The sequence below is a fragment of the Dipodomys spectabilis genome, unplaced genomic scaffold (assembly GCF_019054845.1).
Source record: "Dipodomys spectabilis isolate Male_0828 unplaced genomic scaffold, ASM1905484v1 ptg000125l, whole genome shotgun sequence".
Lineage (NCBI taxonomy): Eukaryota > Metazoa > Chordata > Mammalia > Rodentia > Heteromyidae > Dipodomys > Dipodomys spectabilis.
Genome location: NW_024870802.1, coordinates 15,615,001 through 15,887,841, shown reverse-complemented (window position 1 = coordinate 15,887,841; position 272,841 = coordinate 15,615,001). Strand labels below are relative to the sequence as shown.

The following is a 272,841-nucleotide window of genomic DNA, read 5'->3' as shown; positions in this document are numbered from 1 at the left end:
GTTAAGTGAAATGTTAAGTCAGGCTCAGGGACATAAATGGCACGTGTTTTCTCTCATATGTGGAAGGTGTTAGTTAGTATTATGCTCTCCTTTGGTCCTCAGACTTGAGCCCCTTTCATCCCTGGAGTTCCTGCCATACAGCTGGCCCCTCCCTCTCTCCACCAAGATCCACCTGGATTCCCATCTACTTCACTTCCTAATCCCCACACCCTGCTGCTACCTATAGTGGAGGCTGCCACATGCTGTCTCTCCAGGGGAAATATGGCTCCTCTAATAAACCTTGTAATAATCTTTCTCCTGTGCCTTCCTGCCTCTGTGTGGTCCCCTGGGATGGATGTGTGGGACCCTTCAGAAGGAAGATCTAAAATACAAACATACATGGTAACATATGCAAGGTTTTATGCATATATCCAAATAAACTGACTAAAGGATGGTATACTTAGGGGAAGAGTCCAATAGTGTAACTCCTCTGAACAACTGATGAACTGTTTAACAAAATAAATGCATGTGTTTTTTGTGGGAGAGAGAATTGGAGAGAGGAGGCACACAAATGGAGGAAGGAAGGATGAGCAAATGTAGTTATTGACATGTCATGTACATTAGTCATGAACATTAGTCACATGTAGTCATGTACGTTATGCATAAAATGAACCATAAAACTCGAGGGTAGGACTAGGAGGTGGAGAAATAGGGGAAAAATATGAAAATATGAAAGAGTAACATTGATCAAGATGTATTATACTTATAAACTGATTTACAGAATTGTAACTTTTCTGTACAACTACTTAATAATGTAATAAATAAATAAATAAAGATTTTCTGTTTAAAGAAATATATAAACCCAACATTGGTGGCTCACACCTGCAATCCTTAGCTACTCAGGAGGCCAAGATCTGAAGATTATGGTTGCAAGACAGCCCTGGCATGAAAGGCTGTGAGACTCTTATCTCCACTAAACTGCCAAAATAAAAGTTGGAAGTACAGCTCTGGCTCAAGTAGTACAGAGCTAGCCTTGAACAAAAGAAACTGAAAAACAGTGCCCAGATCCCAAGTTCTAGGCCCAGGACACACACATACACACACACACACACACACACACACACACACACACACACACACACAGATTATATATAGTATATAATATATATAATTATACAAATTATATATGATTTTTATATTATTATATACATACTATATATTATATAATATATTATATATAACAATATATAACATATATAATATGTATAAGTGTATAATATAGTACATAACATAATATAAGTTATATACTATATTATATAATCTAGAATAATATATAATTATATATTATATAATATATGTAATATAATATAGTATTATATATAATAAACATTAGTTTTAAGGACCCCCAATTCTGAGTGCTCTATTTTGTCTTTTGCTTCCTGAGCTCCAGTGCCCTCCTCAGCTTTCCAAGAAGTTGGGGATGGAGGAGGGATCGGTTCTGTGGCTGTGGACAGCAAGAGGGGAGGGGACAGCCCTAGATGCTAAGATGAACACAGGAGCTGCTTCTACAGGAGCTGTACATTCACCTTTGTTGGGATGTCTGTCCTGTGTTAATGAATAGAGCATTCAGAATTGTATAATATAATTATAATATATAAAATAATATATGTAATAGAGTTATATAATTATATAGTTATATATTATATAGTTGTTTTATATTATATAATTACATATCATATTATATACAATCATATATTGTGTTATATACAACTATATATAATACATTGTAATATATACTATGATATGCAACCAATATATACAAACAATATATAATATAGAATTAAAATATAACATATTATACATAACATATATAGTTTGGTCTTTGCCCCTAGTGGAGATAGACTTTCTAAAATCTTTGTAGCTGGTAACACTAAAGGAATCTTTTGTTCTGTTAATTTACCTTTGATACCAGTTATTTACACAGGGCTCCTGAGCTCTTTGCAATTTTCTAAGTGATAGCAGCATCTGATACACAGCTCCTAAACCCCTTGGAATTTCCTGGATGATGAGAACATCTTTGTCCTAGTACACTGATTTTTGGATAGCCTTAGGACAGGGGACTGGTTTCCATGAGAAACAACCACATGAGTAGAGGATTGGAAATTTTATCTTTACCCTCCACCTCCAGGGTCCAGACAGGAACTGAGGCCTAAGTAATAAAGCCTCTGTAAGATGGTAGCCTGATGCCTGCAGCTCATGCTTCTAATCCTAACTACTTAGGAGACTAAGATCTGAGAATCTTTTTTAGAAGCCATCCAGAGCAGGAAACTCTGTGAGACTCTTATCTCCAATTAACTTCCAAGCAAAGCCAAAGTGGGGCTGTGGCTCAAGTGGTAGGGGGCTGGCCTTGAGCACAAAATCTTTGGGAAAAACCTGGGCTCGTGCCTGTAACCCTAGCTACTCAGGAGGCCGAGATCTGAGGATCACAGTTCAAAGCCAGGGCAGAAATGTCCATGAGGTTCTAATCTCCAATAAACTATTCAGAAAAAAGTCAGAAATAGCACTGTGGCTCAAGTGGTAGAGTGCTAGCTTTGAGAACAAACAGGCTCAGGGACTGTACTGAGGACCTGGAACAAGCTCCACAATCAACAACAACAACAACAACAACAAAGGGTTGGGGGAGGAGCACAAATGTCTTTGGGTAGTGATGCTATAACTGAACACTTCAAACTAGATCTTTTATAATGAACAGAAATTCACTGGCTCACGTTCTAGGGGGCTGGGAAGTTCAAGATCAAGGGGCTAGTCTCTCACAAGGAAAAAGAGCAAAAAGGAGAAGCAGGAAGGGAGGGAGGGAAGTGTTAGGTTTGAATAGCTGTGTGTCCTTTATCCTAAGGCTCCGGGCCAGTGTTTTGATTTACAAATGCTCTCCCCCCAACCCCCCAAACACCTTCTTTTCTTGTTGGGGGTAACTCTTTGGCAGGCATCCCTGTTTTGATTTGCAAATACTCCTGCATTACCCCCACCCCCACAAGGGTCTGGCTATAACTCATTTGGGTCACAAATGCCTCACCCCCTTTCCTCTTCCCTTGGCTGACTGAACAGCTTATCATTAGCTGCCCTCTTACCAACCCCCACTAGTGCACACTAACATGTCCTGCTACAAATACCTAAAGCTGTAAATAAGGAATAAGAAAGACTCCTCCAGCATTGGCTAGAGGCTCCTCTCCATAGGTTCTTCCCCCCCCCCCCCCCCCAATAAACCTGTGCTGGTGTTAAGCCACCTCTGTATGAGCTGGATTGAAGGCGTGTTTGTTTTGTGGCAGTTTTTTTCCTAGTCCCCCATTCAAAAAGCAATGTCTTTGCCATTTAACACTAGAGAAATATGTAAGTCAGCTGCGCACTAGTGGCTCATGCTTGTCATCCTAGCTATTCAGGAAGCTGAGATCTGAGGATTGAGGTCTGAAGCCTTCCAGACAGACAGAAACTCTTACTTTCAAATAACCAGCAAAAAGTCAGAAGTCAGCCAGGCTAAAATCTTAGCTACTCAAGAGTCTGTGATCTGAGGATTGCCGTTTGAAGCCAGCCTGGGCAGGGAAGTCTGTGAGACTCCTATCTCCAACAAACTACTCAGAAAAAGCTGGACATGGCGCTGAGGCTCAAGTGGCAGAGCGCTAGCCTCGAGGAAAACAATCTCAGGGACAGTGCTTAGACCCTGACTTCAAACTGCAGGACTGGCAAAAAAAAAGTCAGAAGTAGAGGTATGGCTCAAGTGGTAGAGCACAAGCTTTGAGTAAATAAAGCTAAACAGGAGTGGGATGCCCTAAGTTCATGCCCCAGGACGGATACAGGAAAAAGGAAAGAAATATGTAAGTCAATTATGTCCCTTCTACATGAAAGAATTACACAGTTGTTAAAGATGATAAAACTATTCATGAGGCAGCATAATAAAACACTGGATTGAGGGTTAGTAATAAAGTCTTTGTCAGTGGGGAAAATCTGAAATACAAATTGAAATGTACATGCATTTGATCCAATAATATCAAGTGAAAGTAGAACATAAATTTGTATTTACACCAACTGTGATTATAATTATGTGAAAGCTATGTATACAGAGTGGGGAGAAAAATTTATTTCTTAAAGGCAAATGCTTTAATGGAGCCTCATCTGTGGAAGCAATTTACAACTTAGACTTGAGTTAGATTGACATGCATAACACGTTATTATTCTTCAAAAGAAAAAATTTCAATTTCTTGTGGCAAATGAAGAAGAGAGGGTGGAAGAAATGGAAAGAAGCTGGTGGAGATAAATAGAGCAGAGAAAGGATTGGAAACTGGAGACTAGAAGAAACTACACATGAGAATAGTCTAAGAACCAACCACTAGGCAGGAGGAAGATGAGAACTACTGTTTAAGAAACTAGCAAATGCTGGTTTTCCAGGGACTGGAAGTTTTACAGGAAAACAGAGACAAAAGAAGTAAAATAGCTATTATATGAGATAAGTGGAGTAAATAAGAAATATTTCAGATTTAATTTGTATTTATTCATTTGTTCTGGGATATAGCCCACTCTCCAGTACTGAGGAATGAACCTCTGGCACTGCACTTGTTTAGTTAGAAAGGGTTCTGCCACTTGAGCCATACCCCTAGCCCTTGTGAGCTCCACTTCTGGTGTTTTGGTGGTTAATTGGAGGTGAAAGTCTTTCCTGCCTGGGCTGACTTTGATGCATGATCTCAGATCTCGGCCTCCTGAGTAGCTAGGATTTCAGGGGCAAGCCATGGCTCCCAGCTAAATTTGTATTTAATGAGTTTTAGTATAAAATAAATCCATGCTAATAATAGAAAGCTAAACTGTACAGGAATATAACAAGATATAAATTTCTAATAAAATTGTCCTATCTGTCATTCCCTTCCTGTCTCTGCAAATTTGTATGCTCATTAGCACAATTTCTGTATTATCATGCATATCATATACAATGTTATTTTATAATCATATTTTCCAGGTATTAAAATTATATAATTTAGCCGGATGCCAGTGGCTCATGCCTGTAATCCTAGCTATTCTGGAGGCTGAGATCTGAGGATTGCTGTTCAAAGCCAGCCTTATCTCCAACAATCTACTCAGAAAAAGCAAGAAGTGGTGCTATGGCTCAAGTGGTAGAGTGCTAATCTTGAACACAAACAGACTCAGGGACAGCACCCAGGCCCTAAGTTCAAGCCCCAGGACTCACACAAAAAAATTATATGTACAAGCTGGGTGCCAGTGGCTCACACCTGTAATCCTAGCTATTTAGGAGGCTGAGATCTGAGGATCGTGGTTCAAAGCCAGCCTGGGCAGGAAAGTTCATGAAACTCTTATCTTCAATAAGAAGAAAACCTGAAGTAGTGCTGTGGTTCAAGCGGTAGAGTGCTTGCCTTGAGCTGAAGAGTGCAAGGACAGCGCCCAAGCCCAGAGTTCAAGCCCCACGACTGACAAAAAAAAATTATATATATATATATATGTATTTATGTATGTGTGTATGTATGTATACTTTTAGCATCAGAAGGATGTTCAAAATTATTTAGTCCAACTTCCAGCTAAATTTAGAAATTTCTTCCCCATCACACATGACAGATGGTCACCTAGCCTCAGCTTGATATTTCTAGCAATAAAAAACAAAAAAAAAAAATTAAACGCTATGTGACAGATGCTTCAGTTTTTGGACACTTCTAGTAATTAGAAATTTACGTCATGTTGTACTAAAATAAGTCTTCCTGAAATGCCTGTCTGCGGCTTCTGGTTCTACCCAGCATGCAGATTTGTTCTTTCTCAAGTCTACCCACCTTTCCAGGAATGGAAACATTAACCCTACCTCCCTTTAACCCTGAAAATGTGATCAAAAGTTCTCCAATTTTTCAAATAATTAACCAGTTTGTGATGTTATTTCTTTGCTTTTTGTTTTGAAACAGAGCCTCATGGTGCATCTAGGTAGCCTCGGACTAAAACTTCTATCGCATCAGCTTTCTGAATGCTGGAATTACGGGCTTGTACCATCATATGTGACTTTCCTTCTTTCTTGCTTGCATCTTTCTTTCATGCTGGTACTGGGGCTTGAACTCAGGGCCTCGCCTAAGCTTTTTCTACTCAAGGCCAGCACTCTACTACTTGAGCCACAGTTTTACTTCCAGTTATTGGTAGTTAATTGGAGGTAAGAGTCTCAAAAGACTTTCCTGCTCAGGCTGGCTCTAAACCACAATCCTCAGATCTCAGCCTCTGAGTAGCTAGGATTACAGGCATGAGCCACCCTAGTGCGTTTATAAAATTAGGATTACTGGATGAAAGAGTATGTGCATCTTAAACAAATACCTAGTACCAGACTATTCTTCAAGATTGTGACAATTATGGTCTGTCTTTCAAAAGCTGGAGGGTGAGGGTGGCTCTTCAACTTGGGGATGGAGGAGAAGAAACTAACCCTCGAACCTGTGTTTCACCTCTGTAATCCTAACTCCTCAAAAAACTGAGATCTGAGAATCCCCAGTTCAAAGCCAGCTGGGGCAGACAAATATGAGAAACTCAATCTCTAGCCAACAAAAAGCCAGAAGTAGAGGTGGGGCTCAAATAGTAGTACACCAGGCTTGAGCAGAAAAAGCTAAGCAAAGGCTGGCACCTGTGGGTCACACTGTAACCCTAGCTACTCTAGAGGCTGAGACCTAAGGATCATGGTTCAAAGCCAGCCCAGGCAGAAAAGTCCTTGTGAGACTCTTATCTCCAATTAACCACTCAAAAACCAGAAGTGGTAGAGCGCTAGTCTTGAGCAAAAGAGCTGAGGGACAGTGCTCAGGCCCTGAGTTCAAGCCCCACAACTGAGTAAATAAATAGAATAAGCCAAAGTGGAGCTGTGGCACAAGATATAGGATGCTAGACTTAAGCAGAAAAGCTCAGGGAAAACGTCCAAGCTCTGTGTTCAAGCCCCACGACCCGCACACATATACATAGAAAGCTAAGGAAGAGCGAGAGGCCCTGAGTTCAAGTCCTAGTATCAGCACAAAAATTAAGAACTTTGCCTTTCACTTCTTATACTATAAGCAATAATAAACACAGAGATTAAAGACACTAGTTTTTTTTTTAAGACCCACCCAGAACTATTAAAATAACAGGAAAATTTTAAAGTAGCATTTAATAAGCATCTGGATAAGGTTGTCTCTTTTATTAAAAAACAAAAAAACGGGGCTGGGAAGATGGCTCAGTGGTAGAGCGCTTGCCTTGCATGCCTGAGGCCCTGGGTTCGATTCCTCAGCACCACATAAGCAAAATGAAAAAAAAAAAAAAAAGCTGGAAGTGGCGCTGTGGCTCAAGTGGTAGAGCACTAGCCTTGAGCTGAAGAGCTGAGGGACAGCGCCCAGGCCCAGAGTTCAGGCCCCATGACCGGACCAAAAAAAAAAAAAAACCAAAAAAACATTGGACCTAGCTACTCAGGAAGCTGAGATCTGAGGATTATAGTTTAAAGCCAGTCCAGGCAAGACAATCCATGAGACTTTTATCTCCAATTAACTATCAAAAAGCCAGAAATTGCTGGGTGCCATTGGCTAATGCCTGTAATCCTAGCTACTCAAGAGGCTGAGATCTGAGAATAATCGTTCAAAGCCAGCCCCACCAGAAAAGTCCCTGTGAGGCTCTTATTCCAACAAACAACTCAAAAACTGGAAGTGGCGCTGTGGCTCAAGTGATAGAGCAGTAGCCTTGAGCACCAAGAGGCTCAGTGACAGTGCCCAGGCCCTGAGTTTAAGCCCTACAATAGACCAAAACAAAACAAAAAGCCAGAAATGGAGATGTGGCTTAAAGTGGTAGAGCACTAGCTAAGGGAAAGAACCTCAAAGCGGTGGACAGAACCCAGGACCAGTATAAAAGAAAAGAGGAAGATAGGCACCGAGAGACTCTTATCTCCAATAAACCACCAGAAAACCGGAAGTGATACTGTGGCTCAAGTGATAGAGCACTTGCCTTTTAGCTGAAGAGCTGAGGGACAGCGCCCAGACCCAGAATTAAAGCCCTATGACTGACCAAAAAAAAAAAAAAGAAGGAAAGAAAAAGAAAAGAGGGCTGGGAATATGGCTTAGTGCTAGAGTGCTTGCTTAGCATGCATGTAGACCTGGGTTCGATTCTTCAGTACTACATACATAGAAAAAGCTGGAAGTGGCACTGTGGCTCAAGTGGCAGAGTGCTAGCCTTGAGCATAAGAAGCACAAGGACAGGGGCTGGGAAGGTGTCTCAGTGGTAGAGCACTTGCCTTGCATGCTCGAGGCCCTGGGTTCGATTCCTCAGCACCACATAAGTAAAAAGCCAGAAGTGGCGCTGTGTCTCAAGTGGTAGAGTGCTAGCCTTGAGCTGAAGAGTTCAGGCCCCATGACCGGACCAAAAAAAAAAAAGAAGCACAGGGACAGTGCCCAGGCCTGAGTTCAAGTCCCAGGACTGGGAAAGAAAGAAAGAGAGAGAGAGAGAGGGATGAAAGAAGGAAGAAAGAAAAAAGAAAAAAAGAAAGTGGAAAGAAAGAAAGTCTGGAAATTTGGAAACTATACATAAATAGATGACCCCAACACAAATATTTAATATACCACAAAAAGATAAATAATAGGTTGGTACAGGACATTTGCAAGTTATTATAAAATATAAGTATTTCAATCTTTCAAATGAACATAAAAAGAGGCTGGGGATCTAACTCATGGGTAGAGCCCTTGTCTAGCACTCACAAGGCTCTGTGGTCCTCAGCACCACAAATTAATATAAAAGAAATCTAGAGGGGAGTCGGGGGTGGGGGGTAGCTGAGGAGGTGGGAGAGAAGGGATGGTAGGGGAAAAACAAAGGAGGAGGCAACAATGCTGGGTAAGAAATGTACTCATTACCTTGCTCATGTAACTGTAACCCCTTTGTACAGTATTTTTACAATAAAAAACTTAATTAAAAAAAAAAGAAATCTAGAGCCAGGCACCCCAGCTCATGCTTATAATCCTAGCTGATCAAGAGCTAGGATCTAGCCAGGCAGTGGTGGTTCATGCCTGTAATCTTAACTACTCAGGAGACCAAGATCTGAGGATCGCTGTTCAAAGCTAGCCTGGGCAGGAAAATCCATAAGACTTTTATCTCCAATAACCCACCAGAAAACTGGAAGTGGTGATGTGGCTCAAGTGGTAGAGCACTTGCCTTGAGCTGAAGAGCTGAGGGACAGCATCCAGGCCCAGAGTTCAAGCCCATGACAAAAAAAAAAAAAAAAACAAAGGCAAGGATCTAAGGATCATGATTCAAAGCCATCCCAGGCAAGAACCTTTAGCAACAAAAAGCAGGAGGTAGATGTGTGGCTTAACTGGTGGAGCACCAGCTGTGAGAAAAAAAATGTTAAACAAGAACACCTGGCCCTGAGTTCAAGCCCCAATACCAGCACATACACTCACAAAAGAAAATGTGTAAACCAGGTTATGAAGATAAGCAAAGTAAGTTTTGGAAATGTAAATCCCGGAAGGCAGTGCAAGAAATGCACTTGAACAGCTAGTTATCATCTTGCCAGTAAAATGGACACAATAGAGAATATTGCTGGTACCCAGTGCTGCTAGGCAATGAGCACACTTGATCATCCTTTGGAACCAGTCAATCTACATAATCAATTAGTCAATTGTTCTGTCTGGATTGCAGACTGAATGACATTCTGTCAACAGCTGCAGCAGACAGTATCTATACAAAGTGTGAAATAGTCTGGCTCTGAAACTAACAATACCTAGAACTCATTCATGGTCCTGGGTAATAGAAAGACTGCTTTGCTCAATCTCTAAATAATCTGTATTGTGGTTTTCATGATTTAGAAAAAAAAATCAACAGGAAAAATAAAATGAGCATATTGTTTTCTTAAACAAGCTACTAGTTTAAGAGCCTCATTATGTAATCTCTATGAAATTTACACTTCTGCTTTCTCTGTACTTGATCCAGGCTTTCTCTACTTTTTTGTTTTATTTTCTTCTTTAGTTGCCAGCACAGAAAGAGGATGTGGCAGGGGAAGCTTTACAAGGGGATTTTGATCCACATAAGGAAACCATGCTAAAAAGGAAACCTCAGATTCATTTGGGAGTCCTTATAGTACAAAAGAGGCAACCAGAAGTCAAGAAAGGCAAGACTTCAGAAAACAGAGAGGATGAAGAAGATATGCCAGTTGGTTCTGGGCTTCTTGATAGTTCATATTTACTGTTAGTATGACTCTTCTTTGCAGCCAGTTTTCAGGGGAAAGACCCCTTATATCACCACCAGGTGGCAGTGTGCACTGCTGGGCATGATGTGGTAAACCATCTTTGGTCTACTAAAGGGCTTCTGCTTCTACAGATTGATGGCCTCTTTTCAGGCTCCTCCAAAATCATTTGAATAACTTCATTTTTGCAAGATCAATTTCATTTGTGCAAGAAATAAAAAAATGTTTTGTAGCTTGAAAGGGCCTTCTACTTTAAATATTCCTGGAATTAGTCTAGTCCCCTCTTTTTATTTTGCACCTACTGATGCTTCAACTCAGTGCCTTACAATCTTGCTTAGCTTTTCACTCAAGGTGAGCACTCTACCACTTGAGCCACATTTCAACTTCCAGATTTTTGCTTGTTAATAGGAGATAGGAGTCACAGATGTGGCTTTGAACTGTGATCCTCAGATCTCAGTCTCCTGAGTAGCTAGGATTACAGGTATAAGCCACCAGTATCCCACTAGTCCATTTCTAATTTGTTTTTTGTTTTTTTTTGGTCCAGTCGTGGGGCCTGAACTCTGGGCCTGGGTGCTGTCCCTCAGCTCTTCAGCTCAAGGCTATCGCTCTACCACTTCAGCCACAGCGCCACTTCCAGCTTTTTTTCTTTTTGCTTATGTGATGCTGAGGAATCAAACCTAGGGCCTCGAGCATGCAAGGCAAGCGCTCTACCACTGAGCCACCTTCCCAGCCCTCCATTTCTAATTTGTTACTATACAAGTTATCTAGCCTCCTGAGGCTTTTCAAGATGTCCTGAAGCTGGCCAGCTATGAGCCATACAGCAACTATGCAGGATGTAGTATAGGCCATGGAAAATTCCTCACTTTCCCTACCACTAGCTTCTCATGAACAAGTTGGCAACAAGACAAGGCACTGCCTTTAAACAAGTAGAAGATCAAGACATAACCCTCCAGAGACATGTCTTTGAAACTCCAAAAGTACCAACTAAACCATCAAGCCAAGGTGGTTGGCCCCTTCATCTTGAATACCCAGGTCAGCAGTCTTTTCTCACCTAGGAATGCCCTCTGTCCAGCTGATCAGCATAGATTCTTCCCATCCTGTTGCCTGGTGGCTTTGCCAATGTTGTGAACGATAGTCAATCCTGCAAATAAGCCCCAGTAACTGGCGATCGCATGCGTGCGTGTGCACACACACACACACACACACACACACACACATCATAAGACAAACTTTGAAAATTCTATGAAAATAAATTTTGGAACCTAGATAAAATGAACATATTTCTAGATAAATATATCTCTGCAAATTCTGCACAGGGACAAAGCTTAAAGTGATTACGCTTCCAAAAAAAGAAATAGACTCAATTATTGAGGAATTAGTCCCCCATAAGCACCAGGCCCAATATTCTATCATTTATTTTCAGAGAAATTAAAATTAAAGAAAATCTCCTATTTTATTTATTCATTTTTGCCAGTCCTGGGGCTTGAACTCAGAGCCTGCACACTCTCTCTAAGCTTCTTTTTGCTCAAGTCTAGGGCTTTACCACTTGAGCCACAGTGCCACTTCTGGCTTTTTCTGTGTATGTGGTGCTGGGAAATCAAACCCAGGGCTTCATGCATGCTAGGCAAGCACTCTACCACTAAGCCACATTTCCAGCCCTCCTAAGAAAAAAAGAAAATTATGGACCATATGAAGGTTAATGTGAAATGCTAAATAAGATACTGGGAGGTCTGGGAATGTGGTAAAGTGCTTGCCTAGCATGCATGAAGCCCTGGGTTGGATTCCTCAGTGCCACATACACAGAAAAAGCCAGATGTGGCACTGTGGCTCAAGTGGTAGAGCACTATCTTTGAGCACAAGAAGTTCAAGGACAGTGTCTAGGCCCTGAGTTCAAGCCCAAGGATTGGCAAAAATACTAGGAAACAGAACCCAATCCTGAACATTTGGGAGACAATGTACCAAATCAGAATCTTTTTCTTGGAATGAAAGTTTAGTTCTAATACTAAATAAATAGTAATACATTTCATTCCTATATTTATCATTAATAAATCTGAGAAGAAAACCCATATAATTATATATGTAGATGTTAAAAGAAAATTTGGAAATTTTTCAACACCTATTCCTTATAAAAAGCCAAGAAAACAGAAAATGGAGGATACCTTCTAACAGCCTATGTCTAACATCATTTCCCTTTAGATTGGGAACGAAGCAGCCTGGGCAGATGAATCTGAGAGACTTATCTACAGTTAACCAGCAAGAAGCCAGAATGGAGAGCATAGTTCAATTGCTACAGTGCTAACACTAAATGAAAAAGACAAGCAAGAGTATAAGGTCCTGAGTTCAAGCCCCAGTACTGGCACCAAAAGACAAAAACAAACCACTACCACTACAACCACCACCAGCAACAAAAAAAGAAAGAAAGGGTGGGAATGAAGGAGAAAGAAAGAGAAGGAGAGAGGGAGAAGAGGAAAGGGAGGGAAGAAAGGAGGGTGGGAAGAAGGAAAGGACTGGTGCTTTCCAGGTGTGAAGAGCTTTTCTGAACATTTAATTTACCCAGCAAATCTCATTCTAAGAGCGGAATGGTATAGTCAGGCATGTATAAAAAAAAATCTGTGAATTGCTGGGCACTGGTGGCTTCATACCTGTAATCAGGAGGCTGAGATTTAAAGATCCTGGTTCAAAGCCAAGCTGGGCAGGAATCCTTGTGACTCATCTCCAATTAACCACTGGAAAAACTGGAAGTGGAGCTACGGCTCAAGTAGAGTGATTAGCCTTAAGCAAAAAAAAAGTTCAGGAACAGTGCCTAGGTCCTGAGTTCAAGCTCAGGATTGGCACACACAAAAAAGTAAATAAATATTTTTAAAATGTATATCTATGAGTTAAATTCTGCTTCTTCAGTTTGCTGAAGTATTGGCCCTAATTGAGCTTGTCCCATTACCACCACCGTGACAATGGTGGTGCTACTCAATGACAATAATTTCAAACTTAGAGCCCAATAATTGGCTCCAGTATCCAATAAAAAGCCAACTGCTGTGTTCTTACTGTTCATTTTTTTTTGGGGGGGGGGGGAAGGGGATGGTCCTGGGGCTTGAACTCAGGGCCTGGACACTGTTCCTGAGATCCTGTTTTTCAAGGCTAATGCTCTGCCACTTGAGCCACAGCACCACTTGTGGCTTTCTCTGAGTAGTTTACTGGAGATAAGAGTCTCAGAGCCTTTCCTACCTGGATTGGCTTCAAACCACAATCTAGGATTATAGATATGAGCCACCAACACCCAATTCCACTGTTAATATTTTTTGGCGGGGGTCGGTCACAGTGCTTGAACTCTGGGCCTAAACACTGCTCCTCAGCTCTTTGGCTCAAGTGTAGTGCTCTAGCCCCTGAGCCACTGCGCCACTTCCGGTCTTCTGAGTGGTTTATTGGAGATAAGACTCTCACAGACTTTCCTGCGCAGGCTGGCTTTGAATAATGATCCTAAGATCTCAGCCTCCTGAGTACTAGGATTACAGGCGTGAGCCACCGAGGCTCGGCTCCACTGTTAATTTTAACAAGGGATTTTGTAAGATTAGTTTTATGAGAGTCCGCAATATGGTTGTCAACCCTTGGCCTTAAAATTCTTCATAGGAGTCCTGATCCTGAGAGGCCTTGGGCCCAGCAAAGGCCCTTGGTGTCTAGGTGTGTTTGTTTTCCTTCCTTCCTTCCTTCCTTCCTTCCTTCCTTCCTTCCTTCCTTCCTTCCTTCCTTCCTTCCTTCCTTCCTTCCTTCCTTCCTCTTTCTTTCTTTTCTTCAAATCCCATACATCAGGCTATGAGTACAATGCATCTTGATCAAAGTCATCCCTTCCATTGTTTCTCCCGCCTAGGTTTCTATATCACTTTGGGCTCCCATTTCCAACGTCCTTTCTCCTTGGAATAGGCACATTGATTTTCCCACAACTTTGGATGGTCCTTGAAACACTGTTCTTTGCTTTTGTTTGTTGGGGATAGCCTTGGGAGGCGGGGGAAGTGAACTGTAAAAAAGACACAGATTGTTTTGATTTCTGTTCTTCCCTTACACTATAAACCATATAATCAATTTCAACCAGTTGTGAGAGATTTATGTCAATTGCTCCCAGTAATTTTCTTCTGATACCTGGAGTATTCTGCCCAGTAAACTTCATATTAAACATATATATTCTCAGGAGTCTCTGGGTCTGAACCTGTGCATTTCCAGTAGTTCTGCTAGTTGCAACTGTTAGACATTATTTAAGCTTCTCTATATAGCTAGCCCCTTCCAGAGTCCTGCATGAATGAAGCTTTGGTAATGATTTATTATAATGCAGCCTATATTGGTAGTGGGGTCCCAATTCAGTTGTGTTATTGGCACATTGTCAAGTGTGGAGGCTGATTGTACAGATGTCCTGTTTCCTTTTTTTTTCTATTAGTTGGCACTCATTGGTTATAAGTAAAAGTTTCAATAATGTTTGCAAATGAGACCAACTACGTCAGTGTGTATGGCAGCTATCATGGTAAATAATTCATTCTCCTAGTAAGCTAGGTGTGAGTTTTTCCAATTTAGAAAGTTTGAGATTGACGAGTGTTCTGGCTAAATAATCTCAAGTGCAAAATTATGTGGTAATTCAAATTCCCATTTACAGACTATCTCTCCTCATTTTCCAGTTTGTACTTTATCCAGACAGAATTACAATAAAATACCAGTCTTTTAAAAATAGACTAATAGCTATAATTCAACCAATCTGCCAGAATCTTTCCCAAAGGACTTCCATATGGAACAGATATTGTGTTTCTCATATTAAACATGACACACAAACACCAGGCAAAACAAACAAACAGATGGATGGGAGTATCCACCCCCAGAGCCAAGGCCAACAGCTGGAATCTTTAACAAAAGAAACACCAGATGGAGATAATAATCCTTCCCAAATGAGATGGGGACAGACCCCCCAGATTCCCCAGTATTGCTTAACCTGAGACTTCTGCCCTCAAAATGATGCCAACAGATTTCCTCCTTCCCAGGGATCAGATGAAGATCCCAGGTGGGACCTTTCCAGACAAGTGGAGTAAGGGTTTTCTTGGAGGGGCACTCAGAGACTTGCCCAATTTTTTGTCAACGTCTCAGACTTCTTGCAGATCCTCATTCCTTTTCCCTAAATACCATGCAAATGGCCAGAAGTCTGTGTGTGTGTGTGTGTGTGTGTGTGTGTGTGTGTGTGTGTGTGTGTGTGTGTACTTCTTGGAGAAGGTAATGGGAATTCCCTGTAATGAATTGTATCTTGGCAGCTACTGAAAATCATTCTCTAATTTGTCACTTCACCCACTTTACCTCTGCTGAAATTATACAAAAGTTTGACTTCAGATATCTCTGCAAATTATAAATAACAAGAATAGAGTAGTTTTATTTATTTATTTTAGTTTTTGAATTGATGGATTGTGTGTTGTCGCTGAGCTTTTTTTGTTCTAGGCTAGTGCTTTACCACTCCAGCCACAGCTCCATTCTAGCTTTTTGGTTGTTATTTGGAGATAAGAATCTCATGGACTTTGCTGCCTAAACCTGTTTTGAACTATGATCCTCAGATCTAAACCTCCAGAGTCACTAGGATTACAATGATCCATTGACACCCTATTTCAGCCTTCTTTCTTGCAGATAACCTGCTTTATTTTCAAGAGACTTAAATGTATTAACACATTTCAGTTCAGAGTTCTATTCAAAGAAATATATCTTAAGAAGGAAAAAATATGGACAAGAATTTATGCAAAAGGATCTTCATTATATTCCTTTTTATAAACAATTTAAGGGAACAGTAGAAGAAAACTATAGGAAGGATGAATAAATTGTCATTCACGCAATATCTCATATTATAGAATTGATAACACATATATTCATAAACAATTTTAAAAGAGAAGTGTTTACCCTATAATGTTATTTGTATTAAGGGAAGGAAAATTTTAAGGTGAACTCTCAATATCCAAATACAAAGTGAATACCTTTAAAATTTTAATTTAATTCATCAATTAATGAGGGACCCAGAAAGGTATGATAACCAGTAAGGTGTGACAACTAGTTCAAAAGAGAATTCTAAGAATCTCATGTGAATAAGTCAAGCGGGAATATTTCAATGAATTTACAAATAGATACAACACTGACTTTATCCTCTTGGGGATTTGGACTTAATTTATCCCACCAAACAACAGAATCATTTGCATGTGTAAATCCAGAAGTATTTTCATTGTTATCAGTTATCAGAGATGTGAGGTAGACAGGATATTAATGGATCTTTTTCTTTAATTTCCCCTCTTTCAAAATCTTTTATCATTTTTTGACACTTGAGATAATCAGAATATAACTTTAATATATAGCTTGCCCCAATAAAATAAACACAAAGGGAGAGAAAATATACCTTAGATATTAAGCATGGGTCTTATCTCAATGGTGGGTTGAATAGTTTCTTACAGAATATTTTGTGTCTTTTCCAAACTTTTAAAAGAATAAGAATCTAATCCTCTGTGTGTGTGTGTGTGAGAGAGAGAGAGAGAGAAAGAGATAGAGAGACAGAGTGTAAGGGAGAGAGATTTGTGTGTGTGTATGTGTGTGTGTAGGTCCTGCCTTGAAGTCAGGGCCTAGGTTCTGTCTCTCAGGTTTTTTGCTCAAACCTAACTAACACTCTACCACTTGAGTCACTGCTCTACTTCTGGCTTTTTGGGTGGTTAATTAAAGATAAAAGTCTCCTGGACTTCCCTTTCCAGGCTGGCTTTGAACAAAGATCATCAGATCTCAGCCTCCTAAATAACTAGAATTACAAGTATCAGCCTGTAATGATGCCCGGCTGGAATCTAGTCCTTTTAAATTAAAAGAAATATTAATCTTTATAATTGTAAGCAGTCAGGTTACAGGTAGAAAAATATCTAAATAATGACACCTATAAAGTTCAGTAATTTCCTAGGAGCCCCTGTCTCATGCCTAGTCAGCTACTCAAGAAGCTGAGATCTGAGGATAGCTCAAGAGGCAAAGCACTAGCCTTGCACAAAAATATCAAGGACAGGGCTGGGAAGGTGGCTCATGGTAGAGTGCTTGTCTTGCATGCCAGAGGCCCTGGGTTCGATTCCTCAGCACCACATAAGAAAAAAGAAAAAAGCTGGAAGTAGTGCTGTGGCTCAAGTGGTAGAGCGCTAGCCTTGAGCTGAAGAGCTGAGGGACAGTGCCCAGGCCCAGAGTTCAGGCCCCACGACCAACCAAAAATAAATGAATAAATAAATAAATAAAAATATCAAGGACAGTGCCTAGACCCTGAGTTTAAGCCCCAGGACCAGCATAAAAAGAAAAATTAATTCAGTAATGCCATGAGTGAGCTATGTTAGAAACATTGACAGTCATTTTTATCTTTCCACAATGCCAGAATTTGTCGAATAACAAATTCACAAACTCTGTCAATTTTGTTGGTATTAATTTGCCATGTACTATTGGTTTTGCATAATATCCTTGAGCCAATTGGCAAACAAGTACTTTTGTTCCAATCTTAACTACTAAAATTAACCCTCAGACATTATACTTCACAATAATACGTAAGTTAGAGCTTGGGTACTGTTCCTGAGGTATTTTTTAACTCAAGACTAGTGCTCTACCACTTGAGCCACAGCTCTGTGTCTAGCTTTTTGGTGGTTAATTGGAGCTAAATCTCAGAGATAGTCCTCCAAGGTTGGCTCATGCTTGTAATCCTAGCTACTAAGAAGCCTGAGATCTGAGGATCACAGTTCAAAGCCAGCCTGGGAAAGAAAATTCGTGAGACTCTTATCTCCAATAAACTACCACAAAATTGAGAAGTGGCGCTGTGGCTCAAAGTAGTAGAATGCTAGCCTTGAGCTGAAGAACTGAGGGATGGTACCTAGGCCCAGAGTTCAAGCCCCATGACCAACATAAAAAAAAGAAAAGTAAAGAACTGCAATCTCACATCTCAGCCTTCTGAGTGGCTAGGATTACAGATGTGAGCCACCAAAACCTAGCTGAGACCCACTTTTTTTCTTTTTCTTTTTTTTTTTTGGGTCAGTTGTGGGTCTTGAACTCTGGGCCTGGGTACTGTCCCTGAATGCTTCAGCTCAAGGCTAGCGCTCTACCATTTGAGCCACAGTGCCACTTCTAATACCCTACTTTTGATGAGTCACTTTGAAATGCTTTTCATGAGTAGATCTCATGAAAGGACATGGGATTTTATTTTATTTTATATAGAAACTGGGAAGCTGAGAGAACCCCTACGTATCATCCAACACCAACATGACTTATAATAGAGCTGAGATTGGTGAATGGAATAGGGCTGGACATAAATAATGCCAGTCTCTTCAATTCTCAGAGGGAAGAATTTTGAATGTGTTTTTCTGACTAGTCCCTAATACTTCAGTTGCAGTATTTCTTATAGTAAGGAGGAACAATTCCTCTATCTTCTTGTTTTTTGTTTGTTTATTCTAGTCCTGAGCCTTAAACTCTGAGCAGGGATGCTGTTCCTGAACTTCTTTGTGTTCAAGGCTAGCTCTCTACCACTTGAGCCACCATACCACTTCCAGCCTTTTCTGAGTAATTTATTGGAGATAAGAGTCTCACGGGCTTTCCTGCTGGTGCTGGCTTCTCAGCTTCCTGAATACCTAAGATTACAGGCATGAGCCACTGGTTCCCAGCTATTATCTTGTATTTTAATAGATGGACTTCTAAAAGAATATCCAATTCCTTTCCTCATTTAAAAAATATTTATTTTGTTATCCTTATTTATTATCCTTAAATAATTGTACAAAGGCGTTTCAATTCAACTTGTCAGTTTGGGAGTACAATGCATCTTGATCAATGTCACCCCCTGTCATCATCTCTCTACCTCTGTGATTTTTGGTTTGTGCAGTTGTGTCCACTAGAATAGGAAGTCTTATGAACATCATCTCCAGTCATAAGGACAACCACACACATACATAATGATACTCCCACTGATGGATGCCAAATGAATTCCAACAGTAGTCTTGTCACTAGAGGATGGATGAGAGCTTCCCTCAGCTTCCGTTTTCACACAAAATCACAGGTCCTTGAGACCCACTCAGGAAAAGCATTTCAGAGTTTCCCACACATGAGAAAACTCTCACAAAGTAAAATATTTAACAATGATTTATTTTAGTATAGCTGGATTCAAGAGGAAAAATTAGAAAAAGAGAGAAACCTTTTTTACTCTCCATGCAGGATGTGTGAGTTAAAGACTCAAAATGACAGTTCCCAACTGTAGCTGGGTAAATTAATACATGTGGTTATGCCATGTAGCAACTCATAATCCTTAGACAATGAGTTTGGGGTAGATAAATGAGTGAAGTCCATCCCAAACTCAGATAGCCTCCCAGACTACCTTTTGCCACACATGCCTTTTCATTTTCTTTTGTCTACTAACCTTGAAGAATTCTGTTTTGTTTTGTTTTAACATTTTAAAGGATAAGACAGCTTTAGAGAGCCCTTCCTATATTTTTAAAGAGAAGGCAGATTTAGACAACTCCTTCCATATTTGCTAATCTTGTAACTTAACATCTAAAAAAGGAGGGATGGTGGGAGGGGAGTCTATCTGTTTTTTCAGTTTACTTTCTAGATTTAACTTCTGAGGATGCCTCTCCCCCTTTTTAGAACCAGTCCTAGGGTTTGAACTCAGGGCCTGGGAGATATCCTTGAGCTTTTTTCTCAAGTCTTAGCAGTCTACCACTTGACCCACAGCTCTACTTATAGCTTTTTAGTACTTAATTTTATATAAGAATCTCACAGACTTTCCTGTCTAGGCTTGCTTCAAACTGCAGTCCTCAGATCTCAGCCTCCTGAATAGCTAGGATTATAGGCATGAGCACCCACTATCAAGTTCTTTTACTTTACCCTGACAAAAAAATTACCTTAGGTACAATCAGTTAAACTATGTCATAGGTAATTGGCTAAGCAGACAGATGGAGAAACAAGATGTGCAATCTCAAACAGCTCATACCTCTGGAAGCTGAAGTATGCATTAGAACATTACTTTCCAGCCCTTTACAATTTGGGAGTGCAATTCTGACACTTCCTTATTTCAGCTGGGTCCTGTAGGAGTTTGCTGGTAATATTATAAACACCTCTCCATGACCATCCCATATGAGATATAAGAAGTCTAGTCCAGGATCAGTAAAACTCATTGGCAGCCTCTGCAAACAGTTCAAGTGATCCTTCTTTTAGATATCTGTGTGTATGCGTGTATCCTGACCCTGGGACTTGAACTCAGGGCACTGTGCTCGAGTTTTTCCCTCAAGGCTAACACTACCACTTGAGCCATAGTTCCATTTCTAGCTTTTTGCACTTTAATTGGTAGTAGGAGTTCTATGGACTTTCCTGCCCAAGCTGGCCTCAAACCCATAAGCCTCACATTTCAGCCTCCTGAGTCGCTAGGATTATAGGTATGAACTATTGGTGCCTGGCTTCTAATGTGTTGTTTAAAAAAGTTAAATAAGCCCAGTGCCGTGGCCCAGGTTTATAATCCTAGCTACTCAGGAGGCTGAGATCTGAGGATTGTGGTTTGAAGACAGCCTGGGCAGGAAAGTCTGTGAGACTCTTATCTCCAATAAACTACTCAGAAAAAGCCAAAAGTGGCACAGTGGCTAAGGTAGTAGAGTGCTAGCCTTGAGCACAGAGAAGCTCAGGAACATCCTAGGCCCTGATTCAAGCACCAGGACTGTCAAAAAAAAAGAGTAAAGGAAATATTCTAACTATATAATAGCCCTAGACTTATAGAAAAGTTACAAAGATAGTTTAGTATGCTCCATGTAAATCCTTACCTGCTTATACCTGTGGTCAACAGAGCTAAACCTAGTGCCTTGCTATTAACTGAATTCTAGACTATATGCCACTGTTTTAACTAGTAGTAGCTAAATTGCAGATTGGATTTTGCTAGGGCTTTTTTTTTTCCCAACCCCCCTAAAGTCCTTTTTGTGTTCCAAGATCTAACTTGGGTTATCAGATGACATATAGGAGCTAATGTGCTTTCAACCTGCTTACACAGCCATTTACAGCTCCAGCCCTGTACTTCCTTCTAAGACTTTCTATCAAATATAGTGGAGGCGAAGAAACTAAGATCCTAAGAAGGTTACCTCTAAAAGCACCTTCTACATTCGCAGAGGTACAACCTCCTGGCCTAGCTTAACAAGATAATTGCTCTGTTATACTAATGAAAAAGAGGGCTTTCAGTAGTCAAATGTATGGTTTTTTAAAAATGTTAAATACCAGATCCTTTCTTAAAAAGACAAGTGCTTACCAATAAGACAAGATCCCTGGGAAGTCCTGCAACAAATAAACCTGCCTAACTGACCTTGTCTCAGATTTTAGTCATGTTCTACCTTCACACCTTTGCCATATCTGCAGAAAATATAAACACGTGTTATGATGTTTTCTTAAAGTCTACACACCTTCTAAAAGCATATTGTGAAAGGATATTTTAGGTATGTGCTTGTGGCTCATGCTTGTAATACTAGTTACTCAAGAGGTTGAAGAGGTTGAGATTAAGGATTCAGCACCAAGACAGCCCGGGAAGAAAAATCCATGACTTAATTACAATAAACCAGCAAAAAGCTAGAAAGGGTGCAAGTGATAGAGGGCCAGCTTTGAGAAAAATAAAAAGCTAAGGGGCAGTGCCTGTGTCAGGTTCAAGCCCCAAGAATGGTACCAGAAAACAACAACAACAACAAAAAAAAGCCGTGTGCCTGTAACCCCAGCTATTCAGGAGGTTGAAATCTGAGGATCGCAGTTCAAAGCCAGCCTGGGCAGGAAAGTCCCTAAGACTCTTATCTCCAATAAACCACCAGAAAGCTGAAAGTGGTGCTGTGGCTCCAGAAGCAGAGTGCTCGCCTTGAGCTGAAGAGCGGAGGGACAGTGACCAGGCCCAGAGTTAAGCCCCACGACCAAAAAAAAAAAAAAGTCTCAGACTTTTCTAAACAAGTTGGCTTTGAACTGTAGTCCTCAGATCTCAGCTTTCTGAGTAGTGGGGACTACAGTAGGGAAGCCACCAGTTCCTGGCTCCAGGTATAATTTGAGAACAATGGTGTGGCTGGGCCAGAAAATTCAGGGCATTAGGTGGTAAAGCCCAAGTTAAAGCTATGCTTAGCTAGTGCTCTTCCCACAACCCTCCTAAGCTTCCGTCAGATGTTTTCTGGGCATGGCTTAGAGGGTCCCTTAGGGCCAGAATTTGTGACCTAGAAGGCTCAGAATCCATGTCTTCAGGTTGGATTCCATACTTTGAATTTTAGAGAGTCCAACACCCAGTTCAGAAGGCTTCCTGAGTGTCTCCACTCCAGAACTTGGATTTGATTCTGTCAGTGTAAATAGAAGTATCACCAGAGGATGGATGAGGGCTTCTTTCAGCTTCCTAGTTTCCATGCAAAATCACAAGTCCTTGAGATAACACTCACAAAAAAGTATTTCATAGTGTCTCATAGAAAGGAGTGACTCACTAGGTGAAAGTTTTAGCAAAGATTTTATTTTATTTTATTATTTTTTGGGGTTCAGTCGTGGGGCCTGAACTCTGGGCCTGGGCGCTGTCCCTCAGCTCTTCAGCTCAAGGCTAACACTCTACCACTTGAGCCACAGCACCACTTCCGGCTTTTTTCTTTTTGCTTATGTGGTGCTGAGGAATTGAACCCAGGGCCTCATGCATACAAGGCAAGTGCTCTACCACTGAGCCACCTTCCCTGCCCCAAGATTTATTTTAGTATAACAGGATTAACAAAAAATGGAAAAAGAGAAAGATAAAGCTCCCCTCACCAAAAATGGGAGTTAAAGACTCACAATGGCAGCTCTTAGGTTCTCATCTACAGCTTTTACACAATCTAGCCACTCTCAATCCTCAGACAATGGTTTTGGGTGGGTAAGATGGGGGAATTCACTCAAAGTACAAGTAATCTTCAGAACTTCTTTCATTGATAGAATTTCCAGATTTTTGCCATTAAAAAAAAAAAGTGTCCTGGATGTTCCTGCTTGGGCTGGCTTCAAATTTTGGTCCTCAGATCTCAGCCTCCTGACTTGCTAGGGTTACAAGTGTGAGCCTTCAGTACCCAGTTCAAAAGGATTTCCAATCAGATTACCTTTGCTGCCTATATTCTGGACACTCTCACTCAAAACACCAGACACCTATATTTTACCCAGTATTCCCTACAATTGTGCTATTTTAAACTTAATTGTGTTTGAGAAGGGGGAGTGGCAAGAGGGATGCCCACAGTTAATCAGTAACTGAGCAGGACACTTCCATTTGGGCTACTGGACACCACTTGGTCCTTGGTGCCCTTTAAAGAGATCCTTGGAATGTTAGTACCCAACTCACTTTTGTCTTGGCATCTCATCCCAAGAAGCTAGACCACAGTTGTCATTTTCTTCTTTATTTTCCAACTTGCTTGAGGTCTTGAACAGGTTTGACAATGTAATATTCATGTTTCCAACAGAGCTGGTATGCTACACTGGGGCCAGATGTTGATTCTGCTGGGCTTGAATAGAGCTCTTGGAGTTAGTCATTTCTTTTCTCACTTCATGGAATGCCTACACTATGACAGATAAGTAATCTTTTATTTGTGTGTTGGCATTCCTTGTACATTATTTCACTTAATCCTAAAATAATTCTGTGAGATAAATATTCTTTTTTCCCATTTTGATTAAGTAAACCAGAGCTCAATTTAATTTTCTAAATTTTGCATAGCTAATATGTGAAATTTCTGAATCTAGGTATATACTTAACACCAATGCCTGTATTTGTTAGTTCTTGGCCTTCTAATACTTCCTGGGGAAAAGGCATGAACTTGGTTCCCAAGGGGGTCATGTATTTGTAAGAGCTATTTTAATATTCTTTAAGAATCTTGACCTTCTTTTACTGTTTCTAGTTTCTGTCTTTCCTCCCCGGTTATTTATTATTTCTCTTCCTTCTCATGTCTAGTAATTTAAAAAATTTTATTATACATGCTCTCTCTACATTTAGTCCTGGGGCTTGAACTCAGGGCCTGGGTGTTGTCCCTGGGCCTTTTTGTGCTCCAGGCTAGTGCTCTGCCAGCTAGCACTCTACCACTTCTAGCTTTTTCTGAGTGGTTTATAGGAGGTAAGAGTCTGATGGGCCTTTCTCCCTGGGCTGGCTTTGAACCTTGATCTTCAGATCTCAGCCTCTTTCTTTTTTGGTCGTAGAACTTGAACTCTGGGCCTGGGTGCTGTCCTTCATCTCTTCAGCTCAAGGTTAGCACTCTACTACTTGAGCCACAACGCCACTTCTGGGTTCCTGAGTAGTTTATTGGAGATAAGAGTCTCACAGAATTTCCTACCTGGGCTAGCTCTGAATCCGAACCTCAGATCTCAGCCTCCTGAGTAGCTAGGATTACAGACATGAGCTATGGGCACCCAGCTTAGATCTCAACCTTTTGAGTAACTAAGATTACAGGATTGAGCCATTGGTGCCTGGCTCTCTCTACTTTGTTCTGGTCAGAACTCTAATGTCTCTTAGCACTATTCTAGTGACCCTAACTTTCCCCCAAGTTGTTTGTGCTCTTGTAACTCATAAAAAGTTTTCTTCTTTCAGGTCCTGAAGATGTTTTCCTATGTGTGTATATGTGTGTGTGTCATTCACAGTTTAGTATGTAGCCAGACTGACATATCCTTGTACATATTTCTTGAACTCTTTTCCTAAACAGAGTAAAGCTAAAAGTAGTCTTGAACTCTGGGCCTGGGTGCTATCCCTGAGTTCTGCAGCTCAAGGCAAGCGCTCTACCACTTGAGTCCCATTGCCACTTCCGGTTTTCTGGTAGTTAATTGAAGATAAGAGAATTTCATGGATTTTCCTGCCTGGGCTGGCTTTAAACCGAGATCCTCAGATCTCAGCCTCCTGAGTAGCTAGGTTTACAGGCATGAGCGAAGATAAGAGAATTTCATGGATTTTCCTGCCTGGGCTGGCTTTAAACCGAGATCCTCAGATCTCAGCCTCCTGAGTAGCTAGGTTTACAGGCATGAGCCACTGGTGCCCAGCTGCATTGCTTTTTGTTCTGGTGACTATCTATCTATCTATCCATCTATGAATCTGTCTACTTATCTACCTCTGTAAATAACTTTATTGTTTTTATTGCTTTTTTTGTTTGTTGGTCATGGCACTTGAACTCAGGCCTGGGCACTGTCCTTGAGCTTTTTTGTACAAAACTAGCATTCTGCCACTTTGAACCACAGCTTCACTTCTGTTTTTTAGGTAGTTAACTGGAGATGAGTCTCATAGACTTTCCTGCCCAGATGGGCTTTGAACTGCCATCCTCAGATATCAGCCCCCTGAGTAGCTAGGATTACAAGCTTGAGCCCCCAACACCCAGCTAAGAATTACTTTATAACTAAAAAATATATAATAAAATAAAAAGTTAACCCAAAATAAGAAATTGTGAAAAGCATCTTACACACCAGAAACGTACCTAGGTAGCTAAAAAAATATATGAAAAGTTGCTTAATTTCACAAGTTATTTTTAAAATAACTAAGAATTATAAACAAAAAAATCATGATGCAACTGTTGGAGCTTCCAGAACCATCTTCCACTGATGGCAAGAATATGAATTGTTACAAGTACTTTTGGAAAACTGTATCTCCTTAAGTTGAACAAATGCTTACAATTTTACATGCTTACATTAATATATTCTATTGAAGGATCCACAGTTCCACTCCTAGGTATCCACTCAACAGAATTGCAGATATATGTTCACCAGAAGATATGGACCAAAACAGACATTGGAGCATTGTGTGTACAGTCAAACACTGAGAGCTACCTAAATGTCCATAAACAGTAAAGAGAGATAAACTTGAGTGCATATACATAGCACTCATCAATGGGAATGAATAGGTAACAAATCCATGTAGCAATATAGGTGACTCTTACATCCTACTGAATGACAGGAATCAGAGAAAAAGAATACTTAGTATATGATTAGAAATGTGGGGTTTATTTTGGTTCCAAGTACTGGGGTTTTAACTCAGGACCTGGGGCTGTCTCTTAGCTTTTTCACTTAAGGTTGGCACTCTACCACTTGAGCCACAGCTCCACTTCAAGCTTTTCAGTGGCTAAGTGGATATAAGAGTCTTACGGATTTTCCTGTGTGGGTCTGCTCATAGTTTCCTCATAGTGCAGCCTTCTGAGGAGCTGGGATTACAGGCATGAACTACCAGCAACTATCTTTAAGGGAAAATAAAACTGGACCATGCTAGAAATCAAGACCATAGTTTCCCTTGTAGGAGAAGCTCTTCAGTGACTGAACCTAAGTTGGACCTAGATATTTTCCATTTGGGAAAAGTCAAAGACTATCTACTTGAAGTAAGAAACTGACCCAGAACTTGAATATTTTAAGACCCCCACAGTTTCACATTATGGGTAAGCAAAATGGCTCAGGTCATCGGGTTCACTCAGGGACCAGAGTTGACAGAGCAGCTGCTACCTCCAATGTTTCTGCTGCCATAACACAAGGAGTGTGAGGAGGATGCTGAGCTTGCAGTCAGCAGTCATATGACCAGCCTGAGGGTCAGGTTTAGCATTGCTGCTTACTTTAATTTATGGACCACAAGAAGCATGTGACTTACTCAACTATAAGGGTCCAGAAAGTGAAATGCTACCATATCCAGAAACAGAAAGAACTAAAAGCATGTGGTAAGTAAAAAGCATACTGTGACACACTGACAACTAATTTTCCCCCGTTCTGTTCTATTGGTCTTTAGGCCTGTTTTTGTGCCACTATCAAGCTATTTTTATTACTATGGCTCTGTTATAGAGTTTGAAGTTTGGTATTGTTATTCCTCCAAAACCATTCTGCCTGCTAAGTATTACTTTTGCACTCGGGGTCTTTTGTTATTCCATGTGAATTTTTGGATTGCTTTCTCTATGTCATTAAAGAATGATGTTGGGATTTTGATGGGTATTACATGGAATTTATAGATTGCGTTGGATAGTTGCCATTTTCACAATGTTAATTCTTCCAATCTAGGAACATGGAAGGTAGGGAATATTGTTGTTGTTGTTGTTATTATTATAATATTTTATTGTTGTTGTTGTTGGTGGTGGTCATAAGCTTGAACTCAGGGCGTGGGTGCTGCCCTTGAGCTTTTTCTGCTCAAGGCTAGCACTCTACCGTTTTGAGCCACAGATTCACCTCTGGTTTTCTCGTATTTAGTTGGTATTAAGAGTCTCATGGACTTTTTCTGCCCAGACTTGGCTTTGAACAATGATCGTTAGATCTCAGCCTCCTGAGTAGCTAGGATAATAGGCCTGAGCCACTGGTACCAGATGGTAATATTGTTTTTAAAGGCCAATGCCACTGTTGTCATTTCTTCACAGAAGAAACAGTTTCTTCCAAACTGCACAGGAACTTGACCTAATCAGAGATCTGAGGGTCATCTCATGCTAACCATGTACCAATCCTGGCACATGGATGGCCTTTTACTTAACCTTCACACCAACACTATCTTTAACACTACTATCATCTTTTCATTTGAGGAAATTGTTAGGTTTTTAAAAAGAGGTAGCTGAGTAAGAACAGCAGCACGTGGTATTCAGGTAAGGGGTATGTTTATTCAGTAGACCTGCTGGGACCAGGCAAGGTTGGCACTCCACGTGGCTGGGAAAGGCCTGGGAATGAGAGCTGGGAAAGAGAGGAAAGAGAGAGTAAAGAGCTAGAAAAGAGCAGAGAGAGCAGAGAGAGAGCAGAGAGAGCTAAAAAAAGCAGCGAGAGAGCAGAGAGAGCAGGGAGAGCTAGAAAAGAACAGAGAGAGAGCATCTGGGCCTGGGCTAGGCCTTATCTAGGGTATGGGCGGAGAAAGGTGTGGCCACATCAAATTCTGATGTGACCTCAGCAGATGCAGATGTGACCTCTTCCAGGTATCCCAGTTGCCTAGGTAACGCAGGTACTAGGTGGAGACTTCGCTGCGAGGAGGGTGGAGTCTGCTCGCCATCCAGGAGCGGACCTTACAGAAATTAATGACCAGAACAATTCATAAATCAAACTACACAGCCAAGAAGGAATGGATCCAGGTTTCAATCATGTTCTCTTTGGATCCTCCTGTCCTAACTGCTGTGTTTCACTGTTTGACTTTCCTGCAGTGGGAAAGAATTGACAGATGAAGGCCTTCTCACATGGCAGCCCAAAGCAGAAGTTGGAAATTGTATTTTATTCTCAGCACTCAGGAGACTAAAGCAGAAAGATAGTGAATTAGAGACAACTTGGGCTGTGTAGTGAAACTCTGGCTTAAAAAGGCAAAACAAAACAAAACCCCTCATTGTTTACTGTGCATTTCAAGTGCCTACAGCTGTGCCTGGATTAAGATAAGATCTGTGTATGAATTATCTCACACAGAATTAAAGAAGCCTCTGCTAATAGTCCTGTAGAGGGATTCAACAATTTAGAGGGCTATGGAGTCAGAGAGATCTTAGGTAAGTTGTGGTCAGGCCAGTTGGTAGCTGTGTAATCTTGGGCAAATGAATTTTGCGCTTCTACAATGGAAAATGTGGTCAAACAATGTTCAATTCATAGCATTGTTATTCTGATGTTAATCTTACAGTATGTATGCAGCTAACACTACTTACTATTATTGTGATCCAGGAAACTGTCTCTTAACTAGGATGTTGTGAATAGTGAAGAATATTTGGGTCCTAAATTAAATGATGCAGAAGTTGAGATTCAAAGTGGACTAGTAGAAATAGCATTAAGTGAGAATTGGGAATTTGTCTTCTGGGTTTTGCTGCCTTCTAGCTAGCAGCTATGTTACCTTAATTAACCTTATTTGTCTGGACTAATTCCATGCTCAAGTGAGAAAATTTATGTCTCAATTTAGAATTGATCTCTGAAGTTTCTAGAAGTCCCTGAATCTGTATGTCTGAGATTCTTCAAGAGATTATACTGAGGAAACATTATCATTGATTTGATGGTTCTTAAATTATGTTTATCAACTTATTTTAGAGTTAAAAACTTTGTGAAAGTTGGGTGCCAGTGGCTCATAATGGTAATCCTAGCTACTTAGGAAGCTGAGATCTAAAGATTCAAGGCCAGCCTGGGGCAAGAAAGTCCATGAGACTCTTATCTCCAATATACTCCCTCTACCTCTCCCCCGCCCCCCCCCCCCCCAAAATGGAAGGGAAATGGAGCTGTGGCTCAAGTGGTATAGTTCTAATCTTGAGCAAAAAGGCTCAAAGACAGTACCCTGAGTTCAAGCCCTAGGATCAGCACAAACAAACATAAATCTTTATGAACCACATTTCTTCTAAATACTACAGAAAAATCTTTTAAGAGTTACCAAAGACTCAATTCCACCATCTAGTGGTGAATAAAGGAAGTTTTAGGTTGGTGATATGTTTCCATCACATTTAAGGGACTGTTATTCATAACAATCTTTTATCTCATATTCATCCTTTCCTCCACCACTCAAGATAATATTATGTACCCATGAACTCAGTACTTTTGGTTGTTCATCTGACAGTACACCAGTGAAAGAGCATCGACTTCTGAGAATTGTTTATTTATTGTATTCAAGTGCTGGGGATTGAACTCAGGGCCTAGGCACTGTCCCTTAGTTTTTTTCTGCTCAAGACTGGCACTCTACCACTTGGGCCACAGCTCCAAAAAAACCAAAAAAAACTCTGGCTTTTTGATGGAAAATTTCCAGTACTTTTCTGTGTGGGTTAGCTTCCAACCTTTATCTGGAGATCTCAGCCTCCAGAGTAGCTAGGATTACAGGCGTGAGTCACCATCCTCCTTCCCCTAAAGGAACTGGTTTTTGATCTCCGGTTTTCAGAAGGGGGTAAGGGGACAAAGGTGCCTTCCACCCAAACAATTTAAGTCACTCCTACCCAATCAGCTTTTAGGATTAGAAATGCCACTCCCTCATTCCACAAGTATTTGGCTCTAAAAAAGGACAACCCAGCCTCAATGTAAAGTGATACATCCAAGAGATTGGTTAAGTATTTAAGGACTTGGTCTTTAAATTTAAATATTACAAGCAGGATGAAAGGACCTTAAATTCCAAAGGCGGGAAAGAGGCTGAGCCTTGAGGCTCGGGTCTTGTTTCCCGGATGCTTTTCTTTTTTGATTTTTTTTAAAAAAACCTTCCCACTCCCCTTTCCCCTTTAGTTCTCCCAAACTTTTCCTACCCCTTCTTCCCCGCCCCCCCTCCCCAAATCAAGCAATTTTAAAGAGCCTTTTGTAGACTGGTAGCTCCCAGTGCTAGGTGGTTTAATTATTCCAGGAGGTGGAATAATTATTTCCGAGTCCTTCCCTGAAACCCGAAATTAGGGCATTTCTCCACAGTCGGCTGTAAGTACTCCTAAGCTTGCTTTCGAAATCCATTCTCGCAATTTTTAATCTGCTTGGAGATTCTCACCTGTGATGAGCCTGACTGTAGAAACCTCTTATTTTAACTTAAAACTTTTCATCTCCATTTTTTTTTACAGGGCTTATGAAAATTGGCTGTCTCCTAAAAATTTAGAAAGACCCGTTTGCAAACCTCAGGTCTCGGTATCTCTGCATCTATCCGGGCTCATATTCTTATTTTTTGCTTCTTACACAGGCTCCCGGCTGGAGCAGCTTCGACCGCAAAGTTGGAGGCGGCAGTGACGCGGAACTCGCAACAGTTGGTGTGGGGCGACAGGCAGGTTGGTAGTGATAAATGGGGCCTGTGGAAAAACAAAAGCCCCAGGGAGGGAAGGGGCAGCCGTGGCCTTGGGGGACCGAGCCAGGGCGGCGCGGTGAGGGCTCGCGCGGGAGAAGGCGCGGTCCTGGGCGGCTGCCGGCGGCGGCGACGCGGCCGAGGATCCTAGGGAACCGCGGGTCGGCGCCGAGGCACGGCCCGCCTTCGGCCACCCCGGGGCCACGGCGAGGTGAGGCCAGGCCTGCCCCCGCGCCGCCCCCGGCGGGAGGCGCGACGCCCAGGCCGCGGGTGCGTGCGCGGCCCCGGGCGACGCGGCTGGGCGTGCGCGAAGCCGCGGCGGAGGCTGGGCCGGGCGGGCGGCAGAAGATGGCGAGGGTGTGTAGGCGGCAGCAATGCTCCGTTGAGAGACGCGGCTTTCGGCAAGAACTGGACTCGTGGCGCCACAAGCTCATTCACCGTGTAGGTGAGACCGTCCCCCCTCCCCGCCCCCCACTTTTCCTCCGGCCGCCGCTGGCTGGCGGGCTTCCTCGCCGCCGGCCGCCCCGGGACGAGGGAGGGAGCGGGGCAGAGGCTGTGCTGCTCCGGCCCGCGCGCCCTCTTGGGTCGGCCCCCTCCCCCACCCCCCGGAGCGCTCGTGCGCTCGTGCGCGCGCGACCTCAGGACGGGCTCGGCGCTCGGCCCCGCGGTCCCCTCCCCTCGCGCCTCCCGGGGCGGGCTCTCGGCGCGCGCGTCCTCCTCTCCCCCCCCCCCCCCCCCGCGCCCCTCCCCGTGCCGGGCGCCGCCGGCTCATTGTGGAGACTGGTCCCACACGCCGCCGCTGTTCCGGGTGTCCTGAGGACCGGGCAGCACGGGGCCGCGGCCGCCCTCACCGGCTCTCCTTCCGCACCCCTCCCCCACGCCGGCGGCGCGCCCTGTCCCCGCGGGCACGCGCGGCGGGCGGGCGGGCGCCCGGCTCTCGGGCGTGTGCGAGGCGTGAGGTGGAGATGGGGGCGGAGGGAGCCGGAGCTGTCACAGGCCCCGCGTCCTCCTGACCGAGCCAAGTGGGGTGTCATGGCCGCGGGGGGCGGCGGCGGCGGCCGGGGAGTTAGTCCTGGACGCACGGGTCGGTGTGTGCGGATTTGTGTTCGGTGTTCCCGCGCGGGGAGGCGTGGGTGAGATCGAGTGCGCCCGTGGGGCTGGGCGGGGGGTCGCCCCGGTTTCCCTCCGGGATTGGTCGGCGGCGGCGCCTCCCGGACCCGGGTGGCCACGGGGCGGCGTGTTCGCCGGTGGCCGGAGGGAGTGTGGACGGGGACGCCCGGGAGGGGCCGGGCGGCCGGGCTGCGCCTCTCACACTGTGTGTTTTGTCTGTTTTTCTCTCCCAAGGTCCCGTTTCTCTCTGTGCGGCGGCCGACGGGACCCTAAGGGCTTAACTAATATATCTGACCCCCCTCCAAAAAGTAAGTGGCCCGTGTGGGTGTCTGTGCTCTGCCCACCGCCCCCTAGCTCCAGTCCATCCCTGTGTCTGACTCTCCTGTCCTCAGCATTGTTATTTCCTCGTCTTTGCTCGGCGGCTGCGGCTGCTGGTGTGTGAGGAAATGCCCTCCTGTCGTCCTCGGTCCCCCCCACGCCCAGTCCTCGGGGAGGTCCAGAATTCCAGCCCACCCCTCGTTCCCCTGAAGAATAGTCTGGGAACCATGTCTCCTTCCCCACCAGGATCTGGGAGATGCTCTCTAGGGTCGCTTGGGCCCCTCTTCCCCTCTTTCCTGATGGGGTTTCGTTGGAAGGAATTATGCAAATCTTGCTTTCTGGTGTCCATTCAGCGGCAATTTCATGCGGTGAGAAGTTCTCTTTGTTGTGCGAGGGGGAGAACAGACACTGATTTAATAGACATATCTGTTGGGGGGGAAGGGTGGAGGGGGTGTGGAGAGGCTCAGTTTGGAAGAATTACAGCACTTGGTTAGGTTAGTCTTTGTGTTTGAGCCTTTTAGCTTGACAGGAGGGTCTGCCCTTTGCGGTGTCCGACAAGAGATGTGTTCTGTAGTAGATTAAACAGCAAAACTGAAACTTTAAACGAGTGAAAGAGTAAGGTATCCTTTACTTAGAGAATATAAGCTTTTCTGTTTGGGGAGTGTTTTTTTTTTTTTCTTTTCTAAAATGGGTAATGTGAATTTATTAAGGGTTTAGACTAACATCCAAAATAATGTGAGCTGTAAGGTATCTGTTATCACTTTGGTTGTTCAAAGGTTAAAAGTACATTTTAAGAATGTGTAAATAATAAAGGCATAAGTAGTTGGTTTTTTGGGCATGATTTTGTCTTACAAGAATATATCTTAAAATTTCTGTCCAGCCAATCCAAGGCCAGCTCTATCCAGGAAACAGCCCTTGGGCTCTTAGCTATCATTTGCTTTGCTCTGTCTGCTTGTTTTATTCTTTCAAACCCGTCAAAATGTTAACTTGGCTTAAGCATTTCTGAGTTATGTGTTATTTGCCACCATCCTAAGACAGTAAGAAATCTTGACAACATAAAATTAATGCATTTTCAGAATTGTTGGTTAATGTAAAAAGCTGAAATTCTTTTGAGTAATTTTTACTTCTTGTAGTGTTCACTTATTGGTTTTGTTCAATAGAATTAAAAAAATGGTTACTGTAAAGGCGATGTACAGGGGTTTATAGGTACATAAGTCAGGTAAAGAGTAGATTTCTTTTTGGACAATATCACCCCTTCCATTGCTTTCCTAGTTTTTCCCTCCACTAGATTTTTTTGTTGTTTGTTGTTGTTGTTTTAAGATCATGAAGTCTTGGTTAGATTTTTTTTGTTTTTGTTTTTGGTCGGTTGTGGGGCCTGAACTCTGGGCCTGGGCGTTATCCCTCCCTCAGCTCTTCAGCTCAAGGCTAGCAATCTACCACTTGAGCTACAGAGCCACTTCCGGCTTTTTCTGCTTATGTGCTGCTGAGGAATAGAACCCAGGGCCCCGTGCATGCCAGGCGAGCATTCTACCACTGAGCTACCTTCCCAGTCCTAGATTTTTTGTTTTAAGTAGATTCCTCCCCCGCACCCCCCCCCCCCCCCCAGTTCTGGGGCTTGAACTCAGGCCCTGAGTGCTGTCCCTGAGTTGTAGTATTCTACAACTTGAGACACAGCACCACTTCCTGCTTTTTCTGAGTAGTTTGTTGGAAATAAGACTTTATGGACTTTCTGCTCTTACTGGCTTTGAATTGTGATTGTCAGATCTCGGCCTCTGAGTAGCTAGAATTGGAGCCTGACTTAGATTTCTTTTCTTTTTTTGTCGGTCATGGGGCTTGAACTCTGGGCCTGGGTGCTGTACCTCAGCTCTTCAGCTCAAGGCGAGTGCTCTACCACTTGAGCCACAGCATCACTTCCAGTTTTCTGATCGTTTTATTGGAGATAAGAGTCTCAAGGTCTTTCCTGCCTGGACTGGCTTTGAACCGGGATCCTCAGATCTGAGCCTTCTGAGTAGTTAGGATTATAGGCCTGAGCCACCAGAGCCCTGCCACTTCCTGCTTTTTCTGTTTATGTGGTACTAAGGAATTGAACCCAGGGCTTCATGCATGCTAGGCAAGCACTCTTTCCCAGCACAGTTCAGACTGTTTTAACAAGTTGTTTACTTTCTGATGATTCTATTTACTTTAAAATCCTTGCCTTCTTCTACCTCAGCCCTCCTTTCCTTTTTATTTTATTTTATTTTATTTTATTTTTGGTCTGAGACAGGATTCAAACTCAATCCCTGATGCTTTCACTCACAGACTAGTGCTCTATCACTCTATCAATGGAACCGCTCCTTCAGGTCCCTTTCTCCTTTAAAATCAACCACTGCTAGCATTTGTGTTTACTGCTGTTTAGCAAGTTTTTTGTTGTTGTTTGTTTTTGTTTTGGTTGGTTGTGAGGTTAAAACTTGAGTCTGGGGCTTGTAGCCTGAGCGCATCCCTGAGCTCTTTTGCTCAAGGCTAGTGTTCTACCACTTTAAGCCACAGCACCACTTCTTGTTTTCTGGTAGTCATTTGGAGATGAGAATCTCACTGACTTTTCTAACCTGGGCTGGCTTTGAACCATGATCTTCAGATTTCAGTCTCCTGAGTAACTGATTTACAGGCATGAGTCACCAGTGCACAGTGGCAAGGTGTTTTTTGTTTTGGTTTATAGCTAATAAAATCGTTAGGTAAATACATTTCAGTTGAGTATCAAAACTTAAAAAAGTTGGGGAATATTTTAATCTGGTGACTAGTGTTTTTGTTTTCAGTATAATTTTATTATTATTCAATAAGTCAGATAAAGAACATTTTGTTGTTGGTCATGGCGCTTGAACTCTGGGCCTGGGCGCTGTCCCTGAGTTCTTTAGCTCAAAGCAGCACTCTACTACTTGAGCAACAGTGCCACTTCCGACCTTTTCTAGTGTATGTGGTACTGAGGAATCGAACCCAGGGCCTCATGAATGTGAGGCAAGCACTCTACCACCAAGCCACCTTTCCAGCCCCTAAAGTACATTATTTCTTTTTGGACATTGTCACCTCTTCCCTTGCGCTCTCTGAGTTCATTTTCAATTTTAGTTCCAAATTACCACTTTCTGGGTAAAGTTCAGGACGTTTTAGAGTCCAGAGTACAATAGTATTTTAATCTGAGCAATAATAAGTATATATTGATAATCTCTCAACTAAAGTCATTCGGCTCTCATTTTTCCTTTACTAAATGTAATTTTGTTCTTTAAGGGGAGAGTGCCAAGTCAATCAGTTGTAATGCTAGGAAGTTCATATATATATATATATATATATTTTACATACACATATATACATAATATATACATAGGTATATATATTTTTTTACGTACACATACATAATATATATGCCTATGTATATATTTTTGCCAGTTGTGGGGCTTGAACTCTGGGCCTGGGTACTGTTCTTGGACTCTTTTTGCTCAAAGCCAGTGCTCTATCACTTGAGTCAGAGCACAACTTCTGGCTTTTTCTGTGATTAATTGGAGATAAGTCTCACAGACTTTCTTGCCCAGACTGGCTTTGAACCTCGATCCTCATATCTGAGCCTTTGAGCAGCTCAGATTACAGGTGTGATCCACCAGCGCCCAGCCTAGTAATTCTTGTAATAGCATTGTTTTTGATCTCCTGTTTGAATCTCTTGGCTGATTATTTTAATATTATAGGATTGTTTTGTTTTTAAGATATTTAATTTGTATTTTTTAGATTAAAAATTAATTGTAGGGCTGGGAAAATGGTTTAGTTGGTAAAGTGCTTGCCTTAGCATGCGTGAAGCCCGGTGTTGGTTCCTCAATACCACATAAACAGAAAAAGCTGGAAGGGCATTGTGGCTCAAATGGTTAAGAGTGCTAGCCTTGAGTGAAATAAGCTCAGAGATAGAGCCCAGGCTCTTGAGTTCAAACCCCAGGACTGGCAAAAACGAATAATGAATAAAAATAAAAATTCTAAGTTATTCCCCAAATCAAATTTTCTCTTCCTTGTTCTTGTGATATTGGAAGTGGGGCAGGGAAACGGGGTGTGTGGCAAGATGATAATGGTGGTGGTGGAAGACAAGTTATTGGTTCCATACCTAAATTTCATTGAGTTAGGAATTTTTAGTATAGGTCAAATATCCCTTATTCAAGATATTTGCGATCAAGAGTGTTTTAGATTTTAATGCTTTCAGATTAAAAAATGTTAGCAAAGATTTTACAGGCTGAAGCCTTAATCTAAAAATCTGAAATGCACATTGCTCTAAGTTCCAAACTTTTCTAAACAGTTTGGATTTGAAAATGCTCAGCCTCTTGGGTTCAGTGATTATGATTGACATGTATATTTGGTTACTCAATCAATAATACTCTGATTATTAAGTCCTCCAAGACTAGTATGATTGTCTGGAATCCAGGAAGAGCTAGACTTTCTGCTGCCTGGTGTGAGATAACCTACTGCTTGGCTCGCTGCAACCGTATTGTATTCTCAAGCTCTTTCTTGTGTGGTGAAAATTGTGATTCGTTATTAAAAAAAGGCCTGGGAGGACAAGATGAATCTTTCATTTTTTAATATATTTTTGTAATTATTAAGGTGTTATACAGATGGATTGCCATTTCATACGTCAGGTAATGAATCTCTGGCTTTCTAAATCACTGATTCCATCAATGTGCTTATAGCTGGAGCAATTTTAGAACACATTTGAATAATCCCAGCATTTAACTTTATGGGGCTACATAAGATGGTCTGGAATATTCTACATAGAATTGGTTACTTGTTTTCTCTGGGAACTGAGTACCTGCCTAAGTACCTGAGTTACGCTGCAGTGGGGAAAGAAAGGACTGCCTTTTTGTGCCTGTACTGGGCTTGAACTCTGGGCTTTTTGTTCTCACTTGGCTTTTTTTTCTCTCAAGGATGTCACTCTACCACAGCTCCTTTTCTGTCTTTTTGCTGGTTAATTGGAGGTAGGTAGTATCACAGACTTCTGTATAGGCTAGATTTTAACCCTTCCTCAGATTTCAGCCTCCTGAGTAGGTAGTATTATATAAGTAAGTTACTGTACCTCGCAGTCCTCTGGGCCTTCTGCCAGGCATGGGCAAAGCTATTAGGAAAACTTCCCTAATCTTCTGTAAGAATTAAAAATTCTTAGAGAAAATAAATGTATTCAGTTATACAAGGCAAAATGTGTCATATAATTATACAAGAAAGTGCTAGGGGTATTTAGAAGTGAAAGGTATCTCTTGAGATGCTGAAGTCTTCATGAAGATGGTGGCAGATTTCTGCTTTGTTTTTATTAATATACAAGAAATTCATTGAAGACATTCATGAAGAAATGGGAACAAAGTGGAAAATAAAAAGATGAGTTACTTACTTAAAATAATGTAGTATTAGCTGGACACCTGTGGCTCAGGCATGTAATCCTAGCTACTCAAGAGGCTGAGTTCTGAGAATCACAGTTCAAAGCCAGCCCAGATGCAAAAGTCCAGGAGACTCTTATGGCCATCAGAAAATTGGAAGTGGCCCTATGGCTCAAAGTGATAGAGCACTAGCTTTGAGCAGAAAGCTTCCCAACAGCACCCAGGCCCTGAGTTCAAACCCCATAATGGGAAAAACAAAGCTAATCCCCTCCCCCCCCAAAAAAAACAACCCAAATTAGTATGTTCACTCTTTGAATACCTTTAGTATTGACCAATTTTCTTCCTTATGAATTGGATTGGGCTGGGCACTGGTGGTTCATGCCTGTAATCCTTAATACACAAGGAGGCTGAGATCTAAAGATTGCAGTTCAAAGCCAGCCTGGGCAGGAAAATCTATGAGATTCTTTCTTATCTCCAGTTAACCACTCAAAAAATGGATATGGCATTGTGGCTCAAAGTGGTAGAGTACTAGCCTTGAGAGCAAAAGTGCTCAGGGACAGTGCCTAGGCCCTGAGTTCAATTCCCACCACTACTGCCAGCAACAAAAAGAGTTGTATTGGGTATTTGAAAACTGTCAAAAAGTATTTGGTATTAAGTGTTGACAGCTAAGTGTGTATTAAATAATGAGATTGGTTTTCATCTCAGGCTTGCAAACAGTCTCTGGAAGCTTGGTAGAGGGGTTTGATTTGTTTTATCTCTCTATTTCTCAATTCTTATTTCCTTTAAGCCTGCCCACCTGTTGTGTAGAATCTGAGTTTGTGATATAGATACAAAGCTATTATAAAAACTTAACGTTACTCAGTACAAATGATCTATCTGCAAATATTTAAAAACTGTTTTACCATTCTATGTACTTGTACATTGCTTTGGGTAAAATTCCATTATAAACGGTTAGCTTATTTTACTGACTTCTCATAAGCAGGGAGTATTTCAGTACAGTGGTCCATGTCTTGATATTTTTTTAATTTAAAAATGACTCACAAGCCATAATAATTGACCTTTTTGAAATCCAGTAGTTTTTGGTTGTGCATATATCATTACTAATTCCATAGCATTTTTATTATCTTGGGGAAAAAAACCCCAAATCATAGGCAGTCATTTCCTATCCCTTCTGTGACCCAGTTCTTGACAACTAATTTATCTGTTTCTTTTCTCTTTTTTGGATTGGAGGGGGGGGGGTGGGGGGGTTTGGGGGGGACAGGGGGTCTTTCGTGGGTCCTGAACTCTGGGCCTGGGTGCTATCCCTCAGCTCTTCAGCTCAAGGCTTAGTGCTCTACCACTAGAGCCACAGCACCACTTCTGGCCTTTTCTGCTTGTGTGGTGCTGAGGGGAATCGAACCCAAGGCCTCTTTCCTTAACTTAGTGTATTGTCTTTAAGATTTATCCAGCTTGTAATCTGTATCAGCAGTTTTGTTCCTTTTATGGTTAAAATAATGCTGTATTGTATGGACATACGATGTAAATCTAGAGTTTTGTAAACCCATACATGAGCTGGTAGACATTTGTCTCTGCTTTTTGGTTATTTATTATAAGTAATGATTTTATGAACATTTGTGTACAAGTTCTTGTGTTTTTAGTTCTCTCAAGTAATACATACATATAGGATAGAATTACTGGATTGCATGTTAACTTTATGTTGTTTTTGTCGGTCGTGGGGCTTGAACTCTGGGCCTGGGCACTGTCCCTCAGTCTTCAGCTCAAGGTGAGCTCTCTGCCACTTGAGCCACAGCACCACTTTTGGTTTTCTGGTAGTTAATTAGAGATACAAGTCTCACAGACTTTCCTGCCTAGGCTGGCTTTGAACCCTGATCCTCAGATTTCAGTCTCCTGAGTAGCTAGGATTACAGGTGTGAGCAACCACTACTTGGCTGTTTTAATTTTTTGAGGAATTACTAAGCTGTTTTTCAAAGAGGCCATAGACTTTTACCTTCCTTTTTAGCAATGTCTGAGGTTTCAATTTCAGCATATCTTTTCTTTCCAACATGTGTGTGTCTACATACATGTGCACATATATGGTGGTACTGGTATTTGAACCCAGAACCTCTGGCTCTTGATAGTCTTTTTCATTTATAATTTGTGCGCTGTACCACCTTGAGCCATACTTGAAGTCTGACTGTTTTTGCTGGTTATTTGGAGATGGAATCCTACAAAGTTTTCTGCCTTGGTTGGCTTCAAGCTGAAATCTTCAGATCTTAGCCTCTGGAGTAGTAGCTAGGGTTACAGGCATGAGCCACTGGTGCCTCGTACCTTTTTTTTTTAATCTTTAGTTTTTATTCTTCGAGAAGTTGTACAAAGGGTTTTCAATTGAACATAACCAGTTATGTGTATCTTTGAATACCTCTTATCTGTTGCGTTTTCCTTCCAGTTCATAATGGTTATGAATTACTGTTTCATGGGTTTTTGTTTTTTGTTTTTGTTTGTTTTGTTTTTTTGTCAGTCCTGGGGCTTGAACTCAAGGCCCAGGTGTAGTCTCTGAGGTTCTTTTGCTCAAGACTAGCACTCTACCACTGGAGCTACGACTCCACTTCTACCTTTTTCTGTTTATGTGGAACTGAGGAATCGAACCTGGGGCTTCGTGCATGGTAGGCGAGCACTCTACCACTAAGCCACGTTCCCGGCCCCTTTGGTTTTATATTTCCCTGATGAGTGATGTAGAGTGTCTTTTTCCAAATCTTTTTTGACCATTTGTGCTACTTACTTTGAACAAATCTCTAATCAGATCTCATGCCCAGTTTTCACTTAGGTTATTTTATTTTTTGCAGTGCTGGCATTTGGACTCAGGGTCTTATGCTTGCTAAGAATAAGCACTATCATTGAGCCACTTGTTTGTATTGGTTCATTTTAAGATAGGGTATTACTTCTTGCCTGGGGTACTTAACCTGTACCATGATCCTCCACAGTAGCTAGGATGACAGGTGTGTGCCATCATACTCAGCTTTTTCTCTTGAAATAATTTCATGGACTTTTGCCCAGCCTGTTCTGGAAACTTGATCCTCTGTCTTGGCCTTCAATACCGCTAGGATGACAGGAACATACCACTGTGCCTAGCTATTGGTTGAGAAGGGATCATGTGAATATTTGTGCCCAGGCTGGCCTCAAACCACAGTCTTCCCAGTTTTAGCTTTCACAGTAGCTAGGATTATAGGTGTGAGTTGCCAGTACCTGGCTACGTTTTGTTTGTTTGTTTTTTTTTTAATCATTCATGTTGTAAGCTTTCTTTATATATTCTGGATATTAGATCTTCTACAAATAATTATTGATCAACATACAAGTAAATACATTAATCAGAGCTAAATTGCAGTATATTTGTAAAGGGACTAATGGATATGGCATAGAATAATCAGAGTGAAATAGAATTTATTCAATAAAGGATTGCTTGAATATCCTTTAAATTGCTTAAGTTGCATAGTTATTTGTAGCTTTGTATAATAATACAGATAGATTTTGCTATCTATATTGTTAGATATGTCTCGAGATGTTGGAATGTCTAGTGGGAATAAGAACACCAACTTGAAAGGAACTTGGCAAGGCACACTTCTCCAGAGGACTGCGTCATCAGCCAAAACGAAGCAAAGAATCGCAAGGAATTGTATCTCCAATTAGCCACCAGAAAACCAAAAGTGGTGCTGTGGCTCAAGTGGCAGAGAGCTCACCTTGAGCTGAAGACTGAGGGACAGGGCCCAGGCCCAGAGTTCAAGCCCCACGATCCACAGGCTGCTCCCCTTCTATAACTAATGCAGCAGACCCTACCACTGCCCCTGTCCCTCTGCTCAGATTGGCTCAAGTTAACATCTGCTGGCTTAAGTAACAGGAACAGGATGTCTTAATTAAAATGTAGTAGGAACAGAATATAATTAACAAGGGCCAAGCTACTGGCCAAAATGAGAACTTTTCAGAAAAACAGTTCTCACAAGCTAGAAAGGAAGCAATCCAGTGTGGTAGAAAAGATGGCTTTTCTTACCTTTCTGTAGTGAAAGTTGAAATATTAGAGATAATGTGGTATGCCATATTATTCAAGTCTTATTTGATGCCTGAATTTTGAGTAGTAAATAACAAAGGTCTTTATTACCCTATTACATTTTGTCTGAATCTATTCCATTTTGGAGTTTAAATAGTAAGTATATCTGTCTACATCTGTTATTTTTTTTTGGTCGGTGGTAGGGATTGAAACTCAGAGCCTGGGCACTGTCCCTAAGCCTTTTCGCTTAAGGCTAGCCCTTTATCGCTTTGAGCCATTTCTGGTTTTCTGTTGGTTAATTGGATACGAGATTCTAATGGGCTTTTCCTGCCCAGGCTGGCTTTGAACTTTGATCCTCAGATTCAGCCTCCTATAAGTAGGTAGGATTATAAGTGTGAGCCACCAGTGCCTGGCTAAGAGTACATTTCTTTTGGGACAGTGTCACCTGTTCCCTCACATAATTTTGTGTATATGTGTGTGTTGTGGGGCTTGAGCTCTAGGCCTGAGCACTGTCCCTGAGCTCTTCAGCTCAAGGCTAGGGCTCTAGCACTTGAGCCGCTTGAGTCTGGTTTTCTGAGTTGTTTATTGGTGATAAGAGTCTCACAGGGACTTTCCCACCTGGGCTGGCTTTGAACCATGATCCTCAGATCTTAGCCTCCTCAGGGTTACAGGTGTGAGCCACCAGCGCAGGGCTTTCAGGCTTTTTTTTTTCTGTTTATGCGTTACTGAGGAATTGAACCCACAGCTTCATGCATGCTAGGCAAGCACTGTACCACTGAGCCACATTCCCAGCCCTTGGCACTCTTATCATTTAAGCTATCTATACCTCTACTCTGGCTTTTTGTTGGCTAATTGGAGATAAGAGTCTTACAGACTTTCCTACCCCAGCTGGCTTTGAACCATGGTTCTCACATCTCAGCCTCTTGAGTAGTTAAGATTACGGGTGTCAGCCACTGGAGCCTGGCAATTTTGTCATCCTCATTAAGGTGTTGTACAGAGGGGTTACCATTGTCAGGTAATACATTTCTTTTTAGATAATGTCACCCTTCCTTAGCTTTCCCTCTCAGTTTCCCTCTCTTGTCCCTGTCTTTAAGTTGCATAATTCATTTTTTAGGTAGTATATAGTTACAAAGAAGACTTTTAGATACTACAATCCCAGAAATTTGAAAATTGGCTCTACATGTTTATATTGTTACTAAAGTTCACATTGTAGCCAAAGTCCTGGTTCTGTATTTACCTTAGGTGTTTGATGTTTGTTTAATTAATGTTAAGTTGATTCTTGTAGATGTTTTGCTTGTGTTTAGCATGTCTATAAAATGCTAGCTGCCTTTCATGAAGCTGTTTATTTTGTTGCCATTGTTTTTGTCTTTTATCTGCCTCTGGTAATCATGTCATTTTCTCCTTTATCAGTCAGCATTTTCTGTTTACTGAATGTTCGGAGGTTTTTGGGAATAATATTCCTTTATGTATTTTCATTTTGATGTAAACTTCCCCCAGTCCTACTCATGAACAGTTAATATTTTTAGAGGTAGTGATTCAGATACTACTTTTATTATTTACTTTAGGTCTGATATCTTTTTTTTTTTTTTTTTTTTAATTTGGCTGGTTGTGGGGCTTGAATTTGGGGCCTGGGCACTGTCCCTGAGCTCTTTTAGTCAAGGTTAGGGTTCTACCACTTTGAGCAACAGCACCAATTCCTAGGTTTGATATCTAAGAAACTATAGGAGAAGCATAGTAAAATATACAACAGAGATTAAGAGATAATAAGAATAAATGTTCCCAATTAAGGTGCTATCAGGAAGAAAAAGAAGGCTAGAAGCTAACAATACAGTCAATCTTAATTTTGAGAGCTAGACTGACAAGGAAGTAGAACTCAGTGACTCATAGATACTAATCCAAAAGGTTCTTTGTCAAATTAAGATATATTGATTTATATAATGGATTTTTTTTTTTAATAAAGGAAAAACCTTTGTTTGCTTTGGTGACATTAGATGCTGGTATATCAAATACTGCAGGGATAGCATGATGCATAGTGCTTTCAAAGTACTTAGAGTCGAATTGGAGAAACAGAAACATTGATTCCAAGAGGAAGTGAAAGTTCTGAAAGAAGATAGGATTCTTTCTGCGTATAGAACTGTGGGGAAAGGGTTAATGGAGGGTATTATCATAGTAGGGATTCAGAATTTTTCTTTCTTTTTTTGTTTTAGATTGGGACTTGAACTCTGTATCTGAGGCCTTTTGTTCATTGGCAGATGCCCTATCACTTGTGTCATGCCTCCAACCCCCTAAGGGTTGGTTAATTTGTTGTTGTTATTTTTTTAAACTAGAATTTATGAGAAAACAAATTTCAATTTGATAGGTGAAAAATTAGTATGAGTTCACAAACCAGGGAGAGGAGAAAGAAAAGAAAGATAGTAATTAGCAAGAATTCTTCTATATAGGATATAGAAGTTACATCTTTTTATTTATTTATTATTTTTTATTTTTTGGAGGGGGGGGTTCGGTAGTGGGGCCTGAATTCTGGGCCTGGGCGCTGTCCCTCAGCTCTTCAGCTCAAGGCTGCCGCTCTACCACTTGAGCCACAGAGCCACTTCCGGCTTTTTTCTTTTTGCTTATGTGATGCTGAGGAATCGAACCCAGGGCCTCAGGCATGCAAGGCAAGCATTCTACCACTGAGCCACCTTCCCAGCCCAAAAGTTACATCTTTTTAGAAGACAAAAAGTTAGATCTGGATTTCTGTTACAGGATTAGCTTATAGAAATATTTTCCTTTATTACTACTTGATGCACTTTTTAAAAGCCTCATCTTTGGCTGTAGAATATTCTTTTTTGTTTTTTCTTTATTGGTTGTAGGGGTTTGAATTCAGGGCTTGGGCACTGTCCCTCAGCTTTTTTGCTTAAGGCCTAGCACTCTACAACTTGATCCACACCCCACTTTTTCTGTAGTTAATTGGAAGTAAGAGTCTCATGGACTTTCCTGCCCAGGCCGGCTTCAAACTGCAATCCTCAGATCTCAGCTTCTCCTGAGAAGCTAGGATTTCAGGCATGAGCCATCCAGTCTCTGGCCTAGTGAGCTTTTTCTTTTGGGAAAGGGTCCGGCTAACTTTTTTTTCCCTTAGGCTGGCCTTGAACTATTATTTTCCTATTTCCACAGGCATGAGTTACACCCCTTTGTAATACTACCTGTCCACCTAAAACAAATTAGGAGTCACTTAAAAAAAAGCTATCAAATTTTTAACCTAAAGGATTACTATTAAGATCTTTTTCATCTTAGTATAGCTTCAGTTTCTTTGTCCAAGATTTTATAGTTTTTGTTCTGTAGGGATCTTTTATTTGTTTAGTTCAATTTATTTCCAGGTATTTAGTTCTAATTATTTTTTTTTTTGAGAGTATTGTGAATATGATTGTGAATATTCTTGATTTTATTTTCATGTTCCTTAAATGTATATAGAAAAACTACTGGTTTTTGTGTTAATTTTGTGTTCTGCAACTTTGCAGACAAAAAAACCAAAAACACAAAAAATCAGAAGTATTATGAATTACTGTAAAGCCTTAGGATGGAAGACAAATACTGATAGCACATCAGTCCGTAATATTAATTTGGTTTCTTAAGACTACTGATCTTTCCTGTTTTTATTGTTATTACAATGGTGATACACAGAAGGATTACAATTACATAAGTCAGCTAAAGAGTATGTTTCTTTTTGGGATAGCGTCACCCCTTTCCTTGCTCTCTCCCAGTTTTTCTCTCCCATTCCCCACCCACAAGTTGTATAGTTCATTTTCATCATAGTGCCTAGTGAGTACTACAACTGCAGTTGTTCATCCTTATTGCTATATATGAACATGTTTTCTCATTCTTTAAAATATATGCAGAAGCTTTAACTTTAATACTCTCTAAGTTTAGTTCCCCTTTTGATAAACAGTTCTATCTCTGGATAATTTCTTGTTTCACACTGAGCATTCAGTAGGAACCAGACTTCTCAATCCTTACATGCTTAGATATTTCCTCAAGATAAGCATCTAGTTGCATCAGATACTTCCACATTCCCAGCCCTCAAGGGCCTCATTCTTAAGACTACTAAGGCTGTGTTTTGAAGGCTTTCTGCCAGGGTGGTCTAGTCACTCCCTGAACCACCCATTTCTTTGCCATTTATAACCAACATTGCCTTTCCCTCCGTCTATGAATAATGTATTCCTCATTTCCATCTGAGACTTGATTAGAAAGATCTTTACCAGGCAGGGCAATGGTGGCTCACAACTCTAATCCTAGCTACTTAGGAGGCTGAGATCTGAGGATCTTGGTTTGAAGCCAGCCTGGGCAGAGAATTACATGAGATTCATTTCTAATAAACCACTATACTCAGAAAAAGCTGTAAGTGGTGCTGTGACTCAAATTGTAGAGTGCTAGCCTTGAAAAAAAGAATCTTGGGACAGCACTCAGCCCCTGAGTTCAAGCCCTAAGACTGGCACCAAAAAAAAAAGATGCACCACAAAACTCAGTTAGTCCCTACCCATTATTCACTTCCAAAACAACTTTCACAGTCTTAGGTTTTGTTTAATTTTTGTCAGTCATGGGGCTTGAACTCAGAGTTTGGATGTTGTCCTTAAGCTCTTTCCCTCAGATCTAGTACTCTACCACTTTGAACCACAGCTCCACTTCCAGTTTTCTGGTTGTTATTTGGAGATGAGAGTCTCACCCAGGCTGGCTTTGAACCACATCCTTAGATGTCAGTCTCCTAAGAAGCTAGGATTACAGGCATGAACCACCAGCATCCAGGTATTTATTACAGCAACATCCTATTTCATGTACCAATTTACTGTCTTAGTTTGTTTTAACAAAATGTTATAGAGGAAGCAGAGTTATGGCTCAAGTGGTAGAGCTCCAGCCTTATGCAGCCAGGCTCTGGGAGTGACACAAAAAACAACACCCCAAGGATTGGGTGACTTAAAAACAACAGAAATTTATGATAGTTTTGGAGACTAGAAAGTCTCTAAAAGGTGTAAGATTAGGTGTTTGATAAGGGGCACTCTTTACAATTCACAGATGGTTGTCTTTTTACTATGTCTTTACTTGGCTGAAATGTGACTTTTTTTTGATGGTGTTGGGGGGGGGGGGGGAAGGGCAGTCCTGGGGCTTGAACTCAGAGGAGCCTGGGCTCTGTCCCTGAGTTTCTTTTCCTCAAGGCTCACACTCTACCATGTTAAAAAACAGTGCTATTTCTGGCCTTTTCTGTTTCTGTGATACTTAGGAATCGAACCCAGGGCTTGATGCACTCTAGGTAAGCACTTTACCACTAAGCCACATTCCCAGCTTCATTCTTAAGACTACTAAGGCTATGTTTTGAAGGCTTTCTGCCACGGTGGTCTAGTCACTCCCTAAACTCTTGACTTCCTTTTATTTGCTTCATTTACATTTTATGTGATTAATTAGATAAAGAAGTACCACTGCCTTTATTGTTTCCTAAATGCCTTGGTTTGGTTTTGTTCAAGTCCTCTGAACTGTCTTGTTTTGTGTTTTAAGGATAATTTCTAGTTAATATTTTTCTTCCTTTTCTCATTTCTTTTTATGGTGGGGAAGCAGAATTTTTATTAGCATATGTTAGTTGTACCAAGGAAGTGTCTTTTAAATATTATTTTAATAATAACTTATTTACAAATGGTTCCAATTTCACAAGTGTAGTGCATTTTGATCATTGTTAACCAATCATTCTCCCCAATATTCCCCATCCCATACATATCCTCAAGTTATATAGTTATATATTTTCCCATTAATAAATTTATGTTGGATATAAAATGGCTATTTGTTCATCATATAGGAGTTTTTCACTGTGACATGGAGGTGGGATAAAATACATTTATTATAATTACAGTGTCATATGTAATAGTTTAACTTTTTTTCTCGCCAGTTTTGGATTTTGAATTCAGGGTTTTGCATTTGTTATGTAGGAACTCCTTCCCTTGAGACATGCTTCCATCACTCTTTGCTGTGGTACTTTTTTAGACAGGATCTCACTTTTTGCCTGGGTTGCAATACCCCCATTGTGCATCTTTCTGTAGTTGGGATGTCTGGTACATACCATCACACTGGCCTTTTCTGTTATAAAGGGGTCTCAAACTCTCTGTTCAGCCTGGTCTCAAATTTTGATCTTCCAAGTGTAGTTACGATTATGGGTGTGAGCCCCTATTTTTTCATGCTTATCAAGTTATTTGCTACATGGTAGAGAAAACTATATACTTTTTCATTTACTCTTTTCTCCTAAATTTTAATGTTATAAATCGTAGTCTTTTTTTTTTCATTTTTATTCTCCATGATTAATTTATTTCATCTCTGTTGTTTGTCAGTTTTATCTATTTTGCCCATTCTCAATTTTATATCCCTTGTTCAACATCTCACTTTGACTTGAAATTCACCTGCCCAGTTGTTTCTGACATACATCTACTTTGATTTCTAAAAATGGTATCTCTTAGAGAAGGCATCCCTAATATGTTAGCAGATGGGACGAAATTATAAAGACAAAGTCAGAAACTAATGAAATAAGAGTCTAACCTGTACAAAAAAATCAGTGAAACAAAAAGTGGGATCTTGCTGGATGCAAGTTGCTCACGCCTGCAATCCAGCTACTCTGGAGGCTGAGATTTAAGGATTGCCATTTGAAGCCAGTCCCCAGCCCTGGCAGGAAAGTCTGTGAGACTCTTATCTCTGATTATCACCAGAAAACTGGAAGTGATACTGTGGCTCAAAGTGCACTAGCCTTGAGTGAAAAAGCTCAGAGACAGCGCCCACGCCCTGAGTTCAAACAAACAACAAAAAAAGTGGGGCCTTTTAAGCAAGGTGCCAGTGCCTAACTCCTCTATTTTAGTTATTCAGAAGGTTGAGATCTGGAAGATTGTGGTTTGAGGTTAGCATGGGCATAAAAGTTCACTAAATTCCATCTACAAAATAATGAGAAACAGTGAGAGGGACAGCCTAGTGCAAGTCCCTAGTACTTCCTTATGAAAAAAGTTCTTGGAAAAGGTAGTGAGATTTGTTAAACTCATAGCTAACTTGACCAAAAAGAGAGGGGAAAAGATTTTAAAAATTAGAGATTAAAAAGGGATCATCACAAATGAATAAAATCTGAAGCTTATGAGGGAATACTTTAGAAACCTCTATCCAAACAAACTTCTAAAAACTACAAGAAATAAATTTGTAGATATAGTTAACTTCCCAAAATTGAACCAAGAGGATATAAGCAATGAAATTAAAATGGCAATGTCTTCCAACAAAGAAAAGCCTAAGATATATGGATTCACTGCTAAATTCTATCAGAACTTTAAGGAAGAACTAACACTAATACTCCTCAAATTCTTCTGTGAAATAGATAGGGAAGGAACACTACTAGGAGTATTACTGAATTCATTCCAAAATGAGACAGAAGCAAAACAAAGAGAATTATAGGCATGCTGTGTGTGTGTGTGTGTGTGTGTGTGTGTGTGTGTGTTCATGTGTGTGTTCGTGTGTGTGTTCGTGTGTGTGTGTTCGTGTGTGTGTTCGTGTGTGTGTGTTTGTGTGTTCGTGTGTGTGTGTGTTCGTGTGTTCGTTCTGGGCATTTAATTTAGGTCCTCTCTTAACTTTTTCTAGCACCCTACCATTTGTTCCAGGCCAATAGTTCCAGTTTATTTGCTGGTAAACTGGAAATAAGAGATTAATGGACTGTTCCCTGCCCAGGCTGGCTTCAGACATTGATTTTCAGATCTCAGCCTCCTGAGTATTAGCTATGATTATAGCCATGAGCCACCAATACCCACAAACCAATCTTTGAGGAACAGTGGTATAGAAAATTTAAGTAATTCGGGGGCTGGGAAGGTGGCTCAGTGGTAGAGCATTTGCCTTGCATACCTGAGGCCCTGGGTTCAATTCCTCAGCACCACATAAGCAAAAAAAAAAAAAAAAGCCGGACGTGGCGCTAGGCTCAAGTGGTAGAGTGCTAGCCTTGAGCTGAAGAGCTGAGGGACAGTGTCCAGGCCCAGAGTTCAAGACCCATGACCGGACCAAAAAAAAAAAAAAAAAAGAAAATTTAAGTAATTCTTGTAAACCATATTCAGCCATACATTAAAAAGACCATACACTGTAATCAAGTTGGCTTCATTCCAGAGTTGCAGGGATGATAGTTCAGTATTTCTAATAACATTACATAGTCAAGAATAAAAAACACAATTATTTCAATTGATGCAGAAAAGGCTTTTAATAAAATTCAGGTTGTTTTTTTTTGTTTTTTTTTTTTTGTTTTTGGTCCTGGGGTTTGAACTCTGGGTCTAGGCGCTGTCCCTGAGTTCTTCAGCTCAAGGTGAGTGCTCTACCAATTGAGCCACAGGGCCACCTCCGGTATTCTGGTGGCTAATTAGAGATAAGCCTCTCACGGACTTTCCTGCTCTGGCTTGCTTTGAACCGTGATCCTCAGATCTCAGCCTCCTAAGTAGCTAGGATTATAGGCATGAGCCACTAGAGCCTGGCAATTCAACATTCTTTTATGTAAAAACTCTGAAGAAACTAAGAATAAAAGAGTGTACTTGGACATACTATATAGCCTATAGCCAGCACCATTAAATAGAGAAAAGCTAAAATCATTTTCTATAAAGTCAGGAATGATACAAGAATGTCCATTCTTTCCAATCCCTATTCATTATGGTACTAGAATTCCTAACCAAAGCAATGAAATAGGAGAATAAATGTTTTATGGGTTTCTAATAGGGAAAGGAAAAGCCCAATTATCTTTCACAAATGATGTGGTCATATACTTAAGAAACTTAACATATTCTACCACAAAAACTTCTAGATGTAATCAACAGTTTTGGCAACATAGCAGAACATAAAATCAACACAAAAATTAGTAGCCTTTTTTTAGGCTACTAATAAGGTGAGAAAGCAATATAAGATTACTGTTTACAATATCCTAAAAAAACCAATAACAGCTGGGTATTAACTAAGGAAGAAAATGACTCCTAAAAACAACATAATCTTAAATGAAGAAAGGCCTCAGAAGATGGAAAGACATCCTATGCTCATGTATTGACAAAATTTGTGTCACAAAAATAGCCAATCTATGGATTCAGTACTATACCATACTATACCATACTTACCAAAGACCCAATGTTTCCACCTTTGTTTAGATGAGGTGTGGGAGAAATTTTTTTTTGGAATGACCAAGAATCACACAAAACTAGCCAGCATTCATGTCTATGATTTTGTTGGCTTTATTCAGCCAAACAGGTAGACGATGAAAAGGTTTATTACCATAGCAAATTTTGTTGCTATTTCTCAGAAATGGCATACTCTATACCAGGGTTCCCTCTGGCTAGAATTCTGTTTTGGATGTCCACTTGGTTTGCATCCTCACTTTAGTCATTCTCAGTATTGTTTTTCTGACTAAGGCTGTTTGTGTTGCCCCAATAAAATATCAGAAGCTTGGTAACTTACAAATAAAAGTGGTATAATTTGCTTACGTTTCTGATGGCTAGGTAGCCTGTATTGCTTGATACCAACATCTTTATGAGCACCTGTGGTGCTCTCCCCATGCCAGAGAAGTTGGAACAGAATTTACTGTGTACTGAAGGGGTATGTCTGCAAGTATGAGACAGAGAAAAGTTGAGGAAGATGTCAGTCTGGTTTATAGTAACATTGTACTGTTCCAGCAGAATATGCTCCTATGAGCAAATTACTGACCTCTCTCAAAGATTTAATCACTTCTGGTAGGCCCCACTGCTTAAAAGTTCCAGCATAATTTCAACATTGCTATACTGGAGACCAAACTTCAGTACATAAATTTTTCAGGACATGCTCAATCTTGGCAGTCTAGATGTTCTCATTCAGTGTTTTAGTGTTGTTACTAGAGTTTAGGGTTTATTTTCTCACTTTGCTGTATTTTTCTATTATTTCTGCTTTCCCTTAGCTACATATTATGTATCCCACACCACCTATCTCCCATTTCACAAGTTAAAGGCTTTGTCTTTTGTTCACCAATGCATCTCCATTGCCTGGCTCATAGTAGTATCTCAAGTAACTGTAATCTACCAGTACAAGGATACTAAGAAACAGTGGGAAACTTTAAGCTCATTATTTCTCTAACTATATGTATTAGAGCCTTCAATTACTATAGTGAAATGCATGAGGCAATTAATTGTTTTGGCCAAAATTCTAGAGACAAAGCCGGGCGCTGGTGGCTCACGCCTGTAATCCTAGCTACTCAGGAGGCTGAGATCTGAGGATCGCGGTTCAAAGCCAGCACTGGCAGGAGAGACCGTGAGACTCCTATCTCCAATAAACCACCAGAAAACCGGAAGTGGCGCTGTAGCTCAAGTGGTAGAGCGCTCGCCTTGAGCTGAAGAGCTGAGGGACAGCGCCCAGGCCGAGTTCAAGCCCCAAGACCAAAAAAAAAAAAAAAAAAAATTCTAGAGACTGCCCAAGATGTAGTCCAAGAGGAAGTAGCCTCATTGCTCTGGACCCCCTTGTGAGGGCAAGTATATGACAAAAGTGTGTGGTGGGAGCACAACACTTACCTCATGAACCAAGAAAAATAACAAAAGAGGACTGGTGGAATCCTACAATCCTTTCCATGGGCATTCCAGTATAACCCTGTAATGAAAAGATCTCTCACTAGACCCCTGTTCTAAAGGGCCTATCCACATCAGTAATGCCATCCTGGAAACCAAGCCTTTAAAGCAGCTTTCATGGATCTTTGGGAGATTCTATCAATATCCTTGTTTTAGTGTGAGGACATTTCTTTTTGGAGCAAAGGTTTACAGTGTGCAGGCAAGGAGATAATACCTTACCCCAGAAGCATTATTAGCTTGCTTGCTTTACTTACTTACTTACTTAGCATTCTAGGACTTGAACTCAAACTGTGATTGAGAGCTTTTGTGCTCAAGGCTAACTCCATACCATTTGAGCCATAGTCTCATGTCTGGCTCCCCCCCCCCCCCCCCCCACCTCCCCTTCAGAGACTGGGTGCTGCCCCTGAACTCTTTTGCTCAAGGCTAGGGCTCTACCCTGCTGAATTACAGCTCCACTTTGGTTTTGATTGGTTAATTGGAGATAAGAGGCTGTAGGAGACTTTTCTGCCTAAGCTTGGTTTGAACCTTGATTCTCAGATCTCAGCCTCCTAAGTAGCTGGGATCACTAGTGTGAGCCACTGGTGCCTGGCTTCTTTCTCTGTCTCTATCTCTCCCCTCCCTCCCTCCCTCCCTCCCTCCCTCCCTCCCTCCTTCCCTCCTTCTTTCCCTCCCTCCCTCTCTTTTTTCCTTTCCTTTTCTTTCTCTCCTTGTTTTCTTTCTTTCTTTCTTTTGAGGCTTCAACTCTGGGCCTGGGTACTGTCTGAGCTCCTTTTGCTCAAGGCCACAGCCTTGAGCCACAGCCTCATTTCTGGCTTTTTGGTAGTTAATTGGAGATAGTCTCAGGGTCTCTTGCTCGGGCTAGCTTTAAATCAGATCTACAGATTTCAGCCTCTTGAGTAGCTAGGATTACAGGTGTAAATCATCTACTTGGCTAGCCAACATTGTGTTGTCATGACCTGTCATAAGATTAGTGTTCATTTGAATGTTATTGGTATTTCTGGTGTGTGTGTGTGTGTGTGTGTGTGTGTGTGTGTGTGTGTGTGTGTGTGTGTGTGTGTGTTGGTAGTGTGGCTGACCTCAGTGCCTTGTGAACTCAGCATTTTCACAGAAGCAATAAAGTTTAACATCTTATTTTGCTTTGCTCATCCCACCTCAGAAATGTCTTTTTAATTTGATGCTTTGATTTAATTTTATCCCTATAGCTTGACTACACAGTGACTTGACTATAAAAGACCTACCACTTTTTTTTTTTTTTTTAATTGCCTGTCCTGGAGCATGAACTCAAGGGCTGGGTACTATCCCTGAACTTTTGTGCTCAAGTTAGTGCTCTACCATTTAAGCCAAAGATCTACTTCTGGCTTTTTAGTAGTTAATCGAAACTAAGAATCTAACAGACTTTTCTACCCCGGCTGGCTTTGAATTGCAGTTCTCAGATCTCAGCCTCCTGAATAGCTAGGATTACAAGCCAGAGCCATTGGTCACACTGGAAGGCCTTGCACTTTTTTTTTCTGTGTATATGTGAGTGCATGCGTGCATGCATGCATGCATGCCTGTGTGCGTGTGTGTGCATGCTGGTACTGAGGCTTGAACTTAGGGCCTTGTACTCTTGTTTGTCTTTTTCTGTTCACAGCTGACACTCTTACTACTTGAGCCAGACCTCCACCAGCATTTTGGTGTTAATTGGAGACCAGAGTCTGAGAAATGTGTATGCTGGAGATGACTTTGAACTGAAATCCTCAAATCTCAGTCTTATAATAATAGCTATTCAGGAGTAGCTAAGATTACAGTCCTGAACCACCATTGCCTAGAAATCTGTGTGTGTATGTGTATGTACGCATGCGTGCACATGTGCATGTGAGTGCACAGTGCCAATACTGAGACTTGAATTCAGGGCCTCACCTTGCACATTCCTTTGCTTGGAATTTTTTTGCTAAAGGCCAGTGCTCTACCACTTGAGCCATGCCTGTAATTCTGGCTTTTTTCTGGATAATGGATTGAAGAGTTCCAAGGATTTGTCTATCTAGGCAGATCCTCACCTTGCAGTCTTCCAGGTAGATAGACATAAGCCATCAGCCACTTTTTGTTTTTTTGGTCGGTAATGGGGCTTAAACTCTGGGCCTGGGCGCTGTCCCTCAGCTCTTCAGCCCAAGGCTAGCGCTCTACCACTTGAGACAGCGCCACTTGCGGTTTTCTGAGTGGTTTATTAGAGATAAGAATCTCACAGACTTCTCCCACCTAGGCTGGCTTTGAACCTCCATCCACAGATTTCAGCCTCCTGAGTAGCTAGGATTCTAGGCATGAGCCACCGGCGCCCAGCCCATCAGCCACTTTTTAAAAAAATTGTAGAGGCTGGGCGCTGGTGGTTCATGCCTGTCATCCTAGCTGCTGAGGAGGCTGAGATCTATGGATGGAGGTTCAAAGCTGGCCCGGGCAGGAAAAGTCCACGAGACTCTTATCTCCAGTTAAACCATGAAAACCAGAAGTGGCAGAAGTGGCATGATGGCTCAAGTGGTAGAGCACTTGCCTTGAGCTAAAGAACTGAGGGACAGTGCCCAGGCCTAGAGTTCAAGCCCAGGACCAACCCTCCCTCCCTTCCCCCCAAAAAAAACAACCACCAATGTTGAGATGTATTAATCTGAAATATATAAAACAGACTGCTGATGAGGTGTCATAGTGGAAGAGGTGTTAGTGAGTCATTTATTTAGTGTAGAGTCATTGAGATCTCTATACTGAAAATGAACCCTGTAACAGAATCAGCAATATGGATTGTCTAGGCTGGCCTAACTGGGTGAAAGTTAATGAAATAGGAAAAGGTGGTAGGGTAGAAAAGGAACCCTTTCTTTGTTCTCCTAAGGACGTTGTTTTTTGGTTAGTCGTTGGGCTTGAACTCTGCGCTTGGGCCCTGTCCCTCGTTCCCTAGCTCTTCAGCTCAAGGCCAGTGCTCTACCGCTTGAGCCACAGCTCCAATTCCGGTTTTCTAGCAGTTTATTTGGAGATGAGAGCCTGAGCAGCTAGGATTACAGGTGTGAGCCTTTGTTTTCAGCTGTAGAAATTTGCATTTTATCTGGAGCGAGGGAAGTAGACTTACAGTTCTGTTTTACCTAGTTAGCTCCATTATTCCCAAGGAGTTACCTGGTCTTTACCTTTTGGGGAGAAGTTAGCCAACTCCCCTCTCCCAATTGCTTACCTGCCATATTATGATGTATAGTTTTGGCATCTTTGAGAAAATATAGAACAGGCTATTATGAGTTCAGTAATCCCTCCCTCCCTCTTTGTCTCTTAGGGACACTGGGAATTAAACCCAGGACCTACCAGGCCTGGTTTTGAACTGAGATTCTTAGATCTCAGCCTCCTGGGGTAGAGACACGGTTGGTAGAGTGCTAGCCACAAGAGAATGTGTCAGGTACCAAGTTCAAGTCTGGTCTTGGACCAAAAAAAATCTCAGTGTTCTGAATAACTAGGATTATAGGCATGAACCACCAGTGTCCCTGCCTAATTTTTTTTTATTTAAATAGGTATGTATTTTATTATTCACATCAGTATATGTATATAAACAGGTTTTTATTTAAAAACAGTGCTCATATGGTTTACTGACTTGGTAGTGATGAGGTCCTCCAAGAGAGGACCTCAGATTGTAGTTTACACATAAAAGTAACTATCCAAGACAGTTTGATAAAACAGAAAACAAAACAAAACAAAACCCTCAAAACTGCCCCCAGGATTTCTAAAAACCTGAATTCATCTCATCTATTTACTGTGGTTTTGTTTGTTTATTTTTGTTTTTTCTTTTTGCCAGTCCTGAGGCTTGAACTCTGGGCCTACGTGCTGTCCCTGAGCCTCTTTGTGCTCAAAGCTAGTGCTCTACCACTTGAGCCACAGAGCCACTTCTGGCTTTTTTGGAGTAGTTTATTGGAGATAAGAGTCTCATAACTTTCTTGCCTGTGCAGCTTTAACCTCAATCCTGGGATCTCAGCCTCTTGAGTATCCAGGATTATAGGTGTGAGCTACTGGTGCCCAGCTTTCGTCTACTTAATATCTTTATTTAATATTTTGGAATCTCACTTATGGAATTACATATGTAAGCATAGTTGTGAAATTATTTTGGAGATATTCTAGCTATAAACTGTATATATTCCCTTTCTAGCTTTAATTTTATTGTCATTATCATATTATTTTGATGCTGGTACCTCAGTACCTGGACATTGTCCCTTTGCTTTATCACTCAAGGCTGGCACTCTACCACTTGAGCCACACCTCCACTTCTGGGATTTTGCTGATTAATTGGAGATAGAGTCTCCCAGATTTTTTTTGGTTGTTATTGGTGTTGGGCTGTCTTTGAACTGGGATTCTTAGACCTCGGCATCCTGAATAGTTTTGATTACAGGATGAGCCACTAGTGCCCAACAAAATCATATTTTAGCGACCAAGGATTTTTGTTCTTAAGGGTGTGTGGGTATGTGTGTGTGCGCGTGCCAGTCCTGGGGCTTTTACCGTGTGTGTGCCAGTCCTGGGGCTTTAACCTCAGGGTCTGGAAGTTGTCCCTGAGCTTCTTGCTCAAGACTAGTGCTCTACCACTTGAAACACAGCTCCCACTTCCAGCTTTTTGGGTTATTGAAGATAAGAGTCTCACGGATTTTGTTGCCCAAGTAGGCTTCAAATCTGAACTTCAGAACTCAAGTCTCCTGAGTAGCTAGTATTACAGATGTGAGCGAGCCACTGGCTGAAATAATTGAGAACAATCCTTTCTAGAGTGAATGGCTGCTTTACAACATTCCTTGAAATGTCTCTCTTTTATGCCTGTCCACAAATAAATAGTTTGGTTATATAAAGTATCTTTCCTCTCAGAATTTTTTACAGTTAATCCTTAAACAATAGGTTTTGAAGTACTTAGGTAGTAGATTTATATATGGAGATACTTTTTTTGTTTTTGTTCAGCACTTCTGGGCCTGGGCGCTGTCCCTCAACTCTTTAGCTCAAGGTTAGTGCTCTCTACCACTTGGAGCCACAGCTTCACTTCCAGTTTTCTGGTGGTTAATTGGAGATAAGAGTCTCAAGGACTTTCCTGCCCAGACTGGGTTTGAACTTCGATCCTCAGGTGTCAGCCTCCTGAGTAGCTCGGTTTATAGGCATTGAGCCACCAGTGCCCTTCTAGAGATACTAAAAAAATCCCCCCCCCCCAAAGTTTTATTATAAAAAAAAATCAACATTTCATTTGTTACAATTCAGCTTATTATAATAATGAAAAAGTTTATACAAAGGTTTTTTTTTTAATTAATAATTAAAGCACTTACTTTACAAAAAGAGGGGAGTGAGCTGGGTGCTGATGGCTCATACCTGCAATCCTAGCTACACCGGAGGCTGAGATCCGAGGATCATGGTTCAAAGCCAACCCCTGGCAGGAAAGTCCTCCTGCTCGAGAGACTCTTATCTCCAATAAACCAGTAGAAAACTGGAAGTGGTGCTGTGGCTCAAGCGGTAGAGCGCTCACCTTGAGCTAAAGGGGGTAGGGACAGTGTCCAAGCCCAGAGTTCAAGCCCCATGACCAACAGAAAAAAAAGGGGGGAGTGGAAGAGAGGAGGGGTGACCAAATGTTGACTATTATAATATAAATACATCCCTCCAAAGCACCACTTTACCAAAGTTGTGTAAGAAACACCAGCTGACATTAAGACATGAGAAGATTAAAGCTTAGGAAACAACTTTAAAGGATAAATAGCCCAAAGGATAAATAGCCCAAAGTACCAGCTCCTTTACGTGTAGGTAAGGCCTGACCAGCTCAGCATCCTCTTTCTGGTTCTTAGATCTCTCACTAAACTTGTAATAACTTCACACAGCACTGGACCTAATCATTACTTGCTGTTTTCTATCCAGCCTTAGGTATTTACACAGATAGATGCACATTTCTAATTCCCAATCTTACATCTTGCTAAAGAAAACCTCAAATGGGGAGTAAGCAAAAAACATGTTGTCTTCAATTGTCCAGTGTTAACTTCTGGGAAAACCTAAGTAATGGGAGATCTCCTAGGTCTATATTAGGTTCATTTTGCATTCTTGAGCACAGAACATTTATGTGAGGTTATATCTATAATGGGATTTCTTTTCAGCAATAACTCATTTGCACATGGCTATGAAGCAAGTAGATCTTACCTGAGTTGAAGGAGGATGAGGGTAGAGCCAGTAATTTGATTCTGAGTCATTTAGATAGGGTGTAGGTAGTTCACACCTTTAATCCTAGCTATTCAGAAGGCTGAGATCTGAGGATTGTGGTTCTCAACGTTCATAACATCAGTATTTTAACTTACAAACATATAAATTTGTCTTAAGACCCAGTGTTTACTCTTAAGAATTTCAAAAGTCAGGTGCTGGGAGGGTGGTTCAGTGGTAGAGCACTTGCCTTGCATGCATGAGGCCCTGAGTTCGATTCCTCAGCACACATAAGCAAAAAGAAAAAAGCTGGAAGTGGTGCTGTGGTTCAAGTGGTAGAGCGCTAGCCTTGAGCTGAAGAGCTGAGGGACAGCGCCCAGGCCCAAAGTTCAGGCCCCACAACCGGAGCCCCTCCCTCCCCCCCCCCCCCAAAAAAAAAGAATTTCAAAAGTCAAATTTGGGACTATTATGCAATTATGCAATCCTAGAAGTTAGAAATCATGCATATGGAGATTTTTTTTGAGATCTTTGACCATTTAAAATATTTGGAAGATGGTGCAGCCTAGAAATACAGAAAAAAAAGAAACATTTCATGTCATGAATGCATACAGCTTATGTAGAGCATTTACTATTAAACAAGCTATTATAATAAGTTAGAATTAGGGCTGGGAATGTGATTTAGTAGTAGAGTACTTGCCTAGCATGCATGAAGCCTTGGGTTTGAATCCTTACCACCACACACAGAAAAAGCCGGAAGTTGTACTCTGGCTCCAGTGGTAGAGCACTAGTCTTAAGCAAAAGAAGCTCAGGGACAATGCCCAGGCCCAAAGTTCAACTCCAGGTCCTTGCCCACCTTCCTCCCCCCCCAAAAAAAAACAAACAAAAAAAAACAATTTAGGATTAGCTGGGGGCTGGTAGTTTAGTCCTTTAATCCTAGCTACTTAGGAGGTCAGTTGAGGGTCTAAGCCAGTCCAGGCAGGAAATTCCATGAGACTCTGCTCTCCGGTTAACCATCAGAAACTCAGAAATGGAACTATACCTCAGATGGTAGATAGAGCCCTGGCAAAAATAGCCAGGTAAGAACAATTGAAAAAAAACGAAATAAAACCACTCCATGTCTGCCCACCATTTTCTGTTCATTGTCTACCTTTATCCCTGGTTCTCAGCTAATTTATGTTGAATATGTGAATACGTATTTCTATTCAATAAATGAATAGGGTTGATAGATTGAAAAGATACTATCAAGGAGATAGTTTTAATTTGGGGAAGATTAAATACAAAGACTTAAGAAAATACTGAGACTCATGGTATTGGATAGGAATTATTTTAGAAATTAGTCAAATCTAATAAAATATTTTTCAACATGTACTATATTGTGTTAAAGATACCTTTAAAACCCTCATCATTGCCCATATTAAGACTTTTCAGTGTTTATTTTTCTGTGGTCTGTGTTATCAATCTTCATGGCTTTTCTGTAAGATCATGTCTCAAATTTTGAATATATTTGTTCTTCCCTTATTTGCCTTTTTTTTTAATCTCAAGCATAGTGCATGAGGCATTCCCTGTTGCTATGCAACTGCTAAATTCAGTATTTCTTTATTAATAACATTGAGTGATGTTTTTATTAATAAAACATCCAGTGAAGAGAGGGTAGTAAAATAGAGCTTTCCCAGTATCCAGTCAGTAATACTTGTAAGGTTTAATTAAGTTTGAGAAGAAGAGGAATGATTTTTCAGGTAATATTTTAAGCTAAATCAGCTGTGTTTTCTTCCCTTTTCTTTTCATCAATTTTTGTTTTGTTTTGTGGCTTTGAACTCAGGTCTTGGACTCTGTCCCTGAGCTCTTTTGTTCAAGGTTCTAACACTTTGAGCCACAGTACCACTTCCAGTTTTTTGGTGATTAATTGGAGATAAAGAGTCATGGACTTTCCTGCCCAGGCTGGATTTGAACTGCAGTCTTCAGATCTCAGCTTTTTGAATGTAACTAGGATTACAGGAGTAAGTCACCAGTGCTTGGCCTTTCCATCAATTTCCAACAAGAGTTGACTTTTAGCTCAAGCTGAACCTGGAACTTGCTATGTAACTTAGGCTGGCTTAACCTGTCCATGTTGTTGACTCTACTTTCCCAGGGATAGGAATCTATAATGAAATTAGTCTTTTCTACAGTGCTTAAAAAAAAAGTCTGTTATTTGGTTTTTGCTTGCTTCTGTGTTACTGGTGAAATCTTTTCTCTGTTTTCTATTTTCCAGATCCTGTTTTTGTAATTTTAAAGTCTATATGTCATAAATGCTTTATTTTTTACTTTCTGCTTTTCTTGCTATATACAGTTTTTTTCAAAAGTTGAAAAGCTTAATGACAATACCTTTATTTTTTTGCTACTTACAATCTTTAAAATTTACACAGAGCTAGGCAAGGTGGTTCACACCTGTAATTCTTATACTGTCAAAGCTGAGGCAGAAGTGGACACCAGTGGCCTGTAATACCAGCTGCTCAGGAGGCTGAAATCTGAGGATTGCAGTTCAAAAGCAAGCCTGGCAAGAAAGTCTAACCTTGAGCAAAAGAAGCTCAGGGACAGCACTTAGGCCCTGAGTTCAAGCCCAGGACACTCCCACCCCCTTCCCCCTCTACATTATAATGTGGCAGCCAACTGGGGTTTGTATAGTGAGTTTTGGGCTAATCTGGACTACATAGGGAAATATTCTCAGAAGAAAACCCAAATTTTATTCTTAGCATACAATTTGAAATTTGTTTGAATTTCTTGTGAACTCAAGTCAAAGAGTACACTTTAAAACATGACAGGTATTAAAAATAGTCACTCGTGGGGCTGGGAAAGTGGCTCAGTGGTACAGTGCTTGCCTTGCATGCATGAGGCCCTGGGTTCGATTTTTTTCAGCACCACATAAGCAGAAAAAGCTGGAAGTGGCGCTGTGGCTCAAGTGGTAGAGCACTTGCCTTGAGCTAAAGAACTGAGGGACAGCACCCTGCCCAGAGTTCAAGCCCCACAACCGAGCAAAAAAAAATTAAATTAAATTTGCTATTTAGGATAAGGACTACCTGCAACCTCTTAGCTGTATTTGTATTTAATTTTGTTAACGTTCTTGTAATAATTTTAATGGCAAGAAATATGAGTGGTTAAAAAAAAGCAGTTGTTTAAAAATAAGTGAAAAATTTATATTTCAAAAGAGCTTAGTGATAACTTTCTAAATTACAATGTGGATAACATGAACTGTAGATATTACTCTGTTGAAAATGACGATTTAATATTTGGGTATCTTAAGCTGGGTGTCAGATGCTCACTTCTGTAATCCTAGCTACTCAGAAGGCTGAGTTCTGAGGGTCTTAGTTCAAAGCCAGACCAAGCAAGAAAGTCCACGAAACTCTTACCTCTAAGCACTAAAAAGTCAGAAGTGGATTCCAGTGGTAGAGTGGCTAACCTTGAGCAAAAAACCTTCAGGTACAGTGTCTAAGCCCTGAGTTCAAGTTCCAGGAACAGCGCTTGTGCACACATACACACAGACACAGACATTATTCCTAAGGTCCATATGGCTTCATAGATTCTTTGTAATATGTTTTTTTTTAATTTTTTAATTTTTTATTGTAAAGATACTATACAGAGGGTTACAATTACATGAGTAAAGTAATGAGTACACTTCCTATTGAGCATTGTTATCCTCTCCATTGTTTTCCCCCCTACCATCCCTTCCCTCCCTACCTTCCCCAGGTTCTTTTTTTTTTTTTAATTGTGATGAAGTGATTACATAATTTCCCGAATTTCACAGTATTGTGGAACTTGAGAATTTATGTAAAAATTTTGTAGGAGAGGAAGTAAGAGAATCTGAATTTTCGTTCCTTTCTTGGTTATTTCTAGTGTGTGTTTTTCTTGTTCTTGAATGTATGTGCTCAGAATTGTGTTGTTAATCATTAACAAAAATGTTCTCTTTTAGATTTGTCAGTGATACTCTTATTCCTTGACCTATCTTTGAGAACTAAGAGCATCATCACTGTAACATTGATTAATATTATAGTGAATATTATTGTAGTAATACAATTTTTTTAATCCTTTTTAGGGTTTGAAAATATTCTTGAAGGGCTGTTTGGACCTGCATTATTAAAAGATCTCAGTTTATTTAAAGGTACTAAAATTAGTTTTGGTATTTCAAAAGCTTTTTGATTATCTTGGTGTGATTTTAAGCTCCTTTTTATTCGGTTTCATGAGGTTAAAGTTAAACCCAAGTAAGCATCTTTTTATGTTTAGTGGATATTGTTAACATGTTTAAGCAGCATGAGAGTGGTTAAGAATTGAGTTTTGAGTTATGATTTCAGATTTTTTTCTTGTTGAGCTAAGAATTTTAAAACACAGGAGGGTGAGAGTATAGTAGAAATGTGCTTGCCTTTTATGCATGAAGCCCAGGATTCAAACCTCAGGAGCAAAATTAAAACGTGATTGGCAGTAGAGATCAGTGATAAGGCATTGAATTTGCCATGAATGAGCTCCTAAGTTTGATCCACAGAGTTTGAAGACAAATAGGAAATCTGTCACCTACTTAGTGAAGTTTTTGTTAAAAACAATATTTTGCAATTATAATTTATTTTCTGAAAATCAGTTTTTAAATTACTATTATATTTTTTGCAGATTGTGAACCTGAAAACATCTCTAGTTGGACTTTCGATGAAAATTGTCTGTTCTGTTGTTTGAGAAGAGAGAAAATAAAGGTAACCCAGAATCTTGTGAAACCGTTATTAACCATAGTATTTTAGTGTCCTTTAAAAAAAAATTATTTAGTTGGTTGTTGGGAAAGAAAGTATGATACTTTCTTTATAAAGGGTTTGATAGTAACTCTGGGTTTTGCAACTGTTTTTAGTCTTTAGATTTGTCTAATAAGAAATCTGCATCCCAGCATGCAATTGCTTTGTTAAGTTACTAAGTTATTTAGTTACTTAGTTATCTACTAGGTCTTAAACTGTTCCTTTTATCTTAAATAGGAAGTGTACTATAATCCAAGAAATGGGAGTTATTAAAGAAGAGTAACAGATCTGGATTAGGCAGTTATTAATTTATGAAGATTTAGATTTATGATTTATGATTTCAAGTATTTGTAGTATCTAGGCATAAATGCTGCTTATATTCTGTTGTACAAATTAGTTGAACCTTTGTGCTAAATGTAAGTAGAGGATTTTGGGTTTTTTTGGTCTGTCACTGGGCTTAACTCAGGACCTGGGTATTGTCCCTGAGCTTTTTCACTCAAGGTTAGAGCTCTAACACTTTGAGCCACAAGGCCTTCCATCTTTACTTTCTTTCGTGTGCGTGCGTGCGTGCGTGCGTGCGTGCGTGCGTGCGTGCGTGCGTGCGTGCGTGTGTGCCTGCCTGCCTGCCTGCCTGTCTGTCTCTGTCTGTCTGTTTGTCTGTCTGTCTATCTGTCTAATACTAGAGTTTGAATTGAAGACTTTAAACACTTACTAGACAGGCACTTGGTCGTTTGAGTTACACCTGTAGTCTGAATTTCCACAGTTGTGATGGTAGTTCACACTCTTAGCATTGTTTCTGAATTCCTGAAGTAACATCATCAGTCTCTTTCTCAGAGCTCTTCAGGCTGTTAAAAACTCCCTCGACCCACTACTGTCACCCCAAAATGTTATGGAAATAATACCCTGTACTCAGTCTTCAAGGATTTTTTCATTGCCTTTTTAAACTTAACTCTCAGTTCCTTGGTAGCCTGTACAATCCCAACTCTCTGCTATAATTTTGAATGTAGGCTTTATTCCTATTTCCAGTCCCCTTTAGCTTTTAGTTATTTTTCAGTTAGGGTCTTATGCTTTTTGCCCAGGATCAGCCACAGGTAGGTAACAATCCTCTTTCCTGTGCCCACTGCCAATTTGGATTATGTGTGTGCCACCATACCCAGTTTCTTTGTTGAGGCTTGCTAACTTTTGTCAAGTCTAGACCAGAGCCAAAAGCCTCTTGGTCTCTACCTGCTGAGTAGCTCATATCATAGTCATGGGCCATTACACCTAGCCACACTCTACTTTCCTTTCTAATAATGTTTCAATAGTCAATATAGTTTTCTTTCAATTAAACTGCAAATCTTAGCCTAATTTGTATTAAACGACATACCTTACTAGTCTTTGGACTACTAAAAGAGAACTTTACTTGTCTGTAGTTGAAAATCCCTTGCTTTTAGCTCTTAAGCCCTACTCTGTCTATAAATGTGTTGATACTGCTGTCTCACTTTACACATTTAATTCAATATTTGTAGCAAATATTGTGACAGTATTATAACTTATTTTTTGTTCCTCCTTCTCTGAAAAAGTTTGAATTTTGTGTTGACTACTTGGCCAGCTGCTGCAGATAGAACTATGCCATATACTTCTTTGTCCTCCTATGCATAGCCATTGTACTACTGTTGATGATTGTTGGCAAATGTTTTAGAATCTGAAATTTAGTTTTATTAGAAATTTAGTGAAATTTAGCCAATTTAGTGTTCTTTTGTGACATCTTTTCATATTTTATCCCTGAAGTTACTGCTGTGAATTATCTGGGAGTCTGTGTTGACATGAAATTCAATGCGTCTTGAAAAAAGAGAGGCTAGAAAACAAATGATATCATGACTTAAAACTACAAATAAAATGTATCACTAGTTTATATATGTTAGCTTATTGTAGTTACTGTAGTTGCAAGTCATTAAATAGGAGTTGGGTAGAAGGAGCAATTGTGTTTTTTTTTTTTCATATTAGTATTGGGAAGAGAGCCATTCTGTGCCTGATAATGGATTATAGTATGTTATTGCAACATGATTAAGAGTTTTTTCTTAATATATGAGTGTAATATAAGTATTTTTAGGAGAAAATAGAGCAAAAGGAAGTTAAGAAACTGTAGTGTTTAAAATGGCTTTTGTTTGTTTTTTGGTGATCCGTGCGATTGAACTCTGGGCCTGCCCACTGTCCCTCAGCTCTTCAGCGCAAGGCTAGCACTCTACCACTTGAGCCACAGTGTCGCTTGTGGTTTTTTGGTGGTTTGGTTTTTTGGTGGTTTATTGGCATGAACTTTCCTGCCTGGGCTGGCTTTAAACTGTGGTCCTCAGATTTCAGCCTCTTGAGTAGCTAGGATTACAGGTGTGAGCCACTGGCTAAAATGGCTGTTTTTATTCTGTGGAGTTCTACAGTTTCTAGTTGATATTCCTAGTAGGAATAATAATTCCATTTGGTAACTTGGCTTGTTTTGTGAAGCTGTTATTTTTAAAAATTAGATTATATTATACTGTGTGTCTTCAGGTGTGTATGTGTCCGTGTGTGTCCATGTACCTCTGGGGATACATTGTACGACTTGACATATATGCCTGAAAAACAGTGATTGTATTAAATCTTATACATACAGTGTATATTTCCTGTATATACATGCATACCCATGACAAAGTTTAAATTAGATACAGACAACCATAACTAATAAAAAGAAAGCAACTATAATAATCAAAATATCTTCTGTATATGTCTCATTCACAAATCTTTTTTAAAATTTTTTGTATGTCTTTTATTGTAAAAATGCTGTACAGAAGGGTTACAGTTACATGAGCAAGGTAATGAGTACATTTCCTATTGAGCATTGTAGCCTTATTTTGTTTTCCCCCTACCCTCCTCCTCCCCCCCCCCGCTGTAATTTTTTAAATTATTATAAAGGTGATGTACAGAGGGGAGTGTTACATAAGTCAGGTAAAGAATACCTTTCTTTTTGTTCAGTGTCATCCCTTCCCTCACTCCTAGTTTTTTCCTCCCTTCTCCACTTACTCACAAATTGTTGGGGTTTTTTGGGGGGTGGGGGTGGGGGGGAAGGTCAGTTATGGGGCTTGAAGCTCTTTTTGCCTAAGGCTAGTGCTCTAACACTTTGAGCCATAGTGCGACTTCCAGTTTTCTGGTGGTTAATTGGAGATAATCTCATGGACATTCCTGCCTAGGCTGGATTTGAACCTCACTCTTCTATCTAAGCCTCCTGAGTAGCTAAGATTACAAGCCTGAGCCACCAATGCTCAGCTTTCGCTCACAAATCTTAACTAAGTTCTTTTATACATATGGCTGTAACATTTCTCCTTTTTCCTTTTGATTGTTCCTGGGACTTGAACTCAGGAAGCCTTGGCGCTTTCCCTGAGTTTTTCTGCTCAAGGCTAGTGCTCTACCACTTTGAGCCACCACTCTACTTCTAGTTTTCTGATGGTTAATTAGAAGAGATAAGGGTCTCACAAACTTTTATTCCTAGGCTGGCTTGGAGTCGAAGTCCTTAGATTCATCCTTCTTAGATTTATAGGCATGATCCACCAGCACCTGCCTGTACATTTTTAATTTGACATATGACAGACAGCAAAACTAGCACAAATTTCTTACTCCTTTTTCAAATTTTACAGGTTGATAGACCACAACTGTCTTTATATATAATTTTTTCTTATTAGCTCAAAACTTACCTTTTCACTTAAGCACTTTATGGCTTCTCTTTGCATATTGGAATTGCTAATGTCACTACCCTGGTGATTTGGGGTCCATATTAGGTCAGATAAAAGTCAGATAAGCACTTAATACCATTACAGTTCATTTGTTAACTAAATGACTAACAAACAGATAGCCAATACAGCACGAATATGGTAAAGGGGTGGATTGTTTATGTTCCAGGCGAACCAGCATGAAATTTCATAAAACTGCTCAACAGCACACACTTAAAGTTGTGAATTATTTATTTCTAAAACTTTTCTTTGCTGGGCGCTGGTGGCTCACGCCTGTAATCCTAGCTACTCAGGAGGCTGAGATCTGAGGATCGCGGTTCAAAGCCAGCCCGGGGCAGGAGAGACCGTGAGACTCCTATCTCCAATAAACCACCAGAAAACCGGAAGTGGCGCTGTAGCTCAAGTGGTAGAGCGTTCGCCTTGAGCTGAAGAGCTGAGGGACAGCGCCCAGGTCCAGAGTTCAAGCCCCACGACCGACAAAAAAAAAAAAAAAAACTTTTCTTTTTTTAAACTTACTTGGACTTCATGTGGCCTTGAGTAAGGGAAACTGTAAAAAGCAAACCACCGAAAAAGGGTGCTTATGTAGTAAAACAGTTGTTTAGCCATACCAGAATTCTACAGAAGTTACTAAATATAATTAATAGGAAAATATAGCCACTTTCTGAGCATCTACATTGTGCCAGTTTTTTTAAAAAAATTAAAACTGTTATGAACAGGGGGTGGGAGGGGGATTACAGTTACATAAGTCAGGTAACGAGTCCATTTCTTTTTGGACAATGTCACTCTTTTGCTGTATCCCATTTTTTCCCTCCTATCCCACCAACAAGTTGTATAGTTCATTTTCAACATAGTATCTAGTGAGTACGACTAATGCATTTGTTCACCCTTGTCCCTCGATTTTTGTTCTGCCCTTGCCCTCTTAAAGACAGGTAAACAAATAACGCAAGACCAAATTAAAAGAAAACAACAAGAACAAAAAAAGAAAAAACAACCATGTTTCCATTTTCTGGAGTTATTTCAATAAATATTATTTTGCATGATCAAAAGTCCCTAGGCATTGTGCCATTGTGTTCCTCCCCTAAAAGTATCCTCTTTTGGTCTCACTGTGTGTGAATGCTTAGAGACCTGTGTATTTTATCATATCTTGGTGTATTTTATTTTATTTTGGGTCCGGTCGTGGGGCCTGAACTCTGGGCCTGGGCGCTGTCCCTCAGCTCTTCAGCTCAAGGCTAGCGCTCTACCACTTGAGCCACAACACCACTTCCAGCTTTTTTCTTTTTGCTTATGTGGTGCTGAGGAATTGAACCCAGGGCCTCAGGCATGCAAGGCAAGCACTCTACCACTGAGCCACCTTCCCAGCCCCATCTTGATGTATTTTAGATCTAGCTTCCATATATGAGAGAAAACACATGACATTTGTCTGAGTTTGGCTTACCTCACTTAACATGATTTGTTCTAGGTGCATCCATTTCCCTGCAGATGACTTTAAAATTCCATTGTGTATAGGTGCCACATTATTTTTTTTTAATCTACTCCTTTACTTTTGGCTGCTGTGAGTAGTGCAGCAGTGAACGTGGATGTGCAAGTGTCTTACAGTATCCTGGCTTGTGATGTTCTGGGTACATACCTGGGAGTTGTATGGTTGGGAAGGGAAGATCTGTGTTTAGGAGGTTTTTGGTTTGGGGTTTTTGTTTGTTTGTTTTTTTCCAGTCTTGGGGCTTGAACTCAGGGCCTGGCTCAAGGCTAGCACGCTACCACTTGAGTCTCAGTGCCACTTCTGGCCTTTTCTGTTTATGTGGTACTGAGGAATCAAACCCAGGACTTTTCATGCATGCTAGGCAAGCATTCTACCACTAAGCCACATTCCCAGCCCTATGTTTAATTTTTGAGAAACTTCCAGACTGTTGTCCAGTCATTATTCTAGTATATACTCCCATCAACAGTACAATAGAGTTCCTTTTGCACCATGTCCTTGCCAATATTGGTTGTTGCTTGAATTCACCCTACTGGGGTGAGGTAGAATCTCATAGTTGCTTTGGTTTGCATTTCCTTTATGTGTGCCAGTTACTTTTATGTGCTATCATCAAAATAACCATATCAAAACAACCATATTGGTTAAAGTTAGTTTTATAAGTAAAAATATGAAAAAGATCAGAGAGATTATGTCCTTGGCAAAGATCCACAGCTGGAATTTCATCTTATATCTTTAGTATTCATGCAGTTTTATAATAATAGTAGGAGTAGAAACATAGGAAATGGAGGACAAAAATCAAGTAGGATTTGGAGTTTCTTTATTGGAAAATGGGAGAAGGTAAGAGAGTAAGTGAGCTTCATCATATTTTAAATGAGCAATTTTTACTGTGTTAGGAATCAGTAAGTAAGCCAATTTACTGCCTGATTTGCTTTTGTTTTAAATCTTTCCTTCCTTACTTATTCCTTACTTACTTATTTCCTTACTTATTAGGCAAAAAAGTAGGTATTCTGTAAAAGATTTAGTAAATTATTAATTTAAGCAAGGCCACATGCACATGGTTGATTCTTTTAATCCTAGCTACTCAGTAGGCTGAGATCTGAGGTTCCAGATTCAAAGCTAATTTAGGCAAACAAACCCAAGAGACTCCTATCTCCAGTTGATCAGCAAAAATCCAGAGGTGGAGCTGTGGCTCAAGTGGTAGAGCCACAGCTCCCATGTAGAGCAAAGAAGCCAAGAAAGAACATGAGGCTCTGAGTTCAAGCTCCAGTACTAGCAACCCCCCACCAAAAGTAAGAAGACCTCATAAATTATAATATTAATAGTTGTTTTGAGTATTTATTTACACTAACATAGTATCCCACTCCTCTGTATAATTTTCTTACCAGTTGGAGCAAGCAAGCCAAGAGAGCTCAAGGTCCTGAATTTAAGCCCAACCCTCCCCCCTCCTCCAATTTATTCTTTATATGTATGCCCTAGTACTCTACTACTTAGCCATGCATCTGGCCCAGAATTTTGCTGATTGAGGATGAAGTCTCAGACTTACCTTCCCAGGATGGATTTGTACCACCATCCTCCTACAGACACTTAATTTCCTCATTAGCTAATATTGCAGATGTGAGCAACTGGTACCTGGCTAACAGATTATTTTGATTTGTGGTCCCTTAAGATTTCCATATGGAGTTTTAGAATGAGCTTGCTTGCATGCATGCATGCTTGCTCGCTTGCTTGCTTGCTTGCTTGCTTGCTTGCTTGCTTGCTTGCTTGCTTGCTTGCTTGCTTGCTTGCTTGCTTCCTTCCTTCCTTCCTTCCTTCGTTCCTTCCTTCCTTCCTTCCTTCCTGCCTTCCTTCCTTCCTTCCTTCCTTCCTTCCTTCCTTCCTTCCTTCCTTCCTTCCTTCCTTCCTTCCTTCCTGTGAGCCATAGTGCCACTTCCGATTTTCTGGTGGTTTATTGGAGATAACAGTCTCACAGACTCTTCCTGCCCAGGCTGGCTTTGAACCTTGATCCTCTTATCTCAGGCTCTTGAGTAACTAGGATTACAGGCGTGAGCCACCCACGCCTGGCTAGGGTGAGTTTTCTATTCCTGCGCCCTCAAAAAAAAAATAGCCAGCATGATTGAATTTGTATTGCATTAAATCTGAAATAATTTTTGATTATCAACATCTTAATATTAAATCTTTGGCTTTTTCCCTTTATATAAACTTTCTTCCATTCTTTATTTCTGAAGTTTAAATCAACAACTATATACTTTGCTCTTAGTAATATAAAAAAATACCAGTGTGGGAGAAATAATAGTACTGAATGATTATAATGCAAAGTTTTAGCTACAGATAATTATTTTTAAGGAATTTGTATACTCTAGTGGAGGAAATAAGAAATAGATACATGTTGTAAAACCAGTACTCTCAGTAATATAGATAACATGCTATATAGGAGTATAGAAGAAGGCAAGCTTATCAAACTGTATAATGTTGTTACCTCAAAAATGCAGCTAAGAACATGTATTGTAATGATGGAGAAGAGATAGGAATTCTGGAAAACTTTTGGTGGATTGGCCTGCGGAGAAAAGTTGGGCGTAGTATGTAAACTTTTAAGTTTCTGAACAAGTAGAAGCAGAAGAAATCCTTCCTGTTAACAGTGGCTGAGGCTTATATTTGTCTTATTGTTATTTTAGATAGCTTGTACATGTATGATGGATGGGATAAAATTACCAGTTGAAAGTGCTGATTATAAAACCAGGCACTCAACAAGCACAATAGTAATAATTATTTGCTGCTTACCTTTTGGGTTTAATTTTATTAAAAATATTGACAGATCTATGTTTATAACCACATTCTTGCTATGCTTGAATTTTGAATCCTGTATTTAACAGTTGGTTCATGTTCATCCTTAAGCCTTCAGCCTTTCGTTTTCCTACTCATTAGCTTGATAATTTTAGCAAAATTACAGACAACTTTGACATACAGTAAAAATTGCATTAAGCACAGTTTATACTTTGTTTAAATAAAGAACAATAATTTAAGGCAAGTTAGATTCACTGTTAGATAATTGCCCTTAAAAGTATATGGGTTATAGAGTAGTGAAACCATTTTCTTTGAGACTTGCTAGCATTTAAAATAAGAAGGTATATATAAGAAAATGGCAGTTAAATCATTGAGTTGAATCTTGTCAGCTCTGTTTAGTTCATTGCTTGAAATGTCAGTAAGTCACAGGTTAGTAGACTTAGCAGTAGCTATAAGCTATAAATTCATGACTCTTTTTAACTCTTATAATTTTTACAAAACTTGCTTGTGTACAGATTCTTCTCATTCCTAGATTTTCTCTCCTTCTGTATGAATTTACAAGAATGTTATTTAAATTTTGAGAACATAGGCACAGAGGAGGTATCTAGACAGGAATGGCTTTCAACTGTTATCCTTTTATTTTCGTATTCTTCAGAAATCTAGGCCATCTTGCCTTTCCTAAAATTCCTTAAGAGGAATAGGTATCTATTGCCCAAGACATCTGGAACCTATGTTGCAACAAAATTAGAAAAGAAACTTTATGTTCACCTTTATTATTTAACAATTTAATTTCATTGACAGTTTATTGTCTTGAAGACTAATCTCCATGTTGATACAGTTTTGCTTTGTTACTTTAGGGACTAGTGGATCTTGGTAAATTTAATATTTCTATCAGAAGATCAACAGTTTAAGGTGTGTGTGTGTGTGTGTGTGTGTGTGTGTGTGTGTGTGTGTGTGTGTGTGTGTGTGTGTTCGTTCCACTCCCATGTGAGTGATCAACAGTTTAAGGGGTGTGTGTGTGTGTGTGTGTGTGTGTGTGTGTGTGTGTGTGTTCCACTCCCATGTGAGTGATCCAGTCCTAGGGTTTGAACTCAGGGTTTGAGATTTTTTTTTTTGCTCAAGGCCAGTGCTCTACTGCTTCAGCCAGAGCTTTGCTTCTGGCTTTTTGGCGATTAATTTGAGATAAGACTTTCCTGCCTGGGCTGGCTTCCAATCACAATCCTCAAGAGAGCTCAGCTTCCAGAGGAGCTAGGATTACAGTGTTTGAGCCGCCAGAGCCCAGCTTAGATTATTTTTTAATGCCTTGAAATTAAAGAGTTGTGTTTTTAGAAAAGGGAAGGTTAGGGCAGAGAGGGATAGATAGAAGGAAGGAGGGATGAAGAAAGAGGAGGGGGAGAAAACCAAATGGAAATATATGTTAGAGGTTGTAAGTGGCTTACAAGACCTAAAATATAGTATGACCCTCTTGATAGGACATTTGGTAACTAGTATCTTTTTTTTTTTTGGCCAGATATGGGGCTTGAACTAAGAGACTGGACACTGTCCCTGAGCTTTTTTGCTCAAGGCTAGCCTGCCACTTTGAGCCACAGCTCCACTTCCAGTTTTCTGGCGGTTAATTGGAGATAAGAGTTGGACTTTCCTGGCTGCCTGTGCTGACTTAAACTTTAATCCTCAGATCTCAGCTTCCTGAGTAGCTAGGATTACAGGGGTGAGCCACCAGCACTGGCTTACAGTATCTTTATTCCCCCTCTCCCCTTCTACCACCAGGTCCTAGGGCTTGAACTCTAGGCCTGGGCATCCTCCCTGAGCTTCTTTTGCTCAAGACTAGCGCTCTACCACTTGAGCCACAGTGCCACTTCCAGCCTTTTCTGTTTATGTAGTACTGAGGAATTGAACCCAGGGCTTTACGCATGCTAGGCAGGCACTTTATCACTAAGCCATATTCCCAACCCTTCCAGTATCTTTAATATGCTGAATTTCATTTATTCACTCATTCATTCAATATTTTTGGTTGTACTTAGTTTGAGCTCATGGTCTGGCACTTACTAGGCAGATGTTCTACCACTTGAACCTCTTCACCAGTCCTTTTTTATATTGGTTCTATGTATGTATGTATGTATGTTTGTATGTATGTTTGTAATGTCTGTCTGTCTGTCTGTCTGTCTGTCTATGCCTCCCCTCTAGTCCCTTTTGCTTTTTTGTATTGGTCATCCATCCATCCATCCAGTTTTACCTGTCTGCCTGCCCGCCCGCCTGCCTGCCTGCCTCCCTCCCTCTCTCCCTCCCTCCCTCCCTCCCTCCCTCCCTCCCTTCCTTGGTATACTGAGGCTTAAACTCTGCCTCGTGCTCTAGTTCAGTTTTTTTGGAGATGGATAGCACTTTGCCACTTGATCAACAGCTCCATTCTTGTGTTTGTTAATTTTTAGGAAAAGTTTCACTTTATGTGTGTCAGCTTGGACTGTGATCCTCCTCTGTTCTTCCCCATGTTGCTGGAGTGACATATGCATTTAGTGCACCCAGCTATTAGTTGAGATGAAACCTGTAGAACTATTTTTGCTTCATACAATCATAGTAGTTTTACCTTTACTAGAAATATATGAATTCTTACAATACATGTCTCTTTTTTTTTTTTTTGGCCAGTCCTGAGGCTTGAACTCAGGGCCTGGACCGCTGTCCCTGAGTTGCTTTTTGGTCAAGGATAGTGCTCTACCACTTGAGCTACAGCTCTGCTTCTGGCTTTTTCTGAGTAGTTATTGAAGATAAAAGTCTCTGGCATCAAACTGCAATCCTCAGATCTCAGCCTCCAGAGTAGTTAGGATTATACACATGAGCCAATGTCTTTTATGTATGACTTCTTTCACTTTTTAATTTTTGTTCCTTTTTATTGGGGAATAGTTTTTAGCATGGAATGTGCCACTCTACTTTCCCTTTTTCTTGGACTTTTTTTTTTTTAAAGAAAATTTACTTTGTTGTTATTTTGAAGGTGATATATAGAGGGGTTATAATTACATGAGTCAGGTAATGAGCACATTTCCTTTCCCAGTGCCTTCCCTTCTCTCACTCTCTTCCAGTCCCTCCCATCTCCACCCATAAGTATAGTTTACTTTCATCAGTGTCCAGTGAGCTCCACAGCTGCACTTTCTCACCCCTTTTGCCTGGAGTTCTGTATCCTCCTCCCACCCTCCCAAAAATAATACACATGAATACACTATACATAAAGAAGACAGAATAATCAAAAATATATTTTAAAAAGATCTTGTTTCCATATCTTGGAGTTCATTTCTCTCTCTCTCTCTCTCTCTCTCTCTCTCTCTCTCTCTCTTTCTCCCTCTCTCCCTCCCTCCCCATGTATATAATTATATATATGATTATATAGTTACATACATATAAAGAGGCATGTAGGGATTGCACCTTTGTGTTTCTCTCCAAGGAGTAGTCTTTTCGTCAGCTTCTTGAGTAGTTAAGATTACAGATGTGAGCCACCAGCACTTAACTTTCTTATGGACTTTTGAATTGTTTCTAGATGTTGACAGTGATCCTTTTATGTAATATATATACATAAATATATTAATCTTTTAACTATTTGAAAAACTTGGTCAGATATATTGTACATATTTTCTCCTAGGTTTAGGTTTATACTCACTTCTGAAAAAGAAAACCTTTGAATCTTTATGAAGGTTATTATTATTATGTTGTTGTTGTTGTTGTTGTTGATGTTGTTTGTCATGGGGCTTGAACTCTGGGCTTGGGCGCTGTCCCTCAGCTCTTCAGCTCAAAGCTAGTGCTCTACCACTTGAGCCTCAGGGCTACTTCCAGTTTTCTGGTGGTTTATTAGAGATAAGAGTCTCATGGTTTTTCCTGTCTGGGCTGGCTTTGAACTGTGATCCTCAGATCTCACCCTCCTCAGTAGCTAGGATTGTAGGCGTGAGCCAATGGTGCCCGGCATGTTTATAATTATTTTTTTAAATGTCATGCTTTGGGTCTAGAAGTTGTAGCTTTGTAGTATAGTATACTTGCCTAGCCTTTGTGTGGACCTGAATTTAATCCTCAGCACCAGAATAATAGGAAGGAGGAATAAATTTTTTTTTATTGTGAAAATACTTTTTTTTTTTTGGGGGGGGTCCGGTCGTGGGGCCTGAACTCTGGGCCTGGGTGCTGTCCCTCAGCTCTTCAGCTCAAGGCTAGCGCTCTACTACTTGAGCCACAGCGCCACTTCCGGCTTTTTTCTTTTTGCTTATGTGGTGCTAAGGAATCGAACCCAGGGCCTCAGGCATGCAAGGCAAGCCTCTACCACTGAGCCACCTTCCCAGCCCGAAAATACTTTACAGAGGGGTTACAATTACATGGACAAGATGAGTACATTTCTTATCAAGCATTGTAGCCTCCTCCTTTGTCTCCCCTCCCCACCCCTCCCAGGGGAATAAATTTTTAATGTTCTGTTCAAGAAATTCTTTGCTTTATGCCCAATACACAAGATCTCTTATTTTGTTCTAAACATTTGATTATTTTTTGATCTCTGATATATTTCTAATTAACTTTTCTATATATTTGTAAGGTAAGTCTTGAAGGTTTATTTTAAAAAAATAAGAAAATCCAGCCAGGCACCCATGACTCATGCTTATAATCTTAGCTATTTAGGAGGCTAGTTTCTTAGAACTTCAATTTGGATCCAACCTAGGCAGAGAACCTCCAAATCTGTCTTCAGTTAGTTAACCAGTAAAAAGGCAATAGTGAAGATGTGGCTTAAGTGGTAGGGCTCCAGCCCTCAGTGAAAAAATTGATAGCTCAAAGCCCATTTTCAAGCCCCAACATTGACAGAAAAATGAATAGAAAATAAAAATGAAAAAGAAATTTGGTTTTGTTTCTTTTCTTTTTTGGGGGGTTCTGGTCGTGGGGCCTGAACTGTGGGACTGGGTACTGTCCCTCAGCTCTTCAGCTCAAGGCTAGCACTCTACCACTTGAGCCACAGCGCCACTTCCGGCTTTTTTTCCTTCTGCTTATGTGGTGCTGAGGAATCAAACCCAGGACCTCAAGCATGCAAGGCGAGCGCTCTACCACTGAGCTACCTTCCCAGCCCTGGTTTTGTTTCTTAAAAGGCTAAGAGAACTGGAAAGCCAATACCATGACTTTTCCTACATTGTGTTTCTTTTTTTAAATTGACTTAGTAACCTAGATCCTGACTCCTTGTGTGGGTGCCTGTCGCATGCACCTGTGCCACTCCTGGAACTTAAACTCGACCTGAGTCTCTCTCTTGAGTTTTTTTCTAATTTCCAACAAGAGTCTCAAAGATTTTTTTCCTGTGGAGGCTTGCTTTGCATCAGGAGCCTCAGATTTGTGCCTCCTGAGTGTCTAGGCTTACAGGCATTAGTCACCAGTACTGGGCTAAGATTATTATTTTTTAAATTAAAAAAGGATCTTTCTGAGTTGGTTTGTCTAAAAACTCTTTCTTCAGTGTAATAAAGCCAAATACTAACTGCTTAAGGAATGTTTCTTCTAGTATAGTTAAAATACCTATGAATTTTAAACAAAACACATAATTGTGAAGCTTGGATAAAATCCATCCAATCATATATACACAGCAGTTTCACTTTTATATTTCTGTGTGGATCAGTTTCATCCTGATTTAAAGTTTTAAAATATAATACTTGTATTAAACTATTTTGTCTTATTGCTGTTATTTGTCTTTAATTATGCATTGATACTTTAGATTTTGAATGGGAAAGATATCTGTACTAATATTTCACCAAATATTTTTGCAGGGACACTTAGTTGATCTGGATGAACCAGCTTCAGGAGCTGGGCAAGAAGCTCTGCTTAAACAAGAGCACACAAAAATCATTCTATTCGAGAGACAAGCAGAAGAGTTCCTCAATGCGGTCTTTTGTAGAAAAGGTTGGTTTCTGTGACAGAGAACATTTAACCTCTGTCTTTCTCCTTAATTTCAACGTTGTTTGAAAGTTTCTTTAAAATATTTTTTATTGATAATACACTTTTTTTCTCTATGGTCAACTTAAACATAAAGTAATGATAACCTGTTATTCTTTAGCTCTGAAGTGATGAGTTTTAGGTTAACTAAGCTCACAATTTATTAGGAAACAAAAGTTTTAAGGTCTCAGGAGTTCTGCATGTTGTTAAGACAATTTTAAAAAACAAAGTTACTCTTATAGCTACTAGCAACTTGAAAACAAACTATAAATTTAATTCCAACCTGAAATTTCATTTATAAAGAAAATGTGGTTATATCTTACAATTAGATTTGTAAGCATCTTCCACTTGATGTACAGTCTTATTTCACTCAGGCAAAATTAGGTTAGCAAAATTAACTGAAATTAACTTTAGGCAAAATTGCTCATAATGAAACCTTTTTTTTTTCCCTTTTACATTTAATGGGTCATTTAATAACTCCCTCTTCTGCATTCTTTTCACTTCTCTTTATCTGGAAACATATTGTTTTGTATTTCTATAATTCCAGCTACTCAGGAGGCTGAGATCTAGAGGATTATAATTAGAAATTAGCTCTACCAAAGAAAACCTGAAATATAAATAAAGCAAAACAGGGCTGGGGCCTTGTCTCCTAGATAGAGCACCTGCCCAGCAGTAACAAAGATGAGAGTTTGGTAACCTGAGTTCTCCATGTTCTTCCCAATGCAGAAAAGATCTAATCACAGAATCTTGAGATTTAGAAAAATTAAGAAATCAGTTTTTTTTTTCCTTCTGAAGCCATGAAGCATAATTGTTCTCAGCCAAAACCTTCAAGAAATTTCTCTTCATGATCCAGTTTAACATAATAGTTTCTGCTCGCTCTCTCTTTTTTCTTTTGAGATAACCTTCTTGTGAACTTTTCTGCCCCAGTTGTTCTCAAACTACAATTCCCTCAACTCTTGAATCTTCCCAAGTAGCTATGATTACAGGCATGAGTCACTGGCTATCACTCTTTACTTTTAATTGTTTTTGTTTTTGGTTTGAGTCCGGTAGTGGGACCTGAACTCTGGGCCTGGGCGCTGTCCTTCAGCTCTTCAGCTCAAGGCTAGCACTCTACCACTTGAGCCACAGCACCACTTCCGCCTTTTTTTTTCTGCTTATGTGGTGCTGAGGAATCGAACCCAGGGCCTCATGCACGCAAGGCAAGCGTTCTACCACTGAGCCACCTTCCCAGCCCTTGAGAAATTATTATTGAAATGGATTTATATTTCCTAGTTATGTTTTTTCTCTAGTTCCAGTTGTGTATATGACTGTGATAGGTTCGAAAAAAAGAGGTTAATCAATACCTAGCAATCTCCTAGAGGGTGAGAGGAGGATTATGAGTTACTGTGAGTTCAGAGTCAGCCTTGGCCTATAGCAAGACTCTTTCTAAAGACAAATAGGATTGGGGATGTGAGTCAAGTAATAGACCACCAGTCAAGCAAGCATGAGGCTCTTGAGTTTGAACTCCAGAAAAATCCTTTTCAGCAAATAATTGGGCTTCCTTCTCTGCCATAATATACTTTGCAGTCTTGTAAAATTAAAAAGCAAGTTAGGTACAAGTCCACAAAACTTGTCTTTTTTTTTTTTTTTGGGTCAGTGCTGGGTCTTGAACTCAGGGCCTAGGCACTGTCTCTCACCTTCTGTCCTCAAGGCTAACACTGTTAGCCTTGGATAATTTATTGCAGATAAGAGTCTCATAGACTTTCTGCCCTGGCTGGCTTTGAACTGTGCTCTTCAGATATCAGCCTCCTGAGTAGCTAGAATTACAGGTATGAGCCTCTGGCTCCCAGTGACTACCACCTTTTTTAAAAACTTTATTTTATTTTTCTGGTCTTGGGGCCTGAACTCTGGGCCTGGGCGCTGTCCAGATCTTCAGCTCAAGGCTAGTACTCTACCATTAGAGCCACAGCACCACTTCTGGCCTTTTCTGGTTATGTGGTGCTGAGGAATCAAATCCAGGACCTCATGTATGCAAGGCAAGCACTACCACTGAGCCACCTTCCCAGCCCCATCTCCCATCTTTATAATAGCCAGCAAAAGCTGTGTGCCAGTAGCTCCAGAAGTGCGAGCTATGTGGTTCATACTGTAGAGTACTAGCCTTGAGCAAGAAAAAAAAACCCAAACCCAACAATTCAGATATAGCACCAAGACCCTCACAGGCACAATAAAATAGCCATCAAAAAGCTGGGCTAGAGGTGTGGTTGAAATAGTAGAACACTATCAGAGCAAGGAAACAACAGAGCAAGCAAGCAAAACCTTGAGTTCAAATCCCAGTACCAGTAAATAATAAGAAAATCCAAAAATGTTTCTGGCAAATTACTGATAATCTTTGAATGTCCTTATTGTTCAGCAGAGCCAGTAATCCCATCTTTACGTGTTGCTCATTCCTATGGAATAAGCTTTTGCTTAATATGATATTTTTAAAAGGAGATATGAGGTGGTAATGTCATACCAAATTTAGGAATGCAGATTGTTGTATTGTGTTTTCCTTTTTTTCCGTTAGATCCCTAGGCATGTCAAATACTTAGCCATATCTGTCTTCTATTTTATTTTATTTATTTTTTGTTGGTCATGGGGCTTGAACTCTGAGCCGGGGTGCTGTCCCTGAACTTTTCAGCTTAAGGCTAGTTCTACCATTTGAGCCATACCACTACTTCCAGTTTTTTAGTGGTTAATTGGAGATAAGAATTTCAGAGACTTTGCTGTCCTGCCCAGGCTGGCTTTGAACCGAGATCCTCAGATCTCATCCTCCTGAGTAGCTAGGATTACAGGCGTGAGCCACTGGTGTCTGGTGTCTGCTGCCTTCTGTCTTAATACTTACTAATACCCTCTGACTTAAATTTCCCTAGTGAGTCTTACTTTTACCTTCTTCCTGCCAAAAGTTCCCTAAGTCCCCAAATATATTCAAATTAGTCATTAGTTATATAAAAAGTTGATTGTTTTATTACAGTAACTCACCTTTTTTGTGCAGGTTCTAGACTTGAACTCAAGGTGTAGGCACTGTCCCTGAGCTTTTTTTTAAGGTTCTGCTACTTAAGCCACAGCTCCACTTCAGGCTTTTTGGTGGTTAATTGGAGATAAGAGTCTCATAGAGGATGTGGCGCTGTGGCTCAAGCTCTTGAGCTGAAGAGCGCAGGGACAACACACAAGCCCAGAGTTCAAGCCCCATGGCCAACCAAAAAAAAAAAAAAAAAAGTCCCATGGACTTTTCCTTCTGCCTGGGCTTGCTTCAGCCTGTGATCTTCAGTTCTCAGCCTCCTCAGTAGCTAGGATTATATGTCTGAACCTGGTAGTATTTTATATTAAAAATACAAGCTATCTGCTCATTACCAAATAAAATACCTTAACAACTCCTTTCCTTTAGGATATATAGTCTTCTGTGTGTCTATTTCTACCAATTGATATATAGATAAGTTGAGAGATAAATAAATAATTATTCTAATATGTTGCTACAGCAGGCTTTATGATCTGAAAAAGAGTATCTTTCCCTGATTTTTGTGGAGGAATCATTCTTTGTCCACTCTTTGTTTATGGGACATTATTGAGGTCAGTTATAAGCAAATTTCCTTCAGATAATTTCTGTCCTTTTTTTCTATTAGTCACATTCCTTGGTTATAGAGGAATAACGACATAAAGTTTACACATAATGTCTAGGAGAGAAATTCTTGCCTTGGAATTTATTTCAGGATAGATAGATTTCAAGTGATAGGAATTGTTTGGAATTGTATGTAATGTATGATTGTATATTTGTTTATGTATGGGCCTGAGATACTCAGAAAATGAATTATTTCTTGGTGGCCTTGTGCTTTCCCTTGGCTCTTTCACTCAAGGCTGGCCCTCTACAACTTGTCATACCTTACCTTCTGGCTTTTTGCTGGTCGGAGATAAGAATCTGATGGACTTTCTGCCTGGGCAGCCTTTAAACCACAATCCTCAGATCTCCTGAGTTACTAAGATTATAGGCTTGAGCCACCAGCCCTTGACTTGATTTACTTATTATAGTGATTTTAAGATTTGGCAGTGGCTGGGAATGTGGCTTAGTAGTAGAGTGCTTGCCTAGCATGGATTAAGCACTGGGTTCAATTCCTCTCTATCCCATAAAACAGAAAAAGCTGGAAGTAGTGTTGTAGCTCAAGTGGTAGAGTGTTAGTCTTGAGCACAGAGAGGCTCAGAGACAGTGCCCAGGCCCTGAGTTCAAGCCATAGGGTTGGTGGGGGAGGAGGGGAGATTTGGGGGGGGGGGGAAGAGGGGAGAATGCATTTCTGAGCTTCTTGAATTTTCGTCTTTCAGATTAAGGATGCTTTGATTCAGAAGCATAGATTTAGCCTTTTGTACGGAGAGGTTAGAAATTTTGTGTCTTAAATATACCTTTTACAAGCCAGGTTCTGGTAACTCACATTGTAATCCTAGTCACCCAGGAGGCTGAGATTCAAAGGATCAAGATTTGAATCCAGCCCAGGCAGGAAAGTCCTTGAGACTCTTATCTCTAATTAACCACCAAAAAAGTTGAAAGTGAAGCTGTGTGGCCAAAAGCATAGAATAGACAAAAAAAAAAAAAAAAGCCTAAAAGCTTAGGAATAGTTACCAGACCCTGAGTTCAAGCCCTAGGATCAGCCCACCAAAATAAATAAATATATATATACCTTTTACAGCTATCAAAATCATATCTTTTTTCAGCTTATTCTGTTGATTAAGTTTAAAAACTTGATGCTATTCTAAAAATTACATTTGTATTTTAAATTATACCAGTGATTAGGGTATAGAATTTACATATCTTTCTATAATTTTATTTTGGTTCTTGTTGCTTTATCTGACTCAGTTGTTTGTTTCTAGAGTCATTGTTATATCAAAGAATGAATGCACTCATCAAACTTAAAAAAGATAATAATGCTTCCCTAATACTAGTTAACAGACATTCATAAATTATTTTGCTTAATATTTGTGAATTTTTCTTTTTTATTATATAGTCCTAAACTTACCATGGGGAAAAGGGCACCACTAATACATACAAATTATATAGAATCTATCATTTGAGGAGTAATCTTGCACAGGGTAAAATGGAAAGTTGAATAACCGTTAATAAGAAAATCTAATGCCTAGAAATATTTTTAAAGTAATATCTAGTCTTTCATTTATTTACTTTTGGCGGGGGGTGGGGTGGGTGGGGAGGGGGACAGGACTCAGGGCCTGGGTGCTGTCCCTGAGCTTTTTTGCTCAAGGCTAGCACTCTACCACTTTGAGCCTCAGAGATACTTTTGATTTTTTGGTGATTAATTGGAAATGAGTGTCTCCGGGACTTTTCTGCCTGGTGGCCTGGCTTTAACTATAGTCTTAAAATCTCAGCCTCCTTAGTAGCTAGTATTACAGTTGTGAGTCACTGGCATCCTACTAAGAAATATTTTTAATATATGGTAGAGAGTGAAAAAGAAATGTTTTTGAAAGCATTGTAAGAACTCTGAACTTTACCTAATTGAATGTTTTTATTGATTAAACCATTAGCATTTGCAGGAAGAAACAATTAAAAATACTTCTTTGGGTCTTTGGTTATCCTTTATGAGCATCTTTTGGTATTGAATAATATCCATGGCTGGGGAAGGGTGCGGGGGGGGGGGGGGGGCCGGGGGGAATGACCTGTGGTCTGTTAGGATCCTATTGGTGCTAATACTCAGGTCTGGATGCTATGTCTTAAGCTTTTTTTGCTCAAGACAAGGGCTCTTCCACAGCTCTATATCTTGTTTTTTGCTGGCTAATTAAAGAGTCTCATGCACGGGGCTGGGAAGGTGGCTCAGTGGTAGAGTGCTTGTATGAGGCCTTGGGTTAGATTCCTCGGCACCACATAAAGCAGAAAAAACCGGTAGTGGTGCTGTGGCTGTAGTGGTAGAGCGGTAGCCTTGAGCTGAAGAGCTGAGGGACAGCACCCAGGCCCAGAGTTCAGGCTCTGCAACCAGCAAAAAAAAAAAAAAGAGTCTCATGCACTTTCTTGCCTGGTCTGACTCTGAATCTTGATTTTGGGATCTCAGACTCCTTAGTAACTAGGATTACAACTGGAGCTACTAGTGCCTCACCTCCTTTTGAGATTTTAATTGATAAATAAACTTGGGACCTTGAGCTCTCCTTGGTTGACTCTTTTACTCTAGGCTGGAGCTCTACCAATTGAGTCACACTTCCACTTCTGTCCTTTGCTGGTTAAAGAGTCTCAGGAAGTTTTTGGCCTGGGTTGGCTTGGAAACCATAATCATGTCTCAGCCATCTGAGTAGGTAGCTACGATTATAAACTATTTTTTTATTATGGTGATTTTAGATTTTAGCAGTAACAAAAGTCAATTCCTTTTTCTTTAACTTTGTAAATCAATCTCCCAGGTCCTTGACAGCTTTGAAATACTAGTGGTATTTGCCTAGAAAGAGCGAATAAAAGGTTATAAAAACTTACCTTAAAAACAGTGAAGGACATTGAGAGTTTCTTTTTTTAATAAAATTTTAAACTTATTATAAAGGTAATGTGCAGAGTGGTTACAGTTTCTTCTCCTTCTTCTCCTTCTCCTCCTTCTCCTCCTCCTCCTTCTCCCTCTTCTCCCTCTCCCCCCTCCCTCTCCCCCTCCCCCTCCCCCTCTGCCTTCCCCCTCCCTCTCCCCTTTTTTTTTTGCCAGTCCTGGGGCTTGAACTCATGGTCTGGGCACTGTTCCTGAGCTTCTTTGGCTCAAGGCTAGCACTCTACCACTTAAGCCACAGCACCATTTCTGGCTTTTTCCGTGTATGTGGTACTGAGGAATTGAACCCAGGGCTTAATGCATGCTAAGTAAGCATGCTACCACTAAGCCATATTCCCAGCTCTTACAGTTTTTAAGTCAGGTAATGAGTACATTTTTTTTTAATTTAATTTAATTTTTTTGTGAACATACTGTACAGAGGGGTTACAATTACATGGGCAGGATAATGCGTGCATTTCTTATCAAGCATTGCAGCCTCCTCCTTTGTTTACCCTTCACATCCCTTCCCTACCTCCCCCCAATGAGTACATTTTTTAAATAAGTTTTTTATTGTGAAAATACTGTACGATGAGCAAGGTAATGAGTACATTTCTTATCAAGCGTTCTTGCCTTCTCCTTTGTTTTTCCCCTACCATCCCTTCCCTCCCACTTCTACAACTGCACTTTCTCCCCTCCCCCCGCACCTAAATTGTAAAGTTCATTTTTCAACATAGTGCCTTGTACATCTCATTGTTACAATGGTACATTTTCTTTTTGTCCCATTTTTTTCTCTTCCATGTCACCTACAAGTTGTATAGTTCATTTACAGCAGTGTCTAGTGAGTATCACTGCTGCATTTTTTCACCCTTTTTCAGGCCATTTCTGTGTCCCCCCTCCCAAACTGAGCTTTTCTAAGAAGCATCTTATATAAAAAGGCCTTCAAAGTTTTGTGATGGGAGTCAGGGGCACAGGCAGAACTTTAACATCAAAGGAAAAGTTTTAATTGAATTCTATCAATAAATCTGCACAAATTTAGATTTCATTTTTCTCTTTCAATTCCCCTCCCCTTCTAGCAGTCTGGTGGGGAAAACCAAGCCTTAGGCCTTAAACATGATTTATAAGCATTGTACCATGAAACAGATTCTCTTTCCCACATTTCTCTCTCTCTCTCTCTCTTTCTCTCTCTCTCTCTCTCTCTCTCTCTCTCTCTCTCTTTTTGGTCAATCATGGGGGTTGAACTCTGGGCTTAGGCGCTGTCCCTGCATTCTTCAGCTCAAGGCGAGTGCTGTACGCCTTGAGCCACAGCACCACTTCTGGTTTTCTAGTGGTTTACTGGAGATAAGAATCTCACGGACTTTTCTTGCCCAGGCTGGCTTTGAACCATGATCCTCATATCTCAGCCTCCTGAGTAGCGAGGATTACAGGTGTAAGCCACCGTGGCCAGCTGTTCTCATTATTAAAAGCACTATTTAGTGATCAATTTGATTATTGCATTTATTTCTCTTCTTTCTTTTTTTCTTTCCTTTTTTTTTTTTTTTTTGTTGGTCATGGGGCTTGAACTCTAGTCCTGAGCACTATCCCTTAGCTTTTCAGCTCAAGGCTACAGCACCGTGGTTTATTGGAGATAAGAGTTTCATGGCTTTTTCCTGAGCAGGCTGCCTTTGAACTGTGACTAACATGGTAATTATAATTACATATAATTATATATGTATGAAGGTAATAATATAAATCATTTTTTCTATGTCTTACCCCATTTGAACTCAAAGGTTTTTCCAGTTTTTAAAAATTAATGATAAGCCAGGTGCTGGAGGCTCATGTCTGTAATCCTACCTACTCAGGAGGCTGAGATCTGAGGATTACAGTTCAAAGACAGCCCAGGCAGGAAAAGCCACGAAACTGTTATCTCCAGTAAACAACCAGAAAATCGGAAGTGGCACTGTGGCTCAAGTGGTAGAGCGCTAGCCTTGAGCTGAAGAGCTGAGTGACAAAAAATTAATGATTATTATTTTTAACTTTATCATAACTAGAACTCAGTAACTTAGGTGTTTATTTCATTACTGTTAATGGCAAGATATAAAGAAGTCATGGAAAATAACATGGTCTATCTTCAGCTGTAGAGATCTGACTCCTAGCCCAAGGTTCCTAAATTTTTTTTTTGGGGGGGGGGGTCCGTTCAGGGTGCCTGAACTCTGGGCCTGGGCGCTGTCCCTCAGCTCTTCAGCCCAAGGCTAGTGCTCTACCACTTGAGCCACAGCACCACTTCCAGCTTTTTTTTCCTGCTTATGTGGTGCTGAGGAATCAAACCCAGGGCCTCAGGCATGCAAGGCAAGCACTCTACCACTGGGCCACCTTCCCAGCCCCAAAGGTTCCTAAATTGTAATCCCCAATAGTATAAGGCAACTTGTTAGAAATGCTAGTTCTTGGACCCATTCTAGAACTACTGAATCAGAAACTCTTGGGAAAGGACCCAACAATCTGTTTCTATTAAAAAAGTGATTTTCATGTACACTTAACTGTAAATCATGGCTTCATCTGTCATAGATATTAAAATTAAGTATTTCTTTTTTTATTATATGTTATCTTGTTTATTATCTTGCCTTCAGTTTGTTTTTTTTTTCTTGTCGGTCGTGGGGCTTGAACTCTGGGCCTGAGCGCTGTCCCTCAGCTCTTCAGCTCAAGGCGAGCGCTCTACTACTTGAGCTACAGCGCCACTTCCGGTTTTCTGGTGGTTTATTGGAGATAGGAGTCTCACTGTCTCTCCTGCCCGGGCTGGCTTTGAACTGCAATTCTCAGATCTCAGCCTCCTGAGTGGCTAGGATTACAAGCGTAAGCCACCAGCGCCCGGCTTGCCTTCAGTTTTTAACAGGAAGTAACTTAACCACTTATGAATTCTGTAACTCATTCTTGAGAAGTTTAAGAGATAGCTAAGGAAAACTCTGGAGAAAACATGATGTGATATATAGATTTAACAGAGGAGTATTTAATTTATAAGAGAGGGTTTGGGGGGTTTCTTTATCAGGTAAGTGATTCTTACCCATATGATACATCCCTTTTTAAAAAATCTTATAAATCATGAATGGAGGAAAATGTTTAGGAATGTTTTTAGGAAGTCATTTTTTCAGCTTATTAACTCAAAAGTTTAGAGACTAAAATATGTCAAAAGAGGAATACTAGTTTTAGGATATTAGATTTTAAAATAAAGAAAATGGAATTTTATGTTTTCTTCATAGCTATCTTTTTCTTTAAAATGCATTATCCTACTTTAAAAGTAAATAAATCTTTGTTTACAGACAGTCCCTGGGTCTCCGACCCCAATATTCCCCTAGTGGCCCGTGAGATCATGCAGCGAATGATCCAACAATTTGCTGCTGAATATACCTCAAAAAATAGCTCTACTCAGGACCCCAGCCAGCCCAATAGCACAAAGAACCAAAGCCTGCCGAAAGCATCTCCAGTCACCACCTCTCCCACGGCTGCAACTACTCAGAACCCTGTGCTCAGCAAACTTCTCATGGCTGACCAAGACTCACCTCTGGACCTTACTGTCAGAAAGTCTCAGTCAGAACCTAGTGAACAAGGTATGGTTTGATGTCACGGTATCCTCTGTCCAGTCAGACAACTTTATTTCGGAGAGAAAAAAGATTATTTTACAAGTAGGACAGCAGATACAATAAGATAAAAACTAACGTTTTTCTAGGTGGACATGGTGACATGCACCTATAATTCCATCTATTTGGGTGACTGAGGTGGGGATGATCGTTTGAGCCCAGGTGTCAAGAGACTGAAACTGAACTGGGCAACGTAGTGAGACCTTTTCTCTGTCTTGTCTTGTCTGTCTGTCTGTCTGTCTCTGGCTTGTTGATCATGGGGCTTTAACTCAAGGCCTGTGTGCTATCCCTGCGCAATTTTCCTCAAAGCTCTACCACTTTGAGCTACAGCACCACTTCTGGTTTTCTGGTGGTTAATTGGAGATAAGTGTCTCACATACTTTCTTGACCTGGTTGGTTTTGAAGCACAATCCTCAGATTGCAACCTCCTGAGTAGCTAGGATTATAGGCATGAGCCACCAGCACCCAGCCAGATAAAAGTTATAAGAATTTAACCCACCAGCAATTCCTAGTCATGATAGATATGCAATTCAGGTGGTATAATAGTTGTTACTAATGATGTTAATATAAGCACTTTTCAAACTATTACCCATACCCATATTTTAAAAGAAGTACAAAAAAGTAGATTTCTTCCTTCATACTCAAGGCTCTACAATTATTATCTATCTGAAAAACTATTCTTGTTAGAGGGAAGTTATATGCTGTAAATGAGATCATAAGGGGAAATATGTATTATTTGGAGTTTTAAAGAATTACTCAAGGGCTTTGAAGGTGGCTTAGTGGTAGAGTGCTTGCCTTGTATGCATGAGGCCCTGGGTTTGATTCCTCAGCACCACATAAGCAGAAAAAGCTGGAAGTGGCACTGTGGCTCAAGTGGTAGAGCTGTTGCCTTGAGCTGAAGAGCTGAGGGTCAGCGCCTAGGCCCACAGCTCAGATCCCACAACCAACCAAAAAAAAAAGAATCACTCAAGTTAGAAATTAAAAGAGAAGGAAGTGGCGCTGTGGCTCAAGCGGTAGAGTGCTCGTCTTGAGCTGAAGAGCTGAGGGACAGGGCCCAAGCCCAGAGTTCAAGCCCCACGACCGACTCCCCCCTCAAAAAAAAAAAGAAAAGAAAAGAAAAAGAATCTTTGGGCTGGGAAGGTGGCTCAGTGGTAGAGTGCTTGCCTTGCATGCATGAAGCCCTGGATTCGATTCTTCAGCACCACATAAGCAGAAAAAGCTGGAAGTGGTGCTGTGGCTCAAGTGGTAGAGGGCTAACCTTGAACTGAAGAGCTGAGGGACAGTGACCAGGCCCAGAATTCAGGCCCACAACCGACCAAAAAAAAAAAGAAATAAAAAGAGAAGATAGTAGGACACACTGTAATTTAAGCGTATTCAGTGTGTTATAAATACAGAAACACACACATAAACATATGCCCTGGATTATGAACCTTGAAATACTTCCAAAAGGGAATTTGATTGGGGATCTAGCTTAGAGGCAAGGTTAAGAGGTTATAATAGTTTTGTTTAGCAAATGTTTCTTGGGCCTCTGAAGAGTTTGCTATCTTTGGATACATTACATATTCCTGTTGCTTCTGATCTCATATGACCTTTCACAAAATTGATGTGAGCTTTTCAACCAAGCCTTTGAACCACTAGAGATAATAGTAAATTTATGGTGTTGACAGTAATGGGATTTTTGTTGTTGTTATATTGCTGTGGAGCTTAAACTCTGGGACTGGGCACTGTCTCTGAGCTTTTCTGCTTGAGGCTAGCACTCCACTTCTGGTTTTCTGGTGGTTAATTGGAGATAAGAGTCTCACAGACATTCCTGCCTAGCCTGACTTTGAACTAGGATCCTCAGATGCCTCCTGAGTAGCTAGGATTACAGGCACGAGCCATTAATGCCTGGCAATAAGGTATTTTTAAAATGCTGAATAAAAATGTATTCTTAGATAATCCCCATCTGTTTATCATGTTTCTCCCTCCTTCCCCTCCACAACACTCCCCCTCCCCCCCCATTTTCCTCTTGTTTGAGTATTACAACAGGCAATATCTTAAGTTTTGAGAAATTCCTACATAGGAGACCTTCTAGTTACCCTTGAGTTTATGCTGATTTGGGTGCCTTTGCAAAATTGCATGCATTTTCCGTTTTTTAGAGAATTTTAGTATCCATTTAAAATCTCTACTCTAGATGTTCCCTCAAATGTCTCAGGTTTATAATAGGATGATAGAAGAGAGATATATTTAAAGTATTAGTAATAAGAATTAACAATGATTCCATTACTTTTTATAGTAGCTTAAAAGGTATGTTTTATTGATTGGCAACATTTTTACAAAGACGAATTTGAACTACATAATGGCATATTACACAGACTTAAGCAAAAATTTAAACTATTTCCTTTATGATTTGTTTTTAACTTAAGTTCTACCTGTTGGAACTATTCCAAGCAGTGCATTTCTCTTCTTTTGGTGGTGGTAATAGGGCTTGGACTCAGAGCTGTGGACACTATCTTTGAGTCTTATGCTCAAGGCTAGATTTCACTATTGAGCCATAGCTCCACATCTAGTTTTTGTAGTTGTTAATTGAAGATAAGAGTCTCATGGATTCTTATGATTATAAGATTGAGTTTTACATATGTCTATAAGAAAAAAAAAAGCTTTGAGATTGTGCCATAGGCTCATGCCTATAATCCAAACTACTGAGATTCAAATGATTACAGTTTGAAGCCAGCTTGGGAAGGAAAATTCATAAAACTCCCATCTCTAAAATGACCATCAAAAACTGGAGTGAGGGGCTGGGAAGGTGGCTCAGTGGTAGAGCGCTTGCCTTGCATGCCTGAGGCCCTGGGTTCGATTCCTCAGCACCACATAAGCAAAAAGAAAAAAACCGGAAGTGACACTGTGGTTCAAGTGGTAGAGCTCTAGCCTTGAGTTGAAGAGCTGAGGGACAGCGTCCAGGCCCAGAGTTCAGGCCCCACGACTGGACCAAAAAAAAAAACCACAAAAAACTGTGGAGGACTGGGAAGGTGGCTCAGTGGTAGAGCGCTTGCCTTGCATGCTCAAGGCCATGGGTTCGATTCCTCAGCACCACATAAGCAAAAAGAAAAAAGCCGGAAGTGGCGCGGTGGCTCAAGTGGTAGAGCACTAGCCTTGAGCTGAAGAGCTGAGGGACAGTGCCCAGGCCCAGAGTTCAGGCCCCACGACCGGACCAAAAAAAAAAACTGTGGAGTGAGGTGTGGCTCAAATCATAGAGTGCCAGTCAAGCAAGGATGAGGCCCTAAGTTCAAACTGTAGTACCTGCATGTATATAATAATAGCTTCAAGAGAAAAGAAAGTCTTCCAATTATATATATTAATCACACAAATTTATTATTTGATCTAGCTTGTAGGTTATATTTCCAGACTTTTATTTGTATTGTTTTTTCCCTTTAATCTTTGCCCACCAATATTTGAGCTTAATTTAAAACCATGTTGCCTTTATAAATTTTAACAATGGAATTGAGACGTTCAGTGGATGTTTTCAAGATATTAAATACAAATATATATGTAGTTTTTGTAGATGTGTATAAAGAATAATTAACACACACTAGTTAAACCATTAACAATTGACTCATTTTTCAGACTATCTTGCTAGTATATACATGTAATATATTTTAAAATTTTCTGTGTAGTTTTCATGTACTGTTGGAGTTTTAGGTAGATTGAGTTCTTGAAGAACTTGATTTTATAATTATATGATATAATGAGACATTAAAGCTCATTTGGACAAAGGTAAATTTAGAAAAATGAAGTCTGTCAGGTGCTGGTTGTTCATGCCTATATTCTTAACTACTCAAGAGGTTGATATCTGAGGACTTCAGTTCAGCGCTAGCTCAGGCAGAAAAGTCTATGAGACTCTTCAGTAAAAAGCCTCAAGTGGAGCTGTGGCTTAAGTAGTAGTGGGCTAGCCTTGAGCAGAAAAGCTCAGGGATAGGGCCCAGGCCTAAATTGAGGCCCCAGGAGCAGTGTGCACACGCATGTGCATGCAGACACATAGAGAGTCTAATAACTGTAGGGCAGAACCAGATGCGAAATAAATGGATATTTCCAGTATCTCACTGTATCTTAAAATCTTCTGTAGTTTTGCCTTGTTAGTGAAATAGGTAATGCTCGGAGATATCAAATATAACATGCTTTGCCAAATATTGTGCTTCAGAAGAAAAAATACCATAATTATATCTAATAATTCATTTATGTGTCTTGTATATCTGTTTAGTTAACATAGTCTGCTTCTTTGTTTTTAATACATTCAGGTCTCCTTGCTATTTTTAATATCCTCAGGTGTTTATTTGTGTTTCTACAGACGGTGTACTTGATCTATCCACTAAGAAAAGTCCATGTGCTGGCAGCACTTCCCTGAGCCATTCTCCAGGTTGCTCTAGTACTCAAGGGAACGGGTAAGGGAAAACATTTGTAGCCTTTCACAATCTTATATAAGTGGGTAAGGGAAAACACTTGTAGCCTTCTACAGTTTTATATAGATAATTCATCAAAAGTGAATCAGCCAGTCTCTCTTGTACACCTTTTAAAAAGCTTATTCTTTCATGTAATAATCTTTCAGGTGGCTCTCTTGTAATGTAACTTTTAGCAAGTAAAAGTTTATTCATGCTATCTAGAATTGGAGAATATAGAACAGTTTTGTAAGTTTAGTGCAAATGGTAAATAACCATAAATGTGCCAAGAATATGTCTTTGAGTTTTTTGTTGTCAAGTGTTTTGGAATGTGAAAAACAAACTAAAATAATTACAGCTTAGATGTAAAAACAGTATTATTTGTGCTAAAATTTGTTGAACGAAAATTGGGCTTCTGTATTTCACTTTGTATTTCTAGTGGGGTTGGTGTGCATGTTTGTTACTGTGTATTTGTTTGATTTTATTTGGTTTGGTTTTTGATTGTTGGTTGCTGATTTGAACTGCAGTTTTAACTCTAGCGGTTCAGAATATGTAATTATATGTATATTTTGATTAATAGCACTGATTGTAGATGTTGATGGATAACAATCTTATGCTTCTCAGTTTGATAACTCTTAGTGGACTAAAGTGAATTCTCTGACCACCTAATTTTATAGTGTAAGAATTGTCTAATTCTCACTTGTGCATGTTTATGACCATTTAGAAAAGTCAAATTTTAATGACACCTTATTAGATACCATGTTAGGAAACTTGTACCCAAAAGTGAACTTCAATTGTGATATGAAAACTAACTTTGGCAAGTTTAAATTATTTGATATTTAGATATAACCTTTTAGACTAATCAATATGGGGAAATTTTATTTAGATAGCAAAAGAACAAGTGGACATATCCGGCTTACTTGTTAATTTCATCCACACTGAAGAATTCCTTTAGTGACTTCCAAAATATTTGGCTTGATTTTTCTCAAGAATCCATCCTTTTCTTTTTTCTCTCATCTTCTATTCAGTCTGAAAATATCATTTGAACTATGTTGCATACTTTATTTTTAAAGCTTTTCTCTCATTGTGATCTACATATAAGTCAGCAGGGCCCCACATCATTTGGGTCTCACTTACATAACAAAGACACTTGAGTTGTTTAATTAAGAATGTATGTAGCAGAAGTCCAGTTGCAATTTGTATAAATGAATCCTTTGTTTAAGATTCACCTTAAGCGTGGCTGCCAGGTCTGTGTGTTATGTGGTTAAAAGTCACTTGTGTTCTTCCTTCTGAATGGGAATTATTTTCTGTTTGGTTTGTTTTATAGAAGACAAATGTACCAGAGGTACTGCCCATCTTTTAGTTGAGTAATCAGCACTATTTGTGTTAATGGTAACCCTAGAGTTTTGTAAAACATAGTTGGTTTATCATTGTTTATGAAAAATTTCACTTTTGGGCATACTTTCCCAGTTGCAAGTCATAAGCTTGATAAACTTTTCTCTTTGAAAAATTAAAACCTTACAAATTAACTTGGTGTAAGAGGCTTCAGAGCTATCCACTTAAAGTTTTAAAATAGCCATTTGGTATTTCAAGAATAAAAAGTTTCTTAACCTAAGAGAACTGCTACAAGATTATTTGCTTCTATTATTTGAGTAAAAGAATAGAATTTTGTGGGAAATATGTTATTTTGAAGAATCACAATATTCATATATATATAAACCAGTCATGTATTAAAATGAAGACGTGGTAAGTTATAATGCAGTGGGTTCTCTAAGTTTGGACCCCTAACCCTCCAAACATACTCCATGGAACTGGTTGCCATGCCCAGTCAATATAAAAAATATAATTTGGAATTATTTTATGATTAATGTTGAAATTAACTTGTTTGTGTGGTAAATGAATGTTATCTATGTGTTCCATCACTGTAAATAGTTTCAGTTTTATAGATAGTTGTCATGAATGTTGAACACATTGCATCAAAATAAATAATTTGGCTTACTCTTTTATTACTGTACTTGTTTAGTGGTAACGTCACATTGGTAATACAATTCTGTATAGATCTATGAGACTAATGATTACTTTGTAATTTATAATTAAGGTGCTATTTTCAAACAGTTGCGCGAAACTTTTTCTCCGAAAATTTGTGAACCCAACCAGAGACCAGCCAACAGTTTTAATTTTTCTTTGCCCAAAAAGGTCCTTTTTTTTTCTTTTTCGTTTTTGTGAACACGTTTTAAAACTAACTGCTGAGACCATTTTTTTTTTAATTTTAGAGAAAATAAAAAAAATAAATAACACAAAGTGATGTTACCCAAGCAAGGCCTTCTAATAAAGGAGTGGTCCCCTCACCCATCCCTCCCTACCTGTGCAAGTCCTGCTCACATCAGTTTCCTTCCATCCAATTAGGCGACCTGGGAGACCCAGCCAGTACCGCCCAGACGGACTTCGGAGTGGTGATGGGGTACCTCCAAGAAGCTTACAGGATGGAACCAGGGAAGGTTTTGGACACTCCACATCACTCAAAGTTCCACTGGCTCGATCTCTACAGATTAGTGAAGAACTACTGAGCAGAAACCAATTGTCCACAGCTGCCAGCCTTGGGCCATCTGGATTACAGAATCATGGACAACACTTAATATTATCCAGGGAAGCCTCTTGGGCAAAACCACATTATGAATTCAACCTCAACCGAATGAAGTTCAGGGGAAATGGTGCACTCAGCAACATCAGTGACCTTCCTTTTCTTGCAGAAAACTCTGCCTTCCCAAAAATGGCACTTCAAGCAAAACAAGATGGAAAAAAGGATGTGAGCCATTCATCTCCTGTAGATTTAAAGATACCACAAGTTCGAGGAATGGATCTTTCTTGGGAGTCTCGCACTGGTGATCAGTACAGCTATAGCTCTTTGGTAATGGGTTCACAAACGGAGAGCGCGCTTAGTAAAAAGTTAAGGGCTATTCTTCCAAAACAAAATAGAAAAAGCATGTTAGATGCTGGACCTGATTCTTGGGGCTCAGATGCTGAGCAGTCTACCTCTGGACAGCCATATCCCACATCGGATCAAGAAGGAGACCCTGGTTCCAAGCAGCCTCGGAAGAAAAGAGGGCGTTACAGACAGTACAACAGTGAGATACTGGAGGAAGCAATCTCAGTGGTTATGAGTGGAAAAATGAGTGTTTCCAAAGCTCAGAGTATTTATGGGATTCCCCACAGTACACTGGAGTACAAAGTAAAAGAGAGGCTGGGCACTTTGAAAAACCCTCCAAAGAAAAAGATGAAATTAATGAGGTCGGAGGGGCCAGATGTTTCTGTAAAGATTGAATTAGATCCCCAGGGAGAGGCAGCACAAAGTGCAAATGAATCAAAAAATGAGTAGGAATATTGTAGAGTGCCAATTACTGTACAAACTGGGTGAGCACTACTGCATCATTGTTTAGCTGTCATTGCTTGCATCTAACTTCATTACTGTGACACTCATTTCTTTGCAGATTTTGCATTGACTTGTGTGTACAGAGGTGAAAGGTGCATTCTGAATGTTGCATATTTTTAAATTTCCATGTGCAGTATGGCTCGGAATATTGTTTGGCCTTTTGCATGTTTCTCTACAAAAGAGAGCTGATTTACCTCACAGAACAGATACATGGAAGTGGACTCCTTGCCTGTAGAGCCTGCATGCTTTTCTTTCTTTATGTTTGCCTTTACTTTAAAAAAAGAGGAGAAAAAAGGCCTCTTTTAAATATCACCTGTGCTTTTTACTGGGAGCTTTATCATTGCAAATTGGAAAGCAATCTTATAAAATTATTCACATTTTTTCTACAGTTCAACTAATTGAAGGATTAAACTAAAGAAAATACAAAGAAGAACAGTGAACCTTTGAATTTGAGAAATTTGGTTATTCAATGATAAACACTTATTTGGGTCATTTATAATGATACTTCATCATTTTCTTCTCACTATTAAATTTGCTTAATGAATTAGCAATCTTAGTGCTCACCCAGAGGGGAAGGAGGTGGAAAATGTGCACACACTACCTTCAGAAATGCTTCAGTTAATTACTTTGAACACTACCTTTGCTGTGGTTTCATTTGAGATTTTCTAAGGGTAGAATTTGGTCTCACCAACAAGTGAGGACATAGCCTTATCTCATGGAGGACGAGCTCCCTTCTTACTCAGGAGCAGTCAGGGTACATTACATAAAATAATGGAGGATGCCTCGTTTTAGCAACTGTTTCTTTGTATTTTTCAGTCCTTTTACTGAATTGATTATGTGCTAACAACTGAATAATGTTGCAGCAATTAGTTGGAGATATTCAAGATCTGTTTAATGGGGATGAGAGAAATAGGGAAATACATATATAAGTAATTATGGTATAGCAAAAATGATACCTAGATTTTATAACTTCAGTAGTCTGTCCAATATCTCTATTCATGAAGCATCTAAGTTTTAGATAAGAGAAAAACTGAATCCCAAGAAAAAAAAACAGAATCCTAATATGACTCAGGTTGCATATCATTTCTCATGTAATTCAGTCAGGAGTTTATTGGAGTTTCTTTTTTAAGTGATCCAAATACTAGTACATAGTATTTTTTTCAAGGTTTTACTTAATTTTGTTTATCTGAAATTTTCTATGGTGTCCTACATAATATCCCCTTCTTTTTCTTATATTTAGCTGAATTTCATGGTTGTTTAGCACACGTATCAAGACCTTTCAGATCATAAGCACTCCTTGAAGGAATATCTAAGCTTTTTTTGAAATGGGCTTTTAAGATTATAGTAATTAAGTTTGGAAAGTTTACTTTCTACAGTTTTTGCAAGAAAATCTGATAAGTGAAGCCCATCAATTCAATATCTTTCTATGATCATATTAAAATTACTATTTGTGCAAAACAAAATCCATACCATATACACTCTGTATTTTTATCTGCTGAGAATAGTGATTAGGCCCTTCTAATGCTTAACCAAAACCAAAAAACATTGCTGTTTCTGTGTAGCATAAAATCAAGCATGCCATGTTGATTAGATTAAAGTTGGTGATTTCAAATGGATACTAACAATTTGAGAAGTAGTAAGTCCAGGTATTCTCAAGGCATAAATTCTGGCCTGGAAACTTTGGACCTATTAATTAAATTAGGTTAAGGATAGTTTTCCATGTGTGTTCAAAGGTTAGGCACACCATTGCTGTTATTAAAATACATACACTGCTCATTCTTGACACAGTCTGGGCGTGGTTCTCTTTTTGATTTGGTTATTTTGTATAGCAGGTTAATCAATGGGTGACTGAACCTGTTTCCCCTTAGCTTTCTAGTCCCAACAGAAAAAGCAGTTTTGATTGAGTAATATAGTATGTAACTGCAATATTTTCCAGCCTAGCTGGAAGTTGCAGTAAAAATGCATAATGAAATGTATGTTTTTCATCTGCAGTTGAAGGAAATTGAAAGTTTGCTGAAAGCAAAGGGCTAAGTGTATGAAGGAACACCTCCTTCGTTCCATACTCAATTTGTCAGGACACATTTCCAGCCATGGCAACTTTTTGCATAATGTTTGGAGTATTCACTAACTCAGAATTGCTGCAAAAAGGTTCTTGGAGAAATTTATTTGTGCTTGCTTTTATCACCTCTCAGAAAGAAATATTAAAGGCCCATTAAAAAATCTGGCCCTAAAAGATGAACTTTGTAGAATTTTACTGTTGAGAGAGGTTTAATCCTATGTGGTAGTCTTTAGTGATGTATGAATTGAGTTATGTAAATTTTGTCATTGTAGTGGACACGGAGTGATCATTTTACTAACATAAATATTTTCTATGTGTGTTTCAGTGGATGACAATCGAGCAGCAGAAGAATGGTGTGCCTACCCTTTAATGCTGCAGTTTAAATAAGAGAACTTGTATTGTGTCATTTCAGATTGTAGGCTGAGAGTTGTAAATAGTGAAAATTTGAGTATTTCTATTATTTGTTTTGGTTAGAAAGTGAATTTAAAAACAAACCAAACTCTAAACTTTCTCAGATTAAAAGTCCTGAGACCTGAAGATTGTAATATTCATGTCTGTGAAGCTTTTAAACATTACACTTGAGTTCAGTCATGACTTGATAATTCAGGTAAATTTTCCTTTCCAGGAAGCTTTTGAATAAGCATATTTTTCTCCAAAGGTCTCTTTCTCTTTTTCTCTTCTTTTTTATTTTGTTGGTGTTGAGTGTAGATTATTTTAAAGCACTAATTGCATTACATTTGTAATTGCAATATAAAATAGCCATTATTGTTTTGTGAAGCATGGTTGAAATTAGATAGTGGTCCCTTTTAAATTTCATGAGCCTCTCAAGAAAAAAAAACCTTAAAAAAACAAAAGCTGCTGAATATTTCAAAAAGATTATATATTTTACCTTATTGTAGTTTTTGTAAAATTAGTTTGTAATATTCAGGTGCACTTTTAATGTTAAATTTTGTGTTCAGATTTTCCATTGTACCATGTATTTCTTGGAGATGGCTCATCACATCGCTGGCTGTCGTCTTTGTGTCGCAGTGATTTTTTAAATATTTGATTTCTTTCTTGATTTGCCACTATATGGTATTGGCACTTTCAGTGTAGATATTCTTGTTTGGGGACATCTTTATAACTTTGTAATAGAAATTGGTCTATTCGCATGCTCAGTGTCTGCTAATCAGAGTTTTGCGTGGCCCAAACAACAGTTGACCATTTTTATGGTATGGAAAGTGTAGTTCATGACTGTCACAGAAGCCTTTATTCGTGGCATTTTCTAGTAGAGGGATAGATGATGACATTACTCAAATAACATTATTTGAACTAATTGTAGGAAATAATATATTTAAAATAAATTCTTGCGTTTTTAAATGAGAGAACATTGATATGGTAGAGTAGATAAGCTATAGCACTATAAAATCAAGAACACTAATTCTGAGGAGGATAACTAGTTGGTGTTTTATCATTAGCTTTCTTATTTTGGAGATATTATACTCATCAAAGTTGACCTAATACAGTATATTGCATTTCTTTGTTCAGTAGGCTTACAAGTGATTCTGAGTTATATTTGTGATGAGCTATACACTTTTTTTTCTGTTTCTTAAATACCATGAAGGACAAGGTCTCTCTTTCAGGAAAAATAATTTATATTTATGTATAATACTTTTTAATATAAGTTTGTTGTTATTCTGAAATTTAGATGTTGCTTGATAAAACTTTGCTGCAGCAGATCTTGAATATGAGTAAGGCTTTGTGTGGTAGTAGGGGTCCTTATGTGAAGTTAATTACTGGTCAGTTCTGGTGAGCAAGCTCAACAAGTGTGAAGTGTGTATTAGCTTTATTTGGTACACTTTTATTTTACAATATTGAAGTGCTTTAGAACTATGGTTATTTTACATAAAACCATTACCTCAACTATTTGGCATTTCTATTCCCCAATCTTTTACCTTAGCTGTAACGTGAGCTATATGGGATCAGATAGCAGAACAATGAATGATACAATGAGATGATTAATTTTTGGTTTTCTGGAGAGAACTCTAAATTTGACTAAGCATACCTGTTAAGACCTTTATTATAACTACCTTCTGTCATTAAGCAGTACATGTTAGCCTTTGAGCTGCTAGTAAGCTGTGTTTCTCCTACTCCATGTAAACACATGGCATAGTCTTCATGATTCTCTCATTTCGTTGATAACCCCCACCCCAATAGTGAAGCTTGAATTTATGTGATTGTTTTCTTAAAACAGTAATGAGTCAGTTCAATGTCAGAAGCTGAAAGTATTTTGAGTCATTACAGCACATATATAACAGGTTGTTATCAGTTTATTTAACAGCTATTATCTTAAAAGGTTTCATTTAAAGCCACTCATTTTGGCTTTTGTAATTTTTTAACCAAATACCTGAGGTTGTTTTCATACGAACCACTCATTTCTATATATTCAGGTTGCTGTCATTGGTCATAGAATATGGATAGATCAAATTGCCCCACTTAATGTTTTATAGAAAATTGAAAGTTATAGGCTAAATTTTGGCCTTCATGAAGGAAGGTATCAAAGGTTTTTTTTCATGTTCCCTTTCTATTAGAATTAGGTTTTTATTAATACTGTGGTCAGGCCAGTGTTTATTAAAAACTTGATGGCTTTAGTCATGCAGTCCACTTAGGAGACCATTAATAGCTATATAGTAATTTTTTTAATCTGTTTTCAAAATCTACCAAAAGGGAAAAAAAAAAGTATAATTGTGGTACATGGATACCGCCAGACTCTTTGTTTTTAGTTGATTTTGGGTTCTGTCCTTGGGACTTGACTAGGTTTTGTGAACATGCTGACTGAGGAAATTCTTTGCATATCCTCTTTTAATCCAAATAAAAGGTTACATGTGACCTTTTAGAGAGTCAAACATTAACTCATAACATAACACTATAAGCTGTGTGTCCTAAGTGTTAAAGGAGATTGGGAGAAAGGCATGGGATTTAGGATGGGCAAGTACATAGATCTTAGAGAAGAGTCTAAAGATTATGCTCTGTTATACTAAAAGTTAATTACAGGACAGTGTACTAAAGTTGGGCCATCTTCATTTTTGATAGAAAAATATTTTACATTGAGAAAGAAAGCTAATTTATGTCAACTTGGCAAATAATAAAGCATAAATTCTGCAACTATTTGGGGGTAATTTTAAGGTTTCAGTTCATTTAGAGCTGTATCCATAAAAGCTGTAAAGCAAGCACTTTTTAGTTAACTATAGATTTATTGGACAGATATTGTAATCATAATATTTAATCTTTATTGTTTGAATGTGGAAATGAACCCTTTAGTCCTTGAACTGTTATTGAACAGGCTCAAGATGATCTTTTAACACTGGAAATGACCCTACACACATACCAAAAACAACAAAACCCTAAAGCAGTTAAGACTTATTTGAAGGATCCATACCTCTTAAACTTTTTAGATTTGTCTTGAGAAAAAAATTACGAACCCGTAACCAGTATTAGTGCAGTCTTGGGTTCCTTGTTCTGCATAATTGCACCCTTTCTCAGGTATGTCCTGAAAACGTAAATTTTGAAATCTCTTTGGAGATTAAATTCTCAGTGGATAGTGTGTGTGTATGGGGAATTGGGGGTGGGGGGCTGGGCATAGCTGGACACAGGACACTGACATAGTAGAGCAGGGATTTTTAACAGTCAATAGCCAAATAGAATTTCAATCTAGAATATTTTACCCCTCAGAATGAGTGAAACCATTCCTATTTGGTAAATACCTGGTGCTACACTCCTAAAAATCTTATCTTTCACCCAGGTGACTTTTCCTGCTTGGTGGAAGGTTATATAGTAAACTTTGTTGTCATTAGGAAAGCACTTGTCCAAAATGTTTTAAGTACTAGAAAAGGGATAATTCAGCACTTTTTCTGTTGCAACACTAAAGTCTTAATTTATCTTCAGAGTCTTAGGTACTGTAAGTCTTAGGATGATTATTTGAAAATATGAAGCATATAACATAATATGGAGTCTGAATCACATTTTTATAAATCTTACTTTAACAAAGAAACCAGTAACATTTTGTACCTGTCTAGCAATTCTAAGTGATTGCCTCATTTTTCTCATTTTATTAAGCATTTCAAGCTTAAGAATTTGGAACTTGAGAGGTGAGGGGAAAATGACCTCAAGTGAAAAAGCAAACCATTTTAGAAAAATAAATCACCAAGAAAATGGGTAGGGATTCTCTCCCTTTTGAAGTCTTCAGGGAATGAACAGTATTTAGAATCTTTGGCTGAAATTCAAGCCTTTTTACTGTAAATTTTTAATATTAATTCACTGACATGCTTTTTACATCAGAGGACTGTAATGGATCTTAATGTTTTTAAGTTGTGGAAGGGTATATTTCTAAATGTGGGTGGGATGATTAACTAGGTTAGTAATACCAGCATTAGTAAGTTTAAGGAATTTAGTATGTAATAGCAAAGTGTTTGATTAAAAGTCTAATCCTATATTGCTAGTCAAAATTAGTTACATTTTGATCTAGGAAAGATATAGTCATTGGATATTGATAGACTGTGCTGTCAGAAAACCAGACTAAGATAGAAACCTTTATCTGACTCCCACATTGTTGCTTGTTCTGATGGGATGTATCCTTTAGAGCAGCTTGTTGCTGCTTTGAAAAGAATGCATAAACGATTAATTAGGAGAGTTTGCATATAATTCTTATAACCTCCACTTTAAACTCTCAGACATTGGTATTTTATCAGTCCACACTGTTAAATAAGACTAATGTTTTTAGAAATCCAACTTGTACACACTGTTTAAAAACCCTCAGGGACAGTTTACACACTCTTCTCACTCAATTCAGGTACTTAGATGCTATTCTTAAACCTAACAGTGACTTGTAATTTTCTGTTTTGCTTTTATTTTGACGTGCTGGTAGCACATCTTTGATGAATGTCAACTTAAAAAACTCAGTTCAGGTATCCAGGTATAACTCAGCCAAACAGATTTTAAAGCTGCATATAACTCTCCAGCACACGGTGCCTCACACTCTTATAGTGGCATTCTATATATTCAGTTATTACTACTGAGCAGATAATATGGGGGTTCCTGTTAACAGTGTATTTTTTAAAACGTGCATAAATGTATAGCCAGCACACACAGACACACATGCACACATGGTTACACTATATATTTTTTAAATGCCACTAATAGCCAGCACAATTAAAAGACATTCCTAACTGTGTCTGTAAACGAACAGGCGTAGTTCCTCTTTAATGTGGCTCTTGCTTCTTCACCATAACTACTACTAAATTCAAGCACTGGTCCTTGGGTGTCTGACCTCTACATTCTAGTTTATGCAATGTCTCCAGAGAATTCTGTGCACTGGCCACTGTGATAGAACCATTGGGCCAGGAGTGCTTTGAGTTTATCAGTAGTGATTCTGCCAAAGTTGGTGTTTTAACATGAGTATGTAAAAATGTCAAAAAAATTAGCAGAGGTCTAAACCTGCGTATCAGGAGACAATTATGTCAGTGTATTTTATAGCCTTTAAAAACCTCAGTGACAAGTTTCTTCTGATGTTAACACTTGGCTGTTAACCTTTTGTTTTCTACAGTACTACCTGTGGTGAACAAAATAGGTTGGTTACCCCTCTGCTTTAATACTTGATATTTTACATCCTACAGAATGATCTTCATATATAAAACTATAGCCTTTGAAGATAGGAAAATCAGATTTATATAAGTTCAAGTGTCATGCAACAAAACAGGAACCCCCTAAACTCGTATGGACCTCATTTCAATATACTGTTTACAGTTTGACGGAATTGTATAATTTAATATTTCTCTTGTACTGTAGTTTATATTTATTTACAGATTTTTTTGTACTGTGTGATTTTGAACTTTTTGTTCCTTGCTATGATCAATGTTTATGTAGTAGAGCACTTATGATCACAAATTAACATTTTTGGTTTGATTGCACTACATTTTTAAATGCAGTTCTGATTTTTGACTGGACTAAAATAAGCTGTGTCTTAATGTATGTGATGAGTACTTAAAATTTTAATCCATGTGGTCCCCACCCCCTTTTGCATTGTATGTCAGAAGCACTAGTTATTTTGTGCATGTGTAAGATTTAATGGTTCCATTGTATTATTTGACCATGACATTTTGGAGAAACATTCCCAGCTGTAATGTTGTGTATGGTAGTTCTCACTGGATGCTAGACTTTCAAAACCACTATTCTTCTAATAAATTTTGTTGTGAAAAACTGTTTTAAAAGTTCTGTTTCTACTTAAGATTTTAGTATTTTTGAAATTTTTTCACAAGGAGAGTTAGATATATACTGTTAAATGCAATCAGAGTTGATCTTTTTTTTTTCTGTTCTTTGTGTGTGTGTGTGTCAGTTGTAAGGCCTGAACTCTGGGCCGGCATGCTCTTTCAGCTCAAGGCTACTGCTCTACCACTTGAGCAGCCACAGTGCCACTTCCTGCCTTTTCTGTTTATGTGGTGCTGAGGAATCGAACCCAGGGCTTCATGCATGCAAGGCAAGCACTCTACCATTGAGCCACCTTCTCACCCCCAGAGTTGATCATTTTCTGTGATAAATCTTTCCAAATGAAATCTTTTAGATTAGTATATGTTACTGTTACAAAGTTAGAGTTCAAGTGAAGTTTTGTATTCAAGTCTAATACAGTCTTAAATCTCATTGCCTCTATTAATTTGATGCTCTTTCAGTTTACTTCCAGTGAAATACTTACTTTAATCTTTTCAGTGGGTGCTTTGGCTCACGTCTGTAATCCTAGCTACTCAGGAGGCTGAGATCTGAGGCTTGTGGTTTAAAGCTAACTTGGGCAGGAATATCTGTCAGACTCATCTCCAATTAACCACCAGAAATCAGAAAGTGCGCTGTGGTAGAGCACTTGCCTTGAGCTGAAGAGCTTAGGGACAGTGCCCAGGGCCAGAGTAAGCCCCACAACCAACCAAAAATTTTTTTTCAACTTAAAATATATATATTAATTTATTTTTATTTATTTTTTGATCAGTCTTGGTCTTTGAACTCAGGACCTGGGAGCTGTCTCTGTGCTCTTCAGATCTCAGCCTCCTGAGTAGCTAGGATTACATGTATGAGCCACCAGCCCCTGGACAAAATTTAGTTTTATGGTTTTATTCAAGTAAAACTTCATGCTAGAATTGTTTGCCACAATTGCTAATTTTCATCTGCATAAGTACAGAGATAATATCATTCAGTTAAGACTATTTACCTATGGTTTTGTTTTGTTTTTGGTCAGTTGTTGGGCTTAAACCTCAGGACTTGGGTGCCATCCCTGAGCTTTTTCACTCAAAGCTAGTGTTCTACCTCTGAGCCACAGCGATGATTTTTCTGGTGGTTAATTGGAGATGAGTCTTTTTTTTGGGGGGGGGGATCAGTTGTGGGGCTTGAACTCTGGGCTTGAGCACTGTCTTTGTGCTCAAGGTGAGCGCTCTACCACTTGAGGAGAGGAATCTTATACACACTTTTCTGCTCAGGCTGGCTTTGAATCTTAGTCATCAGATCTCAATCTCCTGAGTAGCGAGGATTTACATGCATGAACCATCAGCAACCAGCAGTACTTGTAATTCTTAAGAGAATACTGGTCAATATTTATATTGTGCTATTTGGAAACTAGAATGAAACTAATGATGCTTTGAATTATAATGTGGTTCTTGGTAAAGTGGTTAGGAGAACTGAATTATAGTTTCTATAGATTATAAATTTGGGCAGAATATTCCAGAAAGCTATTTTCAAGTTTATGATGTCATTTCATGTAGGCAGATTATATACTACCCACAATAATATATAGACATATAGATGTCTATATTATATACATATATACATGCATATATTATTGTGGGTAGTTAGTATAGCTTATCTCTTGGGTAATGCCTTTTACCTCAAGACAGACTGATTATTAAGCTCTTTCTGCCTTTTGCTTTGGTGTTTATAAAGTCAAATTTTTGTTGGTACTTTTGGTGTGCTTTTTTAAAGGCTTCATTGGTTTCCCTTGTTCACTTATGCTACCTCATGTACATTGAATATAATGACTGCATTTGTTCATCCATTCATGTGCCCATTCCTTGTTTCTTGTCCCCTCTTGCCATTATTAACTAAACTGATATAATGAATTTGATTTTGTTTTAGTGCTCCTGTTGAAATTTGGCTCTTTGTTACGACCTTTTAAAAGAAAGGACTTCTTTTTTAATTTTTAAAAATTTGCTGTTATTGTTAAGGTGTTATACAGAAGGGCTACCATTTCATAAGTCAGGTAGGAAGGACTTCTTTTAAGCTAGAACTTTTTTTTTTTCCCAATTCTGCTATTTTGTGATTAATTAGTGGATCCCTATTCGTGTGTGTGTCTGTCTGTCTGTCTGTCTGTCTGTCTGTCTGTCTGTCTGTCGTGGGGCCTGAACTCTGGGCTTGGGTGCTGTCCCTGCACTCTTCAGCTCAAGGTGAGCACTCTACCACTTGAGCCACAGCACCACTTCCATTTTTTTTTTCTTCTAGTGGTTTATTGAAGTCTCACAGACTTGCCTGCCCAGGCTGGCTTTGAACGGTGATCCTCAGATCTAAGCCTCCTAAGTAGCTAGGATTACAGACGTGAGCCTTAGGCTCCTGGCTCATTTATCTTTTTAATTAGTGAAGTTAGTGTGTTAGACTGAATGGTTTTGAGAGTTTTAGGCCTCATTTTAATTCTGAATGTTAAAAGTGTGTGTGTTGGTCCTGGGCCTTGAACTCAAAGCCTAGGCACTCCCTGAACTTGTGCACAAGGCAGGTGCTTTACCACTTGAGCCAGAACACCACTTTCTGTTTTTGAGGGTTAAATGGAGATAAAAGTCTCATGGACTTTCTGGCCTTGCCTGGCTTTGAATCACAATCCTCAGATCTCAGCCTCCTGAGTAGCTAGGATTACAGAGCATGAGCCACTGGTGCCAGGCTTGTAATTAATTTTTTTAATATAAGAAGTTGTACAATGAAGTTACCATTCAGCAAATTAGTTTATAAGTATAATGCATCTTCATCAATGTCACCTCTTCATAATTTTTCCACTCTCAGCCCTACCTCTTCTCTCACTATTAATTTCATAGGATAAGCATTGAATATTATGACTACATTCTCTTCCTCTCCCTTTTCTCTCCATTCATCTACTCCCTTCCCCTTGACCTCCTCATCTTTCAAGTGCCAGTTTTCTGGTATTTATTTTGTTGGACTCTTCAGTTTGTTTTTTTAGGGAGTTTATATCATTTGAATTTACCCCTGCAAATACAATGCCTCATTAATACATTTGTGTACACTTCATACATTTGTTTACTTGTATGTTTATAAGTGAACCCTTCCAGTGTTGAGCATAACACCTGTTAGTGGACTCACCACACTTTTCAGCAGACTGTCATTTCAGACATTTCAACATTTCAGATTTTTGTCTGGCATATGGTATAGCTATGATTTGAAAGGGGATTGAGGATGGATTTTATGTTTTCATTTTTAAAAATCAAGCCAAATTAGACACTTTGTACTCTATATCAAGATTTTCTCTCCACTTTTGTTTTCTGGAAACATCCTCCTGAGTTAGAACTCAAGTAGTAGAGGTAGGCTGGTGCTCTGCCCTCTTGAGCCACACCTCCAGTCTTCTATTTGCTTGTTATTTGGGGAAGGAGTCTTCAAACCACATTCCTCTAAAATAGCTTAGTTGTAGGTTTGAGCCACCAGTGCTGGGTGGAACTGCCTTTACTACTATGATTAACTTCTATGCAGACATCCTTCACTATGACTGTTGGTTTTATCCGAGCAAGAAGGATATATTTTGTCATTATCAAGAATGAAGAAGTAGGTATCAGGGACAATTCCTGAATCCATCGCTCCCAAGTTCTTGGTGCTTATGCTTGACATTTCATCCCTCAAGACACATAAATTGTCTTACTGTAAAATAACCATTGGTTGTGTACCATTTACATTAACCACAGAAATGTTTTTCTTCAAGAAATTAAGTATTGAGATATTGACTACTTAGGCTAGTTCAGCTGAGTCTAACCTCTGATCTGGTAAAACATCATTGAGTAAACCATTAAAGATAGGGTTGTGAAACAACAGGATTTTAAATTATGTCTTTCAAAGTTTTTATGAACATTTATCTTATCCTCTTACCACACCCTTCAGAATTAAGCTTGGTGCAGAAGATAGACAAAGTGATCAAGGCCATGCAGGCCATTTCTCACCAACGAGATGAATGAAAATTCAGGTAGTTGCAAGTCAGCTTCCCCCCTTTTCTTTTATTTCCCTTCTTCTAGTTCACCAATCCCTGTGATATATTACTGGCTTTTTAGTAGTGGTGTTCAAATATTAATAATGCTTGATAAATAATTCAATGAACTATTACCAAGGGATCTCTTTGTTGAAACAAGTGATTTCAGCATCTGATGAATTTTTGTTCTTGTAAAGATCTTATTTGGTCAGGTATGAGACTTAATGTGATGCTAACTCTAATTGTCAAACTGAAACAAGCATATTCCCTTAGATGGAGTTGAAACAATGGTCTTTAGGACAGACAAACATGTCTGAATCCCTACTCATGGCCTAAGAGAGCCTAAAAGTTAGTACAAATGTTGCATTTAGGCTCTATTAAAGACCTAAGGTTACTTAGAAAAACGAATTTTAACTAGCCTGCTGTGGGTAGTTAACATCTATAATCCTATACAGGAGGCTGAGATATGAGGGTCATGGTTAGAAGTTAGCCCAGGCAAGAAAGTCCATGAGACTGATGTCCAGTTAACCACCAAAAAGCTGGAAGTGGAGCTGTGACTCAAGTGGTAGATCAGTACCAGCCTTGAGCAAAAAAGCTAAGGGGTAACACAACTAGCCTTGAGTTCAAGCCTCATTACCTGTACCATAAAAGGGAAGAAAAGTGAATAAAACCAAAGGTAAAGACTATCTGTTTAAAATGCAAAACTGGGTAACACTTGTTCTTAAATATGAAAAAATAGTAAAAGGTAAAGACTATCTGTTTAAAATGCAAAACTGGGTAACACTTGTTCTTAAATATGAAAAAATAGTAATAGAATTAAATGCCCAAATGAAAAGTTAACCTAAACTTGGGTCCTGTTGGGGGAAAATAGAAAAAATAATAAGATAAGAAGCAGGAGTAATTTAGAGACCTAGCCAAAAGTGATTTTATTACTAGAGTTGTAAAGTTAGCTCTTATAACATTGCCATTTAATAATACCTGGACAAAGGTTAGTATTAATGTTCAGGCTCCCAGTCCAAGGAAGCTACTGATGGGGTTCCCACCAAATATCCCAGATCAAAGACTTAAAAACATCTCAGCGTGAACAGAACAAAACTCACCAGACACACACAAACACCTTCCATAATCTGGGAACAAAACAGGGTTAGCACATCCCTGATGTTCCTTTCTCCCCTTCTTTTTTTGCTAGGAGGAGGAATGATAGGAAAACCTGAAATATAGTCCCTATCTATACTCAGGCAGTTTATACTACTTAGTAAAGTAAGACACAAGACAGATTAAGTCAGCAAAAGGTATGAATGGGAATCTAAAAGACTTATAAAGATGGATAACTATTTTACTTATTAGATTGGAAAGAACCATTTATCTCTATTATCTCTAGTCTTCCCACCCCCACCCCATCCCCTAATCTTGGGGCTTGAACTCTGGGCCCTGGGCACTGCCCCTGAGCTTTTGTGCTCAAGGCTACCACTCTACTACCGAGCCATAGCTCCACTTGTGTGTGTGTGTGTGTGTGTGTGTGTGTGTGTGTGTGTGTGTGTGTGTGTGTGTGTGTGTGTGATTAATTGGAGATAAGAGTCTCATGGACTTTATGGGTGTGTGTGTGTGTGTGTGTGTGTGTGTGTGTGTGTGTGTGTGTGTGTGTGTGTGTGTGTGTGTGTGTGTGTGTGTGTGTGTGTGTGTGTGATTAATTGGAGATAAGAGTCTCATGGACTTTCCTGCCCTGGTTGGCTTTGAACTGCAGTCTTCAGATTTCAGCCTCCTAAATACAGGCATGAGCCATTAGAGCCCAGCTCCGCCGCCACTACCCCCTCTCCCCTCCCCCCAAAGCAATTGAGATTAAGCAACAGATACAACTAATCTGGCTGCTGCTGCTTCTTTTTTTTTAATTAAAATGAGTTTAGGCAATTTTCCACTTGAAATTAACAATTTCTCTTGAGTCCACACCTGTAATCCCAGCATTTGGGAGGCTGAGGCAGGAAGAACATGAGTTCCAGGCCAGTCTGGGCTACATAGTAAGACCCTGTCTTTAAAAAGCGGGGGAGGGAAAAAGTCTCCCTGAGTTAGAAAAAGAGAAACTAAAGTAGTCTTGAGCACCTGTTCTTTTGTGTTTCATATATGTTATGTAACATCTCTCAAAATTCCCTTGAGATACTGATATTCAGTCCTGGTTTACAGATGAGGAAGCCAGGGTTCATAGGGATGAAATAACTTGCCCAAGATGCTTGCTGTGAACAATAGATAGTCCTAAAAGTGGAATCCTGGTGTCTCATGTTCCACCACCTATGTTCACACTGCCAGTGGAGAGCAGAAAGATAATGATGCAGGCTGTCTGGGGTAGGCCTTTCTCCAAAGACCTCTTATTACTGGGAGGAAAACGTCAAAGGTAGAAGAGAATTACCCAGAAGATATCAAATACATCCATTCAACATGCATTTATTCAGCTCCTCTCCATCCTCTGCCATGTTTTATACACAACCAAATAATCTGAGGAATTACAGTACAGAGGGAAGAGAGATACTAACCACTCCCAGCTGTATGGGCACATTAAACCCAGACATGTAGAAGCACAAAGCAGTTTGTGAAGTCCTTGGCAGTGTCAGTAGGCATGCCTATATCCTGTTTTGAATCTAGTCCTGCCAACCCTCACTATCTAGATTAAGCTCTAAGAGTTTGCCCTAGATAACTTAGGAAAATACTTCATGGGGTGGGGGTGGGGGTTCTTTAAAGTAAAATGACTTTTATGGGTGTAGTAAAATGTTCATTGAAGGTCTAGGGAATGTGATAGGTGGAGCTTGTGTGAAAACATTCTGCTACTACCTTGCATGGACAAAGTTTTATCATTTACTGTGCAATTTCACATTTATTGCCTCACTGAAAGGCTAGAAAGCAGAACATGGCTTGTCATACTGTTGTTCAATGTATCCAAAGTGTGAAAATACTTGTTTCTGTTCATCCATGCCCCAGGAAAGGGAAAAAAGCTTCACAAACCTGTTTGTAAAATTGGTCTTGCAAAAAATTATCTTAAAACTATTACATTCTAAGTACTTTTTTTCCTTTGGTCAGTCATGGAGCTTGAACTGAGGACCTGGATACCCTGTATTCTTTTTGCTCAAGTCTAGTGCTCTCCTCCTTTGAGCCATAGCGCCACTTCCAGTCTTCTGGTGGCTAATTGGAGATAGGAGTCTCACAGACTTTCTTGCTTGGGTTGGCTTTGAACCATGATCCTCAGATCTCAGCCTCCCTCCTGAGTAGCTAGGATTATAGGCATGAGCCACCGTCACCTGGCTTCTCTGAGTACGTCTGTACCAAGACTTCCCATAAAACCAATGAGTATTTAACAGGAATACCTAAATGCAAGCAAAAGTACACAATGAGTAGCCCCTATACAAAATGCTTGGGGCCAGAAGTAAGAATATCAGTTGGTTTTTTTTTTAGATTTTGGAATATATGCATATGCATAATGAGATATCTTGGGCATAGAACCCAAGTCTGAATGCAGAAATCATTTATGTTTCAGATATACATACAGTATGAAGGTAGTCTTGCATTTGTGTGTATGTGGTGGGGGGGGGGGCGGAGTGTATGCGTGTGTGCACATGCATGCTGGTCCTAGAGCGTGAACTCAAGGTCTGGGTCCTGTAACTGAACATTTTTGCTCAGGAGTAGTACTCTACCATTTGTGCTACAGCTCCACTTCTAGCTTTTTTGTGTTTAATTGGAGATAAGAGTCTCCTGGCTTTTCTGCCCCACTGGCTTTGAATCAAAATCCTCAGATCTCAGCCTTCTGAGTAGTCAGGATTACTAGTAACTCACTCACAAAGTTTTAAATAATTTTATAGAAAGAACAAAGGTTCATGATAAGGAATTTTCTACCTGGAAAATGTTTTATATTTTGCAACATTTTAAAATTTTGGATTGAGGTATACAGCTTGTATATGTTAAGTGGAGTTACTGTTGACAGTTTGTATCTTTTGGGGAAAAGTAAATATTTTCAGAATTTCATTTTATGAGATAAACAGTGTTTCTGAATGATTACTTGAAAAGTATGAAAGAAGGGCTGAATATGAAGATGACACATGCTCTAACCTCAGCTACTCAGAAGGTAGAAAGAAGGAGGACAGGGACTTATCTGAGCAATAACTACAGCAAAAAAAGTTAAAATGGCTGGTAACTTGACTCAAGTGTGTAGCACTTGCCTAGCAAGTGTGAGACTGAATTCAAACCCCAATACCACCAAAAAAAAGGTTAATTAAGAAAGTGTAAATAAGGGCTAGCCAAGTAGTTAAATAGTGGAGCACTTGTATAGCATATGAAAGACACTGAGCCTTAATGTCACAGAAAAAAAAAAAGGAAAAAAAGGAAGTATATTGTCATTTAAAAAGTTGAGGAAATCTGGTATGTAGCTCAAGTATAGCATCCTGGGTTCAATCCCCAGTGCCAAAAAAGAAAAGACCAAAAAATAGTTTAAAATGTTGAGGATATAATGTACTATCCTTATATGTTAATTGGGTACAGATTATTTATTGAGTCAAAAGTAATCAGGCACTGGTGGCTTACACCTATAATCTAGCTACTCAGAATGCTGAGATCTAGAAAATTCATGGTTTGAGGCCATCCTAGGCAGTAAAGTTCATCAGAGTACATCTCCAAAATAACCATCAAAAAGCAGGTCTGGAGGCAAGGTTAAAGTGATAGAGTGCCAGTCTAGCAAACATGTGAGACCCTAAGTTCAAACCCCAGTACAGGACCTCCCTTTAAAAAAAAAAAAAAAAGTGAATAGCAGGTTTGGAAGCAATTTTGTCCATAGCACCCACTCTCTTTACAATATGAGTAGTATCTGGTGAGTTTTATGCTATAAAAAAGTGGTTCTTTGGGAAACAACCGTACTAATTGATTCTTTCTCTTTGTCTATCTAGTGATAACTCAACAGAGCCTGTAGCAGTAGATTCTAACAATCAGTCCAAGTCTCCACTGGAGAAGTTTATGGTCAAACTGTGCAGTCATCATCAGAAGCAATTCATTCGTGTTCTGAGTGACCTGTACACTGAATCTCAACCAGGCCCTGAGGACCTGCAGCCTTCAGATTCTGACATGATGGATACATCCACTTGCAGTTCTGGTTGTGCCCAGCTAATCAGCAGACATAAGGAACAAGATTCTGTATGTCTTGATAGAAAGTCTCCTACTTCTGTAGATTTGTTTGTAGATTCATCAAGTTCTCAAAGTTCTCTTCACATGACTGAACAGATACTGAAGGAACCTCCTCCTGAGATAATCTCTATAGATGAAAGAGAAAATTCCTTCACCATTGTCCAAAAAGATTCCTCTGAACTTCCAGCTACTCAGTCTGATTCTGGAAGTTCAACAGATAATTCTGCTGTGGGATACCTCAGTGCATCTAATTCTTCATCGAGTTTCCACCATATCTCTAAAAGCTCAGAGGGACAAACCACTGGACAGGAACAAGACACAAATGCAAAACCATGTGAAGATGGTAAAGACCATATGCAGAGTTCACCTTTGGTAGAAAGTCTAATCACAGTGAAAGGGACAGTTGAAAATAATGACGAAGGCAACAGCTGTGTTATTTCTCCAAGAAATTCATTGAAAGCTTTATCAGAAGAGACATGGGACTCAGGGTTTATGGGCAACTCAGCTAGAACTGCTGACAAAGAGAATGCTTTACAGTGCAGTTCAAAAATACCTTTGTGCCAGGATTTGGAGGCAGATGAACAAGACACAAGGCCAAAGCAAGAGTACCATCGTCATTCACTAGGAAGAAATAAAGTAGGTTACTATTCACATCCCAGTGACAAGGCCCAGTTTGATCATTCTAAAGATGGCTGGTTAACCCCTAACCCCATGCCAGCTGTGCACAAAGCTTCTAATGGACACACAAGAAACAAGATACCAAATTCCATCAAGACCGCTCGGAAAAGTAAAAGGGCATCAGGATTGAGAATAAATGATTATGATAACCAATGTGATGTTGTTTATATTAGTCAACCAATAACAGAATGCCACTTTGAGACTCAACGATCCATATTATCTTCTCGGAAAACAGCCAGAAAGAGTACCCGAGGGTACTTTTTCAATGGTGATTGTTGTGAACTGCCAACTGTTCGGACACTGGCCAGAAATTTGCACTCCCAGGAAAAGGGTTGCTGCTCATTACCGACATCAGAAGTGGTTTCGACTCCCAAGCCTTCTCTTATAATTCCAGCCCCTAGGCATATGGTGGATATACAGCCTCCAAGACAAGACAACCCTGAAGAGTCTGGTAAGGAAATAAGAAGGGAAGAGAGAAATGCAGACCCTTCATCTGCAAAAGCCTGTCAAGAGCCTGAGGTTTGCCCCAGGATGTGTGAACCAAATCCTAGCAGTTCCTCCAAATCAGGGGATACATCAGCCTCCAGCCAAGTAGGTTCTCTCCCTGATGAGGTCAGGCCAGAAGGCAATACTGCACTATCCACTCTCACAGCCGATACAATGTTTTTCCCTAAAGGAGACCAACAACCAGTTGTCCTGCTAGATGCAGAGCAGATGAATGTACTTCAGGACTGCCATCTGATTCCCACCACTGAAAACACTTCTAGGAAAAACCCTGAAGATATCCTTACAAAGTCTCAATCTTTTCCTGAAATAATCAGCAGAAAAGAAAGTCCTCTATGCCCAGGAAACCAGTGTTCCCGTGTGGATATGGATCCTCCTCTGAGTCTAGGACAGGCTGATCACAGCCAAAGCCTCAGTACTGAGGTCCAAACTACAGACACTGAGGAGCTAGGTACTGATTCATTCCTGCGGCAAAGCAGCACTTTCACTAATGGAAGTCCTAATGAGATTAAAAGAGGTGAAGCAGCAGGTACTACAGGACAATTGGAGGGAGAGAGTGATAAATACTCATCAGAAAAAGATAGATGTGATCTAAGCATTGACCCATCTGAAGAGAATCTGGACAAGAAGAAAAGAGGCAAAAAGTCCCTTGAGGCCTCTGATAGGTACCTAAGAAGTCCCCTTCCAGAGTCCTCCTCTTCTGATAGCTGCCTGGAGAAACAAAGTTCCGATTCTTCCTCTGCTTGTCCTGAGGTCAAGATTTCTAAAAGCTGTGATGAAAAGCATTCTAAGAAAGAAGAGGACTCTGTTATAACAACACCACAAGGCATTCCAGATGACATCACCTATATAGAAAACTTGGAAAACCCAACTGTCAGTGAATGTCCCTCTGAGAAAGATGCTGAGCAAGAGGATGAAAGAGGTGGGATCATCACGAGGCAGAGTTTTAAAAACATTCTAGTAACAGAAATCAAGAAGGAAGAGAACATTCTTCCTAGCAGTGATCTCATGACTACAGTTGCCCAGCCTCTCCCTGGTGAGAGACTAGAAGTATATGTTCAGTCTAAGATGAATGAGGGAGATACTCACATCCAGTCAGAAAGCAGTCCTTGTAAGAGGAACCCAGAGCAACCAGAAGACAGGCCAGAACACATGTCTGCACAGGATTTGGAGGCAGTTGAAAATGAGGTAGAAAGTGAGGACACCCAGCATAGAGATGATACTAGCATAGCTTCATCTAGTTCAGCTGGGATGTCAAATAGTCAAGGTAGTGACACTGCTGGGCCACCAAAATTGGGAGCAAGGCCTAAAAGATTGATCTCTTCAACCTACAACCTGAGACATGTTCATTCTGTAGATTACTTGGATACTACAAAAGTGACAGCAGTAAAGGAAGCTGCACAAGTAAACTCCATGCCAAAGGAAAGTGCTTCTGACAGTGTAGACCCCTCAGATGAGGATGATGAAGACACAGTGGATGAACAGCCCAAATTTGTAGAGTGGTGTGCTGAGGAGGAGAACCAGGAGCTTATAGCTAACTTCAATGTTCAGTATATGAGAGTTCAGCGGGGATGGATCCAGTTAGAGAAAGAAGCACAGCCAACAGCAAGAGCAAGGAAAAAGTTAGATAAGCTGAAAGATATTTGGAAAAGCAAGAAAAGGTCACGGAAATGTAAGGGTTCCTTGGAGGTTCAGAAGTTTTCTCCTGTTCAGATGCTGTTTATGTCAAACTTTAAGTTATCTAATGTTTGTAAATGGTTCATGGAAACAACTGAAACCCGATCTTTAGTCATTGTAAAAAAGCTCAATACACGCCTTCCAGGAGATGTCCCACCTGTCAAACACCCTCTTCAGAAGTACTCTCCTTCTAGCCTGTACCCGAGTTCACTGCAGGCTGAACGATTGAAAAAACACTTAAAGAAATTTCCTGGCGCTACTCCTGCTAGGAATAATTGGAAAACGCAGAAGATCTGGACTAAACTTAGAGAAAATTTTAACCAAGCAGAGCCAGAGGGCAGTGTTGATGTCAACCTCAGCCCTAATTCTGAAGCCAGCCTAGAAGAAGTCAAGGAAGGAAGAAATAGCCATCCCCCCACAAACCTGCCCACTCCAGCTAGCACCCGAATCCTTAGAAAATATTCCAATATTCGAGGGAAGCTCAGAGCCCAGAAACGATTGATCAACATGAACAGTCCACTGGGCATGGCTTCAGAAACCAAGCCAAGTCGGAAGACTGTGTGTATCAATCCTTTGATGTCCCCAAAGCTCGCCCTCCAGGTGGGTGCAGATGGATTTCCTGTTAAGCCCAAGAATGCTAAAGGTGTAAAGAGAAGGAAAGGGAAGCAGAGGCCTGAAGTCTTGCTTAAAGCTGAAGGTCAAAACAAACGTAGGAGAATAGAAGGGCGCAGTACTCAAGACGGTAAGGATAGGGGCCTGGTGTCAAAAGCTAAGCGTGTGGATGGAGCCACCCGAATTACTGCCAAGAGGCCAGCTGCAAAGAACAAAAACAGCCAACTGCCTAAAAAGATGTCTTCGAAAGAGAATAAAACAAAGATTCCTAAAAAGACCCCTAGAAAGAGCTTCCTTTCTTCTAGGAAAGAAAAAGAGAATACAAACAAAAGACGTACCCAGCCTACTGGATCCTCAGAAGCACTGAAACCTTCAAAATCTACCAGGCAAAGAGGGAGTGGTGAATCCCCATCAAGGCCCCAGAAAGCCTCCAACAGGAAGCCAAACAGTGGGAAGACGCACGCTAGACCCTTGACAAAACGCCCAGAGAACAATGCAACCCAGAGAAAGAGAAAGCTCAAGGCGAAGCCAGACTTTTCCCACAGCAAACGGAGGCGGGTGGATGCAAAGTAAGGGAAGAATGGCAGCCAAGAGAGAAACTGTTCTATAGAAGTAACCTTTTATTTTGCATTAACTATATCTGCTTTTATAAGCTTATCAAGCCTTTCAAGTTACAGTTAATAGAAAACACCACAGTTGGAGATGTCAGAAAATGCATCTCAGGTAGAGGAGGGAACTTGTAGAGTCCTCTTCTGAGGCTAAGGGAAGTTATATATTATATTCTGGTTGTTCCTTGGGTTTTAAACTTGGAACCAAGAAGTTTTCGTTTTAAAAAGTACAGTGCCTTATTTATCCTTTTTGTTTTAAAATTTACAAAAGCTAAAAAGCTGATCTATGTGATTAAAGGCTTGTATTTTATACTTGATGCACAAGCACTTGTACTGTAGCCAAGAAGACCACCACCCTGCATGAGAAAAGAGCTGTCAGCAGCCACCCTACCATGTCTGTCCTAGAACAGACTCCCCCTTTGCAAACTCCAGCAGAACTTCCCTCTGTCTTCTTCTTCTTCTTTTTTTTGTTTATTTGAAAGCTAGACCAAATTACGAGGATGCAGAGGATTTACCATTATTCTAAAAGATTAATACTTGCTACCCTCTTAAAAATCATATTCATTATTGGTCACTCTTCTCACTTTGGACTTTTTTTTAACTTATTTGAGAACATATTTTCTAAATTCTATGCCCATAAGAAAAAAGATATCACAACTGTTAATTTCGGTTTATGACCTCCAAAAAATATTTGTGTCCTCAAACTATTTCTGAGTCATCCTCTTCATTTTTGACCTTGAAGCCTTGCTAGCTCTCTGACCAGGTTTTCATCCTATTTTGCTCCCCCCTACAAAAAATTGTTTTGATTTTGGTTTTACAGTTCTAATTTTTGACAATTAGGATGAAAGTGACTTTCTCATTTCCTTTCTTACCCCACAGCGCTTCCCTATTCAGAGAGCCAACCTGTTATTTACAGTAATAGGAAAGCAAGAGTGTGGGCACATGCACTGTCTCCCAGACTCAGTTTTTCCTTAGAATACTTTTTCTTCCTCCATGTAGTGTGTCCAGGAGCTAAGTAATTAATACCAGCCAGATGGTTTAAAAGTAGCTCAATGTCTCACACATCCCAGCACCATTTTGGCATCAGACTTGGAGAGGTGGGAACAGCAGAATTATATAGAGGTCAGAGAACCTGGAAGCTGGAAGAGGCTTCCTAGCATCTCAGTGGGCCACACCCTTAAAATCTAGCTGCGGGGCTCTGATACAAAGGTACTTGCCTGGAGTGGATGTCCATTTCGATCTATTAGTACCACTGTAGTGGTTAAATACTTGTATTGTCACTCCTTCATATATACGTGGCTCAGAAGCTGAGCTGCATTATCATAATTGCTGTTTGCCTTTCCTGGGTGGAGCCTGAGATAGGCCCATTGGCTTTACTTAGTGGCTATGATAGTGCTCCCTCAGAATGTTCTTGACATTTCCATTGGGCCACTCTGCAAACCATTTGGTTGTTAAAAGCCTCAGTCAGCTTCTTTGACGTGTTCTGTCACCAAAATAGGTGTGTATGGACAGCATTTACTCTGTCCTTATTTAAAAGTTTTCTATTTAGGTTATTTCAGATCTTAGACTTTTCATACAAATTATGGTAGAATAGGCCTTCTACCTATTTTGCTATTCTCTTTAAGGTTTGCTGTATATAGTGGAAACTTCTGATGTTTGGATAGGACTGGAGAAACGCATTTGATTCATGAGAAATTGGGAGTTGTATTGAATTTCATAGTGAAATTATCTCTATTAAATTAAGTTCTCTTTTTCCCTCTTCTCCTCTCCCCTCTCCATTCCTCCCCTCTCCCTTCTTCTCTCCTCTCTTCCCCTCTCCTCTCCTCCCCTCCCCTTTCCTCTCCTCCTCCCCTCCCTTCCCTTCCCCTCCCCTCCCATCTTCTCTCCTCTCCTCTCCTCTCCTCTCCTCTCCTCTCCTCTCCTCTCCTCTCCTCTCCTCTCCTCTGTTGTAGTATCTTTGACCTTGGCCATTCAAGAGCTACCTACCTTAATGAAACTGCTGTGTATGTGCTGGCAATCCTTTCTCAGCATTAAGTTGCACAGAAGCATTAATATGTTTTGAATAGGTTCATTTAATCTTAAAAGTGATTTAAGGTTTTAAAGGTATCTTTTCATAGAGTTGTCACTGGATATTGTTTTGTGGTGACTGAAACAGCTGATGTTGGCCAATGTCAGGTGTGCTGATGCTTGTACATAAGAGGTATCCTTTATTGCTTATAGACTACCTTGTGAGGTGCTTGGATTAGGTTAGTGAAGGGAGTGAGGAAATTGGTGGAACTTTTCCACTTCCAAGTTTATAATTCATTACATTACTTTCCTAAATTTATTTTCATTTTTAAAACTTTACTTCAAAATAATAACCTCTCAGTGTAGGCTGCATTTGAGGAAGTCTGTATATTTATGTTATACAACACAATGGATTGTCTTGATATTTAAAAAATCACTACTGTAGTAGTGATGACTTTTAAATAGTTGAAGTTTCAACAAAATTAGGACACTTTAAAGTTAGAATTGATTTCATGCTTGTTGAATCTCCTTTTTGCTGATTCAGTTAACTTGCTCATAGAAGAAAGAAATTTAAAAACAAAAAACAAAAAAACCACCTGAAAGCCAATTCTGGAATGCTCTTTTGCACCTATAGCAGATGCTGGAAAAGCTATCTCCCAGATGTCCCCAAACCCATGCTTGGCATTGACTGCAATCTCCCTTTGCTTTCCTTCCTTTGCAAAGATCTCCTTCCTGTAAACCATTTTCAATTATGACTTTCCACCAGATGCCTGTCCCACATTCTAGATCTACATCAGTAAGGCAGTAATCTTAGCTTGTGGCTTTTGTTCCTCATTGTTCTATATAGTGGTTCAGAGTGAAGAGATGCACTTAGTCATCCCTTTACAAATGGGGTGCTTTCTGCTGGGATCCTCTGCTCATCACATAACTGTACAAGTAATTTTTTCCCTTATGCAAACTGGTTATCAGGGGCGTCACTTCAAGACAGCTACTTTGAACTGAGGTTGGCCTCTTTCCCACTGTATGACGGATTCTGTGGTGAGGGCAGAAGCCACTACTCCTTTATGAGCAGCATTCCTATTCATTGACGGACCTAAGAGCTCAGTAGGCAAAGACAACATGCTATGTGACGCAAGCTGGAGGTGCTGTAGTGTTCCCATCAAGTCTGGTGCTGTCACAACACTGGACTACCTGAAGAGACTAGCCAGGGAGCCACCTTTACCCCTTTTGGTTTCAGGTCAGCCAGTGTGGACTGCCTTTTGCCTCCAGATGATCTGTCAAGGGTCTGCAAGCTATAGACTGGTCACCTGTTTGTGTAAATAAAGTTTTCTTGGAATATAACCATACCCATTTGTTTACTGATTGTCCATGAAGCAGACTGATTAATCTTAGGTGGTGGGTTTTGGCCCACCAAACTCCAAATACTTACTCTGGATTTTTTAAGAAATTTGACTACTTCTGCTTTAAACAAACAAACAAAAAATCCCTTTTTTAGGAACAAAACTTCTGATGGTTCTTCTGCCTCATCCCCTCTCTGTTCTTTCTTTGCCCCTTTTCATCGCAGTTCTTCTTATGCATATTTTCATCTTGCTGTAAAGATTTGTCATATTAATGTAGCACAAGCCATCCCCTAAACTTGAGCATCTACTTATCTACTCAGTATGTCTGTATGACTACCTGAGCCTTTAGTGCTAGAACCCAATTTATTAGTTGGCATTGATACCTTTTCGGTCATGACTCTCAGAATTGTTACATTAAAGATCAACAGTAAATACAAAGTGGAGTTTTTGAAGTGCTTTAGAAAATAATGATTATTAAATTGGAATGTTATAACCCATGCGACTGAGAAGATATAGGATTATATCTTTAGCTCAAATCCAGTCAACTGCTCAGGTGTTTGTGCTCTCCTCCCTCCCTCCCTCACCCCCACACAGCTCAAAGATAAGTTTCTATACTATAAAGTTGAATGCCTAATCATTAAAAAAAAAAAAAAAAAGCCATTGGCCCCTAAGCAGTGATTGTCTCATTTTTTTCTTTTCTATAATACTGGGAATCAAACCCAGGATCTTGTGCATGCTAGGCAAGTACTCTATCACTGAGCTCCACTCCCATTCCAACTTTTTTTTCCTCTTGCAAATGCCATACTGAGATTTTAGCTCAGGACTTTGTGCTTGCTAGACAGACACTGTACTGCTTAAGCCATGTCTCCAGCCCATTTTGCTGTTATTTAGAGATTAAGATCTTGCTTTTTTGCCCATGTCATCCCGGACTGCCGTCATCCTATTTACAATTCCCACCATAACTGGGATGATAATGTACATATCATCATGCCCAGTTATTTTGCTCAAGCTAGCCTCAAACTAGGGTTCTCCTAATCTCCACCTCCTGTGGGCCTAGGATTATAGGCTGTCATCACCCATCTCTTGACTATTAGTTTTATATCTTACAACTTAATATCCACTGAAAGATTAGAAATCACTTTTATATTTATCAAATTGCCAAGTCAGTCTTATCCAAACTGTAAGTACTCTTCCTCGTGCTTACTGTTAAATCCTTTATTATTTTACTAAATCCTTGTAAAAGAAAGGTAAAAATCCATTCATCCAGTCTCTAAAATATTAACATCATTTTAAAGATATGCAGAATTGGAGGAAGCCTTTAAGCAATATAATTCAACCTTGAAACACTGGAACAGATATCTCCAGGAGGTGAATTGGCAGCTTTGTAGATTGACTTCTTTCCTTTAGATAGTATTGTGAGGAAGCTCAGAGTTCTCTGATGCTCCTCGTACCCCAAGTATTCCCATGCTCTGTTGTGTTGCAGCTGAGGGACTACCTTGAACACTGGAGATGACCAAAATCATGATTTTGCCCTTGGAATTTAACCAAAGTTGGTTGGTGCTTTCCATTACGTCCTGTCCATCTGTTCTTTTCCCAGAGCTTTGGTGGTTTCTGTCCAGTGCTCAGGAGACAGCATGTGCTCTGGCATGTGTTTCTCTTCATATGATTATGCCATTAGAGGGGCAGTTGTACAGGGGTGCTGGCCAGAGGGAGCACAGATACTGAAGCTTTCTCACCTTAGGACGCGCTTCCATCTAACAGGTGTTCAGGTTAAGCTTAGTGGAAGTACTGACCACCCATTTAAGACAGTAGCCAGCTGCCCATGATGTTAATATTCTAGAGGTTGGATAAATGGGTTTTTACCTTTTGTTTTACAAGGGTTAAGTAAATTAATAAGACTAAATCATTATAGGCTAAATAATTACCTAAAATTAAATATTTTCATTATTTATTCTCTGTTACAGCACATTACTCTGTTATTTACAGCATAAATTTACCGTTCCTTTAGTAGTCATTCAAGATCAAATTGTGTAGACAACTTTAGGCACAAGTTTTCTTTGTTCATAAAATCCAGCATTTAATCAGCTCTTTCAGATTTTAGGGTATTACTCCTGTTCATTTCAGTGGATAGCTACTCTTGCACATTAGTCCTGTATAATGCTTGTGCATAAGAAAAAGAAAAGATACCCACTTTCCCAACCAAGTATTTGTCAATGAATTGTGGACATACAGGTTAAGAAATGTAGTCAGTGATTGCAAGTACAAGTCTTCAGACTTATGAGTCAGTAAATCTGACTGTAGGAGACACATTCTACTCTAGCGGTCTAACTAGTGAACCTACAGCCTAGAATAGTGCCTCTCACAACAGCCCAGGGCATGATGCTTTCACCCTTGTAGCCCTTCATTCCTCTCTTGTATCTAGAATATTTGCAAATTTGCCACTCCAAACCTTATTACTTGTAAACATAAATTACTGGCTTTTGCCTGTTTGAACCTCAAGTCCAAACCACAACATTGTTTCTGACACCGTCAGTGCACCAGCAGCTTTAGATAAGTTCAAGACTGGCCTGGCCATTGAAGCCTGATCCTGGTCAGGCTTGAAGCAGCTCCTCATTTTGAGGAATCATCCCTGGTATACCTTTTTTCTCTTCCCTCCTGCGCCACAAGCTTCCTTACAGGTGACATCTTCTCTGGGACAGGTTCTTCTATCCCTATACCCCCCAGTATTTCATGAGACACATAGATGTCACCTGAGAGATGTTTCTTCATATGACTATTTCTAGTATTTAGCAGCTGGGTCCAAATACCATTCAGTTAACACTTTTCCCCCATCCCAATTGCTTTTATTAACCTATAGTTCATGTTGTGTTTTAGCTAAAGCTACAGTGTTTTGGAGCTAGTTTGTGGTAATGATATTATAAAAGTAAGATTTGCCTAATTTTGTATATACCACAGTTATAGATTATTGCTAGAGTCACTGTAGCTTAAGGTTCTTGATTTCACTGGTGATTTCTGCATTCTGAGTAGTTATATTAGACTATGTTAGTGACTGGTTTCAAGTGTGTGGAATACATATTTATATACACCAATGTGAAATTTATTTCACTTTGTAAATAGTGATATTTTCCTGTCCAAATGCTTCTATACAAATATTTATTTTAACAACAACACTGTCAAAGGGCTTTCCAGAAATTGTTCATTTCTTGCCGTTTGTTCTCAATTGTTACATTCAGCAATTGAATCCCCCTAACCCCCACCCTAGAAAACCAGTACAGTGAAGGCAGAAATCTGTAGCCTTGAAAACCTTACTGTATTTAGGTAGATGCAACATGGATTAGGAATCTGAGCACTCCTCACTGTCTTTCCCATCCCAGAACAAAGTGGATCCTATGGTAGGTATGGCCCAGCCAAGCATGGCAGAGGATTTGCCTCAAGAGACCCACTTCTTATATGCACCGCTAATACTTTCACCTTTTCACTTCCACAGCCTGTGCAGGGAAGTGAGCCTTAGTTGTAGCTCCAAGGAAATCCAAGCCCAGAACTGGGATGAGGAGAAACAATTGATTTTGTTGAGATGTGTACACTCAGTGTGTGTGTGTGTGTGTGTGTGTGTGTGTGTGTGTGTGTGTGTGTGTGTGTGTGTGTGTGTGTGTGTGTGTGTGTGTGTGTGTGTGTGTGTGTGTGTGTGTGTGTGTGTGTGTGTGTGTGTATCAGCCTCACATCCTTACCCAAGGGAGATATGCATGTCACTTTCTATATCTTGACAATACTTGGGTCACCTTGGCTTTCCTCCTCCCTCTCCCTGTCTCCTCAAGTGTCTGTGCAGATGTGGCCAGTCCCACCTATAACCCATAGTTAGCAAAATGAGACCATCTGTTCTAAGATGTGTCCAGCTTTCCTTCTCAGGAGTCCTGGTCTGCGTTTCAAAGCAGCCTAGCCCTAGATGTAATGGAATCAGTGCTCTGTGGCCATGGCCCTCTTCCCTGTGTCCTGTTCCTGGACATCCCTGTCTGTCATCTCATTGTGCCTTGCTGGCTGGACTGAGAACTCCAGGACTGCAGGGATCTTAGGGACAAGGTATGCAGGGATTGCCATCCATTTGAACCGTAGTTTGCTTATTTCTCGATGGCCTTCCTTTGTCTTTTCTAAACAAACAAGGAGGACACTTGAACAGTAATGCTGGAGAATGTTTTTCTAAGATGCTGTTTGTAAGCAAATCTGACTTTAAGGTGAAATGTGAATGGGTAACTAATTGCCAGGGAATTTAGCACTGAACTAGACAGTCAAACGTTTTTAACCTTTGCAGGAAGAAATAGATTTTGCTCTCATCTAAATATTCACAGGAAGTAATGTTGTAAATACTTTTCTAAAAATATTTATTACATGTGCTGTATACAGATTCATGTTCTGACTGATGTTGGTTTGCATTGTATTGTGAAATATCTTTTGAGCAGTGGACTTCTTTCATAACACAGAGAAAGAACAAAAACCAGTAGATTGAGAGCTGTTTGGGACATTTGACCTTAATGTACCATTCAATCCAAGCTTTAATTGTCCCCCTCTTCTCATCTGGTTATGTTATATATGTGTGTTAACGCACGTGCCACACACACACACACACACACACACACAGGTGTGTGATAAACTGATCAATACCCAGGTCTGCAGAGCAGATCTCCAGGTGTTCTTTCTGATGTGTTTGTTCCCTAAGCAATAAGACCCTAGCTGATGACGTGTTCTGGGCCTGCCTTGGCCTTGTCTCAGAGGATCAGGTAGGGGTAGAACAGCTCTTGCGAAGCCCTCTTGCCTTTGCTGGAGAGGCTGTTGTACTTGAATTTTTTCTTCTGTTTGTCTGCACACTCCTCATTTCATATAACTCTAGCAGTGGACAAGAAATCTGCCAGCACCGGACACATTAAAGGTGGACATGTATATCAAGAAATTGGGAATGTTCGATGAAGTCATAAAGTTCTCCGAATCCAGTAGAAGCAGAGTTCATTTTGCCATAGAGTAAATGTAAGAACTTGTTACATGGTCTATTAAATATCCCTTGCTATATATGACCCACCATTAGAAGCCAGCGTATGTCCTGCTAGCCTCTGTGCCTGGGCCTGTAAATCCATAGCCCCCACAGTCTGGGGCACACCCTTCAGGCCAGTAGAAAGAGGCAGTCCCTCTGTCTCCCAGTGTGCCTAGCTCAGCAGGCTCCTAAAGCTGTTTAGCAACCTCTCCTTGTGACTGTCCTAAATTTTGTGAAAAAAGAAATGCTCCCACCCGGGTAACCATGGATAACAGTAATGTAGTTTTCTAGGCTTTTGGAATGTCTTCTGTATTTATGATAGTGTTCAGAATTTTTCACTAGTGTTTTTTTAGATTGAAAGTGATGGGTGCATTAGGATAAAACTTTCCATTGCGGAGCCTGAAAGCAAGCAGAGGAAAGAATTTGACCCATATTGTGTTGTTTGGAAGGTGACTAGGTGAGGGTGGGGGTGGGGGGGTTGTAGATTATGTGGGGAGGAAATAGATTTTTGACCAGAGTCTCCCCCAAGTCTTTGATACTTTGTAATAAAAACTCTTCTTATTAGCCTCACTTAATCTCAATAGACACCTGCTGTTTACCCTCAGGGAACAAATGGTTTTCAAAATTGAGTTCCTCCAAGGTTGTCAGCCTGTGCCTGTGTGTGCTGGTCCTCTTTGTGAACTCATGGCATTATTCTCCTGTATCCATTGTGATGTTAAGAAATTCAACCCCAATTTGTATTAAAAGCACAGCCCAGGGTCCTAATTTAGGCTACAATAAATGCCTTTGATGGACCAGGGGATCATAGGAGGCCCACACAATTTAACTCAAGCTCAGGTGCCATGTTGGATTTTTCTTTTTAGGCTTCAAACTTTCAGAAAGAGTTTAAGGCAAGGGCTGATGATCCAGGCTGCTCTAAAATGAATCTGCCATTCCTTTAAAGATCTTTCTGGTTCCTCCCACTGTTGACATTGCTGAGATCAATCTGATAGGTGTTCAGATGTGCTCCTTTTTGCTGTCTTGTGAGTGTTAGCCAGTGTTCCAAAAGCCCAAGGATGGCTGGGGAGAGCCTAGCCCCTTTCTGGTACCCAGTGTGTGTTCCCTTCCAAAAGCAGCAAAGAGACAGCTGCAAGTGACAACCTGGAAGATCAGCATGCATTCCTTGGGACTGGACTTCCACTGTGTTAGTAAGTGTAGGAAAGTACTGTGTCTTTAATGGCTGAAAACTCAGTGTATGCTGTGAATTTGTTGGTTTGAAACATTGAAACTTTTTCATTAGACAATGTTTACATACCTCACCTGAAGAACCTTTGAGAGTGTATATAAAATCTTAAAATATATTAAGTTGCTTTAAAACTATGTATAGCTATAAAGGAGTTATTTTAACTTTGAATATGTACTGAGTCTTAAATATTGAAATCTGGTAGACTTTGTGCTTCTGTGTTTTACTTTCCTGTTAGACCACGTAGGAAACTGTGTTCTTGTTATTGGTAAAGGGGCCCGCACTGAAATCCAAGTATGGAAGGGATTTCCTGTGATGTTTGAAATGTTCTTGTTTGGTTTTAAGGAAATGGGGTTTGGAGCTAGGGACGTGTGGGAGGGATTTCTCTAACATTGACATCTATTCCACGAGCATTTTCAAGGCGCTTATTTTATTGCAGCATATTAAACTTCTTTGATATTAAAGTGTGTCTTGCGTAATCACTGGAGAAAATATAGACTACACTGGAGAAAATATAGAATACATTGGAGCCAAGCCCTCAACACGTGACCTACTGTCTATCTTATTGGTAAGTGGAAACAAGGAACCCAAAAACGATACTCTGTCTTACCCATGGTGTTGGGGCTTACAGAAGAATTACTTGTGCCACTCTAAATCATAAATCATGGAAGTGGAGCTGTGGCTCAAAGTGGCAGAGCACTAGCCTTGAGCAAAAGAGCTCAGGGACAGGGACCAGGCCCTTACTTCAAGACCCACATCCAACAAAAAAGGGGAAAAAAAGGAATCAATCATAAATCATTCTTTGAGGGAAGAAAGAATCCATAGGATTTGCATGGCAAGGTTGGAAGAGGGCCACTGTTTCACCCTGTGTGTAGAGAGCAGTGGAGTTCAAGCTCTGGACCTCTAGCATGCTAGGCTAGGGCTTTCTGGCTTGTCTGGGACCCCTGGAATATGGCAGAAAGTCCTTGCATTGCAGTCTGTTTCATATTTAACTCTGCTGTAAGTGGGTCAGGATAGAAAAGAACCAACCCAATAAGCCCATGAGAATCACTTAAATTCATGTAACAGAACTGTATCTCGTGAAGTGTTCAACTCAGATTGCAAACTACTGGTCCACAGATTTGTTTTCTTTAGCCCATTGAAAAAGGTTTTAAAACATGCTTTTAACATAAAAGATTGAGATTTTTAGCCAAGTACCTATGGCTTATACTTGTAATTCTAGCTACTCAGGAGGCTGAAATCTGAGGATTATAGTTCAAAGCCAGCACAGAGAAGGAATGTCTGTGAGACTAATCTCCACTTAACCATCAAAAAGCCTGAAAAGTAGCTGTGGTCCAGGTGGTAGAGTACTAGCCTTGAGCAAAAGAGCTTGGTGACAATGCCCCAGCCCTGAGTTTAAGCCCCAGTACACTGCCTCCACATGATTGAGATTTTCAGCTTTGTGATAAGAATCAGCTGATGCTCAGTCCTGCCATCAGAGGGCCAGTCAGGTCCGACTGGCATCAGTAACCTGTAGCCTGTCTGCCAGGGCCCAGTCTCAACTAGACACCCAGGTCCTGCATCCTACAAAACTCCCAAGTACAGTGTTCTGGTCTGAAACAGATAACCTCCCAGAAATTTGTTTGCCTCCTCTGGCCTGGAGACAAATGGAACTGTACAGGATGTCTGAGAAGCCTACCTTGTAATCTGCCCTGGTTGAAATTAGAAACCCTTCAGGACCAGATTAAATTGGGGGAGGGGGGACAAAATGTCCTGTTAAATTTTAAAACCTTAGAAGATTGGCAAACACTTGGTAAGAAATGAGAATGAATACCCTCCCTAGTGCTATGCCCTGTCTTGCCTCTCATAAGCCCCCAGGAGCTGTGACCCATCCATCTTTAGGGAAGTCCAGCCTTTGCTGCTTTAGGAAGAGCAGGACTCTAGGGCAGACCTTCATGTAAAGCCCATAGTCCATGTGGGATCACGTCAGAAGCCCTTGTGTCTTAGAAGGGTAAATGCGGCGGCAGCAAGCTCACTTTGGTAGAGAAAGAGACCAACCAGGCAAAGTCTATGGGAACCAGTCATGTTCACATGGAAGACAGTAGACATGGACATTTCCTACAACAACACAGGGAAAGGGCAGGTGTAGCTCCCTCAGGGGCTGCTCTAAACCAGTCTCTATAAGAGTGGTCCAAACAAAGACTACTGTAACTCTAGACAAAAGGTCACAACCACATAGCATTTGATAATCAAGACACTGAATGTTGACTTTAACATATAAAAATACTATAACAAAATGAAATACAAATATATATATATATTAGAATCTGTAAGTATTCTATATAAAGAGATACTTTTGTGGTTAGGCAAACAGCAGGCAGAGGAGACAAAGCCAGCCTTTTTCCATCTCCTAGCACCATCATGGCACTAGTTCCCTGGAATTCCCTTTGCTGGCTCTCTGGTGCATGAAAAAATGGAAATAGACAATGGGAGCCACAAAGCAAACTGAAGGTCTTTGCCTCAGAGGTGTGAGGTGTGAAGGTGACTTCTTGAAGGGGTAGTTTCACATCTGCAGAGCTTTACAGGTCAAGTGGGTCCTTTGGTGACTTGCAGGTTGGTGGCCAAGATGTACAAAATGTTGATCCTGGGGCACATGGCTTTCACCCCTTTCTGTCTGCCTCACCTTGTGGTTACTCCCAGTCCTCAGACTCTGGAGGACCAGTATGGTGGTGCTGGTGGGAAGGGCCTTAGTCTCTTCTGAGACTAAGCAGCCTCTCTATCCCATTGCCTCAGAGAAGAGGTGGCATCATTTGTCTGCAGGTGCCCCTTCCACTTTTTGCAGACTGGAGAGACCTGCAAGTCAGTGTCTCTCAAGCCCAGAACTGGCTTCTTTAGGGCTTTGGGCAATGGTGGTGACAGGGGAAGCTAGCTGCCCTTGTGCTTTTCTGTCCTGTGCAGCCCACAGTGGTCCAGAAGCTTGAAGTAAAAGAGGCACACTGCAACTCTGGGAAAGACTCCAAGAGGCCCAGGCCTCTGAATACTTGAAGGGTAGGAACAGGTATTGTCTTCCTCAGAGCCTTGGGGCCTGGCCTCTGGTACATAGTGGATCCAGTCATGAGGACATTTCTCAGGTTGAGCACAATAAGGTCCTCTTCCTGTTCCGGGGCCCCATAATGCTCACTGATCTGAGTGATCTGAGTGCCTATACAATGGAATGTGCTGGGCTTCTCCCCCCTCCTCCCTCTTCCTCACCCCCCCCCCCCCCCCCCCCAGCTATCCGCCATGGACTGCACTAATCTATGTCAAGGGCCTGGTCATAAGAGCATTGCAGCTCTCAAACACACACTGCCAGGGATGGAAGGAGTCAGGATAGAAACATGCTCCCTTGCCCATCAACACTCCCCTCCAACACTCCCTGCCCCCCCCCCCCATTATATCCTCTTAGGAAGGTCATCTGGGAAAGGAGAGTGTAACCTTTCCTCCCCTCAGCAAATTTGCTGTGACACTCAAAACTCATCTTTCTACCTCTGCATGAAAAAAAAAAAAACCCACAAAGCCACCTTTGACAGTTGTGTATCCAGTGATTCTTCCAACACAGAGCCTTCATTGCAAATACCGAGGGTGAGCAGCTGCAGTCCAGGCTATGGCAGTGGCTGGGGCCCCCCACGGGGCTCATCACTCTTCCTGGCCACCCTAGTGGCAGAACAGAACATCTACAGTACCCCATCCCTGGGTTAGGCACAGAAATAATTGCTGTGATCATCAAAGCAGGTGCTCTCACTCCTTAGGCCCCCATTTCAGAATGGAGTCTACATGATTACTTTCTTCAGCCAGCCTCCCTATGCTACATCAGGTAGTTTCAGGTAGGAAGTCTGCCAGAGTGGCACCAGTGCCCCCCGGCCCCCCCACCTCTGGACTGCTGTGCCTTCCACTGCTCCCCACTGGCCAGTGTCAAGGACTCTAAGCCAGCCCAGTCGCACAGCACCCCAGCACCGCTACCTCTGTCAGGGGCTCAGCAGCAGTTTGTGGCTGGGGAGGACCAGGCCCAGTGCCCTTTCTGTGGCCCTGGTTTATTCAGCGGGTATCAAGAGTGCCCTGTCCTCCTTGGTGGGTCATTTTCTCCGAACGGCTCCTTAGAAACCAGAGTCATCCTACACTTGAGGGTCAGATAGGAACCACCTCCACTCTGAAGCGGAGACCCCTGACCCTGGGGGACAATGAAGCTACCTCCAGGAGGCTGCGATCAGAGGGGAAAGGGGCCCCTGGGACTGGGATCTCAGTTTGGGCCAGCCTAAGCTGCCAGCCAAGGAAGTCGCTGCTCCGGAAAGGGGCAGCCGGCCTACAGGCTCGCCACGTCTGCCCTTTGTGGCCTGACCTCACGCACACATTCATTCAACAAATATTTATTAAGCGCCTATTTGTGCAAGGCACTTCCGGAGAAGGTGGCCCCAACTGGGGCCCGGCCTTTCTGCCCCGGCCACAGCACAGTCTGCTCGCAAGGCTGTTCACGTGTCCCCGCGCCCACCAAGGTCCAGGCGCCGTCCTGGTGATGCCCGCACCCCAGCCCAGCTGCCGGCCGCTGTGCCCGCCGGTCCACGCGGCTCTACACGCAGAGCGCACAGCCGCACTTGGTGGGTTTCTCCACGTCCTCGGCAAACGACGTCCCATCGCTGCACTGGAAGGTGAGTTTCCTCCGCTTCAGCCGCAGGCCTTGGCAGCAGCCCTGGCCCTGGCATGTGCCCCGGCACTCCACCCACGACAGTGGGCGCGTGGTCTGGCAGATGGCATAGCCCCTCTGGACCCGGTGAAAGTCCCGAACAGGGTCCCCCCGGCACTCGGATTCTGGATGGGATAGACACCAAGAAAGAGCCTCAGGGCACACCCGTGGGAGGGAGGGAGGCAGGGAGGGAGAAGGAGGAGGAGGAGGAGGAGGAGGAGGAGGCAGGCCGCATTCCGGGAGGGGTCCACGTGTTCTCGCACCCCTCGGACCCCAGCATCCTCCCACCTCTGGCGCATGCACCTGCTCACGGCTTCCTCCTGGGCCCACAGTGTGCTCAGGGGGAAAGAGGAACTGTCTAGCTGCCAGGGCCCTCCAGGCCTGAGTGACTGCCAAGGTAAGGTGGTGGCTGGTACAGAGGTGTGCAAGGTCTGAGGCCTGGAGGCGATGACATTATAAAGGGAATCATGCTGGGAAATGGGTTGGATGGCTCAGGGGCTCTTAAGATCTTCCCTCTGCCCAGCCTCAGCAATCTGGATTCTAGCCGAAGCATCCTGGTCAAGCAGGCAGCGTGGGCCTGGGCAAGAGTCCTCATCCATCAGATTTCTTGCTGTGCCTGGGACCGAGAGGTGGCATTCAGGAGCTGCCACCTGGGTGGTCACTTTTGTAAGGAGAGAGCCAGAAAGGGCAGTGCCCTAGGCAAGGGAACTGCAGGTCAGACAAAGGCCCTGGAAAGATGGGAGGGCTGGGGTTTAGTGCCCACAGGGTCAGGACACCAAAAGCCAGAAGTCACCTAGGTGAGTGGGAAGAACTGGAGGAAGAAGGGGTTGCTGAGGTTGGGAGAAAGAAGACATCAAGTTGCTAAAGCAAGAGCGGGGAGGGACGCTGCAGAGGGCATGTCAGGAGAGAGGCCCCTGACCTTGCTCACACAGCTCGCCAGAAAAGCCAGGGTCACACACACAGTGTGCTCCCTTGGTGGCTGAGGCCTGGCAGTGGCCGTGTAGGCACTGCAGGCCCCCACAGGGCTCTGCTGCAGCCCCAGCCTGGTTGCACAGGGCCCCCGAGTACCCGTCCTGGCACTGGCAGCTGTAGGAAAGAGCATCGAGAGGCACGCACTTCCCATGGACACACCTGAAGAGGGGCAGAAAAGGCACAATGAGAACAGCCCAGCTTGAAAGGGCCTCCCCTCACTCCCCCAACCTGGACTTCACAGGACTTTTTATCCTGTTCCCAAGACACAAGGAATGCAGTGTGTTCCTAAATGTCTTGAAAGACCTTTTCCCATTAAAAATTGAAAACCAGCTGTGCACCAGTGGGCTCATGCCCATACTCCTAGCAACTCAGGCCGCTGAGATCTGAGAATCACCATTCAAAGCCATCCCAGGCAGGAAAGTCCATGAGACTCTTCTCTCCAATTAGCCAGCAAAACACCAGAAGAGGAGCTATGGCTCGAGTGGTAGAGTGACACCCTTGAGTGAAAAAGCTAAGGGACAGTACTCGGGCCCTGAGTTCAAGCCCCACTACTGGCACTCATGTACAAAAAACATGGCCCTCATCATCAGGAAGTTGAACTTGCAGGGAAGGGACAGGTGGGCAGGGACAAGGGCTCCCTCAGCCCAGCCCAAACTCACTTGTGGCCATGGCAGGGGCCATCAGCTGGCTGGTCACAGTGCAGCCCCCCCCATCCAGCCTCACAGTGGCACACGGGGCCTGGGGTAGCATTGGGCTGGCAGATGCCATGCAGGCAGTAGAGCTTGCGGCAGGGCTCACAGCCTGGCACCACACCCGGTTTCATCTGTGTCTTAGTGAAGTCCTGCAGCTCATTGTTGATGTACAAGTTTCTGATGCATCCATGGAAGCTGGTGCCATTGAGGATCTGCCACAGGCGGAAGGCAGCAGAGTTCACATCCACGGGCATTCCTGGGATGGGTAGGGAACAAAGCCAGGCTGATTCAGGCCTAAGCAATGTCTGACATCCTCCTGTGAGATCTGCTGGACAGCTCCAGTGACCCTTCTTGCCCTCAGCTTCTGTCCTATTCCTACCAAGGTCCTTTGTCATCTCAGAGGGCCAGAGTCCTTCCTCAGAAAGCATAAGAAAAGCTGTTTCCACTAGTATCAGAGCTGGGATATCAGACTTGGCATGACCAGATGATGAGTGAAGTTCTGAGGTGCCAGTCCCTGAAGTCTGGCTGTTCTCACCCTCCGTGGTACCAGCTTTCATCACCAGACACCATGACTAAAGCAAAGGGCCTGGGTGTGGCACTCATGTGCAGGGCACTGTTACCTGCTTTTGTGCATGTTGCTTCCAGCAATCCTGAGGTAGAGGCTGCTAACCCCCATGTGACAGGTGCTGAGCAACTAGCCTGCAGTTGCTCAATTGGTAAAGGCAGAGCTGGGTTCAGTAGCAGAGGCCAGAACCCTCCCCTGTGTCCCAATCGGGAAACATTAGAGTCGCCAGCTAGTGCAGAAATTGGGCTAGGTCAACTGCAGTGGCTCTGGCCTCTCAGAGTCAAGACAAGGGATGGACCCTAAGCTCTTTCTGACCCAAATCTAAGAAGAAAGGTGCTTATGGTCTGGAAGATGGCTGAGAATGGCCCAGGCTTTCTCCTAGATCCATCATCCACCCTTCTTTGTCAGCCTGAGTTGGGCAGAGCAGCCTGGGCGCCACATAGGAGAGTGCAATCCACTGCCAGTTTGGCTAGTCACTTGAGCCACCCCCATCATCTGGTACTGCCCCCCAAAGTGCAGTGTCCAGAGAGCCAAACAGGCCCAAGGTGAGGTCTAAGGAGGGACAGAAGACATTTCCACTGGGCCAGGTCCTCACCTCCCACATAGAGGGGAGCTTCACTGTTGAGCGTGTAGTGTTTGCCAAAGTTGTCCATGGTCATGGGCCTGCCGCCATCGATGGAGAGATTCACCATCTGGTCAAAGGTGACCAGCTCGACAGTGTGGAACTGCCCATCATTGATCGTCTCAGCACTGGAAGGAGATGTGGTGTCCCCACCACAGGCAGTGGGCTTCAGCTCATGCCACACTGGCTGGGCACTCCCCCAACACTGCTACCCAAGGGGCCAAATCTCTAGAGAGAGCACTGTGGAGACCAAGTCACAACTGAATGCCTCCTATTCTTCTTCCTGAGGTCCTAGGGAAAAGCTGGGGATCTCTGTCCCCATTCAGGAGACTCCTCTTACATGGGGGGGGGGGGGGGATGGTGAAGAAGGGTCACCACTCAGGCCTCAGAGAATCTTAGGTCCAAGCTGGTTCAGATGGCCTTTCTATTTAGACAACCCAGGTTTCTAGTGGTCCCAACAATTACCTATTCTTGGCCTAGGAGACTCTGTCACCGGAGGAGGGCTAGAAGGCATACATATACCTACCTGTAGATGGCAGAACTGGGATAGCTGCCGGGGTCATAGCTGACTCGCACATGGCCCTGGTACAGCTCAACGGCAATGTGGTCATTGTCCCCATTGTACAGCAGAATCCCATTGTCCTCTGCCGTGGAGACCTAAAGGGCAAAGGCATTTTCTCTCCCATCCCACCAGCAGCAGCACAGGTAGATGGGGACTCAAGTTGGGAAGAACAGCATTCTGTGCAGAGCCATCTTTCCCTGGCTAACCAGCCTCCCCCCTCTAGGGGGTACCGACAGAGGCTGCCAGCCTCAGGTTCAAATATCTACTGCCAGTCTGGCCAAGGGCAGGCAACGGGGAGGATGGGCCAGCTAAAGCTCAGAAAGTATGTGCTGACGGTGCGGGGGGGGGGGGGGGGGGGAAGGGGGGAAGGAGAAGGATTGGGATTGGGGGGGAAGGGGGAGGCTGGGAAGGGAGGTGAAGGGTAAACAAAGGAGGAGGCTGCAATGCTTGGTAAGAAATGTAAGCATTATCCTGCCCATGTAATTGTAACCCCTCTGTACAGTATGTTCACAAATAAAATAAAATTAAATTAAAAAAAAAAAAAAGAAAGTATGTGCTGAGGCGCACGTAAGAGCCCAGAGAGAAGAAGAGATACATAAGTATGGCCACCTCCAGGTGGATATCAGGAAACTAGCTGTATGAGCTGAGAAATACCGAGGAACACATTCAGGATAGCTATGGCTGAGAGCCAGACTTATCCAGGCAAGGAAGAAGCTACTTAATGATGTTTATCATTGGAACCATGCAAGCAAGAGCTGGATATTTGTTTGGGGAGTAGCTCCCCCTTAGCTGCTGTAAGAGCCATGATCTTTTTCTATTGTCTGTCCATCTTCTCTGATTTCTTTTTTTTTCTTTTTTGTCAGTCGTGGGTCTTGAACTCTAGGCCTAGGCACTGTCCCTGAATTCTTCAGCTCAAGGTCAGCACTCTATCACTTGAGCCACAGTGCCACTTTAGTTTTCTGGTGGTTAATAGGAGATAGGAGTCTCACAGACATTCTTGCCCAGGCTGGCTCTGAACTGCAATTCTCAGCTCTCAGCCTCCTGAGTAGCTAGGATTACAGGTATGAGCCACTGGCACCCAGTCTTCTCTGATTTCTTTTAATAAAGGACCTTATCTGCTGGTTTGTAGAGGTGGATGCATGGTTCAGGCTAAACCAACTATACTACTCCATCTTCTAATGGTTAGTCCATGAGTTTCATGTGAGTGACTCATATGCTGATGGTTGTCAAATTAGAACTGGTAGGAGGAATCTCTCCTTGTTATGTAGCCCAGGCTAATCTCAAACTCCCAGTCCTCTTCCCTTAGCTGCCTGCATGTTAAGATTACAGGAGTGTACTACCATTTCCAACTTAGGAACATCTTAAACTTTGAAATTTGAATCTTCTGTGGGGTGGGGAGGGGGGATAATCAGGATAAACAAAGCATGTGCCTGAGGTGGTGGTTGCTTGGGTTTATGAGTTTTGTCTTGTTGAGCAGTTGGGCTGGCTACTGTCTTCTGTGTGGACAGTGTGAGTGAAAAGGATTTTGGTGAGGAGGCCTGGAAGGAATATGAGCTTGTTTGAGAGGCTTTTTTAAAGGCTTGTTTTGAGAGGAAAGGAAGAAGGTTCAAAAAAAAAAAAAAAAAGAAGGGGAAGGAGAAAGACAGTACTTGTGATTAGGAATGGAATGGAAAGAGAGAGATAACTGAAGAGTTAAATACTTCATCCGGAGATACAGAATACAATACACTCGCTTTCTCCAAGACTATTTAGCAAATTGTCCTTTTGTTTGTTTTGTTTTGTCAGTCATGGGGCCTGAACTCTGGGCCTAGATGCTGTCCCTCAGCTCTTCAGCTCAAAGCTAGAGCTCTACCACTTAAGCCACAGCTCCATGTCAGGCTTTTTCTGCTTATGTGGTGCTGAGGAATCGAACCCAGGGCCTCATGCATGCAAGGCAAGAACTCTACCACTGAGCCACCTTCCAAGCCTCTGTCCATATTTTTAATCAGTGTTGTTGAGATGGGACTTGCTTTTACATGAGATCCTCCAAGATGTAGTTAAACTTATGAAAAGGACCCCAATACTAGGACAAGCCTAGCAGTCACTCTGACTATATTTTGGTCACCTGGCACAGCCTAAATAGACTATGGCACTGGAGGTAGAAGTTGAGGAGTAGCTGAGCTGAGAGATGGTAGGAAAGGCCCCTGACATGTTTGGTTTTCTGTACTCAGTCACTCATGAGACTTCCTTCCTGCTTGCCCTACTCTATGACACATAGCCTTTGCAATTGCAAAGGTTGCAAGCTGCAATCTTGATATCCAGAAAAGATCTCAACCCGGTTTTCTCCCAGTTGCCCTGGGCAAGATGTACCCTGACCCTCTGACCTGAGCAGGTCCCCTGCTACATGACTCCTTTTCTTACCAGGTAGTATGGTCACTCACCTGCAGGGTGATGTTGGCCCGTGGCCAGTTCTGCAGGTCAGTGAACTGCAGGTAAGTGTCTCGATCCACAAAGTTAACACTGAGCAACTTCTCACACTCGGGACCACCAAAGCCTGGGAGGCACTGGCACACAGGCCGGTTGCCCTGGTCCACACAGTGGGCCCCATTCTGGCACTCAGCCCCCTCACAGGGACTACTGGGGGCTGGTGTGTGGGGAGGGATCTCACAGAGCTGTCCCCTAAGAAGAAAGAACAACAGGTCAGAGAGGACAAAGCTAAAGGAAGAAGTGGGTATCTCTTTTTCCAAAGTCCTAGAGAGAAAGACTAAATATTTTAGAGGATGTTCTCTTTTTTTTCATTTTGTAAGAAATTTATTTTTATTAGCATATATTAATTGTACAAGGTTTTTTTTGGTAGAAAATGCACTTAATAAATACTATTATCTGAGAGAACTGACAGCCAAAAAGATATTGAGAAACCTATATGTCTCAACAAAGTATTAGCAAATCAAAGCAAGCATAAAAATTATTATATACTCTGACCATTTGGGAATTCACCCCAGGAATGCAAGGTTGGTTTGACATCTGATATCAAGTAATGTAAAACATAAAATCAATTGAATTTTTTTAAAAAAAGTCACATAGTTACAGATAAGATACTATATAAACTTCAATATCCTTCATGATAAAACATCAATAATCTAGGAATCAAGCTAATAAAAGGTACCCCCAAACCACACAATTAACATAATATTTAATAGTAAAATGCTGAAAGTTGACACACTAAGATTAAGCAACAAAAGTATCTGCTCTCATAACTATGTAATGTTGCACTGGAGGATCTAGTCAATTATGCCAGAAATGCAATAAAATATATCTATATTAAAAAAAGAGAAGAAATAAGTCTGTATAAGAAAAATCCTAATAAATCCATTAAAGTACTCTCTGAACTAACTGAAGAACTCAGTAAGATTGCAGGATAAAAAAGTCCATGTGTGAAAATAAGTTTAAGCACGAGATGATGGCTAATGCCAATCCTAACTATTTAGAAGACCAAGACTGGGAGGATCACAGTTAGAGGCCAACTAGGCAGAAATGTTTCCAACCCATATCTGGACACAGTGACATGAGCTTATTATCGCAAACTATGTAGGAAGATGAGATTGGGAGGTTTTTGGTTCCAGGCCAGCCCAGGCAGAGAAGTCCATTAGACTCCATCTCCATGGGAAAAAGCTGAATGTGGTGGTGCAAACTTGTCATCCCAGCTGGTATGGGAAGTCTAAAGTAGGTAGATCATGACTCAGGCAAACACCTGGTGAGAATGAGACCCTATCTTAGAATAATCAGCAAAAAATAAAGCTGGAGGCATAGTTCAGTCCTAGTATACAGCCTAGCAAACATGAGGCTCTGAATTCAAATCCCAATACTGACAAAAAATAAAATTAAGAAATCAATTTCGTATATAATAACATTAAACAGAACAAAATATTGGGGAATAATTTTTTTTAAATAAGCATGAAACATATACTTGGAAAACAAAACCATTGTTGAAAGAAATGTCTAAAACTCTAAGTCAATGGAAAGGCATTGCATGTTCTTGGAACAGAAGAATTAAAATCATTACAATGGCAATGCTCCCTAAATCAATCTACAGATTCAGTATAATCCCTATCAAAATCTCAGTTGACTTTTTCTGTAGAATGTATGGATCCTAAAATTCACATGGAAATTCAAGGAATCCAGAATAGCAAAAATAATCTTGAGTAAGAACGAATCGTGAACAAATTGTGAAAAGAGTGAGGCATAAGGCTAACTACTAGATCAGTGGAATGCAAATTATAGCTCATAGATACCTTCACACTTAGGGTCAGTTGATTTTTTACATGAAAGCCAAGACAGTCAAATTGTAGAAAAAAAGTAATCTTTTCAATAAATAGTGCTGGGACAATTGGAGAGTCATACACCAAAAGAATGCATTGGGCCAGGCACTGATGGCTCACGCCTATAATCCTAGCTACTCAGGATCGAGGTTCAAAGAAGCCCAGACAGGAAAGTCCCCCAAAAGACTCTAATCTTCAATTAACTACTCAAAAACCAGAAGTGGTATTGTGGCTAAAGTAGTAGAGCACTAGCTTTAAGCAAAAAAGCTCAGGGACAGTGCCTAGGCTCTGAGTTCAAGCCCACAACCGACAAAAATAAATGCTCTGGATACCTACCTCATGTCATATACAAAAATTAAGTAAAGATGGATCAATGATCTAAACATAAGAGTTAAGAGACAACAGAAATAAATCTTATGACTGAATTAGGCAGCAATTTCTTAGATATAGCACCAGAGTCACAAGCAACAAAAGCAAAATAGAGACAAACTAGAAATCATCAAAGTTAAAATCTTTTGGCTATCAATAGATATTATCAAGAAGACCATCAGAATGGAAGACAAACATGTATCTGATAAAGAACTTACCTAGAATACATAAAGACTTAATAATGAAAAAGCAAAACAAGTCAACTTAAAAATTGGTTAAACAATTTAAATCAACATTTCTCCAAAGATCTCAAAATGGCTAATAAGTACACAAAAGGATGCTCAATTTCAATAACCATCAAGCAGCAGAACCAAAACTACAATACAATGCACTCATTAGGATGGCTAGAATTTAAAAAAATTGATGCAAGTTGCAAGGAGGTGGAGGAACTGGAAATCTCACACACTGGTAGAGATATACAATGATGCATCCCTAGAAAACAGCTTAACCGTTCCTCAAACAGTTAAACATAGGATAACCGTGCAATGCAGCAAATGCACTTCTAGTTATATCCCCAAGAGAATTGAATACGTGTGATCACATGAAACTTTGTATGTGAATACTCATAACTTTGGTATTCATGATAGCCAGACATTAGAAGTAACCTAAATATTCATAAATTGATGAATGCATAAACGAAACATACATCCATGCAATGTAATATCATTTAGGAAAGAAAGGCTGAAACATGCTATCAAATGGATAAACCTTGAAAAGATTTTGCTAAGGCCCAGCACCTGTGGCTCACACTTGTAATCCTAGCTACACAGGAAGCTGAGATCTGAGGATTGCAATTCAAAGCCAGCCTGGGCAGGAAAGTCTGTGACTCTTATCTCCAGTTAACCACTAGAAAACCGGAAATGGCCCTGTGGCTCAAGTGGTAGAGCACTCGCCTTGACCTGAAGAGTTCAGGGACAGTGCGCAGGCCCAGAGTTCAAGCCCCACGAGCGACAAAAAAAAAAAGAAAGAAAGAAAATAAACATATTTTGCTAAGCGAAAGAAGCCAGAAGGAAAGGACAACAGATAGCATGATTCCAGTATTTGAGATGTCCAGAATACATAAATCCACTGACACAAACATTGGTAAGGTAAGTAGTTACTGGGATGGAGGGTGGGCTAGAGGTGACATGAAAAGTAATAGTCACGAAAACTGTTGTGATGGATGCACAATTCTGGGAGCTAATAACCATTGAAAGTTATCTTTGGGTGATTTTCATGTGAATGACATCTAAGAAGGTTAAAAAATGACACAAGGGCCTTGGAGCATAACTCAGGGATAGAACAGATGTTTAGCCTGCTCAAGGTGCTGGTTTCAACTCCCAAGGGAGCCCATAGAAGGCAGATCAACTTTATGGTAAGACGTGACTTTTGAGGTTCCGCTGGACCTCTGGCAGAAAAGTGAATGATCTGTACCTACCTTTCACCCCTTCACCAAATGGGCCAAGGATCCTCAGCTTGGCTTTTAAGGACCCTTGCTTGGATTTTAAGCTGTTCAGAACTTTTGCAAAGCCATACAGTTGGGATTGGCGAAACTGTGGCTAAAACCCAGTATTGGACTTAAGAGTCTCTGACCATCACCCTCCCCCAGTAATGAAAGAGCTCCTGCCAGCCCAGCCCAGCCCAGCCCCATCAGTGGAAGCACTCACAGTGTCCAGGCCCAGCTCACCTGTAGCCCTCAGCACAGAGGCAGGAGTAACTGTTGACTTCGTCCACGCACTGGGCCCCATTCTGGCAGCGGTGGTCCCTGCAGTCATCCTGATTCTCACTGCAGTTGTCACCCGTGTAGCCGAGTGCACACTCACACCTAGGGGTGAGCAGGGTGGCTGGGAATCAGCCATGCACTCTGCCTGGCATGGAACCTCAAGTTCCAGTGGCTCTGTGGGGACGTCCCCGGAGGTTGTGCAGAGCCCTGAATACAAAGTCCCCCCAGCCTATCCTGAGCCTTTTCTAGTGTAAGAAGAAAGCTTGTGTGAATTCAGTGTCCTGGTCTGGGAAAGGAACATCCTGAAATGGGGAAATGAGAATCTTATCCCAGAAGACGCACCCTCACGACCCATTGCTCAGCCAGGGCCAACTTGCAGCCCCATCTAGACCTGCCTGCTCCTCAGCTGCTCTTTCCAGGTTCTCAGGACCCTCAGCTCAGGGTCCTACATCCATCATGTCAGCTTCCCCTCCTCCACAGACTGTTGGGCCCAGCCTCCTTTCCTTCTGCAAGGTTCATGCTCCCCCCAAAATGGGAGCCTTGGCCCCAAGCCAACTCCCATCTTCCTATCTCCAAATCCATTTTAGCTAACCAGTTGTGTAACAAATAAAGTGCATACTCCTCCATCCCCTTCCCACACACTAATTACATCCCTGCTTTCACAACTGAGGATTCTAGGACACCTTCTATGCTCTCTCTCTGCATGGTCCCTCCAGGCCACTACCTCACCTCTTCCAGGAAGCCTCCAGTGAACACCTAATCCAGCTTTGAGAAATCCCCTTATCTGAGCCCTGCTAAACCCCAAATTCCACGGTGTGACCACAGAACAAGCAGATCTTCCTTTGTGTATTACTGAACTCGCAAGGGACATCTAAGGTGAGCTCATGAACAAAGTACTTTGTGTTTCTGCAGCAAAAAAAAAAAAATCTACCTGACATTCACTGTGTGGGATGGCTAACAAGTGGAAGCAATTGCATGTGGGCGTGGCTCAGCCTTCCTTTCCTCACATCTCAGCTGAGCTTTGACCATCAGAGGGGCTTTTGATTTTTTTTTTTTTTGAACTGGGGATAAGAAGTAGTGCATCTGAGCTGGTGGCTCATGTCTGTAATCCTATATACTGAGGAAGCTGAGGATTGTGGTTGGAAGCCAACCTGGGCAGGAAAGTCCATGAGTCTCTTATCTAGATTTAACCACCAGAAAACTGGAAATGGAGCTGTGGCCCAAAGTGGTAGACCACTAGTCTTGAGCAAAAGAGCTCAGGGATAGCACCCAGGCCCTGAGTTCAAGCCTCACAACCAACAAAAGCTAACTAACTAAATAAAAAATAGTGAATTTGGAATGAATAGCTGTGGGTAAAGAATTTACCCACAGGGGCTAAGGGCTTTCCATGCACTTCCTCAACTAATCTTTGAACCATCCAGGAGGGAGCTACCACTGCACTCAGTTTAAGGAGAAAATAGATTCAATGTTGTGGCCAAGGGATCTGTTCAGAGTGCAGCTACAAACCCAAGTCTGTGTAGCCCCAGAGTGGTACCCAGAGCCACCCCACCCTCCCTCAGGAGCCCTGGATAGCTGAGAGCAACCCCAGAAATGGGAGGAATAGGAAGGGAGGGCAGAGGCAGAGCTCAGGCTACGGACCCTTACAACACTGACCTGGGCCCATCTGGAGTAGCCATACACTGGGCCCCATGCTGACATGGGTTCAGATCTCGGGAGCAGAAGTCCACCAGCTGTTCACAGGTCCTTCCTGAGGGGAAGGAACAAGAGGCAGGAGAGAAGCCAGGCCCAGCTGAGCCTGCTGTGAACACTACAGAGGCCCCAACTTTCCTGCCCGTGGCACGGGGCTCAGGGGTGTGTCTCTGGCCCCACCATGCTTACCAGTGTACTGCAGGGGACACTGGCAGGTGTAGTTGCCTACACCATCCACACAGACACCCCCATTGACACAGGCATGCTCCACACAGTCATCTGTGTTCACCCCACAGGTCGGTCCTTCGAAGCCAGTAGGACAAGAGCACCTGGGGAGCAGAGGGTGGTGTGAGGAAGCCTGTGCTGCTGGCCAGGATTATGATTCTATAGAGTTGGCCAGGCCCTTGCTAGGGGCTGAGAGAGATAGAAGTGAGCAAGGCATTTCCTCATAAGAGCTACTCACAGTCTAGTGGTAGACACAAAGAGGAGACTGGCCACCCAGGGACAGGTAAGGAGCTTCAGGCTGAAGGGACCATTGAAGCCAGGAGTGGATACAAGGGGGAGGGGTCAAGGGTAGTCCCTCCTGTCCAGGGATGGCCAGGCCTGTGTCCTAGGGAAGGTGATGAACTCACCTAACCATGGGGGTGGGAAAGAGGGACATGCAAAAACCTGAGTGACAGGGATGCCCAAGGGCAGAGGAAGAGACCTACTCCTCTGTAGTTCAGGACATCAGGGTCCAGGGATGGGGTGGGAGGGGTTTGTGTGAGCAGGAGACAGATTGATGGAAGTCCTAGAAGTCAGTATACATTCCCCTCTGGCACCCAAGGTTTCCCAAGTGGTATGAGGGGCACAAGGAAAAATCTGAGAAATCCTTTAGCTATTCCAAAGTCCGCACGAGCCCCTCCCTAAACAGACCTGGCCAGGACTCAAGAAAGGGTTAACAATGGGACTGCTTTGCTTGGTAGAAAGCCAGGTCTTGTAGGAACTGGGGAAGAAGTCAGGTGAGGACCAACCCCCTACTACCGGGTGCACCAGGCTGTAGGCTAGTAGGGGTGAGGGCTTCTCCTGTGCCCCAATTTGTGCCCAGCAGGGGTATCTCAGCCTCTGTGGACCCAGGATAGGAGCTTTCCTGGAGCTACTGAGCAATCTCTAAGGACCGCCCTATTGTCAGGACGCGTTTCCAAGGCAACACTGGGGAGAGAAGGCACTTAACGTTTTATTTTTCACATCATGTAATTTGGGTTTGCAGAGGCAGGCTTGGCCATTCTGTCGGTAGATTCAACATCATTTTCTGAAGAGCCAATTTGTTCTGGGGGCAATTTATTTTTAGCAACTAAATACTATGTATTCCCCAGAAAAGCTCTGGGAGATTAGTGGCGGCTGGGGGCTTAGGAGGGAAGCAGGCCGGTGGGAGGGGGTCAGATGGTAGTGGCAGCATTGGAAGGAGTTAAGAGATGCCATCACTCACTCAGGCCCCGTGCTGTGTCAGTGGAAATGGCCAGCTATGGTGGGGCCCAGTAAGCTGTCTTCTTCCTAGAGCGGTAGTAGGGTCAGTGGTGATGGGAGAGGGACCCAGAAGGGTGTCCAGAACTGGGCTCTACTTCAGGCCAGTTTCACACATACCGCGGCAGCATCAGCTGCCGGGGAGCTGGCAAGGGCCTGGCTTCCCTCTGCGCAATCAGGGACCTGTTCACTTAGAATAGAGGTTGGCATGGGGTAGGGGGTGAGGGATGGAAATATGTTTGAGTCTCAGTTGTGCCCCAGTCTTCCCCCTGGCACTGTCATAACATGCTCTTGGTTGTGTTTCCAGTGTGTAGACTCTCCTGGTACCTAGCAAGTGGGTAGCCAACACCAAGAAGCTGCAGGACAGGCCCCAAGCCCCAGCTCACAGTGTGTGCTGGGCTGTGTGACACTGGCTTTCCTCTAGGCTCCATCCCCAACAGGGTAGGCTTAGAGAGCCCTCCTGCTAGGTTTTGGCATCTGGATCTGCATCCTGTGAGCCAGCCCATCTCTTCTAGCATAGGGAGGCTTGGTCATCCCTTTGGAGAAGGGGGGTGGGGTAGGCAACAGGGGTTTGGGTGCTGGGCCCATCCTCCCCCTCCCCTGCCCCAGCTCCTCCAGCCTACTCACGTGAAGCCAGCTTCCTCATCCTCTAGGGCATGGCAGGTCCCCCCATTTCCACAAGGGCTGTTGGAACAGTTGTCCAGGAATACCTCACAGTCTCGGCCCTGAGGGGAAAGTCAGTAAAAGGGACTCCAGGGAGAATCTGAGATTAGTGTGAACCAACAACTGCACTCAGCACCACAGCTTCCCTGTCCCAGGAGCTACTTGTTCCTTCAATCACCCATCCTTCCATCTGTCCATCCACCCATCCATCTATTCATTCTCCCACTCATTCATTCATATATTGGGTCACTGGTGACAGTGCCACTCAAGTGTCTGCCCGCTGCCAGGCCTTGTGTGGGGCACTGGGGAATTACCTGACAAACCAGCCAGACCCAAGATCCTTCCCCTCCCAGCCTTGGCCTCCACTTACCTTGTAACCGCTGGGACAGGTGCACCTGTACACCTCAAGGGGGTCATTGTGGCAGATGCCCTGGTTCTGGCATGGGCTGGACAAGCAGGGATCACACTTGGCCTGAACAGCCAGAGTTGGGGGACCTGAGGGGATGGGGGAGGGCAAAGTGTTCGTATAGGGAGGAGAAGAGGTAGCACAGGACTGGGCTCAGACCCCTAACCCCAGAAGTCTGAGGTGGTGGGCACTCTCTTTCTAAGGAGACATATCCTCACTATGTGTCCTTGGAGTGATACTTGGACCTCCACCTCCCTCCTGTGCTCCTTTCCAGCCTCAGAACCTTCATCACAGGGTTGGAAGGACTGAGTGCTTGGCAGGTGGGCAGGTATACAAAAATGTCATCATTGTAAGAATGCACTGTCATTGTTACCGACACTGGCCAACAGTCCCTCTGTCCCTCACCCCCTTCTGCAGCAATCACCCCAGATGCCACCCAAAGACCAGGATAACGCCTCAACAGAGAGGCATCTGGGCATTCAGGGAGGTCACGTGGGGAAAGTCCAAATGCCTTGAGGTTGGTTGGTACGCTCCCAGCCATCTCTCTGGCTACAGCAGACTCCCCTCCAGTCCCTCCATGACTCAGTGGTTAGAGTGGTTAGAGGAGCCAATGGTTAGGCTACACGGACATCTCTGACTAGGGGCATGAGGACCTCAAAAGAAGAAATGGGAGAACCAGGCCAATTAACTTAGGCTTCCCCAGGGGCCTGGGGAAGGGTTCTGGACATGATGGCAAGCCACTTCTGCTGAAGAGGCATGGAGAACAGAAATGAAATCCTTTTCAGCGTGACGGAAGGATGCTAGAGGGACTTCTGGAAATAGGTGGATTCTGTTTCCTGATCCAGGTTCTGGGTAAGCCCAGTTAGTGAAGATTCAGTCAGCTCTTTCCTCCTCACCAATGTACTGCTTTCTCTCTCTCTCTCTCTCTCCCTCTCCCTTCCCCCTCTCATATTCAATAAAAGCTCTTTTAAAAAAAATCTCACAGCAACCCAGCCCTGGTCAGTAAATACTGGGCCCACGTTGGCATTTAGTAGCTTGTTGTCATCCACTAAACCAGACTCTCATACTAGGACCCCGGGGACAGCTTCCTGCACACAGGGTGGCCTGGGCCTCCTCATTGACCCATGGCTGTCAGTTTCATTTCTGATGGTGGCTTCTGAGCTTGCAGAGGGCAAGGGCCATGCCCCATGGTCCCAGAGGACTTCCCTCAGTGTCCCTTTCCCATAAAGCTGGGCCTGGGTAGCCACTCAGCCATCTGTCTCTGCTCCACAGGGCCTCTGGGGCTGGGGCCATCAGCCAGTCAGTCAATCGGTCACTGAACAAGTGTTTACAGATGCAGGCAGTGAGGAGCCTCAGGGCCAAGCCCAGGAGCTGCCAGTCACAGTCTGTTTTCTGCAAATGTCAAGACAGCAGCAGCTGGTCCGCCTGCCATGGCAGGGACCCAGGAGGGCTAAAGCTAATTGCAGAACACAATGCCTAGTGGAGGGAGGTCCAAGGGCTCAAGCTGCTGAGGGGCTGGGAGCTTCCGGAAGCACTGCTGCTATTTTTATTTCCCTTACATAACCATGGGGAGCTATTAAAGCTGTGACTGACTGAGATTTTTCTGCCTGGCTTTATTTTGTGTTATTGCTGTCCCTTGTATATCAGGACTGGAATAAGTAGCAACCTCATTCCTGTCACCTGAACCTCTCCCATCTGGGGGTGCAGTGGGGACACAGGGGTGTGTGGAAGACCCTGCCTCGCTGGGCTTGGCCAGACCTAGGAGCAGACAGAGAATCTGCAAGAAGTACCCCTTTTTCTTGTGCTCTGGACTCACCTTGGCATTCAAACTTCTTGGCAGGTGTTGTGAGCAGCAGTTTACCCTCCATGTCCTGAGGCCCTGCACACCGGGCAATGCCCGGTTCCTTGTAGCCAGTCTTTACCCAGCTGGACAGCCAGCGGAGGTGGCAGTCACAGTACAGGGGGTTGGCACCAATGGCCCTGAGATAGACAATGGAGAGAAGCGGGTATTACAGCTTGCAGGGTCTGTTACCCACCACTTGGATTATTGACTGTAACCAGTACCAGTTGTTAACTTAAACCTCAGCACTCTCTATCCCCACTCACAGGGTGCTTCCCTAACACCACACAATAAAAGTGCGACTAGGATTTGAACCCACACCGCTAGGGCTACAGCCTATGAACTCTGTGCATCTCGTAATGCCTCAGGGAGAAAGCCACCAGCATCCACTGCTGGGAGACGCACCCAGGTAAATTCTAATAACCTCATGTGCAAGTTTTCCTTTCTGCATGTACACAATGTAGAGCCTCAGCTAGGCACCGGTGGATCACGCCTGTGACCCTAGCTACCCAGGATGCTGAGATCTGAGGATCACCATTAGAAGCCAACCAAGGCAGAACGAGACTATAATTTCTAATTAACCAGCAAAAAGCCAGAAATAGAGCTGTGTCTCAAGAGATAGAGCACCAGTCTTGAGTTAAATTGCTGAGGGATAGCACCCAGGCCTTGAGCTCAAGCCCCAGTACTGGCACATATGCGCACGTGTGTGTGTATGCACACACACACGCATGATGTGGAGCCTTGGAGGAAATACATATATTTTTAAAATATAATTTAAAAATACATACATTCTAAAAATATAATTTTATTGCTATTACTAAGGTGTTGTACAGAGTAGGGGGAAAGACATAACTTCCCCGGGGATAACAACCAGTGAATGGCAGCTCCCAGATCTAGACATGGAGCGATTTTTTTTTTTTTTGGCCAGTCCTGGGGCTTGAACTCAGGGCCTAAGCACTGTCCCTGAGCTTCTTTTGCTCATGGCTAAAGCTCTACCATTTGAGCCATAGCACCACTTCTGGCTTTTTCTGTTTAGTGGTACTGAGGAATCAAATCCAGGGCTTCGTGCATGCTAGGTAAACACGTTACCACTAAGCCACATTCCCAGTGGTGGAGCTATCTTATTTTAATTTTATGTTTTGTTTTGTTTTTTGTTTGTTTGTTTTGTTTTGGGTCATGGGGCTTCAACTCTGGGCCTGGGCACTGTTCCTGAGCTCTTTTTGCCCAAGGCTCTACCACTTTGAGCCATAGGACTACTTCTGGTTTTCTGGTGGTTAATTGGACATGAGTCTCATGGACTTTCCTGCTCAGGCTGGTTTCTAACTGTGATCCTCAGATCTCAGCCTACTGAACAGCTAGGATTATAGGCCTGACCAGTGCCTGCCACTAGTTTTATTTTTAATTAAGCAAAGGACATATGAACGTTTTCTTATCATAAGTCCTTTGCATGCATTGTAGACAAAAACTCAGCATTTTTGTCGGTGGATGTATTAAGGAGCACTGAGCTGCACATTTTAAAAAAGGTTCATTTTTTTATTATGTGAAGCTCAACTTTTATACAGGTACATCATAATATTGTTGATGGGAATGAACAATGGTGCAACTTCTAGAAGCAAGTGTTGTGTTATTTATCAAATTACCAATGTAATTGTTTTTGGACTTAGCAATTCTGATTCTGGAAGATTCTAACAGATACACATATACATGCATTATTGCCCATGCAGGTCTGGCCTATGACCTTCCTACTTACACTACCTCCTGTACCTGGAAGAAGAGATGTGTACCACTAGTGCCTGAATTGGGGGTCTTGCTAACTTTTTGTCTGGGCTAACCTCAAATCTTGATCTTCCTGATATCTGCCTCTCAAGTAGCTAGTATTAAAGGTTTGAGCCACTGTGCCTGGCTGTGCTACTCTGTGTGTGTGTATATGCATGTGCGTGTGTGCATGCGTGCACATGCTATTCTTTGATAGAATCAAAGGGAAAAAGAAAAAAAAGACTAAGGCAGCAGTGTTCATCAGGGAGAGATTGGTTAAATAAACTTTGCTTTGTCCACATTGCAGAGAGAACAACCTACCCTCCCCGTCACTGCTCTCCACAGAGATACACACGGTGCCTGGCCAGTCCTCAGGTGTGCAGCCTCCAGGAACTTTTCCACACTGATACATACTGCTCTTTCTCCATTTCAGCCTTTCCCAGCAATGTGTTTCTTGTCACTAGACACCTGCCTTGGAAGTCTTCCAGATCAACATAGACAGATCCACCTCCATCTACATTTGTCTTACTGCCTCATAGTTTCCCAAAGAATGGCTAACCCTAGGTTTAATGCACAATTGCCCTGTGGCTGGATGCTGGTGATTGTAACATCAGTGAACACTCTTGTGCATGCCTTTTTGGGAGGTGAGAGTGTTTCTCTAGAAAAGAACTTCTCTAGAAGTTGGTCCACAGAAGACATGTCAGATGTTATCAGCTGCCCCCAGATGGACCTGCCAGCCAGCAGTCTATGGCCACACCTGCACCACACGGTACCGCGATCTTCCTGATGTATGGGCTAACTCAGTGGGAAAGCTGAGAATTATTTTTCTAACCTATGGTGAGTTGCAGAGATGAGAAAGTCATTTAGCTGTATACCAGTAATCTAGCTAATGAGGAGGCCTTGGTTTGAAGCCAGCCCCAGCTGACAAATCTGAGAGACTCTTATCTCTGACTAATCAGCCAAAAAGCAAAAACTGGAGGTATGGCTCAAATGGTAGAGTGTAAACTTTGAGCAAAAAAGCCAAGCAAAAGCCAGAGGCCCTGAGTTCAAGCCCCAGCACTGTTATATATGACAGGGATAGGAGGAGAAAGAGAGAGAGCACCAGAGCTATTTGATTCAGCAATTAAAAATCAGTGCCTTAGCCAGGCACCAGTGGCTCACACCTGTAATCCTAGTTACTCAAGAGGCTGAGATCTGAGGATCATGGTTTGAAACCAGCCCAGGAAGGAGAGTCCATGAGACTCTTATCTCTAATAAGCTACTCAGAAAAAGCCCGAAGTTGCTCTGTGGCTGAAGTGGTAGATCGCTAGCCTTGAACACAAAGAGGCTCAGGAATAGCATCCAGGCCCTGAGTTCAAGCTCCAGGACCAGAAAAAAAAGTCAGTGCCTTGTACCAGTTCATCAATATCAACTTTATTTTGAAACTGTAAAGCTGTCTAAAGTTAACATGCACTGGCATGTTCATTAAGTCACCAATGGATGTGTTGCCATTTTCTACTTATTTCTGGAATAACAGAGGAAGTGGACAGCTCCCAGAGATGCACATAGACTGATACAGGCAGTGCCTCCGAGTAGGAATTCCCCAAAATAGCACTGCTGACGCTATGCCATCTTACAAAACAGGCCACGCAAGACTTGGACTCCATTCCCATCACAGCTGCTCCTTGCTCAGGGGTGACTTTGAGCAGCTTGCCCCAAACCTCTGAGGCTCACTTTACAATTTAATAAAGAGCCTGCAAGCTAGAGGGGAGGAAAGACAAATACACATCATCTAGAATGGATGCCCTGGGAATCCAGGCAGGTACAAGCCCCTGACATAGGCTTAATTTTTCTATCTTCTGTACCAACAGCATCCATCCATCCTGACCACTGGTGAGTGAGACAATATCCTGGCCCCACTGAGCAACACTGGGGCCTCATAGACATGAAGGAAGGCAGATACTTTGAGTTTTAAATCTCCAGTGTATGGTGTATTTTGAATGCTCACACTCACCAGATATCTTTGTGTGTGTGTGTGTGTGTGTGTGTGTGTGTGTGTGTGGGCCAGTACTGAACTCAAGGCCTTGCACTGCCACTTAGCTTTTTCATTCAATACTAGCACTCTACCACTTGAGCCACATCTCCACTTCTGGTGTTTTGTTGATTAATTAGAAGTATGGGTTGGATTCATACCTCAATCTACAGATTTCAGCTCCCAAGTAGCTAGGACCACAGGCACGAGCCACTGGCTTCCTTCTCAATCATAAAAACCATGAGACACAAAACAAAACAAAACAAACCATGAGGCCAAAGCCATATAAAAGCTATCTGAAATCTTAGCTCGACTCGTTTCTGTATGAAGCAGACTCTCTGACCATGCTTGACTTCCAACATTTCAAACTTATCCAGGGCTGGGTTTTTACAGCTAAGGACTTCAAGGCTCTCTCTTCAGTAGTACTTCTAATTCACTTTCTTCAATGAAAACATCTTTGAGTACAATTTATATATGTACATCAAAAATGCTGAAAAAGGTTCAGAAGCTTGAGAGAGGATGATCATGATTTTAAGGCTGACCTGGGCTATACAGTAAGACCCTGTCTAAATAAATAAACAAATAAAAAGTAAAGGACAGGCCAAGGTACAGTTCAGTGGGAGAGCGCTTGCCTAGCTTTTCAAGGTCTTGGGGTTCCAGTCCTAGAACTTCAAAACAAAAGAAAACTGTGAACTCCATAAGGACTAGACATAATTGACTGACAGTTCAGTGGGGTTGGAGGACAGCAGGCAAGCCACTGGTCAGCCCAAAAGGAGTGTGGACTTAGGTGCACTGAGCAAAGTATAAATAGCCTCATGTTGCTGTGTTGTTGGTGTTTGGTGTAACATGGATGGAGCTGAAACAGGAGCTGTTGCCTGCTCATGCCAAGGCGCTGCCCGGCTTCTATTCATGGAATGCAGCCTCAGCCTTCTCCATGTAGACACTAAAATCTCCTCTGTGGAGCGCCCCCTCCCCCTAGGCAGTTTGTATCAGGACTGACTCTTTCCTCTGTACTTAGGCAGTATACACAGATCTTTGAGGCCAAGAACCACTATACCCTGATAGGCCAGATACTAGATGGCATCTGTGTCTGCAGAATGACCCTGCAGGGCGCATGAGCATGTAAACCCTCAGCGTCAAGGAAATATGAGAAGAAAAGAATCATCATCTATAATGTAATTGATGGAATTACATCCTCATACATAAATGTAATGGATGGAATTTTAGTGTTTATCCCCTTGTCTCTGTCTCTGTCTGTCTCTGTCTGTCTGTCTGTCTCTCTCTCTGCCTTTTTTTCTAGACAGAGTGCTCAGCCCTGAATTTATGATCCTTCTGCCTCAGCATCCTAAAAACCACTAGGAACAGAACTTTACAATTCCTGTGTACAAATTCATACAGCATGTTAAACATTTTATCCTGCATTTCATCAGCAAATAATTACCATTATTAAATATTTAATAATATTAAATATATTAACATATTTAATATATTTAACATTTAATATTTATTTTATATTATATTTATAATAATATTTAATTAAATTTAATTAATTGATTTAATTGATTAATAAATTTAATTATTTAATTAATAGTAAATTTAATTAAATAATATTTGTTTAAATATTATTTAATATTTAATAATATTAAACATATTAAATATTTAATATGTTCGGTCACACAGCATGCCACAGTTTACTTAATCATTCCATACTGATTGACACCTAATTTTGAATAAATTTGAGATCCAGCCTTCCAGCCGATGGCAGATTGTGCTATGCATACAGCAGCCGTGGGCCCAGGAGCCCTCGCAGAGGATCTAGCAGAGTTCAGACTTAAACTAGATCTTAATCAGACTTGAACTTTGATCTAGAATATCTTCTAAAGCCTGTGTGTTGGGGGCCTGGCCTCCAGCTGCTGGTACTAATGGGAGGTAAGGGCTAGGGTGCCTAGAAAGGGGATATTAGAACCTCATCCTCTCTTCTTCCTTTCTCTGCTCCAGCTGACATGGGATGGGCAGCTTTACCTGACACACTCCCACATGATGTTTGGCCTTACCACAGGTCCAAATGCAACACAGCTGGCAAACCATGGACTAAAACCTCTGAAATGGTGAGCCAAAGTAAACATTTCTGCCTTTTTTTTTTTTTTTTTTTTTTGCCAATCCTGGCCTTGAACTTTGGGCCTAGGTGCTGTCCCTGAGCTTCTTTTGCTCAAGACTGGCACTCTACCACTTGAGCCACAGTGCCACTTCCACCTTTTTTCTGAGTCATTTATTAGAGATAAGAGTTTCACAGACTTTCCTGCAAGGGCTGGCCTCCACTGTGATTCTCACATCTTAGCCTCCTGAGTAGCTAGTATTGCAGATGTGAGCCACTGGCACGTGGCAATATTTCTGTTTTTTAAAGTTGCTTAACTCCGGTATTTTGATACAAATAACAGAAAGCCGGCTACATGAATGGATTCATGACTCGACAGATGGATGAAAGATGGCCTAACTGAAAAATCAACATAAAGGTAAGTAGATGAAATTGGAACTCAGGACAGGGAGGAGAAGTCATAATCAGTATGATCCACTCAAAGCATTGAAAACAAACAAAAACTATCTGGGTACCAGTGGCTCACACCTGTACGCCTAGCTCCTCAGGAGGCTAAGATCTGAGGCTCCTGGTTCAAAGCCATACAAATCCAAGAGATTCATATCTCCAATCAACCAGCAAAAAGCTGGAAGTAGTAGTGGCTCAAATGGTAGAGCGGCAGCCTTGAATAGAAAACCTAAGCAAGAGCATGAAGTCTCTCTCTCTCTCACACACACACACACACACACACATACACACACACATGCACACACACCTCCACCACCACCACCAACAATAACAACAAAAAACTTAGAAATAACCTTTGTACAGGTGAGAGAAGAGGCCCTTGAATGCTCTGAAATCCCACTGCAAGAAGGACTGACTTAACGCTCTAAAGACTGGAATCCTGAATTATAGCCCAAAGGTCTCAATGTGGTGAACCCATCCTTCCTACTTCCCTCACTTCCACACTCTACGTCCACACCAACAGTGGGTAGGCGACAGCCCGACAATGTCTGGCTGAGAAGGGAGGGCCTCTCAGGAACACTAGCACTTTCCTAGCCAGGAACATGGAATATTAACTGACTTGGTATTATGCCATGGTACTTTCCTCCCTGGTTTCCATCTGGCTTTTGCGTATGGCTTTGTAAAGCCTAGGTAACACAGGGAGTCAATGCCATTCCCTTTCCACTCCTGACTTCTTATAGCTCTGCAGCACAGCAGAGATAATGGATGGATGGATTCCAGCAGTCTTTCCAGCACTTTCCAGGCTAATATTACTTCGTATTTTAAGCCCCAGGTATACAAGGCAGAATTGATTTATGGAGTCACTCCATTGGAGGAAATCTTTCATGTAGATGCTATGTTCTGTAAATATTGAACTTAGGTGCAATTAACAACCATACCTAATCAGGAAGAACTATGCCCAGTCCTACAATTATTGCCAAACTGATTTTTTAATTATTAGTTTATTTCTTATAAATTGGATTTGGCTTCAGGTTTGAGATCACTATACTCCAAAAGATATATCAAACTTTGGTTTTTCTGGTTTTTTTCTCTTTCTTTCTTTTTTCTTTCTTTCTTTCTTGTCAGTCGTGGGGCTTGAACTCTGGTGCTGGGTGCTATCCCTGAATTCTTTTGTTCAAGGCTAGTTCTCTACCACCTTGAGTCACGGTGCCACTTCTAGTTTTCTGGTGGTTAACTGGAGATGAGAGTCTCACAGACTTTCCTGCCTGGTCTGGCTTTAAAGTGTGATCCTCAGATCTCAGCCTCTTGAGTAGCTAGAATTACAGTCATGAGCCACCAACTCCTGGCTTCAAACTTTGTTGTACCTTTTGTTTTCTGTTTTTCTCAGAATATATTTTGTTTACTTCCCAGATTTACTTCTTGGATTTTTTAGAACTTAAAAAAATTATCATTAAGTAGTGACACAAAGGGGTTTTGATTTAACATTCAATTTATGAGTACAATGCTTTTTTTTTTTTTGGTCATGGGGCTTGAACTCTGGGCCTAGGCACTGCCCTTGAGCTCTTCAGGTCAAGGCAAGAGCTCTAACACTTGAGCCATAGTGCCACTTCTGGTTTTCTGGGTGGTTTATTGAAGTAAGAGTCTCATGGACTTTCATGTCCAGGCTGGCTTTGAACTGTGATCCTTAGATCTCAGCCTCCTGAGTAGCTAGGATTAAAGCGTGAGCTACCGGTGCTTGACTGTACAATGCATCTTGATCAGTGAGTGTTTCCCTCAAAACTTCTGGACTTTTGGCCTGGAGGCCAGATTAGAAAGTATTAATGTGTTATTAAATTCTCATGAGGAAAAAAATAAAGAGGAAAGAGGAGAGGTATCTAACTACACCATTAAATCCCATGCAACTGGGGGGCAGCATGGCTCAGAGGGTAGAGAGCTTGTCTAGCAAGGCCAGGCCTTGAGTTCAAACACAAGTACCACACACAAAAAAAATCCTAAGCAGAGAAGATGCACTTGGGGAGAAATGGAATGTAGGAAATGTAAGCGAGGTGCTTGAGAGGGCCCGGCCTGAAACAGGGAGACTGAAACAGATAACACACCACAGTCCTGAGGTTTTCAAAGGAGGCTGAAAGGGCCCCAGCTGCTGGCACACAGCAGAGGCTGCCCTCTGGAAAGCGGCATTTCCCATGTAGATCTTTAGAATTCTAAAGCTGGATGTCAACCAACACTGAGCTCAGATTTGGAGGCCTGACTCAGCTGCTAGAGCACCTGCCAATGAGCAGAAAGCAAGTTCTAGTTTGAGTCCCATCTTGGACTAAAGTGACAGAAACAAAAGCCAGCCCAAAATTGCATTCATAATTTAAAAAAATTACCAAGCACAGGTAGAAACAAGACCCTATGAATTTGAGTAAGCCAGAACAATAAGCAATCCTGTCCCTGCCTGGCTTCTGCCCAGAGGCTCTGCGGCCCATTAGACTCTAGCCTGACCTGTCCTATCCCCTCCAGCCTCAGAATTTCTAGGAGTTTTCAGTAACAAGTTTCTACCAATCCTTTCTATCTATAACATAAAACCCAAATTCCTTTACAGTGCAATTCCTACCCCAACCAGGCACCCTTTATTGTAACTGCTAAAAACCAACATCCCAAATACACAGCTCATTGCCTTGATTCCATGCCTTTGTGCTTGCCCTTCCCTCTTCCTGGATGCCCTTCCCTCCTTCTCTGAATGGCAGACTCACAGTTCCTCAATAGCCACACGCGGTACCTTCTCCGTGAAGGTCCTCAGACTTTTCCTGGAGTTAGTCACTGTTTCCTTCAAATTCCCTTCACAATATTTGGCTAGTCACAGAGGGCAAAGAGCATGTGTTCATAAATTCCTTAGCATTTGACTCACTCTGTTTTCATAGAACATCTTTATGGAGGCAAAAGAGTCAAGAATCAACACAAGCTTTGGAATCAGACACACCTGAAATTCAAACTGTCATTTTCTAGTTTAATGGCCTAGAAAAGCTGCTTAACTTTTCAGAATCGAGGACTATAAGTGAAAATGAAAACAACTAACCCAACCAACCAGGATACAGTTTCTTTCCCCTCCCACTATCATGGAAGACATCACTAATCAACCACTGCACTCTTCCTACTGAGTCCAGTCCAGCCCTGGAATCTTTATAGTTCCTGCCAATTCTACAGAGCTGGTATAAACACAAGATCTACTTGCTATGTTGGCTGAGGAATAAACGGAACACCACTGATGAAGCGGATAGAACAGTATTTGACCCAAGCAGGTCCTCCAGAAGTGGCCTCTATTATATTCCCGCCGGTCTAAGATGGTCAGATACACCATGAAGTAATATGCTTTGGGAGGGCTGAAGAACCATTACATATTAAACACATACAACATTTTAAAATATACTCTGATTTTAGAGATTGAAATGTGAGAAAGGTAAACTCAGAACTGGGAAGACCTAGTGAGATGGTTGAGTCATGAACTTCAAGGACAATGGGAACCCCCAAAGCTCTCTGATCTGGGTTTGCCTGCCCACTTAGGCCTTGGGGTGAGATGGAACTGAGGGTGATGTAGAGAACTAAAGGGATAAGTCACCCTCAGTCCATGTGGACCAGGCCAGGCACACTGCCCTAAGAGTGTCGAGAAATACCTGGAGCAAGGCACTGGTGACAGATGTCTATAATCCTAGCTAGTCATGAGGCTGAGATCTGAGGATTGTGGTTGAAAGGCAGCCCAGGCAAGAAGTCTGTGAGATTCTTATTTCCAATTCACCACCAGAAAACTGAGCAAAAGAGCTCAGGGACAGTGCTCAGGCTCTGAGTTCAAGCCCCATGACCGAAAAAAAAAAAATGTCAGGAAAGACAATAGCACTGTGCCCCATCACACCTCCGGAGTGAAGATGTCCCTCTCTCAGTCCTTTGCTTCCTTACTTCTTTGGGAAAAAAATACATAAAATTTGCAAGCTGGGCATGGTGGTACATTCTTATCATCCCAGCACTCAGGAGGTTGAAACAGGAAGATCATGCGTTTGAGGCTAGTCTGGGCTACAGACTACCAAAAAAAGTTGCATTTTCACCATTTCAAGTGTATAATTCAGCATATTGATGATATTCATAGTATTGTCCAACCATCACTGCTATTTCCAAACTCCATCACCCAAACAGAAGCTGTGCTCAGAAGTACTAACTCCCAGTATCTTTACAGCCAGTTCCTGGTAATCATAATTCTACTTTCTGTCTCTATGAATTTATTTGACTCTTCAGGGTTCTCTACCTACACAGAATCATACTGTTTGTTCTTTTGTGCCTGCTTGTTTTCACTAATCATGTTTTCAAAGTTTATCCATGTAACATGCATCAGAACTCCTTTATTTTCATAACTACACCCCACTGTCTATATATGGCACTTGTAGTTCATCCATTCATCTGTGGGTGGACATGGATTGTCTGCACTTGAATTATGACAATGTTATAACAGCACTGACCAGTAAGTGCTTATTTGAGTCCCTGTCTATTTCCCCTCCTGATTCCATGGCAGACATCACTAATCAATCGCTGTACTCTTCCCATTGAGTCCAGAGTAGCCCTGTGTTATTTAGTATGGTGTTCAGCCTAAGGGTGGAATTGCTTTGTTTTCTAGTTGGTAGAATGACAAGCATAGGGGTTTAGGTTGTTGAGGAATCAAGCATAATACTTCTAGACATTACTCATGTCATGACACCAACCAGGTAAATATCTTGAGTAGCAATTCTATATCAATTATGCTACTTTGGAAGGTAATGAGCTTCTGGTGTGAAGTTAGAAGCGTAACCCTGGTGTAGTTCCTAGCATGAGCCACCTACCATCTGTGCAGTTTAGACAAACCTCTCCTTTTCTCTGGGCCTGTTTGCTCATTCTCTGAGAGAGGCTAACAGTACCTGTGTCACAGCATCATGGTGAGGGTCACACTGGCTGGTGCAGGTGAAATGAGAAGCAATTACAAATGCTTTTTCTTACCACCTTGTAAGGAGCTATTGTCCTTCCCCATTGTTGTGGCCGGGGAACCAGTGAGTGTGTAAAGAGACTGAGAGGTTGTGTGTATGTGGGAAGTTCATAAGCTGATTCCAAGATTAAGGCCACGAGTTCTGACAATCTGAGAGGCTGGCTCTCCCTCAGAATCCAAGTTCTGTTTAAACCCAAAGAGGCCCGGAGAACTGGGCTGGGGCTACTTACAGGTGAGACAAGGATGTCACATCTGCGAAGATGCCCTCTTGGAGGGTGGAGATGCCATTGCCATGGAGGGATCTGAAAAGAAAGCGGCTGCTGGTGTCGGGCTCTGAAGGAGGGGCAAGCCCAGTCCTCTGTCTAGAGGGCATCATGCCCTCTGTCAGTCATGCTGTGAGGGAAATGTTCCTCAACTCAGCCTAGAGATATTCTCCCTCCCCCCACCCCGACCCCGCTGGCCCTAGCAAGGGAGAGGAAACCCTTACAGTCTGGGGACCAGCCTGTCCCCAAGTCCTTCGGGATGACTCGCTTTTTGCCATCTAACAACTCAAGCACAAGTTTATATCAGACATAGGACACATGTCTCCATACGCCCTCCCTCTCTTAGCCAGGGAGCCTGAGGTAGAGCAAGCTTTGTCTTGGTAAGGCAGTTAATACACAACCTGTAGGTGAGAGCTAGAGACGGGCCACTGTGACCCCAGTGGTTGGCTGGAGCCAGCATAATAGATATAACAGAAGGTTCAAACACCTCACTGAGGGAACTTGTAAGAAAAGGGTCAAAGAGCTCTTGCAAACAAACACTTTCAGTTTTAAGTGACATCTTATATGCAAATGAAGGGCCACCTTACTGTGGACACCCCTCCCCTTCCACACTCATACATACACCTCTATGTCCACTCCCTTCTGTAAAGGTTTGCTTGAAGGAGCATGTTCTGGACTCCTTCGATTGGACATAGCGCTGACCACACTGGGGTTCAGATCTGAGGACCTTTCTGCCCAGCAGGTCTGTGGCAGGGCCCAAGGTGGGGCTGATTTCCTAGAGGAATGAACTGTAGGGAGACTCACAGCAGGCGCAGAGAGCGGAGACCCTGGAAGGCCAGAGGCGGGATGCACTGGAGGGCGTTGTAGCTGAGGATCCTGTGGGGAGGAAGGAGGAAGCTAGCATGGAGAAGAAAGTAGTTCTACCTTCATCTGATAGGGGAGCAAAGGAGGCTCTAAGTGGTGAAAGAACTTCCCCGGGGTCATATGTTTTGTTTTTGTTTGTTGTGGGGTTTGAACTCAGAGAGCCTAGGCGCTGTGCCTGAGCTTTTTCACTCAAAGTTAGCATTCTACTGCTTTGAGCCACAGCACTACTTCTGGTTTTTTGGTGGTTAATTGGAGATAAGAGTCTCACGGACTTTCCTGCGCTGGCTATCTTTGAACTGTGATCCTCAGATCTCAGCCTCCTGAGTAGCTAGGATTACACATGTGAGCCACTGATGTCTGGCAATAAAACGATTTCTCAGTTACTAAGAGAAATGAGCCATCTGCAGCAGAAGGAAAGATCCATCCATCTTTTGGCTGCCAGGGTTGCTAAGCCAGGATTTCTCAACCTCAGTTGACAACTCCTGTGCTTCTAGGTACTTAGGGATGCTCGGCAGTCTTCCCGGCCTTTACCTACTACACACCACCAGCACCTTCCTTCACCTCCTGCTTGTGACAATAGCAACATTCTCAGTCAATGCCAAATGTCTCTAGAAGGTAGGATCTGAGGCTGGGAACACAGCTCTGGGTTAAGGTGGCTTTACTCCCAGGGCCCCTTCCAAGGCTAAATTTCAGCAGGAAGGAATTATCACTAGGTTGTCATTAATACCAGGAAATGAGAACCTGATGACTAGCAGATCCTGAGGGCAGACAAATGCCCCCTGTCCTGCCAAATGTCCTGGGCCCACACTCTGCTCGTGGAGGCCCGGACCCTTCCTTTCCCAGGGACTGGCTCCACTCTGTGACCTCCATAGCCCCTAGGGAAAACTCCTCAGTTCTTGATACATATTGTATGAGACAGGTGTTGGGGAGGGAAAGAAGAGCCATCTTATGCATCGGGCAAATACAAGGGATGCTGGTCCAGGCCTCTGATCACCAGCTTGGGATAGAATTCCGGCCAGCATAAGACTTTCCTAGACTTAGGGCATCAAAATGTTCAAAGGGTCCCTGCTCAGGAGTATCCAGACTGAAGACAATTCCAATACCACAGTAACAAATTGGATGAGGAAAATATGGAATGTTCCTGCAAAGGAATGGTACGTCGACAATTTTTGTACTTTCCCATAGATGTGTTGTATTTCACAATAGAAGAATGCATTTTACACTTGATCTTAGCCGAAAGACTAAGAAACAGTGGCGACATTTTTAAAAGTCTTGCAGTTCTTGAGCCATTCTGGCAGATGAGTCTGCCAGTATAGTGTGAAGCATGGTCCCCATCTCCCCCCCCAACCCCCGCCCCCATCCCTGCTGGGACTCACAGAGTGGTCAGCTGGCTCATATTGGTGAAGGAAGAATTGCTTAAAGAACTGATCTTGTTGTTGCTCAGGTCCCTGAAAAAGCAAGAGCATCCTTGGGGGAAAAAAGAACTCAATCTTGACCTACTTCAGGAAGTTGCCTTACTATTCTCACTGACAGCTGCTCCCCGTGGCCCCAGGGTCTCCCCTCTCCAGAAATCTCTTCTGGAAGACATTCAGTGAAGCCAACCTGGTGCTCCTTGCTCCCCTACAACCCCAAAACATCCATCTGGTATCACATATGTGCCTCTGACCATGTTTCACACCTGCCTCCTCTCCTTAAGTGTCTGTTGTCTGTGCCAACCAGCCTCATCTCCCCCTGGTTTCGATCTTGGACTCTTAGCTCACCTTCTCTGGGGTGGACACTGCGTTACTGTTTCTATGACACAAATCTGCCCAGTCATGTCCTTAACAAAAATCCAGATCTCTTCTGCCTACGGATCAAATTTTGGCCCTGCTACCACCCAGGTACTCCTGGCATTACCCTGATTTACCAAACTTCTTGAAACTCTTAGCATCTTACACCTCTGTGCCCTGGACATCATGTTTCCAGGGTCCACTGACCTGTTTTCCAAGATGCTCCTTGCCCTGGCTCCCACCCCAGGTTCCTCATGCTTTTCTTCTGTGAGGCACAGTTCTCACCTGCATTCCCTTGCTGGATCCTCATCACTTTCCATGACTTTAGGAGCTCCTGTCCCTCCATCTTTCCTGCATCCTCCCTAGACCATAACCATCTAGGGGAGGCCAGTGACCTACAGGCCTTCATATCTGCCTACTGCATACAGCTTTTGGCTCCAAAACATTGGAAAACAATATGCTCTGTTTTTGTCTCTTCCTAATGAACCTTCTTCTAGCCAAATGAAAACTTCTGGTGTTGCCAGAAGCCTATTCCAGCCCTTCCCTGAAGTCCTTTCTTGTGATGGTGCATTGGAGGCATTTCAGCCTTGAAGAGGCACTGGAATGATCTACCTGGCATCTGTGCTCGGTCCCCTCCTCAGGAATATCTGGGCGACTGGTATAGCTGCCTTGGTTCAGACAGCAGAAAGGCTGGGGAACTTATGAGGTCTCTTTTCCTAGCACTCTAGCAGCAGCCCTAGACACTGTGTTCCAGCCGTACCCCATTAAACTGCTGAAAACACACTTTCAAGTTCACTAAGGAAAGACAGATGAGTTGGAGTTACTGAATTCTATGTACCAGTGATTCATACAAGCCAATCTTTGACCTATTATCAATCCACAGCCAGGACTGTTCTCATAGCAACCTTCTCAAGGGGGGAGCAATGTGCCAATTTACACTAGAGAAAGTTCCTAAGAACGGATGTATCACAAATGGTCTCGGGCAAACATACATGCTGTATGTAAGAGACTTCTCTCCAAGCCACACTAAGATGGATTTTCTTATGGCGGCCAATGAGTGATGTACTAAATAGCTGACCCTCTAGAATTAACAGAGGCTATTTTGTATACTTCCACAGGATGAAGGTGGTAGACAAGTCTTAGTTATCAACATATAAGGGCCTCACTTCATATTTGGCTTGGGACCTGAGGCTGGACCAGGAAGTTTCCCATCACCCTCTACTCTTACCTGACTCTTGTCCTTGAAGCATTACCCACATGAACAACAATCAGGGAGAAAGGCTTGGGGGAGTTGGTGTCTGTAAAAGTGAAAAGTTGGACCCAACATGGCCTGGAAAGATGCAATTCTTAAGTATGGCCACAAGGTGGCAAACCAGTGCCAAACACAGGTGTTTTCTAAAGGATGGATTTTTCAAACAGGTCCAGGCCCAGAGTTGGGGTTTATAGGGAGGGAATTCCTAGATAGTTGAAGCCATAGTAGTGAAGCAGACCTGGAGTTCTCAAGCCTAGATACTCACACAAGCTGCAGGTACTTGAAGGTGGACAGCTGTCCCGGAACCAGCGTGAACTGGTTCCCATCCAAATAGCTAAGAGAGAACACAGAGGTGAGTGCACCCCTCCCCCACGGTCACCCACATTTACATCCATGTTTACTGGTGTAAACGCAGATATCAAACCCACAGCAAGAGGCGCACACCACACCATGCGGTAAAGCGGAGGGGCAGGCGACAGGCAAAGCTGCTTCTCTGCAGGGCAGCTGAGGTGCAAAGGAGCAGCTTTTACTAGGAGGCCCCGGGCAGAGGCAGCCAAAGGACATCCACCTAACTGCCCTTTATGAATGTAACATAAATGGAAATATCTCAAATCTCCAACAAAAGGGGGTTTGTTATCTCAGCCATAGTCAACTCATGCCACTAGTAAAAAATCACATTTGTATGAGTTTCCGGGACAGAGGAGAATTTCATGAGATGACATTAGAAAACATAATGTTGTTTCTCTTTTCTTTTTTCCAATGCCAGAATAGGAGGCTTGAACTCAGAGCCTGAGCACTGTCCCCCCTTTTTTTTTCACTCAAGGCTTGCACCCTATCACTTGAACCACAGCTCCACTTCTGATCCTTTGGTTGATCAGTTGAAAATAAGAATCTCAGGGGCTTTTGTGCCCAGACTGGACTTTGAACTGCAATCCTCAGATCTCGGCCTCTTGTGTGAGCTATCTGCACCTAGCTTATGTTATTCTTTATTTCATTTTAAAAATTATCTTTAGTAGTTGCACAGAGGGGTTTCCTTCAATTCAACATGTCAGGTTATGAGAACAATGCATCTTGATCAATGTCACCCCAGCATCATTCTCCCCCCATCTCTTGAAACCCCACCCATCCCTCCAAGTCACCTGGTGGGAAGGAAGAGCTTAGTTTAAAGGGGTGAAGCCCTGCCAGGAGGACTTGTACAGGGAGGGAAGTGGAACCAGAGCTGTGTGTGAAGCCCCAACCTTCCTCCCAGTCAGCCCTACCTGCTCCTACATATCCTTCCCCCCTCCCTGCCTTATGCCTCCCAACTCTGAGGAAACACCCCCTACCTTACAAGAGGAGGCAAGGCTTAGGGCTACTCACAGTTCTGTGACATTCTTGGGGATGCCCCTGGGCAGAGCCTGGAGGTGCTTATTGCTGCATCTGACCACGGTGTCCAGACAGGCACACTCCTGGGGACACTGGGGGCGGGGCAGGCAGCTCCCCTCCTCCTGACCTAGGGAGAAAGGTACAGTGTCCTGGTTCGGCTTGGGTCTCCTATGGGCTGGGCCAAGCTGCTGGCACCAAAGCAGAAGCCCATGTCTGACAGTACCTCAGCCACCGTGCAGTCTCTTTTGCTGCTTGCATATCATCCCCAGCACCAAGAGAGGACAACTCCTAGAGAAGCTTCACAGGTAAAATAGGCCCAGGCTGATTCACTCCTGCCTCAAACCCACGTTGGGCCTGAGCAAGGCAGGAGAGGAGGATGCAGCCACACTTTTTCTTCAGCAGCTACTGCTGCCTCACATGGTGCCAATGCAGTGAAATGTTGCCATTATCACCCCCTAGGATGCACGCAGTGAGGGCAGAGAGTTGTGTCCCTATTTTCTTATTTGTTCCTTGAAAAAGCCCAGAACCCAGAATAATGCCAGCAGCAAGCAGCCAGCCAAGTAGAGTGAGAGAGAATGAATGAATGAATGAATGAATTTCTACCTCACTGAGCTCTGCAGGGGTTGAATGGTTTGTCATAGACTGGCCAGAAGCTTATAAGGTCTGGGTCCAGGTTTGGCAGATGTAACCTTGACCACCAGTTCATCAGTCCATTCAGTTACTCACTAAATATCCCTCATGTTCGTAGCTCATGCCTGAAATTCTACTGACTCAGAAGGCAGAGATCTGAGGATCCTGATTTGAAGCCAGCCCAAGTAGGAACGTGTGAAACTCTTATTTCTAATTAACTAACAAAAAGTAGAAGTGTGGCTGAAATGGTAGAGCATCAGCCTTGAGAAAAGAAAACAAAAAGCCAAGTGAGAGCACAAGGCTCTGAGTTCAAGCCCCAGTACTGGGATAGAAAGTCGGTCTCATTGCATATGGAGGACAGGATGACCCCATAAGCCTGGAGCAGCCAGCCAAGAGTAGATCTGAGTTAAACATGCACAAAGAAAATACACTGTAATGTTTCTGTGACTTTCCCTGAGTAATGAGGTATAGGTAATGTTTCTTCCTTCTATCTACATCTGCTATTATTATTATTATTATTATTATTATTATTATTATTATTATTATTTTGGTGCCTATCTTGGGGCTTGAACTCAGGGCCTGGGTGTCATTCCTGAGGTTTTCTTGTTCACGGCTAACACTCTAAGACTTGAGCCACACACAGCTCCTCTTCTGGCTTTTTAGGATCAATTGGAGATAAGAGTCTCACGGACTTTCCTGGCCAGGCCGGCTTTGAACCACAATCCTGGTTCTCAGCCTCCTGCATAGCTAGGATGACAGGTGGGCAGATGGGATGCATATTATTGGCCTTATAATCAGAGGCACCTCTGGCCAGAAGCATCTCTCGCCCTTCCCCAGGACTAGTGCCTCCCCTTCCCCACCTTCCCCCATTTCCTGGGGCTCCAAGAAGGTGCTGCCCACCACCCCTCATCCTCCGTACCTGTCGCCCTTTCCCTGCCGCCCGGGGCCATGAGTTACCTTCCTCACACCTGAAGTCAGGGAACGCCACATCCTGCAGGGGAATCTGCCGCAAGAAGTCTGGGTTCTGGCACCGGGGGTTCCCTGTCACAATCTTCCTCCTCCGCAGCCAGTCGCCCAGCCAGGCCAGCTGGCAGTTACAGTTGAAAGGGTTGGCCAGGAGGTTTCTGGAAAAGTTGAGAGGCGGCCATGAAGACACCCTGCCAGTCTCAGTAGCCAGGCCCAGGCCTCCCTGCCCACCACCATAGGATCTGCCACCTGTCCACTCAACACTTCTTCCCAGACCACTCACAGCTGCCCAGAGGATCGGCATTCGGAAGCAGAGACAGAAGTGGAATGTGTGGAAGCCACGTTCTACCCCTCCCTCCAGGTAAGACCCCAGGCCATTTCTGGGAGATGATGGCAGCTCCTGGGGTCCAGGTGGCACCTTCAGGAGCCCCCCCGCTTGCATGTCTCCTGGAGCCAAGACTTACAGCGTGGAGAGGGCCTGGAGGGTGTCGAAGGCCCCGGGGGAGATGGTGGTTATGTGATTGTCATACAGTGAGAGGAGGCGGACATTGTGCAGGCCTGTGAAGCTGTCGTTGTGAACACAGCTGATGCGGTTGTTCCTCAGCATCCTGGGGGAGGAAGGGAAGGGCCATAGGAGGGGAGGGGAGCCCTGGGCTGGACCCCCTCCATCTGCTTGGGTCCCGAGGGGACAGCCACCACCAGCTAGTTCAGGATGCTCCTATAGAGACACCGAGCCACAGAGGGGCACGTGACACCTGCCAGGGCCCATGCACACCCGTGCTGGCCTCCAGAGCATCCTGTCTCTAGGTATACCATGGCTCCGCCTCTCCTCTCCATCCCATAGCTCAGCCCCCTCCATCGTGCCTTCACTCCCTGTGGCCCAGGCTGCCTCCCATCTCTAGGCCACACCTGGCTTAGCTACGATAGTTCTGCAATGCTCTTTCTCCTTGCCTCTATCTGGAACCCACTCTGTCCATCCGCAGAGACCCGGCTTAATTCCCCACCACAAGCAGAGATGACCCCTAAGCAGTGTGAAATTCCTGCCTGCCAAACTGAGGAAGAATTAAGGCTATGGTGATACTAACAGTGATGATGATGATGTGGGGAACAAGATGTGGGGAAATGGGTCCTTTCATGCACAGCTGGGAAGATGATGACCTGGGAACTCCCTAGATATGCATTTGGTTAGATGGCTGGGCGTTGATGGCTCATGCCTGGAATCCTAGCTACTCAGGGGGATGAGCTGTGAGAATCTCAATTTGAAACCAACCCCAACAGAAAAGGCCATGAGACTCTTATCTCCAATTAACCAGCCAAAGTTCAGATGTAGAGGTGCAGTTCAAGTGGTAGAGCACTACGTTGGTACAGCCAAGAAAGGATGAGAAACTCTGAGTTCAAACCCCAGTACCAGCACATCTGCGTGCGCACACACACACACACACACACACACATACACAGACTACAAAGGTACTTTCTGCTTCTACCAGCTAGACTACCTTGAGGACATCTTCGTAAGAGAGTACTTGTGGCTGGACTCTGGATTTGTGATAAAGATACTAATTGTGTCATTGCTCAAAATTTAAAAATTGCAAATCATCAAAATCGATCGCAGTGATATGGTAGATGGTTGTTAAAGCTGCTGATGTAGGGCAGGGGTGGTATCTCAATGGTAGAGCACTTGCCTCTCTCACCCTTACCCTTTCCCTTTGGACTACACACCCACCCTGTGGCTTGGCATATTTGCACTCACAGGGTGCGCAGGCCATCCAGACCCCGGAACATGCCACTCCGGATGGACTCGAGTTGGTTGGCGGTCAGATGCAGTTCACTGACAGAGGACGCGCCCTCAAATGTCCCATCTTCAATTTCTGATACCTTGTTGTTGCTCAGGTTTCTGCAGGAGGAGAGGGGAGGGGGGTGGGATGCTAATCACCGGTGTGCAGAAGCCCTCTCCCTTCCCACACCAACCACCACCATGCATGGGAGCCCCTCTCCCAGCATTTTCCTCTTCATTTCGGTCTAGCATCCTGACAAGCATCTTCCCATGCACTACCCAGCAACTCACATTTTCTTCAGGTGTGTAAGTTTCTTAAACATCCCTGTGGCCTCCAGGATGGAGATGTCATTGTTGTTCAACCGCCTAGAAGAGGCATGGAAGAAAATACACACCAATGAAGCGGGGAAGTAAAAACAGCTCCCCATTGAGACTACGGGGTTCCAACAGAGGGATTCCAGGGAGGACTTCTTCAGCAAAGCCTGGCACTGGGGGAGAGGTAAATAGGTGTGTGTTTGTGTGTGTGTGCACACACATGTGTGCGCATGTGTGCTAGTGCTCTACAATTTAAACCATACCCCTAGTCTGTGAAGAGGACTTTTTGTTTTTGTTCTTTGGTGTGGGGCTTGAACTCAGAGCCTGGGAGCTGTCCCTAAGCTCTTTTTGCTCAAAGCTAGCACTCTACCACTTCAAGCCACAGCACCACTTCTGGTTTTCTGGTGGTTCATTAGAGATAAGAGTCTTACAGACTTTCCTGCCCAGGCTGGTTTTGAACTGTGATCCTTAGATCTCAGCCTCCTGCATAGCTAGGATTACAGGTGTAAGCTACCAGTGCCCAGCTTCAAGAGGATATTTTTAACATTTAAAAAATTCCATGCAAACTTGCATACATATAAATGATATGTAATTAGGTATCTCTGTATACATACTATATGTGTGTGTGTGTGTGTGTGTGTGTATATATATATATATATATACATATATATATACATATATATATATGTATATATATATATATATACATATATATATATGTATATATATATATATATATATACATATATATATATACATATATATATATGTATATATATATATATATACATATATATATATACATATATATATATGTATATATATATATATATACACACACACACACACACATACACACAAATTCTTTGTTTGATTTTTGTTGTTGGTGGTGGTTGTGGGCCTTGAACTCAGGACCTAGGCGCTATCCCTGAGCTCTTTTGCTCAAGGTGAGTACTCTATCACTTTGAATCACAACTCCACTTCCAGTTTTTGAGTGGTTAGTTAAGGATAAGAGTCTCACAGAGACTTTTCTGCCCAGGCTGGCTTTGAACTGTGACCCTCAGATCTCAGTCTTCTGAGTAGCTAGGATTAAAGGCGTGAGCCACCATCACCCAGCTCTTCATTTAATTTTTGCGTCAGGGTCTTGCTATATGCCAGGTTGGCCTGAAACTGGCCATCCCACTATCTCAGCCTTCCGAAAGCTGGGTTACAGGTGTGCATCACTACACTCAATATAATTCATATTTTTAGATAAAGAAGAACTATCAAAGACATCATAAGCTCCAACTTTGGCTAAGGGAATCATGTCCCCTAAAGACAAAATTTTCAGTGAAGAAAGCCCCCCCTGGTTCAGGGGCTTTTTGAGAGCAGCAGAGGCAGACACAGAGAGCCTTAAGGGTGATCCCCAAAACAGTGCTGGCCCAGAGCAAGGCGAAGCTTGCAGGGAGGGCCAGTGGGCGCTGGGCAGGGCGGGCAGGCAGAGGGCCTCACAGCTCGGCCGTGGACTGGGGCACGCGCTCGGGGATCTTGGACAGCTTCAGGCTGGAGCATTCCACCACACTGGCCTCACAGCGGCACTTGTGGGGACAGGTGACATCGCTGCTGCACTCGCTGTTCAGATGATAATCTTCGGTGCCTGTGGCGAGAGGCAGGCTGGGCTAAGGATGTGGACGGTCTCCAGGCAGCTGTGGTGACCCCAGGGACACCCAAGGTCCTTAACCAGGCCACCCACTGCCATCGTCCCCCATCCCTGGCTGGCCTGGGTCCCTTCAGTCTCCTACCTGGGATGAAGTACTGCTCTTTGGCTGGGAAGAGAAACAGAGACACACGATGTAGGAGCATCAGGCCCCATCCCTATCCCAGGATGCATCTGGAGCCTTGCATCTCCCCTCCCCCATCGCAGCCCATCCACCCTGCATACAGAAGGCTTTCCAGAGCACTTGTGCCCAGGCCAGTGCTGGGCAGCAGCACACTCCCATTAAGCCTCTCACTTGTAATGGTACAGGTAGACACTATGACAACATGGATGAAGGATATTGGGCCAGGGTGGCGTCAGGCCCCAGGACCAGATCCAGGCTCAGAAGTCCAACCCACACGGTCCCCTACCAGAGATCAAGTAAAGTGCTGAGGACATATCACCCCAAGGCCTGGGGAGGTTTCTATCTCAGTGCAATGCCTCAGGTCTCCTAAGTGTCCTGTGGGACTTGAGAGCAGTGACACTCTAGAGCTGGCCTGGGAGCAGGCGGCCTGGACACTCTCTCTGGGCCCTCAGTAAGTCTGTAGTAAAATGAAGGGTGGGGCAGACAGCCATTCCCATTGGTCAGCGAGGCTCTAAAGTGCCCAGGGAGACCCTCCTTGGAGCTGCCCAAGAACCGGCAGTCAGGCAGCCTCTACCTGAGCACCGGAATTTCTTGCTCTTGATCTGCCCGATGCGCTTGTTGGCCAGGCGCCGGGGGCTGGCGCAGCGAGCCCCACTGGTCTCGATGGGGTTGGTGCGCAGGAAGTCCGCCAGCCACTTGAGGTTGCAGTCACAGATGAAAGGGTTCTGGGCCAGATGCCTGTCAGAAGGGCGCAGATTAGTCATAGAGACCAGCACCGAGCACATGTGACCATCTAAGGCTGAGACCTGGGGTTGGCCTTGGGAGAAGAGGGGGTTGCTGACCACCAGGGGGCACCCTGAGACCTGTGGAGATATCTCCTACATCACATCGGGGAAGGACCTTTGGGGCTCGGGACTTGTTAGAGGAAAAAGCTGGCCTCCAACTTCCCACTGTCAAACCCTGGATATTTCACAAGCATGAAGGAAGGAAGGAAGGACCCAGAGTCTGAAGAGAGCACCAACACTGTGTCCAGGAGAACAAGGAGGTTTAGAGAGGATGGCAGTGCAGCATGCCCAGTGTGGCCTTTGGTTCTCCCCAGCAGCCCTGGACCCTGGGCCCAGGTCCTGCAGACCTGGCAGCCCCAGCCATCATCTGGGAGAGCAAACAGGGTCAGGTGGCAAGGCTGGGCCTATCAGAGTCTCTGGGGCTGCACGAAGACTCACCATTTCTAGGCTACTTCTCCTAGAGCAGTCTTTTGACACAGGAAACAGAGATCAATACCTGTCCCCCACCATGATGTGGTGATGGTGTTGGGAGCAGCCAATGGCTGGCAGCTATGTAAGTGACCACATGGTGGTTCCTTGACTATCCCAGCAGTTATGATTGGCCACATCAGAACCGTGCCAGCAGTTGGCCAGTCCACCGGAGTGTGGGATACCACCCACCCAGCTAGAAAGTAACAAATCTAGTAATTTGTCAGAATTCTTGATTATGGAAAATTGCAAGCATATTAAAAGTAGTAAAGTGAGTCCACAAATAACCACTCCCAGCTTTGCCTTCCAGTCAGTCTTGTCTTATTTCTGCCTCCCCATCTTCTATGCCACTCAGTGTGTGTGTGTGTGTGTATGTGTGTGTGTGTGTGTGTGTGTGTGTGTGTGTGTGTAACTACTGGATATTGAACTCAGGGCCTAGATGCTGCCTGCCCCTTAGTGTTTCCACTCAAGGCAGGTGCTCTACCATTTGAACCAAACATACCTCTACTTTTGTCTTTTTACTGGTTAATTGGAGATAAGAATCTCATGGACTTTTTTGCCCAGACTGGCTTAAAACCATGATCCTCAGCTCTCAGCCTCCTGAGTGCCTAGGATTACAGGTGTGAGCCATCAGTGCCCACTTTCACTCCATTGTTTTGTTGTTTTTTTGTGCTGGTCCTGGGACTTGAACTCAGGGCCTAGGCACTGTTCCTGAGCTTTTGTGCTCAAGGCTAGCACTTTACCACTTGAGCCTATAGCTCCACTTCTGGCTTTTTGGTATTGGAGATAAAAGTATCACAGACTTTTCTGCCTAGGCTGGTTTCAAACTGTAATCCTAAGATTTCAGCCTTCTGAGTAGCTAGGATTACAAGTATGAGCCACTGGTACCTTGCCCTTCACTTAGTATTTTGAAGTAAATCCCAGACATCATTTGTATCTATTTATCTTTATCCACATCTCTAATAGGCAAGGATTCTTTTTTTTTGGTGGGGGGATCCGGTCGTGGGGCCTGGGCACTGTCCCTCAGCTCTTCAGCTCAAGGCTAGCGCTCTACCACTCGAGCCACAGCGCCACTTCCGGCTTTTTTTCTTTTTGCTTATGTGGTGCTGGGGAATCGAACCCAGGGCCTCATGCATGCAAGGCAAGCGCTCAACCACTGAGCCACCTTCCCAGCCCCTAGGCAAGGATTCTTTAACAATACAAATGGGTACTTGGGGCATAGCTCAGTGGTAGAGCACTTGCCCAACATGTGTGAGGTCCTGGGTTCCATGTCTAGCACTTCAAGATAAACAAACAACAACAACATTACTATGGCTAAAAGCTTAAAAATTAATTCCTTGATCTCATCAAATAGCTAGTGTTTGAAGGCTGATGCATCAGGATTAATAAACCCTCTGCAATGACTGCTAATACTAGTTGATGTGTCCCTTGAGTGATTTTTTTTTTTATCCCTAGGTTTATATTTCAGTCCATGTGCTCAGGCTGTTCATCATGGTGTAAGGATATCTGGTGGACAGCAGTGGGGGTGGGGAGAGAAAGACAGAGAGAGGGAGGGAGGGAGAGGCAGCGAGAGAGGAAGAGGCCAAGGACAAGATACCACTCTAGTGATCCATTTCCTCCAGCCTGACCCCACAGCCTTGGTCTCCACCTTCTCCCTAAATAGCACCTCCAGCTGGAGACCTAGTGTCACAGCACATGAAGATGGCCTGGGGGAACATTTCATTTCAAGACATGCTATCCATCTCCTTTTGTCCTAGTCATTTACTTGTTAAAGACATTGTGACACTCACTATGGGGTTTTCCACAGCCTGGACATGGTTTTAAGCCAGTCTGGGCAAAAAAAGTCCATGAGATTCTTATCTCCAATTAACCAGTAAAAAGACAAAAGTAGAGGTATGTTTGGTTCAAATGGTAGAGCACCTGCCTTGAGTGGAAACACTAAGGGGCAGGCAGCACCTAGGCCCTGAGTTCAATATCCAGTAGTTACACACACATACACACACACACACACACACACACACACACACACACACATACTGAGTGGCATAGAAAAGGGGGAGGCAGAAATAAGACAAGACTGACTGGAAGGCAAAGCTGGGAGTGGTTATTTGTGGACTCACTTTACTACTTTTAATATGTTTGCAATTTTCCATAATCAAGAATTCTGACAAATTACTAGATTTGTTACTTTCTAGCTTTTCATTTACATCATCAGTATTATTACTATATTTCATCTGACTTGCCATCATCAATGGCAAGATGCATTATTACTTTATGAGCTCTGAGGGACGAGCTGAATGCTACCAATGAGCGGTACTATCCATTCCAGCAGACGTCCCATTTCAGAGCTGTTTACATGGGATGTTATGTCTTAGAATCAATCAATGAGCTACATTAGTAACACTGTCATCATTATTAGCCATAACTGACTAGCATTTTGGAAACATTTTTGACAAACTAAACTCTGTACAAACATTTCCTTTAATATCAGGACAACTCCTCATTTCCAGAATAAATAAAAAGGAGACTCAGAGAAGCAAGTGAATGTGCCCAAGGTCCCACCGCAGGAAGGGAGGGAGGGAAGGAGGGAAGAGGAGAGAAGGAGGAGACTCACAGGGTCTGGATGGCCCGCAGGGAGGTGAACGTGCCCTTGGCGAGACTCTGGATCTTGTTGTCATACAGGGAGAGGAGCGAGAGGTTTTGCAGGTCCTGGAAGGCATCGGGTCGGATGCAGTTGATCTTGTTGGCGTTCAGGAGCCTGTGGGCAAAGCCAGGGCCGGGAGCTGAGGGGGAGGGGAGAGCAGGGACAAGACCCCTCATACATCCTGGCACCTCCCTGGCCTTGTGTGTGCCAGTAATCTCAGGGAGAAGCCCATGGAACAGGTCACTTCACACAGAGAAGCCACCTGCTTCTTCCTCTCAGGAATGGCTAGAGATGTCACTAAGATTCTAGGAGCACACAGGGGTCCAGATCACCCTTCCAAAAGCAGTTTTAGGGGCTCCTCTTTCTTAGTCCCTAGGGGCTAGGCAGGAGTGTTTGGATTGGGTGATTCCTGCTTCTAAGGGAGAATCCTTGCCTGAATGCTTGGGTGACTTACTGCAGGAGACATCTCTGTGCCCAGCATGCTGGGTACCCCAGGATTGTAGGCTGTGCCTCAGGAACTTCTGGGTTTTGACATCCTGTGAGTAGCCCTGAGCCTGCCTCTACTTCCCAGTTAGACCTCTGAAGTTCTAGGGCCTTGTGGCACAACTTTCGTGGCCTATCTTCCTGGCTCCTAGCTCAAGTAAGTCTTGTACCCCAAAGATACTGAAAGGAAGATGGGGAGCAGAAGAATGAAGATCCCACCCAAAGACCTCCTGGGACAGGTCCTTACAGGAGTTGTAAGGTGTACAGGCCTCCAAACACACCACGAGGCAGGTCTGTGATCTTGTTCCCATAGAGGACCCTGGAGAAAAGGTGGCAGAAAGAAAAGGTCAGGGGGCAGCCTACCTGGAGAGCCCACAACACAGGGACCACTCCACGGAGACCTAGCATCCTGGCCTGTGTACTTGCTACAGGTTCTTGCCAGCAGGTGGTGCTAATGTGTCTTCAGGAAGGCAGCCTGGTCCCAGGCTGCACAGAAGCCACCTCTGGGCTGGAGGACAGTTGCAGAAGGGCCCTGCCCCTTGCACAGGAACCCTATAGAAGCCTGCAGACAGCCCTTCTAGGGAGCCTGATGGGAAATTAATCTGGTCCAGGATCCAAAACAGGAAGAGGAAGTCCCATAAACAGGATCAATATTGTCAGAGAATTTATAGGGGGAAAAAAATAGAATGGCAGATTGCATGTGAAATAGAAATCTAAGCAGTGAGATTGCAAGACACACACACATACACACACACACACACACACACACACACACACACTTTGGTATTTGCAAAGTTTTCTGCACTGAACATGAAATAATTCTATACATAATTAGAAAAAATAGCAAAATTTAAAACAACAACAACAACAAAACCACTGTAAACAGGGCACAGTGAGCCAGTGGCTCATGCCTGTAATCCTAGCTACTCAGGAGGCTGACACCTGAGGATCATGGTTCAAGCCAGCCTAGCAGGAAAGTCCATGAGATTCTTATCTCCAGTTAACCACCAGAAAACCAGAAGTGGTGCTGTGGCTCAAGTAGTAGAGTGCTTGCCTTGAGCTGAAGAGCTGACGGACAGCACCCCGGCCCAGAGTTCAAGTCCCATGACAGACAAAAAAAAAGAGAAAGACTTGTGCAAGGAATAGGTTCAGGCAAGACTTGTGCAAGGAATAGGTTCAGGCAAGACTTGTGCAAGGAATAGGTTCAGGCAAGACTTGTGCAAGGAATAGGTTCAGGCAAGACTTGTGCAAGGAATAGGTTGGGGCAGACGGTGAAAACATCAGAGGGACTGGAGAAGAAGAGTGTTCTATTCCCAGTGTCACAATCAGCCTCCATTCATTGGAATAAAAGTCCTGTATGCTGTTTCTTTACACGTGGCTTCAAGATTTGTTTTAGAAAAGGGCCCATCAGGAGCAAAGGTCCCATGGCAGGATCCACGTTGGCCCATATGGAGTGTTCCAAAGGCCAGTGAGGCTGGTGTGGGGTAAACAAATGGTACAGTAGCTTGGCTTTTATGCAGCAAGCATCAGGAAGCCTTTCAGAGATGCTTGTAATCTGTGTTTCTGTGTAAAGAATAAAATGGAGGAGGGAGCAGGAGTTGAGTCAGGGAAACAAGGTCAGGGCTGACATAGGTGAACATAGATGCTGACGTTTGCTGACATAATCTCACCATGCAGATTCTTGTGCCTCAGCAATTGGCTGTGACCAGCTACTTAAGAGTGATAGAAACCCACATAAACAGGTTATTGTCCCCCTCTTATCCCTTCAGACTGGCACAATCCAAGGGAAGAAAATCATTTTCACATCTTGGAGGAAGATGTGAATACATTCTGGCAGGGTACCTCTAAGATCAGGTCTTCTCAGCCAATGATAGAGATTCATGAACGGGCTGTGAACAGCTGTGTAGGTTGTACAGTGCTGAATTTCAGGGTCACCATTCATAGCTGGTCTCACTGTCTACCTTAAACTCTACTCCAAGAGAAGTCTTATGTAGCGGGCAGAAGAGCTGGTGGCTTGCTGTATTCCCAAGGGTGTGTGTGTGGGGAGGAGCACCCTGTTCTACTTGCCAGGCCTCTAGTATATGCAGTCACAGATCAGAGCAGCTGGAAACACTTGTTCCTAAAAGAAACACATGGCTCCTTCCACAGGGATCCTGTTTGCCTGCTGGGCGTCCTGGCTAGACAAAGTGTGCAAACCTGGGGTGCAAGCACCTTCACCAGAGGTGGAGGGAAGCACTGTCTCCTTACCACCAGCACATTTGGGATAAAAATAACAAGGGGTGGCAGGTGTTGTATCTGGAGCTGGTGGTTATTGCCCTATAGGTGACTGGGGAAGGCCTCTCCAGGGCCAAGATGACAGCCCCAAGGAATTCTGGGGAAATCCCTACCATGGTGGAGAGAGCATCTCCGTTGTCAGGGCAACGGCCCTGTCTAGGTTTCCTGCACTCAGCCCTTGATTCTCTCATTCCTGTCACTCTGCAGAGGGTACACCACAAGGAGGGGGCACTGGGCATGGCAGCCCTACTACTCACAGTGAGTTCAAGGAGCGGAGGCCATGGAAGGCATCAGGTGCAATCTCGGCTATCTGGTTGTTGCTCAGGTCTCTGCAAGGGAAAAAGAGAAAGAGGAGCTGAATCCTTCAGCCCCTCACAGCCATCTGCTCCCCTCTATCCCAGCTGGGGAGCAAGGCATGAGGTTATTTGAAAGGAGAAAAGCAGGGGCCAGTTCCCCATGCAGTGGAAAACCCCAGGTGCCTGGGACACACTTATATGGGAGGGTGCCCTATCTCCTCTTTAGCTCCCTAATTGCTCCTATGTTTACTCAAACTGACACAGGAGGGTGACAAGCCTAGCAAGAGCCAGAGTTGGGATCGGTGCCCCTTCCAGACCTCCCCACAACCCCACAAGGCAATAGCACCATGGAGGTCCCCAGCCTCAGACCACAGCCTCAGAAGCGGGAAGGCCGCTCCAGGCCCCTGCATCTCATGCAGCTCCTGGGGACGCAGAGGAAGGCACTCACATCCTGCGCAGCTTTCTGTAGGGAGAGAAGGCTCCAGGGGGGATGGACTTGATCCCATTGAGCTCCAGACGGCTGCAGAGAATGTGGGGACAGAGAAATAGCACAAGGGCCCAGGTCACCTGGCCGACCTCAGGTGTGTTAGGCTCACCAGCCAGACACAAGGCTCGAGTCCCTCTGAGCCCTGCTCTGTTCCCCTCTGCCTCCTAGGAGGCAGATAGGCCCCTCTGAAAGGAGCCCCATTTCCCCAGTTCCCAAGATCAAAAGGGGCCCACCAAGATGCTAATGCTGAGAAAGCCAGACTAGCAGGTCCACGGGGCTGGGCTGCACAGATGGACCTCTGAGGAAGTCCCTCCCCCTCCCCCCCCCCCCCCAGAGTCTCCAAGCCTCTAGCAAGCATCTTCTCCATTTGTCACTGAGGGTCCTGGGTCAGCGCAGCCAGAGCAGCCCAGGGCCAGTGCACTCACATCTCCGTCATGGTCTCGGGCAGGTTGGCAGGGATGGCAGTGAGGCCTTTACCACGGCAATCCACGATGCCATTGCTACAGGCACACATGGCCGGGCAGGAGCCGGAGGAGAGGGTGCAGGTGGCCACACGCCCTGCCTCTCCCTGACCTGCAGAAGCAGCCAGGTGCGCCACATCAGCACCTCCCTCCCCGGCTGGGGAGATGGGCAAGGGTGGGGGGCTTGGAGGAGGATGAACCAGAGGGGTTCACCAGGGGGCAGACATGAGAGATGGAACTTTGATGTAACTCCGTGGGCACCAGGGGGCAGACATGAGAGATGGAACTTTGATGTAACTCCGTGGGCACCTGGCACCCAGCAGGCCTCAGACAGGTGTGTGCCGGCGTGCAAGGCATGTGCTAGGAAATCCTGGCCTAGAATCCTGAAGGAAGCTCTAGGCTTCATGTGTGTCACCCCTAGGGCCTGGCATTGACTGAAGCCACTACAGACTCTCACAGGTTCTGGAGGCTGCCTGTGTGTGGCTTCTTTCAGACCTTTCTGGCTATAGAATGGAGCCCAAATCAGACAAGGAGGGACTCATCAGGACCTCAAGTGGGAGAGGAAAGGGCCAGGCTAAGGGGTCTAGCTCCCCGGAAGACACAACAGAGAGCCCAGTGCAGCAGTCCGCCAAGGTGGGGGAGGTGAGGCACTGGAGAGAGGAAGAGGTACTAGGAGGGATGAGGAGTGGGGGGGAGGGAAGAGGCTGGAGGAAATGGGGAGGAGGGGAGATGTCAGAAGGAGAGACTGTAAAGAAGAAGCAAAAGGGATGTCCGGAAGGGGAGAGGAGAGGAGACAGGAGGGGTGGTCAAAAGGGACAGTGAGAACAGAGGTGAAAGATTGGGTGGGGGGTGATCAGAAAAGAGAAGGTATAAATGTGTGTTGGGCAGAGGAGCAGCAATGGACAGGACAAAAGGCTGTGGGCAAAGCCGGTGGCTCACACCTCTAATTCTAGCTGTTCAGGAAGCTGAGATCTGAGGATCGTGATTCAAAGCCAGCTGGGGCAGGAAAGACTGTGAGACTCTTATCTCCAATTAACCAGCAAAAAGCCACAAGTGGAGCTTTGGCTCAAGTGGGAGAGAGCCAGCCTTGAGCAAAAGAGCAAAAGGACAGTGCCCAGGCCCAGTACCAGGACTCTTCCTCTCTCTCCCTCCTACCCCCTCTCTTTCTCTCCCTCTCACGCATGCACACACGCGCGCACACACACTCACACACACACACACACACACACACACACGCAGAGGCTATGAGCAGGTAAGTGAAGGCTGGGTGGGGCTTGCACCCACCTGAGCAGCTGAACTCACTCTTCTGGACCTCAGCTACATTGAGGCCCCGCAGGCTGGCGGGCCCTGAGCACTGGGTGAAGAGCCCAATGCTTGGCCTCTGTCTTAGCCACTGTGAGAGCCAGGCCAGGTGGCAGTCGCAGAACAGGTGATTGGAGTGCAGGCGGCTGCAGGAAGACAGGGGAACTCACCACCCACCCTGGCCCAACAGTGAGCTCCTCCAGGGACCGAGCCCCGGTGTGCCCCCGTGCCATGCACACCAGTTAGCTGTGCAGCTCAGCCCCAACTTGAAGGCAACCTGCAGCAATGAGAAGCCCCCCACGGCTCCTTCTGGGGAAGAGGGAGCATCCTTTGCAGGGATTCATCTCACCCAGCTCACACAGAACACCCCCCCCCCCAATCGCTGCAGTCACTCTGGACTGAGGAGGTGGACACGCTGTCCCCGGTGCAGAAGCCCTCACCTCCTTCCCCACCCACCCCCGGTGCTTCCCCGCTGCCCTGCGACAGACTCACAAGGTCCGGAGCTTGGGCATGTGGTTGAAGCTGGACACAGGAATGGTGGTGATGTTGTTGTTGTTCAGGGTCCTGAGAGGGAGGAAGTGCAGCCATTTAGTACCTGCGCAGCAGGACAGTCATGGGGCCGGGCCTCTGTTAAGAACAGGGAAGCCCTCACCCCAGGTACCATGGCCCATGGAGAGGAAGCTGTGAAGAGGGTCTTCCAGGGGGACCAGTCTTGGGGTGGGCATGAAGGGGCTACCCCAAAAAGCATAAGACACAGACCTCCCCCTGCTCACCCCCCCACCAGACAGGGAAAGCTGCAAGCGTGCAGTGCTCCATGCTCTCCAGGTCCTGAAGGACAGAGATCAAGCAGGGGGAGCAAGCAGCTCATGAGCTGATGCACCCCAGACCAGGCCTAGCTACTCAGAGGAAATGGCAGGAAGGGGCTGGCATCCAATCTTCCTATCAGACACTCTGCACCACAGGGCTTCACCCTAAGCAGGTGAAACGTATCAGCTCTCAGTTGCCAGGGTGGCCTTGGAGGCTGTGTCACCCCATTCTTCAAGACTATTGTACCCCGGCTCCAGCTGCAGGGGTGCCCAGCCGAGCCCTGCCTCTGCTGGGCTCTTCACAGCCCTTTCATCTCCCGGGGTTTTACTTACAACACCTCCAGCCCCCGCAGGGCACGGAAGGCCCCTTCCTCGATACAGCTAATCTGGTTCTTGTCCAGCTGTCTGTAAAGCAGAGAGTGGGGGACTTTAGATGAGGGGTACACAGTGTCTGAGCATTCAGATAGAGCACTCCATTATTATTATTATTATTATTTTTGTGGTGGGGAGGTCCGGTCGTGGGGCCTGAACTCTGGGCCTGGGCGCTGTCCCTCAGCTCTTCAGCTCAAGGCTAGCACTCTACCACTTGAGCCACAGCGCCACTTCCAGCTTTTTTCTTTTTGCTTATGTGGTGCTGAGGAATCGAACCCAGGGTCTCATGCATGCAAGGCAAGCACTCTACCACTGAGCCACCTTCCCAGCCCCAGAGCACTCCATTATTTTTTAAAATGAGACATGACTCCAATCATTTGTTAGGCCCACACCTCCATCCAAATAGTAAATATTAGTAAAAAGTTGATTTCTTATTTTCAGTTCAAGTAATAGAAATAAAAGTTATATTCTTTTTTTTTTCTTTTTGTCATCCATCAGTTGTAGGGCTTGAACTCGGGGCCTAAAGCTGTCCCTGAGCTTTTCTGCTCAAGGATATCATTCTACCACTTTGAGCCACAGCTCCATTTCTAGTTTTCTGGTGGTCAGTTGGAGATAAGAGTCTCAGGGACTTTCCTACTTTGGCTGTCTAGGAACCTCAATCCTCAGATCCTCAGATCCTCAAATTAGGCTCCTGAGTAGTTAAGATTATAGGCATGAGCCACTAGTGCCAGCCAAAACTTATATTCTTGTTTCTACACTTGCATGTGCCCTGGGGAGCAGGTGACCACTCCCCCATAATTTGAGGACCACCTAGAGGGTACTGGCAGCTGAAAAATGAAGCCATGGCAAACAGAGCCTGCAGGTGAATTTCCTCCAAGTGCCAAGCAAGATTGACTAGTACTGGCTACCTGGAGTGTTGCTCTGTGGAGGAATGTGGTGATAGATACCAATGCCTGCCTCAGTCATGGGAAGGGTGTGTGTGGCAAGCATGCCAGGCATTTGCTATGCTTATGGACCTTGGGGAGATGATAAGTTTGGATCAAAATAAACTTAAATAATAACAATAATCCATTACATTTAAATAGCATTTGACAAAATGTATATAGTACTCTATCTCATTTAAACCTCAGAACAAGCTTATGAGAAAACAGGCAGCTCATTACTTGCTGCAGCTTATGCAAATGTGACTGTAAAAGATTCAACCCAGCTCCTAATCAGAGGTGAGCAAGGAACTGGGAAGCATTGGTACCTCCATAGACCATGATACTTCAGCCTTGCCCCTTGCTCTGGGGCTTGACTGGTCACACAGAACTGAACCTGTGAGCTGCCTGTGCTCTCCAGAATGTTCTAGAAGCCTGTGCAAGCACCCACCATCTCAGAGCTCAGGCTGGCTCCTTGGAAGCCTGGACCACACAACCCAGGGAGTTAGACCCCCGTATACTGCCAGGGTGACCACAGGCCCTTGTACCCTGCTTCCTTCCCAGGCTTATACTCACAGATTTTTGAGGTCAGTGGCTCCCCGGAAAGCCTTCCTGGGGATGGCCTGGATGGCATTCTCACTTAGGTCCCTGAGAGAACAAAGCAGAAGAGAGGAACATGGTCAGGAGACAGATACTTCCAGAGACTCACGGTGAGCCTTACAGTGGCCACATGCCGCACCTGGGAGGAGGCCTTGTACACAGTGCTCGTTCAGTGAGCACTTGTTGAGAGATGGATGGATGGATCGATGGGTGAATGAATTATGAGGCTGTCCCAAAGGGAGCATCCTCTCAGCTCCTTCTCCTCTGGGCAGAGGGCTGCAGCTGGAAGGAGAAAGCCAGGAAGCGGTGACCAGTCCCACCAGGGCCCACACAGCCGGTGGCGTCGGCCTCAGCTGGCTTCTCTACCGCAACTGCATAAAAAAAAGTCCCTAAGCCACAACCGCCCGGCTGCCCACACAGACTGAGTAGATGTCTACTGTTCTTTCAAGCCATCATGCCTTTGTTTTTGTTTTGGGGGGCTGCAGATGGAATCCAAGCTCAGCCAGCACTCTCTCACAGAGCCAAAGCCCCCCACTCTGAAGCCACTGTGTTTTGCAGTGATCAGTTATAAACCACGGATGACCGAGTAAGGAATGCTTATTTGGTGGCCATCAGGATGTCGACTGCAGGAAGTGAGAAGCCCTGAGAGCTTCTGAGGACAGGGGGACGAGCTGAAAATGGACAGATGTACTGCAGCTACGACAGTACTAGAGACTTGACCTTTCCACATTGGCTTTGGGGTCTTGTTTCCTCATTTGTCAAATGCATGAGGCTAGACCAGAAGGTTTCTAAGCCACCCCCACCACCACACATGCCCCTTGCAGACTACTCAGAGTCACATGCTGTAGTCGTATGTGTATATACCCTCCCTGGATTCCTAGGTTGAAGCCTAGTCCCCACATAATGGTGCTAGCCCGTGGCCTTCCAAGGAAAGTAAGACACCAGAGCCCCATGCGTAGGATCATCTCCCTGCTAATATGAAGAGAGACCATTGGACACATCAAGGTATCATTGGTGAATCAGAAAGTGGGTCCTCTCCACACCCCAACTCTTCTAGCACCTTCAGGATGCAATCTCCATGCCCAGTATGGTGAGGAATAAGGCTTTTTGTTTGTTTTTATTTATGTGGTCTTTTTTTCCCCAGTCCTAGTGTTGAACTCTGGGCCTGGCCTCTGTCACTGAGCTTTTGTGCTCGAATACTGCTCTACCACTTGAGCCACAGCTCCACTTCCAGCTCTTTTTTCAATGATCAATTGGCAATAAGAGTCGCATGGACTTTTCTGCCCGAGCTGGCTTTGAACCACGATCCTCAGATCTCAGCCTCCAGAGTAGCTAGGATTACAAGCATGAGCCGCCAGGATCCAGTCTATGTATATAACTTTGAAAAGGTTATCTGTAAGTAGTTGTACAAAAGCATTTCAATTCAATGTGTCAGTTTATGAATACAATGCATCTTTGATCTATGGGACAAATAAGTGTTTGTGGTTTACAAGGCAGCCAGCCTATGGTGTTATATTACAGCCCCTTGAACAGACTTGGACACATATTATGTCAAGTGCTCTTGCAGACACTTTCTATCCTGGGAGGAGGTGAGGAGGGTGGTGATGTTACCATCTGAGAGGGATGATGAAAACTGGACAGAGCAGCAGGGACAGGGGAAAGCCTGTCACAGGGGAATGACAAGGGAGCGCGAATGTCCAGGAGAAAGTGGGGATGCACAGGGAATGAGACCTCCAGGGGAACACTCACGCCAGCCCCAGCCAGCATCCACCCTCGGGCTGAGCCTGGGAGGGAATTCTGTGTACCACTCACATCCATTATTCTACTTAATCTTCACCACAACCCTGCCAGGAAGGATTTTTATTTGTATTGATTAGTCTATTGATCAAGACCCAACTTGTTCCATAAAGGCTTTAAGGTGGTTTGCGGGGATTTACGAAACAGCAAGAGAGCCGGAGGGGGAAATGGGATAAAGGGAAGAAAAATCAATGGTGGGTGCTCAGAACATGTGGACCACATGACCACACATGGCCAGCCAAGCAGAGTGAGGCCCTGAGCCCTCTGAGCCCTCTGCAAGCCAGCAACGGGGGGAACTGGCCAGTTAGCAGCATCTACCAGACACACATCGTTTCAGAGGATCCGTTTCTCAGAAGCTCAGCTCAGATGAGGCAAGAATTTTCCCAAGAGCCTTTATGAAAAAAAATGACAGTGTGGTCTAATCAATAATTAGATCCTTATAATAAATGGGTTTCAAGTGCCTGTTTCTTATAATAGCATTGCACCAAAGTGTAAGTCAGGAAAAGCAATTGCATAAATCCTCACACTAGGAACTAAGTGGGTAACAGAGGGTAGGGAGAGGTAGATAAGAGGCCTAGCACAGGCCTGACAGAACTCAGCACAATGGGTATGGCGGAAAGACACTGGGATAGACCAGAGGGATGCGTTCTGATGGCTCTGCAGCTGTTACTCTGGGGTACCAATGATTACCAAGGAAAGACAAGACCCCTTAGGCAGGTAAGCATGCAGAGTGGGACACCAAGAGCTAATGGGTAAGATGAGAGTCCTGGGTGGGTAGGAGCTGACCTCACTGGGTAAGTTCATGCCAGCCCTGGCCAGGCAGCCCAAAGCAGGAAGTTTCTCTCTCTCTCCTGGTTTAGGTGAGTAAAGGAAACAATTTGCAACTCCAGAACATCTAGCCCCCCCCCCCCCCCCCCACCAAAGGAAAACAAAGCAGGCCTTAGAAATTTCAGGAACGTGCACTAGTGAAGTGCATGGTGGAAAGACCCTGAACTTGCAGCAAGAAGAATTTAGTTGAATTCCTATTTCTGCCATTTCCCAGACACTGGTTGAAGAGCCCTGTTTATAACAGGGCATAGTATAAAAAGGCCTCCAGTTAGCAAATAGGAAACACTGGCTTTTGTCCCTCCTTCCCTTACGGCTTCTTGGTTGCATCCAGAGTGACCACTAGGGAGCGCCAGAAGCCTTCCCAGGACATGAGCTCAGCCCCATTCCCACACCCAAGGCTGTCCGCTGCCTGCGGGGCCCATCCTTGTCTCCTCTTTGCCAAACCTGACTGAAATTAAGTCGCCTGTCTCCCTTTGCTGCTGGTCTGCACAGAAACCCACAAAGCACCAGCTGCACCTTTCCCAGTCCACCGTTCTGCACCCTCAGCCACCTCCATCTCCCCAAGCCTTCATTTTATCCCCTCCTCCCATGATGACCTGACACAGGCCCACAAGTGAGGAGAATGGCTCCGGGTTTGTTGGGACAGAAAGGACAGCCCAGAACAGGAGGGGACCAGATAGCAAACTCAGAAAAGTTTGACCTGACAGGGGGAAGATAGAGGATGCAGAGTCCTAGGCAGACAAGAGTTCAGAAAAGACGCCACAGGCAGGACAGTGAAAAGAGTAAGGACAATGCCACACTATATGTCACAGTAGAGACTTGAGCTCAGCAAGCTACGTGTGTCATGTCTTGAGCAAGTCATCTTCTCATGACTCAGTTTTCTCCTCTGCAGAATGGAATGGAGACATGAAGTCTACCTATGACACTTTTCCAGCTCCAGAACACTCTTGCCACAGGGCCTTTGCCTGGACTCTACTTCCTTCATTTGCCACCCAGCAAACTCCTATTCACCTTCATATCTCAGTCCTCAAACACCTCCCCTAATCCCTAACTGCTCCCTTTCCTATTGGTCCTAGAAACCCCTGTTTGCCATTTTAGCACCAATCCAAGATTATAATGAAATACAGGTGTGCTGAGTGTAATGTCCATGGCCTGCTCCAGATCACAATCTCCTGAAGACAATCTCTTTTTCTCCCCTCGGTTCTGGGGGCATTGCACATTTTATATCCCAGGGACTCAGTAATTCTCTTTTTCTTTTCCTTTTTTATTGTCAAGGTGATATACAGAGGGATTACGGTTACATAAGTAAGATAAGTACATTTCTTGTCAAACTTGTGCTCCCTTCCTTCATTTGTCTCTCATTTTCCCTCTAGCCCACCCTCGCTCCCACCCCCTCCCCAGGCTCAGTGATTTTGAACTGAATTGAACTCCAGCAGCTCCATATAGGATTCTCCTGCCTCAATCTCTCTGCAACTTTCTGACCAGAACAAAGGGTTAGAGACCAGGCCACATGTTGAGAAAAGAAGGCAAGGCTTGGAGCAGACAACAGCTCTGCGTGGCAGGAGACCACCGCACATTACCTGCGCCCACAGGCTCCCAGCCCCTGCTCTGCCAGACAGGGCGGAAGAGCACAGGATGAAGGCCATGAAGAGGGAGGGAAGCGCTGAACTAGTACTTGAGACTGTGCATCATATCACAGTGACCCTACTTCTTTCCTCCCTGAATTCTGACAAAATACCCTGGGGAGGGAGTGCCCCAGAACAGGGGGTTGGGCAGCCACTGAAGCAGGTGAGTGACTGTCCTGGGACCTCCCAGGGAAGAGAAGGAGCTGGAGCACCAGAAAGTCCACTCCTGGGGATGTGAGGGGCTGTAAAGACCCCGCCTTGCCTGGCCAGAACCCCTATCACCCAAAGCCAAGGGCTTTGCCAACAGCAGCTTCCACTGGGTGCCCAGCGTCCTGGGACCCCTGCCAACCTCCTTCCCCTGCAGATAAGGGACAGCCAGCCCCTCCCTGACTTGGAACTGTCCTAGGTATCCTGCTCTGGGTCCCTCTCTTGCACAGCTATGAGGGTGAATAGGAGTTTGCTGGGGGCCGGGGCAGGACCCCATGTTCTTGCTGCTAATCTCCTTCACGCTGTAACCTGACAGGTCACTGCTGCAGCCCAGCCTCTACAGGGATCAGTGGGGCTCCGCTGGGACTCGAGCTCAGCTCTTGCCAAGGCTGGACTCAGCTCTGCCTTCCTAGCACTTGCTCAGCCACTCGGCCGCAGAGTGCAGCGGCTCTACTGGCCTCTCGAGCCTCACAGAGGCTCTGGGTTTACCCTAAGTCAGACCCCACGGGGGTGCTGGACAGCCTTGGCCTGGTCAGCTCCTGCCCTGCGCCTTCACAGAGGCAGTGCTGGCAGCTGCCCGCCTGTGTTCTGTCATTCCTTGTCTTTAGAGCCCTGTGGGGGGCGGGGGAGCAGGGACCCTCAGGGCTGTGAATGGGGAAGTGGAGGGGGGGAAGGGGGGGAGGAGGGGAGTAAGGCTTTAGGATGGGTTCTACTGACCTGACCTCAAGAGAGAGAGCCAGGAGGAATTCCCAACACCCTGGCCTCCCAGACTATAGGAGTGGTCAGCATCCCACCACTGCAATCAATAATGATCGTCCGGGACTCCAGGGAAAGTGGCTGAGCAGCCAAGACTGGCAACTTGGCCAGCAGTACTGATGTTGCCAGATGTTTGCTAGCCAATGCAAACTTCCTGGAATGTGCATTTAGCCAGTTACCCAAATGACTGGTGCATCCTCAGGTTGAGTCTCAGGATGTTTTCATGTCTTCATCTAGGCCTAAAACAAACCAGTTATAGCCCCTGCCCCCAGCCAGCACTTCAAAGCTACAGGGAGCAGCAGGTGCCAACTTCTACCCCTTGGGTTGGGGGAGAGTCAGGGACAACTTGGACCTTGTCACCCCAGTGGGTGGAGAGAGGGAAGAGCTGTCCTGGCCTTTCATCTGCACAGGGGCTGGGCAGGTGACCAGCTCCTCTGATGGTCCAACAAGCCCTCCCTGCGCTCCTGCTGGGGTTGGCATAGAGGCCAGGGTGGGCAGCAGGAATGAGCTCTCATGTGTTTTCTGGTAAGGTCAAGGTATTATAGACAGGGCCCCACAGGTCCCTCTGCACTCCTGCTCCCATTGCAGGATATCTCCTTTGGAGAAGATCAGCAGAGCCTTAGGTGAGACTTGGGGACACAGATGTCCCCTCAGACAGGATAGACCACCCTCCTTTGTCTCTGCCTTGTCCTAAAGAGCTCTCATTAGGTTTTCTGTCTCCCACCTCCAAGGGGAGCAAAGTCTCCCATTGCCCATCCCCTTCCACTCTCCCAGCCCGTGGGAAGACATTCGGGGAAGCCGATGATCCTTGTATGGGTGGCACGTGCACGTGGGCACTATATGCCAATCAGTGGCAGGCTCCAGTTCATCTCCAAGGTGGTTCTTAGAGCATTTGAAAACACTGAGCTGACATGCTGCCTCAGGCTCCAACTTCAAAGCAGGGACTAAGTCTGTGTCCACCCGAGTCTCAGGGGCTCCCATGGGAGGCGGCCCCCATGTGGCAGCAAGTACTGAATGTTCTTCAGAAGTCAAGCTTGGGCAGGGGCAAGGACAAAAAGGCCGTGGAGACTAGGGTGCCTTGTCAGGACTCACGGCTGGCAGGAGGACCACAGGCCCCACCCACCATAGCCATTTCCTGTGATGTCACCCATCCCCCAACATGACAGAACCCAGAGCAGGCCTTAGAGCTCCTCTGGCCAGCCTTCATCTTCTGAGCCATAAGTCTCCTTGTCAACCCCCCCTACCCCCCTGCCCTTCCCCTCTGCTCTGCCAGCCACAGGCCAGAGGGAGCTTGTGGCTGTGCCCCCATACACAAAGGATGCCTCCAGGGGGACAGGAGCTGGCTCGAACAAGTCCAGTGCCAACTTGCTTGTCTCTTTGGGCAACAGAAGCTTGGAAGGTGGCAATTGGATTGCTGAGAAGTTTTCAAACTACCCTTACCAACGGCTGAGCCATTCTGCTCTGTGACCCTGAACTCGCTCCTGCCCTCTCTCCTGGCCCCACCTCGCAGAACTCACAGAATCAACGCTCAAACATCTTCTGCCAGGTCCTCGGATCTAAAAATCAAACCAGATGGAAACTATTGTCCAGCCTACATTGTCACAGGAAACTTCTGATGCCCAAGCGCCTGTGGGTGGCCTGGGAATCGCCTCTGGAGACATGGCAGATTGAACTCTGACCTCTTCACTTTTGTGATTTCTAAACACCCAACTGCACTGATGCCACCATCTCCTCCTCCTCCTCCTCCTCCTCCTCCTCCTCCTCCTCCTCCTCCTCCTCCTCCTCCTCCTCCTCCTCCATTGGCCTCGAAGCCACCAGCCCTCCCGCAGCCCACCTGAGTCAATGCTGCAGAAACCCATTAGGGAAGACATTAAGCATCCTTGGATGGCTGCACCATAAAACCAGCCTGGGTGACATTTCCTTGAACCGGGCCATTTACTGGCAACAAGGAACATCATTTCCCACAAAATAGAGACATCAGAGTCCCTTCTCCTAAGCAGCCGTCTTTCAAGGCTGACTTTGTCCCTGACAAGGAAAAGCAAGCTCAGAAGTTGGAGTCCCACTGTTTAGAGACACACACGAAACAGAACTCTGTGCCTTTGTCTGCTGACAGCCTATAGAGGGCTGGCCAAGTCCCAGCCTCCATGGCAAGAACATGATTGGGTAGAGGCCGTGGGGGCAGCAGGAGGGGGTGGGGTATAGGCCTTCTTCATTGAGGGCCAGGGTGAGCCGGTGCTCCTCAGCCTCTCACTGTGTTCAGTGCTGGGCAGGGATGCTATGGAGAGACAAGGCACCTTCGCTGGCCCTGGACACCTGTAAATGCTTAGGATCAGACTTCAGAGGTCCCTAGCCCAGACACACATGGAGGGAAGAGGTGTAGCAGGAAGAATCAAGAGACCCAGAGGGCAGAATGTGAGCTTTAGCCAGAAAATGCTGGATTGGACTCCAGGGTATACCACAGGCTGCCTGTGTGGTGATGGGGAGGCTACTTAGCCTCTCTGAGTCTGAATGCCCCCTTTTAATCATACCTCCTTCATGTGTAGGTTGTGAGGATTGAAAACCACATGGGCCATGTGCACCCAGACAAAAGCAGGTAGTGCTGTTCTGAGTCAGGATTTGGATTACCTTGAGGGGAGTAGAGTGGCAGCTGGAGGGAGGAAGGGGGGTTTCTTGATGCCTCAGTTGTTAAGTGAGTGCATTCAACTTCGGAAGATCTGGTGAGCTGTACACTGACTGGTGCACTGTTCTCTTTTTCTTGGCGGGGGGGGGGGGGGTCCAGTCGTGGGGCCTGAACTCTGGGCCTGGGTGCTGTCCCTCAGCTCTTCAGCTCAAGGCTAGCGCTCTACCACTTGAGCCACAGCGCCACTTCCAGCTTTTTTCTTTTTGCTTATGTGGTGCTGAGGAATCGAACCCAGAGCCTCATGCATGCAAGGCAAGCGCTCTACCACTGAGCCACCTTCCCAGCCCCTGGTACACTCTTCTCTATGTAGGCATTAGCCCTTTTTTTTTTGCTGGTCCTTGGCTTAACCTCTGGGCCTGGGTGCTGTTCCTAAGCTTCTTTTGCTCAAGACAAGTGCTCTACCACTTGAGCCACAGCTCCAGTTCTGGTTTTTTTTTTGCTAGTTGATTGGAAATAAAAGTCTCATGGACTTTTCTACTTGGACTGGCTTGAAACTCATGATCCTCAGATTTTAAGCTCCTTAGTAGCCAGGATTACAGGTGTGAGCCATTGGTGCCCAGCAGAGAACCAAGTTTTCACCAAACTCACAGCCTCTCTGCAGTCTTCACAAGAAGTGTCTGAGAAAGGTGGGGAGCAAGACCCTTGCTAGTATCCCCAAGGTGGTGTCACCTCTTCTGTCCCCTCCTCAAAGCCAAGTCTCAGATTAGCCAATTCAAAGAATTGATTCACTACATTTCTTTGGTTTCTTTAGAAATCTGCCTTTCAGCCAGGCACTGGTGGCTCATGTCTGTAATCCTAGCTACTCAGGAGGCTGAGATCTGAGGATCCAGGTTCAAAGCCAGTCCAGGCAGGAAAGTTCATGAGACTCTTGTCACCAATTAACCACCAGAAAACTAGAAGTGGTGCTCTGGCTCAAAGTGTAGAGCAGTAGCCTTGAGCAAAAGAGCTCAGTTACAGTGCCCAGGCCTAGAGTTCAAGCCTCATAATGAAAGAAAGGAAGAAAGGAAGTAAGAAAGAAAGAAAGAAAGAAAGAAAGACAGACTTAAGAAACAAAGAACTCCCACTCATATGGTTGAACCACTACTAAATATCCCCATGCTGCTGATCACATATATGGTATATAACATGTGAGCACCGTTATATGTTACAGACTGTGATAGACAATTTGCTCCAGGAAAGTTAGAATGAACTTGTGACTTTAAATGAGCATCATTATTCCACAATACTGTGAAATTCCAGAAATTATGTAATCACTTAATCACAATCAAAAAAAAAAAAAAAGAACCTTGGGGAAGGGAGGGAGGGAGGGGATGGTAAGGGGAAAACAATGGAGGGGGTAACAATGTTCAAGAGGAAGTGTACTCATTACCTCACTCATGTAACTGTAACCCTCTGTATAGTATCTTTACAATAAAAAAAAAGAAAGAGAGAAAGAGAAAGGAAGGAAGGAAGAGAGAAAGAAAGAAAGGAAGGAAGGAAGGAAGGAAGAGAGAGAAAGAGAGAGAGGGAGGGAGGGAAGGAAGGAAGGAAGGAAGGAAGGAAGGGAGGGAGGGAAGGAAGGAAAGAAGGAACGAAGGAGGGAGGAAGGGGGGAGGGAGGGAGGAAAGGAAAGAAGGAAGGAAGGCAGGAAGGAAGGTAGGAAGGCAGGCAGGCAGGAAGGAAGGAAGGAAGGCAGGCAGGCAGGAAGGAAGGAAGGAAGGAAGGAAAGAAGGGAGGGAGGGAGGGAAGGAGGAAGGGAGGAAAGGGAAGGAAAGAAGGAAGGGAAGGAGGGAGGAAGGGAAGGAGAAAAAAATAGCTTTTCCTTTGTTGTGTGGTTTTCCATCTATCTTCCCCTGGGTCTTTTAAGGGTGGCTGGGTTCCCTGGCCTGGCCCCTCGCAGCTGCAGCCAGAAGCCGGGGGCAGGTTTGGCACAGTCTGAACACCAGCAGCTGAGACAGAGACAAATGGAACAGTCCTCCAAACACTGTGATAACGACACACACAGACAGCTGACCCACACTGCACCGTTAAACGTTGAAGTCAATTTGACAAATTGGCCATTCTGCGAATTGCCTTTTGGCAAATTGGTTTTTAGTAAAATGCTGTCATGTGCGTGGTGGATGGGTCTGCTTCTGACTCAGCAAGGCTGGCATGGGGTAACTGCTGACACCCCTCCATGTGGGCTGGCGGCCTGGAACCAGAGCACACGGTCCTACAGATGGCCAGCCTCGCTACCCTCAGGCACGGCTCTCTGCTGAGCAGGCTGGAGCCTGTGTGGGTTGAGCATATTTTGAGTAATGTTTCAGCTAAGCCCATCTAGACGTGGAGAAACTCTGGATCCTCCTTGATTCAGACCAGGTGGTTCTAGGGTGGGAAAGCAGGTGAGTTTTCTGTTTTGTTTCTGTTTATTTCTGATTCTGCTTTGTTGGACCACGTTTTTATTGTTTTTTTTTTTTCAAAACAGTTGTACACAGGGGTTTCAACTTAACATATCAGTTTATGTATTTGATACATCATTCTCCACACCATCCAGTCCACCGCAAGTCTCCTACATCAGTTTTTCATGTATGTGCCTTGGATCTTACAATACTGCCCAAGCTGCCCTCAGATTCACTCTCTTCAAGTCTGACTCTGACCTTGCAATCCTGTCTCTACTTCCCAAGTGCTGGGATTAAAAGAATGCACTATTACACCGTGCTGGAAAGCAGGATTTAATGTGGATTTGAAAAAAGAGGGAAAAAAGCCACCAAGCCAGATACAAGGATGCATACCTGTAACCCAAGCTAATCAGGAGGTAGAGGTTAGGATGATCCAAGTCCAAGGCCAGCTATGGACAAAGTTAACTAAGACCCTGTCATTTTTTTTAAGATAAACTAAAAGCAAAAAGGCTGGGGTGGGATGTCTGACTTAACTGGCAATACAAGAGCTCCTGCGTTCAATCCAGAGAAAGAGAGAGAGAAAAAGGGAGGGAGGGAAAAAGGGAGGGAGAGACTGACAGACAGACAGACAGACAGACAGACAGACAGACACACACACACACACACACACACACACACACACACACACACACACACACACAAGACAGACACAGAGACAGACACAAGAGAGAGAGAATGCCAAGGAGAAACGAGGCTATGCTAGATAAAGGCTTCTGTTCAGTGGCTGCCAGTCTGAGGCTCCCCAGAGAGAAAGAAGCTGCAAACTGTGGCTGATGTGACAGGATGGCTAATGCTGGGAGAGACATCATGGAAGGAACAGTCCACCAAGGAAGCCAGCCAAGCATCCCTGAGTGCCTGGACACCAGCTTTCTAAGAGGGAGCTGGCCATTGGATTTTCCAAGAACTGTGTTCCTTCTGTCCTCACAGGTTCTATGGAGCAATCCAGACCCTGCCAGTCTTGGCTTCAGAGTGTCTCAGAAGAAAATGGTAGCTTGAAGTGTTGGGGTGGCAAGAGGCTGCTTCATGTGCTTACCACAGACATACACAGGGATGGGAGGAAACAAGAGCTCTAGCCACCTCCCAGGCAGACAGAAGCACAAAGCTGGTCTGATACAGGGCCAAGGAAGGCCTCTATTAGCCCAGGTTGATCTACCAGAGGCCACACAACAAAAGCTCAGTGATTACAGGAGCTACCCGAGCAGCCATCAGGGAGCTGTCCACGGTGCTGAACCTCCCCCCTGGCTCTTCCTCAGCCGGGGTTAGTGAGACACACTTGGAGCCCAGCCACCTCCATCCCCATGGTCTCCTCCATACACAAAGCCTCATCTAGTCAGCTCTTCCTGTCTCACCCAATATCCCAGGGATTCTAACTCAGGACACACAGAAGGTCAGGGGTGCACAGAGTGGAACCCACCCTTAGACTTCCAACAGGTGCGTGCTGGGCCCAGCTCCACACCACCAGGCTTCTTCTGCACACAGCACAGAGTAGCACAGGCCTGGAACACTTCAGACCTCCCCACTGCCTCACACAAACCCAAACAGGCACCGTGAGGTGCTGGGACAGTGGCTGGCACACCCCAAATAATTGAGCCCAGGTCCTTGCCCAAAAACTACTCACTGAAGTCAGCCATTCATGATTGCCAGTGGCCCTTGAGTAACACACAAGTGTTATTAGTGGTGGTGGTGATGAGAATGATTAATTTTTAATTTTGTTTTGAGATAGTATCTTACTATGTAGCCCAGGCTGGCCTCAAACTCATGATCTTCAATGCCCCAATCTCCAGTGTTAGGATTACAACTTGCTCTACCATTCTCATTTTATTTTATATTTTAGATAAAGTACTCTACCTAGGCACAGTGACAGAAGCCTGTAATCCTAGAGACTTGGGAAATAGAGATCAGGGGATTGAGGCTCAAGGTAAGCCAACCCATCTCAACCAATGGCTAAGCATAGTCATGTGAACCTGAAGCACAATGGCTATGCAGAGTGATAGGCTACTGCCACTCCCAGCGACACAGGGAGGCACAATTAGGAGGATAACATCCCAGGCTGGCGTAGGCATAAAGCAAGGCCAGACTTTGAAAATAACCAGTGGCTCATGCCTTTACTCCTAGCTGTTCAGGAGATGGAGATCCTGGTTCAAAGTCAGCCCTGGCAAGAAAATCCATGAGACTTTTTTTGGGGGGTCCGGTTGTGGGGTCTGAACTCTGGGCCTGGGCGCTGTCCCTCAGCTCTTCAGCTCAAGGCTAGCACTCTATCACTTGAGCCACAGCACCACTTCCAGCTTTTTTCTTTTTGCTTATGTGGTGCTGAGGAATCGAACCCAGGGCCTCAGGCATGCAAGGCAAGCGCTCTACCACTGAGCCACCTTACCAGCCCCAATCCATGAGACTTTTATCTCCAAGTAACCACCAAAAAGCCAGAAGTAAAGCTGTGACTCAAATGGTAGATCTTCAGCCTTGTGCAAAAAAGTTAAGCGACAGCACCCAGGCCTAGAGTTCAAGTCCTATTATTGGTGTGCACACATACATGCACCCATACCCACACATACCCACACCCCCTACCCACCCACACCCATACACAGTGAAAATATGCAATACAAGAAGAGACTGGCTGTATGGCTCAAGTGGTAGAGCACCTTTCTAGAAAATGTGAGTCCCTGAGTTCAACCTTTAATACTACCAAAGAAGTGGGAGGAGGGGGGTTTTCACTAGGCCTGTAGTACCTGTATTCCTGATCATATAATCCAGACACAGTAACTTCCCCAGTCTGTCTTCACAGAATGCAAACTAATCCACTGTGCTATACCTACTCAGCACACTACAGCCATCAGAGTGATGGATGAGTGGGTGGAAAAGCTTCTAGAAGTGACACTGATAGATGAACTAGAGGGCGGGAGGGGGAGAAAACCAAAAACTCAGAGCCTGATGACGGCCAATCATAATGTTGACACCAAGTCATCCGCAAAAGGTTATGTTATGCTCAGAACCATCTGCTTCATAACGCAGGTGATTATGTAACAAATCTTAGCACATATTCTTCTTAAAAGTGGAGAAGACACGTAAGTTCTTCCTGAGTGGCGTGCTGTGGGGAGAGACTGTCTAGCCTGTCTGGGATGAGCATTGTCCTGCCACCCACCATCTGTCATTCTTTCCAAACCCCATAAGAATGAAAGACAAAGAGGTGAGCTGTGGATTCCTGCCGTGAGGAACTTCAATCAGAAGTCAGTGCCAGGCATGCAGCCACATTTGAGCTTGGGTCCCCAGGCCTCTGAGAATGAAGAGAGTCATGGTAATAGCAGCATGGGTTAATGGGATTGGGGTGGCTGCATCATCACACAGCGTCTGCCACCTCTGGGTCACCACCCTAGAGCCCTCAGCAGAATGAGCAACCCAGGACTCCTGCCCTCAGCCTCCCCCAAGTCGTGGTAATGGTGGCTAACTTTGAGACCCAAGCACAAATGGCAGCAGGCCTCCTGTTATGGTGTCTGTGGCAGCTTCTAGGAGAAAAGGGGGTGTTTCTGACTAGCCTGTGAGGAATACAATCTGTTAAGGCTCAAGAGTTTCATCTTAGCCTGCAAAGGGGTCTGTTCTGGATTCCCTAGAAGGGCAGGACATAACCTTCAACTTCTGTCACCTGCACCAGCAGCCCAGCCCTACCTTAGGGATGGTCATGCTTTCATGGCCATGCCAGGCTCTGTGGCCTAGACCAGGGGTCCAGCCTGTGGGCTGCAAAGCCCCCAGGGTCATGCAGCACTTGCAGTATCTGAGAATCCTCACCCACCCCAAGCATTGTCTTCAGATCTAAGACCTTGAAGTTCAAGGTCAGCCACATTTGAGGCCTGGGGACCCAGACCTCTGAACTTTACCTCTCTAAGCCTGATTTCTCTTATCTGTAAGATAGGGTCAGCAGTAAGGATCATTACTACAGAGAGGACGCATGAGGATTAACTGGGTTGGTAGATGAAGCCCAGTGAACAAGAGTAGGTGCTGTTGCTCTTCTCATACCTTCTGTGGGGGCTGAGGCTGCTGTGGATAAATCAGATCCTCACAGAAGAGCACCAGTAGGTTCTAAAGGCCTACTCCACCATCTGTGGACTGTAACCATGCTTTTGTTCCTAGTACTTACCATGGTTTTGACCAATTAGTTATTAGATTATTTCGCTAATGTTATCTCCTTGAATAGACCATGTACTCTGGAAGGGTCAGGACCATATCTGTTTACTTCATGCCTAGCAAAGGAATGAGCTTCAACTACTATCTGACTACTCATAAAGTCAAAACTGGCACTTTGGCAGGATGGTGATGCCCACCTGTAAGCCTAGCACTGAGGGGCTGAGGCAGGAAGATGTCAAGTTCCAGACTGACCTAAGGTACATTAGAGACTCTCTTAAACAAACAACAAAACAAAAACCCTTAGCATTTGGGAGGAGGGTCTGTGACATTTTGTCAGTAAGCAAACAAGTCTTTCATTCCCCAGTATTAGAATGGCCATAGTAAGAACCACTGATAGCATCCAATTCTGGTGAGCATCTGGTCTCCTTCATTGCTGGTGGAGAAATAAAATGGTGCAGCCACTTTAGGAGACAATCTGTCAACTTCTTATGGAACTGAACATACTCTGGCTGTTACCTGAAGGAGCTGATAACAGAGCCACACAAAAACCCACATGTGACTGGTGACACCCAAACTTGGGAGCGACCAAGATGTCCTTCAGAAGGTGAATGGACAAATAAACTGTGGTATATCAGATGGCAGAATACAGAAACAGGCTGTCAAGTCACGAGAAGATCCAGAAGAAACACAGAAGCATAGTAGTAGGAGAAAGAACCAGAATGAGAAAGCATACACACTGTCTGCTTCCAACTACATAACATTCTGGCAAAGATGGAGATGGTGAAGGATCAGTGTTTGTCCCAGAGAAGGAAGGATTAGGAAGAGAAAGGGGTGAGTAGCTAGAGCACAGAGGACTTTCAGGGGAGTGAGATTACTGTGTGTGTCTCTGTAAGGCTGGGACGCATGTCAATGCCCATTTGCTCAAATCCATCTGCCATAGGGTGAGCCTAACACAGGCCATGGCACCTGGGCAGTGGGCATGGATTGATGGGGCTCACCTGCAGTACCCAAGGCCCCACTCTGGAGCAGGTGTTCACCCAGGAATGAGATCTCTGCATCTTCCTCTCCATTCCGCTGCCAGCCTAACACTGCTCTAAAAGAGCAAGTCTGTTAAAATCGATGAACCAAGCAAAGCTAACGAGCAGAGGTGCCCAGTGAAGACTGAATGGACTGGAGAGGTGTGAGGCCCCCTGAAGGCCCCCCTCCCCCACCCACCCAACACACACAGCTGTCAGCCAAGGGCTCTGCCTTACAAATAGCAAAGGTCTTTAAACTGAGCCCAGGCCGCCTTTGGGACAACGTTGGGGTGGGAAGGGTGAGAGCCCTCAGAAGAAAGCCAGCCCCCTCCAGGCTTCTTCTTGCCACACTTCCAGCCTGTCACTGCCCTTGTCACCCCCAGCCTCTCCTGGTGGCTCAGTATCCTCCTCTGCCTCCCTCACTGCACCTGCTGCTGCTTGTGTCTGAGCGTCTCTGCCTCCCAGCAATAATGCAGGCACAGCTGTCGGGGAGGAGGCCCTGCCTGCTCCCTGGAGCCAGGCACGCTAATGTGAGTCAACTCACAGCTGTCCGGGAGGAAGGCACGCTAACTTGAATAGACTGGCTGTCACTGAGGTCACCTCCACCAGTAGATAGAGTCACTGTGACGAATGCAGAGGGCAAAGGCACTGCCTTCCTCTCTCCCCCTCACCTGCCAAAGCAGCCATACATCACCTGATTCCCACATGGGAGCCTGAGGCCTTACCCTAAACCTGTGCTCTGACTCTGGCTGACCAGGGCTCAACACTGGGGGGAACTGCCTGATCATCAGCCAGGCTGCTGGATTACAAACCCTGTCAACTCAGGTCAGGAGACATGAAGGTCTGACACTGGCAGAAATGCAGAATCTCAGGCCCTACCCCAGACCTGCCTGCCAAGGGAGAATCTGCACTTAATAGGCACCTCTGTGGGCATATTTAAGTTGCATGGCCCAGGATAGTGTAGGAGTGGCAGAAATGGCTGCACCTTGGACCTAACTGGGAAGCTTTAAAAATGATGAATGGGCTGGGCACCAGTGGCTCACACCTGTAATCCTAGCTACTCAGGAGGCTGCCAGCTGAGGATCATGATTCAAAGCCAGCCTGTCCATGAGACACTTATCTCCAATTAATCACCAAAAAAGCCAAAAGTGGAGCCATGGCTCAAGTGGTAGAATGCTAGTCTTGACTAAACGAAGCTCAGGGACAGCACCCAGGCCCTGAGTTCAAGCCCAGGACCAGCACACACACAAAAATTTTTTTTAATGATGGATGGCCAGGCATGTTATTCTATTCCTATAAATCCCAGCTACCTGGGAGACTGCAGTAGGAGGATCACAAGTTCCAAACCAGAGTAGGCTACACAAACAGGCCCTCCCCCAGGATTCTACTGCACCAGTTTGGGTTTGTTGCAAGGCTCCCCAAGAATTCCAAAGCAGCCAGCGTTGAAAACCTCTATTTCCCCCACGTACTCTAACCCTGCCATCTCTTCCCGAGTCTGTCCCCACCCAGGGCTCCTGACAGTACCATCTCCTTGTTAGATTAGATTTTTCTGTGCAGCTACACTTCCTACCCTAGGAACACCTATTTGTAGCTTGGGTGACAGTTTTTACTAGATTCACACAACTGAAAAAAGATACCTGCAAGCTTCCCTGGGTTGGCTTGTCTTACTATCTGCCTGCTGGTGACATTTTCAGAAGGAAGCAGAAGGTGCTACTAGAGGCCAGGAGCAGGGTGGAGGGGAAGAGCCGGGGTAGGGGAGCAGGAACAGGGCAGCAGGGACGGGGAAGCAGTTGCTGGGGGGAGAGGCGTGCTTCCTCTCTTTGCTTTCTGGCCACCATGACATGCGTGGCTGTGTCCAGCCTCTCCCTCCCATCATGGCATCTGGTCTACCACTGGCCTACAGCAAAGGGGCCACCATGGACTGGACCCTCAGATAGAAGGAGCCCAAATAAAGCGTTCTTTCATTAATATGACTTTCTTTTTTTCTTTTTCTTTTCTTTTCTTTTTTTTTTTTGTGCAGGTAGTGGGGCTTGAACTCAGGGCCTGGGCGCTGTCACTGAGCTTTTCCACCCAAGGGTAGTGCTCTACCATTTTGATCCACAGCATTACTTCCGGTTTCCTGGTGCCTCTTATGAGTCTCTCAGACTTTTCTGCCTGATTAAGATAACTTTCTCAGTATTGTGGCATAGTTGGAAATCAACTAATGCAGGAAGTAGACTGAAGACAATGAGAGGAAAGAACCAGGTGAGAAATAAGAAGAGACATCAGCTAAAAACCACATGAGAGACAAAGGGCTGGACAAAAAGACTCAGGGGGAGGCCAAGACCCATACTGGGGATGAAGGGGAGGACACAGGACACTTGGCTTTCTGCAGCAGCAGTGACCATCACAGGTGACAGCCAGTCAGGGTGCAAATGGAAAGAGTGCAGCGTGTGACTCCGTGGCTGCTAGGCCCTCTTCACCACTCCCCTCCACCACGCCGGACCCGCACAGCCCCGGGCACTCTCTGGGCCTGCCTGGAAGGTGGAGATAATTTGCCCATGGCTAGAGGTGTCAGACTGGTGATGAGTGTGAAGCCTGGAAGGACCTGCTCCACAGGGGTGCGTCCAGTGGTAGGCAAGGTGGAAATGGAGTCGTGGCCGCTGAGCCATCAAGAATCAAATTCTCTTCTGACACCAGCCTGGAAGGAAGGCCCAGGAGAGGAAGATTTGGTGTCCAGGTGGCTGAAGGAAGGGGATCAGGCCAATGGGGATAGTCTGTCTTCACAGAAGGGCGGGACAGTGGGGAACCCAGTTCAGGCACTCCTGTACACAGCACAAATCTGACAGAAGTTCCCACGGAAGTTAAAGGAAAGAACACTGGGCTCAGACTGTCTTGGTTTGGTTCCTAGCTTAGCTTCTTCTTAACTGAGCAACTCCATGCTTGTGACCTTACCTCTCTGAGCCTCCTTTTCTTTTTCTGGAGAGGTAGGGGAAGAGGTGGCACTGTGTGGCAGACGTGGCCAGATATCCCACCAAAAATCCATTCTCTCCCTTTTCTTCCTTTCTAGAATGGTGATTTGTTCTGGAAAGCAATGGATCCAGATGAAAATTACATTCCTACTTTCATTCAGAAGTTTCTGAATGAAAAACTTCCAAGAAAAAAAAATCTCTGTAAAGATGCTGACTATAGATCAGTGTCAGTGGCTCACGCCTGTAATCCTAGCTACTCAGGAGGCTGAGTTCTGAGGATTATGGTTCGAAGCCAGCGTGGGCAGGAAAGTCTGTGGGGTTCTTATCTCCAATTGATCACCAAAAAAGCCAGAAGTGGAGCCATGGCTCAAGTGATAGAGCAATTGCTTTGACCAAAAGAAGCTCAGGGACAGTGCCCAGGCCCTGAATTCAAGCCCTAGTACAGGCATGTGCGTTAGCACCTACTTGGGTGGACTTTATTGGGAGAGAAGTCCTTTTATTACTCCTTTCCTACTTTCCTCTTCCTGCCTCGGGACTCACAAGAGATGGCTGGATCTCCAGCAGTCATTGTAAACCATGAAGTTATCTGGAGGATGGATGATAAAAATCTAAGAAAATTGGAGCACGAAATAGAAGGACCCTAAGACCCTAACTTACAACTGACTGCTGCGGCTGTCATACTTCTATGTGAAAAAGATGTTCTCGTGTCTTTTTGTTGTTGTTGTTGTTAAAACCAGAACTAGCAATTTTTATTTTAGATACAGAAAAATCATGAAAATTATACATGACAATAGACTATGATGTAATTTTCCAGTGTGTATATACCGTGTGTAATGTTTTGATCTGATTCATAATGCTTATCTTCTCAATCAGCTATCATTTATAATTTCCTTTCAGCTTTTTTTTCTTTCTTGCTCTTGTTTCTTTTTTTTTTTATTGTGAAAATACTGTACAGAGGGGTTACAATTACATGGGCAAGATAATGGAATTCTATGTCTCCATCAGAAAGAATGAAATTGCCCCATTTGTTAGGAAATGGAAAGACTTGGAAAAAATTATATTAAGTGAAGTAAGCCAGGCCCAAAGAAACATAGATCCCATGGTTTCCCTTATTTGCAATAACTAGTATATGTCTGAGACAAGCAGAAAAGGTCAGATAAGTTGATGTTAGGTGAAATGAACTCCAAGATAAGTATTCAAATGTTTTTCTTTCATGCGATTGTTTCTAACATATTTATAAGATATTTCTTTGTTGCTTTGTATGTCCCTCCCCCACTGTATAACCCCTGCTCTTACTGTATTTGATGTTGTATAATTTGTGGAGGGGAAGGGAAAAAAACAAATCGTTTAAATAGGGATACAGGTGGACCCATTGTAACAATGAGATGTACAAGTTGTTATGTCGAAAAACGAACTTTACAACTTTGGCCAGGGTGGGGGAGGGGGTGGGGGTGGGTGGGAGATGGGAAGGGATGGGAAGGGGAAACAAAGGAGGAGGCAACAATGGCCGTGTCTTTTTTTTTTTTTTTAAGTGTATTTGTTATACAGAGCCAGGAACAAACCCACTCAGCACAGAAATCACTTTGAGGAGAAGAGCTGGGCAGCATCCTGCGGGAAATGTGCAGAGATGTATTCTTGCCCAGATGGGAGGAGGCTCTACAGCTCCCACACCTCCCTCCTACTCTCTAGGGAAGGTGATATAGACAGTGTGATGTTGCCAACAAGAGGTCCACACAACCTCCTGGGGTCTTGTTTATACCTAGTGCCACTCAGCAGGACTGGCTTGGACTGATTGTCTAAACTAACCAACAAGTTCTCTGGAGACGCGGATGCTGTGGCTGTCCACACAGCAGCCTTTGAGCTCTCTGCAACTACACTGCCCTGAAACTTTGCCTCATTTCCAGTGGTCCAGCAGAGCAAGCAGCTGCCCATCTTTATCCTACTGACTCCACTGATTTCAGGTACCCATTAGCATTTCAGCCTGGCCACGGCCTGAGCTCGGGGACCCAGCCAGCTAGCTGCCTTCTACCTTTCCCTGTCCAAACAACCTATGAGTGATCATAGTGTGTGTGTGTGTGTGTGTGTGTGTGTGTGTGTGTGTGTGTACAAACCAGGACAGGGAGTGTCCTTTAGTTTGTTTTCACCCAAGGCTGTTGTTTTACTGCTTGAGCCACAATGCCACTTCCGGTTTCCTGGTAGTTAATTGGAGAAAAGAGTCTCCTGGACTTTCCTGCCTGAATGGACTTCAAACCTTGATCCTCAGATCTCAGCCTCCTGAGTATCTAGGATTACAGGCATGTCTGGGTCACCACTTTTCAATCACAGACAAGCTAGAAAAGAAGACAAGTATTTCTTTTGCCTCTGGCTCTGCTCATTCTGGGCCTTCCCATACCCTACCCCCACTGTCCCTGAGTCCCACAGCTCAACCTCCCCCCTCTTCCCCCCCAATCCCCCCTCCCTCCGCTAACCCCCTCCCATTGCCTCCTCCTGCTCTCATCTTGGAGCTCACCTCAGGCAGAGCCGCCTTGCCAGGCTTATTTTTAACAACTCTGATTGAAGCTGGATCCCGCTGACATTTCCACTCCCTTGTCATTATCGGCTCCAAGCTTCCAGCAGCCAAGCTAAAAAGGCTTCATAGAGCGAGTGAGAGCAGGAGGGGCCAGGACTGAAATGTCAGCAGGCTGAGCTCTGCCCCTACCTCGGGCCCACAGCCCTGCCCGGCCCTCCACCCCCACCCAGGGGGCTTCTATTGGCCACATGCTCTCCTGCAAGTATCAGGACACGTGGTGTGAGTCACAAATGCGTGGATGTGAACAGGCCCAGAGAGGCAGAAAAATCAAATCTCATTTAGTGCTGCATTCAATGAGGGCCACCAGCCAGTCCCTTTCCACCCTTTACCCAAATTCAAGCCACGTGGCCATCTGTCTGCGCAGCTCAAAACTTTCTCTGAGCACAGCAATACTCAGAGCTCCCACTTTCTCACATTAATTCCAGGGGAGGTGAGACTAAATGAGAATGCACAGTCCCTGGTATTCAGCAGACACAAGCCCAGCTCCCCCGGCCTGTGTGAGGCTCCTGGACAGCACCCACCCAGCCCAGACAGTCTGCTCCCAGGAGGCCTTGCTCCTCCGGTACCTATGCATCAAAGACAGCACCTAAAGTGCACTTCCCAGGTCTCAGCTGTTGGGGCAGGGGGGAGGGGGGAGACAGAGGAGCCTGGTCAGCCAGGACCCCCCTCCCCGGGGCGCTTTGCTGTCTCTGATGAAATTCATGGTCCTGTTTCATCTGTCCAGCCAGGTCAGAGGTCATGGGAATGCTTCAGGCTCATTTTGAAACCCCCAGTTACAGAAGATCTCAGAGACCACTAAATAATTTACTCCCAGGTCGTGGAGACAATGATTCTTACAGAGAAGACATTTCCAATGCCATACACTACAATAATCAGGGTTCATTAAGGTAGAGGCAAGGTGGAGGGAGAAGGAAGCTCTGTTGGGAGGAGACTGGAGCCATTAGAGGCATATAAAGGACACCCACAACGTGGGTTTCTTTATTGATTGCTTGACTTCTCAGACATATTTTGCCTTCTTTAAATGGACATAAGTACAAAAGCAAATAGTCTAAAGTTTTAATCTAAAAAAAAAAAACCCTCCAGGAAGCCTTCCCTGATTTACGAGATTTCAATCATTCATTTACTTTGCTCTAGGGTCTGGTCCGCAAACCTACATATAAAAACTATAACCTCGGCAGAACGTGGAATTTCTGAGTGCTCCTAGTGTTCAAAGGAGGTCCTCCCAGGCACACACTGTCCGTAGTCAGCCACTGGGCCTCGTTCTTCTCTGCCATTCCTTATGAAGAGAAGTGACAGGCTATGTTTGACTTGTTTAAAGTACTAACTTCCACTTACACACACACACACACACACACACACACACACCTACTGTCACCAATCAGCCTGCCAGCTTGGTTAGTATTATCATTTCCATATCACCGTTTCAAATGAAGCTCAGTTTGTGGTCCAATTTGCAAATTCTGATCACACAGTCAGCTGCCAAATGTCTGGCAGAACCAACAGCCTGAACCATCCCAGCTGGAGCAGCAGTCCCGAGCGAGCCTTCCATACAGCAGACAGCGGCTGGCGTGTGCACATCGAGATGCAACTGCACCAGCCAAATGTACCGGGCAGGGCCAGGGCCCTGGCACTCAAGGAGCTCACAGCCCCTGACAGAATCAGGATGAGCCTCCAGTTCTGGAACTCATAGCACAAGCCACCCATCCCATTCCTCTGTGTCAAGGCTCTGCAGCTGTTCCTAACTTGGAACTGGGGAAAAGGCTGGAGTGGGGGACCGGAGGTATCAGATGTGGGAGGTAGAAGCCAGCTTGTCAACTCAAATGTAGATCCCAGAGCTCAAATCCTACCTACCTCAGCAAGGACAAGCACCCATAGGCAGGGTTATGCATGCCAACTGAGTACCAATGGTTGACTAACAAGAAGAAACCTCCCTGTGGGCCAGAGGGCTCTGGGAAGGCATCTGGAGAACATGTACAGGAAAGCCAGGAAGCACTGCACACTGGGGCAAGGCTGGGCCAAGAGGCCTGGTACCCAAGTGGCAGGTGCAGAAGGCAGAAGGCAACTGGGTGGGCCGGCACCTTCACCTCCAGCTGATAGCAGTGGACTTGAGCAACAGCCACGGGACCACTGAAGACTGGTCCTGTGAAACAGCCAGTGCTAGAGCAGCCAGATGGCTGGTATCAGGGTGGGTGAAAGAGGAGGAAATGGAGGAGGGGTGGGGAAATCTGGAAAGCCAGAGTGGTCTGAAAACAAACTCTTTCCAACCTCGATTCCGCCTTCCTGTGACAGGCAGGACTCTCAGTTTGGACAGTAGCCAGGCACTAGGGGCTCACACCTGTAATTCTAGCTACTCAGGACACTGTGATCTAAAGATTGAGGTTCCAAGCCAGCCAAAGCAGGAAAGTCCACGAGACTTTTATTTCCAATGAACCATCAGAAAGCCAGAAGTGGAACAATGGTTCAAGTAGTAGAGCAACAAGCCAAGCCCTGAGTTCAAATTCTAGGACTAAGTAGACTGCTATGAAGCACTCTGCCAGGCACACTGGCTCCCAGGGAGGCTGGGAATGCAAATCAGGGTCCTCCACATGGGGCGGGGGGGGAGACACTGTGACTACCTCCATCCAGCCCTTAGGAGTATGAGACAGAGCTCAGGTCCTGGTTGTGACCTGCTGGTTCCCAGGAGAAAGGGAGGCTGAAGCTACAGAGGGCCAGAGATCCTAGCTAGAGTCCAGAGGCCCATGGCAGGATGGTGGCAACAGCCATGTCTCCCGCTGGGTCACGCTGCTGGGCTCCACCCACAAGGCAGAGCTGATGACAGTCACTAAATGTAACCGCTGTCTCTTGGGAGTTTTCTGCCATCTGCAGAAAAGAAATAGGACTCTCTGGGGACAGAAGCCGGAGTGACTGGAGCTGTTGTGCGTGCAGTGGGTGTTCGTCCATCTGTCTGCCTCTGGCAGTGGCTGCTCAGTCCATTCCCATCCCTGCCTGGAGTCAGAACCTGGCCATCTGTCTCTGTGAATGTGTGCATGCATGCGTGCACACACGCATGTGTGGGCACACCACACACACACACACACATGTCCAAGAAGGGGTACTTTCCATCTTTTATTTCCCTTTTCCTCTTCAAGCAAATCCCATTCGATAGCCCTCAGTCGCTGCCCTGACCCAGCAGGGGGCAGCGTCTTGGCAGGCCAGTGGGGCTCAAGCACCCTCTTGCCTGAGGAGAGCAGAGCTGGTGGTGCCCTGCAGAGCCTGGTGGCTGTGAAGTGGAATTTATACATGGAAATCAGAAGGGGCCCCGCCCGGGGCGCCCCAGTCGCGGCTGACAGGACTGACAGCTAATTAGAAAGCTCCATTTGAGCCTCACATTGAAAAGCCATTTAATAATTAAATGTCTTATCTGTATTTAAAATCCTCTGACAATGTATACTTAGAGTGTGGCCAGAGGACCAATTTGCTCGCTTCTGTCACCTTAAAAGACACAATATTTGAAACCAGGCATCTCCCCCATAGACAGCAGGCGACATCATGTCACACAGTTTGAACGGCAAGTGTCCCGGCATCGGGGGATCCTTCCTCCTGGCTCTTGGATTGATGCGGAACTGAGACTCTAACTTGGAAGCACATTAGACACAAATGTGGCACCTCCCCCATCACTGGCTGAGACTCAACAGGCGGGGAGCAGGACTAGAGGGTAGAAGCAGGGTGCAGGGGAACACTTCACCTGAGAACAGCCAACGGGGTGCATTGTTGTAGAGCAATAACAAGAATGCCTAAGTTACCAATGATTCCTTCATTAAACTAATAACAGCAATAGAGAAACGCAAGCAATAGTACACACCTGCTTGCTTTCCAATGCTACCATGTGCTGATAAGTGAAAGATGACCAGCGATCACTGTGCTCCCTGTTAATAAGGGGGCTCTTGCTATACTGAGCACGATCGCCTGAGCCTCAGGTGCCAACCATGCAAAGGCCTAAAAGCCGTGGGACTCCCTAGCCTGCTGGAGAAGAGAACTGGACTCAGAGGGGTAAGGAAAGGGCTGCCTGTTTAATGGACAGCTGCAGACTGGGCAGGCTTCCTGGATATAGTCAGCCCACCTGCCAGAGCAGAACACCATGAGGGAAGGGACCTCTACGGTTCAAGGAGGTTGTACCTGCTCCTTCAGACAGCAGGACTTTCGTGCCCCCAGTGTCCCCAGGCTACTTTCAGAGACCATGCAGAGCTACAGAGAAAGAGGAAGCCATAAGGGCAGGATCAGCAGGCTCCACAGGAGACCAGACCCAGGCAGGACAGTAGTAGACATTCTGTTTAGGACACAGAAGGGAGATTTGAACAGAGAATCGAGAAATCAACACTAAAACCAGCTTCTTCCTGTCTGTCATCAGAGCTCTTCTCCCAGATGACACAGACCCTGCTGCCTCTTGCCCAGCCAAACTGCTTTTCATCAAATAGCAGGCCACGCCCATCTCCTTTCTAGAACATGCCTTATTTCCTTTGCTGGCCAAATGAGCCAATGACTCCCAAACAAAGCCCAGAGTATCCAAGTAACTCTTCTGGGAGTCACCCAGCCAGATAGCTGCTGCCTTTTCTACACCCCAATGACCATGCTGCTGGAAGGCAGTGCAGTACCTCAGGGGTGCTGCAGTTGGCATTTTGTGGGTTCAGATCTTGCCTTCCCCTGAGAGTTGTGTCATATGGGATGAGCCACATGTGATTCATAGCCTCAGACAGCAGATAGGAAGGTGGCTGGACTGTGAACAATGAATCAGTACCTGGGTACCAGGCAGTGCCAGCTCTGGGATGTAAGTTTGCATTTGGGTGGGGAGGGTATGCTAAGGCATGCCTCGCCCTGAGTCATAGGCAGATCACTGTTGTTATTAAATGGAGGCACCTGCAGGTATGGGACAATACTAGCTGTATCTGACCCAGATGAGATCCTGCCTCAGGGTGCCTCCATCCTTCTAGCTCTACTCTGCCTCTCAAAGGGAGGTCTGTGGCTGGCGGACAAGTGGAACTTGAGGCCCTCATGCAGAATTCGGGCCTGCACTAGCACAAGAGCCCCAGGGCCACAGATACATGTGATAAGTTGGGAGTACATGAGGTGAAGGGACATCCAAAGGATGACCTTGGACACAAGACAACACTGGACACCATCAGAGACCATTGCCCCTGCTCCATCACAGGGTGTAGAGACACAATGCCACAATGTATTGGCTCAGCTCTGTCACCCTGAAGACTACAGAAGAGACCGGGTCCAACTGAATTCAGATGGCAGCCAGCTCCACACGCGCACGCATGCTCTCCTAGGAGATATCACAATGAAGTCGCCAACTTAGGAAACCTGGGGCTCACAGTGGCCAGCGGACTCTGTTCCACACCCAGGTCTGCAAGCTCACCCTCTAGGGTGCCTATCCACAGCTCTGCTTCCCACCCTGGAAGGGTGGGAAGCTGGCACAGGCCTGGCCCCCAGTACAAGCTCTGAGTAGCAGTCACTGGGTCTGTGTTCTGGGGGCAGAGTATGGCCACTCTTGTGCCCTAGGCTTAGGCAAGGTGACAGAGGCCTTCACGGCCTAGGATGGCAGGTGGGCTGAGCTGCTCTAGCCATCAGGAGAGAGATGATGCCTCATGAGTTGTGATTCTCAATAGCAAATACTCACTAGCTGCTCAGGGTTCAGAAGAGAAACAGCTGTGCTATTAGGGGATAAGGAATCAGGGGGTCCCCCTTGTCTGTTGCTGTCCTGCCAGGCCATTGGCCTCCTCTAAGACCCCACAGAGAGTCCCTGCTCCTTCCTTCCTAGCACAGAGAAAGGCCTTGCTGTGTTGGTATGATGGTCCCCAGTCCACCACAGCCTAGCACTTGTTCAGAGCTCTTGACATCTCCAGCAGGTAACCAAAGGGGAACAGATATTGTCTCTTTATGGGCACTTCCAAGGCCATTGGTGATGTTTACAGCAAGCTTCAGCTCTCTCTCCAAACTACCTAATTCCTACAACAATCAAACTCTTTTATTCTCTCCTCTACTGAGCACAGCTCTCTCCTGCCCCCACCTCTGGCCACGACAAGATTCCAGCCATGCCCACCACCATGAGGCCAAACAGTCATGGACTAAAGCCTCCGAATCTGTGAGTCAAGATAAACCTTTTCTCCTTAAACTGTTTTTCTCAGTCATTGTGTCACAGAAACACACATAAAAAAACTGATTACCTCTCTAAGCTGGGGATGGGGGGAGAGGATGGGGCAAGTTAGCATCTTCCAGGCAGCCCCAAGGATCAGTGTGATGGAAAAAAAATGGGGCATTTTCCTTCCTTAACTCACAAAAATTTAATAGAGATAAATCTAACAACTACTAGATCCTGCCTAATGGCTAAGTTCAAAGACTGTCCCTTTTCTGACCATGAAAGCAGGTAAATAAGATAAAACACACCATGGGGGGTGGGAGGAGGAGGAGGAGAAAGAGGAGGCAAAATTCAAACACTGCCAATACCACAAAAAAGTAATTAATGAATAAAGAGCCTGACAAGTGGTAGAGTGAGAAGAAAAGCCAGATGGGAACATGATGCCCAAGTTCAAGCCCCAGGAGTACCAGCACAAAAACAAACAAAAAGTAAAGGTGTCCAAGTGTGGCTGCTGTCCATGTTTCAAGTTCTTGTTGTTTCTCACAAAAGAGGCCAGGAGGCAGGTGGAAAAGATTCAGATCCCCTCCTTCCTCCTATAGCTGGTGCCAGGGAGCACAGAGGCTCTTCCAGCACCCCCTACCATATTAGGTAGGAGGAGAGCAGGACACATGTGTATCACTACCGGCTTACACAGAATGCATTGCCGAGCGTTGACTCCCAGATGACTGTCTAGAGGAGACAGAAGGGAGGCAGACCAAACAGGGGTCAGAATCTTCCAGATGACTGCCCAAGAAATGGCAGATAAATCACAGGACCACAGAGGGCTTTAATTAAAGGGTCCATGGTGAGAATGAAGCCAAGACACATGAACTATAACTACCACCACCCTTGGGAGGCTGTGGATCGTCTCGCTCAAACCATTTCACCAGGTTACTCCCAATGCAGGCCCTGCCCAAAGCCAAGAACAGCAGATGGGTCATCTAGCCAGAGAGGCAGCCGGCATGCCAAATCTGACACAGAGGCCTTTGCCAAGGGTAAGATCAGTTAGATGCCAGGGGAAGCCAAGCAGGAAGTCAGGACACAGACTTCATGGTGAGCAGTACTGTAAGTGGCACCCATCAGGGATACCCACTGGGTTTTGTTTGTCTGTTTTGATGGTGTTCAGGATTGAACTCAGGGCCTTGCATTCACTAGGTGGGCACTCTACCACTTGAGCCTTCCCCCCAGTCATTTTGCTTTTAGTTTTTGGTTTTTTTTTCTAGGTAGGGTCTCATACTTTTGCCTGGGCTGGCCTTAGACCATGATTTTCCTACTTCTGTCTTCTCAGCAGCAAGGATTACAACTGTGTGCTACACGCCTCCCGTCATTGCACTTTGTTGGAGTTTGGTCTGGTTTGCTCACCCTACTATCTAGTAATAGCCTCAGTTTTTGTTTAAAGATCCACTGTTCCCCACTCTGCTCTTAGAGATGAACAGAGATAACTCCCCTCATCATTGCCTTGGTCAGTGTTCTAGGTGGGCACAGGATCTCATCAAAACCTAGATGATGGTGTGGGGTTTCAATACGGAAGCTAACAGATTCCTGAGGGACTGGAGATACAGCAGTCAATACTAGAGCTGCTGTTACCCTCATGGAATCCAAATGGAGAAAGTGCTGAGAATTGGACCAATGTGGGAGAGATTTGGGAGGGAGAGTAAGAAGGAGGGAGGGAGGGAGGATGACAGAAAAAAAAATAAATGAATGCATGATAAATCTAGGCCTTGGTGTGATCATTTGAGGTCTTCCTTGAGTGTTCACTCCTGGGCAAAACGCAAATGTTCCTGGAGCTTTTAATCCCTGCCAAAGTTTAGGGAGCTAGGATTCATTGCCCCCTTATCTTCTTTTGTAAATGAGGGTTTCTTTTCTTTTTGCCGGTCTTAAGGCTTGAACTCTGGGTGCTGTCTCTGAGCTTCTCTTTTGCTCAAAGTGAGCACTCTACCACTTGAGCCACAGTGCCACTTCTGGCTTTTTTGAGTAGTTTATTGGAGATAAGAATCTCATGGACTTTCCTGCCCAGTCTGGCTTTCAACCTCCATCCTCAGATCTCAGCCTCCCGAGTAGCTAGGAATACAGGTGTGAGCCACCACTGCCTGGTGTAAATGAAGGTTTCTTAACTTGCCCTACTCAGTAGAAGCACGGGCAATAGAGACAATTGAAAACCAGATGTACAGCTGACTTGCTATATAGTCTTGTTCTGTAGGCTGACCTTTCCGCTCAGTGTCTACATCCTTCACTGTGCAGAAGCTCTTTAGCTTGATGTAATCCTATTTGTCAGTTATCTCTCCTATTTGCTAAGCCCCTGGAATTGCAGTCAGGAAGTTTCTGCCTATGCCGCCTATGCCCTACTCTTTCCTGTAGTAGTTTCAAGTCTTATATTAAGATCTTTAATTTACTGTGAGATGAATTTTTGTTTAGAGCTGGTACAGGGGCTTAAATTCAGGGCCTGGGCACTGCCTTTTAGCTTTTTTTGCCCCCAAGGGAAAGTTGAGCCAAGCTCCACCTCTGGCTATTTGCTGGCTCACTGGAGATAAGAGTTTCATGGACATTCCCACCTGAACTGTGTTTGAACCTTGATCCTCAGATTTCAGCCTCCTGAGTAGCTAAGATTACAAGTGTAAGCCACCAGCACCCGACAGTTTTGAACTGATATTAGTACAGGTTGAGAGGTAATCAGTTTGGTCTTACTGAATGTTGAGATCTGGTTCCTAGCTCCATTTGTTAAAGATGTAAGGACATATTCATATACATGTAGAGATGTGTGAGAATGGAACAAGGCGACTTGATGGGAAGGAATGAGAGGAGGAAAATGACAGCACGGTGATTGTGATCAAGAAGCATTGAATGCACTCATGGACTTGCTAAAATGGAACCCTTGTAAAACTAATTGATGTTGATAAATTTTTTAAAAAAGAATTTAAAACCAGGATACTCCCTGCTCCCCCCCCCCCCCCACATCCTGTGATCTTTGTGCCTTGCCTCTCCTCCCTCCAGGCAAACAAGCTGAGGTTGCTGGAAAGTTCACACTTTGATAACTGAACCTGAGGGAGTTGCTAGGAGGGGGGCGAGAGGGGTGAATGTCTGCTCCAGAGGCTGAGAGAAATGGAAGAGAAATGCCACATCTGTCACGATGTGCTTCAGAAGCAAGCCAGAGCTACCGATGCTAGTAAAAGAGCAGGGATAAATGTCAGTGCCCACAGTAATCCTAGGCAGTCTATGCAGAGTTGACAGTAATTTAAATTTCCCAAACCAGGTACAGTGGCAAAGGCCTGTTATCCATCCCAGCACTTGGGAAGTCAAGACAAGAGGATCATTAGTTCCAGGCTGGCCTGGAAGGCAGTGAATGAGGAAGATGTGAGAAGTAGAACCAAGGCATGGCTTTGGACAGTGCCTACCACAGCCACAGTGGCTACGGAGATGGTTAGCCTGTGTGGTCAGACTCTCACTGCTGCTGTGAGGTCAGATGAACAGCAAACAGCAACAGCCCTGTGGACAGCAGTGTGTGACATGATGTGGAAATGGCGGTGGTATAATTTGAATTCGCCGTTCAGTTTGTAAAGACTCAATCTCCCTTTTTGAAGCAAAACTACTCTCTCCTAGATAGGGAACCCCAGCTTGCCAAGGGTCACACCTTAATCCCTGGGTCTTTCTTACCTACTGCGTACTTCACATCTTAATTGAACCACATAGGGCTAAAGAGCTGACATTGGAACCCATTTGATCATAAGCCAGTTCCTGCTCTTAAAGACCTCACTCTTGCCGGGTGCCAGTGGCTCACGCCTGTAATCCTAGCTACTCAGGAGGCTGAGGTCTGAGGATCCAGGTTCAAAGCCAGCCCGGAATATATTTTAAAAAAAAAAAAAAAAGCCAGCCCAGACAGTAAAGTCTGTGAGACTTATCTCCAATGAACCACCTGAAAACTGGAAGTGGCGCTGTGGCTCAAGTGGTAGAGTGCTTGCTTTGAGCTCAAGGGCTCAGGGGACAGTGCCCAGGCCCAGAATTCAAGCTCCACAACTGACAAAAAAAAAAAAAAAAAAGACCTTACTCTTCAGCTCAAAAAAATTCTAAGACCAAAAGGGGGCGGGAAGGGGCGGGGGAGGGGGGTAGGGGGAGGAACTGCAGGAAAACACAGCGCCCCCTCCAAGAACTTTGGGGATTGCTCAAGCCCCAGCCTATCCCACCCTTGTTCTGGGGTCCTGCTGAAAGAGGGTCGTGTAAGGGACAAGACAGGGGCCACTGGAGTCTAGCAGGAGCTTACTGGGGAGGGAAGAGGATGCCTCCACTGCCACCACCTGCCCCGATGCCCACTGAGGGCTCTAGGATGCTGGCAGGGCCAGGGGCACTGGGTAAAGAAAGATAAAGGTGTGAGGCTCTGTCATAAATGAGTTGGAGGTACCAATTCTTTCCCTTCTCCCCTCCCTGCCTGGGACCCCTGCCACTCCCTCCTCTATCCACCCACATCCTGTTCCTTCACAAGCACTTGGCACAGTGCCCTTCCAGGATCACAAAAAGTACCCAATAGGCACCTGCCTGACATACTTTCTGGAAGGTAAGAAGCACGGGAAGAGGGGTGGGGGGAAGATAGTGGGCTCAACTTGGCTCTCTGCATTTTCATCCTGGCTCTGCCACTTAAACCAAGCCTCTTTAACCCCTCCATGCCTCAGTTTCCCTGACTGTAAAATGAGGGAGAATAACAGCACTGGGGGTCAAATAAGACTTCACAGGAAGCATTTGGCTCAATAGCTGGCTCACACATTGAATGTGAGTTCTCCTGGCTTTAACTGGTTCTTTTCCTCCAAGTCCAACACTTCTCCAAGGCCCAGGATCTTATCTGGTCACTCTCACCACATCCCTAGGCTAGCACCAAATCTACCTTCACGGTGGGCACATTGGAACAACCACCCAACAAGGTCATTACTAAAGGTCTGACACTGCCTTAGCCATTCAGGATTGGGTCAAGCTCCTTGCTCGGGCTCAGCGGTCCTGCATTCAAGGGTGGGCCCAGGGACCCAGGACAATTTCCTTTACTTCTCAGAGCCTCCATTTTGTCACCAACTGGGAGCTTAAAGAACAATTTCACAGGATGACTACAAGCAATCAATAAAGAGATGTGTGTGCACAGCTTGGCACAGGACCTGGCTTGTGCCTCCAGTGTGAGGGGTGGATTTTGTTTTGAGGGATGATGAAGCTGCTATTGCTGATGGTACCTGGCCTCCACACGCAGCCGCTAGCAGCCCCAGCTACTCCCTCAACGGGGATGAAAGGAAGACAGCAGGAGCAAATGCGCAGAGGTGGGGGGGACTGCCTGTGAGATGTGCCTTCCTTTCCATTTGGCCCTGATCAGAAAGAAGGTTCTGGAAACAACCCGGCAGGAAACCCTCCAGGAGGAGCCATGGACCCCACAACTCTGCTCTCTGCCCTGTTCGCTTTGTGGAGCAGCGAGGTCGTGATAAAAGGATGGAGCTGGGAAATTAGCATTTCAAAGTAAATATTGGAAGAGGCAGCATTGCATTCCTGCGTGTGTGTGTATGTGTGTATGTGCGTGTGCGTGTGCGTGTGTGTGTGTGTGTGTGTGTGTGTGTGTCTGTGTGTGGCAGAGGGAGGATCCAGCATGTATGCAATCCCACTGCTTTTCTGCCGGATCAGTCAGTTCTCCATTTCCTTTTACAACACATTAAAGAGAAACATCACAGCAAAATTGCTTTTCCTGCCAGCTGCTGGGTGTAAACTAACCTGGCAGACAGGCTCAGCCCTGTTCTGCCTTGGTCAGCAAGGGCTGGAAAGACCTGTAGCCCCTGAGCGCTTGCAGATCTCTGCAGGAAGAAAACACAGCATTGCACAGGTTTCAGGCTCCACTTAAGCCGTAATTAGGACTGACCTTGCCCTCCCAATAAGCACAGAAAAGTATCAATTGCTTATCCACTGGCCCACAGTTTACCCAACCATCACTGGAATCAGACTTCACTTTAAAGGTATTTATGGACTAGCTGGGAGCCAGAGGCTCATGCCTGTAATCCTAGCTACTCAGAAGGCTGAGATCTGAGGATTGCAGTTCAAAGCCAGCCCGGACAGAAAAGTCCTTGAGACTCTTATCTCCAATAAACCACTCAGAAAATTGGAAGTGGTGCTGTGGCTTAAGCGGTAGAGCACTGTCATTGAGTTGAAGAGCTGAGGGATAGTGGCCAGTTCCGGAGTTCAAGCCCCATGACCGAATATATATAGAGTTCATAGATGATAGATAGATAGATAGATAGATAGATAGATAGATAGATAGATAGATAGATAGATAGATAACCAAAACAGTGACCAGACAGACACTTCCCCCAGGGCCTCTCTAGCCCTGAAGCAACACACTTGCCTATTAACCTACAATTCCATGCCAGGGATTCACCTGGAGCTCTGCCGCCCACACACAGGGATAATCTTGATAACATTGTCTGCAACTGAAAAGCCCAGAACTACCAAAATACAAACACCCATGGAAAAATGGACAAATTGTGCTAATTCCATACAACAGCCCAATGGAGGAATCATTGTCACTCACATTGAAGTGGACAGATTTTTTAAACCATAATGTTGAGTTCTAAAAAAAAATTAATAAAAGCTCCTTGCAGAGTAAAGTACCTAGTACAGTTCTCTTTATTAAAAAGCTAGAGAATAATTAGTTAAACCAAGCCTTACATTTACAGATATGTTGCAGTATTAGAAAGAAATCAAGAAGGGGGCTGGGAAGGTGGCTCAGTGGTAGAGTGCTTGCCTTGCATGCCTGAGGCCCTGGGTTCCATTCCTCAGCACCACATAAGCAAAAAGAAAAAAGCCGAAGTGGTGCTGTGGCTCAAGTGGTAGAGTGCTAGCCTTGAGCTGAAGAGCTGAGGGACAGCGCCCAGGCCCAGAGTTCAGACCCCACAACCGGACCCAAAAAAAAAAAAAAAATCAAGAAAGTTATAAGCACAGAAATCATAGCCTCTGCAACCCAGCAGCAGTGGCTCAGGCTTATAACCCATATTACTCAGGAGGTTGAGATCTGAGAATCTTGAGATCTGAGGTCTAGAATGCTTGCCTAGCATTGGCAAGGCCCCAGGTTCCATCCTCTGCACTGCACCCAGAAAAAGTAATTTCTTCAAAAAATGAAAAGTCTACAAGACTCTTATTTCCAATTAACCAGTGAAAAGCCAGAAGTGGGTCAAGAGATAGAACACCAGCTTTGAGTAAAAAAGCTGAGCAAGGGTGAGAGGCCTCAAGTTCAAGTCCCAGTACTAGCATTTTTTTAAAAGTGGGCTACCATTAATACTGGTAATTGCATCTGCTACTCCTAGGACTACTGAACCCCGTGGATTTTTTAAAGCCTTAAAAACAAATGAACAATACCAATGGCTGTTATTTGCTGAATGCACGTCAGGTCTTTGGCACATGTCAGATTCTTTACATAGATTATTTGAATTCTTACAACCACTGCACAGATGAGTGACATTATCACCATGGAGACTACAGCTCTCAAAGGGCAGGTGACAAGGCCAGGGTCACCAAGCTGATCCTGCCCGTGAGTGAGAAGCCAATCACACCTCGTCTGTCCACACTGCCTAGCACACAAGCAGCCACTCAAATATTTATAGACATAAATGGTGAATGAACCAAAGTGCAATTCAACCCAACCCATATTTATAAATATTTATAACCAAATGTTTTGCTTTAATAAAGCCTATTCTCTGAAGTGCCTGGCTCTGAAGTGTCAGACAAACAGGGGTTTGTTGGGATTTTTTTGTGTGTTTTTTTTTTTTCCTCTGTGAGAGCAGGCTGTAGGCTCACCTGGGAATATTCACCCATTTTCCTTAACACACACTTACATCTGCGCTCACATCCGGACACAGATGGCCCACTGGCCCGTTACTCATCACCATCAATTTAACACACCATGAAAATAAGACCAGGATGCTTAGGGACCACGGGATGCTGTTAGTGAGGGAATTCATGCCTCACTGTCGCCTAAAATCTGCCAAAGGCTCCCCATGGCTTTCAAAGTGAAATCTAAACCCTAGGCAGAAGGAAAAGACTCATCCTGGCTGAGCTCCTGAGCTCGCGCTTCCCCAGCACAACACACGGCTCACCATGGAAAGATGGGTAGCGGTTTTTTTTTTCTCTTGTTTTCTTTTCCTTTTCCTCTTTTTCTTTCTTTCTTCCTTCCTTCCTTCCTTCCTTCCTTCCTTCCTTCCTTCCTCCTCCCTCCCTCCCTCCCTCCTCCTCTCTCTCTCTCTCTCTCTTTCTTTCTTTCTTTCTCGTGTGTGTGTATGTGTGTGTGTGTGTGTGTGTGTGTGTGTATGCGTGCATGCATGTGTGTATGTGTGCATGCATGCACACAGGTACTGGGACTTAATTTCAGGACCTGGGTGCTGTCTCTTAGCTTTTGTACTCAAGGCTAGTGCTCTATCACTTGAGCCATACTTCCACTTCCAGACTTTCCTACCCAGGCTGACTTTGAACCATGATCCTCAGCTCTCAGCTTGATTAGCAAGGATTATATGTGTAAGCCACCAGTACCTCGCTTTTTTAACGGGCAGGTTCTTGAGTGTACCAGATTCCCTTCTGCTACTGCTATGACGCTCCCTCCATCTCTTCCCTGGCTAGGCTGATGCCTGCTGCACTCTTAGAACCCAGTGGGCTAGCCTTTGCCTAGCCCCTGGCCCCCAGCATTCTCCATTTTCCTCTCCTCCCACATGTCCCTCCTCTGCCTATACCCCAACCCTGCAAGGCCATGAGACAGGAATTCAGAGCTTTATGCACACAAATGTGTGTGTTCCCTGAGCACAAAACAATGATAGGCTAGACAGAGACCCCTGGCCAGTACTGAGCTTTTTTCCTCACTCTAGTCACAGATGAGCAAACAAGTTTAGATGGTCCAACACAGGGAACAAAATCATACAGTCAAATCCCAAGCCTCTTAAACTTCAAGGCCCATAACCTATTACTAATATTTTTGAATGAGCAATTGAATGCCAAGTTTATGGTGATGCACACCAGTAATTTCAACCACTTGGGAGGCAGAGTAGGAGGAACTTGAGTTTGAGGCTAGCCAAAGCAAAGGTACTGAGACCTTATCTCAAAGCAAAACATAAACAAAATGCGGGGGGTGAGGGTATCTCATGTAATCACGTACATTCCTGGGGCCCTTGAGTTCAATCTCTATTATCAGGAGGAAAAATTAAACAGAAAATAATATCATCAGAACTTAGAATGCAGAGAACATTTGATCTAAAGAGTGTCAGGAAACAACAGTATCTGCTAGTAGTCATTTTTGGGTCCCTGATCATTTTTTAATTATCTACAAGTATGCATTGACAGCATCTTAGCTTTTGCAGGGACCCTAGTGATTTCAAAAAATGTTCTATCCAAAGCCAGGTGCTGGTGGTTCGTACCTATAATCCTAGCTACTCAGGAGACTAGATCTAAGGATCCCAGTTCAAAGCCAGCCTGGGCAGGAAAGTCTGTGAGACTCTTATCTCCAATTAACTGCCAGAAAACCAGAAGTGGTGCTGTGACTCAAAATGGTGACATAGTAGCCTTGAGCAAAAGAGCTCAGGGATAGAGCCCAGGCCCCGAGTTTAAGCCCCACAGCTGAAACAAATCCATCCAAATTGATTATTCAGAAAATTTAGGATTCTTTAAAGTGGATTTTATGTTACAATAGCCCAAGGATAGTAAGCTCTAGTAGAGAAGATCCTACAAGAAAAACATCACTAGACCCCCCCCACCCCCCCCCACCACTACCACTACCCCCACCCTCAAGCCCCTCTCCTCTTCTTCCAGACATTAGGACTCTGGGAAAGAGGCCCTAGAAGAGGAACTCAACTACTCTTTCCTTCTTTTTTGGTCAGCTGTGGGGCTTGAACTTAGGGCCTAGGTGCTGTCCTTGGGTCTCTTTGTACTCAAGGGTAATGCTCAATCACTTGAGCCACAGTGCCACTTCCAGTTTTTGAGTGGTTAACTGGAGATAAGAGTCTCACAGGGACTTTTCTGCCTTGGCTGGCTTTGAAAAGCAATCCTTAGATCTCAGCCTCCTGAGTAGCTAGGATTACAGGCGTGAGCCACCAATGTCCATCAAGCTCAGCTTCTCCAGTGTAATTGTAACCATCTATAGCAACAATGCTACCAGCCAGGCACCAAAGACACTAGTGAGGACTATTTGTCACAGGGACAACATGGGGATGAACAAGGATTCCTGAGGCCCTCCCATAAGTGTAAACTCTGGGGTCTGCCCAAGGGAAGCCAACAGCCAATAGGGGGGGCCTACATGAGCACAAGCAGGCACCAGAGTCACTAATACTAAGATCCAAAGCACAAAGCAGGCCCTGGAGCAAAAGACCTGGACCCTCAATTCAAGAAATTATACTATCGCTTAAGAAGGCCCAAACTTGCCAGGCACCAGTGGCTTATGACTGTAGACCCAGCTACTCATGAGGCTGAGATCTGAGGATCATAGTTCAAAGCCAGCCCCAGTAAGAAAGTCCATGAGATGCTTATCTCCAATAAACTACCAAAAAAAAAAAAAAGGAAAAGAAGAAAGGAAGGAAGGAAGGAAGGAAGGAAGGAAGGAAGGAAGGAAGGAAGGAAGGAAGGAAGGAAGGAAGGAAGGGAGGGAGGGAGGGAGGAAGGAAGGGAGGGAGGGAGGGAGGGAGGGAGGGAGGGAGAGAGGGAGGGAGAAAAGGAAGGAGGGAGAGAAGGAAGGAGGGAGGAAAGGAGGGAGGGAGGGAGGGAGGGAGGGAGGGAGGGGGAAAGGGAAAGGAAAGGAAAGGAAAGGAAAGACCAGAAAACAGCTGTGGCTCAAGCGGTAGAGCATTAGCCTTGAGTAAAAAAAGCTCAAAGACATCACCCAGGCCCTGAATTCAAGCCTGGGACCAACACCAAAAGAAAGCAAGAAAGCAAGCAAGAAGAAAGAAAGGAAGAAAGAGAGGAAGGGGGGGAAGGAGGGTGGGAGGCAGGAAGGGAAAGAGAGAGAAAGGAAAGAAGGAAGGAAGGAAGGAAAAAAGAAAGGAAAAGAAAAGAAAAAAAAGAGGGACTAATCCACCATCCTGAATTCAGGACTGGTACAACCTTCTACCCTCCTCAAACCAAAACCAAACAAACAGCAAAGCAAAACACCTCAGCCTGTGTAGCTTTGTGAACTTGGGCAAATCCCTGGCCACTCTGAATCTTAACCTTCTCTACAAAATGGAACTAACCTAACATCATACGATGGTGTGAGAATCAGGGGCAATGCCCGGTAAAATACTCGGCACATACTGGAAATCAGGGCCTCATGCCATTGCTCGGTTCTTGCCATCACCACAAGAACTGCGCTGCAGGGGACAGAGAGCTCGCCCCCTTGTTCACAGTCAGAGCAGAGGTGGGGGACAGTGAGCCCCAGAGCACAGAACCAGGTGAATCATGGGAACTGGGCCAAATCAGAATCTCCATGGCCTCTCCAGCCTAGTTTATAGGCTGTCACCCCTGGACTCCACCTGAATCCACCAGGTCCATGCGGCTTACAACTGTTGGAGGCCAGGGCCTCCTGAGAACAGAATGCACCCCAAGTCCTCTGACAGCCCTGCTCCCCTGTCTACACCCATGCCACTGTCCACCTCTTACTATACTCTTGGCATCTCTGAGGACCACCCTGACAGCTCTTCCTCCTTTCTTCAAAGGTTGCTCATAGGTCCTGGGCTGGCTGTGAAGATTGCTGATTTGGGGTACATTCTCTTGAGGTAAGAAATCCAGAGCAGCATGTCCAGGGAAAGCTCCTCAGCAGCCCTCCAGAACTCCAGTCTCAGGCCCAGAGGACCCCCCGAGAATCTTTACCCCAGGGGCTCATATCCTTTCGCAATTGTGGGGTCTCCTATCCCTTGGGCCCTTGCTGAGAGGGGCTGGAGACCCCAGGGGGGAGTTGCCCAGCCTCTCTGAGCTTTTACTATGAAGTGGGAATATGAAAGCTTTTTAATATAAAACAGACCTCCGAAGGCTGATGTGAGATTACAATAAAATGAAGTAGATAGGTGTCAGCTGGCCTGAGTCAGGGCGGGCACAGCAAATCAGTCTTCAGTTATGAAGGGCATAAAGAAGGAAGAGAAAGGAAGAAGAGAAAGAAGAGGAAGAGGAGGAGAGAGAGGAGGTGGAGGGGGAAGGGAAGGGAGTGGGCGCATGAACTCATCCCACCCTTCCCTGTGCTGTCTAGAAGATCTCGTAGCCTTCTCCTTATCACCTGTGTGGAGGCTCCAGGGTAAGCCCCCAGCATCTTCAGATGAGGGGTGTCTTCTGTGCCTCCCAGTCCCTCCCTTGGCAACTAACTATGGACCCGTTCTGTCTTCTCCTTGTGCCTGGTGGGCACAAGGCTCCTCTCCCTGGCCCAGCTCCTCTCTCTGCAGCAGGAGTGCCAGGGGCTGGGCACCCTGCCCAATTAACACCCTGGAGGATGCCAGCTGAGCAGCTGCCTAGCAGCTAAGCTCCCCAGAGAGAGGGAGCCAGGTGTTCCTGCCTGCTCTCCACTTTAGGCTGAGTAGAGGGCCGCCCAGGGTCTAACACAGGGCCTGCATCACTCATGAGCATCTGGGCTTTCTAAGGGTGGGGGGAGGGGAATCCACAGCCAACACCACACACACACACACACACACACACACACACACACACACACACACACATACAGTGACCATGTACCACAGAGACCTAAAGACTAGAGGCCACTGGGACTAGAAAGATGCCTGGTTCCAGTTTATCACCTGACTGCAAGGTTCTGCCCACTCTGCCAGCAGCTGCAAGGTAACTTGAAAGCTGTGATTTGGAGCTCAGTCCATCTGTGTCCAATAATAGACTGGTTTTCTATCTCTACCTGCTCCTAGTTAAAGTAGAAGCAGGAAGAGCAAGTACTTTGCCACATAGAGAACATAGGACCAGAAACACACACAAAGCAATGGTATCTCTGTGCTGCTGAGAAACTTAGAACATAGTTTAGTGGAGAGAAGTTAAAGGGGCCCTGATGCTGAGCAACCTTCCCCTAAGAGATCAAAAACTAAAGTACAGGAAGTAGACATATTAAAAATTAAGTAGGTAGGCTAGGTGAGTGGTTCATGCCTGTAATCCCAGCAAGGGGGTGGGGTTAATGAGACAATATCTTTTTGGTTTTGGGTCACAGTTTTGGTTTCTTTCATTGTTGTTATAAAGGTAATGTACAGAGGGGCTACAGTTATATAAGTCAGGTAATGAGTATGTTTCTTTTTGGAAATGTACTCATTTCTTTTTTGAAATGTACTCTCCCATTTTTCCCTCCTATCCCACCTACAAGTTTTATAGCTTATTTTCAACACAGTGTCTTGTGAGTACCACTGTTGCATTTGTTTCCCTTTTGTCCCTCCATTTCAGTGCACCCCCTTACCCTCACAAAGACAGGTAAATGAAGAAATAAGACAAAAAGAAAACAAAAACAGTAACAAAGAAAAATACCTCTTGTTCCTATTTCCTGTAGCTCATTTCAATAAATACTGTTTTATATGATCTGATACATATAGGCATTGTGCCTTTATGTCCCTCCCCTAAGAATGAGACAATATCTTTAAAAAAATGTTGGTGAGGTGGTGAATGCCTATGAGCCAGAAGAAAAATTGTAAGTAAAATATTGCACTTGAGGCCGAAATGTGAGAGCATATCTGAAAATTAAACTGAAGCAAAAAGGGCTGAGAGCATGGCTCAAGTAGTAAAGCACTTGCAAAGGCCCAGGACCACCAAAGGGGGAGAGGATATAAGAAGAGGAGGAAGAGGAGGAGGAGGAGGAGGATGAGGAAGAAGAGGAGGAGGAGGAGGAGGGGGAGGAGGAGGAGAGAGAGAGAGAGGAGACAGTATTATGTAAGCAAATAAAAAAAATTAAATTCAGATTAATGATAGATTAGAAACAATAATTTAAAACAACAAGGAAAGATAGCTTCTGGTCTCCAATAATTTATTTGCTTATAAAACTGTATTTAAACATACTCAATATGTGCTGCATTTAGCTAGTTTAATAAGGCTCCTCCTCCTCCTCTTTTTCCCTTCTCTTCCTCTTTTTTCTTTTCTTTCTTTCCTTTCTTTCTTCCTTCCTCTCTCCCTCCCTCCCTCCTTTCTTTTCTCTCTCTTCCTTTTTTTGAGGTAGGAAACAAGGACTCAGACTTGATACCTGCCACTTTCATTGGCTAGTGCTCTACCAACTGAGCCACACTTCCAATCCCATCTTCTTCTGTTTAAAGGATGTTACTATTCAGGGTTTTAAATCCATAAGGTGTAGGTTTCCAGGAATGGTCCCTTGAGACTCTGTAGCATTACTGACACCCACGACAATGTACCCAAATTGGAGGGATAGAAATTGAGATTTATAAATAAATCTAAAAAGGAGTGCAAGCCTTTGCCAATGCCCAGGTCACTCCTCAGCTACCAAAAAACAATCTAAGAATCAGTGAACCCAAGGGCCACTTCCCAGCTGTTTCATAGGACACCTCATCTCTGAGTTATAAGCTAAGCCTTAGTCCAGGATTGTATCTCTTGGTGGAAGCTGAGTGAACATATTGCAGACCGCCTAGGAGGAATCTGTTCAAATGCAGACTTCCGGTTCCCGCCTCTAACTCTAATTAGAATGTCTAGCGGGCTCCAACATCACAGTTTAAAATCCAGACTTTTATCTCTCTAGTGTTTGACAACACTTATTCTAAGTCCTTGCATTTATGGCTCAAAATTCTGCTCTACTGATGGTGCATGCCTGCCTTTAACCCCAGAACTCAAGAGGCTGGGGCAAGAGGATTACAAGTAAAAGATCAACCTGGGCCATGTAGCCAGACCCTGTCTCAAACAACAAACAACAACAACAAAAAAGATTCTGTTGTTTTGAATGCCCAAATATTAAGGTATCTAGCTCCATTACATATCCTAACATTTCCTTAGGGCTGGTAGCCAGGACCTTACCTGACACAATTCCCTAACCCTAAGGGGTTAGGTCTATTTCTTCTGATGGGGAAACTGAAGCTGGTGACATGAGGATCCTAAAGTCACAGCGAGCTAGAGTTAGGTTTTGAAACTTGGCTTTAGGAAGGTGAACCCATTTGCCAAACTTCCCAGAGCCTTCTAGACTCACGTTCTGCTTCCTGGTGCAGAGGGACTGGGCTCTTAAGCCCACATGAATGCAAGCTCAGCATCCCTTGGGGTCTCAACACACTCCCAAATGATTGCAGTGGGTTGTGACATTGAGCTGGGAGAGGCATAGAGGGGCATAATGCAACCAAAACCCGCTCAAGGGAATGCGTCATTAAAGGGAAGGGGTGTTAGCAGCAACTTCCACTGCAAGTGCAGAGACACAGCCACAATGTGCAGCCATGACAAAAGCTAGAAGGTTCTACAAGCCTGGCAGCATAGCACAGGACCAGTCGGGGCAGGCTCTGAGGAGGCTCAAGGCCTACTAGGAGCACAAAGAGGGGGCGGGGGTTCCCTGTGGCCAAAGCTGAGCCATGTGTCTTTGCTAAGCTTGGGACCCTATCCTCCCTCACCACCACCCACGGCCCACGTCCTCCCAGGCAGGGATAGGTTATCCTGTCTACATGAGAAGGGGAGGGGAGGTGGGCCACCCCTGGCCCGGCTCGCTGCTGCCTCCGTGTTCTTCAATTACAGCGACAAAATGATTTGATGCGGGAACCAGGCAGACATCTGGGTCTCAGTTAGCATCTGACATGGGGCCTCACTAATTAATCTGGAAACATGAATTGACAATGGCTCTGATCCGAGTGTAGTCAGGAAGAAAGCGGCTGACGGGCCGTGAACAGAAGGTGGTTCGTGCCATGGCAGGGCAGTGTGCCGAGGTCACAGGAGTGTCCGGAGCACGGGGGAGATGGCGCCATGGACTCACCCATCCTCCCTGGCTTTGTCAGCTGACTCCCAGAGGACAGGCAGAAGGTGGCCCAGCAGCAGCCAGCAAGGCGGGGGTTGCTGGCAGAGACCAGCTCTAAGTTGGCATCCAGAGAGTGAGGAAGACAAAGGGGCCCGAGTGTTTCAACTCCTTCAGCCTGATTGGTCCTTTCCAGTTCAAGTTCTTCAATCCCACCCAGCCAATTCAACGTTTAGTCCTTATACCAACCAAATGAACTTCTGTCTCCATTTTACAATGGAGCAAAATGTGGCTCAGGAAGGTGAAGCCAATTACATAGGATTGCACAGCTAGTAAGTGCCCAGACTTGGCGCAGTTAGGGGAAGAAAACACTGTGCTAGGCCCCCATGATCAATTGATCAATAGCCCCCCCCCCCCCCCCCCCCCCGGCCGCTTGCAAACCCCTACCATGGGTCATTTCAATGTGACCTTGAGGGATAGGTGCTAGGTCACAGAGTCTCCAACCATATGGACTAAGGAAGCTCTGGTGATCATCCTAACCATCCAACTGTATTGCACATAGTGCTGGAGTACAGTGAAACAGGAGGCAGGTGTGAGGGGCGGGATGGGTCAGAGATGGTGCAGCACACCCTGCTCACCCATCCAACGGCTGCTTTATGTCTCGGGGCTGCCTGTGAGGCTTGCTTAGGATAAACAGGCCTGATGCCTGTGTGACCTCATGACTCAAAGCCATCATTTATATTTCATCATTTCAAAAGCAAAAATCCAGGCAGGTACAAGGACAAACCCAGAGAACCAGCACTAGTGCCCAAGCTCTGGGTCCTCAATCCTCACGCTCATCCTGAGTCCAGTGGGGAGGCTCCAGGCAGAGATGTGGTCCTATCTGCCCTGCATTTCATAGGCTCCACCTCCTGCCCAGAGCTCAGATGAGACAGCCCTTCTCTATGCCATCTAAGGTTTTTGCTATGGCCAATGTCACCAACTATGGAAGTGCCTGGCACATGACTGGCACAGAGCAAAAGTTCAATACTAGAAGTTGGGTGTCAGTGGCTCAAGTCTGCAATCAGCTTAAGAGGCTGAAACCTCAAGATGATGGTTCAAAGCCAGGCCAGACAGGAAAGTCTATGAGACTCTTATCTCCAATTAGCAACCAAAAAGGCAGAAGTGGAGGTGTGGTTCAAGTGGTAGAATACCAGCCTTGAGCAGAAAGGCTAAGGGACAATGTCCAGGCCCTAAAATCAAGCCCTAGGACTGGAACATGGCACATACACATACATACATACATACATACATACAAGTATCTTTTGCCTCAGTGTTCCGTGGGACTTGGGGCTCCATCAGTTCCTGGAATCTGGCCCTTCCTGCCTGCTCCACTCCTGTCCTGTCTGTCCCCTCTGTTACTACACTACCTGTGTTGTAGTTTCTCCCTCCCTTCCATGCCCCCAGCCCCAGCTTCCCAGCCTGGAACTGCCACCATCGCACCCCTCACCCGGGCTGACAGTTGGTGCTACTTTGCATTCCCTCCTCCTACAGACCTATTCATTGCTCCCTGGTTTCCTTTGGCTTCTGAAAATTAATTATCGGTGATTTGTTAAGTTCATTAGCTCTGCCTTTCAACAGCATGGAGGCCTGCCATCTGGACCTGCATTTTCATTTCTATGTGCGCTGTTCCATAATTACACAATAAGTACTGTCACCCTGCAGAGTCATGCTGAAGGTGCTCGGCAACCCCTCCTTTCTGCAGACTGGGGTGACCTGTCACCAGGACGAGCAAATTTGACCCCTTGATCTCAGAGCTGTGGTCCCTTCAAACACATGCAGAGCTCCTACTGGCTTTTTCTTCCCCTGACTGTGTGCCAGATCTTGGGTAGGTGCTGTTCACAGTATCCCTTATTTAAGTCTCCCCTGGCTCTATGAAGGCTTTGTGGCCTGCATCACAGAGCTGGTCATGCTCTTCCCAACATCCTTTGTCCCTCCTTCCCAAAGGAAAAAACCTGAATTGACACTTGCCCTCCCAGGAAGGACTGCTGAAAGTCACCAGAACATGGGATATCATTATTTGTTGTTCTTGTTGGTTGGGGGGGGGGGGGGGCTGGTTCCTGTCCCTGAGCCCTTTTGCTCAAGGCTAGTGCTCTATCACTTTGAGCCACAGCACCACTTCTGGTTTTCTGGTGGTTAATTGGAGATAAGAGTCTCACAGACTTTCTTGCCTGGGTTTGCTTTGATCTGGGATCCCCAGATCTCAGCCTCCTGAGTAGCTAGGATTACAGGTATGAACTAACAGCACCAGGCTCACCTGACAATGAGTTTCCTGGGGCCCTATGAGCTGAGGAATTGTGAGGTACCTCTCAGCGTGGACATAGCATGTGCTACTTCCCTCATGTGGCAAGGCACAGCCCATGGGGATAAGACAACTAGACTCCCTGGAGCATGTACAGTGTCCCTAGACACGCACCTACTGTGTGCTATGCTGCATTCGGGGCACATGTGGAGACAGAGAAGTCTTGTGTGGGTCCCCATTCCTGAGGAGCTGGCAGCCAGCAACTGAGTCACAGACTTAAAAGTTCCTAACAAGTGTCCCTACCTTCTCAGGGCAGTGGTGACAGTGCAGAGCACTTTCCAAGGAGTCCCAGAGCCCTCTTCCATTGTCTCCTGAGAATAGGATTCCCTCATGTGTGCACAGAAGGAACACCTCTGAAGGTGATCATTGAGCAAGCTTGGACAGGCAGCCCCACAGGCCCACTACTCTTCTGGGATATTTGACTTTTTTTTTTTTTTTTTGCTGGTCCTGGAGTTTGAACTCAGGGCTTGGGCTCTCTTCCTGAGCCTCTTTGTGCTCAGGGCTAACACTCTACCACTTGAGCCACAGCACCACTTCTGGCTTTTTCTGTTTATGTGGTACTGAGGAATCAAACCCAGGGCTTCCTGCATGCTAGGTCAGCACTCGACCACTAAGCCATATTCTTGGCCCTGGGATATTTGCCTTTTTATAATGAGTACATGTAACCTTTATCTGTTTGAAAATAATCTGAACAAAAATGGTATGGATTCATAGCTTTTGTCTCTGCTGATTTTCTTAAATGACACGTGTTCAAAGGCCTGCTTTGAGCTGGCTAGGCAGAGGGGGGCATCTAGAATGTGCTTAGACATTCAGAAGGACTTGTTAGCCTTGGGAGGGTGAGGCCTCAGAACGGAGGTCATTCAGCCCTCGTGTCCAGCGTCACCTCATTGTAGCTGCCCTCCCCCAGGCCTTGCTGTTCCAAGGCTGAGAGTTATCAATAATTCATGGGTACAGAAAAACAATGCTGGCTGGATGTCCTGAGCTAGGGAGGAGGATAGACTCAAGAGCATGGAGAAGCAGACCTTCATTCAAGAATCAAGTTCCCGGGTGTAGTGGTACACATCTGTAATCCCAGCTCTCGGAGTGGGACTGAGGAAGGAGGATGCAAGTTCAAGACCAGCCTGGACTACATTGTAAGACTCAAAGCAAAGAAGAGAAATCAAATTCCAGCCCAAGGAGATATTCTGGAAACACTTCCACATTCCACTGAGTGCCTGCTCCAGCCTGCAGAGAATGTGCACTGGAGTGAATGCCAGAAAAAGAGTCAGAAGACTGGGTTTTAGTCCAAGGTCTGCCCCTTACCTGCTGTGCAACCTAATCGCTGACCTTCAGCTGGAGATGGAATAGAAAAGATTCAAACAGGAACCAAGGAGGAATACCAATGTTCTTAAAAGCTTGAAAAAGAGATGCTCAATCACTCATAATTTTAAAAAATACATATACAAGTTAAAACAAGATGTCCTTTTCAGCCTATAGAATTGGCAAAAATGGAACTAGCTAATAACACTCAATACAGAAATAAAGCCAACTAACAGAACTTCCCCAACACTTGAGATAGTAGCGCTTGACTAGACATTGGCAGATGACAGGTGCCGTGGTGTGACGGCCCCTCCTGTCCTCTCAGTGCTCCTACTCCCAGGAACTGAGCAAGGCACAACAAAAAGGGACAGAACCAAGACTGGAACTCAGGACCTGTAACTCTCACTTAACTGCTTGCTGTCCTTTTCAACCCCTACATCCTGTCCAACACCTGCCCATCTGCACCTCTTTAAAGGTTTAAGCTGGTCTCTGTGTAAAGTATCCAGATGAACTGGACTTGTCAACCTAGCCTTGCAGTCCAGAGGGAAGACGGAAAGAAAGGGACTACCCTCACTATACATTGCATGTAAGTTAGAGTAAGCTTCAAGGTCCTTAGGGCTATCCCACTTCCTGGCTCTGAAGGAGGTGGACTCAAGGTCTCTCCTGTACTGGATCAGGTCTCTGATGTATATGAGCAGGTTGGGTGACAAGGGCCTCATCAGAAATCCCAAATGCAGGGTACAGAGTTGAACCCACAGACACCATTAGCTTCTGTGTGTGCGAGCTCTGCTACAGAGCACAAAACTATGAGGATCACATGTGTGCATGAACTATGAGGATCCCGTGTGTAAAGCATGCACAGCACAGCATCAATATGCATGCCCATGAGGAGGCCCCCAGTGAGGAGACAGAGTATAGCAGGAGAAATCAGAAGCCCAGGTGTGGCTCTCAGCTCCACTCCCTTCCCATTGGAGACTTCCAGGACCTCTGTCACCTCTGTGGGTCTCATGCCCCCACTGCTAAGTTGGGACATGGATCCAAGCAGCTCTCAGGATCTTTCCAGTTCACATCACAATAAAACAACAGCTTCTTGGGGATGACAGGTGGAAACCTTAAGTGCAAAGACTTGTAATGAATTGAGAAGCAACAGCTCAGGACAGACTTGCACCTCTCCAGCTCTCCTGGGTAAAGCCAGTGGCAGCCTCCTCTTCAATCCTCAGTCCACACCGCCCCCTCACCAGGCTTGGCAGCTTCCACGCTGAGCCCGGCCCGCCCCTCCCATGCAAAGCCTGAGCCACTGAGGCCCAGGGGGCTCTTCATCGCATTTGAAAAACAAACCTTTTGAGCAAATGTGTATAATCATAAAGATGGGCCCAGCAGGATAACTAGGAGCATTCATCTCCTACCTGCCCTCCTTCCCTCCTTTCTCTCTCTTTCTCTCCCTCCCTTCCAAAATCCTGTGCCCCTTTAACACAAGGCTGGGAGTGAGTGTCCTAGTGGACACTCACCTTGGCCTTCCTTTCTTCCCTTGGGCTCTGATGGCCCCAGGGTATCCTTCTTCTCCAGTACCCATACCCCACATCATCTGTGCAGGATCCACAGAAGGTGCTGCAGCCAAGAAAGGCACTCCTGGAGCCAAGAGCCCAGAGCCCAAAGCCAGAGCTGGCGGTTGCTAAGAGACAGAGGATGCCCAGCTGGAATCGTGACTGAGGTTTCTTGTTTGTGCAGGAGCAAGATGAAAAGGAAAGGCGACGACGTGTTTGCTGTGATAAATTTCAGCCCCCACCAGATCTGGCCGGAGGGAGAAAAGAGCTCACTGAGGATTATATCCAGTTGGTGTTCAATCTCTCCAGCCTTCTGGCAGCATAAAAACCTATAAGCCCCTTCCTTTCCCTGTTCTTTAAATATATGCCTTGAAAATCCAAGCCAAAAAAAAATCCTAGGATAAAAATCCTAAGATAAAAGTTAGCCATTCTATTTTGCAAGGTGCCGTGCTGTGGAGGAGCAAGTTCAGGTTCAAAATGTGGGCTTTGGAACATCTCCACTCATCCCTGGCTTACTGCTATGAATTCTTGGGTAAATCATGCCTGAGTTTCCACCGATGTAAAAGAAGCCAATACAGGTTTCTCATATATGTTGTAGGGACCAACCCAAACAGCACAGTGCTGGGTTTTCAGTCAGAACCACGAGTGTCCATTTTTACTGATTATGGACTGGCGGACCTCAACGGCGCAACACAGCTCCTTATATCAGAATGAACCGGAAGGGTGGGGCTGCAGGGTGGCCTGAAAGGGTGTTCTGTGAGTGATCCCCACTAGACAAAGAAAAAGAGGGCCATTTTCAAGACACCCACCATCCTCCCAAGAAAGTGGCCCTGAGCCTCTGCCATCATGCCCTGGCCCTGTCTACCCATTCGTTCCATGCCAGACACCAGACAGGGGACAGAACAGCAGGAAGACAGTCCCAAGCTTCTGGCTGAAGAAGCCTCCGTGCTGATTCCGATCTGACTCCTCCCAGTCCCTTCTAAGCCTTCTAACAGAACTCAGGGGGCCTCTGTTCCCCAAATGCCTTACCCAGTGCTACAGAAAGGCTTGCCATCTCTCCTAGATCCTGAGGGGAGGCAGGCAAAGAGAAGAGGAGGCTGGTGGGGTCACAGTTCAACCTCCAGGGACAGCAGTCAACTTCAGAGAATGGGGCATGGGAGAAAAGGGGGGAAACTGTGGATACTATCCTGCAAGGGAGATGAAGGAAATTTCTGAATCTTAAAATAGGCACCTGCTCTGATGCCTGGATTTATTTGTATAAAAAGTCTGGCACAAGAAGGAAAAGAAAGTCTGGCACAGTCTGGCAGTTCCTCAAAAATTAAACATAGAATTGCCATATGATCCAGCAATCCCACTTGTGGGTCTATACACCCAAAGGGAAGGAATTAACTCAGAAAGCTGTGTGTATACCATGTTCTTAGCTACTTTATTCACATTAGCCTAAAGAGGAAAGGAAGCTATCCTGGTGTCAAGTTGTGAAGGAGTGGATCAACAAAATGAGATAGAGCCATATAATGGAATATTATTCAGCCTTCAACAGAAAGGAAATTCTGACACATGCTACAGTAAATGGATGAATCTTGAGGCCAGACATGTGTTAAGTGAAGTCAGCGAGATATGAGCAGACTAACACAGTACGATGAGGAGTGTCTAGCATAGTCAAATTCATAGGCAGAGGTAGAGAGGCGCTTCCCAAGGCCTGGGACAGGGAGAAATGAAGGATAGCCTTCATTGAGTACAGAACTTGAGGATAGGAAGATTAAAAATTAGGCTGTAGTGGATGGATGATCTGTGTGATGTACTTAATGCCACTGAATTGTACACTACCAAGGTGAAGATGGTTGTGCTGGGATGCAGTTCAGTAGTAGAGCACCTTGCCTAGCATGCACAAAGCCTTGCTTCAGGCCCAAAGACCAAAGAGAAAAGTTGTTAAAATGGTTAATTTTAGGTAGTGTATATTGGGGGTTTTATTCTGTGTGTAAGTCTCTGTAGACTTAGTGGGAGGATTAAATTAGTTGATATGCATCAGGCACACAGAGTGTCATGAGTCTCAGGAAACACTATTGTTAAGGGAGTTTCCAAACTCTTGCAGGAGGCTCTCCTTAAAGTTTCCAGACTCTGCCGATTGAGGTCCCCCTCCTCTAGACTGCTCTAAACTCAGGTGCCCCCAATTCTCAGGCAAAGCTGACTTGAGGCTCCCTACATTGTGAAAGCATTTAGATCATAATGATCCTGGCTTTGTTTGCCAGGACACTCCATCCCAGCTCCCACCCTGAGAGGACCTGGAGCCCCTGGGCCTCAGGCTCTTCATCACACAAGAGGCGGATGGCACTGCCTCATGGCCAAGACTTTGTACCCAGATTGTCCAGCCAAACTCCATCTTGGCTTCTTCTCTGTAACCAAACCACTCCCACCAAACCAACCCTTTCCGGGGTCTGGACTCTCCCCCTAAATTCCAAATTATAACCCCATAGAATCTCAAATGCTCAATGTGCTCTCACTGCCTTTCCAAGGGCCACCCACCCCCATTTTTCATGATGTATCCCCACCACTCCCTGGAGACCCAGCAACTACGGGGGTTACCAGCCCCATCGGCCCAAATGGGCTGCAGATTACCATGTCTGAGCTTCTGTGTCTTGTCACCCTGCCCAAACCTCTAGCGCCAGTTGTGCCAGCATGCCCAGCTCCTCGCCCACCCCTTCTCTACCTAAATTAAGACCTTCTTCACCAGAAAATAGACACTGCCAAGCAGGAAAAGGAAGCCAAGATGGGCATCTTAGGTGAGTATGAAGTGAGTTTCTGGCAGTCCTCCTCCAGCGTTCAAGCAAAGAGAAGAAAAAATGTCCCATTTAAGTCCCTAGTTCAGCAAATACACCCAGCAAGCCTGATGTGTGACCACAGCAACATTTTCTATAACAGCCTAAGGGTGGAATCTCCCCAGTGCCCACCCACCACTGATTGGGCCCACCAGAATGTGAGCTATCCAGACTTGGGATATCACCCAGGCGATTCAGTCTTTAAGATATGATCTCAGTAACTTTGCCCTAGCTGGCCTCTAACTTATGATCCTCCTGCCTCTGCTTCCAGAGTAACTAGGATTACTGTTGAATACCACACCTCTAATATGGGAGTTATTGTTTAAGGGGTACAGAGTTTCAGGTTTTGTTTCTATAGGCTTTTGGGGTTTGTTGTTGTTGTTGCTAGATACTGTTACTGGGACTTGAACTCAGGGCCTGAGCCTTGTTTTTTAGCCTTTTTGCTCAAGGCTAGCACTCTACCACTTAAGCCACAGTTCCACTTCTGGTTTTTTGGTGGTTAATTGAAGATAAGACTCTCAAAAGAGTTTCCTGCCTGGGCTGGCTTTGAATTGCAATTCTCCATCTCAAACTCCTGAGTAACTAGGATTACAGGCATGAGCCATGAGCACTTGCTAGAGATTTAGTTTTATAAGATTAAAAAAAAAAGTTCTGGAGACTAACTGCCCAACAATATGAATACATTTAATACTAATAAACTTTACACTTACGATGGCTAAGGTGGCAAATTTCACGTATATATAAAAATAGTTTTTAAAATTCTGAAACCAAATTATGTGAGGAGAAGGCTGTTTCCTCAGATTCCATGTAATGCATCTCCTTCTCACCCCAAGACACATAGAAGAGATGCTGTCCTGTGCTGGATGTGGGCAGGGCTGACATATGTAAAGTGACCCTCACTCACAGCCCCAAGCGGCCTGCACCACCTGCTCGCTGCCAGGTACCTTAGTCACTCTGATCTGCCCATCTTCCTTTCTGGGTTAGGGTTGGGTAGTTTGCCATAACTGGCCAGCCCTAGGACAAACATCCCATGAAGCAGTCAAGCACTTGTCAGAGATGCTCAGCCTTGGGTCTGGCAAAGCCCCAACTCCCAGCAGGCTGCTCTGTTCCTCACAGGACTTCTGATCCCCAGAGGCTTGGGGTAGCCTCACTTCCTTCCCTCCTCCCCCCAAAGAAGCAGTGTTGGCTTTGCTCTGAGGTGAGGATCACAAGCAGCCCCATCTAGTACCCTTCGACCCCCCGCAGCCCCCCCTCCTCCCACAAGTCCTTGGGTCCCCAGTCGTTGGGAACCACAGTGTGTGACAAATGACAGAGGAGGTCCTGGGGACGCCATCTCATTCTGCAGGCGTCATTGTGCCTGACCTAAACCCAAATACCCAGGCCCCAGTCTCCCGGGTGACACCTGAAGGCCTCGGTTTCCTGGCAACGGGGAACAATGGCCCTGGGAAAAGCACACACAGTTTAGGAAAGGACAACTTTTCTCTCTGCACCTCTGGGTGGGATGGGGGTGGGGTGGAATGTCCACCTCCGCAGCGGAGTTTGGAGGGGAAGTCTAGCTGTAGTGGGTACTGGGGCCCTGGTTCATCTTCACACCTTGGCCCAAGTTGCAGAAACTCTCCCACTAGCTGCCACTTGGACGTGACTCACTATCTGTCCTTCCTCTGGCAGGCATCCTTCCACCTGGTGCCTAGTCTGCACCCAGGACTGATTCAAGGGGTCAGACTCTGGTGACTTGGGGTGCTACTTTTTGCCCCCCACCACCACCATGGTGTCCTCCTTCCCTTTTGATTTTCTTGGCCCAGGTCCCAATTGGATAATGGGGCACTACAGGAGAAGCGGGCTCTGGAATAAACAGCCCACATAGTCACCCACTCACCATCCCGTGAATGGGGTATGCCCGGAGGATGATAGAAGCACAGAGCATCAATGTACAATGGCTACGCACAGGTTAGAGAGACAGAGGACACCTGACTCAGAGGAGCAAGGGCAATTCAAAACAAGACACACAGAGAAGATGGGAAGCAAAAAGACCAGAGCCAAGATGCCAAGGCCAAGGGCATAGCAAAGCAAGAGGGCTACAGGCTGCCCAAGGTGCTGGAAAAACAGGGTTGTTGGACTCCATCTGTCAGATCTGACTTCTCAGGGCTGGACAGATAGGCAAAGCATTGAAGACAGCAGTGCCAGTGAGCAGCTATCCTCAGGAGGTAGACTGAGGCCTCCTTCATAGAAGCCATGCTGGCCTCTGCTTCATTATTGATAGGGAGGCAGAGGCGGCTTTCAGTAATGCCTTTGATGATATGGTTCAGCCCTGAACAGAGACCATCTGAGATTTTTTTTATTAGTACTATAAAGGTGATGTACAGACTATCTGAGGTTTTGAATCAAACTCCTCTTCTCTGACTCACATTGACTCCTGTGTCCAACAAGAACTCTCTATCTACTCTGGAAAGCAAAGGCCACAGGTGGCTTTTATCACCACTAACCTCCCAGAGACTGGAATGAGACTGAAACAAATAAATCTATTGGGTGTGTTACAAAGGATTAAAGATCAGACCTTGGATGAACTAGAGGTTCATAGGTCCAGCAGAGGTCAGACTCCTATGCCCACAGACATCGAGAGCCTCTCAGAGAAGTCTTGGAGCCAGCACATCAAGCCATCTGTTACCTGTCACGGACTCTGATTTCTCCCCATCACTTGCACATGCATGGTGGGTCTTCATGCACTGGAACAGATATGATTCTGGAGCAGCAAGACCCAAGGTCTACTCAGAGCATGATCCCATCACGCTCCCAGGAGAGTGGAAGAGATACAAGGTCCTTTCTCCTCTCTTAAGACAACACTGCACCTGCAGAGCCAGGGGCTAGAACAGCCCTGCTAGTAATGGAGCTGATAGTGACAGACCTGGGTCCTGAGAGCTCATGGGAGCTGCTCCTCCGAATCCTGTCGGCAGCCCCACTTCAGCTCTGTGCGCTCTCATTTTCCAGATGTGGAAATAGCTGGGCATGGGGTACATTTTTAGTCCAAAGTCACATGGCCATAAATAGCAGCTGCAGGACTCAAATGCAAAACCTAGCACACAGCTCAATGCACTGAGCCTAAAGGCAGGACACCCGGGGAGGAAGAGAGGGAGACGCAGAACTCCCATAGAAAGTGCAATAGGCAAGGATGTGGGGTACAAGCTCACAGCCCCAGGAACTACAGGCTAAGCAGCAGTAAGGATTCCTGGGTGAGGCAGTTGCTTGTGGAACTGCAAAGTGGCCCATGAAGCAAAAGCCCCAAACCTAAAGCCTATGCAGAAGAAGCCATGTGGGATGCCCTTGGCTCCTAGCCTCTCCTAAGGCAATACAGCCAAGGGCTAGAAGAACTCTTAGACCTGCAGCCTCCTGCTCCAGGAAATGATGATTGAGAACAGTTCTGGGGCATGTGAAACATTTCCTCTGCCTGGGAAGATAGCATTCTGTCTGCCTTGAGATAGAAGGGAGGGTGGCTGGCCAGATCCCCAATGGATTGGAGTGACGATGGCCAGTAATGTTGGCATGAGACTGTAGACAGAGTGAGGAATCAATATCTGCATCTGGCATTGGCGACACACTGGTAAAAACCATTTTCTAAAGTCATGTAAATCACTCTAAATTTGTCCTAACCCATAGAATGTGCAACACCAAGGGACACCTAGGACAAAGTATAGATTCTGGGTAGCAATCGTGGGGTGCTATAGCATGCCCCAGCATGACATGCCCTACTCTAGTGGGCAGTGTTGATAATGGGGAGACTATGCATAAGGGGAGGGGAGATACTAGAACTTCATACTTGCTACACACCTGAAACTGCTCTTCAAAATAAAGACTAGTTTTTTTTTGTTTCTGTTTTTTTTGGCCCGGTCTTGGGGCCTGAACTCTGTGCCTGGGTGCTGTCCCTCAGCTCTTCAGCTCAAGGCTAGTGCTCTACCACTTGAGCCACAGCGCCACTTCCGGCTTTTTTCTTTTTGCTTATGTGGTGCTGAGGAATCAAACCCAGGGCCTCATGCATGCAAGGTAATCACTTTACCACTGAGCCACCTTCCCAGCCCCTAAAGACTAGTTTTTAATGGTCCTATTAAAAGGTTTCTATTTCAAGGCCCCTCCCCTGCATTGGCCTCTTCTCTTGCCTGAGAAGGTCAGAATTAATTTTGCCCATGTGGTATCATAATTTTGTATATTTTTACCAACCAAACCCATATTTTTTTATCCTTCTTTTAGAAATCAGAAACAACAATGAGCCAGGGCCAATGTCCCATGCCTATAATTCTATCTACTCAGGAGGCTGAGATCTGAGGAGGGAGGTTTGAGTCAAGCCAGGGTAGGAAAGTCTATGAGACTCTTTTTTTCATGAGATGCTTATCTCCATTTAGCTGTCAGAAAGCCAGAAGTAGAGTCTTAAGCAAAAACAGCTAAAGGACCTGTAGGTCCTGCATTCAAGCTTCAGTACCAACACCAAATAAACAAATAATAAAAAAGAAACAACAAAAAAGTAAACCAAAACAGAAAGCTCCAGCTCTCCCTCCACATCCCCATAAGATCCTATCTCCTGCTCCAATCAGAAGAAAGAACAAGTTATGTCTGCTGGGCTTTTCACAGGCCTTCATGGTATTCCACCACCCTGAAGGGCTGTTCAAGGGGACACCGAAATGAATGATCTCTCCACGTTTAACAATGCTCCTCATTGCAGAGCATCCATGATTTGGAGGCCCATTCTTGGTGTAAAAGAAGCAACACCCTGATCTCAGGAAGGACACAGACCTGAGGGCAGTAGCTAGGTGACTGGGAGCTTCTTTGCTTCTGGCTCTCCTGGGTGCCAGCTGATGTTAACATTGAGAAGCTGGGCATTGATGGCTCATGCCTGTAATCCTAGCTAATCGAAAGACTCTGATCTGAGGATTGTGTTTCAAAGCCAGCCCAGGCAGGAAGTCCACAAGACTTTTATCTCCAATTATCTCCCGAATCCAAAAGAGCTTGAGAACAGCACCCAGGCCCTGAGTTCAAGCTCCATAACAGGAAGAAAAAAAAAAGACAAACATGGAGTCAGGGAATCAGAACAGATTGAACATGGACAAGTCCTCTGTGTTAAGAGTCGAAATGAATAACTACCCAGGCCTCACACTCAACAGACATACTCTAGGAGTAAATGAGCTGGAAAGGCCTGTACCTGGACTGCACACCAGGTGGGTCTGTAGCAGATTGAATACAAGTAAAAGAACCTTTCATTGCTGATTTAGCTCTAGGCCCCTTGCCAACATAAAAAGCACCTGCATTTCACTTTCATCTTCCCCCTTCCCAGCAGTAGTAGGGTTTGAACTCAAGACCTTACATATGCTAGACAGACATTATCTCTTGAGCCATGTCTAGCCCCAAGAATCTAAACTCTTCCACCTTATGCCTGATCCTTAAGGTTGTTTCTCAGCACCAAAGTCCAAATGGAAGCTGCCCCATTGGCTTCTCCATAGAAAAGCTTCTAGTCATCCATGGCATTAGAAATGTACAACTGACCCCCGCATGCACTTCTACCATCAACAGATGACACTGGTCAGCAAAGGATACCCCCCTCCCTCCGCAAAGAGTCAAGGGATAAGCTGGACTGTCTGTGGTCAATGTTCAAATGACCAGTTCTCCATAGCCTTCCCCAGGAGACAGCTGAGGTCACATGCCATGGCCAGCTGGCTGTGAAGGATGCTATTAACAACCATCAATAAATGAGTTCCGGCTCTTTCTTATCCAGTTTACTGTAAGAACCAGCTCAAAATGATTTCTTATCCTTTGTTTCCTATAAATGGAGCTGTGGCTTGTAGGAAACCAGCTTGTTTTTTAGGGTTTTTTTCTAGTTGACTTTAAAAGACTTAGACACTCAGATCCCCAGGTGTGCTGACCAACGTTCAATGTGTGTGAGACAGAAGGTGAATGGGACTGGCGGTGCTGATGGAACAGCTGTGGAATTGATGTGCGTGCATCTGTCCCTGTGAAATATGATTTTCACTTCTGTGCATTTTCCTTCACATTCTCTCCCCCTCATCTCCCCCCCCCCTTTTTTTTCTTCTAGTGGGCACTGGGAGGGGACAGGATATGCTACAAACCAGCCATCAAACTCACAGTTTTTGTCACCCACTTGAGAAATGAGCAATCTGAGACAGCTCCGCCAGGCAACACTCTGCTTAAGCCCAAGACCATAGCTAATCCATCCCGATACCCCTGAGCCCGACAAATGACTGCACGGGTAGGCTCAGAATAGGCTGGTTGGGTGAATGAATCCCTCCCCCCATTTACCCAGAGGCAGGGGAAGCATGGCCCAGGAACCCCACAGCCAAGCTGGGGTAAGACTTGGAAGGAACGCTGCCTCTCTCTCCCTCGGCCAGGCAGCAGGCTGGGGGTCGTCTCCAGAATTCCCAGGGCCTTCCGGAAGGACACTTCGCCACCGTGGGAAACTGAAATACTCCAGAGTGCGGGGCCAGCTGCCACTTTGCAAACATCAACCAGGGCTACATTATGGATTCACGGAACGGAGGCCCCCAGTGTGTTCCCATCAGTCGGGGTGCCGTCTCTTCTTTCCTAAACGTTTTCTAAAGGCTCTGACGAGAATTGGTCACACACACACAAAGACAAATAAATAAAAAATGGTGTTGCTTTTTTTTTTCTTTTTTCTAAGAAAAGGGTATTATTAACTTGATCAAAAATGGTTGATGTAGGACAGAGAACCAGAACTTCCCCACCACAGTAACTATTCCGGACTCTGGGACGCCCTAGGTTGTCTGGGGAACCCTACAGAAGCCATAAAAGTTCAAATACAAATACAAACTGTCAAATGGCTTCCTCCAAAAGCCCCTGGGTCATAAATACTGTCCTCTTTGGGAGGTGACACATCCAAAGGGTCCTTGTAAAAAAATAATGTGCGGAGTTCCAGGATCCCCGTAAACAGGGAAACTCTGAGCCCTCACTCAAGTGGCTTCTGTGTAGACATAAAGCACCCACAGGTGAGGGACTCCCAAAACGAGCAAAGCATCTTACAGGTGAGACTCTAGCCTTCTAGATGCCTGTTTCTGGCATACAGCCTGCGACTCTCCCTTCTATTTTCCTTAGCCCCGGCAGGGTCCAGGGTATAGTGGCTTCTCCCCCTCTCAGCCATCTCTCACCCCGGCCACATCCTTGGGAGCGGGCACATCTCTGGCTGTGGCAGTGGGGAGGGTGAGAGTGGTCCCTTTCTCCCTGCCAAGGGGGTGTCATGCCACCAGAATTTATGTGCCAGCCTTCCTTGTACCGCTGTTCCCAGGTTGCCTCCCCACCCATTACCACCCCATTAGTTGCCATGTGTTGTCCCCTGACTGTCACAGCCCACACTGCCTCTTTGTTGGTCCGCAACTCTCCCCGCCAGCCCCTCCCAAACAGGGGGCAACTTACACTTCCCATTGTGAAGTATTTCCTCCACCCTTCTCCAGCCCAGAGCCTTTAGTAAAACAAACCTGCCAAAGGGAATCTCCACTGTTTGCACAGCGTGAGTAGGGCCCCCCCCCTGGAGTTTCAGGGAACCCCCCCCCCCCATTCTCCATGAACACACTTCCCTCCTTATTGGTATTCAGTCAATACCTTCCTTTCCTAACCCTTCCTTCCCTGGCCTTTACGATCTGCCTGCTGACAGAAGGGCCTTTGTTGAAGGAGCACAGGGGTACAAACACCAGGGCTCCAAAGACAACTGCAGGGACTTCAAAGGGGCAAATGACTCATGGCTCAACCAGCAGGCCGCCAGGGCTACTGGCTCCTCCCAGCACCTCTGGACCAGCTTTGCCTGAGGAAAAACCTGCTGTGTCTTTTCACGGATCAGACCTCATTCCCAAAGCCATTTGTTCAGTTTGTATTGTTTCAAATTGGATGCCAAGATGTGAGCCAGAATCCAGGGTCTGGTAAATATTTTGGTTCCACGGTTCGCTGCAGCCACTTTGCCGGAAGAGTGACTTCCAACACTGATCCTCCGCCTGGGAGGGTGCGGGGAGCCTCACAGGCTCCAGCCAGCTGCCAGTATCATGAGTCTATGAGCAGATGATCTGTCCCACTGCACACAAGTGACACTGTGTCAGGTGGCTCAAGATAGAAGAGCATCCCAAGGATACCAAACCCAGACCTCCAGCATCCCCACATGCATATGGTCCTGGCAGACGCAACTCAGTAGCTCCCTGATCTCTTCCAGGGATTGGGACAGGGTGGGGGTAACAGAGCAGCCAGTGATCAGGAAGCCTTCCCCAAGCAAGGCCGCCATCACCTCACCAAGCCTCCTGCCCACTGTGCCCAGCTTCTGGAACAAATGAACTCCAGGATGGCCCTTCCCATAGGTTTGAAAATGACTCTCCAGGTCCTCTTCATTGTCCCTATCAGCTCCAGGCTGCTAGACTACATCATACACAATAGTTCCCAGAGAGCATTTAGCAGCCTTCCGCAAACACCTGCAATAAAACGCAGATCCTGGGACTGAACACTGCTGTCTGGATGTGTCTGGATCAGCAGGCTGGAACAGGACTATCTCCTACCCTGGAGAAGACACCTCGCCTTTACTAATTCAGCCTAAGACTCCATTCAGTCTTCTGGACTCCTTACTGACTCTGGAGTCATCCTCAGCTTGGAATAAGAAGCCCTTTCCACAACAGATGCCGCTAGATCTGTCTCCCCTGTAGTTTGCTTCTTTAGCCATCTTAAGTCTCGATCAGACTTGATCACCTCACCATTGACTGTAGCTTAATTCATGGAAATCATTTTGCTTTTTATTTTCTGGAGGATGCTGGGAATCGACCCCAGAGCTGGAAAAAGAAAATGTGGCAATGGAGACAGAAGCCAGAGTAATGCTGCCATGAGCTACAGCACAAGGGCAGCCCAGAAGCTGGAAAAGAGGAACACTAGCTTCTCTCGGACTTCCAAGGAACAAATTCTGCTAACACCTTCATTCTAGCGCAAGATACTTACTTTGCCTTCTGACCTCCACACAACCATAGCAAATTTGTGTTGTCTTAAGCTACTGAGTCTGTGGTGATTTGTTACAGCAACCACAAGAAACAACATGGACAACAAGAGCAGCAGTCATACCTGTGAATTGTGGCCACCCTTAAATTTAGTGCTGATTTCCTAACCCCAGCCTGTTGAGCTGGGAAAACAGGGAACTTTGGACATTGTTGAAGTTAGGTGAGGTTGTGAGGGTAGAGACCTTATGGTAAGATTTGTATCCTTATAAAACACAGCTGCCAGAGTAATTTTCTTAGTTCCTTCCCCTTTCTCTCTCCCTCCCATCCCTCCTTCCTTTTACCATGTACAGATGCAGGTAGAAAGTGACCATCTGCAAACCATGAAAAGACAGGGTGTTCACTAGAACTTCACCTGGATGACAGCCAGTTGGGACTTCCAGCCTCCAGAACCATCAGAAACAAATTCATGCTGCATAAACCTCCAAGTCTATGGTGTCTGGCTATGGCATCTGGAGCTGACTAATACAGGAAGGAACTCTTTCTGAACCTATGACGCTAGCCCAGGCCCAGGGTTCCTGGCCAGGTGAGGAAAAGATAGTGAGTCAAAAAGATAGTGATGGCAAAAAATGACTCCGAACAAAGGAGGAGGCTACAATGCTTGATAAGAAATGTACTCATTATCTTGCCCATGTAATTGTAACCCCTCTGTACAGTATTTTCACAATAAAAATAAAAATAAAAAATGGCTCCAGGTGTGACAATGTTGTCAGACACCTTGTATTCATATACTGTTTTGTAGAATGGGAACTTCTTTGTACAACTACTTAAAGATAATAATAATGAAAAACGTTTTTTAAAAAATGACTCCAGGTGCATTGATCTGGGACACAGCATCATGGAGAAAAGATCTCTATGTTCATGATTAGAGTGAGGTTCAATGAACATTAACCAATCACAAATTACCCCCGCTTAAGATGTGAATAAAAAGCCAGCCATGGTGGTACACCTGTAATCCCAGTGCTTGAGCAAAGACAGAGGGAGTATAGGTGTTCCAGACTAGGTTAAGCTACATAGCATGACCTTGTTTCAAAGGAAAGTGAAAAACTATGAAATCTACCAAACTCTGAAAGTCCTGCTAAGCAGCTTTGGCATGGTGTTATCTTCGTGCTGCTCATTTTTCCTAAAAGGTGAGCATTCCTTTCAAGCTAGCGCCCACCTCAACAGGCTCTGGTCAGTGCAACTTAGAGCAAGTACTAAAAGACAGGTTCAGTTCTAACCCAAGCAGCCACCTCTTCCTGATCAGCCAGTCTGTTCTAATGTGCAAGCTCCAATAACACTTGAGCCACAGTGCCACTTCTAGCTTTTTCTGAGAAGTTTGTTCAAGATAAGAGTCTCATGGCCTTTTCTACCTGGGCTGGCTTCAAACATTGATCCTCAGATCTCAGCCTCCTAATTAGCTAGGGTTACAGGCATGAGCCACCAGAGTCCGGCAGACAGGATTTCTTCCTAGCATCATAATTACAGTATCACACCCCAAAGTGTTCCCTAACCACAGGGTTCCAACCAGAAACCAAACACAGCACAAGTTTGAGTCCTCACGTTTTTCTTGATAACATATATGCAAAGAGGAGTCCCCAGACCCCTTGATGCTTGCTGGGAACCCCAAGTGAAAAGCAGAACCCCTGGACCACAGTATTCAGTTTCAGTGAGGGTCTCACTAGGAAACCGAGGTCCTGGCCCTTTGCCATAAAAAATGAAGTCAAGCAGGGCACTGGTGGCTCACACCTGTAATCCTAGCTACTCAGGAGGCTGAGATCTGAGGATCGTGGTTCAAAGCCAGGCCAGGCAAGAAAGTCTGTGAGACTCTTATCTTCAATAAACCACTAGGAAGTGGCACCATGTCTCAAGTGGTAGAGCGCTTGCCTTGAGTTGAAAATCTGAGGGACAGCACCCAGGCCCAGAGTTCAAGCCCAAAAACTGCCAAAAATAAAAAGAGGGGGGGTCAAAACACTCTGCCACCTACAAGTCACCATTGTGACCCCTGAGCTAGCTCTTCTCTTCTCTAGCTGAGGCTCTTCAGGCTCCTGGAAGCAAAGGGGTTCTCTGCAACCACCCTCATAGAGAAGTACCTTGGGTCGCCTCTCTAGACAGGCCATTTAGTCCACTGCCCTGAGAGGATATTTAGTCTAGCTCTGAGCAATTGACTTTACATTTTGGGGACACAAATAAAGCCAACCACAGGTCATGTTGAACGGGAGAAGCTGGAAAGAACTGAGTGCACCAAATATACCAAGACAAGGGCCCAACCCAAACCCATAAGGCCAGGAGCCCAGAAACGTTTTAAAGGAGAAAGGGAGCACCAAGGAAGCAACCATCAACTCCCCTGGGGAAAGGAGAAACTATGCCAGGAAGGTGGCATTTCAGGCAAGTCCAGGAAGAGGCCTGGGAGGCAGAACTGCAGGCCTATGATCCCTCCTGCCCTGTCTGGGATGCAAACAGCTAGGGAAAGGTGGCTCCTTGTGGGGGTGTCTGAGGCCCAGTCTGTAATTGTGGGATTCCCTGCTTATGGGGAACTGAATTCAGTGGCTATGTTTGCATAGCCACCATCTCCCACATCCTTCCAAACTCCAGAAACCTTCTGAGTGATGTCTTTGCTTTTTCCCACTTCACTAGTTTCTCTTTGATAATGAAGACCTTCCTGGCCTGATGACAATCACCTTGAGAATTACACTCCTTCCTGCCTTCCCAGCCCCGCTTTGACAACTAGCCCTAAAGTAGTGTTTAACCTCTGTGCTCAGTGCTTCCCCCTGTAGGACGGTGTCAGTAATAGCTCTCATCACACAGGGCCATGAGAAACTGCTATCTACATTACATATTCGGTGTCCCAGTGCTTTAAAAGGGCATGGTGGATATTATACAATTATTGCTGTGCTTGTAAACTTTGTTTTTACAACTATTTTTATGCTAGCTCAAGTGACTTACTGAAAAACGAAACCGCTTATCCCTCATCTTTCCCTGATTCTGTTTTCCTAATATATCATATCCCGGCAAAATTAGCTTTTGCAATGGTTTCTCAAAGATCTTCATCTTCCCACAAATTACTTGCCACAGCCCTCTCCCTCCCCACTGTGTGCACACCGCTCTTCAACATCTTCTCCAGGCTTAAAAGTTCCATTTGTAGACAGGTGCCAATGGTTCACACCTATAATCCTAGCTATTCTGAGATATGAGCATCACAATTTGAAGTCAGCCTAGGCAGGAAAAGTCTATACGTTTTCTTTTCCAGTCCTGAGGCTTGAACTCAGGGACTGGGCACTGTTTCTGAGCTTCTTTTGCTCAAGGATAGCACTCTACCACTCAAGCCATAGTACCACTTCCAGCTTTTTCTGTTTATGTGGTACTGAGGGATTGAACTCAGGGCTTCATGTGTGCTAGGCAAGCACCCTATCACTAAGCCACATTCCCAGCCGTGTGAGATTCTCATCTACAATTAACAAAGTGCCATTAGAGGAACTGTGGCTCAAGTGGTAGAGCATCAACCTTGAGCAACAAAGCTAAGGGACAGACCACAGGCCCTGAGTTCAAGTCCCAGTACTGGCGCACATGCACGCGCACACACACACACACACACACACACACACACACACACACTCTTCACCTTACCTTGACTTGCAAATTATCTCTTTGGACAGCGGCTTTTGTTGCTGTGAGCCCCTGTGAAACCACCAACAAGGCACTCTGATTTCATTGGGAGTCCCACTTTCAGAGCAATCATTCCACAACCCTCCCTACACTCCCTGGTGGTCCACACTTGTGAAGGCCAGCATGGTTCTGGGTTAGTTGGGGACAGAGCTAAACCCAGAGGTGGCAGCCTGGTGCCAGGGCCATGCAGAACATTCAGCCATATTGTCCATATCAGCCCACTCTGGCAAGCAAGTGTCACTCCTAGGACCACCACCCTTTTCCAGGAGGCTCCTGTGTAGCCAGTGGGATGCCTGCCTTTTTCACACCAGCCTTGACAGCGGGCAATTTCATAATAGGGAAGCTCTCAGAATCCAGAGTGCTCCCTAATTGGCAACCTCTAATCCCCAAATTATTTCCTGCTTGTCTGAAGGAGGTGACATGTCTGCTGAAGGGTCTTTCTTATTTCATGTGCCTTTCACACAGGATCCAGGCCAGGCAAAGAAAACCGAGGCTCTCCCTCCAGAGGTCCCCACCTAGAGCTCACCAAGTACACTAGGGAGCAAGGCCTCTCAATGTGAAAACCAGTGACATTGCACACTCTTGGTCCTTATACACAGACTGACTCAGGATCTCTGAGGCCTCTGATACACACACACACACACACACACACACACACACACACACACACACATGCATACATATTGACATCTTACACTCCTTTGATGGTGATAATTTGGTGGTAAGGGCATAGGCTTGGGTTTGAATATCAGCTCTCCTCTTTATTGTCTGAGACCTCAGCCAGTCACTTAACACTAGATGCACATGATGTTGAAAGATGTACCCTACAAAACAAATGTATAAAGAGTCCCAAACAAACATGTTTGGGACGTGGAGCACCCTACATGTCCTTGGTAAAGAGGTTGCAGAGGCCTCTGAGCAGGACTCTACTGACCCATCATGTCCCCTTACTGTCTTCCTATCATTAATCCCAGGAACAATTCACAGACAATGCTCGGAAGATTCCTTTTTGAGAGTGGAGTGATCGACGGTCTTGAAAGACCTGGTGATTCTGGCAGGAAGGAGGCCCTGGCAGGGCAGAGGGCCACAAGAAGCCCTATTCCTCATGTGCCACGTCTCCACAGCGGCTGCTTTGGTTCTGCTGTCACTCTGCCGCCGCCGGCCTGGACGTGTCACAATAGCGAGGTCACCTTCCTGCTTTGGGTAATTTCGCGTGGAGGCAAGACAGATCCATTTTAAACAGCTCTTCATTTCAGCAGAGAATGCCCTCTGCCTCTGATGGGGGCGGGGGGCCTGGCGGTAAGGGAAGCTTTGTTCTTCTGACCAGTGCTGACAGTTTAATTAAACCCAGCTTGAGACAGGGTCGCTGCGGTCAGGCATTCTCCAACAGGGCTCTGCAGACTCTCCCCTCCCGCCTCTCCCACCACCAGGCCTGTTAATGAGTTATGGTGGTCCTGAGAACAGGGATATAAATAAGGGAAATAGATGCCCTGGGCTGCCCTTAATCACCCGCCTCGCCCCTCCCAGCCCCTGCAGAGACAAGGAGGTCGATCTTGTCAGGATGCATATTGGTTTCAAGGCTAAAAGGAAGGACCGAAGGACTTGAATTTCCAGAAGTAGCCTCTGGACACCAAGGGAATGCTGCCAGCCAGAGAAAGGCTGGAAAATGGTCTGGCTGGAGGGGACTGAGGCTGGCCGGGGGAGGGGGTGCAGGGAGAGAGCTAACATTCATCCGCCTGAACATGACATGGTAAAGATTAGGACTTGCCACTACAGAGAAGCAGCCAGCTTTCTAGTCCCAAACTACACCTCTGGAGCATCTCCGTAGCCTCTGGGATTGACTGGGGTTGAATTGACCCCAAACTCAGATAACCTGCCACCAGGGTACAACTGCCCCCTGCCTAAGGCGTGGTTGCAGCAGATGATACATCTACCCCACCCACAGCCACTGACTGTGGGTCCCAGGGGTGACAGCTGTCACCAAGCACCAATGATAGGCTGTCACCTCCTGGAGAGGTAGGCACACATGCCTGTTTTGCACAGCTATCACTCCAAGCATTTGCAGCACTTTGCACAGAGCCTGTCTGCAGGAGGTTCTCAGGAACCAGGGATGGGGTGGTTGGGTGGGGAGAAGATTTATGAGGAAGGGGTGGATGGAAGTAGAGGTTGGGGTGTGAGGGTGGTGAGGTCCAGGTAGACGTATGTAGGTAGAGGAGTGGCAGGGGCTAGTGAGTAGAGAAGAGGAGGCAGGTGGGCGGATGGAGGGAGGGCACTAAATGGGAGATGGAGGAAGAGGATGAGAATGAAGCTCTGAGTATAAAGTCACCTGATTGGTGACTTGGTGGATGGAGAAGAGGGAGGGTGCATAGGTACAAGACTGGAGAGATAGAGGTGGAGAAGCAGCTGAGCAGTGGGGTGCAGGGGTGGTCAGTGGGGGAGGGGTGGAGGAAGTAGATGAGTGAGAGGTACCTGGGTGACACCCAAGCAACAGACAGGCTCAGCCCCTCAGGTGCCTCATACACCCTCCAAGCTTGCAGGTTTTCATTCAGTGCTGTGCTGGGGAAAATGCTGACTGACCTCCCAGAGATGCTCTGTAGATGAGATCAGATAATGCATGAGCCCGGCATGGGATAACCTTCATTCATTCTAATCATCACTGCCTCGGCTGCTGTTGCTGAAACCTCCCCTGGGAGACTGTGGTTGTCTCTGCGCAGGCTAACTTCTGCAGCCATGAACTTGGAGCAGGAGGAGATGGATGCTCTTCTGATAGGGAGGGGACACTGAGCAGGAACTCCACACTCGGCCTCAATGAAAGGTCTTCAAGGAAGTGGGGGCGTTACCTGTGATTTTAGGGTACGGGAAAATGTTTCCAGGGCAATATATTCTACATGTTCCATGTTTGTTCTCTTTTCACTGCTCAGGAAGTTAGCTGAGAATCCAAAATGCAGGTTCCTTTCGTTAAAAATGACTATCCGGAGCCAGATGCCAGTGGCTTACACCTATAATCCTAGCTACTCAGAAGGGTGAGATCTGTGGATCATGGATCAAAGTCAGCTCACGTAAGAAAGTCTGTGAGATTCATATCTCCAATTACCCAGCAAAAAGCCTGAATTGGAGTTGTGGCTCAAGGGGTAGAGCACTAGCCTTGAACAAAAAAGCTCAGAGGGAGTGCCCAGGCCCAGGACTGGCACCAACACACACACACACACACACACACACACACACACACACACACACACACAGCATCCCAAGCTCTGCTGTCCAGGATACCAAACTCCTGCTACAGACTCCTCTGGGTACTCTGTAGGAGCAGAGTAGAAAGCAAGGGGAGGATTCTGAGTTAAGGGGTAAGGTTCTGGGTGAGGTAAACCTCTGCAGAGATGAGGGAATCCAACACTGATATTGGACAAGTGTTTGGGGTTAGGAGTCTGCAAGGCCGTCCCAGTGTGATCATCCCAATGCCTCCTACAGGTCCACAGGTGAGGGTCACCACAGGTGAGGGTCATACTTCTCTTTGATCCTCACAACAGCTCTGAGAGTCAGACATTGTTATCTCCATCCCAGAAAAGAACAACAGGTTCTTCAGGGCTAAAAGAAGCTCAACAATGTCATATAACTGACAGTCTTCATTTTTGTTTGAGTTGGTGCTAAGAGTTCAGCAAGGATTTGACCACTGAGCTCCATCCCCAGCCCACAGACAACAGTTTTCACTCAAACCTGAGGTTTCATGGTTCTGATAAATGCTGTCCAATTTCTTATATAAAAATAATACATCTGCCAGCCACTGATGGCTCACCTCTGTAATCCTAGCTACCCAGAAGGCTGAGATCTGATGACTGTGGTTCAAAGCCAACCCTGGCAGGAAAGTCCATGATACTCTTAGCTCCAATTAACTACCCAAAAGCACAAAAGTAGAGCTGTGACTTAAATGGTAGAGAGCTAGCCTTGAGCAAAAAGGCTCAGGAACAACACCCAGGCCCTAAGTTCAAGCCCCAGGACTGATACCACATCATCATCATCATCGTCATCATCATCATCCATCCTTCAAAACACAGAAAATAAAATCACCCACAGGCCATCCCCCTGGCATTCTGCAGTCAGTTTTCCATGCATTATTTAGAATAATTCATTCAGGAGCCATAATACCAATACAACTTTACATCCTGGCTTTTGATATCACAACCATCTACAATATTTGACATGTCTCATAAAAGTCATTTTTAATGATTGTATAAGTATCCCCATAAAATAGACATACATAATTTGCCTAACCACTCCCCCAATGTTGGATAGCTAGGTTATTCCCAATCTACATCCTCAATATTCTAAATAATGCTGCAATGAACATATTTATGCGCAGGTTTTATTATTCCCTTAGGGTAGATGCCCAACAGTAAGATTTCTAGGTATAGTTTAAGCCCATTTTCAGGCTCTTTACAGACCTTTAGAGACCTGGTGGTTAACGCTAACCCCATCATCAAAATGCTCTGTGGTCCAAGGCAAAGCCCTGCTCTGAGAGTATGATCCTGCATTTGGGAGGAATGAACAGGCTAACCCAACACCAGGATCTACTAATAAAGAACAACCAGTAGAAGGATTGTAACTTGTAGAATCTGTACAGACTGTATCAACTGAAACATGGACCACTCCACCTACACGCTCTGTGGCACCCCTTCCCAGCACAGTTGTCTCTCCAGCCCATCTTCATGCTGATTCAGAGTGTCCTCTGCATGAAAGTCCCTAATTTGCTCCAGATGAAAAGGATTAGTAACAGATATCTCCGAAGCAAAGGGAAGGTCAAGTAAGAGACCAGAAATATCAGGCACTGCCTCCTGGTGTTAGCTTTTCTTCTGAGGGAATAAATCCCACCTCCAGCTCCTGAGGAGGCACCAGCTCCAGCCATCCCACAAACCCTAGCACAGCTCACTGTCCAGGGTGATCATCTGACCTAAGATGGACCAGTCAGATTCTTTCTCCCCATAATTTGAAGTTGAGACCTAAGACACAGTGAGGATATGAGCACCATAGTGATAGGGAGTACGAGGGGAGTCAGGATTGTGACTACCCTAAAAAACGGTAATACCGAGATGCAGCCAGTAAGCCCAAGACAGTGGTTTGGAAGGAAGTACAGGGCAATAAGGTGGATGTGCACAAAGGGAAAGGCCGGCTGCCTGTGTGTGGCCAGTTACAGCATGGACCACAAGGAGCAGTGTGTAGACCCATGGCCCAACACATAGACCACACAGATCAGTACATGGACCACACAGACCAGTGCATAGATCACAGGTCAGTGCATGGACCACATGGACTAAGGCATGGATCATACAGTCCAGTGTATGGACCACACAGACCAGTGAATAGATCACATAGACAAGTACATGGACCACACAGATCAGTACATGGACCACACAGACCAGTGCATAGATCACAGGTCAGTGCATGGACCACATGGACTAAGGCATGGATCATACAGTCCAGTGTATGGACCACACAGACCAGTGAATAGATCACATAGACAAGTACATGGACCACACAGATCAGTACATGGACCACACAGACCAGTGCATAGATCACAGGTCAGTGCATGGACCACATGGACTAAGGCATGGATCATACAGTCCAGTGTATGGACCACACAGCCCAGTGCATAGATCACACAGACAAGTGCATGGACCATACAGACCACATGAACCAAACCAACCATCATGGAATGACACAGAGCAGTGCATGAACCACATATGAAACAGACATTACAATAGCTGCACCTGCCGGCACAAGAATCTGGTGCCTTTATCAGCTGAGTAAAGAAAAAGTGCCTACACAGTAGGAGACAATGGGCCTGGCACAGACGATCCCTGAAGAGTGGCCCAGTCAGGAGGAAGAAGAAGAATGAAGTGACCAGAGAGACCACTTTCAAAAGACTGAAAGTATATCAGCAGCAAATTGTGAGGGTACCTAAAGACCACTAGCTTAGCAAGAAGCCTGTAAATGATGGCACCGGTTGGAAGAGCCAGCTGTATTTAGTCAGGAAGAGAAGAGCTAGTCCAGACTCCAGGTCCCTGGCCACTCAGGTAGCCCCATCTCTTGCCTAACTGCATTCCTTCATGCTTTCAAGCCCCTTTCTCCACCCAGCTCCCATCCTCACCTGGGAAGAAGAGTCAAACCCATCGCTCCTCTTTGTGCCTTGCTACACACAAAGAAGGTCCCAATCAGGGCCTCACACATGCTAGGGAAGTGTGGCCCTTTTAACTTCCCAGATCAAAATTAAAAAAAAAAAACTAACAAAAGTACATGGTTTTTCTAAAGAGTTACAGAAAGCAAAGTTATTAGAAAGCAGATTCTAGGGTAAGAATTTTCTAATATGCATATCTGTCTGATAACAGAATTAATTGCCTGGAGAGGTGGTGGACTCCCCATCACTAGAGGTAACCAAGCAAATGCTGCAGAGCCACATGCTAAGGAACTATCAGGGAGATTCCTTAGTAAATTTCAAAGATGCTGTCCAAGCCAAGATCCCACAAAGCAAAATACAGGACAAAACAATCACAGATACCTCTGGAAAATAACAGAGCAGCAGAATTAGCGGCCATACTTTCAACTCAGAAGTATACTTACAATAAATAAAAAGACAGCCAGATACTACAGGTAATAAGCTCATAGATCACATTACCCTAAACAGTAAAAGAAGCTGAAAACAGAAGCAGATTCAAGAATGGTTTTCTTGAATGAACAAATGAATGAATGTGCAAGGCAGCTGACCAAAGGCAATACAACATGCACTTAACAAAAGCCCCGCCTGGGCTGGCAAGGTGGCTCAGTGGTAGAGCGCTTGCCTTGCATGCATGAGGCCCTGGGTTCGATTCCTCAGCACCACATAAGCAGAAAAAGCCGGAAATGGCGCTGTGGCTCAAGTGGTAGAACACTAGCCTTGAACTGAAGAGCTGAGGGACAGCGCCCAGGCCCAGAGTTCAGGCCCCATGATCAGACCCAAAAAAAAAAAAAAAAAAAGAACTGGATGAACTGCTTCTTTCTAGCACTTGCTGTGGAGAAATGTCCCACACAATAGCTTCCCACAGAACCATTTCTTCCGGGTGAGGAGCGTGGAGTCCAAGCCACAGGAAAATCCAGCCTCCATTGACTATACTTGCATGCTTCCCACAGGGTGGCAGAAAATCACAGAGAGAAGACTCTAGACACAGAACTCACAGTCTGGACAGAGCCTGGTTGTTCTGGAACAGCAATTCTGGCAACATGTGAAGCTGGTTCCGGTTCAGTCGTCTAAAAAATAAAGACAGAAGAAGCAAGATTTACCAAGAGGTCCAGGAAATCCAGAGGACCTCTAAGAAAGCCCCAGGTTCAGAGTTTAGGAGCTCTGGGTTCAAGTCCTAGCAGTGGCAATCTGTAATCCTAGAGAAATCGCCTTCTTAGGGCCATATTTCACTTGGAAGGTGGGAACTGAGCTACCTAGCACTTAGCAGGAGGACAAGAAGGAAGGACCTATGGAAACCCCTCACCAAGTCGGTGCCCATCACCCTTGTAATCCATAAGGGATAGATTCTAATACCTACTACCTTGTAAGGTGGGTCCTTCACTAGATAGGAAATGTGAGCTATTTCCTAACTGGGGTTGGAATAGCCAAACATTCCAGTTCCTGATTGCTTTCAACCACATTTGGCTAAGCAGCCACTTGTGTGTTTTTTAATTGCTTGCTTGGGTCTTTTTTCAAAATGATAATGACAAGTGAATTTTTTTGGGTGGGGGTTCCATGTCTGGGAGTAGAGCTCAGTACCTGATGCTTTTGCTCATTGGAAATACTCTACCAACTGAGCCAAACCTCTAACCCCAAGGGAATTTTTTAAATCATTAATGAAAACTCATTCTTAAAAGAAAAAGAACCTTCAAATAGTGGAAGACAGGGTCTCACTCAACAGTTTGTGGATGTCTTTTCCATGCCAAACAATAGATACTTAATTTTTCTTTTCATTTAGCAGTGCTAGGGATTGAACTCAGGGCCTCACACATGCTGGGTTGGTGCTCTACCACTGAGCCTACTACCCTAGCCTCCTCTTTCCATCCATACCTTTTATTTTTAATGGCTGAATTGTGTTTCCATATAATTTTATATGTATTTCCATATAATTTCATTGTTATTATTAAGGTGTTGTTCGGGGGGGCTACCATTTCACAATTCAAGTAATATGTGCATTCCTTTTTTTTTTTTTGGGTCCGGTCGTGGGGCTTAAACTCTGGGCCTGGGCACTGTCCCTCAGCTCTTCAGCTCAAGGCTAGTTCTCTACCACTTGAGCCACAGCGCCACTTCCAGCTTTTTGCTTATGTGGTGCTGAGGAATCGAACCCAGGGCCTCATGCATGCAAGGCAAGCACTCTACCACTGAGCCACCTTCCCAGCCCCAATGTGTGCATTCTTTTGGACAATCCCATCCCTTCTTTTACTTCCCAGTTTCCCCCTCCCACCAGTTTCCTCCTGCCCAGTTGCATAGTTCATTTTCCACATAGTGTATACTGAATACTACGATTGCAATTGTTCACCCTTTCTCTCTCCCTTTCTGTGTCCCCCTTTCCATAATGGTTTTTGATAATTACTAAGATTTGAACTCAGGGTCTCATACTTGCTAGGCAGACCCTCTACCACAGACACCTCCAGCCCCATTTTGCACTGGTTATTCGGGGATAAGTTCTCTGTTTTTTCCTAGGCCCATTCTTAGACTATGACCCTCTTCTATTTTATGTTTTCTACTATATCTGGGGCATCAGGCACACACCAGCACATTCAGTTCTGTTGAGATGGAATCTCAAGAACTTTTCTACATGGGCTGATCTTGAACTGGAATCCTCCCAGTCTTGCCTCGTGTGTCGCTGGGATGACAGGCAGACCCTGCCTATTGGTTGAGAAAAGGTCTTCCAAATGCTTTCCTCAGGACCATGATCCTCCCACTCTGCCTCCCTAGTAGCTGAAATTATAGGTGTGAGCCACCGTGCCCAATATAGTTCATAATTTTTAACTTCCATGAGAGCAGACTAGGACCTGTTCAGAATTACAAATCAGGAGATGGGGGAGCAAAAGATCAGGTTCTGGAGTACAACTTTCTAAGAAATCCTAACACATATATGTCCTGAGAAGGTAGTTAGATCTATCCAGCCTCATCACCACCAGAGATTAGCATGTAGCAAAAACAATCATACCTATAATTTGGAAAGCCATAGTAGACAATAATAAAAGTTAACATTTCTCATTTAGCCTCTCTTACACAGAAGCTTAGACTATCCAGGGGCCCAGCACCCCAGTAGTGGCACCAAAAACTAAAAAAACAAAGTTGAAGTGGGAAATCAAAGGACACCAAAGGGAGTAGGCAGAGAGAGGGACATCTAGGGGACTCGGAACACAGACAGCAGCAGTGGCTACCAGTCATTGCTAGCCTCTCCTCTGTCAGGCACCAAGATAAAGGGTTTATAAACCTCACCTCATCATTGAAGGTAAAGCTGAGGAAAAGGTGGGCTTTCTCTCTTAGGTATGACAACGCCTTCCATTCACACACACACACACACACACACACACACAATCTCCTCTTGCTTGCAACAACCCCACTGGAAAAGCCTTACTGCCACCACCTTACCACATGGCTTGGCTCCTAACAGGTGCCCCTCACTTGTGCTGTTGACCTTGTTGAGTTATCCCTCTGGTAGATGAGAGTCTGGGATGGTTGTCAGTGAGTGACTCCCCCAAGGCATCACTGAAGAGTGGCTATGGGATTCTGAAGCCTGGCTGTCCTGGCTCCCTGTCCTGGCTCCCCTCCAGCTGGGCAAGGGGAGAGGGGCACATGTGGGCGGGGGGAGACCACTGAGCATGCTCTGTGCCCTCCCAGCATGGGCTACAGTGTCAGGGCACATGGAGATTTCTCTGCCACTCCACTTCTATACTCAAGCTTCATAACTGCTTGCAAGAACCAGCCGTGCCTGTCCCAGATTTGTTTATGTTCACTGGTGCTTATAATTACATCATTTAATTAATTTTGTTCATCAATGAATGAAATACTAGAGGGAAAAGAGTCATCTCTATGAAAACCACCTTGAATGCTTTGGAAAGATTCAAAGGAAAGAGGAGCTGCTAATTGAAGGGTTGTTGAGTCAGGTAAAGGACTTTATTCTGCCCCCAGATTGCTTCCAAGCACCCTAAAAAAATTCTCATTACATCTTAAAGAAACTGAAACAAAGACCACAAACAAGGTATATGGCTGTGGTTTAGGTAAAGCAATATAGAATCCTAATGGATGGCTTATGCTTTTTAGACTTATAAAATAAAAAGGAGCCCAGAGTTCAGGCCCCACAACCGACTAAATAAATAAATAAAAATAAAAAGGAGGGGCTGGGAAGGTGGCTCAGTGGTAGATTGCTTGCCTTTCATACATGAGGCCCTGAGTTCAATTCCTCAGCACCACATAAGTGGAAAAAGCTGGAAGTGGCTCAAGTGGTAGAGAGCTAGCCTTGAGCTAAAGAGCTGAGGGACAATGCTCAGGCCCAGAGTTCTGGCACCACAACTGATAAATAAATAAATAAATGGGAGGGAGGCATGTACCAGTAGCTCATGCCTATAATCCTGGCTCATCAGGAGGCTAAGATCTGAGGACTGCGGTTCAAAGCCAGCTTAGGCAGAAAAATCCATGAAACTCTTATCTCCAATTAGTGAGCAAAAAGCCAAAAGTGAAGCTGTGGCTCAAGTGGTAGAGTGCGAGCTTTGAGTAAAAAAGCTCATGGATAGCACGCAGGCCCTGAGTTCAAGGCCCCATATCAGCACAAAAAGAAAGAAAGAAAGAAAGGAAGAAAGGAAAGAAGGAAGGAAGGAAGGAAGGGAGGGAGGGAGGGAGGGAGGGAAGGAAGGAGCGAAGGATGGAGGGGAAGGAGGGAGGGGAAGGAGGGAAGGTTGGGGAAAGGATCAATAAATGTACATTTACATGTTTTAACATATTTTAAATGAAAATTCAGTATTTACACTCTGTGGCTTTCCACAGCTTCCCATTTCAACCAAGTTTCATGATTAATTGATCACCCCTAGTCAAGAAGGTGACCACTGAACTGGCCACTCAAGAAGACCTAAGCAGCATGCACTGGACAGCTCCAGGGATAAGTGCCCACTGGGAAGATGACCCACCCTGGAAGGAATGAGGAAAGGACAGAGATAACCATATCTACACTGAGAAGGCATGATTCAAAAAAGATGACCCTACCAAGCCTGGGCTGGTGGTAGCAGTGATGCCTAGATCTCCCCCACGCCAGTCCCTGTCTCCTCCTCCAGAGCATGACATTGGAGAGCTGAGCCAGGATGGGTGAGGTCCAACTCATTCCCTCAGAGCCCTTCAGGTCATTAATATGTATTTTATTCTCAGCTTTTTAAAGAAAGCAAACACAAGGCTCAACGTCTGGCCTAGCTATGGGCTTATCGCTCAGTTTCAGCCTGGGTAAGGAACACAAAAGAAAGAGCATTCTGAATTTCTTCCAGGCTGAAAGAGGCTAACAAGACAGACACATTCGTTTCCCTTTACTTAGTATCTGATTTTCCTTTATATGAAAGTGAAGGGTGAGATATTAGAACCTCGTCTCCGAAGGCAAGATGATTAGAGTTCTAATTCCCTCTTTTGAATAGCTGTGGTCTTTTCTCATTTGCAAAATGCTACTAGCAATAACCACCAAACAGCCAGAAGTAGAGGTGCAGCTCAAGTGGCAGAGTGCTAGCCTTGAGAAAAAAAAAATGCTCAGGGAGAGTGCCCACACGCTAAATTCAAGCCCCAGGACTGGCACACACACAAAAAGTCCTGGAGATGTGGCTTAAGTGATAGACTGCCAGCCTAACAAGTGAAAGACCCTTAGTTCAAACCTCAGAACTGAAAAATAGATCATAGATAGATAGGTAGGCAGATAGATAGATAGATGGATGGATGGATAGATAGATAGATAGATAGATAGATAGATAGATAGATAGATAGATAGATAGATAGATAGATAGATAGATAGATAGATAGATAGATAGATAGATAGATAGATAGATAGATAAAAATGAGAAGAAAGGTTCACAAATCAATGAACAATGGTTCACTGGTTTTACTCATTCAAGTCAATGCTTGCTGATTATGTCTTGGGATAACACAAGAAGAAATTACTTCATTTGTGTGAATTTTAATCATTGTGTATTTTCAGGGACAAACAGAGTTACACAAAATGAGGAGGTGCAGGGAGGGATGCACGTTCCAGCTTTCTCTCTGCCACCAATTCACTGTGCCCATAACCTCTTCTACCACTGCAGCTGCCCCCAGATCCATCAGGCAGGGCAACCCAAGGAGTGCCCCCGAGTTGTCACTGTCAGCAGCTTGGCTGGTAGATTCCCTCTCTGCCATCCCTGCCCTCCCAAGCCCATACCCGCCCCCCCCCCCCCGCCTCCTCCTCCTCCTTCCTCCGCGCCCCCCGCCCCAGTACTCACAGTCGCTCCAGTTCCTTCATGTCATCGAACGCTCCCCGCTCCACTGCTCCAATCTGGTTCTCCATCAGCTGCCTGGGGAAGGAGAGACAACAGCCACAGTGGGTTGGACCAGGACACCTGGAAACAGCTGGTAGGAGGGAAGGGCTCTGCCAGGGCAAAGCTGGCACCAGTGTGAGACCGGAGCCATGCCAGTCCTCATGCAGACCCGTGTCCTAGTCTGAGTGGACACATTTCCTTACAACTCTGCAAATTCCCCAGCACAGCCCCACCCCACCCCAGCACCAGCCTGACAGCAAGATGTGCCACCAGCCCCTCCCCAAGCTGGCCCCTGGAAGCCACGAGCGCTGAGGGGCCAGTGCCCTCAGACATGCTACAGGAAAGCTGTGGGTGCTATAAAGGACTCTCCTTTGGCCCAGGGTATGTGCCCAAGGCGCAAAGCAGACAGCATCAGCCAGTATGGAGGGAGGGAAGACTTTGCCAACAGGGCAGAGCCCACACATGCAATAAACCCCTCTCTGCTGCACCCTTATTCTGCCTGGCCCCATCTGCTTAAGACTGGGGTTCTGGGCCAACAGACCACCTGATGCCAGAGGACTCTGCATCTCCTCACCACCAACTCACTCTGAAGCCTTCCTCCAGCTACGGAGGAAGTGTTTTTACCAATACATGATAAAGTTTAAGATACTGAAAGGGTTTTTTTCTTCTGTGTTTTCACTCTCCAATCTCAAGCAGGTGACTCTCATGTCCTAGCGTGGGTCTGAGGCAGAGCAAGGGCAGGAACTGCTATCAGATACTTCTCTTTCTCTATTTAAGCTCTCAGGGTCACTGGGGATGCCAGGAAAGAAGGAGGCTTCTCCAGACTCAGGAAAAGGAAAGGGTCACCTCTGATCTCAGCAGGCACTGACCACAAACTACTCCACTCCTCCATAGGTCCTCAGCACTCTAGACTCAGTATGAAAACACAGGCCCAAGACCATTACATTGCACTATCCTGGAGTAGGGGGTGGGAGGGACCCTATGAACGTCTGGTGCTGCATTTCCTGCCAGCCAGATGGGCAGGGGCTCAGTGTTAAACAATAAAAAGAAATTGCTATTCTTCCTGCTCTCCTGGGTTTGAGCCATTCCTAGGTCAGAATGCATACATTCCCGGGCTCCCTTTAATGGCAGAGCAGGAGAGAGGAAGAAAGGAAAGAAGGAAGGAAGGAAGGAAGGAAGGAAAGAAGGAAGGAAGGAAGGAAGGAAGGAGGGAAGGAAGGAAGGAAGGAAGGAAGGAAGGAAGGAAGGAAGGAAGGAAGGAAGGAAGGAAGGAAGGAAGGAAGGAAGGAAGGTCCTCCCAGAGCAACTCAGCCTGACCCATCTGGCAAGACAAATGCTGTGGATGCCCCTTGCAGCTGGCAAACAACCCAGCCCAAAGCTTATGTCTGCCACCTCTCACTCCTGAATGGAGCTAGCCAGGTCTTTAACTGTCCTCTCTACCAAAATAGGGCTGCGGTCTCTATGGGAATCCCTCTGAGGCATGAGTTCCTAAGAATTCTGGGGACTGTTGTGGACTGACTCATACTCCACACCCACTCTTTATATATTAGACCCTAATGTCCAAAACACCCTCATATGGCCACCCACAGGGAGGTAGCCATCTGCAAGCCAGAGGTGCCCAATGAGAATGCAACCTCCCTCTGGGAGTCCAGCCTCCAGAGCTGTGAGAAAAACAGGCCTGCTGCTCAGAACTCTGTGGCAAATGCCATGGACACCAGACTGACTAAATACACACCTAAAGATCCAGGGCTGGGATGTAGTTCAGTGGCAAGGCACTTGTCTAGCAAAATGCAACCCTGTGTTCGATCCTCAGTACCAAAAAAAGAAGAAAAGGAAAAAAAAAAAAACAAGATTCCGCACTGCCACCTGGTCTCCTTCATCCCCAGGAGACATCGAATGAATGGGCAAAGCTGCCCAATTTGCAAGCCCAGACCCTTTGCCATAGCTCACTTCTTCCATTAGGTGAGAGACAGAAGCTGGTTGGGATCAGGACTCCACCTCCCCCCACCCCCTCAAGGCCCCAAGACTGACCCCACAGTGAGGATCCAGGCCAGCCTATCACCCTCCCCCAATTCCTACCCAGAGCTGTGCCAAGGGTGAAGGTGTGAGGAAAGCCACACAGGGAGGCAGCAACCCCATACTCACAGCACCCGAAGCTGCTTGAGCCCAGCAAAGTCGTTCTTGTGGATCCGAGTGATGTTGTTGCCATTGAGTTCCCTGGTGGGGAAAGGGAGAAAAGGAAGAAGTTAGAGGACCACCATAGCCCCAGCTCCTGAATCCTCTCCACCTAGACCAAGCCAGTACCTAACCAGTGGGGCTACAGGCCAGGCCAGCCCAGGCCCCGAGTCTGGATCAAAGCTGACATCTTACTAGCAGGCAGAGCAAGTGCAGGCCATGGCTGAGGATGCTGGGAAGAATGTGTGGGTGGAGGGATAATCATAGGCAAGAATTGGAAATCCCCAGTGAGCACATGAACATAAAGAACATGGATGCCTTGCAAAGACCTCCTTAGGGACTCCACAATGACATGGTTGATGGCTCTGGCTCCTGTGAGCTGTCCATGTCTGAACAGGGAATAGCAGGGTAAGCCATGAAGGTGATGAGGGGAGGGGAAAGGAGGGGAGGAGCTGTGAGGGAAAAGGAAGGAAGGGAAGGGGAGAGAAGGGCAGGCTCCTTCGGCCTGTGCTGAGAGGCATGTAAGGTCTACATGATAGTCCAGATAGTCTCATCCGCTAAGGAGGTCAATTCCTGTTACACACTGCTTTTAAAAGGCATCAGCATTGATTATAAAGATGAAAGGTTGAATGTCTTATGTGATCATCAGCAAAACATTGCTTAGTTGAATTCTGCACATCCATGACACTGAATACACACTGTACAGCCATTGGAAATGCTCCAGATCTGCTCGTATTGACGAGAAAAGCATTCGTGATGGGTGATATAACAGCCTGTATTCCATGACCACCCTTACACACACACACACACACACACACACACCACTTTTCAGATATGTGCACAGGACAAGCTGAGGGCTGCAGGCCACAGAGTAATGGCGGTAACTGGTACATGGTAACCGGTGAGAGCTAAATGAGTTAAATGTTGTTAGGTTTTGGTTTGTTGTTTTTTTCTTTTTGGTGGGGGGGGGGGGGGGGAGTTGGTAGTATTGGAGTTTAAATAAAGGCTTGTTAGGCAAAGCCCTCTGCTATTTCAACCATGTCTTCAACCATTACTTTTCTGCTTTGTAAGTGTTTAAAGTCACCTATATTTTTATAAACCAATATATTCAAGTTAATTGTCTTTTTTAAGTGAGAGCCTGATGCCAATGCATCACAGCTATAAGCCTAGCTGTTCAGGAAGCTGAGATTTGAGGATTAGGGTTTGAAGCTAGACCAGGCAGACAAATCCATGAAACTCTTTTCTTTTCTTTCTGTCAGTCATGGGGTCTGAACTCTGGGCCAGGGCGCTGTCCCTAAGCTCTTCAGCTCAAGGATAGCACTCTACCAATTGAGCCACAGCACCACTTCTGGCTGTTTCTGCTTATGTGGTGCTGAGGAATTGAACCCAGGGCCTCATGCATGCAAGGCAAGCAATCTACCACTGAGCCACCTTCCCAGCTCTCCATGAAACTCTTATCTTCGATTAACCATCAAAAGGCCAGAAGTGGAGGTGTGACTCAAGTGGTAGAGTGCCAGCCTTGAGTAAAAAGGCTAAACAAAAGCATGAGAAAGCACGAGGCCCTGAGCTTTAGACCCATTACTGATAACAAAGTGTAACCTATGCATTCTTGATTTTTTTTCAATTTTCTGAAAAGTGAAGAAAAATGAACATTCCACATAACCTCATCACTACAAATAATCCCTAACAACATTCTGGAAGATGTTCTGGCAAGTCTATCTTTTTGGGGTACAATTTTGATACAGTAGAAATAATATTCAACAGGTATCTACTAAAGACTTGCCAAAGCCTTTTGCAAAGCTTTGTGGAGGGGGATGAAGAGACGTAGGTATGGCCCACCTCTACAGCACACACCACTTGTTCTCCTGGGGCTATGGTGTTTCTTCATTTGGGTATTTCAGGTTCCCAGACCTCTCTCCCTGATTCCCAGCCAATGCTCAGACTACAGTCCTGAGTCTCAAGTAACCCAGCACCTCTGCTTGCAGGAAGACCCATCTCCCCTTTCTGCTGCTCACCAACACCCACCCTACGTCTTCCCTCTTGAGCCAGCAGCCCTGCAGAGCTGCAATGGACTCTCCACCTTCACCCTGGCCCCCCTCCAATCTGCTCCCTAAGCCACAGTCAGAGTGGCTTTTGGAAGCGGCGGATCTAGTCAGGTCCTCCCACACAAAGCCCTAATAAGTCCTCATTGCTCTTGGAATCAACACTACAAGCTCCCCATGGCCTGCCCTTTGCATTGCGCCCTTCCCCTTCCTGACTCTACCCTGTGGCAGGGCGGCTGAACTTGACAGCCTCTGCCTGGAATGCACTGCCTTCCCCTTGGTCTAACTCCCTCCATCTTCCCCTCCAATCTAAGCCTTCCTGTAGCAGGCCTGCAGAGAACCTACTCTCTGTTTGGTAGCACAAACCAGAGACAATGTTGTAGGGACTTGCTGGAGTTCTGAACGCTACACTAGAAGTTCCTTGAGGACATGGGCCAGGCTGACTTTTCAGTCTGTCTCCACAAAACCTCACACAGCACATGGAACACAACACATGCTCCAATAAGAAATTCCCAGATGCAGCATGGATTTGCACTGAATTGACATATTCCAAGTAGCACTGGGTTGAGTAGGGTTTTCTTGTTTCCCCATCCCCACTACTTAGAAAAACAAAAACAAAAACTAAGTAACAAACTGGACATTGACAGTTCATACAACTATTCAAGAGGCTGAAATCTGAGAACCATGGTTCAAAGTCAGCCCAAAAGTCTATGCGACTCTTATCTCCAACTAACCAGCAAAATCCAGAAGTGGAGATCTGGCTCAAGTGGCAGAGTGCCAGCCTTGAGCACAAAAGTTAAAGGACAGCACTCAGGCGCTGAGTTCAAGCATCAATACCAACTCACACACACACACACACACACACACACACACACTTGAAGTAATAAATGTTCTTCCTAGATGGACATCACTTCCTGAAAGCCCACTCCACAGAAGATACTGCCCCTCTACCCATCACCTCCTCTCATCCATTCCTTCTGTGCATCCAGGTGATCCCAATGTGGGCAAGAAAATAGCTTAGAGCTCATGCTGGCCTGCAAGAGAAGAGCAGGATGAAGGAAGGGTGGCTGTCCTCAGTGCTGTGGCTCAGGAGGAGCAGGCAGCGGGGAGGAGGGGCACAGGCCTTCCAGGGCAGAGGCTGCCTTCCCTGCTCAGCCTCCTCAGGTCCTGTGATTCCCACAGCACATCTTGTCACTGGTATCACCTTACACATGAGGAAACTGAGGCTCTCAGATGAGCAGCAGCTTGGGGAAGCCCATCTGGGTAGTTCTGTGTTTCAGCCAGATAGCTCAGGCCTTTGTATCCCAGGCCTGGCTTTGAGCCCAGCTCCACCCTATGCTTTCTGTGAACTTGGGAAAACGCTTCCCTGCACTCTAATTGTGGTTTGTCCCCGCCAAACTCATATTGAAATTTAATCCCGCTTGTGAGATCGTCAAAGGTGGGCCCAGGTGGGACTTTAACAAGGTGATTAGAACTCTACCCTCAAAAATGGATTAATGCACCATACAATTAATAGGTTATCCCAAGAGCGGGTCTATTATAAAAGTCTGTTTGGCAGGTCTATTGCTGCAAGATGTCCTGTGCCACCTTGAGACTCTTCCAACAAGAAAGCCATCACCAATCTGTGGCCCTTCTACCTTGGTCCAGAATCATGAGCCAAAATAAATCTCTTTTCTTTATAACTTACCCAGCCTCTGGTATTGTGTGATAGCCTCAGAAAAATAGGTCAAGTTATACTTCATCCTTCCTGTGACTTTCTCATCTGTAATATGGTCTGTGACAATGAAAGGTGTCTGGGTAGCGGCTGGTGAGGGGAGCAAGGAGGTTTCCCTCAAGAAGAGCTGAAGCAGGGCTGGGAAGGTGGCTCAGTGGTAGAGCACTTGCCTTGCATGCTCGAGGCCCTGGGTTCAATTCCACATAAGTAAAAAGCCATAAGTGGCGCTGTGGCTCAAGTGGTAGAGCGCTAGCCTTGAGCTGAAGAGCTGAGGGACAGCGCCCAAGCCCAGAGTTCAGGCCCCACGACCGGACCCCAAAAAAAAAAAGAAGAAGAAGAAGAGCTGAAGCAGCAGGTCCTGAGGGTGCAGAGAAGCACAGCACGGAGATTCTGTGAATTGAGGATTGGTGGAGGAGGAGGCAGTCACAGAGGGGCTCTGGGCACAGTGGTAGAATGTGGCCAGATATGAGGACTCAGAAGTCCAGAAGACCTGAGCCCAGCAGGGCAGTGAGCCACAGATCATCCCACGAAAGGACTGGCACAGCTCTGAAAGAGTAGAGGGCTCCAGCCAGGCTACTTTGGCCCTGGGATAAAAGACTGACTCACTCTCATTGCAGAGAGAGCATCAGCCACAGTCCTGGGCACTCGGCAGATTCCAACATCCCTTCATCTCAGCCCAAAGCCGAGAAAGCAGTCTCTCCATCTGCCCCTCAACACAACTGGGATACCCTAAAGGCTGCCACTGGTGCTCCATTGAGCTAAGATAGCCCAACACCAGGTCCTCCATGAAAGGCCAGTGTTCTTGGCTGGCTTTAGGAGCTGAGGACTGCTTAGTGCAGTTCCCCAGCACCTGTATGAGTCTCTGACACATAATAGGTGTGCACTAAACATAGACCAATGGATTCATCTTGCCCAGGCCAAGGCCAGGCACACACCACTCACCAGCAGGCTGAGCCTTCCCCTTAGTCCACAAGCACAGACCAGTGACTCCTTCTCCCAGCACTGTAGCCCTTCAGTCCCAGGGAGTCCACAACCTGACACCACCCCCTAGTCTGGGACACATACACACTGCCCACTCTGTGATGGGGTGGAGAAACCCTAGGAAGGAGCAGTGGGCAGGTGGGGGAGTCCCAGGGAAGATTTACTGCCAGTCCTCCTCTGCCTTTGAGCCCCAAGGTTCCTAGGAACCTGTCTCACTGCCTCATCTGGAGCAACAGCAGTAGTTACACGAACTGTGCTAACCAAGCCAACTCATTCAAGCTTCCTATCAGTACCGAGCCCCAAGCAAGGTTTATTACCAGTCTTGATTTGTAGAAGAGCAAACTAGGTGATAAAGGATTCAAGTTTAAGGTCACCAGTTAGCAGACAGATGGAGGAAAGAAGGACGGGAGCCCTGGCATGCCTGACTCTAGGGCCCACCTCTGTTTATTTACTCATTTATTATTTTTACTGTTGGTAAAATACACATAGGAAAATTTACCATCTTCATCATTTCTTTTGGTTTTTTTTTTTTCGGTCATGGGGCTTGAACTCAGGGCTTGAGCACTGTCCCTGAGCTCTTTGGCTCAAGGTTAGAGCTCTACCACTTTGAGCCACAGCGCCACTTCCTGGTTTTTTGATGGTTAATTGGAGATAAGAGTTTCATGGACTTTCCTGCCTTGGCGGACATTTAACCATAATCCTCCTATCTCAGCTTCCTGAGTAACGAGGATGACAGGTGTGAGCCATCGGTGCCCAGCTTGTATTTCTTTTTTGACAGTAGCCATCCTAGTAGATGTGAAGTAACCAGTGCGCAGCTCAACTCTACAGTACTTCCTGTTCTCAGGACCACAATCCCCCCAGTCCCTTTACTACTGAGCCCATCCCCTGCTCTTACCACACCATTCCCGGACCTAGGTTCCATCCCCATACCACCACCCTGTGGTCAGGGCCCCACTGACAGCCACCAGGCCTCCACATCCATTGTCAGCTGGCCAGTCCACACTCACTGCCCATCCCAGACCTCTTTAAGGCCTCCTGCCTGCTGACTTCTTGGAGATGAACTCCACCTGCAGCCCCCATCTGCCTACATTCCCCCCCCCCCCACCAACTCTGTTTACCACCCTCCTCCACCTGCAGACCAGACACCCCCTCCCAGGGCCAGCTTGCAGCTCAAGCCCTCCCCTCAACGTGTACAGGCAGGAATCAGCTGCTATTTGCCTTTCCCTCGCAATGCCAAGCACTGGCAGGTGTTTTGTAGTGCTGAATGAGTGAAAGAAGCCAGGCCTCATTAAGATGTAAAGAGTAGCAGTGAAATTTAACAACTAAACACAAACACATCACAGAGCCTCAGGACTCCCAGAGTGAGCTAACCATTTAGCAGCCAGCTGTTTGCCTACAGGCAGATGATCCACCACCCCTCTTATCCTTCTCCTCATCCACAAAGCAAGGCTAAGGAACCCCTTCCTCCCAGATGGGTAGAGTTAGAGAGGGGCTCCAATAAAGCATCATGATCTGTACCTGCCATGAGAAAGGGACTAAAATGTTGACTATAGACATCACCAAAATGCCTCCTGACCTCTCTCTGCCTCCTTCCTTCTCTGACCCATCACCAGTCTTCTCTCTCTCCCATACCTCAGTGGCATGGCTTCCTCCCTCCCTCAGTCATCCCCAGCCCCTCTACTGACTCCTGCCCACCCACTCACCCCTCCCTTTCTGCAAGCAACTCTCTCCAAGCTGCTCTCCTGAGTCCCTCCATGCCTGTCCTCTCTGTAAACTCCCACCACCTACTCACTCCCAACCATCTGCTCTGCTCTCCACTTCTCCCAGGAAACTGTGCGTCCCAGCTTTGCAGTGACCCCATCTCCTGTTCCCGCAGCTTGCCTTGGACCTCATCCTCAGACAGACTGCCACCCCCATTGCTGCCTCCCACTGCTCACGCTCCTCCTGGGCTTAACTAAACGCCTTATTTGTCTTCCTAGCCTGGGCATCCCTGCACAGCAGCTCCCCCACACCTGCCCTGCCCTCCCTGCCACTAGCCAAAGCTAAAGCAGGCCCCAGGAAGTCCCAAGCCCCCAAAGTACCATACAACGTTGCCGGATCACAATCTTAGCACCTCTGAAACTGAACTGCCAGAAAGTATGTCTGGTGAAGATCTGGAGGAGGGGTGCATGTCTGCATTTCATGCAGAGCTCAACTCCAGGGAGCACCAAATCATCCTGCCAGGCCTGAACCTCAGGGCCCCCATGTGGATCCCACCCACCCTCTGCACATGGCCCCAAGCTGACTGTGGTGAGTTCCTACTGCTGTGCTAATTACTACACACTCTGTGGCTGAAAAACAATGCAAATTGAATGAGACCTGACAGTCTCACTGGGTTCCAATCAAAGCTGCATTCCCTCCTGCTGCTCTAGAAGATAATCCCGTTCCTTGCCCTTCTCACCTACATCCCTTGGCTAGTGGCCTCTTTCTCACAGTATGCCGACGTTATCTGCAAAGTCCCCTTTACCAGGTAACAAATGGGTATACATATTCCAGGGACATCGTTGGGGACCATTACTGAGCCTACTACAGTGACCACATTTCCTAAAGCAAAGATTGGAACCCATGAAATGTCTCACCAAAGGTAAAAGTTAAGTAGAAGGAAGAGGAGGAGGAGGAGAAGGAGGAGGAGGAGGACCACCCACTGAACCCACATTGTTTGAGCACCAACAATATATGTCAAGCAATGGGTATACAAAGATGAATAAGACACAATCCCTGTCAGAAGAATATAAAAATCTAAGGTCTTCATCAGACAAACTACCCTTTTTAAATGAGGTATAGCCAGGCATGGTGGTTCACACTTGTAATCCCAACACTTGGAAGACAGAGGTTGCAGGATCACAAGTTTGAGGCCAGCTGGGGGCTACACAGTGAGATCCTATTTGTGTGTGTGTGTGTGTGTGTCTGTATGTGTCTGTGTGTGTCTGTGTACACATGCACGCATGCATGAGCACCAGTCCTGGGGTTCAAACTCAAAGCCAATGCACTGTTCCTTAGTTTTTCACACTCTACCACATGAATCACTTCTTAGTTTTTGGATATAAGAACCTCACATACTTTCCTGCTGGCTTAGCTTCAAACCATGATCCTCAGATCTCAGCCTCTTAAGTAGGTAGGATTACAGGCATGAGTCACTGGGCCATGAGATCCTATCTAAAATAATAATAATAATAATAATAATTTTTAAATAATATATTTATCTTGTTTATAGAAGAATTGCAATTAATATAGAATGAATGAAGGAAATAGAAAATCACAACTAGATAATTATTGAAGGCAAGATTCATTAATAGATGTTAAAATTAGTGGGTGAATTTAGGAGCAAACAGGAAATCACAATCTCAAGTATCTCCTCCTATGGCCAGGTACTTATTATTAGCAAAAGGAAAGAAACCTTGAAGACACCAGCTTACCCAGGAGGTAAGGGCTAACATCACTAGCAACACAACAGACAGCAATGTCAGGAAGTGTGAGCACACACCAGCTCTGTGACATTCCTATCAACTATGCACAGGCTCAACAGACCAGTGGAAAACACCAGACGACCCAAGCAAAGAGTATTCCACAAGACAACTGGCCTATGACCTTGCAAAAGAGTCAAAGTAAAGCTAAGACAGACTAAGGACCTGTCACAGATTGAAGGAGGCTAAAGAGAGACAATAACTAAATGCATTATGGAAGTCGGGATTAGATCCTGAGACAGAAAAGGGATGTTTGTGGGGAAATTTTGCTCATTTAATTGTATTACAGCCATGCTAATTAGGTTCTTAGTTCTGTTTATGGACTATGGATATAAACTATGTTAATGCTGAGAAAAGCTGGTCACTGTGTATGTAGGAATTCTCTGCATGAGTTATGTAACAATCCTATATGTCTAATATTTTGAAGTAAAAGTATCTTTTTAAAAAAAAAAGAATACACAGGCTGGTAAGGTGGTTCAGTGGTAGAGTGCTTGCCTCGCAAGCATGAGGCCCTGGGTTCAATTCCTCAGCACCACATAAGCAGAAAAAGCTGGAAGTGGTGGTTCAAGTGGTATAGCACTAGCCTTGAGCTGAAAAGCTGAGGGACAGCACCCAGGCCCAGAGTTCAGGCCCCATGACCAACAACAACAAAAAATACAGGCTGGGTGCCAATGGTTCACACATGTAATCCTAGCTATTCTGGAGGCTGAGATCTGAGGATCGCAGTTCAAAGCCAGCCTGAGCAGGAAAGTCCGTGAGACTCTTATCTCCAATTAACCACTAGAAAACCAGAAGTGGAGCTGTGGCTCAAAGTAGTAGAGCACTAGCCTTGAGAGAAAAAACTCAGGGATAGAGCCTAGGTCCTGAGTTCAAGCCTACAACTGACAATAAAAAAAAAAAAAGGGAAGTGGAGTTGTGGTTCAAGTGATAGAGTGCTACCTTGGATCAAAAAAGCTCAGAGACAGTGCCCAGGTTCTGAGTTCAAGCCCCAAGACCAACACAAGATTAATAATAATAATAAATTAGAACCCCATGTATCTAATAATAATTTCCAAGTCCACACTGTTATGAATAAACAGATGGGAAAGAAGAGAAAAATGCTAACAGTAAAATGCTAACTAATAGAACTGATAAGGTTAGGAAATTATCAATGGGTATAAAAATGGTGGCTAAAAGTTTGATGAGGGCCAGGGTATATATATGGCCTCAAAACATCATCCGAAAGCACTTGCTAAGAATGTAAAGGAGAACAACTACTCCCTATAGATACAAAGAAACCTGGCAAGTGGGCACAGATGGTTCACGCCTATAATCCTAGCTACTCAGAAGTCTGAGATATGAGAATTGTGGTTTGAAGCCAGCTGGAGCAGAAAAGTCCATGAGACTTTTATTTCCAATAAACTACTCAGAAAAAGCTGGAAGTGGCACTGTGGCTCAAGTAGTACAGCACTAGCCTTGAGTACAAAGAGGCTCAGGAACAGTGCCCACACCCTGAGTTCAAGTCCCAGGACCAGCAAAAAATAATAATAAAAATAAAAATAAAATAAAATATTTTTTTTTAAATAAAGAGAAAGAAACCTGGCAGACATCTCCAATATCAGTACAAACTGACATTATTCAGCATTCCTGATAAACTCATGTAACTAGTAGGCAGCTATGAGCAAAGACCAGGTGAAGCCAAATTGAAGTCTACACAAACCTAGCTTGCAATAAGGTCAAGGTCAAGAGAGGCAAAGGCAGGAAAAAAAAAAAAAAGAGTAAAACCATGACCCCTAAATTCTATCTGTGATCCTAGGAAGGATTCTGGCCTGGAACACATTGCTGCGACAACTGAAATCTGAATGTGAACTATTGAGTAAATAACCGTGCCATCGTAATGTTAAATGGTCTGGTTTTATAGCCTTTTGTTGTTTTTGTTTTTGGTGCCAGTATTAGGGCTAGAACTGAGCCTGAGTGCTGTCCCATAGCTTTTTTACTCAAGGCTGGCACGCTTCCACTTGAGCTCCACTTCTGACTTTTTGATAGTTAATTGGAGATCAGAGTCTCACAGACTTTCCTGTCTGGTCTGGCTTCAAACCACAATCCTCACATCTCAGCCTTCTGAGTAGCTAGGATTACAGGCGTGGGTGAGCCACTAGCGCCTGGCCTCCATGCTTGTGCTTGCTCCTCTACCCGGCTGCAAGCTCCCAGAGCAGCTGATCCACACCGACCTCTCTCTATGCTGGGCACCCCACGGCAGGTGCCCAACAGCTGTTTGTCTGCCACAGGCCGGGTTCCAGAAAGAAGAGGAGGGGGTCCTAAGCGCCTTCAAAAACAGGAGCCAATTCTCCACCCCCCTGAGCACAGCCCCGCTCCCTGGCTACTGCCCAAAGCTGGCCGTCATCTGCTCTGGGTAATAAGTATTTGTATGGCGATAATTACAGCATTTGGGAAGAAAATCCCATTAAGCAAGAGCCCTGCTGAGCTGCTAATGCCGGCACAGAACTGGAGGCGGCAACTCGGCCAAACGCCCGTCCGCCAGTCTGCTCCCAATCGTGCAGGAGCTGCCCGGCCTCGCTGCGCGCCCTCGCCAGGCCCCCAAAGCGCATGGCCGCCCCTGCTGGCAGCCTCAGGCCGCTTGGACCACCGACAGCCTGCTCTGAACCCAGGAAAGAGGAGCCGGTGCCGTGTGTTTGGGGGCTCCCAGCAGCTGCCTGGTGAGGGAAGAGGAGGGCCAAGCCTGGATCCGGCACCTTGTCTCAAGTTCCCACCAGGCCATCTCTTAACAACAACGATAATAGCACCATTTATTGGGCACTGGCTGTCTCTCTGCCAGGCCCAGCACACACTTAGTCCTCAGACCTGCCCTTTGAAGCAAGCCCTATCACCACCCCCACTTTATAGGCAGGAAAATGGGGGTTCTGGGAAGTACTTTCCTCCTAAGCACTTATCCCAGTTTGCAATTATGTGTTTATTCTCTTATTGTGCCGTTTATCTCTCTTTCCCCTACTGGACCGAAACTTGGGGGAAGGGGAAGGCAGGGAGAGGCCATTTTTTTCTGCTCAGCCCAACACAGATTTCAATAGACAGCAGCTATTTGTTGAATGAATGAATGAATGAAAGCCGGTGGCTCTCTCCAACCCTGCAGAGCAGCAGGTCCACCCCCAACCCCTCCATGCCATGCACTCCAGCCCAGGAGGTGTGCTGCACAGCTCTGCCACGCTACAGTATCTGCCACGCTACAATATCTGCCACGGTCTCCAAATTGTATAGTGGGGAGAGGGGTCCCCAGGCATTGACCACACCCTCAGAGAGGACAATCCAGGAGAGCAGCCTGTCAACACTCAAACCCATACCTCTGGAGCTCCCTTCTGCCCCACCCAAACCCTCCAGCCTTTAGTTTGGGCTTCACAAATAACAATATTAGCACCCAGTGATTGAATCACAAGGCATTTTCACAAGCACAAGTGAGTCACTGTTTTATTGCATAAAAGATGTGATTTCCAGAAGCCAATGGCAGGTAGACCACCAGCCACATGCTACACATGGCACCTGCCCCTCAATGTGCCATGCCCGTGTTTTTGTCCCCTTCTACATGTGGGGAAATGGGGTCTCAGAGCAGGTAGAGGGACAGCCCAGGGTCCAGCAATAAGCCTAGCACACTGCTGCCACCCCAATGCCTATGAGAGCGGGAGCTTCCCACCTGCTAGGAGGCAGGCCTCTGCTACAAGACAGCACCATCTCTGCCCAGATAGCCCAGGCCAGCCAGGCCTTAGTGACGGATTTGGCTTTGCTGGCCCCTGACCTCCATCACCACAACCACCATCCAGTCATTATTTGGAATTCCAAGCAAGTTCTCCAGACCATCAGTCCTAGGAAGCCCTGGGCAATCTCCTTTGGGGACTCCCAGTCTCAGGGGGGTCTCTGCCCAGAGGAGCCATGGGCCTCCTTGGCCTCTGTAGCTTGCACAGGGAAGGATGGACAAGTTGCAGATGAGGCAAAAGGACATAAAGAAGATAGTATGAGAGCAGGACCCCAGACCTGACAACGTTCTGGGCCAGGGAGCAAATGGAAGCCAGTAGGCCTAACTATCCCACTTTGCTTAGATGGCCTACCACAGGACCCTCTGCACACATGCTAAACCTCAAATACAAGCACCCTGGGAACAAGAGCACATACTCACTATAGTCCTAAAGGATTTATGTGGGGTTTTTTTGTACTGGCACTACAGCATGAAGTATGGGCCTCAGGCCCTGGCTCAGCTGGCACTCTACCATTTGAGCCACTCTTCTGCTTCCCAGTTTTTACTGGATAATTGAAGATAAGAGTCTCTTAGATTTTTCTGCCCAGGCTAGCTTCAAACAGCAATCCTCGTATCTCAGCCTCCTGAGTAGCTAGGTTTCCAGACATGAGCCACCATTGCCCCTGCCCAAAAGGTTTTTTTAATCAGGGGTGAGGGAGAAATCAAACTGAAAGTCAAGGTTTTCCAATTAATGGAAAAAAGTTTATAGTGGCCATGACTAAGTCCCTCGCAGGCTGATTCCCTACAAAGAGATGATACTTCTACTTCCCAGGCCTCCTCCAGCACCTCCCACATTTTAATTGTTTCATTACAGTAAATTATTTAGCATCCCTTCTCCACAAGGGGCCCCCCAGCCCTGAGGCCCTTCTGGCTGAACTGATTTCCTCAGCTGCTCTGGGCCCTAGACAATCTCTTCCCAGAAGTCACTGCAGCAAGCCAATGACAATTTCATCCCACTTGAGGGGATAGAGCTGGACCAGGAGGTATGGAATATATGGTCATAAAGTTGCTAGGCCTCCCAGGCTGCTGCAGAAGCTGCCCACAGGACAAAAAGCAAATGCACAGCTGCAGTGTTTGAACATTTCACAGCCTCTGAGGAAGATGCTGACCAGGCTCCAGAACTGCCTGACACCCGTATTGATGAGAGAGAGCATTTGCCAGTTATTTTGAGTCTGCCTGGGTGCTCACCAAAGCCTCTTTCAGGACGTTCTCTTCCTCCTCCAATGGCTCTTCCGAGGCCTGCCTGGTAAACAGGCTCCCTCTGCCTTCCACACCGAGTCCCAGCCCCAGAAGCTGTGTAAACAGTGAAGCTCAGCCCTCTTCCAGCTCCTCCAGGATAATGCACCCTGGGTTCCCACCCAAGAAGTCCCCAACAGAGAAGTCCAGAGAGAGAAAAGGCCTCTGGGCCCTTCCTGACCACTTTCTACCCCATCCTTTCACATCCAATGGACATCACATGACTCAACCCCAGGGACAA

General features: G+C 44.6%; 2 protein-coding genes and 1 long non-coding RNA gene across 6 annotated transcripts; 2 read left to right on the top strand and 1 right to left on the bottom strand.

Annotated features, from left to right (window-relative positions):
* Positions 1-31,149: 31,149 nt before the first annotated feature.
* On the top strand, positions 31,150-117,104 carry Lcor (ligand dependent nuclear receptor corepressor). 4 transcript variants are annotated; one of them, XM_042689090.1, is made up of 8 exons: positions 31,150-31,296; positions 32,196-32,269; positions 62,469-62,534; positions 63,035-63,114; positions 76,899-77,031; positions 86,861-87,148; positions 91,503-91,596; positions 93,997-103,314. In XM_042689090.1, the coding sequence occupies exons 6-8, from the start codon at positions 86,911-86,913 to the stop codon at positions 94,964-94,966; spliced, it is 1,302 nt and encodes a 433-aa protein (XP_042545024.1). In that variant the 5' UTR covers positions 31,150-31,296; positions 32,196-32,269; positions 62,469-62,534; positions 63,035-63,114; positions 76,899-77,031; positions 86,861-86,910; the 3' UTR covers positions 94,967-103,314. The 4 variants fall into 4 exon arrangements, with proteins under 4 accessions (XP_042545024.1, XP_042545022.1, XP_042545021.1 ...); XM_042689088.1 differs by lacking the exon at positions 93,997-103,314 and adding an exon at positions 112,242-117,104 and having other exon boundaries at positions 31,191-31,292; XM_042689087.1 differs by lacking the exon at positions 93,997-103,314 and adding an exon at positions 112,242-117,104 and having other exon boundaries at positions 31,191-31,296.
* Positions 117,105-123,589: 6,485 nt separating this feature from the next.
* LOC122115866 lies at positions 123,590-153,472 on the top strand. Its single transcript, XR_006148844.1, has 5 exons — positions 123,590-126,019; positions 129,693-129,694; positions 131,877-131,886; positions 150,693-150,697; positions 153,462-153,472. It is a non-coding gene; the product is annotated as an uncharacterized LOC122115866 (long non-coding RNA).
* On the bottom strand, positions 130,511-257,293 carry Slit1 (slit guidance ligand 1). Its single transcript, XM_042689437.1, has 35 exons — positions 257,133-257,293; positions 251,850-251,921; positions 180,968-181,039; positions 179,433-179,504; positions 178,786-178,857; positions 178,276-178,439; positions 176,956-177,103; positions 176,492-176,563; positions 176,005-176,076; positions 173,721-173,792; positions 172,961-173,104; positions 169,668-169,831; positions 169,055-169,078; positions 168,765-168,909; positions 167,250-167,324; positions 166,935-167,078; positions 165,649-165,792; positions 165,176-165,342; positions 163,583-163,715; positions 162,489-162,557; positions 160,579-160,650; positions 159,143-159,214; positions 158,306-158,377; positions 146,760-146,923; positions 144,908-145,032; positions 144,502-144,599; positions 142,561-142,700; positions 142,336-142,429; positions 140,647-140,784; positions 136,674-136,911; positions 134,218-134,348; positions 133,665-133,819; positions 132,472-132,760; positions 131,760-131,971; positions 130,511-130,965 (listed from the first exon to the last, which is right to left on the bottom strand). Exons 1-35 carry the CDS (start codon positions 257,195-257,197, stop codon positions 130,727-130,729), a joined length of 4,329 nt encoding a protein of 1,442 aa, XP_042545371.1. The 5' UTR covers positions 257,198-257,293; the 3' UTR covers positions 130,511-130,726.
* Between the last annotated feature and the right edge of the window lie 15,548 nt (positions 257,294-272,841).

Coding starts and splice junctions, on each gene's coding strand:
- Lcor (XM_042689088.1), top strand. CDS start 86,911: ATGCAGCGAATGATCCAACAATTTGCTGCTGAATATACCTCAAAAAAT. Junction 87,149..91,502: donor GTCAGAACCTAGTGAACAAG/GTATGGTTTGAT, acceptor GTGTTTCTACAG/ACGGTGTACTTGATCTATCC. Junction 91,597..112,241: donor TCTAGTACTCAAGGGAACGG/GTAAGGGAAAAC, acceptor TTGTCTATCTAG/TGATAACTCAACAGAGCCTG.
- Slit1 (XM_042689437.1), bottom strand. CDS start 257,197: ATGGAGAACCAGATTGGAGCAGTGGAGCGGGGAGCGTTCGATGACATG. Junction 165,793..166,934: donor CTGGATGGCCTGCGCACCCT/GTGAGTGCAAAT, acceptor TTCCTCCCCCAG/GATGCTGAGGAACAACCGCA. Junction 165,343..165,648: donor CTCCAGGCCCTCTCCACGCT/GTAAGTCTTGGC, acceptor CAACTTTTCCAG/AAACCTCCTGGCCAACCCTT.